The 288358-nt window shown below is 37.1% G+C and overlaps 2 protein-coding genes, 1 long non-coding RNA gene and 2 pseudogenes across 4 annotated transcripts; 2 read left to right on the plus strand and 3 right to left on the minus strand.

The window, feature by feature from the left end:
• Window positions 1-4630: 4630 nt before the first annotated feature.
• On the minus strand, window positions 4631-122503 carry Dnajc13 (DnaJ heat shock protein family (Hsp40) member C13). Its single transcript, XM_027933725.3, has 56 exons — window positions 122386-122503; window positions 106107-106187; window positions 95106-95181; window positions 94222-94371; window positions 93789-93830; window positions 88816-89016; window positions 86196-86402; window positions 86009-86104; window positions 85362-85453; window positions 83548-83714; window positions 83354-83433; window positions 83089-83258; window positions 82549-82648; window positions 81299-81406; window positions 80254-80409; window positions 79637-79693; window positions 77601-77722; window positions 75340-75415; window positions 74999-75094; window positions 73719-73862; window positions 70056-70138; window positions 67873-68026; window positions 64387-64490; window positions 64141-64300; window positions 63136-63198; window positions 61836-61937; window positions 56562-56666; window positions 55498-55700; window positions 54380-54464; window positions 51522-51676; window positions 50971-51016; window positions 49061-49215; window positions 47557-47758; window positions 45920-46035; window positions 45021-45099; window positions 43404-43539; window positions 38595-38779; window positions 38128-38202; window positions 37019-37138; window positions 35523-35702; window positions 34552-34719; window positions 33119-33232; window positions 31720-31836; window positions 30484-30661; window positions 29374-29465; window positions 27421-27520; window positions 25615-25689; window positions 25285-25397; window positions 19302-19471; window positions 19103-19145; window positions 18578-18751; window positions 16341-16520; window positions 15909-16049; window positions 12693-12836; window positions 11224-11323; window positions 4631-5483 (listed from the first exon to the last, which is right to left on the minus strand). Exons 2-56 carry the CDS (start codon window positions 106172-106174, stop codon window positions 5377-5379), a joined length of 6732 nt encoding a protein of 2243 aa, XP_027789526.2. The 5' UTR covers window positions 106175-106187; window positions 122386-122503; the 3' UTR covers window positions 4631-5376.
• On the plus strand, window positions 14153-14666 carry LOC114091294 (large ribosomal subunit protein eL21-like; annotated as a pseudogene).
• LOC139706748 (citrate synthase, mitochondrial-like) lies at window positions 38809-42022 on the minus strand (annotated as a pseudogene).
• A 49635-nt stretch (window positions 122504-172138) lies between the features above and the next one.
• On the minus strand, window positions 172139-225400 carry Acp3 (acid phosphatase 3). Its single transcript, XM_027933657.2, has 11 exons — window positions 225234-225400; window positions 212099-212194; window positions 209159-209245; window positions 208304-208456; window positions 203558-203656; window positions 198390-198482; window positions 195683-195815; window positions 191548-191630; window positions 189627-189730; window positions 185573-185742; window positions 172139-175200 (listed from the first exon to the last, which is right to left on the minus strand). The coding sequence occupies exons 1-11, from the start codon at window positions 225330-225332 to the stop codon at window positions 175082-175084; spliced, it is 1236 nt and encodes a 411-aa protein (XP_027789458.2). The 5' UTR covers window positions 225333-225400; the 3' UTR covers window positions 172139-175081.
• LOC114091249 (uncharacterized) lies at window positions 217433-238742 on the plus strand. Of its 2 annotated transcripts, XR_003582479.3 has the most exons (4): window positions 217433-217549; window positions 225181-225367; window positions 225630-226394; window positions 238543-238742. It is a non-coding gene; the product is annotated as an uncharacterized lncRNA (long non-coding RNA). The 2 variants fall into 2 exon arrangements; XR_011708384.1 differs by lacking the exon at window positions 238543-238742 and having other exon boundaries at window positions 225630-228540.
• Window positions 238743-288358: the final 49616 nt, after the last annotated feature.

Raw genomic sequence — 288358 nt, forward strand, 5'->3', positions numbered from 1 at the left:
TAAACTAGGAAACTGGAAACACTCCCAAGAGCCAGCCTTACCTAGCTCTTACCCAGTGACAATTACAAGTTTTGGAATGTGCTGTAGACCAGCCTTGGGAGATTGCCTCCCCAGCTTTGGGACAGGCTATCATGGCTAGAGATGTAGCTCAGTGGTAGCAGGTGCAAGACCCTCAGTTCCATCCTCACAACTGTCAAAAAAAAAAAAAAAAAAGGAGGACAGGTATCAGTTAAAGTTTCTGAAGGTACTTTGAGCTAAACTGATAGCAAGTCTAATGCCCAGGTAGCTCTGGTTTTGACCAGTCCTTTGTCCTAATCTCTGAATAACCTCCCTTTTCCCTTCTGCTTCCACTCCTCCAGTCAACACTAGAGTATTAGCTTTGCCACCACAACAAAATACCAGAGACTGGATGACTTGCTAAGAGATTTATTTCTCACAGTTGAGGAGGATGAGTTGATGTACTGGCAAGGTCGTTTTCACTTGGATGCCTTTTCTCGAATGCCTGATGGGCAGCTGCCATTTCCAGATGTGCTCACATGATCTTTGTGCACGTGGGCAGGTTGATAGCATTCAGTCCATGACAGATAGCTTCCTTGGAGTCCTGTACCCTCTCCCCTCACAGAAGTGGCATAAACATGCCTGATTGTGAAATTATTGCACATTGTGAAGGGAGTTCAGCTAATAACTGACTTTGCAACTCACTGGATAGAAAGCATCCATCCAGGGGCTGGGGATGTGGCTCAAGCAGTAGCACGCTCGCCTGGCATGCGTGCGGCCCGGGTTTGATCCTCAGCACCACATACAAACAAAGATGTTGTGTCCACCGAAAACTAAAAAATAAATATTAAAAAAATTCTCTCTCCCCCTCTCTCTCTTAAAAAAAAAAAAAAAAAAAAGAAAGCATCCATCCAACACCTTGTAACATGCCTTATAGCATTCTAAATTTCCAGAGGACCAAATTTCAGATTTGTCTCCCTACCCCCAAACTAGCAAAACCATAGGCAAAGTCTAATTCACAAGTTTATTTTGTATGGCTCACTACTTGAAAGACTTTGAATGGGCTGCTCAAATTTAGAAATCTGATTTTACAGGGAAATCCAAACTTTCTGCTTCTCTTAAACGTGACAGCATTTGGCAAACCCAGGAGGACCCTTGTGGTGCCAAGCAGGAGCTGACAGGCATGAGCTCTCCCTCCCCTCACCCATTCACCTCTGCTGCCTGACCTTAGAGGACAAGTTTTCAGCCCTAATCTCCTCATAAAAAAAGGTAAGTTGGCCACTGTTGTTCAATTAGCCCTGCTGGAAATCAAGGACTTCTGTATTCTCAGAAGCTTTTTCATATCAACTAACTCCAAACTCTTACAACATCTTCTCTATGATGATAAATTGGTTTAATGGTGTGAGTAGTCTTTTAGTTTCTGAAGGGAACTCCTCATTTGACTCAATTGCCAGGCATCTTTCTCATTCTGGAAACTAAGTCATTCTCTGGGTCTTGGCTCTTGAAACTCATCTGCTGGTAAATAGGCAGCATGTTAGCTTTTTTGCTGCTGTGACTAAAAGACCAGAATGATTTTAGAAGGAAAAGTTTATTTAGGGGCTCATGGTTTCAAAGGTCTCAATTCATAGACAGCAGGCTCCAGTCTAACAATTGTTCTGTCTCAGTTTCCAAGGCCCTTCCATAGCCATATTTAGTCCTCAACACAACCCTTTGAGGAATGGGTTAAGAATCACCAACCTTATGTTGCAGATAAGGAAATGAACTCAAAAGAAATCTTTGTATTCTTGGGTCACACCCTCTCTGGCCAATAAAAGGCTCTCATAAAATATGTATATAGTACCAACTCAACCCTGCCTCCTCTGCAGAGGATCTATTCCTAGAGCCCCAATAGATGCTTGAAACCTTGGTAGTGCCAGATACTACAAATACATACCTATAATAGTTTATAAATTAGGCACAGTAAAAGATCAACAGCTAGCAATAAAATGGAATATAGTAATACATTGTAATAAAAGCTGTGAATGTGGTCTTTCAAATATCTGACTGTACTTTTCATCTTTTCACTTAACATCCAAATCACCAGCATCACATCTCTTGCATTTTGGAGTCCTCATAAGGAAAATACTTAAGGAAAATAAACTCAAACACAGTGATTCAAATGATGCTTCAGGTCATTTGATTTACCCAGATAGCTACTAAGCTAGTGAGTGGGTAGTATATACAATGTGGATATGTTGGACAAGGGATGAATTCTAAAGGACAGGACCGAGCAGATGGGTGTGACATTTCATCATGAGACACAGAATGGCATGTAATTTAAAACAGATGAACTGTTTATCTCTGCAAATTTCCATTATTTCTGGACCACAGTTGACCGTGGGTAACTGAAACCACAGATCAGATGGTATAGATGTCATGTATATAAAGATATAGGGAAGATCATGGAGTAGGAGATCAGGAGGGATAGGAAAAGGGAGGAAATGCAGAATAAATTTAATGAAATCATGAACATGCATATATGAATATACCACAGGAATTTCACATTTGTGTGTGTGTGTGTGTGTGTGTGTGTGTGTGGAAAGTACCAACTGAGCACAGATAATGGGTGAGCAAGAAGAGGATCAGAGAAACATGTGAAAGGGGAAGAACAGGGACTGAAATGGAGTGAGTCAGATTCCATGCATGTATAATTTTGTCAGGGTGACACTATGTTTAATTATAATGCTCTAATAAGAAAAAGAATGAGAGACCACGGATTCCCAAAACGTCAAAGTAGGCAACTTAAATTCCAGACTAAGTTTATGTGCAATATTTTTTCGCAGTGCTCTTCCCAAAATTCTAATGAAGCTTAGTTATTTGTAGTTACTAAGATTTTCATCATATAATGAATAATTTAAGGATCATGAGAGGTATCCCCAAATTTCTGAACTGAAAGGTATCCTGAGCTGGTCATTTGTTGAAAACCCTCAGGTTCACAGATGAGGTTCCAGAGTAGTCCTTTTCCTGTTTCCAGCATCCCTACTCTGCACTGTTCTTCAGGTGGACTGCTACTAGTATGACTTGTGACATTTGCCACTTCTGATCACTCTCCCCTTCAACAAACACAACAAACTGACCACAACCCATTGTTTATTTTTAAACCTGGATCACACTCCTGAATCACAATCAGGCCTGGATTTGATGCCCAGTCCGGCACTCAGACACTGTCCAACAGACCTGTCCTAGGGTCTCAGATTGGGTTCCCTCTCTGAATCATTATCTGCCAACCTTTCTAGACACATCCACTCATCCACCTATCCCGGGGTTCTCTATTTACTTCCATGTTACCCTGTTCCTGTTGTTTCACTTTTATATATCATGCTTAAGTTTCAGATAAAGTTTCCACCCCAAAAGATTGAAACTCAGTTTTTCCAGACACATACCACTTGAGATTTCAGCTGTCTTAATAGTAGCTCAGAAAAGATTTTAGTGTCATGTAAAAGTAGTTTCAATTTCTTACTCTGTTATTAGCTGTGTGGTTTTGGAAGTTGTCTTACTTCTCTGAATCCCATGTTGTTTAACAGATGGGAATTATATCAGTACCAAGCCCATAGGTCTGCTCTTAGGATTAATTGAGGTTAGACAATACTTGGCATTACAGCAAATGCTAGCACAGATTAATTCTTATTGGCATTTAAATATCAATATTTGTAGATTAATTTAAACGGACCTGTAAATACTATAAATATTCAAGTTATTTATATTCTGTTAGTATTTAGGGGAAAATATTGCTGTGTTGATTTATTGCCTCCTAAATACCTCCCTATTTAATTGTAATCATCTCTTTTTGTGCATATATTTTTTTATGACAAGGTGTTGTCTAGAAACTAAAATCCAGTTACATATTAAAATACTTACAGGAATATATTACTCCATAATTTTAAATTTGGGAAATGATAAATCTAATGCAAAATTTTAAATTAACAATTTGCAAAAGAAGTTTGCATTCTAGCTGGGTTCCTTTTGTTTTTTCTTTTGCAGTGCTGGGGTCAAACACAGGGCCTCAAGCAAGCTAAGCAAGTGCTCAACCATTCAGCCACACCCCACTGTAGCTGTTCTTACATAGCAACTAGGACAAACTGGGTCACTGCTTTGCAAGGCAACTTGGAGACTAGAGTATTCCTCATTTTTAAAGAAGTATTTGGGGCTAGGCATTTCACTAAGTGTTAGCTTGCCCGGCAAGTGCAAGGCTCTGGGTTCGACCCCTAGCACCAAGAAGAAGAAAACTAAAAGAAAGTGTTGGTATATATTTGTTTATATATTTTTTGTAGATTGTAGTCACATTAGAAGATCTATGTGCTGAGATCTATTATATGAAATATCTACTGTCTCTTTTAATTTTCTCTCCTCTAAGAATATTAGAATTAATGTCATATATACTAAAGTACTAACACCTGGCCCATTCCTGTAAGGAAAATAAGTGAGATGCTGTCTGTTTCTGGAAACTTCAATGTGGCTGAAATATTAATGAGCATCTATATCAATACACTTTCTATTTGAGGAGCTGTGAATTGGACATAAAAGATGTGCTTACTACAGATGTCTTAGAAATAAAATACACCCTTCAAAGGGGAAAACTGAATTGGAGCAAATATATCATTAACAAAGCAGTCAATTCCCTTTATTTTTAAAATTTTATGTACACATATGAATGATCTGTATAATGTACATTCAATATAGAAAGCTTTATATATTTGATAATGTATAGAACATTTCACAATTACACTAATCTCTTACATAACATCTTGACATCCATTTTAAACTTTAAATTTCTTTTTTTTTTGCACAAGCTCCTTTTCATTCAATTTGGTAAAGCCAGTTATACATATCGATGTGTACTGTGAGCTCTCAAGAAGTTAATGATTGAGGAGACCAGGGAACAGGTACAGGAACAAAAACCTAATAGTGTTCGATGACGGGAGGAGAATGGCCACGTGACACTTTTCTGGGAATAAGTGACTTAGTCCAATTTCTGAAGACTGGAGCTCAGCCCCACAGTCACACTAATTCAAAAAAACATTATAAAAACTAGGAAGAAAGTGTTGTCTTTTTGATTCACAGTCTTGTAAACAGATAGAAAGGAAAAAAAATGTGCTTACATACATCAAGAAAAAAAATTCTTGTGTACCCACTTAGGTTGATCCAGAGTGTTTTCTCATAATGTGATACAATTATGATCACTGACTTTTTTTTTCCCTAAATAAAAATATATTTATAGAAAAAGGAATAACACTGTCATGAAACCAGAAGAAAGGCAGTAAGAGTTTGCTTCAACGTATCAGCTGGAGGAATGTGGACTCGGCACTGGCCTTTCAGTGATTATTGTCTCTTGTAAGTATTTCAAGTCTGATAGCCAAGGTCGCCTGCTTCATGGTCTACAGGAGGTGGCAGGTTAGACATGACTGATGAGGATGTACCTGCGGTAAGGTAGCCAGCAACTCCAGGTCCTGCAAGAGAGAAAGAAAACACTCACTCCAGAGAGCAGAATCATGCAAAAACATTGCCCTTTACATAAAGGTCAGACCTGGTCAAGTGCCCCAACATAAGAGACTGATAATCTATGAGAATCAGCTAAATATACAACTGTACTTCAACAGACTGTAACCTACCATCATTTTCATGGTTTCTTTTACTATGTGACAAAGTTAAAAATCATTTTGAAATTTTTGCTGGACAGTAATACAGATGTGGAAATATGGACACATTTTTCCTTCTCATGTCTGGGAAGTTCAATCTTGCAAAATATCCTGGGCACTGAAAGAGCTATGGCAAATGGAAAATGGGAACAAATATAGAAAAGAAACTCTACACTCAGCTCATCCAAAAGTCATATGTGACAAAATTCTCAACATAAACACTTCTGTCAACATTCAAGTCAATCTATTTTAATTTGGTGCAAAGAAATACTATTCTAAAAAGTAACACCAAACGAAAAAGGGTTGCTACACCAAAGTCTGAGAAAGAGAAAGGCTCTAGACATTTATCTATCATAGATTAAAACAAGAATGCTCTGGGAAGAGGGACTGATATTTTAGTTTCACATGTCTTCTTTGATTCTGTCTCTATTGCATGAAAATGCTATACCTGCCAGCATTTATCCAGACGTGTCCTCAGAGCATGTTAATGGTGTTAGCCCTCTAGAGTTTATTTTAAACATTGCACAGACATTTAATTACATCTCACAAAATAACAAGTACTTGCAAGAGAAGTATAGCATAATAATGCATACTGAGCAATATTTTTAGCTGAAATTGTAGGAAACAAGGCAATGACTACAGAACATCAAAGGGTTAGGACTAGAGAGGCAATGGGAGCGGCATGCATTTAGCAAAATGTTTCTCTACCTGCTTCAGAGAGCTACACAGAAGTTAGCAAGCTGCCTGGCAGAGCGGATCTAAAGCCCGCTCCTGAGGTGAAGGGGGCTGCTGCCAGTTAGAAGGGAAGGAGAGACACCTGGGGGGAAAAAAGAAATATAAGCAGCAAGGGAAGTGGTGAGGAAGTGCAACAGCAGAGCAGTCTGACGAAGGCTGAGGCATAACAGGACTGATGCAGGACAAAAGGCCACAATTCAAATTCACCTTGTTTCTCACCTCACAAGCATTTGCATTGTGGACGCGAAATGGCTTGTATAGACATTGTGCGAGTGGCTATGTGGCCAGAGATGATCCAGTCTGCGTAAGCTGTAACTCAGCCAACCCCAGTGCCCAGGTACCTGGAGCCTTATAGCACTTACAAAAAGTATTTTTTTTTCCAGTGTACCAGAGGGGGTCTGCATCTATCAGCCCCCACCTTCCACTAATCAGGACACCAGGCCTGCCAAAGCCTGCTCAGGAAAAGACCACCAGGTCATTGAGCCTCCCCAACAATGTGGTTCAAAGTTACAGTTCCACACTGTTACAGAACTTGCCAACAAGTTAGCATTCTCTGAACTTAAGACAGAAGCAAAACTATCACACAGGTCTCATTAAAAAACCTCAACCACTCCAAACTGGTGTGGTTTGTGAGAAACTGACCATGGGCTCAACTTAGTTCATATAGATGCAATAGGTTATGCAACTGAACCATGAATGGTACTTACGGAAAGGGGACTAATGCTATGGTTCTCAAACTGTGTGCTGGGGTAAATCACCCTGGATAAATTCTCAGGGGACTGCTGGTATTTTAAATTTGAAACACAGCAACACAGACTATCAGAAATGTGAACAACTCCTTTCCATTTGTCTGGATGTAACTACTTCATAAACAACTCTTAGGTACCTTCTGTGGCCTAGGCATGGATGAAAATATTACTAAGAGCATTATTATTAAGAGCACTGTAAATGGAGAAAATTTGGGAACCTCTAGGCTAAAATCTAAATTGTGAAATATGGGCCTAGAAGGAAAAATATCAAATTCTAGCCCCACCTCTTTAGGAAAGGCAAATCAACTCCTGGGTATTTCTAGAAGCACAGTCTGAGATGCTGTTCTCCCCCAACCCTGCCTCCAGTCTCTCCTAGAGGATACATCTGACTTTCGGGACTGAAAGGAGCTATCTGGTCATCAAGATGAGATGCAATAGCTGTGTTCTCCAAAGAAAAGAGGGAAGAAAATAGAGGTGCCAAGGTATGTGGAAACACTGTATAAGGATGATGGACTTAAGAGAAATGAAAACAGATGGAAAATTAATAATTCTACATATGAAATTGACTCCCATGGTGAAATATATACATGTGAAATTCTTCATCCCTAATTCCAGCTCTTAAAAGCATCTTCATCTTGGATTCTTTTCCATCCAAGGATCCTGCTTTCACTACTGATATTCTAGGTGAAGTGATTTGAGGATTATCATTGCTGAAATTATTTTTATAGGACTCTGAAGTCACAGGCAACAAGCTGTTCTAGAACCTAACAGATGGCTAAGTACTTGCAGGCACTAGATAATGAGAAAACCACAAAATGTCTATATTGCAGGAAAAACCCCACTGAGACATTGTTAAATAAGCATTTATTATAAGAAAACAATATGTCAGGACAGAGAATCTATGGAAATAGGCAGTTTTATAGTAATTTACCAACACTGAGCAATTCTACCTAGAACTTTTAAATTTTATCTTAAATCCCAAGCATGTGACTGAATGACATTTGCTCAGTGGCCAGAGAAGAAAATCATAAGTGAATCTTTGGTCATTCTCACCTTACTTTGAAGTAGTAATTAACGTTCCTTCATTTTTCCCCCATCTCCTTAACGATACCCACTTGCCAAACATATCCAAAGACATCAGTTATAAGAAAGGTTTGGTAACATGCATTCTCATAGCACCTTAGTTCATTTGAAAATTGATTAGAGAAAGGCAGGTTATAATCTATCTTCCAAAGACTGAAGGTAGGATGGAGTACAATTTAATTAAATAGAATTTCAAATCAATATGACACTAAGTACATTCCACTGAGTTCCACATAATAGGATTTTACAGTATCAGTACTTGCTCCTTTCATTAAACTCATGACACACAATACATCAATGGAAAAGCTAAAACAAAACAAAACAAAACAAAACAAAAAACCATTTGACAACCTAAAAAAATGAACATGCATCCATCCATCCAACTGGCATTTAACGCACAATCTTTTTTTGGGGGGTACTGGGGTTGAACTCAGGGGTACTAGACCCACTGGACCACTGAGCCACATCCCTAGTCCTTTTTTGTATTTTATTTAGAGACGGGGTCTCACTGAATTGCGCCTCACCATTGCTGAGGCTGGCTTTGAACTCATGATCTTCCTGCCTCAGCCTCCTGAGCCGCTGGGATCAAAGGCGTGTGCCACTGTGCCCGGCTTAACTCAGAATCTTAACTCTTGAAATAGAGTTGGTCCTTTCAAATGGAGTAGACTAAAGCTGGTAGAAAAACCTTGTCAAGCAACCAACATCTCAACAAGAACACCAGAGACTGATGATCAAGAATCAGACAGCTCTGAGACCAGTGCAGCTCACAGCTAGTTTAGACTGTCCTGTGTTGACATGACTGAGGTTTTAGCAATAACCTTCAGGATGACACAGTAACACCAGGCCCCTGCCAGTGTGGGATTTATACTATCTCCCCCCTGGCTGGGGTGGTACAGAACTTGTTACCCCTTGAGCCATTCCAAAGATATGAAGAAATTTGTAAATCTCAACTTTTCTTTTTCCCTAACGCTCTTCTAATTCCACAGCTTATTATGGCTGCTTCTCTCATATCACTCAGAGGCCGACCCCAAGGGAAAAGATTTTTACTCCCTGTACTTTTCTCCCTTATGGTCTTAAGAAATTTGGAAAATTTTCCAAATTTCCGAAATTTGGAAAGGGGATAAGAAACAAAATAATTATAGAATTTGAATGAGAGGAAGAACCAAATGAAGTCCAGGTCTCTAAAGATAAATGGTATCTCTTCTTTATTCTAATAACAGACCTCTTGGCTAGAGCTGTCAAGTAAGTCAAGGACTCCTGTAGCTTTTTATTTCAACTTAATGGAATGCTGGGTACAAGGATGAGCAGCACTAGAAGAAACTTCCTGTAAAGAGGCTTCTAATCTACACTACGCTATTCAGGAGCCAACTTCTAAGTTTACTCTACTCTTAGCTAACAAAATGAGGCAGGGTCTCCTAATCACACTATCCTTATACAAAGTAAGGAATGAATGCCACTAAAGTGGGATGTGTGAACTCATGGGAGCAGCCTCAAGGGCAGTTCTCAGTGCCTGTAAAACATATTCCTAGTTAGAAGCTTCAGTTTCACCTCTAATTTGAAAAAGAGAGGTGGGAGAGACCAAGTCCATATCCTATGAATTTCTCCCGACAAAAATCAGGGGCAGGGTTTGGAAAAGTGAGAAAGAAAATCTGTGATGCTCTGTTCTTTAACATACACACAGGGCCAACAGCCCAAGATCACGTTTATAATACTGAGGGTTCTTCTCCAACTAACGTTAGAAGTGACTTTATATTAAAGTGGTCATCATAATGAAGGAAAAACCAGTAATGTCATGACAAATTCTAAAATTGAAAGAGTACTTTTTTTATTTCTCCAAAGCCCCTGTTTTTTAATATTCAAGATTCAGTCTGCATGATTTAATAAACTTCTGTATGCAAACAGGATGATTAAAACAATTACACCAGTGTAGGAAACATTAGGTATAATACTTTTTTTTCTCAATTTACCTATGTCATCTCTGGTTAAGGGATGTAGGGTTGCCATCTTTTTATATATTACTAATTCAGGCAGATGGCAAGAACCACCTCACATTCTTTTCTTTTTCTTTCTTTTTTTTTTTTAAAACTGGGAATTGAACCCAGAGGCACTAAGTTATATCCCCAGCCCTTTTAAAAAATTATTTCTTAAGACAGGGTCTTGCTAAATTGCTCAGGTTGGCCTTAAACTTGTAATCTCCCCTGCTTCAGTCTTCCAAGTGGTTGGGATTATAGACTTGGCTAAAATCACCTCATATTCTTAAAGGTAATGTCAAACTGAAAACTTTTAACCAGACACTATTTCATCTTTAGCATATAGCAAGTAAATAGTATGACTTTTTTCTTAAATAGGAGCCAATATGAAAAATATATATTCTAAAATTATTATGGCAATTAGTGTGTAAAATGGACAAATGTCCTGAGCTCCAAACCTGATCTTTTGAACTCGAAGCAAACATTCTTTCATTTATGATATTAACATGGGAGAACAAATCCTAAATATTCAGCAAAACTATAGACTAATCACTGAAAAATGTAGAAGAAAAATATTTTACATACACGTTACATATATTTGGAGTGTCATTCTATTATTTTGACAGAAATGGCATGATGCTACCATGTTTCTGACACTGACATTCCTGAGTAGATATTTCTCCTTTCTTTTTATAGTTTTGAGATAAACATTTTAATACAGACATGCTCCAAATATAACTTATCCAACTGGATCAAAACTGAGCCAAGTCCATGTTATGAATACACACTCAAAACAACCACCAAGCACACGCCACCCAGGGCTGGAAACACAGCTCTATGGCATGGTCACAGCACCACCAAGAGAGTCCACTTGCCAGATATACACATATACTATTCAAAAAGGAATGTCCCACAAGAGAGGTCAGAGGTGAACACTAAGTCTACTCAGGGCAAAAGGATGGTCCAAGTGGCTTCTGCCAGGTGTCTTAAGATAACCAATTAGGAATGACTTACCTGTGAGGTATCCTGCTGTTTGAGTGTCAGAAATGAACAAATCATGTTTCTGATCTTTGAAGGCACTCCAGACTGAAGAGCGAGACAGGATTTCATTCACCTAGGGAAGTGAAGTAAATACTTTTGACATAAATGAATTAAGAACTACATGTTCAAAGACTGAATTAAAAAAAAAAAGACTGAATTAAAGAGAAAAACCAACTTCTAAAACAATCAAGAAGAAGGGTAATGAGAACCACTCAAAGATGGAGCAAGAACAAGCATTCATGAAACACTTTATACCAGACACCGGCTGGGCATATCTCATTAGCCAGACTCAAAGTGCCTGAATTGGCTCTTTTACAGCTGGAGTCTTCATATTTAAACCTGAAATTTACTGACTTCTATATAATTTGGGCAGGAAGGTTCCTAAAAAAGTATTTTCTTATGATGGTAACAGATGGCAGACAGTATAGTATGGGCTGATGAACTTTTCCTGAGGAAGGGTTTGAGGAGAGCATTCTGCAAACTGGAGCTAAAACTTTAAAGCAGTCTTTTAAATTATGGGTTGTGACCTGTTGGGGGATAATGAAATCCGTTAAAAGGGGAGTAAACAGCATACTTGAGAAAATAGGTGAATACAGAGAAGTATAAGAGTATCATGAATAAATGGGTAGATAGATGTGAATAAAACTGTGTGTGTGTGTCTCTCTCTCACACACACACACACTATATATATATATATATATATATATATATATATATATATATATATATATATTCTGGACTAAGATAAAAGATTTTTTTTTTGCGACAAATAAAAAATATTTAGGAAATATCTACTTAGAAGTCTTTTCCACATAAGTGGTGGAAATATAAATATTATACCTCTTATGTGGTACGAACAGTGAACACAACAGTGAGAAAGATAGCCTCTGTCTCTGAAGTCAGATGGAAAGCTCACAGTCTAGTAGTGGGTACAGACAGTGCCAGATAGTTTAGCAATATGAATTCAAGTAGTTATGTACATGGTGACCATGTGAGTCCAAGAGAGGACACCAGTACAACCTTGGAAAGAAGCAAAAGAGGAAGCAATTAGCTGTGAAGGTGAGAGAGGAGCTCCTATTTTGGACAGTAACATAACTTCACCTCCGCTCCCATGGAAGTGGACAGTGGGAATCGACAATTCCTAAAACCAAAAGTTAATTTTAACCAATACTAAATGCTGAATATTCTTCGCATTTTTCTTCCGAAAACACACCATTGCTATGCAGAAAAGGAATGCTCCTGAGTGACTGCTGAGTGTATGATTTATGCTTTTTCATTGTTTATGAGGCAGTTATGGAAGCCCATCATTGGTCTTTGGCTCTTTTGCAGTTGCAAACATGAGTGGATGTGAACACAGGTGTGCAGGTTACCCTCAGCCAAGACCCTGGCTTTGAGAATACCTTGTTGTAATCAGCAGATCACACTGCTGCTTGTAGACTCACCTGCTCTCCATACTGCAGGCTTCGAGTCATCGCTTTGAGAGCTTTAACAATCTGGGCCTTGGTGGCAGCGGGGCTGTCCAAATTTTCAAGTCCTACGCCTTCGAGTAATTTTAAGAGGTATGGGACCAAATCTGCTTTCAGGGCCTAGAAGGCATATGAAGTATCTATAACCATACTGGAAAACATAAATCAGCAACCTGTTTTCACAGTGTTTTAATACCAGATACAGTTTCTTGTTTTAGTAGCTAATAACATTCTTATTTAATAAGATTTTATTCTATTGTCAACTGTTCTAAATGCTATACATCAATTATTTAATCTTCCTAACATCTAATGAATTAGGTGCTATTATTATTAAAAATGGAAAAAATCAATGCACAGAAGGTAAAAAAGCATGTTCATAATCAAAGAACTGGGCAGTAATGAAATCTGCATTTGGACCCAAGAAGCAAAGAACTTGAGCTTTGAGCCACTAGGGAGCCTGCTTAATGATACTACACTAATGGGCAACAATCTCTGAAATGCCTTAATATTTTCCCATATTATCTTAAAACATCAATCTTTGCAATCACCAGTTCCTATCAGTCTAATAAAAGCTAAATAATAATGTGGTATCAGAAGCTGGGGTTGTACCTCAGTGGTAGAGCACTTGACTAGCATGCATGAGACACTGGGTTCGATCCTCAGCACCACATGAAAACAAATAAAGGTATTGTGTTCATTTATAACTAAAAATATTTTTAAAATTAAAAAAATAATAATCTGGTATCAATCTTCATTAAAAATCAAAAGAGGTGGAAATAACTGACATTTAGTGAGTGCACCTCTTTTTTTCATAACTTGTGAGGCAGTCATAAATTTATAACTTTATTTCAGATGAGAAATCCGAGTGTAAGGTTAAAAATCATACCTAAGGTCACAGAGCCATCAAGTGGTAATACTAGCTCATGTTTTTCCTCATCTGTAAACTCCTGAGCCAACACTAAGTTTGAACTTCACAGCATTCACTGTCTCCTTCAGATCTACCCAGTATCTTTACCAGCCTAAAGGGTGGGCCTGAATTGAGGTTGTGGGGTGGGGATAGATACAGCAAGAAAGGGGACTAGGAGAATAGGAGGTCATTGTCTTCAGACTAAGAATGCCAGATGTCACTTTGTCATGGGAAACCACCAAAGATTTTTAAAGATGAACAGTGAAAGCTGGGAGTGGTGGCTGATTCCAGCAGCTTGGGAGGTTGAGGCAGGAGGATCACGAATTCAAAGCCTGCCTCAGACACTCAGTAAGGACCTAAGCAACTTAATGAGACCCTGTTGCTAAATAAAAATATTATTAAAAGGGCTGGGGATGCAGCTCAGTGGTTTAAGCACCCCCTGGTACCAGAAAAAAAAAAAGGGGGGGGGGTGCGGAATAAAAAGATGAAAGAGTAGCTTCTTTTCAGCCGGAACCACCATCTTCCGGTAATTCTCCAAAATGATGAACACAAAGGGAAAGAGGAGAGGAACCCGATATATGTTCTCTAGGCCTTTTAGAAAACATGGAGTTGTTCCTTTGGCCACATATATGCGAATCTACAAGAAGGGTGATATTGTAGACATCAAGGGAATGGGTACTGTTCAAAAAGGAATGTCTCACAAATGTTATCATGGCAACACTGGGAGAGTCTACAATGTTACCCAGCATGCTGTTGGCATTGCTGTGAATAAGCAAGGGCAAGATTCTTGCCAAGAGAATTAATGTGCGTATTGAGCATATTAAGCACTCTAAGAGCCGAGACAGCTTCCTGAATCATGCGAAGGAAAAAGATCTGAAAAAGAAGGAAGCCAAAGAGAAAAGTACCTGGGTTCAGCTGAAGCGCCAGCCTGCCCCACACAGAGAAGCACATTTTGTGAGAACAAATGGAAAGGAGCCTGAACTGCTGGAACCTATCCCCTATGAATTCATGGCATAATAAATGTAAAATAAATAAATAAATAAAGGCCCACAGACTATTAAAAAAAAGTGAGTTATATTTTATTACTTTTTAATTTTTGTTATATGTATTTATGGGATACAAAGTGATGTTATGATATATGTATACAATTTGGATTGTGTAATCAGCATATCTGTTGCTTCAAAAATTTATTTCTTATGGTGAGAACAATTTACTCTTAGCAATTTTGAAAAATACATTAAACTACAGTCACAATGCTGTGCAATAGATCTTTAAGTTATTACTCCTAACTGAAACTTTATCCCTTAACATATCCCCATTCTTCCCACCCCCCAGCTTCTGGTAACTACCATTCTGTGCTCTCCTTCCATGAATTTGATTGTTTTAGATTCCATTCATTGGTGAAATTATGCAGTACGTGTTCTTAAGAGCTATACTTAAAAAAAAAAAAAAAGCAGCTATACTTTTGTGATTTTAAAAAATCACTTTTGCAATGGTTATTGAAATTTATGATATGCTTTTTCTGTCTTTAGTGCCTATCTACTCAACACTGATAACCTACCAAGTCCTATTTCACTAGGTAAAAAGTCCTTTTGAAAAGGACAATAAAAGTCTTGGCATGATTCTACAATATGACTTAAGAAACAAAGGAATGAATAAATCTTTCCAAAGAGGATAAAGCAATGTTTTTTTCTTTTTTATTTGTTCTTTTAAAATATACATGACAATAAGACTATATTCTGATACACACATGTTCTAATGAGGATCCCACTGTGATATGGAGTTCCACTGTGGTGTATTCATATATGAACATAAGAAAGTTATGTCTGTTTCATTCCACTGTCTTTATATTCCTGTTCCGTCTCCCTCCCTTCATTCCCCTTTTGTCTAGTCCACTGAACTTCTATCCTACTCCCCACTTAGCTTCCACGTAAAGAGAGAACATTTGACCAGATAAGGCAAATTTTGTGAAGAAAACTAAGGATAAATGCACAATAAGTGGCCAAAATTTTGAAGTTGGTAAGACTTCTAGCACCTAGCACCACTTTTTTTTTTTTTTTAAATAGTCCACGGGCCTTTATTATTTATTTATTTATTTTACATTTATTATGCCATGAATTCATAGCACAAAATTTTATGTATATGTTTATATACATAACTGAATATAAAATATACACTTGTGCACGCACAAATTCATAAGTTACCTCCATCAAACCTTAGCCAGGGAATATTTGTCTACTACATTTGTTTTCCTAAAATAGTGTTGAATCTAGAAAGTCACTTACTTGTGCTACCAATTCACCCTGCTCCTTCTGAAACATTCGATTAATTGCTTCACAGGCTAGACCAACAGTATCTGCTCGCTTTTTCATTCCATTCATCAGTGGGCCAATGGTTTCTAAGGATGCCATGGCTCGAACACACAGCTAAGTCCCCAAAAGAGAAGGTTACTTGTAGTAAAGAAACATTTTTATAAAGCATAGTGGATACCAAGGTAACAAAATAATTTTTAAAACAACTACTTTCAAGTTTAATAATAAACTGAGTCAAATTCCATCTCCTGTTAATTATACCATTTAACTGGCTTGGCTTAAGAATTAATAAAATACCATGCAGTTCCTGTTAGAAAGAGGGTATACACTTTAGTGTACATTCGTCTAGAAGAGGAATCACATAAAATTCTAGAGCTATAATCTAAAGAATAAATTCATGAATACCTCATTTTCGGACAGGGCATGGATAACCCGAATGGCACTCTTAGGAATGGCATTGTTCCTGTGATTCAATGCCTGGATAACTTTGGGAAGGTGGCCCAGTGGTGGGACTTGATCTGCCAGCTGAGGTTGTGCACTGAAGAGAGACACTGTTGCCATTGTCAAAGTTTCCAGAGTTTCTCCCTGGAAAGTGTAAAAGAAACAGCCAATCAAAATAATTAAAATACTGAAAAAGTCCTCAATATACCTGGCAATATATTTGGTGTTCAAAACTAGGGATTCAAAAGTTCTAAGTGCTAACACCTGAAAATTGCTTCATAAAACCTTGGAGAAAACAAACTTTCCATTTTCTTTGACAAAAGCATGCATACAAAGGACTTAAGAATTATCATCTAAATAGCCTTTCAGCAGGCCTGATGTAGCTCATTTCTATTGCAGGTGTAATAGATCATCTCCCAAAAGATGATACTAGAAATTTCTAGATGATGTTACAGACCTGTCAATGTTAGACAACATCAATAATCAATGAGAATGTAGACTAGTAAAAACACTATGCTCAGTTCTATTAAAAATCTTATTATAGGTTGAAGATCCCTTTATTTGAAATGCTTCAGACCAGAAGTATTTCTGATTTTGGAGGTTTTTTTTTTTTTTTTTTGCATTTTAGAATATTTATATAGAGTTTATCAGCTGAACGTCCCTAGTCAAAAAATCCAAAATGTTTAATGCTCTGAAATTCAAAACTTTTAGCACTGCTGTGGTACTCAAAGTTTCTGATTTTGGATCATTTCAAATTTTGCATTTTCAGATGAAGAATGCTCAACCTACATTTAACATTACCTGAGGGCTATAATGAACTTTGTACTATAGATAATAGATCATACATATATATATATTTATATATACATAACAAAACACTTTTTAAATGAACACAAAAATTGGGATGTGCCCAAAAAGAAAGGTGACATATGATGAAATTTCTATGTGCTTTTCCTTGCTAAGATTCACTTTTTGAGAATTCTCTTGTGTTCCCCTGCTTTTTTTGGTGCTGGGGATTGAATCCAGGGCCTCTAAGCAAACCCCCCATCTGTGAGGATTTCATTTTATAAGAAAACTAAGTATGTATTAAAATTTATTAGTAAAGGGAAATATGACTATGGAAAGTGACACTAATAAATATTTGGCATACTAATTCTATTTTTTTAAACTAAGGATAAACTAAGGATAGTAACTAACAACTTCTAAGCAGTTGAAATGTGGCAGATATGTTAGGTATTCCACACACATTAACTTATTAAAACCTCAGTCAAAGGCAGATGCAGTCTTCATTCTATGAGGCAGCTGAGGCTGAATCACGAGGCCAGCTAGTTACTGATGAAGCTGGGCTTGGATGATCCAGGACCACCTAATACAGCTCAGACTCTTTTTTTTTTTTTTTTTGTAACAGGGATTGAACTCAGGTACAACTGACCACTGAGCCACATGTCCAGCTCTATTTTGTATTTTATTTATTTAGGGTCTTACTGAGTTGCTTAGCACCTTGCTTTTTTGCTGAGGCTGGCTTTGAACTCGCAATTCTTCTGTCTCAGCCTCCCAAATCCCTGGGATTATAGGCATATACCACTGTGTCCGGCCAGTTTAGGCTGTTTAATCACCTTGTGTGTTTAGTTCAACAACCACCATCTATTTCTAGATTTCAACATAAATGTTCAGATAACAAAATGTTAGACACTATCAGGGTTTCTGACCTGTCAAACCAAGATCAAAGCTACCTTCTGCTTTCCAGAAAGTCTGGTTTTGAACACAGGTACAGGGTTCATCCATGTGGTTACTATTCTGTCAATTTCTGTGACTAGGGTCATCCCTGCCATATACACAAAGTGCAGTAAAGAACATGAATACACTTTCAGAGAAACACCAGACATTTAGGTTTTTGATTAGTTATATAATCACTGGAAATGGTGTGGCAAAAATATTCTTTTAGAGTTTTTATAATTGTTAGAAATAGCAATTCAATACAGACATCTCTTTTATCTATAAATAACCATAGTATTAGAGCTTCACTATCAAAAATCACACACACACACAAAATCAATGGACATATCTAAATTTACATGTGGTTACTATGTTGAAAGAGGTAGCCCACTATTAATGCATGGTCAGTGAAGACAAGGTTGTATGAGAAAAAAATTAACATGTTTAGCAAATTCTGATATATTTTCCTGATGACTGAAGCTTACATGAGGACTGTTCTTCTCCAGGAGCTCAGTTAATTTTTCTAACAGTGCAATCAGAAATTCTCTAGGCTTTCTGAGAACCCATGCTGGTTGTGCAATAAAAATTCTCAAGAAAACTCCTCCAACAGCAAGTTCACCCTCTGCTTCTCCAAACACCACAGCAAAATCTTCAGGCAACTTTAAACAGAAAAAGAATTTCAGTCAGGTCACTTAATCATTTAGTTGTACATGAAGCAGGAAATGCAAGTCCAATTAAAGAATTCTACATACAATGAACTAGTTGATAAATAGGCATTAATATAATCAAATTATAACAATTTTAAGTTTTATTTTCTCTTAAAAGCATAGGATGCTTTTATTAGCTACTTCAAAAGAAAGTATTCCTACTTTTATGTTTGAAGACTTATTTTTTTCCAGGGGTGTACCTCAGGGTCTTATGACAGAGCTACAGGCTGACTTTAAACTAACTCAGGAGTAATTCAAAATAACAACAACAAAAAACCCCTATAAGATAAAAGTATATGTTACCTTCCAGTTAACATCAGGGTTGTCCCGCTGATTTTTAAAGTGCCTTGAGAAAAAAAAAAAAGGAGGAAAGGAATACCAAACTTTAGTCACAACATAACACTTTGGAGCGAGTCTTAGGAGAGAGGCAGAGTGGTAAACGATTGCCCTTCCTGGGGATTTTATTTGAAGGCTTCAAGTTATTATCTTTGTCTTTACTTACTCTAGCATCATCTCTCTCACTGTTGTAGATACTTTATCTCTGGAACTGTCATTCCAAATCAATTCAGGATTTTCGTGAGTTCCTTCAAAAATGTGTACAGCAGCTTCAGGATTGTCTCTCATAGCATCCATGAAAACGCTAGGCAGAAATTTCATTAATGTAATTCGAACCTATGGGAGGAGGTTTGAGAAAGAAATCAAGAACTGTTGGAAACATCTCAATAGTCAGCTTGCTTTTTACAATTTTCTGAGAATATCAGAGCAATTTTTTCTATGACTGATATAAGAAATAACTATTATCTAAAAATTCTGGAGTGGGAGAAAAACCTTAGTTTATGCAAAGGTAACTTTAACAAGACTATGACTTGGCTCTACTTACCTATCAAAGCTTTGAGAATGCACTTAGCTCATTTGTCCAACTCTTCCTCACACCCTTTGCCCTTAGAAACTATACTTTTTCTCATGCTAACGCTGTTTTATGTTATAATGAGCCTTCTTCCAAAAAGAATTCTAAAAAGTAGCTTAAAAAAAAATCCATCCAACAAATGCTATGCACAGATTGAAAATTAATGAGGCATAAAGGACAAAGGGAAAAGACTATCTTCCTTCACCATCACATGGTTCTCGCTCCATGTCACACTACTCTCAGCGCTCATCTTAGGGAAACCTTTCTGACCTGGTCTGCTTTGCTCATTACTTATTTTCTACGCTCCTGGTATTTGGCAAATGCTTACTTATTTGAAAGAATGAAGACCAATATGAAGTCAGCATGCAAAAGAAACACCAGAAGCTATGAGTAACTGGTAGTGATATCTACCACAAATTTAGCTCTGAACTTCTAGCTCCCAAGGAATGGAAGTAAACTATGTTGGTTACGTCATAGAGGGCATACACAAAATAAAATCAAGCCAGCTGCTCCACAGACACCTAAGTATTCTGGAGAAGGAGAAGAAATTTCTCGAGGCTCCCACAAGAGGGCATTTGTTTTATATCAAATAATATCATCAGGATGAAATCAGCCAGTTTAACAGGCTTATTTCATATATATATATTTTCTCTTTTTTAAATTTTTTTATTTTTTTAAATTTTTATTGTTGGTTGTTCAAAACATTACTAGTTCTTGACATATCGTATTTCACACATTTGATTCAAGTGGGTTATGAACTCCCATTTTTATCCCGTATACAGATTGCAGAATCACATCAGTTACACATCCACTGTTTTACATATTGCCATACTAGTGTCTGTTGTATTCTGCTGCCTTTCCTATCCTCTACTATCCCCCCTTCCCCTCCCCTCCCCTCCCATCTTCTCTCTCTACCCCATCTACTGTAATTCATTTCTCCCCCTTGTTTTTTTTTTTTTCCCCTTTCCCTTCACTTCCTCTTGTATGTAATTTTGTATAACAATGAGGGTCTCCTTCCATTTACCTTGCAATTACCCTTCTCTCTCCCTTTCCCTCCCACCTCTAGTCCCTGTTTAATGTTAATCTTCTTCTCATGCTCTTCCTCCCTATTCTGTTCTTAGTTGCTCTCCTTATATCAAAGAAGACATTTGGCATTTGTTTTTTAGGGATTGGCTAGCTTCACTTAGCATAATCTGCTCTAATGCCATCCATTTCCCTGCAAATTCCAAGATTTTGTCATTTTTTAATGCAGAGTAATACTCCATTGTGTATAAATGCCACATTTTTTTTTATCCATTCATCTATTGAAGGGCATCTAGGTTGGTTCCACAGTCTTGCTATTGTGAATTGTGCTGCTATGAACATCGATGTAGCAGTGTCCCTGTAGTATGCTCTTTTTAGGTCTTTAGGGAATAGACCGAGAAGGGGAATAGCTGGGTCAAATGGTGGTTCCATTTCCAGCTTTCCAAGAAATCTCCATACTGCTTTCCAAATTGGCCGCACCAATTTGCAGTCCCACCAGCAATGTACAAGTGTTACTCTTTTCCCCACATCCTTGCCAGCACTTGTTGTTTGACTTCATAATGGCTGCCAATCTTACTGGAGTGAGATGGTATCTTAGGGTGGTTTTTATTTGCATTTCTCTAACTGCTAGAGATGGTGAGCATTTTTTCATGTACTTGTTGATTGACTGTATGTCCTCCTCTGAGAAGTATCTGTTCAGGTCCTTGGCCCATTTGTTGATTGGGTTGTTTGTTTTCTTATTGTTTAATTTTTTGAGTTCTTTGTATACTCTGGATATTAGGGCTCTATCTGAAGTGTGAGGAGTAAAAATTTGTTCCCAGGATGTAGCCCCTATTTACCTCTCTTATTGTTTCTCTTGCTGAGAAAAAACTTTTTAGTTTGAGTAAGTCCCATTTGTTGATTCTAGTTATTAACTCTTGTGCTATGGGTGTCCTATTGAGGAATTTGGAGCCCGACCCCACAGTATGTAGATCGAAGCCAACTTTTTCTTCTATCAGACACAGTGTCTCTGATTTGATATCAAGCTCCTTGATCCATTTTGAGTTAACTTTTGTGCATGGCGAGAGAAAGAGATTCAGTTTCATTTTGTTGCATATGGATTTCCAGTTTTCCCAGAACCATTTGTTGAAGATGCTATCCTTCCTCCATTGCATGCTTTTAGCCCCTTTATCAAATATAAGATAGTTGTAATTTTGTGGATTGGTCTGTGTCCTCTATTCTGTACCATTGGTCCACCCACCTGTTTTGGTACCAGTACCATGTTGTTTTTGTTACTATAGCTCTGTAGTATAGTTTGAAGTCTGGTATTGCTATACTGCCTGATTCACACTTCCTGCTTAGAATTATATATTTTCTCTTAAGTATGCTGAGACCATCATGCCAAAATACAATTCAGCTCTACAGAGAACAAAAGCAGGTGATTATGTCACTCTTCATCAAGAGTCTCCTGAGTAAGAACCCTGCCTGAACTGCAGTAAGTAACACATTCTCACAAAGCTCTGAGAAATATATATCAAAGAAGCACTAAGAGTTGAAGCAGGACTTAAAGGCCATTTATTTTAAATTTTTCACTATGAAGTTAAAAGAAATTTAGGTTTGGAGAGAAGACATCCAGAGTCATTAAGTCAAGTTAGCAGCTTCAGGATTGTGATAAACAAAACAAGTTCTGCTCACAATGCCACGCTGCCATCTTGCTATTCCAGGTCAATCACTTCATCTCTTACACAATCACTTCTTGTTTCTAAACTTTTAAACAAAACTGTCTTCTGGAAAGACACCTGGATATCTAATTAGAAACCCAACTGTTAGGCAACATTGACAACCCAAACAGAACACTGTTTTCATCAAAATTTAAAACTTTGCTGCTTCAAGGGACATGATCAAGAAAATGAAAAAAATTATCAACAGAATGAAAAAAAATGCACAAATAATAGAAATTAGTATCAAAAAACACAAAGAACAATTACAACAATCCAATTTAAAAACTAGTCAAGGATATGAAGAGACATTTCTCTAAGAAAGTTGAAACACATTGAATGTTTCATTATTCTACCCCTCCCCACTTTTTGAGATCGGGTCTTATTATGTTGCCCAGATTTGACTTTGAATTCCTGGGTTTCTCCTGTCATCCTCCTGCCTCAGCCTCCCGAGTAGCTTAGGACAGTAAACTAAAATAATCCAATTTAAAAACTAGTCAAGGACATGAAGAGACATTTCTCTAAGAAAGTTGTGTTAACTGCTGATAAATACATGAAAAGATACTCAGCATCATTAACCAGGGAAATGTAAATCAAAACCATAAGATAGTGCTTTCACACCTACTAGGATGGCAATAATAATAATGATAATAATAATAATAATAATAATAATAAAAACATATAACATGTGTTAGGGAAGATAAAGAGATGTTATAATGCTGGTATGTAAAGCCAGTGCAACCACTTGAAAACACTTATGATTCTTCAAAATGTTATAACTAGTATTACTATCTGACCCAGAAATTCCATTTCAAAACAAAAGCCAATGCTCACACAAACTTGTACACAAGTATTCACAATAGTATTATTCAGATAGCAAAAAAATTCACATGTTCATTGAGATAAATAGGTAAACTAATTGTGGAATATTGTTTGGCAATAAAAAGGAATAGGTGAATCTTCACAACATTATGCTGAGTGATAGGAACCAGTCACAAAAGACTATATTATAGGATTCCATTTATATGTAATTCCACAATTTATAGAGAAAGTATAGTGCATAGTAGTTCCTGGGAGAAAGTGGACAGGAGAGTGATTGCTAAAGGGCATGAGGCTTCTTTTGTGTTGATAAAAATGGTCAAAAAATTGATTATAGTTGCTCAATCCATAAATATACTAAAAATCATTGAACTGTATTGTGTGTCAATCATATCTCAATAAAGCTGTTATAAAAATGAACAAGTTTACTGACTCAGCTGTCTCTTGCTGCAAATCATTGAATTAAGGTGCTGATTTTCCCTATATAGAAAATTTAAATGTAAAGACATTCACCTTGATAATATTTGTCCCACATGTATGTCAAAGGCCAAAAATATTACTGTAGAGCTCAATTTCAGTACATAGTTATTTTAAACATCTAACACACTATTTAAAATATCTAATAGTAGGCACTGTAGTTATGTGCTACCCAACTCTTGACTTAAGAAAACTCAATATTAAATATCAATATTTATACATTAATTCTTTTTTGGGTAGGGGCGGTTGTACTGGGATTGAACTCAGGAATGTTTTACCACTGAGCTACATCTCCAGCTCTTTATTTTTATTCTGAGACAGGGTCTTACTAAGTTGTTGAGGCTGGCCTCAAACTTGCAATTCTCCTGCCTCAGTCTCCCAAGCTGCTGGGATTACAGGTGTGAGACACCACGCCTGACTCAATATTCATTTTTTTATTGACTCTTTTGTAGACATCCAAAGGTAATTCCCTCCTCTCATCAACCTTGCTAAAGGCAGACTATTATTTAATACTATAGTAAAACTATTTTGGGTCCTATGACAGATTCTTAACATCTAGACTGAGAGATCAAGCAAGAAAACAACAGCGACAACTGAGTCTAATTTGTTGTACTGATGTAAAAATGTTCATTGGCTTTGAACAACTTTTTTTCAAACTAAACTTTTCATGGAGGCTCAATACATCTGAGGGAGGCCACTGTGGCTTTAGATAGAAGTAGGTAACCTGTAGACTCTCCTTACCCTAGGTACCTTGGCAGATATGTTGGAGCTGTGATTCTCAAATCCAGACAGGTTCCAAAAGGATAACTTGGGAAATGGACTAAGAAAGCAAATTCTGGGGCCCTGCCCCTGACTTCCTGAATCAGACGCTGGTAGTAAGGCATAGAAGTTTTTTTTTTTGTAGCTCCCCCATGCCTCTGATGTGCTGCTCACTGGGCTTGGCACTATGAGCCCTATCTCTTGTGAAACTGATCTAATAATAGAATTAGGGAACTTTGATTACACTTGTGTTTGAATGAAATTCTACTCAGAAGTAAATTCCTTCTCTTCAAATTGAACCATGGCTCCAGAGATCATATGGTCACCTCCAGTTTTGGATTAAAAAGTCTCCCTGCACAGCAGGAAAGCAGAGGAGTCATTATACTCCTGTCCCCAGACAGCCTCACTTCCTGTGGGTTGCATAACCTTACTAATTCAGGAGTGGAATGTAAAAGATACAGATTACCAGTGCCTCACTAGCTACCTCTATGAGCCAATCCTTGCAGAGTGAAGTCTAACCTGCCTTCTTTCATAACCTAAATGTACTTCCGTTCTCTCTTTGAGAAAGATAAACAATTATCATCATAATCCACACATTCTCTTCAAACATTTCAATTCTGTTACGGCTTCCCTGACTAGTTTTCTCAATTAGTAACGTACAGCAACAATTTCAGGAATTTTGTTCAACTTTCACATCATTTTCTTATCTTCACCATCTCAGATTGGTGAATTTCATGAAATCAGTATCAAAGTAACAGAGTTTTATTAATTAATTTCCTTCTGAGAACTTATTTTATACTCACCTTTGGACCTATCAGTTTATCTGCTGTCATTTTGGCAAAAAGTTCTGCTGTTTGGGTTCGAACCTGTGGATGTGTTGAGTTACAGAACATATCCAATAAATAAATCAAAGCTCCTAAGAAGGAAAAAAGAGAATCAGTGCTTATATTATTTTCAATTAGTAGAATTCATTTTCAACCTTATTTCAACTCAGTGCTGTTTGATGTTTTTTTAAACTTTAAGGGTCTCCAAAGCATTCTTCTAATTTATCAGATTGCACAAAAAGCAACTCAAGATATGCTTCATAGTGCTGAACAAGACTGGATGGGATGAAAAATAATTCTATACATTACCCTTTGCCATTGCTTCTTTGATTATTTTTGTACTTGATGCCAAAGCATAAAGAGTTTCCAGAACAAGCTGACGACCTGCAGAGTAAAAGACATTTCAAGGAATGTATCGACCTTACATTTACTAGACATTGACTCTATGCCAAACATTAACTAGGTATTCCAGATACGGAATCATACCTCATCTTCACAATAACCAGCAAGGCTGTGTTATGATAAGGAGCCCGGTATACCCAGTCCATTATTTCACACTTAGTGAGCTCTATGGCTAGGTTTTCTGTCTACATCCATCTACTCCAAAGTCCACACTCATAACTACTATGGCATAATGTTTTCCTATCTAAATATTAACGGCAAACACATCCAGAGGACACTCTACCAGGTATCTCAGATTTTTACATGATACTACTATCTCAGGAAAATAAGGAAGTAATCATTGTAAGACAGAGCTCTACTCTAAGACACAATAATTTCCTCTGGACACAGTTAATCTCTCACCTACTCATTGCCTTTTGATGTGCAAGTATACTGGGCTACTGAACTTTTTGCTCTTTTAGAATCAAATGGGACAGACAAAAAGCCAAAGGAATAAAATGTTATCAAAGAGGGTAGAGACTGTCAAGTACTGGGCTGAGTCTAAAACAACACAATAATAACAATGTCCATTAGCAAACACTGTATAAGGTAGATAACTTAGTCTAGATTATGTGTAAGTGATGGCAAAATTGACGAAAATATCTAGATGTCAGCTACTTGTAAGATTAAAATGTTGACAATGAATCAGGTAGAAGTTATACTTTAAAACTATGGTTTCTGTTTTATATTCTTTACCAACCAGTTTAGTTTTGTATTGTTTAAAGCCTTACAAAATTATTGAAAACCAATAAAAACAGAAAAAGAAAAAACCAACTAAGGTATAATAAAAAGAATCTGCAAATTATTTCTCCAGGTTGTCATTCTGAACAGATAATTCAAGCAAGTCATTTATTAAAAAATAAAAATTACTCAATGAAATTTCAACTCCACTCAATTCACTGAACATAAAGAAACACTGAATACATGCCAAGCAATGGGATGATCAAAGAGATAGGGTCCTACTCTCAAGGTGAATAGACATAAAATTAAGATTAACATGACATCCAAGGGTTTAGCAAAGTCACCTGTGCAATGTATTCTATGGTTTGTGGTGAGGGTGGATTTAAACTGCAGTTGCCTGATACACTAAACATCTTGCTTTTGGAAAAGCAATCTCAATGTTGGCTCTGGCACAACTACAAAACTATTATACTGGATAACTGTAGAGTTTCTGAGCAACCTGCATTAACACAGGCTGTATTCAAGAAATTAGGTTGGTAAATTTTTATTCTTTGTGGTAATAATCTCTGTCAATAGACACAAAGTAGGGAAGACAATGCTAAGTTTAATACATGGTAAACTTTATCTTAAGAATGTTTTCTAGCACCGAAGACTGTCTTTTTAAAAAAAACCACAGAATACTAGTTAATTCTCAATTACTCATGTACAATTACTCATGAAAAAAACCTGACAATCAATCCCAGGTTATTTTCCTTTGCTTTTCCTCTCTCACCTCCAACTTTCAACCTTTGAGATGGAAAGTCAAGATAATTTTGTTAATTTATGTAAAATACAATTAGGAAGACAAATCCAGTATAAACAATCCCACTGTAAATATTTCAAAACTAAAGATGGATGATATTTGCCTGAGGTTTTGCAACAGTTTTATAACTGTTCCCCTCCCTCGGTTGGTCCTTCTATGGTTTCCAAAATGCCATTTGTGAATATACCTACTTGATGGCAATGAATGTAGAAGAGCCAGTAAATTGGATAAAACCACTGATTCTGCAATATTGTTGACACAATCTTGGTTAGATGTCACTATATTCACAACCTGAAAATTAATCAACAGGACATAAAAAGGTTTGGAGATAATTTCAAACCTAATGAAATTCAGTAATATAGACTTAACAGAAGTGACAAAATGTTTGGAACACAAAATATTTAATTTTTAGAGAAATTTTTAATTTTAAAAGATTGGTCTTATTACTTTGAGACTTATCTTTTGATAAAGTTATCTTATCTTTTGATAACCTTAAAGTTCATGAAAAACTTTAATCCTATACAGAACATGCTCCTTTAGCCTGGGGCCTAGAGGCAGGGATGGGATTTAAAACATGAAAACAAAGAAAAAATATGACTATGGCATACAGTGTAGTGTTTTCCAATCACAGATTTGGGGTAGGCAGTTAAAAGATAATAATCTTCACTTCTGGGACTTTCTTTTGCTCATAGAGGAAGAAAGTAAATGTCTTTAACACTCGACACAACAGATTAGATCTCTTTCTATATAATGAAATAGGTATGTTTTTCTTTAAAAGAGGAGGTTATAGTTTAGATATGAGGTGCCTCCCAAAAGCTTATATGTAAGACAATGTAAGACTTTTAAGAGGTGAAATGATTAGATTATGAGGTATAATCTGATCAGGGGATTGACCCACTGATGTGGATTAACTGAGCAGTAACTACAGCCAGTAGGCTGTGGCTGGAAGAAGAAGATAACTTGGAGCATGACTTTGGGGTTTTTATTTTGTTACTGGTGAATAGAGCTCTCTCTCTTTGCTTCTTGACCACCATGAAGTGAGGTGCTTTCCTCCTCTGGGCCCTTCTGCCATTATGTGGGGCCTCATCCTGGGCCCAGAGCACTGAAGTTGGCTCTCAATAGACTGAGACCTCTGAAATGATGAGTCCCAAATAAACTTTCCTTCCTCTTAAGTTGTTCTTGTCTGGTATTTTGGTCAGAGTGAAACAAAAGCTGACTTAAAACAAAGAATAATTTTTCAATTCTGACTTTTACAATACACGTCTAAAGATCAATGCCACTTAATTTGGACCATGTTCAGAATCAAAGCAAAGTAGTCTCGATTAATAATGTTACTATTATATCAATATTAGTAGTCTATTAAGAATCTGTTTTAAACCAAAAGATAAATCTAAGTGATTTATTCATAAACCACTTCTTTACCTGATACTATAGGGTTGAATTTGGTGTTCTTTGTAATAAATTATGTGCATTACAACAAACAGGATCATCTGAAAAATGATCCTGGGAGCTTACCCTGGGGTGCCTAGACAAAGAACACCTGTAACCAGGGACTTTCTGCTTCTGTCAGAGGAAAAGTAGCACCCAAGTAGCATCCCATAGGACCAGTGGTTTCAATCTCCTGAAGAAGGGACCTCCAACTTCTCTTGAACCCTTAAGACCCACAAATTTTGGCAGCTGGCTTTCCTAGATAACACCTATTAACAGCAGTATACCCAGGTATCTATTTGTAATTCTCACCAAAAAGGTTACCTTGCTACTAGATTTGAAGGGAGAGTACAAGGTGAGTTCTCTGGAATGAAAACCCACAGTGCACAGCCAAGCAGTGTCCTGGCTTCATTATATCTCTCTGTAGAGACAGAGAAGTCAGGGAAACCCTGTCTCCCCCTCTTGCTGATCTATGGCTTCTAAGCTTCTCCAGTAAAGCCTATTCCTTAATCTTCTGACTAGGACATTTCACAGTGTACCCAAAGCCCTGATGTATGACAGACAGGACCTAGAAAGGAAACACCTTGAAAAACATTAATAGGTAAAATTTAAAAAATGCATATTTTTATCCAACTTCAGATAATTAGTTGACGCTCAAACTGTATTTAGTTAAGTGATAGGAAAAGGAACACGCTTTTAGTATAGAATACTCTTACCTCTAAAGCTAATTGTTGCACTTGACCAGCTCCATGGACCCGGAGAAGAGAAAATATTAACTTAAAGTGACCAATGCATTCACTTTCAGAGCCTAGGGAGTAAACAAAATGGTTTTTATTTCCAAGATATTCTAAATTACAGACCTTTAGAAAACTGATAACACACAGTTGTTTACTGTTAATCATAAGTCTTGGATGATCCTTTTTAACCATTATGACATGAAGCGAGTGAAGTATCTCTAAGCAGCACTAAAAGGCAAAAAATAAAATATTATAGTTTCTTAATTTTTCTTTGTTTTCATGTTTTAAATCCCATCCCTGCCTCTAGGCCCCAGGCTAAAGGCAAGAAAGACATTATAAGAGGCCCTAAGGATTTAGTCAGACCTTGTCTCAAAATAAAGAACATAAACAAAGGGCTGAGGATGTGATTCAGTGGTTAAATGACTCTGGGTTCAAATCCTGGTACCAAAAAGATCTGGAGTGTTCAAGTATTGTATTATTTTAGGTTTTACATTCTATATTATCACATTAAAGTTATCAAAATTAGAATTGAAAAAAGCTTTTAGATTTTCACTCATCTATCTTTCTGGAGTCAGGCTGGAGTGCTAATACTTTTGGAAGCATCCTCTTATAGATTGATGTTTAAGAGTGGAAACTCTCACCTTTTTATTATTTGAATTTTCAGACACTAAAAACTTCAGGCAAGTTTTCAAAAATATGAGTGTTCACAGGAACACAGCACTATGTTAGTACTAGAAAAGAGGCAAAATTTAGATTACTGAATAAATCTAAGCACTTACACTTGCTATGCCAATTTGTGTCATCAATGTGAAATTTCATACTATCAAATTATTCTGCCTTTTCAACTCAGACTCATTTTCTCTTTAGAGAGATGAGTTCTTCTAAGCATAGTGCCTCATCTCTCTCCTTAGTCTACTATTTGTAGGTAGCAAATATTATTAGGTCAATTTCTCTTAAAATTATACCAAGTATAACATTATAATCAAGTATAATTTTCCCTGAATTTTTTTTTTAATAAAATTGAGAATTGGAAATTTTTAGAACTCTTTGATTCGAAGGTTCTCATTAATTAAGGGTACAATCACACACCTGGATTATATTTTATGACATTTCTCAGAGCCTCCAAAGCCATTTCCACTCTTGGCAGGCGGTCTCCATGTTGTTCTGATTCCACTTTTGCAGCATGTGTGATGGCCATGAACGTGTGCAGATACTGGGCCTGAGAGCCTATGTAATCCAGGAGACTTGCAGCAAATGCTTTTGGAACCTGTCAAGCAGAGGAACATTTAAAAAATATGTGTGTCTTCAGAAATAAACTATTACAAAGATTTCATAGCAAAAGAAAAAATTTCAACCCATGAAAGTAAGCAAAATTATATTATAAATACACATGAATATACTTATACACTTGTGTGTTTTGTGTGTGTGTGTGTGTGTGGTGGGGGGATTTGGGTGGGAAGGAAACAAACCAAACTGCAGTAGAGTGTTTCTTAACTTTCAGAGATCTGGTAAGTTCCCAGAAGTACCTCAATACAATAATTCTAAGTTTAGAGTACTTCTTTACTTTATCAAAATAACTGATTGATATGTAACATTTATATTTTTAAAAATTCTATATTCAGAATATAAATTCAAACCATAGTTGGGGCACTTCACAAATCACTTAACTCATTCTGCTTAATACTAATTATACACACATACAATGAGATATTTCTGTGATAAATAATATACATTATGGTTTAGGAAATTCCTCTTTTTTTCTCAAAAGCAAATTCTAAAATAAAGTGTCACTCACTGCTTTCCTCCTTACAAATCAATCTCAAAATCCACCTTGCTATGTCCTACAAATAAGACAAAAACAAAAATTCTAACATGATTCCCAAGCACTAAAAAGAAAAAGATCCTCCCTTGCTTCTGGAAATAATTATAGATCATTACAAGAGATAACCCGATGAGTCATCTAAAAGATCTTTCTGCTATTAACCTATATTTTCTTTTAATAATTGGCCAGAGAGAGCCTCTTGTCTTGTGGTCTAACATTCCATATGATGGAGTGAGTGTGAAACTGGCATTGTACTTTGGGAGCTGGAGGCAGACATGCTGGGCACAGTGGGGAGTATTATGCATAAGAAATCAAGTCTTCAACAATCAGATAAAGAGGCTTATAAGTAGTCCAGGATCACTCATCAAATACTTAGTTAGGTTAATTTATAATTAATTTCGCAAAGAGAAGGTTTTATTTCAATGCATACAGTGTGAATAAGCTAGTAGTTTTCAGTCACACAATATCAAAGGCAATGGAAAAATTACAGGTAGAAAGCTTACCTCTAGTTGAAAAGTAGGGACTTCATTATACACTCTAACAAAAATCTCCCCCACGATAAGTTCTTTGGCATGATCACTGTAGACAAATTCGGATCCATAAGTTTTATCACAATCACCCTTTAAAAAAAAAAGAATGTAAATCAGAATCATTAACATCTAATTTCTAAATCTATCCCTATTCAGTTTCATAACAGAACAACAATTCAATAAGTCCACTCATTTTCTAGAGGAAGAATGCTGATACACATCACAGCACTCAATGCAATATTAATGTTTACACCGAACACTATAACTCTGGAATTGGAACAGAATTATAATTTTTAGTTGAAAGATTAAATGAAATCATTTAAAAATTTCAAAAGATCACAGAGATGACCAACAAAGTGTCTTACGGCTAGAGTTTACAAAGCATACACAACATTTTAATCTTCTCTCTCTATTCAGCAGACATTTGGCCTATCAAGCTATATAGGAATAAAGCTGAGAAATGAATACTTCTGGATTGGGTATAAGGAAGGAACACATTAAATGAAAGTGTTGGAAAACAGTTTCTGAATACAAAGAGACAGTGATATAATAGAGCTTACAAAATCAAGAATAGGTTCCATTTAACGAAAAGAAAAAAAGAAAAAAGGAATGGGGGGAAAAAAGTTCCCATAAAGATGTAGGTTGAAATCACAAGGAAGTTAGGTCATACTAAAATAACATGTAAAAGTATAGAATGGATTATAAAATGCTAACAAAGACAATTTATTATAAAGTGCATTCTGAAAAAAAGAGGAGATGATGTAGAAATGTGAGACTTGCTCTCACTAGCTCTGTAATTCTCAAAAACTTTATAAAAAAAATCCTATGTAACTATCACAGAATGAGTTAAAAAAAAAAAAAAGATCAACAAATTCTGAGTTATTTAGGATGTAAGAGTAATGATTGCTCTAATAAAAACTCCATAACTACAAATATAATGGTCTTCAAACCATCAATATCCAATCATCTAGGGTACCTCCTTATTTTCCATGCCACTGCCTGCCCCCCAACCTCATGGTTAACTAGCTTCTTCACTGGAAGGTAGGATGGTAGGAGAAATTTTCATTTGACAGTGTAAAGCAACTTGCATTTACTGGAGAAAAGAGGATCATGTGAACAATTAAAGTAAGGCCTTTGGGTACAAAAACTGATTAAATAGAAAGTAGTACTATCAACAAAGTATTATTTTAAACAACAGATGCTGTTCTTAAATGAGCTATAGGTGACAAAAAAAACATTGCCTTGATTAACACCCAACTGATAAACTGTGCATTTCTGGTTCATCAATACCGTTACAGACTTTCTGGGTTTCCAAGAAATTCCAAGATTCCAAGAATAAATTACCCAAGAAATTTATAAAACAATAGCATACTTTTTTAATCATGTTTTCTTGTTGTGATTCAAGAAATTCTAGTAGTTCTGCTCTTGTAGAGTTGTTCCATATCAAATAGGGGTTTTCTGTGTTGCTGTTAAGCATCTTCAGAATCTAGGAGATAGAACATAATCATTTTTTGTAACATGACCATTTTGTAACATTACCATTAAAATAAAATGACTGAAGTTATGACTTGTTTTTAATGTCTAAAATTTCCAAATTCAGGGTTCATTAGAATAAGCAATATTACTGTGCTCCTTTGCTACTTAAACAATCAAGATACATTAAATACAATGGATTTCAAGAAGCAGCCCAGTAACTCTAACAAGTATTGCAGCTGAGAAAAAACCAAGATTGTGAAAGACCAAATTACTTATCACAGGTCTCACAACCAGTAAGTGATGAACTGGGATTCAAGTTTGAGTCTGATTTCAACATCTTTAACATTTGTTTTGCTATGGTGAAAACTCAACATTTTGTATTATAGTATTTAATAATCACACAGTAAATATTAAAAAAGAAATCAAACTATACTACCTTTATATATTTGAAAACAAAATCTAAGTCTTTAGGAAGCACACCATTATTTTATACTTAGCCTAAGTTGCTGAGTCTGTCTTTGAACTTGTAATCCTCCTGCCTTAGTCTCCTGAGCCATTGGGATTACAGGTGTGTACCACCATGCCTGGGTTGAAGTGTACCCTTATGAAGGGAAATATTTATGAGTGACAAAGTTGGTCCAGATTTTCTTGGCTATACCCTGATTCAAAGCTACATTAAGGAGTTCAGCAGACATAGATGGTGACTGCTTAGCCATCCAAGGTGCTTTCACTTTGTTTAGCTCTCCTCAATGTTTAGTGTAAACAGAGATAGACATTTGACACATCCTTACATGCCCAAATGAAAATCTTCTACATTTTACATTTACTGAGCTTTGTGCTATGACTAAGCAGAGAGGATATAACCTCCATCTAATATAAAGTCATCTCATCCTTGTGCATGCACATGTATATAGGTATGACTTATCTATTTACTGTCTGGATTTCAACCTTAAGTGGGAATAGGCTATGGCTTAAAAGAAACAGCTAAAAACACATTTCATCTCTTGATTTCCAGTACTCTGCCCACTGTGAAACATCATTCCAAATTCACTTTCTTGTTCTGTCCCTTTGTGACTCAAGGTTGCTAAGAATTATGGTGGGATCCACAGCTGGGAAACATAAAGTTAATTTATATTTGTAGAGACTTGAACTGAAGAGCTGTTATCATTATCATCAATCCAAAACAAATTAACTTTCTTGGCTGAGAGAATAAGCATGTGAAAATTTCCAAATTCAGGGTTCATTAGAATAAGCAATATTACTATGCTCCTTTGCTACTTAAACGATCAAACTATTCATAAAAACTCAGGCTACTTCTGAAGCACATACCTCAGCAGCACTAATGACAGCAAGCTTTCTAGCAACGTAGGGTGTCAGCATGCCAGCTAAACTCTTCCTTACAGTTGGATTTTCTGGGGTTGCTTGTTCTTCAGGCAAATACCCTCCAAGACGACTCAGAGCATGGACACTCAGTTTGGCAAGGCTGTTGGCTACTTCCTGTTATTAAAAAAAATTGAAACATTAAAGAAGATCTGTTTTCTTACATAGGTAACATAGAAACTTCATGGAATCAAAATCATAGGGAATTTTTTTTTTTTTTTTTTTTTTTTTGTGGCACTGGGGATTGAACCCAGGGCCTTGTGCACGCAAGGTAAGCACTCTACCAACCGAGTTATGTCCCCAGGCCCCATAGGGGACCTTTTTAAGGAGGAGAAAGCCAACAATAAAAAGGCGCAAGAATGCCAACGCTGACATGATAAAGCTTTTGCATTAGAGTTTTTTATTTTTATTTTTTTAATTTACAGGAAAGACCTTCAGAATCTATGTACGCATTTGTATCTATGCAATATTTACAGACTCACATTTGGAAGTATAGTGGGGCAGGCACATGCTGACAATATGAGCAATAAATGACAACACTTAGGACAAACACAAAAATATCTATAAAAATCAGACAAATATTCAAGTGTCTGTGGGAAAGCTAGCCCCAAAAGCCTGATATATCACTGCATTTCTATTATATAAACTCAAATTTCAAGTCACAAAGTTGATTCTGAGTAATTAAGAAAAATATTAAATTGTGTCTAAAAATGCTACTGCAAATTCCCTTGCCTCAAATCCTTCAAATATAAGCTGTCAAGATAAAAAGTTTTGGGGCTTAAAAAACAATAAACTTAGTTATCTTAACACATAGTATATCACCTGGAGGCTTTGGAGAGCTGAAGTTTTGCTTTCCATTAATTTAGCATCAACCTAAATGGATATGGGTTCAAATTCAATACTAAAGCAATAAAAGTTACCTGCTGGTTTGTTTCTTCACTTTTCTGAATACCACTCTCTTCTAGTGTATAGTCATAATTAAATAGATAACCAAGCAGATACCACAAAATTCCAGCCTGAAAGAGGTGTGTCTGTAGCCAGAAATCCACAGCAAAAGAACTGACACATTCTACAGCAAGAGCAGCCACCCGTGGAATACTCTGAAAATAAGAATACAGAATTAAGTCACAGGTTAAAAAAATAACAACAAAAACTCCCAAGAGAAATTGGTTGTGAATGTATGTCAAACTAGCTATATTTTATTTTCCAAAATATTTGCCTCTGCCTGTATTTTCAACTTCCATTTAAAACAATACTATATACAGTCTTTTAAGTCTAAAATAAAAAGTGACCTCATGATGAGATAGAGTTACCATCTTTGAGACTAGTGTCCACAGATTTGGGAATATACTTTTCCCTATTTCTACTATTTTTAATTTTTAAAAAGTGGGCTAAGGCATCAACAGTAACTCCCCACTGGTGATCTTCATACAATGATAACATTTTGTGTAGATACAAGCATTTAACTTGATTTTATCAGAGTTTGTATTCATACTATTTCTAAGGACACCAAGTAGATAGAGGTGAGGCAGTAGTTTCATTAAGCTCTAACTTCTACATACTTTAGTCCATGATCTCCCACCTCCATCCTGTTCTATTAAACACAACTTACCCAGTATCTAAGAAGTCCCTTTCTACTTCTCCGTCACCAACTGTGTCTCCTCTCAGCCACTTCCCTCAGCAGATTTAGATTGGGAAGGAACCATATGCTCTCAGATGTCTACAGCCTTTCTCATTAAGCAGCGAATGAACCCTAAGTTTAGGCTTTATATGGTCCTTTATTTTTATTAGATTTATTCAGTTCGGCCTTTTCTCCTTCTCTCTGTTGGAAATTAGGTGAAACTCACTTCCTTTACATATGTCACTTGAGCCTTAGTTTTTGTGGGCCTGCTAGGAATAAAGGCCTACCTCCTTTTTTTTTTTTTTTTTTTTTTTTTTGGTACCAGGGTTTGAACTTGGGGCACTTGACCACTGAGCCACATCCCCAGCCCTATTTTGTATTTTATTTTGAGACAGGGTCTCATCGAGTTGCTTAGTGCCTTGCTTTAGGTGAGGCTGGCTTTGAACTTGTGATCCTCCTGCCTCAGCCTCCCAAGCTGCTGGGATTAATAAACTTAGGTATCTTAAAACACAGTTTATCATTTGGAGGCTCTGGAAAGTTGAAGTTTTTGCTTTCCATTAATTTAGCATCAATCGAAATGGATTTGGGTTCAAATTCAATATTAAAGAAATAAAAATTGTGTCACAGCACCGGGTCAAAGCCTTCATATATAGTATAATTTCTATGAACAATGTTTTGAGTTGCAAACTATTTGTAAATAATGCTGAGATAACAACCTACTTATAAAATCGGGGATAAGCTATTTGAAAAGAAAATTCATTACTGACTGTACCCAGAGATCATTAGGAACTCTACCTTGCCAAAATATAGTACTCGACAGAGATCCTTGATGATGCTAGGCATTTCTGTGATCTTCTCTCGGCATTCTTCAAATTGAGCAGCCACACTATAGCACTTACTTATGTGTCCACACACCTACAGACAACAACACAGAGCAAAAAAAGGAGAGTCACATGTGCATCCCTTATTTAAGACAGTAGAAATCAAATCAGAAGAGATTTGTGAATAATGCTTAATGGTGTATAATGATGTTCCAAAATTAAACAGAACATTTCTATTGTATCATGAGTCTTTCTAATTCAGATTTCTCATAGATGCAGAAGTTGGAAAACCGTGGCTACAATGAAAAACATGGCAAAATCAACCTGGCTTGTTTCTGTACCACCAATAACCTAAGAATAGTTTTTGAATTTTTAGTGAGTTATTAAAAAACCACAAAAAAATATCTAACAGAGACTGGGTAAAGTATGAAATCTTCAAATATTTATTTACTCTCTGAACCTTTGTAAGAAAAGTTTCCTTGTCCTAAATCAAGGTATTTTTATTCAGTTTATTTGCATGGTAGAATATCACAATTTTTATATAATACCCTTCAATAAAGAGGAAAAAACCAGTACTCAACTGTTTTATATTTTAAATTTTGCTAGCATAAGCAAAGGGCCACATAAAAAGAACTGTTCTACAATCATAATGAATTCTTGATGAATTTTCTGTCAAAGAATTCAACTATTGTTGAATAGCCAAATAAAATGCTAGGGATGGAGGAGAGGTAAAGAAGGAAATTAGGGAAAGGGCAGGGGAGATACATAAAACAAGAATGAAAGAAACGACAAATATTTTAAGCTGGTAATGGAAACATAGGGTTCAAAATACACTAAGAAAGAAAAAAATTAGACCAGTACACTACAATAGTACAATGCTTCTTAAAGTATGATGCACAAATTAGCAGCAGCAGCAACACCACCTGGAAACTTGTTAGAAAAGCATATTCTCAGGCCTCACCCTGGAACAAGACTAGAAGCCAGAAAACTGTGTTTTAATGAGCCCTCTAATTTATTCTCATATATATTAAGGTTTGAAGCATTACTAGTATAACTTTCTTGAAGCCAGAGTTTTAGCCTTACCTGTACTGACATGTCACTTGGTTTACTAGATCGATTCAGGACAGCTACACAACGACTGAATGCCTCCTGTAATACCTGCAGAGAAAGAAATGAGCCATTAACTCTTCATTTTGACTTTAAATCTGAAAAGCATTTTCTAGCAGGAATAAGATAACTTTCTGGTAACTAAATTAACATGTTAAATAAACTATCAAGGACTCCTCAAAGTTCTGTCCCTTTTAAGAATTCCCATAAGCTACTTTGTAAGCAACAGTTCCTTTTACCAATTTTGAACACAGTATCCTCAAATTCACATTAAGAACTAAAGCTCCATTTTTACTCTTAATTTTGGTACTAGAATATAGAGAATAAATTAAAGGAGAAACCATATCAACTGCATTTGTACTGGGTGAATTCTCTTTGTCATGCGTCATTTAATTTTCCTTAACTAGCTTAAAGATAAGCCCAAAGGCTATTCATGTAATTACCTCTATCCCATTCTCCCTTCTGAGCTCTTCAGCATTGAGGGCTGAACAGTTGACGGTGTGAAAAGCTAACTCTGCAGCTGCAGGCAATAATGGTGATTCTTTCGAGAAAAGGAAGTCATCTGAAGTTTCCATTGTTATAGTCCTAATTAGCATGGGGTACCCTGCATATTTATAAGGCTGTAAATCTGAAATAACCAAAAGTTAGTACTGGGAAAATAAAAAACACAACAAAAACTAATCATGCATGGTTTTAAGTTGATGCTGACACCATGTTCAATTGTGTTGCCTAAAAAAAAAAAAAAGAAAGAAAGAAAATATTCAACATCTTAAATATCTCCTAACTTCAGTCTATACAAGAAATTAAATAATATTTTTTTTGGAAAATTAATCATACTTTTGAACAAGATAGGATAGATATTAACACAGGCAGGCAATGGGCCCCCCAAAGCCTTTTTAAAATGCAAAGACCACTCAATGAAATTAACCTGTAGAAATATTCCAAACATTCCAGCCAACTTGTTTGTTCTGGAGCAACAGGAAAAGGGAGCAGGGAGCAGGCCACAGGCCAGATCTGAGTGAAGGCTACAGACTCAATTTTCCAATACCTCTTTTATACAGGTACAGACCAATAGCCTTGGCGCTTTTCCAATATCTGTTTAGCATAGATAGTGATCAATGACTCTGCCTGGTAACTATATTAATTCCTAGACTAGCATACTTAGTTGACAACCTGCTATTCCCACCCCCACCTCAATTCTTTTCTTCTCACTTGAATAAATCCCACGCCTTTACTCTTACTCTCTGTTGTCTGTGGGTTTCATTTTTTTGAATCTGAGAGATGAGAACCCAGAAAGAAGTCACTGGCTGGGCTCTGCTGCATCACTCCAGAGCTACAGCACAGATCCTGCTATTGACTATATCAATGGAGAATCAGGTTTTGTCTGCTGCAGAGATTCCCTGCTGTGAAGGTACAATTGCAGCATCTCTAAATCTGGTTTCACTTCGCATATAGTTTTTTAAAAAATCTTTTAAAGTCTTAATTTATATTTTAACTTCAAATGTATTTTCAGTGTCTCAGATAAACTTTAGTCTTGAATCCTAAAGGACCCCTGAGACAAAAGTATACTTTAAAGCTTCCTCATCTTCTGGTTGTCAGTTTCCCCCAGTCTCCAGTTTTACCCTGACTTAGAGTCCACAAACTTCATCAAACCATTTGTTTGGTTTGGGCCTTTCTAAAGGGAAGCCTAGGGCTTGGCTCCAGATGAACTGTGCCAGCACACCCAGTGCCCACGACGTCCCAATGAGGACCATGTAGTAATTCATCTCCATCATGCCATAGTACTGGAGCAGCACCCCAATGTAAGCATCTATATTTGGCCAAGGATTCTTGGCCTTTCCCTGCTCCAAAAGGATAGTGGGCACGATCTTGTACAACTGAGCAACAAGTTTGAACACAGGGTCATTAGGCAAGTGTTTCAGAGCAAACTCTCACTGAATGGAATATTGTGGATTTGTCTTCCTTAGTACTACATGGCCACAGTCTAGGACAAGCCGTCCTGAATTGAGTGTGCTCCAATTGTAGTTCTTTCGTCTGACACATCTCTGCCAACTTCCTTCTGCAGTTGTGTTAGCCAGACAAGTACTTCCTGATTCACTAGTCCTTGTAGAGGCCCTGCTAGCCTATTCAGCTGGTGCAAAGAATGGTTAAAGGTCTGAAAGGGCACTGCCCACCAAGTGGTTGGTGTGGGCACTTACATTGCCACCTTCTTGGTCACTGTGGATGGTGAGGTATAAGCACATGAGCTTACTGAACTGAGCATTAGTATAGCCTAACCTGTTAGTGAAATTGTGGCCCCAGCCCAACTTAGCATCAATGACCCCAATACTGCTGCCCTCCTGCCCACTCAAGAGCTGTGTGGCGGCAGTGAGCAAAGCAGGCAACTCTAGGATCTGGTGAGGAGGGAAGAAGAGGAGAGAGATGTGGCAGAAACAGAAGCTGCTGCTATCAGAGGCCACGTCAATGGGTGAAGGAGGTTGCCATATAGTTGTTGTGATACTTTGTACAATACCTACTTTCTTTTACCCATGTGATCTTTTAAACCTAATCACAGATAGCAACAAAAATACACCAAAAAAACCTGCATTAACATTCATGATAAACACCTCTTTAAAAAAAGACTGATATTTTATTTGTATTTTATATTCTGCTTTCTGAATAACAAGTGTACTTTTCTTTTTTTTAAATCAATTATCATAAACATTTGAAAATACTAAATATAATCTGTTACTATAATATAAAACAAAATTCTTACTTAGCTAATTCCATTTTTTATTTTGTTTTGGGGTTTTTTTGGTAGTGGGGATTGAACCCAAGGGCACTTTGCAACTGAGCTGCATCCCTAGCTCTTTTTATTTATTACTTTTTTAAGTTGCTGAAGCAGGTCTGGAACTTGTGATTCTCCTGCCTCAGTTCCAGAATCATTAGGATTACAGGCACTCACCACTACACCCACCTTAATTCCATGTTTTGATAAGCAGATTTGAAGGCAAAAGTTATCATACACAGGTGCACAATTATTGCTTTTCAAAAAGCTAATCTATTAGACAGGACCATGCCAATAAATTTGCCATAATTTTATAAGTACTTCTGTTCTTCCATTTGAAATCAACATAAAGCCTTTTGCCTTTTAAAGCTGAGCAATAATCTGTCTTAAATTAACTCATTTTTAGATGGCTTAAATTAAAAAAAAAAGCAAAAAGTGCCCTTTATAAATGATCCTGTTTTCCTATTATAACATATATAGATACATACATCCATATATTTGGTAAGAAAGAACTGAATTAATTAGAACCCCCACCCAGAACTTACTGGGTATAAGCTCCCCCATGGGAAGAATGGAAGACAGCCTTGACAACAGGCAAACTAGTGCTGAGTCACAATAATTTGTGGCTAATATAGTTATCAGCCATTAAATCAAGTGGGGCTGGGGTTGTGGCTCAGTGGTAGAGTGCTTGCCTCGCATGTGTGAGGCACTGGGTTCGATCCTCAGCATCACATAAAAATAAATAAATAGATATTGTGTCTATCTACAACTAAAAAAATATTTTAAAAAAGGAAAAATAAATCAAGTGGTTTTAAAGAGAATTTCTAAACTGATTATGCATGCTGGTGAGTGCCATATTACTAAAATATTTTATATAGAGTTCAATTCATATACCAAGAGTGAATCAATTAATCATTGCTCTCCTTAATGATCGATTTCTAGATCCTTGGGCTGTCCCCTCCAATACTTAAATTACTACTCCATCTGGTCTTCAATTACTCAACACTCCACCACCCTCTTCCTTCTCTTCCAGCATCATCCTATAGCAAATGAGTCTCCCACTTTGTTCTGTAAGCCAACTTCAGTTCCCAAGCCAATGTGCATCTGCTATATCAAACCCAACTCAGGTTGTTCAGGTTTTTAGAAAGCAATAGAAACTATTCAAGTGGTCCTGTACATCTTTTTACATCTCTCATTCCTTTCATCTCTCTCAAGATCTTCTTGTCCCCTGCGACAGTTTGAAAAACACTGGTATCTGTGAAGTAGGTGTGATTTCAGGGTGTAGGATTATTTAACATGTTTGCAAGGCCATGTGGCAGTGATGCTGGACACCGCCAACTTTAACTTCACAATCTGAAATGAAACAGAGTCATGCAAATACAAATATATAGGCAGAGCCTTTATTAGGAAGGCTTCCACCTGAGAAGGGAGACACAGCTCCAAGAAGAAAGTGTCAGGCTGGCTCACTAGAACAATAAAAGGAACTAGTTTTATTGACTGCTTTTAGGAGTGGACTTTAGAAAATTGTCTCATGAGTTAAGTGAAAGTACCTGGCTCTAATGTGTGCTTAGTACTGTTTGAGAGCGAATAGATGAGGCTTGTTTGGTGTCTGACTTAAGGTTTCGATGGCTGTATGGTAATGAGCCAAGGGCAAGGAGTACATTTGCTCTTTGTCCTTAATATCTAAGTAGCTCTAATGGTAGCAGTCCAGAAAGCCAGGAGTATGTTGAAAACATTTAATACTTTGTTGGGATAACAGAAGTTGGGTTTTTAGAAAGTAGAAGAAACTGTTCAAGTTGGTCCTGTACATCTTTTAGTGTTTTCAACCTTCTGAGCCTTTTGGAGTTAGTAAAGTCAAACTTTTATATGTAATTTAAGAAGAACATTAAATGATCCTTCAACTCTAAATTCCATTTAATATTTTAGATTTAATATGTTTGCTGCTACATGGATAAACATAAAAACTAACCATGTAGTTTCATGGAATGGAAATGTCACTCAGGAAGGAATAATGAAAACTTGCTGGAAATGGAAGAAGAAAAAAAAAAAAAAACCAAAACCCACAAAAAACAAAACAAAACAAAAAACCCACAGTAAGAAGAGGAAGGTAGGAAAAAAACATCATTTTGGGTCTTCCTTTAGAAAACTACTCTTCCCATATCAATGTGATTCCACAGCCAGGCGTGGTATTGCACACCTGTTATCAAAGCTCCTCTAGAGCCTGAGGCAGAAGGATCCAAGTTTGAGGCTGCCTGGGCAACTTAATAAGACCCTTTTTAGAATTTTCAAAATTCTAAAAAAGGGTTGGGGTACAGCTCAATGACAAAGGATTCCTGGGTTCAATCCCCAGTACAAGAAAGAAAAAGTGATTCCAATTATTTTTTGCAGTAATAATTCTAAAATCTATCAGAATATACTATAGAAAAAAAATAATGATAGGATTAGTTGGGTGATAAATCAAAATCTGTGATAACAGATGCCTTACCTTCTTTATGACGGTTGAAGAGAATGCTCTGTGTTTTCAGAATTAAAATTATATTCTCTGGATCTGGTCCATCCACTATTTTTGTTGATTTGGTACATAAAAATTCATATGCTTTATTTACTTTTTCAAACATATCCTATGTACAACCAAAGGTAATTAAATTTTAACTTGGATGATCTCAAATCACAACAGGGTAAAGATGGCTTATAATTTACCAATACTTTCTTTATTATTTTATTGTTTACATTAAGGAGTTAATTCCAACTGGAATCTAAATGATATACTATTAAGGTGAAATTTATTTTTCCTCTAAAAAACTATCCAACGATCTCAATAAAACTTGCTAAAAATTCTTCAAATAAGAACTTAAAACATATTTCTCATATTGAACTCTTAGAATTTTAGTTAATTTAGAAAACTAAGCTACTGTTTATAGAGCATTATGCCAAGCACTGAGCTAAATGCCACTATTTTATTCTCAAAATAGCCACGTAAGGTGTGTAAATTATAGTCTTCATTTTTCAAATGAGGATATTACGACTCACTGATATTAAGTAATTTACTTAGAAACACAAAGTCAATTGGTGGCAGAGTTAATTATACCAGGCTTCTGACTCACAAGTCCATACCCTATCTATATTATGTCCCATTGATTTATATATTGATTGTTGTTTTAGTATCTGATAAGTATAGCAATTTAACAATTGATTTTAAGTTTTATTCCTGTCATGACTGTTCTTTTTCTCTCATATAAATCTGAATTGCTGCACAATTCCCCAAAAATAAAACACCCCCACGCAGCCTTTGGATAAAAAAATGTTTTACACATATAAAAGTGACACCTTATCAATATCAAATCTTCCTGTTCAGGAATACTGTGTTTTTAATGAAAACCAGTGACTTGAAATCAGTAGAAATTATCCCAAGCTTCTGGCAATAAATTATTAATCCCTAGTTATAGTGTTCTTAAGTGACTTCATCTTTTATGAATTCTCATTGGACACGGTGAGATCAAGGAATACTGGCAGGAGATGATTTAAAATCTGAACCAAATTTTCTGCTTCTTCAGTTAGAATTCTATGCAGTTGAATGTCATTAGAAAAAATTATAGAAGCTGGGGTTGTGGCCCAGTGGTACAGCAGTTGCCTAGCACGTGTGAGGCACTGGGTTCGATCCTCAGAAACACATAAAAATAAATAAAATAAAAGTACTGTGTCCAATTACAAATAAAAATAAATATTAAAAAAATTACATAAATCACTCAAGGCAATCTGGAAAGCAATATTATTACTGATAAATGAATTAAAGTCCACTATACTCCAACTTTTAATTATTCTTGTGATTGCCAATTAGAGTTTATTCTCAAAACAGAGATGGGTAAGGAGACAGAATAAATTTTCACATAGGCTATGAGTCAAAAGGAGACTCCTTTGGTTAACTGAGGGAGAACTATTCACACAGAAAACCTAGGTATTTGGGCTGAAGCTTATTAAACATGCCCTGAGCATTTGTTATGACAGATTCTTGCATGAAAGATAACTTATCTCCTCCTAAATAATACCAGAGCAAAAGGAAGTCAGTCCCTAAACCCAAAGACAATCCAAAGGCAGCACATACCCTCCCTTCTGGATTCTTATCAGGGTGGTACTTCTGTGCAAGTCTGAAGTAGGCTTTTCTAATCTTGCTTTCATCATGCCTGTTAAGCAGGAAAATTGTTTTTATAAAGTATGAGAAAAAAATGTTTATACAGTCATATAGTGATGTTTTGAGAATCTATTCAGGAATTTTATGTGATCATGTATTAGTCATCAAATTAAACTTACGTAAGACTTAAATAGAATTATTTCTTATATGTTATCTTTACAAGTGAAAGATATAACCTAAAAGTTCCCTGTGTAAGGTTATCATTCACTTTAAATTATAAGACCATATTTGGGGTTTGATGAACTAAAATACATTTTTATAAACCTACTAATTTGCCAAAGTGTCCCAAATGCCAATTCACTCTTCTTTAAGCTGCTATATTAACATTGCTGAGAATGAACAAAAACTTTAGTTTGTACTTAAGAAAATGTCTTTACACCATTTTTCCCTAATATTTCTAGTCTACTACAAATTACTAAAATAAATCTGCATTCTTTTCTAATCCATCATTTAGTGTTCTGGGCCTACTGCTATCAAATCTCTTCTTCATGCATAAAACAAATTGCAAGAGAAAGGGGAAAAACAAATATATGAGTGAGTAGTACCATATCTCAGATAACAGTGTGAGGTACTCTGCCTAGATTATTTGAATTAATAAAAAACCAGAAAGAACAGAAGGATGCAATTTCACATATTAATAAACTGTAAGATGTGAAAGTCACACATAAGTCTGTAGTTAATCCCAATTATGTATGTCAAAGAATAGAGAGAAAAATTAAAAAATGGTTGGTTTAAAATATAATTTCACCTTTGATATTAGAATTTTAAGATAAGGCAGACATTTATTATTGTAATAACTGAAAACAACTCACATCCCCTGTCCTTGAGGCAGATTAAGCACTTCATAAGCATCATCTATTGACATCATGGGTGGCTTCTTTTCTACTTCCTTCTTCCAGGCATCAAGCGTATCTTTTAGAAGCTTGACCTTAGAGACAGAGGATTAAAATTTATATTGACTAACGTAAAACTATTACCAAATATAACTTTTAAGTTATAACATACTTGATGTAAATCATCATTTTTAGGCTATCCAATCAATAGCTTTCTTAAATACAAATAACTAAAAACTATCTTCTTACCATTGTAACATTTAGGTAGCAATATATTTGTTTCAAGGCTATTTCCTCTTTTTTTAAGTGATTTTTAAATCTCTGCCAATTTGTGCTTTTACCCTTAATGTTTAAAGAAATATTCAGAAAATATGGAAAACTCTGAAATACGAAAGTAGTATACTGCAGTATGCTTCTCAAGATGATGTAACAATCACAGGTATGCTGGCATTCGAACAAATGTAAAGGATAGCACACTCAAAGGAGCTGCTATTGAGTGGGAAGAAATGCACTAATATTTACTGCACACTGTATGCCAAAGAGCTAGGTGCTTTACAGGCTACAGAAAATTTGATTCTTATATAAAAAGCCCTTACGTTTTGTATCATTTCATTTTGAATCCTGAACAAGTTCCAGAGTCTATTTATCTTTATTAAAGCACCATGAACAGGCAGTGACTTGAGGTACAAAAATGGCAATTGATCTGAAATCTTTTAATAATAATGGTAATAATAATGATATAATTTCTGCTATAGTAATAGAACAACATGTCATCCAGGCCTACTTTATTCTAGGCTCCCCAAAGATTTACAAGGGCTCAGGTTAATGGGGTTCCAAGGACACCATGGATGGGCAGATAACACCTACTGCTATACAAATAATCAGGTCACATTTACCGTCATTTATGTGTGTCAAGAATTATGCTTAATGAATTCTCAATCTTCACAACCATCATCAGAGACAACTGTTACAATTACTATTATTGCCATTTTATTTTTTACTTTTTTTTTTTTTTTTGTACTGAGGATGGAACATGGGGGTGCATTACCACTGACCTATATCCCCACTTCTTTTTGTTTTTTTAGACAGGGTCTTGCTAAGTTGCTAAGGCTGGCCTTGAACTTGGAATCCTCCTGTCTCAGCCTCCCGAGTCACTAGCACTATAGGCTTATGCTACTGTGCCCAGCTATTACTGCCATTTTGAAGATGAGACCTGAAGCTTAGAGAAATAAGGTAATGTTTTAAACAGAGCTATTAATGGCCAAGCTGAACTCTGACTCCAACACCCAGGAGCTTGATCAATCTGCTAGAAAGGTAAGCTTCCGCCAAACTATTATAGCATTATTGTGTTATACACATGGAGTTTGTTCTGTCTTTGTTATACTGGTTCAAAATCCTAAAGTTCTTAATACTCCCTCAAAATATTACCTTTTGGTTTGAGATTTGCCCAAATATGTTAAACACACTCAAAGTTATTCTGTTAATATTAAGTCAGTTATCCTGACTTAGTATTAAGTCAATTAATATTAATATTCTTTTTTATCACAGGTGAAACAACTACTCAGAAGGGTTAGGAGGTTGTTTGTGTGGTTTCAGAAGGCACACACTGAACTTACCGGGTCTTTAATTGGCCAATCTGGAAATCGGAGTGTATCACAAAGTTGTTTGAGGTAATAAATATTACAAAATAGTTCATTTTCTAGCTGTGGATAGTTGATAACTGGGATGGGACAATATTGATAAAGTGCTCTTGTATTACTCTGAAGACGAGGTGTGAAATCAGCAAGATGGGCAGCAATCTTCTCTATCATGAGGCGCCTACAATCATAGAAACCTCCATTCAATCATTCTGATAAAATTATCAAACTTTAAAGAGAAGCTTAAGATAGGTCAGCATAAAAGATACTTACATGGATCTTCTCTAGAATAACTCAATTACTGGCCTAATATTATAGCCTCAAAGTAAGTTAAGGTATTCTAATCTTATTGTGTAAAAATACTCAATAGAAATAAAATTATCTTATTTACCTATAAATATTTACCTATAAATATCAGCAATATGCTCAGTCCTGTTAAAAAAATCAGTCACTACAAGGTCAAATGGCATGGTGTCTGCATGCATTAGGGTTCAGAAAGGAAAGGCAAGCTTACCATCATTCCAAAGAAGCTCATTACATAGTATTTATGTTAATTAACTTCCTACAAGTTAATAGGATAAGTAGAAAATTGATTTGGTCAATGTACAGAGAGATTCATCTTTTAGATGGGGACTCAGCCAATCTCAGAAGAAAAATATTACACAAACAAAACTGTGCTACTTTATTCATATTCATATAATATGTATTTTTACCAGTGGAAAATATGAATGCTATACAGAATACATTAAAACTAGTGGCCACTATGAGACAAGTCGATAGGTCACTCTACCCCAGGAGTTCAATAATTACCAGTTCATGGAGTATGAAGCTAGCTTGAGAGGTGTGAGTAACTCAGATCACATGCTATCTAAGGAAAGAGCACTAAGGGCTTCTCCACAAACAAGCAGTCTTGACCCTGGACCTATGAACTGTCAAGTCCTTCCTGGACAGAGCCTAGTTAGTCACTGTCAACTAATTTTGTGCCTTTCCTTTTTCTGCATTTCCACAGGCTTCTCGAACTATGGCATTCCATTACTCAGCAATGCAAGCCCATCAATAAAGGTCAAATCGTGCTGAGTATCTTTGGTCTGATCCATTCTATGTGGGCATAGTTTATAATCAGTGGAGTACAATCCTATTTCCAAGCATCCAAGAGATATGTTTTGATTTTATTGCTAATTATTCCTACATATATATTATCAGTTTGCTGCCTAAAATCTTACAAGCTATATCAATTGATTGAAGAAGCATTAGTGGTAGGAGGCCATACTCTTACATAAAGCTCTATTAAGGTAACAGTAGTTTTGTCAAATCATGTCAGAACAAAAAGCTTAAGGCCTTGTCAAAACCTATCACTTGATTTGGCACCAACAATTAACTGTTGTTTTATGTTAGCAAACTAGTGAAATATTTCTTTTAACAGGAGTCAAACCAGATGACCAGCAGCAAAGATTCTGAGTACAAAATATAACTGATTATTTACCTCATTTCACTGCTCCAGATTGCTTCTGGTGTATCAAATTCTCCTAGAAAAGTCTCGGAAAATTTTTCAGGTTCATAATTTTCTAAGTAACAAACCATTGCTTCAGGTAGGATGTGCCCAAGTATACTTCTCTGAAAAATATCTTGTCCTTTTGTCTTTAAAACAAAACAAAATGTAGTCAGAAACACTAAAGTTCTCTTTCAATTTTCTGATAACGAATATGATTAATGAGCACTGTAGGAAAGAACACACTGCAACAAAATGCTTTTATGCTTTAGCAAAATGTGAAGTTGAACATGTGGGGCAAACTGACTTGGCATGAGCTCCAAGGTAAAATGGAGAAGCCCCCACCTTGCTGCAGTCTTAACCTTCTCAACATCAGCTGCCAATGCTGTTCAGGACAGCATGTGACCCCGTGGAACAGTAGTGAACAACACAAGGAAGGTCCCCTGAAGACTGACATCAGGTATTTTACATAACATTGTTGGCTACAGTTCCTGTGAATCTGCTGCTTCTGTTTTCAAAAACAAGTTCAGAAGATCTTAAAGATTTTAAAGAGGTCATCTCATGAAATGTGACTAGGAGTTTGATGGAGAATTTCTACTCAAACTAATTATAATTAACTGTGTTGACAAGTTCATATCTTCAGGCTGGCCAAATGGAGTCAGGCTAATGATCCTAATTGTCATAACTAAAAATTTATACTCTTATTTACCTGATAAAAAGAAAACTCTAAAACTATAAATTTTCTTTTTTATCTCCTTCTAGGCAAGTTTAAGATGTTTTACTTCTCCAGGATAGGACAGATGGGGGAATACACTTAAACATGGCTTTACAACTTAGTACAAAGATAAATTAGGCAACAAAAATCTTCATGTTTTTGTTAATAAAAGAAATTCACTATCTGTTAAACTTTTGTGTGAAAATCTGCTCATTCTGTTTTTTTATATATATTTGCTTTTTAATTGTAGTTGGACACAATATCTTTATTTTTCTTATTTTTATGTGTTTCTGGAGATCGAACCCAGGACCATGCACGGGCTAAGTGAGCACTCTACCTCTGAGCCACAACCCCAACCCCCGCCCCATTCTGTTCTCTATTATCTGATAATTTCTGCATTCAGAATTTTGCTATAAATACTATTCTGCTATAATTATTCAAAATACTTAGGTGAAATTGTATGTATAATTTCTCATACAATATTTGAAGATTACACATGTACTACTGCACAGAAATAAAGGAAAAAGAGAGAATACCCCAAATGCCTAATACCATGTTAAGGTAGTGTCATTACAGACAATTTTTATAAAACCTGTTTTATAATTTTCATTTTTTTTATTTACACAAAGCTATGGGAATTATACTGCCATGAGCATCACTTTATATTATTAGACAAATGGATTAATTTTTAGGGCTTCAATGGCTATTCTATAAATCCTACAGTTTGGTTAGTACCTACTGTCAAAGTGTTGTAACAGTCTTGATTAGTCTCCTAAACAAACATTTGAGAAAATGTGAAAAATTGAGAAACTTCAAAAAAGAAAGTGAGTGCTTCTTCTACCTTGGGATCTGAACAAAAAGAATCTTAGCCAACTATATGAGATTGAAGTATTTAGTGAAATATTTATAAAAATCATTAATCTAAATCTTAAAGAGAACAACTTATATTCATAGAGGTATCAGTATATAATTCCTAGCTGCAATTTCAATATAAGTCCAAAAGGCTTATGTTTTCAAAAAGCTTTAAAAAGTTTAGCTTAGTTTCTGTCTGCAAGGTACCACAAAGAATGTACAAGGATGAATAAAATAGGCCTTCCCTCAGGTACTTGTAGTACCCTAAGAAGCAGAATATTCAGGAAACTATGGAGCTTACTCGAGTATTAAGTATTCAGAGGTTAAATTGGCTTACCTCCTCTGATTTGAAAGCCTGTTTGGTATGTGTGTATTTCAAAAACCTGGAAAGAAAAATAAATCACTTGTCAGATATAGGAACTGATTTGGTTTTAGTGATCTTGGGTTTCTAAAGATTTGATCTTTTATAGGTTAAAAATAGTCAGAAAGACAATTCATAAATCCATATTCCCAAATTATTCAATTTCTGATTAAGAACTTAAATGTGCTAGAAAGACTTTTAAAGTGTGGTCATATTAAGGCTATGTAACAATATGAATATTACTGAGTATTTGTAAGAAAGCGAAATGTAAAACTGCATGTATAATATGAATGTAGTTAATTAAATATATATTAAAATACTAGATGACAAAATTCTTATATTAGATGTGATAAAGTGGTACAATTCTGACTAATTTTCCCCCATCCTACTTTCCAAATTTTAGTGTAGCTATGTAGTTTTATGATAAAAAATTGAAACAATGATAAGTAATGATAACGTTCAATACATAAATCTGCCTATGGTTAATTCAGATAATGTTTAACATAAGTTATCTTTAAAGTTCTTACCGAGCAACAGGAAGCACATTGGAACCAGTGTACATCATGATAAAGAAAAACACTCCACTCAGATAAAGACGAGGTAACTGTGGGTTATCTTGCATGATATGGTACAACAAAATAGCAACCTTCTCAACAAGGATAGGGTCAAAAGTCAGCAGTAACTGAAGACAGGAATAAAATGTTCTGGTTAATAAGTTATAAAAAAATTGCAATATCATTATTCATTTTATACACACACACACACACACATCCTAACTTGAGGTTTATTGTTTCTTATGTAAGTTATAAAAATTCATACAATTCAGTAAGCTTATCTACCAGACTCAAGTCAGATTTGAAAAATGATTTATTCTAGCCAGGTACTATGGTGCACAACTGTAATCTCAATGGCTCGGGAGGCTGAGACCCTAAGCAACTTAGCAAGACCCTATCTCTAAGTAAAATATAAAAAAGGGCTGGGGATGTGGCTCAGTGATTAAGCACCTTTGGGTTCAATCCCTGGTTAAAATAAATAATGCGCGCGCGCGCACACACACACGCATGCATATATATATATATTATATATATTATACATATATATTATATATATATACACACACACATACTAAAACATTTAGTGGAGATAGCAAAATATTAATTGAAAGTTGATCAAATCATATTCAGAAAAATCCCTAATATGCCTATAGCTAGTTTTGTCATAATTTTACAAGTAAAATCGCTTCCTATTTGAGAATGTTCCTAAATAGATTTTTTTTTCTGTTAATGATAAAAGAAAAAGGAAAAAACAAACCAATAAAATTAACTACATGTTTAGTTTTGGTTCAATTGAGTTAATGTGAAGAATCCTCTGAATGCTACTTAAGAACTCAAGAAACAGAGTACTGAACACCTATTGATGAAATGGCACTACAAACTAGATTTAGGAGTGGTGCTAAAGGCAAGAGGCTAAAACAAGTACCAGAAGCAGCACACAGTACTACTTCTACAAGTACTGAAAGATGTGACCTCTAGAAATCTGAACTAGAAATACTGAAGGAAATATGATATCACTATCATGAATCTGGGCTAACTCTAAAACCATACAGAATAAACAGCTGATAAAAAATTGTAAAAATTTTATCTCTGAAACTTAATAAAAGTGGTACTTCTATTTTCTTTAAATAGTTGCTTCCAAATAATCTCCAATTTGGGGTCAAATTCTACCAGAGGGGAAAAAAAAAAGAAAAGAGAAACAATGAAGAAGTACTAGATCCAAATTACAGGTGCAAAGTTCTTCATTCTCGGATGTGAGAAGAGCTGTTTTTTAAGTAAACAATATAAATTTTTGGTGTGTTTGGTGTCTTATCTATTTAGCAAAGTATTTAAGTATTTCATACTATGACATACTTTACAAAGAAAAATATTAAGGAAGTATCACATAGAATTTTCTCTAGTAGAGTTCAATATTTGATGTTATGGAAATTATCAAACAAAGCTCAGAGTATTTCATGTTGTCACTATACCAGAAAACTCACTGCATCTTAAAACACTCTAAAAATTTGAAAGCTGTACCATATAGTCAAACTGGTGACAATTCTTGAAGTCAAATGAAGTACAGAAATCCCTTTCCAAATGTAAATACTGTTTGTGAAAACTACTACAGCTACCTGTGTTTTAGCAAGACTACAGTATGTGAGAATATAGAAAATTAAGGGGGAAAAAAACTCCAAAGAAACAATTTTTAAACTCAGTATTAAAAATATAGAAGGCATATGCTATTAAAAGCTAGAAATGTAAGTAATTCTTCTATCATTTTGTTCATAAGGTGCTAAAAGTTTCTGGTTAATGAAAACATACACTTCTCCATCTAACCCCAAGCTTCATGTTATAGTGCTATATTTCTTAAAAGCTTTTCAGTCATTCCCTCCTGGCCTTAAATTTAATGCTATTTGCATTTACTTTATTCTTTTCAGTCTCAAGACTCTTGGAAACATGTTTGGGAGATGCTAATTTTCTGAGTATGACATTTTATCTACATGTTGAGAAGGACCTATACAGAAAACAAGTCCCTCCAACATACAGTCATATAGTCCTGTGGGCGAGATGGTAGTGGTTTAAAGAAATAATTACAGTGCTCTTTCATATAAAGGTCTTAACAGAAATGTCCACATAGAAAAGCATACAAATTTTTAAATGTTGGTATGCTTAAATAACAACAGTTAGAAGAAAAAAAAAACTGTATTCTTGTACATGACTTTTTCAGTATCAGTGATTAACACAGGCACTTAATAGTAATACATGAATGTAAGAATATATACATTGAGTCATTATCTCTTCCACACTAATATACAAATGGTCACACTAATAAATAAATGGTACAAATTACTAACAATGCTCTTAAGTCAAACCATGAGTAGTTAAGGTCTAAAAAATTAGATTTGACAAAAAAAATTAATAGATAGGAGGGAAATGACTACCTATGAAATCTCTGGGACCTGATTTGTCTAATACTAATTTGAGTTTAGGTAACTTAATTTGAAAAGATTAGAAGAATGCAGAAGAAGAAAAAGAAAAATGTCTTTAGTAAATCCTATATAATTCCAACTCAATTCTTTGAATCATCAGTTGCTACACACAAAAACATGTAACTGAGAACAATCAAAATCTGAGGCATGTGCTAGCTTATCTGTTAAGGTATAAGCCTCCATGTCTTTCTGTGGCAGGAGCCAGCAGTTAATATCAAACTGCACTACAAACTATAAAGCACCTTTTAGTTATCAGAATGAAACAGACTATAATAAAGATGAGGATGCATAATAAAATTAAATAAGAGAAAATAATTCTTAAAATACTGTTCCTAGTTCAATAACACAAAAGGAACTCACCTGAATAATATGGGGAAGGCAAGTGCTATCTGATAGTAGTCTTTTCACTCTGGGTAAAGGCCGAATAATGGCATTATCTTGATCTCTAGAAAATATTTTCTATGGTTAACATTTAATATATTTATTAAAATTTGTATGTTCAGAGCATTCTACTGGACATGAAGCAAGTTACCTTACTTTTTTGTTAATGAAGACTAAGCTCTCATACAGCTGGGAACATGATTAGATATTTTGGTTTAAATCTATTTGGCTGCTTAATATGACTTCATATCTTTCCATAAGATTTCCTTGAAAAACAGTACCCTAGAAGAGCCAAAGACTCTTATTTATTATTTAATTGATTAAACTTTGTGTTGTCCAACACATTGTCAGTGGATAGACCCCCCCAAAGGGCATATCAAACTTTTGTCACATAAATCTAAATTTTAATTTAACTATAGTCAGTATTTTTCAAATACAGACTTAATTTTAATGCCATATTACTTCTACATACTGGTTGTATGGTTTTGAGTCTAGTCTAATTTTAAAGAGAACTAGAACCATGAATACCTTGAGCGTCATAAAATGTGACATTTTTTCAGTAATTTCCATCACAAGGTAGTGCAGTAATAAAAGGATGTATATGCAAGTATTTTATACAGATTGAAAAGTTCTGTGCAAGAGTTATGACTGCCATAGGAAAATACATCCTTACCTTCACTAGTCAAGTAGAACGAGGTGTGGGCCTAGAAACACTGCTACACCAGGAATGCTGACATGACAGATAAGGAACTTACCACTGAGTATGGACTACAGTATATCTATTTCAAAATATTCATACCTAATTCACATAAAAATTATTACCAGCATAGCTGGTAGGTCTCAGTTTTTATTTGAAATTTCCCACAGAAGGTTGCTTTTCAGTTACTTTACCAATAATTTCCAAAGTATTTATTCTTTTATATCTGTTTCAAAAAGTTCTAAAGGCCAAAGCAGCACTCCCCAAGGCCACAAACAGGACACCTATGTTTTAAATAGCCAGGGTAATCCCATGATGTTACTGAAGTATCCATACCAATGAGAAAAACAAGATATCTCTGGGTGCCCTGTACATCATGAAAATATTAATTATATTTTACCTGCTTGGGAAATATCCACACATTGTGATCAACATGTTCAATATGAGGGTAGCAAGATCAGTTTCATTCAGAACAGCCTGCCCACTGGCTAACAGACACCACTTAAGCTGGGGTATTGCCTGAAGTGGTCGCCATCCATCCATGCCTTGAGCCCAGCATCTGGTTTTTGCATTTAACATTCCTTTGGTCCACAATTCTTGCATCTTAATTGATTAAAGGCATCATTATTACAGACAGACAAAATAAAATGAAAAATTTGCCAATATTAATCATAGTAAATACATATGAAAGTGGAAGACACTATAAAATAGCAATACACTATCATTGAAATATACTGTGAAATAAACATCCAAGTTCAGTATTTAAAAAAAAAAAAAGATTTTGTTGATAAGTTTTTAGGAATCCAAGTTTGGCTAATAATAGGGAAAAAAAAAATTTAGTTGGTCAATTGCAGGATACTAGAAAGAGTAAAAATGACCAATTTTGTAAGAGAAAAAGGCATGGCCTCCAGAAAACCATCTTTGGCCAATTTCCCACTGAGCCAGAAAGGCTGAGGATGGGAGATCAAGATCAAATATTGCAGATGCAAAGTGAAACTACCATTAGTTCTTGAACCGAATAGGCAATGTTCAATATTCAATGTTAAGAATACATATTAAAACTTACTTGTTCATACCACTGATAATAGTTGACATATTTATTTAGAAATTGGTGCTAGGGATGCAGAATGCTTGCTTATCATGTGGCAAGATTCAAAACACAGTATCAAGAAGAAAAAAAAAAAGGAAAGAAATACAACAATAGACAATAGAGAGCAATTGTTACATAGAAATTCATTAAAAACCTGAGTGTTACCTCCCTAACAATAGTTTTTAAACAAGACTTGAAGACACAATTGTGTATGCATGTGAGCTTCTCCAAAAGTGCAAGCCATCTACTCCTTCCCATATAAATGGGATACAGGGCCCTTAGAGCTGACAACAATATTATACATCTCTGTGTGCTAAGCAAGAGGGCAAAAGAAAGGCGGAGACCTTCACAAAAAGCTTCTCTAAAACATGTACCTCATGAAATCCATAGGGGCCACTCCTTTCTTTATCTGCATTGCCAAAATACCATTCCTTTTCACTCTCTCTCTTCATGTCTGGAGCAGCTTCAATTACATTGCTCTAAATTTTAAAAAGATTTCAGTTATTTTGCAACACAGAAATCTAAGGGGGCAACACATCATAAAACAAAATTTGGGGGTTTATTTCCCATTTGGAACTCAATTCAAAAGTTTAAGTAACATTATTTTAATATTTAAGAATTAAGTACCTAACCAAATAACCAAAAAAAGCTACTTCCTAATATGCATCTGAAATAAATGTTTTCCTAAATCCATTTAACAATCTACGTAAAGATTACATGTGTAGATATGTAAAATATCTACACTTCCTATGTTTATTAATAAGTTTTCAGGATACTAAAGTTTTAGTAGCATTCTGCAAGTGGTTAAATAAATAAATACCATTAAAACACAATGCTCAAAATATTACAGGTTATTTTGAGGAAAAAACTCACTCTGACAAGAGTTTCAATAAGCATCTGAGATCAAAGAGTTGAAATGCTAACAAAGGTTTAGTGGTTTTAAATATTTAGTTTCAATCCATTACCTGCACTACTGTTAAAATGAATTAAGTCTGAACTAAACCTGCCTTCATACATAATTTAGGTTTGTCTTAAACATTTCTCAATACATACTGAATAGCAATCTAACTTGATGCATAAACATACTGCAATCCACTGAGCTGTTTCTGTACCCAACTTCCATTTTCTGTATGTTACTTCCTTTTCCCTGGCTATAAGTATAACCTGCCCATCTGGTGGTACAGAGCATCTTGAACCATTTTTGGTTTAGACTAGAGCTCAATTCTAGAATCACATGTAAAGCCAATTAAAATCTGCAAAACTAGATTGACATTTTCTCTTTTAACACTGCAGATAATTCTTATAATTTTCTCTTTCAGTGTTTGATGAGGATAGAATGTTATTTTTATGGGATTATTTTTATTGAATTATAATTATATATAATTATGGAATTCATATGCCATATTCATACAAGCACAAATTGATCAATCTCATTCTCTAGTATCTCCCTTTCTCTCAACTCCCTCCCGATTCCCTTGCTCTGCTCCAATGCCCCACCTATTATTATTTAAATGATGCATTATAACTGCATATAAAAGTGAAATTCATGAAGGTATATTCATACATGAACATATCATAATTTAGTAGATTTTGTTCTCTAGGACTTCCACACATCCTCCTTCCTTCTCTCCCTTTTCTATCTCCGTATATAATCTATTAGTTTCCCTTCTATTGTTGTGAGACCCTTTTTTTACTCCTTTTCTTTTTCTTCTAGCTTCCACATATGAGAGAAAACACTGATGTTCTCTAGTTCCATCCATTTAACAGCAGATACCATGACTTCATTCTTTCTAATGGCTGACAAAAACTACATTGTGTGTATATACCACATTTTATCCATTCATCTGTTGATGGGTACCTGGGCTGGTTTCATAACTTGGCTATTATAAATTGTGCTGCTATAAATATTGATATGCCTATATTATTACAGTATGCTGATTTTAGTTCCTTAGGATAAATACAAAGGAATGGGATAGCTGGGTCATACAGTGGTTCCATTCCTATTTTTTTGAAAAATCTTCATACTGTTTTCCAAAGTGGCTGTACTAATTTGTAGTCTCATCAACAATACATGAGTTAACTTTCCCCCTACTTTCCTGCCAGAAATTTCATGTAGTTAGTGGATTTTAGTACAACATGGTTTTAAAATACCCTCTTAACTATCAGTTTCCAGTTAGATTCACATAGAGAAGTACAGCAACATGGTTAAGAGGACAGACTTCTGGGATCTGTCATTCCTAACCTTTGGCAATGTACTCAAGTCTCTCTGGCCCTCAGTTTCCTCACTGTAAAATGGGAAAATGATGGTAACAACATAATAAAGCTATTGGAGATTTAAAGTGTAAATGTATTACATGTACTAGAATAGGTCCTGAATAGAATAGCATATATAAGCATTATGATTTTTGCCTATTCACACCTGGTAACAGAAAAAGCTCATATTCTAAATATTCATCAGAAGTTTTCGTCACAAAACAAAATCCAAATCCAAAAATCCCAATCTAACATCTCCTTACACCAAGAAATTAAAACTAAAAAACAATAACAACAAAAACAAAACAAAACACAAATCAAAACTTGAAGAAAGGAAGGAAGGAAGAAGGAAGAAAAGAAAAGAAATACACTAAGTATAGATGCCTTTTTTTTTTTTGGTATTAGGGATTGAACTCAGAGGCGCTCAGCCACTAAGCCACATTCCAAGCCCTGTTTTATATTTTATTTAGAGACAGGGTCTCACAGAGTTGCTTAGCACCTCAATTTTGCTGAGGCTGGCTCTAAACTTGTAACTCTCCTGCCTCAGCTTCCACTGGGATTATAGACGTGCACGACTGCATCCCTTTTATAAACTAGATATCAAAAAAGCCATTTAGTAGATCAGAAGTTTTATTCTCTTGGTTGGATTACAATAAGGCCTCAAGGTTCCTTAAGGCAAAGCATGCAGAGAAAGCATTTGACAAAAAACAGCATCCATTCATTTAAAAAAATATATTTTTAGTTGTTGATGTACATTTATTTATTTGTTTATTTATATGTGATGCTGAGGATTGAACCAAGTGCCTCACACATGCTAGGCAAATGCTCTGCCACTGAGCCACAACCCCATTCATATTTAAAATACAAGAAAAACTAGGGACAGAAGGAATATACTTCAACATTGTAAAAGCTATATATGACAAACCCAAGGCCAAAATCATTCTAAATGCAGAAACACTGAAATCATTCAATCTAATTCAGGACATTCAACATAGTCCTTGAAACTCTAGTTAGAGCTATTAGGTAAAAGAAAGAAATTACAGGGATACTAATAGGAAAAAAAGAGCTCAAACTATCTCTCTTTGTCGACGACATGATCCTATATTTAGAAGACTGCAAATACTCCACCAAAAAATTTCTGGAACTCATAAATGAATACAGCAAAGTAGCAGGCTACAAAATCAATCCCATAAATCAACTACATTCCTATACATCCATAATGAATCAGCTGAAAGAGAAATTAGAGAAACTATCCCATTCACAATAGATTTAGAAAAATAAAAAATACTTGGGAATCAATATAAGAAAAGAGATGAAAGATCTCTACAATGAAAACTACAGAACATTAAAGAAAGAAATTGAAGACCTTAGAAAATGGAAAGATCTCCCATGTTCTTGGATAGGCAGAATTAATATTGTCAATATGGACAAATTACCAAAAGCCCTATAGAGAGTGAATCCAATTCCTATTAAAATTCCAATGTGATTCTTCAACAAAATAGAAAACGCAGTCATGAAATCCATTTGGAAAAATAAGAGGCCAAAGCAATCTTTAAGCAAGAAAAGTGAAACAGGAGGCATCACAATACCAGACCTTAAAATATTTTATGGAGCTATAGTAACAACAACAGCATGGTACTGGCACCAAAACAGACATGTAGACCAAAGGAATCAAATAGAAGACACAGAGGCAAACACACATAAATACAGTTATCTCGTACCAAATGAAGACATCAAAAACATACTTTGGAGAAAAAAGAGCCTCTTCAATGAATGGTGCTGGAAATTCACATGTAACAGAATGAAATTGATCCTATCTTGCACCCTGCAAAAAACTCAGCTCAAAGCAGATCAAAGATCTAGGTATTAGACTAGAAATGCTGCACCTACTAGTAGAAAACTGTAGGCTCAACACTCTATCATGTCAGCTTAGGAATCGACTTCTCAACAAGACTCCTAAAGCACAAGAATTAAAATAAAAATCAATAATAAATGGGACAGCATCAAACTAAAAAGGTTCTTCACAGAAAAGGAAACCACCAAGAATGTTAAGAGAGGACCTACAGAACTGGAGAACATCTTTGCTATCTGCACCTCAGAAAAGGTGCTAATTTCTAGGATACACAAAGAACTGAAAAAGCGTTAACACCAAAAAAAAAACAACCAACAATAAATGGGGCAAAGGAACTAAACACAGAAGAAAAAATACAAACAGCCAACAAATAAATGAAAAAATATTCAACATCTTTAATAATTAAAGAAATGCAAATTAAAACTACACTGAGATCTCACCTCACTCAAACCAGCAATCAAGAACACAAGTAACAATAAATGTTGACAAGGATGTAAAAGAAGGGTACACTCATACACTGTTGGTATGCAATTAGTGCAACCACTCTGAAAAGCAGTATGGAGAGTCCTCAAAAAACTAGGAGTGGGACCATCATTTGATGCAGTTATTCCACTCCTCTCTACGTATTCGAAGGATTTAAAATCAGCATAATGCAGTGACTCAGTCACATCAATATTTATAGAAGCACAATTCATAATACCTAAGTTACCAACCTAGATGCCCATCAACAGATGAATGGAAAAGAAACTTTGGTATATATAGACAAAGGAATATTACTCAGCCATAAAGAATGGCTTTTATGACATTTGCTGGTAAATTGATCCAGAGACTATCACGCTAAGTGAAATAAGTCAATCCCAAAACACCAAAGGTTGAATGTTTTCTCTGATATGTGGATGCTAACACAAATAAGCAGGGAGAGGGGAAGAACAGAAAAAGGGGCATGAAGGGAAGGGAGCGGGGATAGGAATAGGAAAGACAGTGGAATGAATAGGACATAAACTTCCTATGTATATATATTAATACACTACAGTGAATCTCAGCACTTTGTACATCTATAAGACTGGGATCCTAATTAGAATAAGACATATTCCATGCTTGTATAAATATATCAGATTCTACTGGCATGTATAACTACAAAGAACACATAAAAAAAGAGATTTGCTTTAAAAAAAAAAAAAAAAGCATATTTTCACTGTTTGTTGATGTTAAAATTTCTAGTCACATATTTGATGAATTCAGTTTAAAGCCTAAAGGTCACACTTTCTCAAAATAAGCCATATTAGAGATCAGTTACTTTAAAAGACAAAAGATATTGGAAAAATAAAACTGGATCATTTTTGTCCATTTCTGATTGTTGTTATAGTGATTTCACTTTTTTGATGTGAATGAATCTACTAGATATTAATACTATCAGAATTATTGGAGAAATACTTTGTTAACCATTATGTATTCACATGTATTTAGACTTCCATGATTCTTTTGTCCCTAAAATTATATTCAAAGAATGCTTAGCTTTAAAAACCTAAACAAGCATACATACTTGGAGTGGTACTGTAGCTCGGCTCACATGGAGATGTGCTAGAGTAAGTAAGTCCACAAGGATTCTAATTCCATTTGAATCCATGAGATCCTTAACATTTTTCTGGAAAACATTTTTATATAATTTACAACCTTTCTGTTAAGTAGGTGCTATCTAAGATTCTCAAAGAAGAGGATATTTGGAGTTTCTTTGAAAACAATTGACATGCAACAGGTATTACTTAGTAGTTTTAGGACTGTCTTCAGAGGACAGGATTTCAATAGATTTAAAGGGCAATACTATATATTATAAAGAGATCACAGCAAAAAATTCTACCAAAATATGTTCTGAGCAAAAAAAAATATATCCCTCACAAAAATAATATGAACAAATCACTATCCTGTCAAGGTCTTTTTGTTAATAAACAGATTATTCTATAATCAGAAATAAATCTGCTCTATTAAAAATCTTTTACAATTTTAGTTTTTTGAAAAATAAAAACTGATAATTTCTTAGAAGGAAGAAACTATAAATTGAAATTCTTAATTATATTTTCTTTTAAAACATTTGTATTACTAAAAGTGGTATATGTTAACATAAATATCACAATAAAAGTGAGAATAAAACATGCAAGATGGTATTAATATCAAATTTTAAGACACAAAAATGTGCATAAACTTATTTCATCACCATGTAATTGGGAATTAATGTTGTATATTGCAATTATAATTTTTTTTTTTTTTTAAATTTTGAGATAGGATGTTACTAAGTTGCTTAGGGCCTCACTAAGATGCTGAGGCTGGCCTTGAACTCACAATCCTACTGCCTCAGAGTCCTGATCTGCTGGGATTACAGGAATGTGCCACCACACCTAGCTACAATTATCAATTTTTTTCATGTGAGAAACCAGCATGAATCTACTAAAATATCTTTAAAAAAAAAAAAGGACTAAAATGATTCTCCAGTTTATATCTTCAAATTAATCTTCATCATCAAAATATATATTGATAAATTCAATGTCCCATTTTATGTCAGGTATTTATTTACTTGAAATCTAATCTTAAGTAAAATTGGTTAATGATGTTTCCTTCCTTACTCTCCACTCAAAATTTTATTATCATTATTTTATTTCGCACCTGTAATATTAGGGTAAATTTTCAGGGAATTGGTAAAAACTTCTCCCTCCAGAAGTTTAGTTTTCTTAACTCAAAAGAAAATAAGAACAGAACCATCTCTGGATAATTAACTCAACTGTGAGAGTTTATCTTTACATAACCATATGACTTGGAAAGGACAGTATATTTATGCAAAAATACTGTACCTTGTTAAGGATCAACTTGTTTAGAAAGAGGATCAATCTATCTCGTTCAAGTTTATCTGTGCACTATTGAAATAAATGAAAATTCAGTCAGGAGTAAATAGAAACACAAATTAAAACGTTATTACTACTTTACAAAACCAATTGACAATTCATAAGATATATCTTTTAAAAAAGGAAAAAAATCATAGAAGCCTGTCTGATCTTATAGCCTTTATAATTCTATATAATAACTTATCTAATTTTCCTAGAAAAGAAGTTAACTATATACTTGAATTAAAATTTCTAAAGAATTGGTAAATAATGTTACATATAAATGTCATCATGATGAATATAAACAAGGAGGAAAAATGTACTGGCTTACATACAAATGGTATGCCAGAAGTCACTGGAATGAAGAGTGGATTGGAATTCAAGAGTGAAATTCAGTGTAACAGAAAACAGTAAGGATTTCTGTCCTAATTATGCCCTTCTTGTTGAGTGACCTTATTCAGATTCAGTTTTCTAACATACAGAGCATGATTCACAGTTACACAACTATAATAAGCATAGATGATTATTTTTAAAAATTGGTAAAATAATCCTCTCTAAAGCAGTTCACTGAAATTTAAACTGTTAAATTAAGAGGAATACAAACACAAATGAAGGTATGTACAACACGTAACATGAATGAATGGATTAATCTGTTCTACCATGTTCGAATGTTGAATGACAAATTGTATAAAATTATAAAACGAAAAAGGGGCTAATTCAAGCTCCCTTTTCTAATTATTACTGCAAGGTTCTAAAATTTTCATTTTCATACTTTTAAATTAAAAGATTGGCAAATAGATTGCTAAAGTTCTTCAAAAGCACAACTTATAAAATAAAATAAAAATGAAAATAACCTGGCATGGACAAGTATTAATCTGGTCAAATTACTATTCAACCAAATTAGATTTAAACAAGTTAACGTATAACTCATGCAGAAAGTCCCAGTGATTCAGTCTCCTTAAATGTTATCCTTACCCTCTCTAACATTCCAATGATGTATCTTGTGTCTGTAAAAGGTCCTATTTCTTCATGACATCTGCCATAAACAATAGCAAGGGCTTGTAAACATAAACACTTCATGTTTACTTTTGGAGTTAGAAGAAAGCGATGATAGAGCTCATTGAAAAATTCATACCTAGGTAAGAATAAATGGTCAATAATAGAAATAATCATGAAACCAACAGTGAAAACAAATATAAAAGGATGTGAAGTATAGCTCACGATCTCTTAATTGATCCACTTTCTTCATTCTCATCTTCCTCCAATAGTAATCTCAGATAATAGTCTCCTATTTTGATTTCCTCTGCCAGGCACTCATATTTAACCTTTATTTAATAAAAACAAATTATATCACTTTAATTTACAATAGATATTTGACAATTTCCACACAACTGTTTCTTATACTCTTTCTGTTCAGAGCTTATCTGAACTCAAACACCTGGCAATTCAATATTAACAACATGACTTACTATTTCAGTTAAATGTTGAGTTGGAATTACACACCACATCAACTTTATATGTTGAAAATGTAATTTTAATAGATAATTCTTCATCTTATATAGAAGCACAATAAAATATGTCACATTCTGAAGAAACTCCAGAAGCTATGAGAGTAAGATGAGGAAAATTTAGATGGGCTACTCCACCCATTACCTTAAACTGCAAGAGACGAAAGATTCTGACCTGAAGGTTAACATTTACATATTTTTCGCTGTCTATAAATTTTTAAGTCATAAAAATAAGAAATCAGGAATTAGATATGGAGAGATGTGGAAAAGAACATTTTTGTGAGGTGAAAAATTGTATCAATGAAGATAAATTTACTAATAACAAATGAAAGAATAAAAGGAGCTCCCACAGCAAATACTAGGGAGTGAAAGCAATACAGAAACTGAAGATGTGATGCTTCCTGAAGGAAGAAACCTTTTTTATGACACTTATGCAAGCTGGTTGCTCTTATGGCTATAAGGAAGACTTAAATGCCTCAGCAAACTCAAATGAATCAGATTGGTGTTTTCTAATAACACACACCAAAAGCCATGTGGAAGGTTTAAAGACAGGAACCAAGAAAAAGATCAAAATTCACCTCTGAGGCAAAAATGTGGCACAACATATGAAAGTACTAAACGTCAGTCACGAATGCTTTCTTTGCTGTGAAAGTAATTTTTTCAAACATTGTGGTAATCTTAAGAATGTAAAACTTCCTGATAAAAACTGTCACAGCACTAAGGGTATTAGTGAAATCTGCTTCATTCCTTTCTGAGTTTACCATAACCAAGAAAAGAGGAGATGGTCCAGCAGGAAAGTTTGCCTAGCATGCACGGGTTACTTCAGGAATTCCCTCTTCCCCTAGTTTTACCTCTTGCTGATGTGCCAAGATTTAAAACAACATACCAAATACATTTTATATATTTCTACAGTAACCTTCTCTGTGTGACAAATAACCCAGGCAACTATTTGGAGGTGATATGCAATGGAGAAGTCCAAGACCAGGAGTTGGGGCAGCGCCACAACCCTTGGGCTCATGCTGCTTGTTTCAAGGAAAGATTTACTGGCTACTGCAAAAAACAATTCTCCCTGACCAGACTACTAAAATTCTTTTTCCAAAGCCTATTCATTTTATTATTAGTATTTTATTTATTATTTTTTATTAATTATTATTTGTTATTTATTATTATTTTAGTTATTTACTTATCAGTTTAACTGATGTCTAAAAATATAAACTGCATAAAATATGTGTAGAAATGTTTTATCTCCATTTCACTTTCCTTCTATAAATTCAGAGCATTCAAACTACTTAGAAGCATATACTATGTGCCATGCACTGTTCTACATAGCAGAGAACAAAACAAAATTTTCTGAAAAAGTGAAACACACATGATAGTTGGGTGACAATAGGTATGACGGACTGAAATAAAGCAACAGGATATGGAGAGAGAATGAATATGTACATATTCTGTATAAAGGGCTACATTTTTAAAGAGTAACCAGGGAAGGTATATCAGATGGTCACTGCCAAAGAAAAAATCTGAAGGAGATAAGAAAACAAATTATAAGGTTATCTAAAAAAAGAATTGTTCTATGCAGAAGGAATATCAAGTAGAAAGACCTTGAGGCAACAACAATGATGTTTTCAGGGGAATCAGTGTAGCTTAATCAATGAGCAAGGGAGAGTAGTATGAGATCCAAGTCAGTTAGGGGCTCACAGATCTTACCTTCTCAGTCATTCCAAGAACTAAAAGACTTTTACTGAGACAGGAAACCATAAGAGCACCAAGCCGAGAAATGATATAATCTGCTTATATTGTAACAACACAATGTTGCTATATAGCTGCTGTTGCTATGTTGATAACAGATTACTGGGAGGCAAGGAAAGAAGCAGTGATATTGATACAATCCAACAGCAAGAATAGTTGATTCAGTTCTAAATAAATATTGATGCTTAATGAAAAGGATTTGCTGACAGACTGAATTCAGGATAGAAAAGAAAAGATGATTTCAAGGCTTCTGACTAGAAAGTAAGGAATATTAATTATCTAAGATCAAAGATTACAAGAAAACGAGGCTTAAGGTAAAAACAAAAGCACAATTTTGGGGAAAAGTTCTAGATGATTATTGTACATCCAATTAAGGGATGAAAGTGTGTAGTCTTGGAAAGAAAGTCCCACCAGGAGATAAAAACCAGGAAGCCATTTGCAAAGAAAAAACATTGAAATTCATGAGACCATTGAGGCAATAAATAAAAATGAAAAGAGATCCAAGAACTGACCTTTTGTGGCCAGTTAACATTTAATGGTTAGCAAGATAAGGAGAAATGAATCAAGAAGTCTGAGAAGAAGTGGGCAGTAAAAATGAACAAAATTCAGGAAAATACAGCCTGTCAAATCAAAGTAAAAAAATTTTTCCAAGGAGGAGAGAATGAGTACATTCAAATTGTTAGATGCTTTAGAAATATGGCTGGTTTAAAATATGAAAGCCTGTGGGATGACCTGCACATTCAAACTCACATCTGTTCTAACAGTTTAAAAGTACATATAGTTGCACATCATTTAATGATGGGAATACATTCTGAGAAATGTAATATTAGGCAATTTCAACCTATATGAACACTGTAGAGCATGCTTAATACCAAGACGGTTACACTGTCACTAGGGGATACAATCTTATGGGATTACAAAGGAATACGTGGTCCAAGGATGACCAAAACATCACACAGCACATGACTATAGGTATCTACATATCTATAATATAATATATATACACATTAAACACAAAATTATCTACAACGAGTATGTTTCTTGTTCTTTAGTTCCTCACATTAGAAATACTCCAGTAAAATAAAATCACATTCAGTATCAAATTAGCACAAAAAAATTAATCAAAGTACAAGTAATAAGGTAACAGTATATTTCAACAAAGAAAGACTCTCAAGGTCCCAGAAATGGAAACAAACACACAGAGAACACATCTGGAATACCTAGGAAAAAAATTATTAAAAATTCCTACAAGATTCTCATGTGTAAAGCTTAGTTACTCAACAGAATTATTTTTGTCTCAAGCAAAGATAAAAGTTATCCAGTATTTCCTCTATGATGTCACAGAGGGAAGGTAAAGATACAGGTTAAATAACTATAAAATTTTAAAAATTCACTCAAAAGCACATATTTTACCTTTTCAGATTAATATATGGTAAAGATCGAACTTTACCTCAAATTCATGGTGGTTCCAGGATATCACATTAGCACTACCAAGCTCTCTATCAATATTAAATGTTCTCATTTCAGATTCAAGAGTATCTTTCAGTTCTTCTCGTGTTTTGAAATTCCAAATAAGGTTTGACCTGGCGTGGTCTTGACTAAACCTATACATACATATAATCAGAAAAAAATAGAAGCAATAAACATTAAAAAAAAAAAAAAAAAAAAAAACTCACCATAAATAGCCCTTACTACGTCTTATAATAAGCAAGAAAACTGTAGACTTATTTAGCAAGAATAAAGAAAATAAAAATCTGTGTAAAGGCAGTATAGTAAAATGCTAATGGTAGAATAAATACCATTATAAATACACAGGTAGTCACTGTAAAAGTCTTTCACCTTTTCCCATTTTTGAAAGTTTCATAATAAAATATTAAGAAAAAATAAACCTAAACTATAAGACAAATCCATGTAAATTAAAAAAAAAATGAACTGACATTTCAATTTCAATCTTTTGCTAATACAATTTTTTTGTTCTTTTTAGATATACATGACAGTAGTTTTGAGTTAGAAAACAATTCAGATCTTCAGACATCAAATTTCAGGTTGGGCAAAAAAAATTTAACCCTTTTGGAGTGAAGTATATGGGATGAACAATATCCTATATTTGGAACTTATAAACTACCCAATATAATACCATAAAACTGCCAAGTTATGAATGGACATTTTCAAAATATCTTCCTTATATTTTTGGAATAAAATGGATTGGGGATGTAGCTTAGAGATACAGCACTTGCTAGCAAGTTCAAGGTCATGGGTTCAATTCTTGGTACAACAACAACAACAACAGGTGAAATTACAGAATAACTTATTATAATAAAGTTGGACAAAAATATGAACTGGTAATGGACACATTCCACTTCTGCTTACTATCAGTTTGCAATCCTTCTAGAAAGTCTCATTTTAATGACTTTCAAGAAAGTTCTAGGGGTACAACACAACTGAGGGATGCCCGAGAAAGAAATACAAAGGATATACTTTAAGGATATACTATACTTGCACTATATACTTTAAATGTAGTATGGAAAGATTTTAGACACTGTATTTCCTTTACTAGCCAAGGTACAATCAATATTTCAGCTTCCAGAATGAGTACAAGTGGGTCACTTTTTTAAGAAAATGTTTAAATCAAGTCTTTCTGTATTTATGTTAGGTGTTAGGGATAGGGATGGAAATGGGGAGTGGAAGGGGGTTACCATGTTTGAAAGGCTAGACAAATATGAAGTCAACTAACTTGCATATTCATTTGTCAAAAGTCTCATTGTTTTCATTATCTAACTCTTCCCTCCCTCTCCCCAGTATTGGGGAATGAACTCAGTGGAGCTCTACCACTGAGTCATATCCCCAGTTCTTTCTATTTTTTGAGACAGGGTCTCACTGAGTTTCTGATGCTGGCCTTGAACTTGTGATCCTCCTACCTCAAGCTCCAGAGTACCTGCAATTACTGGCTTGCATCACCATGTGTGGTCATCTATCCCTTTTAAGACTCCATTTCCAACAAAGCTTAAAGTAAGTATGCAATCATTTCTAAGCCATAAGTGTTACAAGTCATCATCTCCAAGCTTTAACAAAAACTTTAAAGTAATTTTAGCTCTTCAGACTATCATCACTCTATGTACAAAGCCTAATTTTAAAGAAGTGACTCTAATCAAATCAATCTTAAAAGTTACACATCTTGGCCTGACAGCATAAAAATACCTGTGGCAAAAAGCAGTTTCCAGGGGCTGGGGTTATGGCTCAGTGGTAGAGCATTCACCTAGCACATGTGAGGCACTAGGTTTGATTCTCAGCACCACATAAAAACAAATAAATAAAATGAAGGAGTTTGGGAGTAGAAGGGATAGTACAATGAATCAGACATTATTACCCTATGAACATATATAACTATAAGACCAGTGGGATTTCACATCATGTATAATCAGAAGAATGAGAAATTATACTCCATCTACACATGATGTATCAAAGAGCATTTTACTGTCATGTACAATTAGAACAAATGTCGATGTGTCCATCTATAACTAAAAAAATATATATATTTTTAAAAAGCTGTTTCCAGGGAAGGAAAACCTGTTATGATTCCTCTAACAGAAATATCAAGTTTAATCTATACTGAAAAATAGGCTTAAAGTTTACCTATAATAGAAAAGATCCCAATTTGCTTCTATTTTTATTCTCTGTCTTCTCTTTCGAAGGACTACTGGCTTTTGACTTATATTCTGGAAAAGAAAAAGACTATATAGTACTCAACCTGAGACTAGCAAATAGGCTCAGTCAGAAGATCATCACTTTTATAAGCAATAGGAAATATTTTTATTAAATTTTGATAGAAACAAAATTAATGAAACAAATAAAATCTATAAGATGTGAATACAGGACATTAAATGACATCACATATAATAATTTACCAGCATACATTTCTATAGTGTTCCTCAAATATTTTCCAAGTAACCTAAAGTAACCATTTCAACATCAAATCTTGTAAAGTTCATACATATCACTAGTAAAATTTATAATAATCAAAAACAGTGACTTGGTTCAAACATTTACATGCAATTAATAGAAAAATCATGAAAAATCAATAATTGAAAAAGGTTACAGGTTATTAAACTGCTATAAGAGCCAAGAGAAGCAAGTACAAATTGAAATAGCTAAAGGAAGAAATACATATCTACATTCAGACATATATGAAATGAGAACTGAATTTAATTCATTAAACGAAGAATACCAAAGACAAATCTACATGCCAATTTAACACATTTCACACATGTAGCAGGGACTTAAACTCACCATATTGTTTTTGTCCTGAATTTAATTGTAAAAAGGAAAAAATAAAAAATTTTTAAAGAAAATAGAAAGGAGAAGGCAAGCCTAAATCTGCAAAGCTATATAAACTTATACTGTATACTTATATACAGTATAAACTTATACAGTATACTTATATACTGATGCTGTTAATATAAATCATCTTCACTTTAAGTCAGAAAAAGGCCCACCTGCTTCACTAGGCCTATGACTCAAATTTTAGCTGGAGAATTCAAATAAAGCTAAGATCCCCTGTTCCACAGAGGCACATGTAAGGTTTGTAACTGGAAGATAGATTTCAATGAGCCCCTGAAGTATGAATATGGACTAGAGGTTAAGAATCTCTGCTCCTAGTGGAACTGTAGATATTTCAGACGAGAATTCCAATCCTCAATATGAGAGAAACAAAAAATATGAAGCAGTACAGAGTGAAACATCAAAGTTAAAATTTTACTTAAGTGGCAAATTACATAAATAAAGCAAGAAAATGGACTATATGATATAGGAAGAATGAAAGTAAATTGAGTAGTAAGTTTGAAAAAGTAAATAAATACTCTTTGAAACATAAAACCTATTGGTTATATATAGAAAAATTTTCTACAAATTTTAATTCTGTGCACTACCATGAAAATTAATAAAAGGTGATTAAAGTATACAAACTGAAAGTTTGGTTTTTGTAACAATCTTTTCTCAGGACTTCTAATTAGAAAGAATTTTCTTTTAATTTTCCTCCCACCTTGGGAGAAAAGGGTGGCAGTCTAGAGTAACGAAAGAAAAACCAATTCTCCAAAAACAGGGCAGACTGATACCTTGATAGTAACAAGTTAAGCACTACAGTTAGTAAACATATCCTTAAACTGAAAATAACAAATATTAAAAAAACAATTTTATATTTTAGCCAAAGTTACTTAGTTAATCCAAAACAGTTACAAATAAAATGAACATTTTATTATGATTATATAAGTAATACAGCTCATTTCAAGACTAGCCAGTATTAATAATCTTGACAATAGTTTTCAGATTAAAGCACAAAATTCTACTTTCTATATTTTCATGTTATTTATATGAATAAAATATTTAGAAAGATTACTGTTTCCTAAAGAAATTAATGTTAAATACCAAGGCAGAAATGATAATCTGGGACTGGGGTTGTGACTCAGTGGCAAGAGCACTGGCTTAGCATGTGTGAGGCACTGGTATTATTTGCTCAAAATTTTAGATAATACTCCATGTTTACAGTATCAACAAACCAGTAAAAATTTTTGATATTATGGGCCGCGATGTGGCTCAAGTGGTAGCGCGCTCCCCTGGCATGCGTGCGGCCCGGGTTCGATCCTCAGCACCACATACAAACAAAGATGTTGTGTCCACCGAAAACTAAAAAAATAAATTCTCTCTCTCTCTCTCTCAAAAATTTTTTTGATATTAAAAATACATTTTTTCCTTCTGAATTGCTGTTTTAAAATAACATATATCCCTATTTCCAGTTAAACTGCTTAATGATGGGTACATGTCACATATGAAGTCTTAGAAGCAAAAATTTATTTGATGTATGATAATTAAACTCATACAGCATGGGCTGGAGATACAGCTTAGTGGTAGACCAGTTGCATAGCATGCACGTGTCACCCCACACACTCTATATTTGCCCACATATAAATATATATTTTTATTTCCATTTATACAGCTTGAAATAACTTATTTTAAAAATAGGCTTAACTACATGAAGCCAGGAGCTTGTAATTTTTAGTAACTTTGAAAATCATTCATATCACACCTATAGATTTTTCTATTGTTCAAATGCTATAGCAATATTATCATGACCAGATATGTATATAATTTTTTTTTGTTTTTTAAGTACTGGGGATGAACTCAGGGGTACTTAACCACTGAGCCACATCCCCAGCCTTTTTTTGTATTTTATTTAGAGACAGGGTCTCACTGTATTGCTTAGTGCCTTGCTAAATTGCTGAGACTGACTTTGATCCTTCTGCCTCAACCTCCCTAGTCACTAGGGTTATAGGTATGTGCAGCTGGGCCCAGCTGTATATAGTGTTTTTATTATTCTTTTGCTTATATATCAAAGTGACTCTATGAGGATGGTATTGTTATTTCTGATTTTAAAAAACAGAAAAGTAGGGTTCTGAAAACCTGTAACTTGGGTTAATAAGTGATAGACAGGCTCAGATGTCAGTTAACCAATTCAAAGTTCAGTACTCTTCTTGCCTCTCCTCGTCACTTGAAAGTCTGTCTAATGATTTGTTATACTGCGAATATCACTTATTCAAGTTACCATTAACCTACTATGCTCAATTTCTACATAAATGAAGACTGATCTGAATTTCAAAAACACTTAAGACTATAGCATTTGTTTTGTTATGTTTAGATATTCTGGTAATTCCTAAGAAACACATTTTAGAGAGACACAAAAATTATTCGTTTTGAGTAAAGAAAATACTCACTATAAATTACACCTCTTAGATGGAAGAATGTGCACTACTGAATGGGGTTCTGCTACACATTCTACATGATGAAGAATGAAACTGAAACGAGGTCTGACCTTGATTTGAGGACTAATACTGCAAGATTTAAGAACATATAATAAATTTAATAAAAAATGTAAAAAATTATCTCTGAATTATTTGACTAGTTCTGAATAAAAAGACTAAACCAAAGAGAATTTTTGTAGGTGCAAAACAAAATCCAAAGAAGAAAGGGAGTAAATAGAAATAAAAAAGTATGAAAATAAAATTTATGTAAGAAAATTTAAGATAGTAATTCTATATTAAATACCTAACTAAAATCCTAATCATTAATTCACAAAATTATTAATCAAGGAGGAAAAAATATGAGTCAGATTTAGGTGACATTCATTTTAAACTTCAGATATTCGGTCAGACATATCTGAATGCCTTCACTGTGAACAACAGCAATTGAAGTTAGGCTTAGGACATGTAGAAATGCTATAAATTTAGAAGCATATTTTATTTTTACCTCTTTTTGAGCAATGCCCATCCTATCCCTCCAGTGCATCAACACAAGGTCCACTTTTTCTTTGGCAAATTTTTCAACTTCTTTAGCGGCTTTTCCAGCTAGTCTTTGCCATTCTGGAACTTTATTAAATTTTCCATACTGATCCTATAAAATAATGTTGAAATCCATTACATACCTACTTACAAATTTATTTTAAAACTCCATGTACAGCAGAGTCACATTAGCTATTTAAAATAATAAAATAAATACTGGATGTTAGGGTTAAATAGAAAAACAAAGTGAAAAATTTCTACAATAAATTATTCTTTTTGTCCAAGAAACATTAGGGTTTCAAGTTAATTCCTTTTTTGGTAGTCATAACATGCAAGTAGGAGATGACACAGAGAAAGGAAAAAGATTTGAAAGATGTTTAATTTTCTTGGGGATAGGTCAACCTAATAATTAACATAGATCTTATAAGAAAAATGTGCCAAGTAAGTTCTTTCACTAACATCATTTGTAATTTCATATGTATAAAATATCACATTACACATTTGAAATAAAAAAAGAAATCCATTCCTGAATTTGCAAATAAAATGAGTTAGAGAAATAAAACACTGAATAAAATTAATTCTATTCATAGACTGATGACAGTTGTATAAGCTCTATATACTAAAAATTAATGCAATGTATAAGACAGGTGAATTTTATGGGATGTAAACTTTACTTCAAAAAAGCTGTTAGTAATAATAATAAAGAAAAACATTACTACTCGATGAAATGAGTTTGTGGTGGTCTAGATATGAGGTGTACCTCAAAAATTCCTGTATTAATGCAAGAATGTTCAGAGGTAAAATGACTATAAGAGTTGAAACTTTATCAGTCCATTCAAGTTTGAATAGACTGTTGGTAACTATAGACAGGTAGATCCCAGCTAGAGGAGGTGGGTCACTACAGGAGTACCCTAAAAGGGTACCTCTTCCCTGTGGCCTCTTCACTCTCTGTTTCCAGGATTCCACAAGGTAAGCAGCCTCCCTCTCCCACACACACTCTTCCCCCAGTATGGCCTGCTTGACCTTGGACCCAGAGCAACCAAATCAACTGTTTATGGACTGAGAAACTGTGAGCCCCAAATAAACTTTCCTTCCTCTAAGTCGTTCTTGTCAGGTATTTCTGTCAAAGCAATGCAAAACTGACTAACTCAAAAGTTCTTGACTAAATATTTAGTCATCCACAGAAGAGTATTATTAGAGTACTCTTAATCCTGAAAAGACACTCAGGACAAGCATATTTATATTTACCATTGCTATTTTCACATTATCTCTAACATGCATCCGATCAGCATCCTTCTCAGGAACTGGATCTGAGCTGTCCAAGTATGCGAGCAAGCCCGGTGGCTAAAAACAACAAACAATAATAAAACACATATCCATTTTCCAAGTAATTGCACAAAAGGAAATTCAGATGTAAAAGCCTAAATAAATTAACACTATGATTCAGTTACTGTAAGACTTACTACATGGTAAGTCCTCCGATAAATACCTTTTCAATTACAAACAAAAAAAAATTCCCTTTAATTGTGTATATAATTAAATTTTTTGAAAGGAACACAAAAATCTTTTCTAGTTTCTCATGGACTTACCAAAATGCGTTTCAACAAGTTTGTCGCAGTTGCATTATCAGCCGTCCAGAGCCCCACTAAATGTCTACTTAGCTGTCTGAAAAAAGCAGACGTTGAGAAAGGTTTGCTGCTTTATCTCAGCTAGAACAGAAAGGAATTTTTAAAAACAAAATATCACATAACTATAAGAAATATGGCTACAGTAAGAAAATCATTCTGATGTTAAAAATTATTAAAAATTAATATTTTAATGTGGAGAGGTGTGTGCAATACTAATTGAAGTATTAAAAGTTTGGAAGTTTCTTCAAATTAAACTACTTTCCAGATAGCTACACTAATTTTCAAAGAATCTTAAACATGAAGGCACAGGTTCTTATCCATTTAAAGAAAGTAAAAATTAAAAACAAACAATTTAAACATTTAAAGAAAGTAAGAATTAAAAACAAACAAAAACCCCCAAAGAATTAAAAAAAAACACAAGTAGTTTATATAATAAGATATGATACAATGAAATAGCACTCTGTCATTCTTTAAAATTGTGAACACAAGTAAAAGTCAACAGCTATGTTTTAAGAAAATCTTTTTCGCAAGATCAGAAGTAAAAAATATTTTCACTTTTGGAGTATGGGTAAAGACCCAAAGCACTTACAGAAAATTATTCTAATTCTACTTAAAAGCTAAAAGTTGGGTTCAAAATGAAAATCTAAAAACCATGCTGACTCTGTGGTTTGGTTATTTATTAACCTTAATTCCCATGTAAAATACTGCCTGCTAAATCGGAAACACCTCAGAAGCAGGAACCCTATTTCACCCACCACTGATCCTTTCTAGACTTGGTAGACTTTGGCATTTGCTATGAGTGGTCATGAAGCCAATCAGGGAAGGAACCAAATAATCATCTACAGATGTATGTATTTACTTCTTACATTCCCAGAAGAACATTCCCAGAAGAACAAAGATGAATAGCAAAACTATTTCATCAGAAAGTGAATACTACTCAAACTGCTCATTCCTGAGCCTATCGGGAAGCTAACATATTGCAGTAATTACACTTATAATTTCCTTCACTGATATTTGGTAGGTTTCATATCAGTGACTCCTAAAAAGGTTCTAATTAGAGATAAAAGTAATAACATAAGTGATATATCTACTATAAATGGAAAGCTTTTTAATACTGTAATTCAAGTATTAGTAACATTTTGGAACCTTCTCCAAATTAAAGTGCTTCCCCAATAAATACACTAATTGATCACAGTAGGAAATTTAACTGATTATAATAAAAAGGAACACAACAAGCAAACAAGTAACATGGGGTTTAATGGAATAAAATAACATCTTAATGAAAGTTGGGATCTAACACTGCTAATAAGTAGTACTAAGGAAATAACCTTCCTATCTTTCTATCTTCTCAGACAATACAGAAGATTACTTTAATAGCTAGCATTACAATTAAGTTATGCAGATAGCTTTCTATAATAGTATAAATAAACTATTGGCAAGGCAGCACACAACAGCCCAGGTGATAAAAAATGGAAATCTGTAGTACTGAAATAAAATAAAACATAAGTCAGTAAATTATGCTATTGCTTAAGCTGAAATATGTTAAATACTTAGGATATTTGGTGTTTTATTAATGCTATACTCTGGTAAAACCACAAAAAAAAAAAAAAAAACAACTGAAGAACTGGAATTCATATTGCCTAGAATAAATGAAGAGATTTATGGGTTTTCTTATAGTTGAATGATTTACTGAAAGAAAGATGATTCTCTGAAGGGGAAATTGTTTACCCACAGAGATTTAGGATAAGCCTAGTTTGGGCTAGAAATATATTAAGGTTCCTATTTCTTATATTTAAAGCAGAGCACCTAAATTAACAAAGGTATTTGAAAATTTATGCAAGGTTCCCATATGGGGTCTATGGGGTCATGTGCATGCAAGATAGTCAGAGGAAACAGAAGGGGAAAAGGCCTGGACATGTGGTTATAATTCCATAAACTTCAAAGTACTCTTTTCCATGTTGCAGTCCCATGACTGTGAGTTAAGAGCTTGACAAGACTGTAGGTTAAAAAAAAAAGGAACTGGTTCCCTCACCCCAAGTTATCCATGGCAGGGACAATGACCACTTGGGCATAATCCTTCTACAAGCAAAAGAAAAGTGCTATAGGAATCAAAAGAAAATGGAACGTATGTATAAGCAAATACCTAATTCAGTTTGTTTTATGTAATGCCCAAATTCATTCTCTAAACAGCAATTTATAGCAAATTAAGTCAAATAACTTACCTATTTGTAAGCATCCTTTGATCTGAACTTATTGTAAACATTGCAGTATGCAAGTGTCGAGGTAAGGCACCTTCACTTAGGGCAAGTTCCTGCATTTTTGTAGCAATTTCTTTGTCACCTTCCTTTGGAAAAAGGGTAAGATGATCCCTAAAGCAGAAATCTAGAACGAGCTATCCCAACTTTATTACAAACTTTAAACAAAAGTTCATTACAACTTTAAATAAAATAATTATTCAGAATAATAATATAATAATAGTAATAATAATAATTATTATTATTTCTAATTATCCAAAAATAAACCTGAGAGATGATATTTTAAGATTCAATGTGGCTTTGGAATAAGGTTTAAATGTTACCAGATAAATTACCTTACAAATTATACTTATCTAAAATTAATATTAAAATTAGGTTAATTCCTAAATATCTATCAGTCAACAAGGAAGAAACCAGCAATTCCTATCAAAGGCATATGCAAACCTGGCTTGCTTTTGTTATTTAAAGGATGATGTGATGTTGGGGTAGTTGTTTTTATTTTGATTTTACTTTGTTTATATGGATTCACTTTGGCAAACAGATAAATAGGAATATTAATCAAAGAACTATGAATTAGATAAGCAGTATAACAATTTAAGATAATCTATCAAAAAGTAAAAATGTTCATGTTAGTACTGAGTACTATTACATCAAATGAACATGTAGTATGTACACAAATATGTACACGGTATGTATATGTACATATACCATTTTTAACAGTATACGTACAGTCTGAGATGAAATTCGCCAACATACTCATAGAAATGATACTGGGTGGTAAAGATGTGGATGATTTATTTTTATTTAACCCTTGTATTTTTCTGTACATCTTGATTTTTTTCTTCCAAGATTATAGACTGCTTTTATAATTTGAAAAAAGAAAATTTGCCAGGATTTAAGTATAAATAGTCTTTTCCACAGAAATCACTAGATGTGAATCTAATACGTGTGATTTGTACCTGAAGTCAAAAGTCAGCATTTTGATTATACTTAGTATTAAATAAATATTTTTGTATATAATGAATAATTGGATGGCATGTATTATATGAATGGCAACATGTTGGTTGGCTGCATGGGCCTAACTTTCCTTGGCTACCACAAACTCGGATGGGGTATTTACTTTTGAAAGCTAAAACTGAGCATAACACCCAATAACTAGAGGGGAGAAATTAGCCCTTAGTAGTATATACACACTGAAAATGCAAATAAATTTTCATGTTCCAACCAGTTTGATGCCTTTTTAAAAAATTCAACAGATGTCTAAGGACATACTAACTCTGTGCTTCTTATTTCATTCTGAGCTATACTGATGTATCACAATAGCGAGTTTCTTTTCCCCCCTCCTTGGTAAACAGAACACTCTTACGTTTATCCAAATTGCTACATAATAACAACAAAAGAATACAAAAATTCAAGTCATTTAGATTGATGTCATTGTAAACATCATACTATGTGCTTGAAATTTATAACCATGATCATGTTTTTTTTTTTTTTTTTTTTTTTTTTTAAATACAAGGCTAAAGCAACTATTTGAGAAGCAATATCTCATAACCTGAATATCAAATCCTGGTATCTAGAATTTCATTTAAAATGCATTTTACCATAAGAAGTTTTTGTTGCTATTCTCCTTTGATATCACCTTGCTCTGAACTCAAAAACAGATTTTTATGTAATCCCAGTACCTCAAGATTTCAGTACCTTCATCATCATCACCCAGTGAAAGAACAAAAGAAAGCTAACTTTTAATTCTTTTAAATAAAACAAATAATGTAAGAACAAATTTATTTGCTTTATAACCATACTTACTTAAGAATTTAAAATTCTCATTTTCTTTTATTATTGAGGATCATTTCTGCAATTAGTTTAAAACTAATATCTGACTGGAGAGTTAAAATTACTTTTCTTACCCAGAGTATAGCATATTTCCCATAAAAGGCAATTTTGTCATTTTCAATTAAGACGTCAATCAACACTTAAGTTTAAAATTTCGAAATTGCTCTCACCTCTATTATTGCCTTCATAACCAATCCAGCTCCCTTTATAATTGCCATGGAAGGATGCTTTAAAAATGTGAAGGAAAAGTATCAGTGAATAAAAAAAAAAATTTATTCCAACACAAGGATGTAAGTTTCATGCAAGGTTATGAGCTATAAAATTAGGAAATGATATATCTCAAAATGAGATCAGAGTTTAATTAAATATTTTAGATATTCTACAATATAGCTTCACAGTTACTGATATACAAACACAAAGGAATATAATAGAAAGTAGCTGGCACTTTTTTCCAACGTTTATGAATAGCTCTGCTAAAGCTCACTGTATTATTTGGGAATTTGTTAAAAAAAAAAAAAAAGCGGGGGGGGGGGGACTTTGGGCATACCACAGAAAAAAATGAATTTTTATGATGGAAAACAGTGACTAACTGCCATCAACAATGCTGTATAAGTGAACTACCAAGAAACCTGTGAGCTAAAATGTCCTCACATGGTAATGATGTTAGGGTTAGGTTGCATTTGTCATTATAATAGAAGGGTGCACAAACTATTTTAAAAACAATTTTATCCAAAAAGTAGCATTCTTAAATTAGTTGTTATCTGGTAGGAAAAATACAAGATCTTACCTGAAAGAGTTTAAAGAGAGTTCTTCCATTGGAGGCTACCATCTCTAAAAGCATATCAAACTGCTGCCCTTCAGTCGTCTCACTATATGGAGCACAGAGGGCAAAGGTAAGGAAGTCCAAAAGTGAACTAATAACTAGGGCACCAGTCCCATGATCCTGAAAGAAAGCATCACACTGCTTTAAAAATATAAATATAGAGCTTAAACAGCAAAAACATGTTCCTTTCTCTTATTCTATATGCTAGGCATAATTACTGACTTTAATTTTTCAACCTTAAGTTAAAAAAAAATTTTTTTTGGTAGTGGGGATTAAACCCAGATACACTATATCACTGAGCCACATCCCCATCCCTTTTTGAGACAGGATTTCACTAAGTAGCTGAGACTGGCCTCGAATTTGTGATCCTCCTGCCTTAGCCTCCCAAGTCGCTGGGATTACAGGTGTGTACTACCACACCCAGCATCAGGTTCAAATTCTGATGATTTATGTAGTACAGTACTTCCTTTGCCAATGTAGCAAATCCATTGTCCAAATCCATCATCCTCAAAAGGAACATAATTAAAATTCAGTCAAAATTCAAGAGAAAAACAGAATCTTCAAATGTGTATACTAAGGTTAATGTGTATTTGAATAAAAAATTATCTTTGACAATACTTGCAAGAGTATGGCAATTTGTTCATGTTTCTTCCAGTTATATGGAATGTCCATCTCCAAAACTGTTCCCAACAATTGAGGAACTAGATGTCAGTTAATGGGAAGATCTGACTTACTTTTAAAAGTTTATTTCACAATTAGCGTTTTGTGAAATACGCTGGAATATTATTGGAAAAATCTAGAAGCTTTGCAATGTATCCTTCCCAGATAAATGGATATAGTACTAAAAGAAAATATTTTATTACTAGTGACCAAGCTAAACTGTGACCAATAAAAACCAAATATGTAGCTATAATACAAAACCCCACATTGCGCTTATAGAAACCACATTGCAGAAACTTTCAATAATCGTACAGGATTTCCCATGAAGACAAATTTAATAACAACTTACCACATGGGAATTAAATTTCTCCAGTAAATTTTCCAGAAACTTCTTTGAAGAGAGAAGAGAAGCTTTGTTTAGCTGTTCTTGTCTTAGGTCATAGTCATCATGCATGGGCTAGCAATTAAAAATAGTAAATTTCATAAGCAGTCTCATGTGCTGGCATCACAAAAAAATTCATTTATAAAGAATATTCATTATAAACTGGAACAATTAAAAACCACACCATAAAGTGTATGGCAGAAAGGAAACTCATGATTAAGGTTTCTATTTAATTCACTTTTGGTAATAAATCAAGGTTTACACAAGGGTTTACTTATGTTTGTTCTATACAATGTAGCTTGTCTAAAACACTTTATAAGGAATTAAAGTCCTAGATAGAATACAGCAAACAGATAAATCAGACATTTCAAAGGTATACTGAACAATTATCTTTCCCTTCACAAACTAGCACCAAGTTAGCTCTTTATCGATCAAACAGCTTTCAAATGTGCTTCTTCATTCTTCAGCCTCACTACCTTACTTCAGCATCTCAGCTCTTGTATATAATTTGATCAACAAGCCTCCTTATCTCTAATCTATCCTCCACATACCACTACAGTGGACTTTCTGAAAAATCAAACCTGATCTTGTTACTTAAAAATTTTTCAATGTTTCTCACTAAAGATACAAACCCAGCTCCTTTTTTTGCTACAAAAGGCTTTTGAATGACTTGTCTCCACATCTTCCTCTGGCAGCAAATCCTAATTATCCCCCAAACATATCTTGTGACCCAACCTTATTTAGCTATTTGCTTCTTCCCAAACATACCTTTCTATGTGTTATTCTCTATTCCAGGAAGTTCTGCCCAGAACTGAAATATCCTGACCCATCCTTTAATATTCAGATCAAATTGAACATCTCTAGAAAGACTGAGAATTTTTCACCTTCCTTCTACCACCAAACAAAAAATGTGTGTTGTGTGATGCCATAGCCCACAACCTTGTGTTGAATGCATATGACTACTTTACTAGACTGTTAGCAATTTGAAGGAAGGAAGGAACTGTGTCTTAATATCTTTGCATTTCTAGCACTATAGAATATTGCCTGGTATGTAGGATGTATTAAGTAAATGTTATTTGAGCAAACAAATGGCTTTGAGAGCAACTTATGAAATATAGAATCATGGTACAAGGAAAATCTGGGTTCACAGAAACTAAAACCTTCAGTCAAGAAACTGGTTAAGAAAAATCAGTTTCCTTAAGAAAAGTACTACTTACACACATGAGGGCACAAAGCATATCAACAGCTGCATGGATCACTCCATTGTTGCTCCTCTTGAGTGCTTTTACTACCTTCACCCCTAAACGCTCCCGAAACCTTGTGGAACAAAAGCAAGTATATAATAGCACTATCGAAACATCTGTTAGTATTTTATTATTAAGATACGGTAGGTCATCTTAAGTTTCCATTATTATATGGTAGCAATTACATATTTGAACCCCATTTCTCAAATATGTTTTCATAATAATTTTTCCTTTGAGTAGAGGATTTTTTAAAGGTTAATTAAAAGTATGACAAGTACTTTCCCATTCAAATTCACTAAAACAAAAGTCAGTGATATTACTCATGATTATGCATCTAATATCCTTCATCAGCCCCATTCATCTTCCCTTTTCATTTCTCATGAATACAAACTTCCAGATCATTAGATAAAAGGTATCATGTTTAGTCAGCAGTAAAGAAATAAATTATTCAGTATTTTTTATTTTGAGTTGTTTAAAATCTGTAAGAGAAGCTAAGTTCAAAAGACAACTTACTTTGGAAGCTGAGTGAAGGCCAGAAAACCAGCTTTGGAAGCTACAAGTCTTCTTACAGCCTGAAACTGACTCTCAAGTTCTGCATTTGAAGCAACAACATCTCCCTCTTGGGACAATAATGCTGTTATGGCATTATTGATCAGTTTTTCTTTGTTTTCTGAGAAGAGACCCTGGGCAAAGAAAGAGTATTTTAGAAGTTTCCATACTGATTAATAAAAATGAACAAAGTATGATGCAATTTATCTTTATATATTATATATCTCACATCCTGTGTTACTGCATGTAGAACTCCACTATATGAAATATTAGCATTGAACCTGAATACAGCATCTGCAAAGTTGCCATCTGTAAGGAGAAGAGAAGATTCAAAAAAACGATTTAGAGAACTATGTTCCTAACTCTTAATATTATCATCAAGTAGATGTATAGAAATACAACTACATTAAAATCAATACTTACTTGGAGGTGTAGCTAAGAATCTGAGATGCAGGCTCTCTACTTCCTCATCAACAGGCATACTGAGTAACCCCCATCGCTGACCTTTATGGGTTGGTGTCATTTTTACACAAACATCTCTGTTACCAGAGGCTCTGACTCCATCCAGCAAACTTGCTAACAAGGAATCTCTAGGCAAGGTTAAAAAATAAAATAAAAAGGATTTAGAATTGATAATTAAGGGGAATTTTGATTCAGAATGTAGTACAGGCACTTTGGTAGGTAACCTGCTCTGGGATGTACATAAAAACAGAGCTTTAGGAGAGCCTAGAGTCCTAACACCAGCTTTTCACCTTGCTGCTATATGACCTATATCAAAGAGTTCCAGCTTTTCCATATCATTGCCAATAATCAGCACTGATAGTCTTTTGATATTACTCATTATAGTGGATCTAAAGTAGTTGTAATTTTCATTTCCCTAATGAGTTATGATCTTCTCATGTATTTATTTACCATTCAGTTATCTTTTCTAGTCAAGTATTTATGTAAATCTTCTGCCCAAAGGCTGTTTGATCATTTTAGGATTGAGTTGCAAGAGGTCTTTATATATTATAGACACAAGTTCTTTATCAGCTATGTGTTCTGTAAATACTTTCTCCCTATCTGTAGCTTGTCTTACTATTTTCAAAGTTTTAAATTCCGAAGATGTCTGATTAATAAACTATTTTCCTTTGATGGAGTGTTTTATTATATTTAAGAAAAGTGTCCCTAATCCTAGTTACAAATAAGTTGCTTTACTTTCCACATATAAGCATTATTAGGATAATGACACATTTTTCCTAAGTTATAGTCAGGAATAAACAAGATAATGTACATAAAGTATTTGAAAAACTGAGTATTGAGATCTCTCCTCTGATTAAAACACCTGCACTCCTGTTTTTTCCTTAAACTTGGAACAGGAAAAATTGTAAACTTTTGCTTATATTTCTAGTCATGTTGACTTGTGACTGAGAGCTTTCTAAGATAAACTGTAGTAATGGTATAGCAAGTAAAGAAAAAACAAATAAATACAAATCTCAAGAAGGTTGTATTGTACACAGTGGCAAAAAGTACCCAAATTGTATGGAATAACTTTAAAATACAGACTCTCTAGAACGAACTCACTACGACGACATGAAAGAACTACCTGAGATATAAGAATTGCCAATCTCATGAAAACAGTTTTAGTACACAAAGGGAAATGCAGATATTCACATCAGACATTGAACATTCACATTAGCAATTAAGTGTTACAAGCCAGCTGCAGCAGCTTATAGGTTTCCACACAAGAAATAAGTCATGAGTAACATAAAAAAATAAGTATATTCCACTGGTTAACTGCTAAGTAGCTTTCCATATTAGCATATAAAAAACTAATTTCAAGTGTATTTAATATATTAAAGTAACCTGTTGCTTTTATCCAATTTAAAAATGAAAGTAAGAGGTGCTATTTTGAAATACTTTAAAAACACCAGTGGGCTGGGGATGTACCTCAGTCTAAGAGCGCTTGCCTACCATCCATAAGATCCTGGGTTTAATTCTCAGTATGGAGGGGAAAAAAAGGTTACAGAAATACACAGTGCTTTCATCATTTCATTTAAAATCAAATCACTATTTTTATGGTCTTTAGGAATTTGAAACTTGAATAAAGATCTTTGTAAATAGGCAATAATGTCTTCCAAAGTTAAATAATTTTAAAATTCCAGATTATAAATATTTGTTTTTCCTTTTTGGTCAAGCACTTTGCTTTGCATATGCTGGGAACTCAAAAGCATGATGAGATAAAAAGAAATAAACACCTTTCTGTTGAAGAGTATTTCCGGACTTGCCCTTTTATAAATTCAATGGTAAAAAGCTGTGGATTTTCGGAGTCACAAACCAAAGCAAATACCTAATGAAAAACAAAAGAAAGTTCAACAACAAAAAAAAAAATGATTAGTTTTTTTGTACTTCATTTTAAAAATTGCATACCATCATTTAGTTTTACCAAAGTCAATATTTAAAAATGCAACTTGTTTACAATACCAGAGTTTAAATTTAGTTAAGAGTCTTATTAAAATTTTCATATAATTATTGAATAAAAGTTCCACTTTTTTTTTTTTTTTAAGTATTTTTTAGAGTTGTTGATAGACCTTTATATGTGGTGCTGAGAATAGAACCCAGTGCCTTACACATGCCAGGCAAGTGCACTACTGCTAAGCCATAGCCCCAGCCCAAAAGTTCCACTTCTGATATAGTTGAAAATGATTGTTGGAATCTTCATCAATCAATAAATTCATGAGGTCAATAATCTTTATTTGACCAATAAATCTAAATGGATTAAGAATTAAATATGGATTCTGTTTCCCATTCTTTAGGAAGGAGTAAATATATTAAAAATAAATAAGAAAATTACTCAATATCAACAGGAAGAAATCTCACTTAAGCTAATAATGCTGAAACTTACTTCTCCCAAAGGCTTCAAAGTTGCAATATTATAGGTTGCTGGATCACGTTCTACTAAAGATGTTTCTGTGAGTGCTAAAAGTCTTTTTACAGGTTCCTTCAAACAATAAAATAGAGATTAAAAAGTTATTGAAGAAAATTATTACAATCAGATGAATAAATTTTTATTTTCAACATATAGGTCTTACCGAATGTCTAGGTGATATTTTTTGGACCACGAATTCTGCTAAAGATGTGATGGATTCATCTGTGCTGTATTTTCCAAAGCGAAGATTCAAATATTGCTCAAATTCTAAAGGTTCTTTCCTGATCCGCAATGAAATACCTATGTAGTTGCCAGCATGATCTATTGCGCTTTTGATAATCTCTTCTCTTTGTTCTGATGCAAATAAATGCTGCACAAATTTTGGATTTTTAAAAGTCAAAAGTTAAAACAACTAAAATATAACTATATTTAATCAATTCATAGGAAGGATATTAAAGTAGCAGCAATTCTAGAAAAGAAAGGTAATAGAACGTCTCAGAAGGAAATGATCAGTTTTATAGTTGAAAGATTGTTACTAAATTAAAATCATGAAAGTCTGAAAAGTCTGGGGCACAGAGCCTTACATCCAACTCACTGAATGGAAATTATCTCATCATTTCTTAAGGTCTGACTCTTACCATCTTGTGCAAAACAACATGCTAGGGCTCGATAAGAAACCCTACCCAATCTACTGGGATGAACAGGGACTGTGTGGGTAGAATTCCGATTCAACCAAAGTACTCTTATTTAAAATCTGTTTTACATAGTGGGTTTCCTTGCAAGAATGTTTAACAGTCATTCCCCTATTGATGTTACAAATCAACTTTTAGGTTTGTATTTACAAAGGTAAGGTTAAAGAGATATCACTACTTGCATTTGGTGCCCGGAGACCAGAACTGCTAAAGGTCCTGCAAAAGGCAGAGAAATATCCCCCACAAAAAAGATGTGTCCTGGCCGGAATGCCAATAACTCCTCTGCTGAGAAGCACTGGGTTGGATCATGTTTAAAAGCCTGATTTTATTACATGAGTTCACTTCAGTCACCACTAATGCAGAAGATATTAAATAAAATTTTGTTGAATTAATTTGTGTGGTATCATATATTATAGAGAACTGATTTATTTCCACTAGTATCTTTTAAAAAGCAAAGAATATATAATCATCCCTCATTGTGGAAGACTAGTTCCAGGAAGTCCCAGAGATACCCAAATCATAATATGGTGAAGTATTTGCATATAATCTGTGCATTCTTCTATATACTTTATATCATCTCTAGATTACTTATAATACCTAATACAATGTAAATACTATGCAAAGAGCTATTATATGATACTGTTTAGGGAATAATGACAAGGAAAAAAGTACATGTGCATTTTTTTCCCTAAACATTTTCAATCCACAGTTGGTTGAATCCAGAGATGCAGAACCCATAGATTTAGAGGATAGATTATACTTAGAAAATGGATAATTCAAACTAAATCTTCTTGTTATAGCCAATCAAGAATAAATGTTGTTGATAAAGTATCGAACAGTAGTCATTCATGTTCAACTTATTGTTCCATTAAATAGCTTGTTTGAATTACTGTGATACAGCTATGTTTTTAGGGTCTAAAAGGCCCCATACCTATAATTTGGCCTGTTTTCCACCGAAAGCTAATTGCTGCAAAATTCCACTGCCCAGAGAAGACACATCTGTGGACAGCGCAGTCGAGACTTCTTTAGGGTGGGAGAGAAAACCAAGCTTTGTTCTTTTGGGTCTAGACTCAGAGGTAAGCAAATATCTAGCTGCGTGCTCCCCAAATGAGGGAAATTAGGATGTTACCAATCAAGTGGTTTCTAGGACAAAAAGAGGCCTACAACTCTGTAAAGCAAATTGTATTTTTATAAATCAGATTATGTAGCTGCCCTCCTCATTATTCTTTTTTTTTGGCCTTTTGCTACTATCTACACTTTTATTTATCTAAAAATTCTAGGCTTGCCTTAGCTCTGCTTCCCAGGGAAGGATATTTTATCCACAAAACACTGAATTTTGGGGTAGTGGTCCCAGGCTTCTGAGGGAGCTAAGGTAACTAAAATTCTCAAGCTAAGGAATCTTTCAAGTAAGTTCAACTTAGTTCTTCCTAGAGACTATATATATTGCCTACATTTGAGATCTTGGGTCTAAATTTTATTAAAGAAAGCAGGATAGTTCAAAAGGTGGTCATCATCTGTAGTTCAGCTTCTATTACTAATTTAAAAACAGGATCTCAGCATCTTAAGTAGTTTCTGCTGTGCCCCACAACATAATTAAAAATAATTCAAGATCCAAGTAAAAACAAGCAATAAACTCCAAATATGGCATTTCAATACATACTTGCATTACATATTACAAACAGCTTGACAAAGGACAGAGGACAGAACACTCTCCAAAAAAATAAAAAGAAATTTATATTACTTTTTTAATAAAAAGAAATTAAATTAGAAACTTTCAGGTAAGGCATTAATACTAATGAAAATAATAACTGTAACTACTATTTATGGAACACTACTAAGCCATGTACTGTGTAAAGCATTTTAGGTAGATAATCTTCTCCAATCTTCACTAAAAACACAGGATGACATATTACCCTCCTCACTTTGAAGAACAGCAAAAGGGTTCAAGTCCACTTATTTTTGACAGCAAAGCCTGCACTCTAAATACCCTACCTCCTCCTCTGAGGTTCATATGAATTTTCAAAATAAAATGTAAAAACACTTTTTTTCCTTCAAACCCTTTTAAAATGCTGTTTTAAAAACATTACTCACCAATCTACTAAATCCTCCGTAAAGTATACAAAATCCTCCTTGATAATCAGAGAGATCTACAAAGCCTTCAATGTTTCTATAGTCATAGGAACAGAGTACTCTGTTGGTTGTAGGATTAATTTGGTCAAAGCCTCCAGGAGTTACTTCCAAAATTACAGGTTTTCTTGTATCACTCCAGTGATGCTTATAGCAGTTATATCTCTAGAGAAAAAGAATTACTTTTAAGTACATATTCAAGCTTACCATACAATAAAGTCATATTTAATATATCCATCACTGCTGAAACAATCAAAACTCAAAACATAAATATTTATAGTTACTATCCAAATTGTAAAAACATTTAATTTAGCTAGAGAGGCTATGTTTGTTTAATTAAGAATGTTCACTCTAACTGAAGACAATATGTTCTTTTTTAATTAGCAAAGACTTTGGGTTACAGGATTTTATAAAACAATTTTAAGCAACTCTTCTGTAAATTAAATGGGGCGGGGAATAGGCCTATAGTCCCAGCAACTCAGAAAGCTAAGGTAGGAGAATCCTTTGAGCCCAGAGTTCCAGGCCAGCCTGAGCAATACAGTAAAGACCCATCTCACATTTTTAAAAAATAGACATTCTATTGAACAGGAAGATATTCTGAAAGACTAAAAGAGTTTTAATGGGGAAAAAAAATCTCATTTTTTGATGATACATTCTTTTCATCGACGTTAGATACTGAAAACAGCTAAATCACATTTCAGGGAAAGTTATAATATTCAATTTAAACAACCCGGTTTGCCTCTACATGTTAATGTATCATATATATATATATATATATATATATATATATATATATATACACACACACACACACACACACACACACACATATACATATATACATACACACACACACATATACATACACACACACAAAACAAAACAAAACAAAAAACATTCTGAAGCCTAAATTATACCTGAACCTTTTCTAATCAAAGCACTGGAAATTTTTTTTGAGTCTGGATTATACTGGCAAGTAAAGTTCTATTTAGATGATGCATTCCATGAGTACCAAATGATTAGAACAATCAATATCCATTTACTTACTAGTTTTATTCTTAAAAAGAGAAAAGATTTAATTGAGGCTTCTAAGCTAAGTGAGGTAGAAGAGGAAAATAAATTTAAATTAAAGGATAAGAAAGGCAGAGAAATGATAATAAGGTGTCACATGTGAAATGAATATCCCCTTCTGTTATGATTTGGATATGAGATGTCCTCCAAAAGCTCCTGTTAATGCAGGAACACTAAGAGGTAAAGTGATTGGATTGCTGATGTAACCTAACCAGTCTGCTCTAGTTTAAATGGACTGACTGAGTGGTAACTGTAGGCAGGTGGGGCATGGCTGGTGGAGGTAGGTCAATGGGAGGTATGCCTGGAAGGGTGCATCTTCCCTGTCCACACACCAACTCCTTCCATCCCTGCCTTCCTGACCCTGCCATGAGTTTAGCAGCTTTCCTCAGCTGCGCCCCCTCCCTCATGATATGTTGCCTCACCTTGGGGCCAGAACAATGGAGTAGGCCATCCATGTATGTAATGAAACCTCTAAAACAGTGAGATCAAAATTAACTTTTCCTCCTTTAATTTGTTCTTGTGGCCAAAAAAACATCTCCCATGCCCAAATAACAGTTTTGTACCCATCAATATGAAGAGGAATACATGATCAATTGCACAATTCTCAAGTTTAAAATAAACTGGTTGCTCAGAAGTGTAACTATTTCTGATACTGAAATCAGAAAGAAATTCTCTTGTAAGTGTTCAGAAAAGAGTAAGGCATTAAGTAATGAACACTCCCACTAACATCCCAACACTAACTTCAATAATGACATTCATAGGATCAGTATCACAAATCTATGGCATCATATTCAGTACAGTTCTTTCTATCTATCTATCTATCTATCTATCTACACACAAATTCCGCAGAAAAATAAAAAAACCTGCATTAGCCCCAGAATATATTTAGACCCTTGATTTTGAACTTAAAAAGAGATCAATGCCATACCTCTCCGTAGGAATGAGGGTAAAATGGAGGCCACCAAAAAATGGTGCGCTTTTCACACTAGGCTTGTTTACATGCCCCAAACCAACTCCACAGGATATTCTCCATTCCTTCCAGTTGATAATCACCTATTGTTAATGACATACACTGATGGAAACTTCTCATTATCCCTAAGGACTTTAGGGGCCAGGCCTAAAGGACTTTGAGAGACCCCAATTTCAAGTATATCTAGGGCAACTGGAGGCCTTAGGCCAGATTCAATTTCTATAAGAGCTGTTCAGCCAGGACAGCACTGGGGTGGAACTTTTTTTTTTTTAGTTTTTTATTATTGGTTGTTCAAAACATTACATAGTTCTTGACATATCATATTTCATACATTTGATTCAAGTGGGTTATGAACTCCCATTTTTACCCCGTATACAGATTGCAGAATCACATCGGTTACACATTCACTGTTTTACATATTGCCATACTAGTGTGGGGTGGAACCATTTTGTGGGGAAGTGTAGGTGTCCCTTTGTGTACCTTACTCCTGATATAAAAGTAAGTGAACTACCTTCAGTCAATCATCTAGAAATATTGTTTCTATCTCAAAGTTTTGAAAAATATTAAGTGACTGATAAAAAAGGAAAGCTTAGAAACAAAATCTTGAAGTTATGTTTTTGAAAACAATTGTTTCCCCAAAAGATGAGATGTACAGAATAAGAAACCAGCCAGCTTGCCAGATGCCATTAAACTATTTTTAAATGGCTCCTGAGCAACCAACTAATCACTAGAGTTGAAATCAGCGAGTCTCCAAGATGCTGGTGCTTCCAGCATAGTTCCTGCCTTTTGTCAGAGGTGAGGGTTTTGTATAGTGCTATAAGTTTAGGGATTATTTTTCCCCATTATAAAAGTAATATCTATGAACAACCAACAATAAAAAATTAAAAAAAAAAAAAAAGAAAGAAATTGGGCAGAGAGTAAAAAAAAAAAAAAATCCAGCTGAGAGCCAGAAGCTTAAATCCATTCTCATTTCTCTCTAGAGGACTGAAAGGCCTCATGCAAGTTAACTGCTAGTATCCTGCCCTGAATTACCAGATACCAGAAATAGGTATAAGTATACCTTTTGGGCATTATAAATCAAGATGTAAATCTATTCCTTAAAAATAGTTTATTATTAATATACTATTTTAATATGTTAATTAGGAATGAGATCTATATAAGTGGAATATAAATATTTAGTATTTTCAAAGGTATTTAATATGCTTTTGATAGTCATAACTATTTCAAATTTTTCCCATTTTGTTCTTTTGCCCAACCATTCCTGAAATATTTTCCAATGGACCTTATTTTCTGATTTCTCTTCTATGGGGGAACATACATAAAAATCTCCATCAAAATAAAATAAGGTGCCTGTTAAAATATCACATTCCTAGGTTATACATCAAAGTAACAGTAGATGGCCCCAGGAATCCATAGCTTATTTCCCAGAAACACCATATGGCATTAATGTTTGGAAAACACTGGCCTAGATCATATGGCCTGAATCTGTTCACTAATTTTAATGAAATCGTTGGCCAGCCATTAGGGTTGTTTTTATGCCTTGTTTTATTTCTTTCTTTCCTTCCTCTTCCTCTCACCCTCCCCCCACCTTTTTTTTTTTTTTTGGTATGAGATTTAGGGTTAACTCATTTAGTTCCAATAGTTGGTATATGGAGGGATTTGTCATTCGCTCCAGAAATTCACCTGGGGTGCAAAACAACTTCCAGAGAGAAGCATTCATGTTTCATCAATTTATCATTTTTTTAGTTGAAAATTTATAGAATGCTGAGGAAAATTTTAAATAGAACTCTTGAAAAAAGCATATTAAATGTGGTGGCTGTGCGTGACATCTTTAAGGCTATAACTGAGAATCTGTGTTTAGGTCTGCAAGCAAAATGTGATCAACTTGGATGAACACACAATCCAATTCATTCTTCTCAAATTTACAGTTGAATCCTATTGTCATTGTTGGATAATCGTGTGCTGATTTAATTTCATTGAAATTAATATGTGCAAATGTGTCAATGGTGGGAGCCGTGTCCTCACCATTGCCAACCCTCCCTCACTGCCATCTCTGAAGTGATCGTGACTGTTAATCTACGTTTTGCTCCTAAAACTGTGTAGTTAATTTAAAAAGGTTGATTAGGGAAGATCATTCTTTCTTAAATCTACAGTGTGAAAATTAAAGAAATTATAGGATAGATATTTTAAAATGTTACACTTCAATTTTCAAAATAAACAAAATTATTTTATGTGGAAAAAAAAAAGTAATATCTACGCCTGAGTAAGAAATTCAAAAATTTTAGAGAGTAAAAAACAAAACAAACCCTCCCATAAATTCCCATTCCTTTCCCCAGAAATTTCTAGTTTAGTTTAAATGCTGCTGTAACATGACTGAAGACAGCCTGGGAAAGTTAAGATTCTAATAAGCAACTATAACTTCCCACAAAGCTGCTAGTACACCATGCCAAGCTTTAGTATGAGCCAGATCTAGGGCAGGAAGATGTAATAAACAGAGTTTCAATGTTCCCAAACTTTAACACTTTAATACTTTTGAATTAGGAAACTCCTACACCAAACAACTACTGCATGTTCCAACCAGTATTATCATCAGTATGATATGTACTGGTGTTATTGCTTGGAATTCTGAATAAGAATCACCTGAATTATAGCACTGCTATCACATATAAATCTTTTTTAGCCTGATAATTTTTTTTCCTGCTAGAATTAGAAGTCTTAAGTTTACTTCTTCATACTAGTTTCCTATTAAGCTACATTTATCTATCCACATGGTATGAGACAACAATAAAACTATGTTTTTATTTTTCCCTTTAAGTTTGCCATAAAAGGTACTAGTTACGGAATAAATTCTATAATAAAGGGCAACATTTAAACAAATAAAAATACTTATATTTACCCTTCCTGTGATTTTTCCCTCTGAAAAATCAGTTCTAAATCTCTGAAAGAGAAAACATAACCACAGTTAATGACAACAAACTGGTCAGGAAAACTCATGGGAAGGCACAATTTAATAACTTGACACTAAAAACTGTTGTTACACTTTAAGGATGTTCAATAAAAAAGTATAGAGTTTTACTGAAGAACAAAATAGATATAACATATAGTGCTTTTTCTTGTATATGCATCTTAGGCCAATGAACTATCAAATATAAAATATATATTTCAGGTTTTCTGTTGGAGAAAAGGAAAAGTTTCACATTTAAAGATTAATAAGAAAAAATAAGCACAGTGGGTACAGAAGCTGAGAACATTAATGTTCCCACTTAAGTGTAACTATTTCACTTCAAAGAGAAGGTAAACTTAGTTTATAAACAGAGAACCTTTCTTACCAATGCTTCTGTAAGAAGTTCTGTTCTGTGCTCTGTAGAAAATTTTAAAGTCTCTGACTTTTTCCCACTGCCTTTACGAAATGTGAGATTGAACTCTGTTCCTTGACCTTTTCCAACAGGGCTGATGCTGCAAATGTCTCCATAAGGCCACTAACAAAAATAAAGGAATTTTTTTCAATTGGGGTTAAAATACAGTAAAATGAAACACTTATTACTTCAACTTCATATTCACTGATTAACTGAGCTCAATTTTACAAAACAGTAGAGGTCTAGAAGAAGTCAAATTCTTTTAAAGGTTTTTAGTCATCACAGACAACCACAAAAATCTTACCAGTGTTATAATGGTAATGATTTGACATTAATCTAAAACAATTAAAATAGATGTGAAAAGAATTAGGAAATAATATTTTATGATTACTTGTAAGTCTGTTTAAAAAAGCACTTTAGACTTAAAATAAGCTAAAATAATTTCTTTAAATATGCTTATCTGTCCATGTTCAGTTGGCCTTGCCTTTATAAACAAGTAATCCTACCTCCATAACAAGTACTTTATACCACTTGTGATATAATTTTTACCTGCATTATAATAACAGTATTTAAAAATTATAAGAACTACTTTACTAATTTTACATACAATCAATAGTAATACATCAAAAATTTTTCCCCTGAAAGCCTTAAAAGTAAGCTCATCTGCTCCCTTATTTATTTATTTATTTTTGATCCTGAACACAGAGCATTATGTATAATAAGCATATTAATTTCTTTCAGGTTAGATATTTCTATCCTAACATACTGGTTTCAGGCCAGAAGTAATGGATCACATCCTGACTTTTTAAATTCAAGGACAGTTCATGTAAATACCTAACAGCATCTAACATAATTACCTGATTAGTTACTTCTAAAGTATTTGGATTATATGTAGTAATTGCATGGGTTCCAACTGAAAAGACACGCTTATACCTACAAAGAAAGACAAAGGCTTAAATTTAGTTTTAAACAAACAAAATCTTATGAAAGAATATATATCATACTAATACAGAAAGAACATTTCAATAAATAAATATAAATGTGTTACTTAATTAATGCTGACTAAATATAGCTGAGTTTTATATTCTCACCTTTTTTATGTTCTAAAACATTACTAGTATTAAAATTCACCCACCATTCCTTTTACTGTTAACTATTAAGAGTTCTGCATTAAAAAGTACACAAGCACCTTGTGATGTTAGCACAGATTAAGCTGGCAAAGAACCAGCTGAGGATGGTAGAAGACTTTAAATGGGAAAATTTTACTTTAACCAAAAAACAATGCATAATACTAATTCTTTCAAAATATCCTTTCAACAAAATGATGTAAAGGAAGGAAAGCTATGGCCTGCAACTGGTCAGTCACAGCCATATGAGGAATCAATTTCTACTTAAGCAACTACCTATTACATTAAAGTACTGCAATTTTATAAGTACCACAAGCAAGAAATTTTCACTTCTCACTTCATTTCCTTTACTTAAAGTAACATGTCCAAACAAGAAAACCATTTGGTTATCAGTAATCTTTTAGAAAAGGGAGAAATTCAGAATGAGAAAGGTGGAAATTGAATAAGAAAATTCAATTAAAGTTCAAGAAATAGATCTTTGAATATGAAATATTAAAATGGGCATAATCTCAGTGTACAAAACAAAAACAAAAAAAGAATAAAAAGAATTCTAGATACAGAAGAAATTTAAAAATAGTACTGTAACACTGTGGCTGACAAATCTGAAAACTAAAGAGTACATCAACCACTATATAGAATAATTTAATAAAGCCACAAAGAACTGTACTCTCCCAAAGCAGCAGGCCCCAGCAATTTCAAGACAGAAGAAACTTTAGAGGCCCATACTTCTCAATTGTTCCAGGAAACAGAGAGAGGACAGGTTCTCAATTCTCTTAGTGATACTAAAATCTGATAACACACACACAAACACAGACACACAGAAAAACACACACACACACACACACACCAAAAAAAAAAAACAAAAAAACAATTTTTAAAGTAATTACTAGTGTTAGGGTTTAGATGTGAGGTGTCCCCCAAAAGCATATGTGTGAGACAATGCAAGAAGGTTTACAGAAGACATGATTGGATTATGAGAGCCTTAACCCAATCAGTGAATTAATCACCTGGTGGGAATAACTGAGTGGTAGCAAAAGGCAGGTGGGGTGTGGTTGGACAAAGTGGAGCATTGTGGGCTGTGGCTCTGTGGTATATATTTATATCTGGCAAGTGGAGATCTATTTCTCTCTCTGCTTCCTGATCCACACTCATTTTAGGAAAACAGTTCAATATAGAAAAATCCATTAATATAGCTGATCATATTTACTAAAGTATATATAGATTACAATTTTTATTGCCCGTTTTTTCTAATCAGCATATTATATAAAGATCAAAGTTGTTTCTATTTGGGCAAAAGAAAATAATATACTTAATCTTTATCATATATTCATTAAGAAATAATTCTGTATTATGAATTTTCCCCCAATTTTACATGTCTAAAGTGGGAAACTAAAAAAAGGAAAGCATTTCCTTCTAACATATAAACATTCCTTTGTTTCTAACTGGAGTGAGGGTTGGGGGATAAGTGAAGTAAGCCAACGATATAGTTCAACAGCTAAAGAGTCACAAAACTTCAGAGGTTTAATCAATTAATGGGAAATAAAATAAATATTTTGCTCAAGTCAATGTTTAACTTAAAAGACTACACATTGAAAATGAATGTTCAACAGAAATATGAATTCATATATTCTTTTGCAGAATCAGTTTGAGTCAAAAATGAGAATCTTTATAATCCTAAAGTAAAACTACCTATATTTATTTTATTCTTCAAGTAAAAAGTGTAAGAATTAAATGCTTGAAATATTCCAGAAGTTAACTGCTGTTATATGCAGTCTCAGAGGATAAGTCAAGAAAATGTTTTCACTCCTGTACCTTCTTTTTCCAGTCTTGACCACACCTGGGCCTCTTCTAACATCTTTCATTTATTAAAATCATTTTTAACTGACATGTAAAAAACTTTAAAATTATGCACATTTTAATGGGTACCATATGATAATTCCATATAGGTATATATTGTATAAAGCAGACAGGTTAAAAATATTCACCTCCTCATTCATTTACCATATTTTTATGGTGAAACGTTAAAAATCTTTTTTTCCTAACTTTTTGAAATATAACTGCTATTATCTATGGACACGCCACTGTGCAACAGAACACCAGCACTTTTTTTTTTTTTTTTTTTGGTGGTTCCAGATTGAACCCAGGGCCTCTTTCATACTGAACAGGCACTTTACTCCCAGAACTTCTTACTCCTATCAACTTTTCTCTGTTCCTCTCTTCACCTTACCCTCCGTACCCTCTGGTAACCATCATTTGCTACTTGCAACTTCTGAGATCAACTTTTTTAGATCCCACCTATGAGTGACCTCATGTAGTACTTGTCTTTCTGTGCCTGGTTAATTTCACTAATGATTTCTAGTTCATCCAAGTTGTCGCAAATGACAGAATTTCATTCACTTTATGGCTGAATAGTATTTCATTGTGTGTATGTACCATATTTTCTTTTATCCACTCATCAGCTGACGAATACTTAGGATACTTCCATTTCCTGGCTACTGTGAAATGTGCTACAATAAACATGAAAGTTTTTGCAAATGTCTCTTTGTTATGATGATTTTTTTGCCTTTGGATATATACCAGTAGTGGGATTACTGGATCATAAGGTAGTTCTATTTTTTGGAGGCCCCTTCATACTGTTCTGCATAATGGCTGAATTAATTTACATTCCTATCAACAGTGTGCTAGGTTCCCTTTTCTCTACATCCTCACCAGTATTTATGACTTTAGTCATTTTGATGTAAGTCATTCTTACTGGGGTGAGATTGTATCTATGTGGTTCTGATTAAAATCATAAGTGGAAACAATCCCTGTTCATAGTTCAGAAATTAAATGATTAGTGATGTGAGCATTTTTTTTCATTTACTTAAGTTTTTTTTTAATAGACACACAGGATTTATATTAACATATTAAAATACACTCCTTTATTCTAATTTCTATAAATAAAACTTTTTAAAGAGAGAGAGAGAGAGAGAGAGAATTTTCAAAATATTTATTTATTTAGTTTTCGGTGGACACAACAACTTTATTTTATTTGTATGCGGTGCTGAGAATCGAACCCAGTACCCCGCGCATGCCAGGTGAGCACAGTACCACTTGAGCCCATCCCCAGCCCAATAAAAATTTTAAAACACCCTTAAATTTTCTAATCTTTATGAATACTAATTTCTCTTTCAAAACAATTTTTTATAACATGATTATTTTCTTGTGGCCACTCCCTCCACCTCTTAAGGGAAAAAAACTAACAGGTTAGAACAAGACTATATTAGGTATTTCACAGACTGACCCAGTACTAAATCAGCACCCAACTCTGTGCTAGGTTCAATGATATGGCAGCAAATGAGAGAGAGTCTTTTAAAGAGTTTCTTTCTAACAATTTGTTTTTACTTACTTCAGACATCTGAAATGAATTTCAAAGTGGTCATGTCAGTCATTGCCTGAAAGCTACTTTCAGTCCTGGATATATTTGCCATATATAAGTGTTGATATAAAGAGATAAACCAAAATATACTGGGTTATCACCACAATGCCATACTCTTCTACACAGAAAATTCACATCATTCAGTTTTCTAATAGGAAAAGTTTAATACTGTTTTCTTTCAGTAAATTACAAAAAAAAAGATTTATTATTTAGTAATGGTTCTCAAATTCTTGAAGGGAATGAGACCTTTGTGTATTACTTTTATTCACTTACTCATCCATCCATCCATCCATCCATCCATCCATCCATCCATCCATCCATCCATTCATTCACTTTGGTACTGGGGATTAAGCTCAATGGCGCTTTACTAAACACTGAGCTACATCTGTGTCACTTTTCATTTTTTCAGACAGGTTCTTATTAAAGTTGCCTAGTCTGTCCATGAACTTGTAATCCTCCTGCTTCAGTCTCCCGAGGAGCTGGGATGATAGGCATGTGCCACTGTGCCTGGCAGTGTATTACTTTTAAAGCTCAAAATCCTCAAGAAAGCCAACAGATCTAATCAAACCAGGAAGACAGCTTTTATGTCACCCACTAAAACCAATAATATACAGCTTAAACTTTCCTAATACCACTGGCAAGGCTGGTTAGTTTTAATGGTTCACTACTATTCAAAGGGAATTCATCCTCCCTAAAAACAATTCTGCCATTTCCCAGTTCCGTAGATATCGGCAACAGATCCTCAGAAAGAAATTGATACATAATTTCCCACAAATTTAACCTTCTGATCCAAACTCTGTCTTTCGCTTCACATAAAGCTTACTCATTCTTCTTTCAATCTGATGTTCAATTGATTCTTTTTTCCTAGGCTGAACATCCTAGTTTCATCAACCATTTTAAGATAAGTTTTGACCATCAATTTTTCAAACTCTTTAGATCCTCATAGAACCTATGATTTTTCCTTTTATTATTCAAGGTTTTGAGAATCCAGTTACTTGAACTAGGGCTTCTGTCCACCTAATAATAAAATTAAAGACAACTAAAAGTTTTCACAGAGTTAGGAGATAAATGGTAAGCACTGCTAAAGGAGGCACCACAGCTTAGAGTTAAGCCCACCACCTCTGGGGTCATACTGCCTGGATTCAAGTATTACCTGAAACTCTTACCGATTACACATTCTCTGATAACCTGATTAGTCTCTTTAAGCTTAAGTCTTCCCAAGTGAACGATGTGGCTATACATAAAATTACTTACAACAAATAATCCATATAAAGTGCTTGGCATTTAAGTGCTTAGTGTGCAAGTAAACAGTCAAAACATGTTAGCTGTTCCTATTGCTATTATTCTGCTAGATGACTAATAGTGGGAAAGGGGAGGAGATTCCAAAACTCTAATAGAATAACTGAATTAATTATAATTAGAATCCTTACATTTTAAATAGCCATGATGGCTTTAGCAAATTCTTGTTTAAAACTCAGAACAAAATGAACAAACTGTCATTCATCTGGCTATATCACTAGGATACTTGATTCTAGTCAATCTCCTCTTTGACCTAAGGGAGCTCATTCATATCAAAAGCTGTACTCTTCAGTCCATATTTTTTCCAGCTCTAAGATTCTTATAAAGATATGATCCAATTTTCACTTCTGGATTGAAGATGTTCAAATCCCAGACTGCCTGATAATAGTCAGAGAGAGTTACACAAAGAATACACACGGAGAATTTAAGTCACACTCTTCTGAAGTTTAGAGGGAGGATCAAGAGCTAGGACAAAACAGGAAAAAAAAAAAAAAAAAACCTCTCAGGACACCCCGGGTTATTAGAATTAGTGAGGTGGCATTTAGGGTTATCAGAATTAGTGAGGTGTATAAATGCCAAGTAGCCAAAGAGAAAGGGGATCTCTTCTCTTGTAAAACTATTTCTGTTTTTTATAGAAAAGTGTCAGAACTTCACTAACTTCATTTTCCCTCAATGCCCTAAATCTAATCACCACATAGAGTTTCTTCAAATGCAGTGAGCATCTGTCAATCTCCATTTTGACCTAAGAGAGCTCATTCATATCAGAAGCTGTATTCTTCAGAAAAGAAAAGAAATAGTAATAGGACATACTCTGCAAATATCTGTGGGGCATCTTTCTCACTGAGTTATTCCAACTCTATATGGAAAGCATAGACTGTTTTAGGAGAGAAGTTAAAAGAGTCAAGGTGTGTACATTGAAAAATAACAAAACATTGTTGAAAGAAATTTTAAAATATCCAAATAAGTGGAAACATTTCCTGTTCATAGTTCAGAAATTAAATTTCATAGACTAGTCACCATATATTCTAATGTACTACAATTAAAATCCTATTAAAATACTAAAATGCTACTCAACATTTGCTACAACTAATATATAAAAATATTAAACTGATCCACAAATATATTTTACCTGTAATTTCCATCCAGAAAAACTTAAGGACTTACATTATCATGAAGTTTTCCACAGTGAATCAGCACTTCTGCTTTAACTGAAACATCTGCACCTTCCTTCCTGTCTGAAATGGCTTGCTTAGGCCAAAAAGGAAATTTTGCTCTTTTGTGAGAGAAAAGTCTTCATGAAGACTATTTTCAGAACAAGTATGTAATTAAATTATGTATATACTGTGCAAGGGCGAAAAAATAATAAGGGTAGAAGAAAAGCTACTTTGCAAGCCAAGAGAATCTCTAGATTGATGGTGAACAGACCTGCATTAATGAAAGGATATGGGGCATAATAGAAACTATAACAAAGGTAAAAGGAATGCATCACGTACCTCTTTAGTGAGAATATCTGGAGGTTATCTTTAATTTAGTAGGTATATGAAGAGAAGGAAAAATATTTATTCATCTTTATTGCCACCATCAAAAATACTTTTCTAAAATGTTAGGACTGGGTCAGAAACATATAGGTAGTCATGGAGTCTCTTAAAGCTGAGTCCCTAAGTCTCTCAAATCACATGGAAAATTTGTTATATATAAAATATTTCTTGAGAGATAATTCAATTGGCTACTTTGAAACAACAGAAAAATTTTAATGTTGGTCATTTTTTCTTCACATTAACATTGCTGATAATACTTTAAACCTAGATTAGAATTGGCCATATAAAACAAATATAATAAAAGTTTCAGTGCTACATAATAATGCACACAACCCAATGAAATGATGCTATATGGAAAGCACAGATTGTTTTAGGGGAGAAGTTAAAGGATTCAAGGTGTGTACATGGAAAATAACAAAATATTGTTGAAAGAAAATTTTAAAATATCCAAATAATTGGAAACATTCCCTATTCATAGTTCAGAAGAGTTAGTACTATAAAGGTAGAAATACTCCCATAATTGATCTACAGTTAATACAACCCCTATTCAAATTTCAGCTACCTTTTTAGCAAAATTAACTCACTCTAAAATTCATATGAAAATGAATTAAGACAGAATGCTTGAAATAATTTTGAAAAATAACCAAGTTACAGACTCATACTTCCCTTTTCCAAAATAGCACAAAGTTACAGTAATCAAGGCAGAGGGGACTGGCATAAAGATAAGCTATAGGATCAATGGAGTAGACTTAGGAGTCCATAAATAAATAAATTTATGGTCAAATGATTTTTGACAGACTGTCCAAACAATTCAAGGGGGAAAGAAAAGTCTTTTCAACAAATGATGCTGGTACAATTAAATTATGTACATAATCATGCAGTGAAATGAAATTTTGGGGAGGGGGGATGTTTTATTTTTATTTTTTATGGTCCCATCCTTAAGACATTTAAAACCAGGAAAGAGGAAACCATTTTTTAGAGTTGTGAGGTCACGGTAATGACAAACGTCAGGGCTGAGGCCATCTTACGGGTAGAGCGAACAGATCACAGAGTGTGTGTACAATGAAATTAACAAAACACTGGGGCTGGGGATGTGGCTCAAGCGGTGGCACGCTGGCCTGGCATGCATGCGGCCCGGATTCGATCCTCAGCACCACATACAAACAAGGATGTTGTGTCCGCCGAAAACTAAAAAATAAATATTAAAATTCTCTCTTTCTCTCTCTCTTTAAAAAAAAAAAAAAAGAAATTAACAAAACACTGTTGAAAGAAACTTTAAAATATTCGAATAAGGTGAGTTGTACAAACGCCAAGTAGCCAAAGAGAAAGGGGATCTCTTTGTTCATAGTTCAGAAGAGTTAACAATAAAAAGGTAGAAATAACCCCAAAATTGATGTACAGTTTCAATACAATCCCTATTCAATTACAGCTATGTTTTTAGCAAAATTAACTCACATGTGATAGGAATGTTACAGGTCCTGACTGGGGAGGTGGATGTCAGCCACACTGATGGTACAATTCATCAACCTCCCCAGATGTACTTCATGTATTTTACCATATGTATTTTATTAGTGGAATGAATTTGCATCCTAACTTCATACCATATACAAAAATTAACTCAAAGCTACAAACTCAGCAGAAAACACAAGATTAAAACTTTGTTGTTATATCTAAGAAGCCATTACCTAATCTAGGGTCACAAGTGTAAAATTTAAAAACTTTGTGCTTCACAGAATACCATCAAGTAAGTAAAGGTCAGGCATAGTGGTGCACCTCTGTAGTCCCAGCTACTTGGGAAGTTGAGGCAGGAGGATCACTTGTGCCCAGGAATTCAAGACTAGACTAATCAACATAACCAGAACCCATTTCAGAAAAATAAAGAAATCAAAAAGTGAAAAAACAACCAGTACAATTTGGAGAACATATTTACAAATCATATTATCTGATAAGGAATTTGTATTCAGAATACATAAATTCATACAGGGAACAATGAAAAAACCACCCCATTTAAAAACAGGTAAATGATGTGAATAGACATTAAAAAAAGATATATAAAAGGCCAATAAGCACATGAAAAGATACTTGAAATCATTAGCTAGGAAAATGAATATCAAAACTGTAAGATACTACATCGTACTCATTAGGATAGGTAAATTTTTTTTAAAAAGCAATAATATGTATTGGCAATAATGAAGAACAATAGGAACTCATATATGTTGATGGGAATGTAAAAGCAATTTGGTTATTTCTCAAAAAGTTAAAAATCAGATAACACATTCCTTGGTAATATACCCAAGAGAAATGAAAATAATAATTTACCTAAAAACTTGTACATGAATGTTCAGGGAAGCATTATTCAAAACAGTAAAAGAGAACATACACAAATGTCTATCAACTGATGAAGGGACAAATAAAATACAGTATATCCATACAGCAGAATACTATTTAACAATAAAAAGAAACGAAACATTGGCATATGCTAGAACATGGATGAACCTTGAAAATATTATGTGGAACAAGCCAGCCACAAAAGACCACATTTTGTATCATTCCATTTACATGAGATGTTCCAAATAGGTAAATCCAGAGACAGGAAGTAGTTTAGTGCCGACCAGCTGCTAAGAGGGAAAAAAGAGTAACTGCTCTTCTCTTAAGCAGTTCTAAGAGGAAGTATTTTTGGGTGATGAAAGTGTTCTAAAAACAGTGGTGACAGTTCAAAATTCTATACATTAAAAACCACTAAACTGTATTAAGAGTGAGCTTTATGGTATATAAATCATAAACTAAGTCTGTTAAAACAACAACAATAACAACAAAGTTTCAAGGTATAAATAGAGGAAAAGAATTGTTCTAGTATCATAGAAATAGCTGTGCTCCAATTTTTTTTTTTTAACCAAAAAAAGGGAAATCAAAGAGAATTGTCTTAGTCACTACTCTCTAAGAACATTTAAAAAAAAAAATGGTTCCAGATGATTACAATTACTGGCAAGCTCACAAAGCAAAAAGCTTTTCAATAAGTTTGTTCTTTAGAATGCATGAGTATGCTATGATGATATTAAAAACAGAAGTTATGACAACCAGAGCAATCTACCACTTGAGAAGAAATAAGAATCATTTAAATGTACAATTTTCTTCAAGTCTGATTTAAAGAAATAAAAGACTCTTTTATAAAATAAGTATTTTATAAGGGTAATAATTATGCTAATTTAGAAGTTTTTACAATTAATCTGCTAAAACAAAATCAAACATTCAAATCTTTGAAAATTATAGTTGGTTTGTTAATGCAAACCAGAAACACTATGGAGTTCAAATGTTGCACCATCCCCAAAGTTGCCACATTTTCTCACTAAAAAACAAAAAGTGAAGAATAAGAACAAAAGCTAATGGCTTTGTGAATTCATCTCTTTTATCTTGAGACCTGATTTAGAATAATGTAGTCACCTCTGTCCATGTGTGACACACTCATTTTACCCATTAGTACTAAAGAGGACCAGAGGCTAAACTGCTTTTGCAATGGTGAAGAAGGTGCCACTCATTACTTAGGGCATAACTTAAAAACCTTCATATGTTCAGTATCACTTCATTTAATCTTTACAACAATCTGAGGTGAAGGAATTACCATCCATTGTACAGAAAGGAAACCGAAGCATTTATACCTTTATCTAAGAAAGCTACTAAAAAATGCAATCAACCCCTTAAGGAAAAAAAGAACACATCCAATTTTTAAATTTCATTACACACACAAAAAAAGTGTACAGGGCTGGGGATGTGGCTCAAGCGGTAGCGCGCTCGCCTGGCATGCCGAGCAGCCCGGGTTCGATCCTCAGCACCACATACAGACGAAGATGTTGTGTCCGCCGATAACTAGAAAATAAATATTAAAAATTCTCTCTCTCTCTCTAAAAAAAAAAAAAGTGTACAAACTTCACTAGAATTAATGACATATTTAATCTGATAATCAAATGGATATGAAAATGTGTTGATTATACACAGGTTAGACTCTGGGCAACAGAATTGTAGTTAACACAGTCATTAGTGTATAACCTCAAAATTAACTGACAGCAGCAAAGAGAATGGCTAACTGGTCTACATTCCTCTTAACTGTTGCTTTTCAATTCTTTTTTTTTTTTTTTTTTTTTTTTTGGTGGTGATGCTGGGGATTGAACACAGGGCCTTCTGCATGCGAGGCAAGTAATCTACCTACCAACTGGAGCTATATCCCCAGCCCTTACTTTTCAATTCTTAAAAAAAAAAACTTCTCAAGACAGATATAGAAAACTAGAAATGTCAAAAGAAAAAAGAACAATAATTTATTCTAAATGTAGCATTTGCTTTTAAAATGTGCACATATGCTTTTTCAGAAGAGAACTGAATAGGCAATTGAGCTGTGCAGTACTATTCAAGATATCAAAACAGTAATGTTTGAAATGGTATTTTACAAAAGCACAGAAAAATAAAACCAAAAGGAATACTTACTTTCCCCTCCATGAATGTTTTGTTGTGTAGAAACATGCCAAATCCTTATTTTCCCTAATTATGTTCATTTTGTGCTAATACCTGAAAGATAAAAATATTGGTATCCTTATTACAATGTTATATATTCTTAATTTTTCCTGAATGTCCCACATCAAAGGTATGATATTTCTCTTACTTTCCTAGCTCTACAAGATCATAAGATTATTTTAAGGGCAGTGGTATGTTCAATGTTCTTAAAGCTTTTTTATTGTTGTCTGGTCAACTGTCACCCACTGGACTGGGTTTCTTGAGGACAAGAACTGGTCTTGATCAACATCCTGTGTGTATGGGATCCAATAAAAATTGTCAGTTAACAAAAATGAATCTTTGAATCTCACATTGCAAAATAATGTCTTGACTCATGAAGAGCACCTAAAAATTGTTTCCCAAGTGTCAAAACAATTCCAAAAGGCTTATGTTCAGCTAGCCACTTTGTCATCACTGTCACATTAAAGGGGACCTTTTGTAAATAAGAATTTAAAAGTAATAATTCTCTCATTATAAAAGTAATGTGTCCATAGTAACAAATCTACAATGTTCATAGAGTCTGTCATCTTTCATTCTAGCATCCAAAGATAATCATTCCATTCTTTCTCTTTACATTTAGAAAATTCATATTTTTTAAAATAAAACTGAGATTGTCATTTGTACTGTCCAACCTGTTTTCACAGAAAATAACTTTTCTCCATGGAATTAAATATTGAGAAAATGGTTAAGGCTACATGGTATTCCATTTTACGAATATACTGGGACAGGGTTATCAAAGTATACTTGCAAACTGCTTTTACCAGATCAAATCAAGATAAGAAAGGAAACTGAAATTAAGTATTCAGAAAGTCTTAATAGCAGTTTGATTGGTGGAGTCCTCTGGTTGAACAAGATAACAGATAAAGGTTGTTGAACTTCTGAGACTGATGAATCACACATGGAATGAGCTTCCTAACAGTCACATGCAGTGAGTCTATAAAATCCAGAATCCACTTACTTCATGTATAAAATCCAGAACCCACTTATTTCATAAAAATCAAATTGAGTTAATTCTACAGGATCATTGTTGGGATGGCTACTAATGAAAAACTGATGATAAAGTTTCAAACCACTATCACTTTATTTTGAATAAAATTTAAAAATGAATATGGTAATTGTTTTCTTTTGTGGCTTGGCAATTTCTAGGCCTTAATAATTAAAAATGCTCTAAAAGTATTGTAGCATACATACCAGAGTGTTAATGCAAATGGAATAACTAGAATTGTGGCTAACTTAAGGTTGGTCTACATCTTTATATACCAACTTTTAAAAATCGTATTCCTTTCACAATTAGAAAAAATTTTCATTCAAAAGCATTTAAAGAAAGCTAAGATAAGTTCACACACCATAAATTCACTCTTTAAGCATCAGATTCAGTGGTTTTTGGTGTATGTGGAGTTCTTCAATCATTACTATTTTTAAAACACTTTCATCACCACAGTAAGAAACACTGTCAGCAGTCACTTCCCTTGCCCCCAGCACCTGACACAACTCATCTACTGTTACTGTAGATGTGCCTATGCTGGCCATTTTGTCAAATAATATTGTATTATATTGACATACCACATATTGTTTATTCATCAATTGATTGGACATAATACGTATATTTTTTTAAGTATTTATTTTTTAGTTGTAGTTGGACAAATACCTTTATTTATTTTATACATGGTGCTGAGGATTGAACCTAGGGCCTCACACGTGCTAGGTAAGCGCTCTACTGCTGAGCCACAACCCCAACCCCCATATATATTGTTTCTACTTTTTTATTGTTATGAAAAAATCTGCTATGAACATGTGTATACAAGTTTTTGTGGGGATGTGTTTTCATTTCTTTGGGTATATGCCTGAGGGATAAAAACATTTTTAAAAATGCCTATATTTTTGAAATTGCTTTCTTCATCTCTCCTACTTGTTTTTGGACCACTAATTAGCTAGAGCCTTTGTATTCTACATAGAATGCTCATCCCTCAGATATTGATATAGCTTATACCTTCCTCTGCTTCAAATCTTTATAATGAGACCTACCTTATCCATGGTGTTTTAAACTGTGACCACTTTTCTCATTCTACTCTCTATTCCCTTTTGACTCTGCACCACCCCGTACCTTTCATATTCTAGTGTGCAACTTATTATGTTTATTATTTATCTAATCCTATCAGAATGTCCAGAGAGACGCGGTTTGTTTAGTTCACTAATGTACCTCCAGAGCCTCAAACAATGTGTAGGACACGAAACAGATATTCATTAAATATTTGAGTGAATGAATGAATGAAATGTAGCAATCTCCTGGGCAATTTGGATGTCCACTTCAAACTTGATGCTCTATCAGATATACTGCAATAGGGCTTTTCTTAATCTTCTAGAAAAGCAAAATTAATTCATGTTCTGAGGAATGACAAAGAGAACCACAAGTAATACCAGGTTTAAAGAAGACTTTATTGTTATCAGAAAGACGAAATTTACCAGACAATTGGCATTTTCCTGCTAATGAGCATAGAGACTGCTGAGTGTAATCCCGACAGTTGGTTCTGGATTTTTTTTAATGTGAGATGACACAGTCAAGTAAGATTTATTAAACCCAGAAATATCCCTTCTTTCTGAATCATTTGCAATAAATGATATTGCTAAAAAGAAACCTGGGTAGCCTGAAAATTCACCAAAAAAGTAAAATACATAGGAGAACAAGTGTTTTTTCCTTAATATTATAACTGAAGATTAGAACAATAAAAAAGAAACATATAAAGCACGAATGGCTGACATTAAATGTTTATACCAGAACAATTCACAACAGTTTAACTATGGAACCAACCTAGATGCCCTTCAACAGATGAATGGATACAAAAAATTTGATACATTACTCAGCCTTAAAGAAGAATAAAATTATGGCATTTGCAAGTAAATGGATGGAACCAGAAAATAACATGCTAAGAGAAATAAGCCAATTCCATAAAACCAAAGACTGAATGTTTTCTCTGATAAGCAGATGCTGATCCATAATGGGGAGGGGAATAGGGAAGAATGAAGAAACTTTGGCTTGTGCAGAGGGAGTAAGGGGGGAAGGGAAGGACTGTGGAGATGGATGGTAGAATGAGACAGATGTTATTACCCTTATATACATGTATGATTACACACCATGTACAGCCAGAGGAATGACAAGTTGTACTCCATTTGTGTTCAATGTGTCAAATGCATTCTACTGTCATGTATAGCTAATTAGAACAAAATTTTAAAAAGATGAATGGCTGATATTGACAAGTATTAGGTTGGATTCCTAGTCCATTAGATTTATCAGAATGACTGACTCTGCACTAAGGTCTTTTCTTAGGCAAACAGAGAAGAAAATGTGTTTGAGAAGAGACTGATATAAGAGGCTGATATTAAGAGACTTTAAAATTAAATGAAAGGCAGAGAAAAATGATAAAGATTTTTAAATTACCATAAAGAACCTAGGGCACACAAGATCCCTCATAAATCCTAAGAAGGGAATAAAAGCAAAATAATTTCATAGTTAATTACAAAACAAATTTAAGATTTTTTTTTTAAAGAAAACAGCTTAAAGAATGAATTCATGGGAATCACTGACATCTAGGTATCACTGAATAAATCAATTCTGATCATGTAATTAGATTTATCATTGGACAGTACATTCGTGGAATAATTTTGAACTATTTTCAATTCTTTATCTGAGCGATAATTAGAAACCTGTTACAAATAACTTTGAAATCTACAATTTCAAACAGAGAAAATAACCATACTCAATTCAGGGTAAAAAAAAACTAAAAGAAAAATGAAGTTTCCAAAGTTAAGATACTTTGCCATCTATAAATAAACCTTTAAGGTATTTCCATTTATGGACATGCTGTAATTTTTTTTTTTTTCTTAAACAAAGTGTTCAGGTTAAACATGTAACAACAGAACTTTGTTACCAACATATGATTTCAGGATGTTCTCAACAGAGAATTCAACAGTAGAAAAATGCTATTTTAACTAACATTGAGTTTTCAAAATAATCAGAATAATGAGATCTGAGGCTGTGATGTATTTCCCAGTGGTATAATATTAACCTCTCCAAAGCTTCGAGTTAATCTATTTTATGTTCTCAGGAAAATCTCAACTACTTTTTGATAAAGTCACTACATCCAATGAAATGGCAACTAGTCTGAAAATTGCATTAACTCTTTCAGACCATGAAGATACTTTTAGATATACTGAACTCACTAATTCATTAAATAACTAAAGAGGCAATTCACAAAAAACAGAAAAATACATAAAAATAGGTTGAATATTTTTTCTGCCTATATATCATTCAAACAGCACTGAGGCAATTTCAAGAGAACCATTGGAAAAATGAGTAAGGGCAAGTCTAGTCCCTTTGAATACAGGGGTCACGTGATTTACTTTAGGAAAACCCTGTTAGCTACCTGCCTACAGCATAGATCCCAGAGTTGCTAGTCCACACACAACATTTTAATGAACAATGAGCACAAGAAGTTATGTTCAAACACAAAGTAATTTTAATAATCTATCACGAAGGTACAGATGGTAAATTTTAAAAATATTACTTATGGTCAAAGCTAGACAAGAAATAACTGCTATTTATTGGCTGTGTAATTTCAAGCAAAAGTTTCTTCTCTGAACCAAAAGTCATCTATAAATAACAGTGATAATAATTGTACCAAAGAGCTTTAGTGGGAAATAAATTAATTCAAATAAAGGAGTTAATAAGGTACTTGACTTAGAAATACTCAAAAATACTAATTTATAATTACTATTTTAAACATACTACTCCAAATAAACAACAGTTATTTGTTGTGTATCTGAAAAAATAATATTTTTCTTTTATTTTCAAGAACTTATAGGTACCTATATCTTTTAAGGAATTTGGAGGGGGAAGTTATATTAAATTACTTGATTTTGTCTATTACTTGCTTCTGTCTAAATTTTTTGTTAATTTCAATCCTTCTATTTAATGTACATTAATCCTACTTGTCTGCTATTTCAGTTACTATAGTCAACCACAGACAACCAAGAACCAAAAATATTAAAGAGAGTTCCAAAAATAAACAATTCATAAGTTTTAAATTGTAAACTGTTCTGAGTAGCATGATAATATAGTGCCACCTCACTCTGTCCCGCCTGGGATGTCAAACATTCCTTTGTACAACACATTCAAGCTATATATGCTACTGGTCCTATTAGTTACTCATATTGACTGTCAAAGGTCAATCAGGTTATCAAAATGACTATCACAGTATCAAAGTGCTTGTGTTTAAGTTAATTCTTATTTTACTTAATGGACCCAAAATACAAGATTAGTGGTGCTGGTGATTTGCAATTGCCAGAGAAAAGCTATAAAGTGCTTCCTTTAATTCACACACACGCAAAAAAAAATAGGTAGAATATTCTTTACTGCCTATATATCATTAAGTAAAGGAGTAAAAGTTCTCAATAAAAAAAAAAGAAGGTATGCTGAGGATGCTAAGATCTACAGTAAGAATGAATCTTACATCCATGAACTTGTTTAGAAGGAAAAAGAAATTCATGATATTTTACTGCTGCACTTCAAAATGCAAAAGTTATGGCTGTAGTGAGTGAAAAGTGATTAGTTCAGATGGAAAAGCATAAACAGGGTTCGGTGCTATTAGCAATTTCACAGATCTACATGAGGTCTTGGCACATATTCTCTGTGGGTAAGAGGAAATTACTGTAAATCACCTAGAATTTCTATCTTCAAAATACCATATTTTACTGATTCCATCAGCCTTCAGTTACTACATAATCATTCGAAATAAACTATTTTTTTTTGGGTGGGAGGGGTACCAGGGATTGAAATCAGGCACTCTACCACTGAGCCATATCCCCAGCCCTATTTTGTACTTATCTAGAGACAAGGTCTTACTGAGTTGCTTAGGACTTCACTTTTGCTGAGGCTGGCTTTGAACTCACAATCCTGCTGCCTCAGCCTCCCGATTACAGGCATGCACCACTGTACCCGGCCAAAAGTATTTCTTAAACTGGATGGCATACATGAGGGTGTCATTTTATTTTCTACAACTTATATTTTCCACAAAACTTTTGAAAAAGAATATATAAGACAGACCAAGGAACTCATGATAAACATTTTAAAAACTATTTAAGTCAATTATAACCTAATTCTTAACCTTCTCTTTATTTCAACTGTACTTACAAAATATTACAGGTCAATCTTGTATACTACATTTTTTCCAGGTATTTGGAATTTCAAGTATTAGAAATATTTCCCTTACTTGTATCCAACCTAAGATTTTAGAAATTTGTTTGATGCCATTAACTATGATCTGAGAAACTTTCAGGAAAAAAAAAAACTTCATTTCATAAAATAAATTTAATCTTGTCAATATTTTCTCTGTATAACTTTTTAATATACTTTAAATTTTCAAAACACTTTAAATTTTTAATACACTTTAAAAGTGGTATAAATATCACTGTTGTAGGCAAAAACTCTTAAGGATTTTCATTTTTCATGATAGAAAATCTGTAGCATTTCTAGTATTTGAGAAGTTCAAGCATCAAGTTGGAAATATCAGTAATAGTCACTTATAGGCATGTGCTATAAATAACAACTGTCCAACTAAAGAATGTATAAATTGTAGAAGGAGATCCTGGTAGCAGTTTTGTCATCAGCTTTGCCACTTTGACAGTTGTTAGAAGACACTTAAATTAGAAATAATATATCTGCTAGAATTACCATCACTTAAATTTCAATCACCTTTATTCTTTCAATAATTTCTCATTTCAAATTCTCAAAGACCTACACTTCCTTTTCATGAGGAAAAATCTTGAGCTTACAGGCCTTTGGTCGCTAAATTGCACTGAAAGCAACTCCAAATTTTTTCAAGTCTGCTTCACTTGTTTTATTTATATATCCTAATATTAAACCACCATCAGAATTTCCTCCTGTTTGGTCTTTTGAGAGAACTGTACTAAGGGTTAAAAAGTCAAACTCAGGGCAACACAGGAATCTTGGCTGGATTCACCTTTTTCAATGAATTACACTGCTTTATGCTTTTGAATACCAATGTTCTCGCATTCTCTAATTTATTACTGGCAGCAATGCTGACATCCATTCACAATCATTTATGGATAAAATTGGAATGATCTTTTAGAAGATACAGGATTTTGACACAAAACCCAAGGACTTGAGAGTCCATTAAGCAGGAGCCTACATCAAACTGACACGAAGAACAAAAGTAGGATGAAGTGACCAAACACCATGGACACAGTCTGGGACAGATTACAATCAGGCTGTAGGCAAAAGAATTTGCTCACCTAGCAAAATTAAGTATATGCCTGTGGCTTGTGATAAATAAGCTCAAACAAACATCATTTAACCAGGGATGAATACACTCTGAAAAATAACAATTTAATCAACAAAAGAATTGGCACTAAACAAGGTTATTATATATTTAAAAGTATGCATTTTTGCATGACCAACTAGAATAAATTTTTACACAAATAACTTGCAGATAGCAGGTAAGATACTATTTTTCTTAGTCTAGAACTTAAGAACATAATTTATTATGCTCTCAAGTACTGAATTAAAAACATCAGTTTGTCTTAAAATACATCAAAAATATAAGGTGGAATGATGGAGGGATAGACAGATGGTCAGATTTGTGATAAACCAAGTACTGAAAAATATTAATTTGAAAATCTTTGTCAGGCATGATGGTGCACAACAGTGACTCTGGAGGCTGAGGAAGAAGGATCACAAGTTCAAACTCAGCCTCAGCAACTTAACAAGGCACTAAACTCAGCAAGACCCTGTCTCAAAATAAAAAGTAAAAGGGGTGGAGATGTAGTTTAGAAGTTAAGCTTCTCTGGGTTTAATCCCTGTACAAAACAAAACAAAACAAACAAACAAACAAACAACAAAAAAAAACAATAAACAACAACAACAAAAACTCCTGAAAATCCTCGAGATAGGATGTGAATGTCTAGTGCAAAGTTCTTTTAGGTTGGCTATAGATGAAAATTTCTAATAACATGATGAGGGAAAACTATGAGCCTGCCTTTCTTTTCTGATTAAATTGTCCTACAATGGAAAGACTATTTACCTACTACACTGAAATAACACCAAAAAATATGGTAGACATTCACATGGTAGGAATTAATTTATGAAGTTAATATTTCCTCATACAGCTATATCTTACAAAAATGCAGGGCAACTATTTCTAATGTAAAGGCTAATTTTAAGGAAATTAAAGCCTTCTTAAAAATCTAATTTTGTTCATAACTGGATTCAAGTCTGACTTTTTAAATAAAAGGTAAAAACCATAAATGCTTAACAGAACATTAATATTTACCCAGATTAAAAAGCTCCAACTAAACTATTTTGGACAGAATGTGCTGTGCTGGGGGAAATTGCCACCTATGAAGTTTAACCCTGTTGGGGGTTTGGGGTTTTTTGTTGTATGTTGCCCATAATGCTCTTTAACTCCTGGGCTCAAGTGTTCCTTCTGCCTCAGCCTCCAGAGTAGTTAGGACTATAGGCATGGGTTACGATCTTCAATAGTGTTTTTAATTCTTAATTTTAATATATAACAAGTATAAGTCAAAGTATTTCCTTCTAAATGAATAACAAATCAGTATGTATAAAGTGTACAATGCCTACAGTAATCTAAGACTGCCACAAACAGATCACAAATTAAGCTTTAAGAACATTTTAGGTTCCTTAATTTATAGAAGAACTAAATTCCTCCAGAGACAAATGCTCTTAGAAAATAAAGAAGCCTGCAACAATATCAACTTTCAACAGAGCAACCACATCTTTAAATAATTGCCCAGAAGTTATACTGAAGCCTTTGTATTGTCTGCCACATCAAAATTAATTTTAAGTATTTCTACTACCCAAGAAGTCAAAATAATCTGAGATCTCCCTCAGTTTTTAAAAAAATTACACCTTTTCAACTAAAAATTGGGTGTATATTCATAAAATAAAAGGGCAAGAGAAATTAAAATGCAATCCCTAAATCTGAAGAAACAGTGTTTCAATGGGAGAAAAGGGTACACAACACGTCACAGCTGGTCTTTTCTATTCAGAAAAACAAATGCAATGTTGAAAAAGATATCCATCCACCTCTTCTATTTTAATAATATGTATGCTGGTTTCATCTGAGGGAGTAGTTCTTATTTCTAAAATAAAAACTTTATTATAAAAAATAAACATTTTTCTACAGAAGATATACTGTGACCCTTTCCTTTCTCAAACTTAAAAATGTCTTGAGATATTCTATTCACCTGAAAGTTTTTCCAGAATGTGTTCACTTAAGCAATTTTTTAAGATCTCTGCTACTGATCATTTACACATTTTACTATGTACACATTCTTCAAGCTTTCTAGGCTTAATTTCTATTTCATTTTATCTTTGAAGCATAACTTGGCTTTTGCAAGAACAAACTGTACTATTCAATAAACTCTTCTTGAGCTCAAAATGACATTTAATCATCTAACTCTATTATGGTCAATAGGCCTAACGGGCAAAAGGAATTTTAAACAGCCAAGTTTTAACTTGTTACTGTTTTCCCTATATAGTAAACTCACACTGCAAACTAAATTTCCTAAGCCTGAAACAGTTTACCACTTGAGGACAAGTTTTACATTAAGCACATCAAACACTACTTTTTATACTAAGAAAATAAGAAGTTTATATTGTTACAATTTCCCTTTCACCCAATACTAAATAGTAGTAATATAGGTTTCCAATTTGTTCTTTCTGAAATACCCCTATTATTTCTAACTCTCCTATAGTGTTTTATAGCTCACAGAATATTTCCAAATTACCTTCAAAAAAAATTCCACTTTTAAAATTAAACCCAGCACCTGTAAGGTTTTGGGAAAATATGACTAATCTGCTCTAAGATTTAAGAAATATTCAAAATACATTCTGTATCCTCATTAAAAGTTTGAAAGAAAGTCTCTGACACTAAATGACCAAGGAATACAAGTCAGAAATTTCCTGTAGAAGAGTTTAAATTTTAGTGTGTACATTCAATCATAACCTTAGTAATCCTTCCATTAAGTAAGTGCTAACAACTGTAGTTGATGAAATCAGAGCAGAAAATAATTATTGTAAATTGCTTTAGGTGTTTTGCTTTTACTATTACTGATCAAATGCAAAGACAACTGACACTGGGCAAGTGCTAATTATGTGGTGCTGAGGATGGAACCTGGTGCCCCACATATACTAGGCAAGCACTCTAGCACTGAGCTACAATCCTAGCCCCTCCATTCTTAACCTTATGTCTTCTTAGTGGGTTTCTTGAGTCAATATATAATTGGATCTTACTTTCTGATTTAATCTGACAATTTAACTGGTGTGATTACTGACACAGTTACATGAATATCTATCTTGCCAGCTGTTTTCTATTTGTCCCATCTATTGTTTACAGCCTCTTCTGCTTTCTCTTAAATGAGGATTTAACAGATCTATCTTAGCTACTGATTTATTAGTTACATCTTGTATGTGTTCTTTTGTTAGTTGTTGCCCTCTGTTTAAAATATGTTGTTAAACAGCCTAACTTCAAATAATATACTGCTTTATGTGTAATGCAACAACCTTATGAAGTATGTTCAATATCTTCCTCTTATCCTTTCAATTAATTTCTATTTTTGCAAGATAAAAATACAATATGCTGGGCTGGGGCTGTAGCTCAGTAGTAGAGTGCTTGCTTAGCATGTGTGAGGCACTGGGTTGGATTCTCAGCACCACACACAAATAAATAAAATAAAGGTTCACTAACAACTAAAATTTTTTTTTTAATTACAACACCCTTTTTGTTTTGCACAATCTTTTTTTGGGAGGGGTGGGGGGCAAACCAAGGATTGAACTTGGGGCACTCGACCACTGTGTCATATCCCCAGCCCTGTTTTGTATTTTATTTAGAGACAGGGTCTCACTGAGTTGCTTAGCACCTCGCTTTTGCTGAAGCTGGCTTTGAACTCCTGATCCTCCTGCCTTAGCCTCCCAGCCACTTACACAATCTTTACACCATGCCCAGCTTACACAATCTTTTAAAACAAAAAAAAGAAAAATAAATAAATTTAATTTTACATGCATGTATTTGTGTAGATACAAGTTTCACCTATCTGGAATTTCTTTTAGCATGACTTACAGTATAGATTTACTGGCAAGAGTTTTCTCAGCTTTCATTTCAGAGTATCTTTATTTCATCACTTTTTTGGGGGGTGGTGGGGGAAGAGTAGACACTGGGATTGAATCCAGGGTTTTATTCCTTACATGAGGCAAGGACTCTACCATGGGTATGAGCAACATACTCAGCCCTTTATTTTGAGATAGGGTCTCCCTGAGTTGCCTTGACTGGCCTCGCACTTGCTATCCTTCAGCTTCAGCCTCAAGAGTAGCTGGGATTACAGACCTGTGCCACCACACCTAGCATTACCTTCATTCTTAAAAGGTGTTTATGCTGGGTATAAATTCTGGGTGGATCATTTCTTTTTTTAAGTACCTTACAGTTGTCTCAACTGTCTTCTTGCTTGCATTCTCTGTCATAATTTTGATCTTTTTTCCTCTATACATAGTTTCTCTTTTGCTTGGCTAAAGTCAAGATTTTCCTCTTTGCTGGGTGTAGTGGCACAGACCTGTAATCCCAGCAGCTTGAGAGGCTGAGGCAGGAGGATCTCAAGTTCAAAGCCAGCCTCAGCAATTTAGTAAGGCCCCAAGAAACTCAGCAAGACCTTGTCTCTAAATTTAAAAAAAGGAGGGGGGGGGGGGTACTGAGGATGTGGGTCAGTGGTTAAGTGCCCCTGGGTTCAATCCCCCCCTCTTTGGTCTCTGTTTACTTAAGCTTGGATGCATGTGTTTTGCACAGGGTGTTTTTTGTTTGTTTGTTTTTTGTTGTTGTTGTTGTTTGTGGGGGTGGGGATTTATCCTGCTTTGATGTTCTCTAAGCTTCTTAGACCTGTGATTTGCTGTCTCATTAATTGTGGATAATTCTCTAATATCTCAAGTATTTCTTTTGCTCTTTTCTCTCTTCCCCTGGGATTCCAATTACATATATATCACAAGAATGATGTTATCCCCAAACTCTTGAATGTGTATGTTTTTAAATGTTTCTGAGTTGCAGGTGGGTAATTTCTACTGACATATCTACAAGTATGGTGATTCTTTTCTCAGCTGTGACAAATCTAAGACCAAAGATTTTTTTTAATATTTATTTTTTAGTTACAGGAAGACACAATATCTCTATTTTGCTTTTATGTGGTGCCGAGGATGGAACCCAGTGCCTCACACATGCTAAGCGAGTGCTCTACCTCTGAGCCATAACCCCAGCTCCTAAGTCCAAAGATTTTATTTCTAGCATTTCCTTTGGGGTTCTTTTATAGTTTCTCTGTTGAAAATACCTTGCATTTTGCCCATTTTTCTGTTTCAACATTTAACAACATAGTTTAAATCCCCTGCTGGATAATAGTCTCTACATTAATCTGAGTTAGTTCTCAAAGGGTATTCTTCCTCTTGAAAGTTTTTTTCTTTTTTCTTTTACTATTTTGTATGCGTTAGAGTTTTTCATCAAAAGCTGGACATGTTGCATAGGACAGTACACTGAGGTGAAAATATTTTATAACTAGAAATGGACACACCTTTTCTTTGTGAGGCCTTTAGTGCAGTTATGTTGTTACTCTATTTAGGAATTGGGTTGGGTCTGTGAATTTGCTATAGTTATCCTCAGTGTACCAGACTTTATTTATCTGCAGAAAAGCTTGTATCTATGGTGGTGGTGGTGGGGGGGGGGGGTGGCTTACTACAGTAATGTCCATTCCTTGTTTTTTTTTTTTTGGTAGCAGCAATTGAACCCAGGGGCATTTAAACATAAAGCCACATCCCCAGCCTTTTTTATTTCAACACAGGGTCTCACTAAGTTACATAGAGCCTCACTTTAATTGCTGAAACAGGACTCAAACTTATGATCCTCCTGCCTTAGACTCCCAAGTTGCTGGGATTACAGGGCTATGCTACTAGTCAGACTAATTCTTTGTGTGTACCTTTTTGTATACTCTTGTGCCTTTCCTCATATTAGTCTGCAGTTATGATTACTTGCTATTCAAAGCTTCTAAAGTGTGGCATCAAGAGGTGGGGGACAGAGTCTCTGATCTCATTTAATTTTTCAGTTTAAGCCATAAACTATGTGCTTGGATCTCAGGGATATTACATTCTCATTTCTACAAAATCGTCCTTAACTGCAGTTTGGGGTTCAGAGCTCCACCTTTAGGCATAATATTCCTACACTCTTCTCTTGTTTCACCTGAGTTCAATAGAACTAGCAAGAATGCCTTTTCCCTCCACAGATGAGACAGAGGGGAAGAATGAGAATAGTTTCTTGACCCTATTTAAGAGCTCTGCGGCTGCTCCCCTCCACTAGGTCTACCAATACGCCCCTGGGTTCCTTCCAACCTTTTCTAGAAGCATACCCAGTGAAGTTTGTGGATAAAGAGCTTAGTGCACTCAGCCTTCATCAATTTCTCATCTATTCTGGCTGAACTCTTCTTACCAGTATTCAATTATGTCTGATTAAGATTAATGCAAATTTATGTCTTCTCTCCCTCTTTCTCTTCTCTGTCCTTAAATTTGGGGCTAGTGGTTTGCTCTGTGGCCTCCATTCTTTAATTGATCTCAAAAACAAAAAACAAAAAGGAATTTGAGGTGAGACTAGTTCTCTTTTGTTGCAAAGGTGAACAAAGCTGCTTTTTGCAGAAGGTGGTCCTATAATTTATGATGCAGTTCAGGATAGTGAAGAAGGTGTGACAATAATTTGGCATAAAAAGGGAGCATTTATTGGGTCTGAGAAACACTGACTCAAAGAATATCTCAAAACAACTCCCCTTTTACCACCACCAATAATGACAGTGAAGGCCAACATCTATTAGTGCAAAGTGTTTACCAAAATTGCAGTTTACCTGCATAGTCTTGTTTTTACTTTGCTAATTTTAAGTAAATCAGAGAAGCAGAGGGAAAATATGTGCAATAGAAACCTTAAAGTCACCTGTGTAAATACAACTGGTTGAGAAACAATTACTTAAAATTTACCCAATTTATTCAGAACCAGACTCCACTATCAACCTTTTTACAAATTTAATAATGCCAGTACTGTGATGGTTCACCTGTGCAACCTCCCCCATTTACTTGTGGATAAATTTAAATTCTTGCAAAGAATGTGTGTTCCATGATTCCATAACTGGTTTTCACTGATGACATAAATCTATTCTGTTAATTTACTTTTAAGCTTAAGTATTTTGTTTGCAACTAAGTTTAACACTAGATGATGTTTATATATTTTAGACAATTTATCACCACCACTTTAGAAAAAGAGGAATTTAGAAAAAAAAGCCATTGCTTCTCACTGGAATACAAATGCTGGTATTTTCCATGAACTGAACTCTATTAAGGTTCTTCACATTCCTATTTCTTAAAAATGCTCTGACTCCTTTCTTCCTCCCGTAATATGTTCTACTTCCTGTTTTTAAACAAGTATAGTGTTTTCTTAACAAGGACTAATATTCCCTGAATGCACTGTGATATTAATAGTTCAAGCCACTTTTTAGATATAGCTCCTTAACATTGTTTCACCTTATATTTAAAATATGAGCAAGGTTTTGTTATATGTTAAGTCAAACAATAAATTACTTCCCAGAAACAAGCAAAAAACAAACAAACAAACAACAACAACAAAAAAAAAACAGTGAAATCTAGTTTTTTCAGGATGCTGGATTTCTGACAATTTGGGTGGGGGGGGGTGGAGAGCAAGGCCAGTTTCATATTCCCATAGATTCACAAAATACTGGCAATATACTACAAACCCTAATTCTGTGAGCAATTTCCTCAAATCCTAAGGAAAGAAGAGCCAAGTCCTCCTACTCCTGTGTTTAGTTCCAACATCTTAAAAATAGTGACACAATGGGGCTGGGGTTGTGGCTCAGCAGTACAGCACTAGCCTCGCACGTGCGAGACCCTGGGTTCGATCCTCAGCACCACATACAAAAATAAACAAGTGAAATAAAGGTGTTGTGTCCAACTACAACTAAAAAAAATAAATATTAAAAAAGCATTAAAAAATAGTGACACAAATGTTCAAACTTAGAAACCTATCAAGTTCAGAAACTGATAAAGGAAATATTATAAAAATAATAATAATCATCACTAAGAACGGGTCCAAAGTCCTGAAAGTTTAGCTCTTTTCAAAGACACTGTACTTGAAAAATATCAAAATAAATTTACTGTAAAAAGCCCTTCATAGAAGAGGCAACAACAGCAGGTAGAGGCTCTCCTTTTTGAGAAGCAGGGGCGGGTAAGAGGGAAAAAAGCAGACAGGCAAATCAAAAAAAAACATTACTTTCAAAGACTACCCCTATATTAGGGGGAGAGTTTTACTCTTGCCAGCAACTGAAAAAGGAAACAATCTCAAGACAACACAGGTTAAATGAACACCCTACAATCAGGGCAATTTAAAGATAGGCACTCTTAAGTGTGGTAAGTCTCTAATACACCTTTAACAGTCACTTCATTGAGTGTCAAAGTCCTACTTCACCCATTCCAAAGGCTGCAGAGGTGAAATCACAGCAGCCAAGAAAGGCCACTTGTATAAGCTATCTTGCATAAAGAAAAAGGCTTGGAGAAAAGCTTAGTTTTGATAAAGGAAGGAACTGAAGAAGGGACGACACATTTTGCTCATTTCCCAGAAAAACGAAACAAAGCTAAGAAAAGAAAGTCAAGTCTAAGCGGGACTCAGGGAGGAGGAGGATCGCTGACTAGGAAACATAGAGTTGCCTGCCTCCAGGAGGAAAGGTGCTCCGGCTAGGAGGCAGGAAGGGAATCCCGAGGGCGGAGCCCACAGGGGAATGAGGGGTGTGTGGGGTTAAGGATGCGCTAAGGGGAGTGGGGAACCGTGGTGGGTAGGAACCAAAAAAAAAAACAGGCAAAGAGAGGAGTGGGGCTGAACAGGACAGTACCCTGGGCAAATGTCACTCAGAGCCAGGGGTCCGGGGGCTGCGAACGAAGGACCCACACCAGCAGCCTGGGGGGAGGGTAATCTGCTGCCCTTAGCAACTTCAGACTGCAGCGGCCAAGACACCACCCCTTCTTTTCCCTGCTCTGAGTGCCCCCGCCCAAGTCCCCGCGGCGTGGGGAAGGGGTAAGTCTCGTGCCCGGAGTCGGCTTTACCTTCGCGGGAGGCTGGAGAGGCTCCAGCCCGAGCTCCTCCCGCCGCCGGCTCTGCGTCCAGAGTGGGATGAGGCGCTCTCTGACCTCCTCCCCCTCACAACTTCCCCTTTCCCCCGCCGGGCCCTGTAGCTCCGCTGCCGCGGGTTCCTGGTGCCGCCGCGGCGCTGCCTCCCCGCCCCCTCCGCCTCCTCCCTCTGCCTCTCAGAGGCTCACTCTGGAGGCCGCCATCTTCGTCCAGGCTTTGAGCGCCGCGCTCCAATACGCCTGCGTCGCCACCGCCCAGGCAGTCACGAGACCCAGTCAGCTGATTTAAGTGCTTCCGCCTCCTGCCCCGCCCTCTTGCATATATTTCCCCGCCCTCCCTGTCCCATTTGCTCCCTTCCGGGAAATATCGGGTTTCTCCGACCCGCCGGCCCGCCCCCTAAGCAGGTACACATGCGCAGAGTGAGTGAGTGAGGAGGCCGGCCGTGGGGATCCGAGGGTCCACGCAACGCGTGAGGGGGCCCGCCCCGCGGCGCGTGCTGAGGAGGATGTCCCCCTGGGCGCGCGCGCGCACGCGATGGGCCACGCCTCTTGGTGTGTTTTCCAGCAGCCACGCCCCTCCATTTGTGTTCCGCGGGTTGTAGGAGTGTGTCCACGGATTTGTGCTATTAATCCGGTCAAGTCCTGTTTCGAAGCACGTCTCGGACCTGGCGCATCCGCGAGGCAGAAGCCTCAGCCTACTATCCCGTTTATCTGGATTGGAAGCAAGTTTACTTGCTCTTGAGACACTCAGAAGAAAGACGACTGAGCAGTTCAGATTTTGAGTGGTCTCAGGGGTGGTGGAGACCAAAGCTTCAGAGATGCCTAAGGCCTTTATTGGTGAGAGTGTTGGAAGGTGATACTAATAGCGCCCACTTATTGTCTGCTGATCACATATCTAGGTGTTTACTTAACGCTGCTTAATCCTAAACAATATGAGACAGGAATTATCCTCGTTTGCTGTTTAACTAAGGAAGGTCAATTCCCCTTCTTTACAGACCTGAACTGTAAAGATCACTGTTTAAAACTTATTCTGCTACAGGTTTTTTTTTTTTTTTAAATAGTGTAGGGGCTTTGCATGGATACATTATTTTATGAGGGTTAAAACTCTGTGATAAGGAGTTTAATACTCTGTTAGCAGCCCTGAAATTGTGATTTCTTGGGGTCCTCTTCAGTGGTTGACTCTATAGATGGTACTTATAGGATGAAAAATCTGTAAAACGATTGTTAAAGAATTTGCTCCTTGACTCTGTTGACCCATTACTCTGCTCTAGGGCAGAAAAAGATTTTGCATTCATCCTCAGAGTAGACTTTTCTGTATTGCAGCAGTAAGATAAGGTGCATGTAAGGGGAGGTACCAGGAATAGCTGGGTGTGGGAAGACACGACCTGAAATAGAGAAGGAAGGGAGGAGAAAAAAGAAACAGAAGGTCTGAGTTAAGGGGCCTTCTTGGTTTATTCCATGGAAACAGAAATTTGTGTTTATGTAGCCTTTTATAGCCTTCCAGTAATCCTAGAAGTAGATGTGGGGTGTATCATTCCTATTTTATAGAGGAAGTATACCCAAAGGGTCTAAGAATCTTGCTCAAGGTGACCTACCTCTTAAAGGTTGAGCCAAGATTTAGTCACAGGATGTGCAACAGCAAGGCCATTGAACTACTAAGCTACCACACTACCTCTCTGTTCAATATTTGGGACCAATAAAATTGATTTTCTGAGTTGGGAGGAGCCTTCGGTAATATGAACTGCTCTCATGTCCTGGAGTGGAAAATTTCCTGCCTCCCGAGACATATTTTTCCTTTGCATTTTTTAGAAACCATTTTCCTTGTATTTGCCCATCTTGCCCTCTCTTTCATGAGTAGTTCCCCCCCTTTTTCCTCTTCTAAGTGACATCCCTAAGTATGTACTAATACACCGAACCACCCTATCCCACTCCTCTCCTGCTTATCCACCTAACTATCCCAACCACAGATTCTCATCCTAAGCAATAACCTATTGCTTTCATCTTCTGTTCACAGATGTGATTTAAAGTCTTTTTGCATCTTCCCTGGTTGCTCTTAATTGAATTTGAACATATTTGTGTCAGTATTTTTAAGATTCTGAAACCAAACACAAGAGTCAGGGAGAGTAGGAGGAGGACTTGGCTCTTCTTTCCTTAGTCTTCTGTTAAATTAGTTTGTTTCCATCCCCTGCTCTTTTTTTAAGAGTTTGACAATTTCAAGGCAGACCTTCAAGTTTCCTCCGTCTGGATTTATCTTTTTATTCAAAACCAGATTTGCAATAGCTTTTCTGACATTTTCATGCAACAAACATCAAATTTATAATCCAGACTATATTATACACCCTTAAAATGTTTCACAACTTTTGAAAATGCTTTTTACAGATTTTTTGGACAACAGTAGCTTTCATGAGTGTCCTTAATTAGTATCGAATGCAGGAGAGGCCCAGGATTTTAGAAAGCCCACAGGCCAAACACTACTTATTGAAGTCCCATTGTTGATAAATTGATCTTTCTAATTATATCAGTGTCTAAATCCAAAATAAATCCTTAAGAACTTTGTGCCACTCAATAATATTTGAACTTAAAATCCAAAATTCAAAGTGCTCCAAAACCCAAAATTTATGTTAATGTTTAAAAAGTAGTTTTTGGAGCATTTTCAGATTTTTAGAGTAGGGATGCTCAATTGATAAACTCTATATTATATAGATATTTCCACCTCCCCCACAATCCAAAATCTGAAACACTCTATTAAACTAGTTTGTTTCCATCCCCTGCTCTTTTTTTAAGAGTTTGACAATTTCAAGGCAGACCTTCAAGCTTCCTCCGTCTGGATTTATCTTTTAAATCCAGCATATTAGACAAAGGATACTTAACTTGTATTGTTAAAGCATGGTAATAAAGACTTTATTGAGGACCATTGCAGTGGGTTCTAGAAGTGGAGAGAGAAGTTGAGCAAGTGGGGATTTATAAAAAAAGAGTAGAATAGGGGTCAAATGTCAGTGTAGGAAAAAATACTAAGAGGAAAGAAACATCAGGGGTATGGGAGATTCTGACTAAACCCACATAACAAGATTCTTGCTTTGGTCAGGGTAATCAGATATCACCTCGGGGGAAGAAGGAAGATGAGAAACTTGATAAGATATCCAGGGATAACTAGAAACTAAGGTTTCAGGGGCTTCTGGATAAACTGAACTAGCGTGATGTTTTTGCTAAAACTGGATTTTACATGAAAGTGCACAGATGGGCCTAGGAGAAAGTTCAGGAGCCTAACTAAAGTTTTGCCGAGCAAAGAATCATTTTGAAATGATAATATTATGGATATTTGTGTTGTTAAATAAAATGGTTAAATTAATTTTGCTTTTTTCTTTTTTAAATGTAGCTGCTAAGAAACAAAACTCTATATGTGGCTCCCTTTATACTTATCTTGGACAGCATATTGTCATCAGGTCTTGTTCAGACACACAGTGAGTGTCATAAAACACGTCAGTTGAGTTGAGGGGCTCAAAGCACCCACAGAATCATCTCCTAGACTTCGTTTAATTTTATGTGGGCATCTTCTTATTTTGGGTAGTTTTTCTCAAGGTTTGCCTCACCATATATATTTACTTTTTTGTGTTCCTCCATACTACTAATTGTATAAATTTGAAATTATTGACAACATATGACAAATTATGAAATAAGAATTTCTTGACATACACATATATTGTTATGGTTCAGATAGGAGATGTCCCACAAAAGCTCTTTTGTTAATGCAGGAATACTAAGAGGTGATTGGACTGTGAAAGCTGTAACCTCATCAGTCCATCCTAGTTTGAATGGGCCAGGTGGTAATTATAGGCAGGTCGGGCATGGCTGGTGGAGGTGGGTCATTGGGAGCATACTCTGGGTGCCTGTTCCCTGCAATCCTTCTCACCTCCCACCCCATTTTCTAGCTGCCATGAACTGAGTAGCTTTCCTCTGCTATGCCTTTCCACCATGATGCGCCATCTCACCTCTGGCCCAGAGCAATGGAATCAGCCAATCATGAACTGAACCTCTGAAATTGTGAGCTAAAACAAACTTTTCCTCCTCTAAGTTGATCTTGTTGGGTATTTTGATCACAGCGAGGTAAAGCTCATTAACACAGAAATTAGTACTGATCAGTGGACTCATGGTTGTGATTCACCTGATTGTCTGGTACAGAAGACTTTGGCACTTGTTTGAGAAGGAATTCAGAAAAGTTTGGAGATGCAGGGTAGAAAAACCTTAGAATGATGTAAGAAGAGCTTCATGAGTGATTCTAGTGGAAGCTCCAAAGACCAGAATGCATTAAAGTCTGTGTTCATGAGGTTTCAGAGAGGAACAGGACTCAGGAAGTAGACTGGAGGCCATTAATGTTATATTCTGGCAAAGAACTTGGCTATGGTTTTCCCATTTCCCAAGACTTTCTGTGAGGCTGAATTTAAAGATGATAGACTAATTATTCTGGCAGAGGAAATTTCAAGACACCACAGCATTCAGACAGTGGCGTGGATGTTGCTATAGGCTTTTATCTAGGGCTACTGAAATAATTTGGAGCAGAGAGCATATTTTTAAAACTTTTGCCCAAAAAGTACACATAGAACTGGGGCCATGAAAGTTGTGGTAGTTAAAGAGGTTATAGTCAATTAAAAAATGTTAAGTACTTTGCGCAGAGATATCAGGAAGGTACCTCAGTAATCAGCAAGTCCACACCCATTGCAGGTTCAAGGGAATGAAGTAAAAACTCCTTTAAGAGACCATGGGGGTTTCCTGCTCTGATAGGGGTGCCGAGAGAGTTGTTTCCTTGGGAATTATTTCACTGTGCTCTGCTGCTGAGGCACTCAGAGGCCATTGATGCCGTGGTCCCAAATGGCCCAGCTACCACTCAAGCTGGGGGAAGGCCTTGGCATTGTCCATGTGATGCTGGTTCTGCTGGAATGTAGGATGCTGGAGTTAGTGGGTAATGGAGGGTTTCACTGAGATTTCAAAGGAAGGCCTGGGAGACTAGAGAAAGTGTAGCAGGGTTGGAATCTCCTGAGAGGGTGATGCATGAAACTGTGAAGGTAAAGCCAAAGATGGAATGGAGACCCCCACCCTAGATTAAGAAATGCTAGTAACATGGATGGTCTGCTGAGGAAAGCTGCTAGCTACAGATACAGCCAGTCTAAAAAAGAGGCTATATGGGCCAAAACCAGCAAGGGCAAAGGGGCAGAGCTGCCCACGACTCTTGGAGATCACATCTTACCACCATGAGCCCCAGGTGCAGGAGGTGGAGCTACACAAAATGTTTGCCCAACTGGGTTTAGGTCTTGTTTTGTTCCCATCCCTTTTTTCTATGCTCTTATTTATCCCCTTTTCAATGGGAATGTTGTGCCATTATATATCAGATGTATATAACTTGCTTTTCATTTTTACTGGAGTTCATAGCCAAGAATTTGCCTTGAGTCTTAGATGAGACTTTAGATGTGGACTTTTGGGGAATACTGGAACTGGTAAGACTATGGGGACTCTTGGATATAGACTAAATACATTGTGAGATTGACATGATCTTTTGGGGGCCAGGGGCAGAATGTTATGTTTGGATATGAACTGTCCTCCAAAAGCTCCTCTGTTAATGCAGAAATATTTAGAGGTGAAATGATAAGATTTATGGAGGTATAGTCTGATCAGTTCATCCTAGTTTGAACGGACTAACCAAGTCAAAACTGTAGTCAGATTTGGGTATGGCTGGAATAGGTAAGTCTCTGAAGATATGCCCTGGAAGGGTTGATCTTCCCTACTGTTCTCTCTCTTTGCTTCCTGAACATTATGAGTGGAACAGTGCTCCTCTACTATACCCTTGTGCCTCACCTTAGGCACAGAGTAATAGAATTGGACAACTATGGGTTAAAACTCTGAAACTATGAGCTAAAATAAGCTTTTTCTCCTCTAAGTTGTTCTTGTTGGGTATTAAAGCAACATAAAACTAACACACACACACACACACATATATACATACATACACACTCATATAAATGGTTTACTTTTTTTTTCCCTTTTTGGTGAGTTATAGCCAAGCTTCCCTTGCCCACTTAATCCTATACCAGGAACTCCAATTGTATTATTAATATGAGCTAAAATATCCTTTAATTGTGAAATTATGTTCATATATAAAAATGTTGGACTTAAAACATTTTGTATTGACAAAAACATGCTTTAATTTAATTACAGGAAATTATCTAGATTTGACTTTATTTTCTGAGATGAGTCAATAGGGAAAAATACAATATCTTGTTCTGTGGTTTAACAATTCTAAAACCATTATTAAAATTTTAACTGGTTGAGGAAAAGACCAATGTTCTTTTCTCTTATTAAAATGAACTCCCATTGTTATTTTTCAATATATACATTGCTGAGATTTTTTTAATTTGAATGTCCTTACTGGTTGATTTAAACACTTTCAATATTACTGGATTTGAGAAAAATCTAGATCTATATGTATTTTTTCATAGAAGGTTTTAAAGTGCATATAATTTATAATTTACTATGAAATTATTATATTCAGACATTTTTAGTCATCTGCATTTGAAAGAAATATGATATAAAAATATCAAAGGAGCCAGGCATAGTGATCTTGCTGTAATCCCAGCAAGAAAACCTACTTGGAAAACCTATTCAGCTATGTTCATCTGAGAACATAAAACTTCATTACACAATTAAATTCATGCTGGCTTTGAACACATACAGACGATATGATTGCTATTTTCATGAAAAACTTAATTTTGCCAAGAAAAAGTATGACATTTTTTTCTTGTTGTGAGCAACAGTGAGCAGACAGACACCTACATAGTACAAAGGAAAATAAAACTAATAAGGGAAATTTTATTTCAAGCTCAGCTAGTTAGTTTATAAAGTTATTGGCTCCCAAATCCATACTGTAGATTTTGCAAAGAATAAATAGTAAATCAACATAAACCAAAATAAACGTCTTACCAATAAATGCATTTTGAAAAAATCTTACTAATGTAAAAGTAATTCAAATATACTGTACTAATCATTGCAGCTAATCAGTTTAAAAAATATATTACAGATCTTTTGGGTCTATTACAGATCTTTTTTCTCAAAGGAATACAACCTTTGAGAGGTGAAAACAGTATACTCTACCAGAAAAGAAACACATATTTAGTTACAGCAAGTAAGTATTCCTTTTTTTCTTACTTATACCTATCTCCTGACAACGTATTCTCTTACTTGGATAACAATGTTTATCTGTTATCTTTGCTCTCCCTAATAAGTCTGTGGAAACCCAGTTCCACCTTGGGTACTTAATCTTTAGTATCAATTTCCTTTTCAATGAGATGAAGTTAGTAAAACATATCCACTATAGTTAAAATAATGTTTAATATTATAAATGAATGTAATAGAAGAAGAAAACCCATAAGCTCTCAAAAATGGGATAAGGGAGAAGAGCCTATACCAAGTTCTCATCTTTCACACTAGGCAATAAATTAAGACCTTTCTCATTTAGAAAACCAAGAAAGGCAGAAAGAAACTTCTGTGGATCACTAAGGAAGCACTACTCATTCTCCATAGGCATTAACTCCCCACTTCCTTATATTCCTTTTGTTTTTTCTCTATAATTCCAGAAGCAGAAAAATACAACATCTGGGGTAGTTGTAGTATACAGTAGACAGTTTAAACAAGAACTTAGGGAACCTGCAAAGCAAGGGCCCCCAAGATGAAAGAAACTTGAAGAGGATTTTCCAGGAATTATTTTATAAAAAGCATAAAATAATAATCTTGGAAGAAAACAGAACTTAGCTGAGTTTCCTTATTTCATGAGTATAGATTGGAGAACCTTAGTGATTCAAATCCAGCTCTAAATTGGGGAGATCTTTTTAAAAACATCCGTGAATACATATTCATGTAACAGTACTTTATATAATCATCTTGAAAATGGGAATTGAAGATAGGCATTCGAGATCAAAGAGGAGTTATCAGAGGGGCATTGCAGTGCACAGAGAGCAGACCACGTGCCCCACCCTGTGTTACAACCTGTTGTCTGTTGCCAACCTCATTTGCACAGACGAGGAACCTCTCATGGTTCAGAAGTCTAACAGGACTCACTCAAAGTCTCTCAGTTACATGCCAAAGTTAGATTTTTAACTCAGATCTTCCTGGTTCCAACCTCAGAAGTCTGGTTCCAAAACCCAGGATTGTCCAAGAGTAATTAGAAACTGTTTTTGTAATTAGAAACTTTTTTGTTTATAGGTGAAATGAGATACTTTGAGTAAATGGAATAAACTGATATTGATCTTCTTGTTGTCCTTACTCTGGAAACTTGGAGATTTTCTGCCATGACTAGAACATAAACTGTGTAGTAATTATTATTACTGTCAGCAGATAGGGGAAAAGATACATATCGAGGTCACAGGTGGTCTTAAGAGAATTACAAGATGATAAGCAGAATTTCCACTGGAGCGAAAACATACACAATAATAGTTATTTAGAAGTTTTGTAGTTAGGTTTTTCCTGAGGGTCATTAACATTTCCATGCTAAGAATTTTCCAACATGTAAAGTAGTCTTTCTTGTAGGCTTAGTTATATCAATGTTCCATTTAAGATTTGATAATAGAAACTTTCAAAAATCGTATGAATAGTGTGAGTGTGGATTAACAAACTTAAAAAAAAAATCACCAGATGATTACATTGACTTTCTTAGCCTTTTTATTTTTCTGTATAATATTAGAACAAATATATTTTCTTTGATGTGATGTATTTTTTTTTTTTTGGTACTATACTAAGGCTTACCTGAGGGGCTCTTTATCACTAAGCTACATCCCCACACTTTTTATATTGAGATAGGTCTTCCTAAATTGCTGAGGCTAGTCTCCAATTTGTGATCCCCCAGCCTCAGCCTCCCAAGTGGCTGGGAATACAGGCATCAGCATGTGCTACTGCGTCCAACTTTCATATAGATTTCTTTAACGTTTGTGATAATGGGTAAATATTGATTACTGGAAAACTGTATCTCCATCCACTTGTGATGCTATAACAAAATACCACAAATTTACAACTTTATGAACCACAGGAATTTGTATCTTCCTATTGTGGAGGCTGGGAATTCCAGGGCTGGTCTGATGAAGGCCCTCTTTCTGCTTCACAGATATTGTCTCATCATGAAAGAGGCAAGGGGGGGTCTCATAGGCTTTGTTGTTCACATCATGAAAGAGGCAAGGGGTCTCTCATAGGCTTTGTTGTTCAGGGGACTAATTCTGCCAAAGGTTCCATATTCTAATATCATCATTATGGGTGTTAAGATTTCAGTATATGGATTTGGGGGGATACAGACACTCAGACTGTAACGATATGTAAAAAAACCAAGTTTGCCAGAAGGTATTTCTGTATATGTGTGTGTAGATGTTAAATACACAATTTAAGATTGTTTACCAATATAAAATGAAAATAGTTTTTTAACTCCTGAATTTAAATCTCTGCAAACAACCAAATTGGGATTTTTTTCCCCAAGTAATCACATTACCATTGTTCTAAAAAATATCAATAAACTCAGGTTTAGCAAAAATGTCTCTGGTGAATAATACAGTGAGAATCTGTAATAGACACAGCTCCATGGTGCCTTATCTTAACAATGAAACTTGGTCAATCCTTATTATTGAGCACCTTCCAATAAAATAAGTTACTAATTTATTATTAAAGTTTTCTATACTGCCTCATGTGACCAAGGAAAAGATATTAAGAATCCAAAATGCTGGTTAATTTCAGACTTATTTCAAAAGAAATATATGTATGTATAATCCTATCACTTGCTGAGCATTTACTTTGTGCCAGTTACTATGAGACGGACTTTAATAAATCATTGTATTTAATTGTTCTAACACAGAGGTAGTACTTTAGTTTTTATAACACATAATTGTTATCTGTATTTTTTTATTGGGACCCCAGAGAAGGTATTTTACTTTCTCAATTTCCCACCACTGGAAAGGAGTAGAGAGCCATTTGCAACCAGGTCTCTTGGATCTCAAGGTCCATGCCCTACATCACTATGTTCCATTTAATACACAAGTCTGATAGCCGTGATTTCCTCTTTATTGATCATTCAGGAGTTATTGCTGGATATTATCTTACTAAAAATTCATGTGAGAGATTTTTAAATGAAGGGAAAAAACAATAGTGCATGTCTTTCATTCTTAGCTCATGCCTAGAACTATTTGTATTTTATTCCTATCAACATCAATTTTATAATATTATTTTTATTAAAATTTAGCCTATAGACTTATCCATATCTTCAGTCTTCCTAGTTCTGGCCCATCTGTAGCCTAAATTAGGAGTAAAAGAAATGGAAAGTAAATTGTCCATTTCTAGTGAAATCAAATAGATGACAAAGGGGAAGTGAAATTACAAAAATAATCTAAAATCTACTGAAATCAAACCATGTGGAATTGAAGCTGGTGAAGGGTTTTCCTGTTTCTTTCTTGCTATTTTTTTAAAGTAAAATGGTTGTGTCTTAGTGATTGAGTTAATTTATTACATTATCAGTTGAGGTGAACCAGGAGCCCGAATCTGTGTGGCATCATGAAGACTAAGGTATCAGATCCTGCAAGCTGCTGACTCTTTTATTTTCCTTAATTTCACCCTTTCCTCACTTACCTCTTCCTCATTTGGTAAATGATATCTTGGGAAAAAGGAAAACACTAGATCAACATTGGGAACAATCTCCCAACATTTTAAGAAGGGAACAGGTGTATATTTTACTACATGTGCAATTAATAGTGGTGATAACCTATACAAAGCATGGACAGGTTTTGCTGGGCTTATCTCCAAAAATGTTTAATTGGTATCTTTCTTTTTACTTTTCCTCCAGCTTTAGTTTTTTTTTTTTTTTTAACTTTCTTTTTGCCTCATCGTTATGAACTCCCCATCTCACTCAAAGGAGCTTTGCTTAGAAAATGACCAAGAGCATCCATCTATCAACAGAACTAAAGAGACCTCCTGGACAATCAGTTCATCGTTCATTCGATGTTTATTACAAAACACCCTACTTAATGTTGTTCTTAAAAATCTGCTGGCTTAAGTGGCATTTCAGTTACAGAATGTCTGATTATTAGAGTGGTATTCATTGAGAAAGGCCCAGCCATTCCTTGATATCTCTTCATAATTATGCTCTTCAACATCTTTCACTACAGGTTTTTTGGGAAATGGTGAATTCAGCACCACAAATCAGATGGGGAGGGAGTAATAATGACTTGAGTGTCCCAAAAGACAGCCTGACTCCCTCTGCATGGTTCACCACTGGCCAGCTGGGAATACTCTGACCATTATTACAGGTCATACTTGTAGTCCTGGCGTCTTACTTAGACTGTGAAGGCTGAACTTTAGTCCTGTCCGTTGGGCAGTGGGGCAGGGGCAGGCAGAATGAACTGCATAGCCCCCCAGCCCTTAGTGAGCTTCTGAACCAGAAGCTGCTTATCAGATTTTGCATCAATACCTGGATTGCACTTGTCGGTTAGGGTTACTACAGTTTAGAATCAATAAATCAAAATTTCCAGAAAAATTCTGAAGATTACAGAAGGATTTGTTGAGAACAGTTGAAAGCACTCTGTTGAGTAAGAGGGATGGAGATTTTAGAAAGCATGAATTTTTACTATAACACATGAAATAACTACAAAATATATTTAGCAGGAAGCTAATAATTCCAGTTCTGCCTCCTGGAGGAACTGATTGGATGCCAGCCTACATAGCCTTCAAAATGCTAATCTAGTTTCTTCTGTTCCATCTTGCTTTCTGTTAACCCTCTTGCTTCCTTGTGACCCAGTATATGAAGAGAAACTGTGTGGCATCAGTAAAGCAAGCTGTTACAGAAGCTGAGCTGTCAATTTAGCATTTGGCAGGAGAATAGAAGACTGTTCAGTGAAAGCCTTGATTTTATTTTTGTTAGGCCAGCAAACAATAGCAGCATGCTGGCTTTGAGGCTAAAAAGAACAAAACAAACGAATACCTCTTGCTGCCATTTCTATTTCTAATCCAAAAAGGGAGGTGTCTCCTCCTTTCCCCCATCTTCTCTGGCATCAAGGAGTCTTAAGTAGCCACACTGAAAACTGGTCTATATTTCTGATAATGAAAGCCTAAAACCAATATCCAAACAGACAGATGGATGGGTAAGTAAGTAGGTTAGTAGGTGGGTGTATGGACGAATGGATGACTGATACTTGTCATTCTCCCAGACGTTGATTCCCATTTTTTTTCCTGCTCTGACCCTCTTATCTTCCTGTTCTCCTCCACATTGCTATCTGCTCAATACAGTTATTCTCTTTATAAATCAGCCTATTTAGAGAGGACAAAGACTTACTAGTCTAAAACCTTCATGCTGCCATCAGCAGTTTCCTGGTTCATAGCAGTTTCCTATCATGGAGATGACAATGCTGAGAAAAAGCCTTCCAGAAGCATCTCATTGCTCTTTCACAGTATAGTCTACCATTTTCTTGCTGGGCTAAAGTATCAGTGCTATGTTTTTCATAAGCCCCCTTTTCTTTTAGAGAATTGGACAAAAATCAAAGGACAAAAGTCTTTCTGTGCTTGTGTACCATTTATGGGGAAGCCTCTAATGCCCTAGCAGGAGGATTGTTCTAGAGGTTAAGGGGTTGTCAATTTGATTTCTTGGGGTGAAATTTTCAGAACTATGCCTGTTCTGAGACAATTCCAATGTTAAAGAAAATGCTTGTTTGGGATAGATTTTTCTCTGTAACTTGTCAGTGAGAGTTCTTATTGTTTGTTTCTTTTGACATCTTTTTCTGTTTCTTCAATTACTCCTTATCTTCTCTGATGTCTTTATGTCCTCTATTAGTATCTCTGCTACAATTTTCCTTTGGAAATATCTTTAGACATCTTTGAAATGGGAAATGGCTTTTCTAAATTTCACAAGATCCAAAGGGACTTGTCTTGTACAAAATTATCAGTCAGTTAAATAGTAATATCAGGATTTTAAAGACCCTGTCTACCTTCCTATTAGAACCACTGAATGTTGTGATTTTTTCTTATTAGATGTTAACACGTTTCACATGTATTCACATCTCATTACTCATTAATACTGTCTGAAGTAGGATAAAGCAGGTATTTTAAGTTCTACATTTAGTCTGAGTGACCAAAGAATTTATCTTGTCAAGGTTCAGCCCTCAATCAGAACAGAACTTTGATGACAAAAATGGTACTGGCTGTCATGCTCCTTTGAAGAGCGAAGAACTCAGTTACGGTCCACACTTCACTTAAGAGAGAGAGCTAGGCAAGTTATCCTATTTCTTTGTGTTTCAATTTCCTCATTTTAAAATGAATAAAAAGTATTACATATTTCATAGGGTTATGATGTAGATTTTTATGCATATCTGAAGTGTACAAAAAAGCACCCAAACATAGTAAGAACTTAGTAAATGCTGATAATATTTCTAGAACTACTATTCTAATTGTTTGAGGTACCAATGAGATTAAACTTGGTTCCCTAAAAAAAGATGTGACATTGAAAGATATGATATTGCTTAACATTTTCTTTGTTTTTTTAAAAATCCCAGCTATTCTTGAATGCTGCAAGAATTAGAACTAGAAAGCATCAACTATTTTATGTGTCCATGTATCTTATATGCATTTATAAATATGTATGCATGCATAATGGAAATTTGTGTGTTTACACATAGGTGAACGTAATACAGAATTGATGTTTTACACAAATGATAACAAACTACATTCACGCATCATTATTTTCTATTTTCCATGAACATATTTTCAAAATTGGTGTATATAATTTGTTTCATTATTTGTGAAGGCTGAAAATTATTCCATTGTACATATGAACCATAATGTAACTTCTTTTCTACTGATGGGTATGTAGGCTGCCTCCAATTTCTGCTTTTACAAATAAGGCTCTTGAAATGAACATCTTTAGAGACAGGTTGTTTTAAATACTGTGGAAGAATGTCTTGATTTTTTTTATTATTCAACTTGAAAGAGTATCCCTATATTTATTTTAATTTTGTGATATGTGTATACAATATATTTAATAAATGTAACATGTCATATATCACATATATCAAGCATACAGCAGAAATAAACATTGTTAATGTATGTAAAAATTTCCTGTAAGCAATTAACCTCAATTTTGGTATTCTTTTAAGTTTTAATCCTGTGATGTAAGGGTCTTATCCTAGATTTTCAGGTTATCTTGGAGGTTAGACTTATGGGCTATATTCCTTGATCATCTCTCATATTTTATTGTTTGTATCTACAGAAATGAAGATTTATTTTTCTTATTAGCTCTCTTTAAATACAAGGAAGTTATTCTAAACATTTGGAAGACCAAGGAATTTCTCACAGCAGTAAAGCAGTACTGAGGGGTTCAGTATAAATATCCACTGTTGAAAAATACAAATTTAAACTCATAGGAAAAAAGATTACATTGAATTTCATTGGGAAAAAAAAAAAAAGCATGAAATGGGCTGAGAAACACCGTTCATTTGTTCATGATTGTGGTAGTCAGCTTTCCATCCTTGTGACAAATACCCAAGATAAAATAAACTTATAAGGAGGAAGGATTTATTTTCTCATGGTTTCAGAGGTGTCACTCCATGCATGGTCAGTTAGCTTTGGGTCTGGGGTGAGGCAGAATGTCACAGTGAAGAACATGTGGTAGACCAAATCCGCTCATTTCAAGGTGGCGAGGAGGGAGGGGGAGTCCTAACGTCCCCATAAAAGGCATGCCCCCACCAAAACCTCACCTTCTGCCTCTGGGCCCCACCTCCTAAAAGTTGTACCACCTCTCAACAGCACCACAGACTGGTGACTTTTGAGGGACATTTAAGATCCAAACCATAACAGTGGGCATTGAGTTTATGACCAGCATTGCTAAGACTGGATTTTATACCGTACTATCAAAAATCTCAAAAATTGCAGCTGATACTTATTAAGTACCAGCTTTTGTCAGCCCTGCTAATAACACTCTGCATGCATTACACTATTTAACACAATAACTTCGTGAGAGAAATACTATTATTATTTTACAAAAAGGAAACTTGCTTCAAATCATATAGGTTCAAATCATACAGATTCAAATCATACATATAGATTCATATGGAATACAAATAATAGTCTCTTTCAGTACTTCTAATGACTTCACTTTACAAATAAAATACATTCTTTTAAAGTTTATAAATTTTGACACTTTGATTTTTTTGTTTACTTCCTTATTTCTTTAATTTTGAATGGACCTGTTTCTGAACTCAACAATCAGAGGTGGTGGGGAACCAACTGAAGCACATGAGGTTCAAAGTGATTTCTAATGCTGAGAGTCCACGCTTTTATGGAAACTCTTCTTATTAGTTTTATTATTTGATAGGCATTTCTAGTTCGGGGTGATTAGGAAAAATGCTGTCATGAACATTCATGTACAAATATTTGGTTGGACATTTTTTTTCATTGTCTTGGATAGATACCTGGATGTGGAATTGCTCAGTTTTATGGCAAAGTATTAAAATTTATGTTAAAATCAATCTTAATTATACTTTACCTGAAATCTACCATATATTACAGTTGGCAAGAGAAGTTTGAGTACTATCTAGTCAAGATCTAGAAACTTCTGTCCGGCTAGACTGGATTAGGTAGGGAAACAGCCACAGGGGCAATTTGTTTCCTTCTCAAACGTACTCCAGCTCCTGAAAGCAAAAGAATCTGCTTCAGCTGAGTACTAGTTAGGTAAAAAGTCTCAGACTTTTTGGTAGACCTACCAAATGAGAGTCTCTGTGGCTGGGGTCCAGCAATCTGTTGTAAGAAATTTGCCAGGTGATTCTGATGCACATTTGATTTTGGTAACTAGTACTGAAGCACCACAGTTCAGTATAGACTGTAAACTTTGGAATCAGAATACAGAGATTTGAATCCCATTTCTATAGTTTACTGATTTTTTTAAGAATGCCAAATTTAGGCAAGTCATTACAACTCTCTGTGCTCACTTTTCCTCTTTTGTAAAAGAAAGCTAGTTGTGATATCTTTTTCATATGCTTAAGACTAAACCAGTTATTTGTGAAGCACTTAGGACTGTGTCTGGCATATGGCAAGTATTTCCTATTATTATTCTCCTAAGAGTGTAGAATGTCCTACTAAATGTTTCTGAATCTACAAATACCATGCATCTCGTATCAAATAAATATGACATCATTCACCTATACATTTATTCATCAAATATCTATTGAAAATTTAATTTTAAGCCATGTTCTTCACATTTTTAGGTACTAACTCACAATCTTTTTTTTTTTTTTTTTTTGGGTACTGGAAATTGAACCCAGGGGTGTTTAACCACTGAGCTACAGCCCCCAACCCTCTTTTTATTTTTTATTTACAGACAGGGCCTCTCTATGTTGCTGAGGCTGGCTTTAAACTTGCCATCCTCCTGTCTCAGGCTTCTGAGCTGCTGCTGGGATTACAGGTGTGCACCACCATGCCTGGCTTTTTTGTTTTTGTTGTTGTTTTGTTTTGTTTTTCTGTTTCTACCTACTCACATTAATAATCTAATTGACATGTTTGAATTTAGATTAATGATACTGCACTTTCTGAGGTTCTCCTTTAACCTGTTTGCTGCTGCTTACTTTTCAGGGTCTTTTTATTTATTTATTTATTTATTTTTAATTTTTTATTGTGGGTTGTTCAAAACATTACAAATTTCTTGACATATCATATTCCACACTTTGATTCAAGTGGGTTATGAACTCCCACCTTCACCCCATACACAGATTGCAGAATCACATCAGTTACACATCCATTGATTTACAAATTGCCATACTAGTGTCTGTTGTGCTCCGCTGCCTTTCCCATCCTCCACCCTCCCCCCTCCCCACCTCTCCCCTCCCCTCCCCTCCTCTCTCTCTACCCCCTCCACTGTATAACCCTGAGGGTCTCCTTCCATTACCATGCAATTTCCCTTCTCTCTCCCTTTCCCTCCCACCTCTCATCCCTGTTAAATGTTAATCTTCTTCTCCTGCTCTTCGTCCCTACTCTGTTCTTAGTTACTCTCCTTATATCAAAGAAGACATTTGGCATTTGTTTTTTAGGGATTGGCTAGCTTCACTTAGCATAATCTGCTCTAATGCCATCCATTTCCCTGTAAATTCTATGATTTTGTCATTTTTTAATGCAGAGTAATACTCCATTGTGTATAAATGCCACATTTTTTTTATCCATTCGTCTGTTGAAGGGCATCTAGGTTGGTTCCACAGTCTTGCTATTGTGAACTGTGCTGCTATGAACATCGATGTAGCAGTGTCCCTGTAGCATGCTCTTTTTAGGTCTTTAGGGAATAGACCAAGAAGGGGAATAGCTGGGTCAAATGGTGGCTCCATTCCCAGCTTTCCAAGAAATCTCCATACTGCTTTCCAAATTGGCTGCACCAATCTGCAGTCCCACCAGCAATGTACAAGTGTACCCTTTTCCCCACATCCTCGCCAGCACTTGTTGTTGTTTGACTTCATAATGGCTGCCAATCTTACTGGAGTGAGATGGTATCTTAGGGTGGTTTTGATTTGCATTTCTCTGACTGCTAGAGATGTTGAGCATTTTTTCATGTACTTGTTGATTGACTGTATGTCCTCCTCTGAGAAGTGTCTGTTCAGGTCCTTGGCCCATTTGTTGATTGGGTTGTTTGTTCTCTTATTGTCTAATTTTTTGAGTTCTTTGTATACTCTGGATATTAGGGCTCTATCTGAAGTGTGAGGAGTAAAGATTTTTTCCTAGGATGTAGGCTCCCTATTTACCTCTCTTATTGTTTCTTTTGCTGAGAAAAAACTTTTTAGTTTGAGTAAGTCCCATTTGTTGATTCTAGTTATTAACTTTTGTGCTATGGGTGTCCTATTGAGGAATTTGGAGCCCGACCCCACCGACTGTAGATCGTAGCCAACTTTTTCTTCTATCAGACGGCACATCTCTGATTTGATATCAAGCTCCTTGATCCATTTTTAATTCACTTTTGTGCATGGCGAGAGAAAGGGATTCAGTTTCATTTTGTTGCATATGGATTTCCAGTTTTTCCAGCACCATTTGTTGAAGATGCTATCCTTCCTCCATTGCATGCTTTTAGCCCCTTTATCAAATATAAGATAGCTGTAGTTTTGTGGATTGGTTTCTGTGTACTCTATTCTGTACCATTGGTCCACCCGCCTGTTTTGGTACCAGTACCATGCTGTTTTTGTTACTATTGCTCTGTAGTATAGTTTGAAGTCTGGTATCGCTATACCGCCTGATTCACACTTCTTGCTTAGAGTTGTTTTTGCTATTCTGGGTCTTTTATTTTTCCATATGAATTTCATGATTGCTTTCTCTATTTCTACAAGAAATGCTGTTGGGATTTTGATTGGCATTGCATTAAACCTATAGAGAACTTTTGGTAATATCACCATTTTGATGATGTTAGTTCTGCCTATCCATGAACAGGGTATATTTTTCCATCTTCTAAGATCTTCTTCTATTTCTCTCTTTAGGGTTCTGTAGTTTTCATTGTATAAGTCTTTCACCTCTTTTGTTAGGTTGATTCCCAAGTATTTTATTTTTTTTGAAGATATTTTGAATGGAGTGGTTGTCCTCATTTCCATTTCAGAGGATTTGTCGCTGATATACAGGAATGCCTCTGATTTATGCGTGTTGATTTTATATCCTGCCACTTTGCTGAATTCATTTATTAGCTCTAATAGTTTCTTTGTAGAGCCTTTTGGGTCTGCTAGGTATAGAATCATATCATCTGCAAATAGTGATAATTTAAGTTCTTCTTTTCCTATTTTTATGCCTTTAATTTCTTTCGTCTGTCTAATTGCTCTGGCCAGTGTTTCGAGAACTATGTTGAACAGAAGTGGAGAGAGAGGGCATCCCTGTCTTGTTCCAGATTTTAGAGGGAATGCCCTCAGTTTTTCTCCATTCAGAATGATGCTAGCCTGAGGCTTAGCATAGATTGCTTTTACAATATTGAGGTATGTTCCTGTTATCCCTAGTTTTTCTAGAGTTTTGAACATAAAGGGATGCTGTACTTTGTCGAATGCTTTTTCCGCATCTATCGAGATGATCATATGGTTCTTATTTTTAAGTCTATTGATGTGGTGAATAACATTTATTGATTTCCGTATATTGAACCAGCCTTGCATCCCAGGGATGAATCCTACTTGATCATGGTGTACAATTTTTTTGGTATGTTTTTGTATCCGATTCGCCAGAATTTTATTGAGGATTTTTGCATCTAGGTTCATTAGAGATATTGGTCTGTAGTTTTCTTTCTTTGAAGTGTCTTTGTCTGGTTTAGGTATCAGGGTGATGTTTGCCTCATAGAATGAATTTGGAAGTTCTCCCTCCTTTTCTATTTCCTGAAGTAGCTTGAAAAGTATTGGTATTAGTTCTTCTTTAAAGGTTTTGTAAAATTCTGCTGTAAACCCATCCGGACCTGGGCTTTTCTTAGTTGGTAGTCTTTTTATGGTTTCTTCTATTTCCTCAATTGATATTGGTCTGTTTAGGTTTTCTATATCCTCCTGACTCAATCTGGGCAGATCATATGACTTAAGAAATTTATCTATGCCTTCACTATCTTCTAATTTATTGGAGTATAAGGATTCAAAATAGTTTTTGATTATCTTCTGTATTTCTGAAGTGTCTGTTGTGATATTGCCTTTTTCATCCCGTATGCTGGTAATTTGAGTTCTCTCTCTTCTTCTCTTCGCTAGCATCGCTAAGGGTCTGTCGATTTTGTTTATTTTTTCAAAGAACCAACTTTTAGTTTTGTCAATTTTTTCAATTGTTTCTTTTGTTTCGATTTCATTAATTTCAGCTCTGATTTTAATTATTTCTTGCCTTCTACTTCTTTTGCTGTTGTTTTGCTCTTCTTTTTCAAGGATTTTGAGATGAAGTATGAGATCATTTATTTGTTGGTTTTTTCTTTTTTTAAGGAATGAACTCCAAGCAATGAATTTTCCTCTTAGAACTGCTTTCATTGTGTCCCATAGATTCCGATATGTTGTGTCTGTGTTTTCATTTATCTCTAAGAATTTTTTAATTTCCTTCTTGATGTCTTCTATAACCCATTGATCATTCAGTAACCTATTGTTCATTCTCCAAGTGATGTATGCTTTTTCCTTCCTTCTTTTATCGTTGATTTTCAGTTTCATTCCATTATGATCAGATAAGATGCATGGTATTATCTCTACTCCTTTATATTGTCTAAGAGTTGCCCTGTGACATAATATATGATCTATTTTTGAGAAGGATCCATGTGCTGCTGAGAAAAAAGTGTAACTGCTTGATGTTGGGTGGTATACTCTATATATGTCAATTAGGTCTAGATTATTAATAGTGTTATTGAGTTCTATAGTTTCCTTATTCAACTTTTGTTTGGAAGATCTGTCCAGTGGCGAGAGAGGTGTGTTGAAGTCTCCCATGATTATGGTATGGTGGTCTATTCGACTCTTGAACTTGAGAAGAGTTTGTTTGACGAACATAGCTGCACCATTGTTTGGGGCATAAATATTTATGATTGTTATGTCTTGTTGGTGTATGGTTCCCTTAAGCAGTATGTAGTGTCCCTCTTTATCTCTTTTGATTAACTTTGGCTTGAAATCTATTTTATTTGATATGAGTATGGACACTCCTGATTGTTTCCGAAGTCCATATGAGTGATATGATTTTTCCCAACCTTTCACCTTCAGCCTACGTGTGTCTTTTCCTATCAATTGCGTCTCCTGTAGGCAGCATACTGTTGGGTCTTGTTTTGTGATCCATTCTACTAGCCTGTGTCTCTTAATTGGTGAGTTTAAGCCATTAACATTTAGGGTTATTATTGAGATATGGTTTGTTCTTCCAGCCATATTTGTTTATTTTTGTTACTAAACATGGTTTGTTTTCCTCTTTGATTATTCCCCCCCCCCCCTTTACTGTCCTACCCTCCCACTGTTGGTTTTCATTGTTATTTTCCATTTCCTCTTCCTGTAATGCTTTGGCGAGGATGTTTTGAAGAGATGGTTTTCTAGCTGCGAATTCTTTAAACTTTTGTTTATCGTGGAAGGTTTTAATTTCATCCTCCATCCTGAAGCTTAATTTCGCTGGATACACAATTCTTGGTTGGAACCCATTTTCTTTCAGTGTTTGAAATATGTTATTCCAGGATCTTCTAGCTTTCAGAGTCTGTGTTGAAAGATCAGCTGTTATCCTGATTGGCTTACCCCTAAATGTAATCTGCTTCCTTTCTCTTGTAGCTTTTAAAATTCTCTCCTTATTCTGTATGTTGGGCATCTTCATTATAATGTGTCTAGGTGTGGATCTCTTATGATTTTGCACATTTGGCGTCCTGTAGGCTTCTAGGATTTGGGATTCTGTCTCATTCTTCAAGTCTGGGAAGTTTTCTTGTATTATTTCATTGAATAGACTGCTCATTCCTTTGGTTTGGAGCTCTGTACCTTCCTGTATCCCAATGACTCTTAAGTTTGGTCTCTTAATGTTATCCCATATTTCTTGGATGTTCTGCTCATGGTTTCTTAACAGTCTTGCTGAGCTGTCTATGTTCTTTTCCAGTTGAAATACTTTGTCTTCATTGTCTGATGTTCTATCTTCTAAGTGTTCTACTCTGCTGGTAGTATTCTCCATTGAGTTTTTAAGTTGGTTTATTGCTTCCTGCATTTCTAGGATTTCTGATTGTTTGTTTTTTATAACCTCTATCTCCCTATATAGTTGATCCTTTGCTTCCTGGATTTGTTTGCGTAATTCATTGTCGAAGTGATCTTTCATTGTCTGATTTTGCTGTTTAATGTCTTCCTTGATACTCCAGATCATCTGAAGCATGTATATCCTGAATTCTTTATCTGACATTCCATCTGCTGCAGCTGTTACCTCTTCTAAAGTTGCGTTGACCTGCATTGCTTGTGGTCCTTTCTTTCCTTGTCTTTTCATACTGCTTGCGTATCTTTCCTGCAGGTGCGGGCGGCGGCTCTGCTCTCTCCTTATTCCAATTGGGGTGTCGTGGCTACCACGCCGGCAGGTCACTGGGCCTGTTCTGGGAGCTGGCGGCGGCTCTGTTCTGCCCCTACTCCAATTGGGGTGACGAGTGTACCACGCCGGCAGGCCACCGGGCCTGATCCGCCGGTCGGTTGCAGGTTTGCCTACCCTGCAGGCGCGGGCGGCCGCTCTACTCTGCCTCTACTCCAAATGGGGTGACGTGTCTGTCGTACCGGCAGGCCACTGGGCCTGTCCCGCTGGTCGGTCGCAGATCTGCCCACCTTTCGGGCACGGGTGGAGGCTCTGCTCTACCCCTACTCCAATTGGGGTGTCGTGACTACCCCGCCTGCAGGACGCTGGGCCTGTTCCTGGCACGGGCGACTCTGCTCTGCCACTACTCCAATTAGGGTGGTGTTTGTACCCCGCCGGCAGGCTCCTGGGCCTGATCCGCCGGTCTGTTGTAGGTCTGCCTACCTTGGAGGCGCGGGCGGCGGATCTGCCCTGCCCCTCCTACCACACCTGCGGACCCCTGGGCCTGATCTGCAGGTTGATCACTGGTCTGTTCACCCTGCGGGCAAGGGTGGTGGTTCCGCTCCGCCCCCACTCCAATTGGGGTCACGTGACCACCACACCGGCAGGGCCTGATCCGGGCGTGGGAGAAGGATCTGCTCTGCCCCTACTCCAGTTGGGGTGACGTGTGTACCACACTGGCAGGCCACTGGGCCTGACCCGCCAGGCTGTCACAGGTCTGTTTACCTTGCAAGCGCGAACGGCGGCTCTGCCCTGCCCCTCCTACCACACCCATGTACCACTGGGTCGCGGGTCTGCCCACCTTGCGGGTGCGGGTGGCGGCTCCGCTCTGCCCCCTCTCCAATTGGGGTCACGCTGTCACCACGCTGGCGAGCCGCTGGGCCTGCTCCGGGCGCTGGCAGCGGCCCGGCTCCTCCCCTCTGGCTCGACAACAAATTGAGGAGACTCGGGTGACTGTGCCTCACCCCCCGTACCAGGAGACCAACTGCTTATGTCACCGCTGGTATTGATGAAGTTCTCTCCTCCGCCGCTTTCTGCAGACATCAGATCTCTGCCATGTTGGTATCCTATGCGAATGGCAGCATTTCGTTCCCCTTGCCGGGCAACCAAAGCAACGGGTGAGACCTGACCGGCCCTCAGCAGGACCCGGACCGAGAAGCAGTTTCCGTGGCCTCCTAGCCCCGGGCCAGGGAAGTTCCGGGAGCCGGAACTCGGCCGCTCCGTGCTCGGTGTAAGCTCCTATAAGTGTAAGCTCCAAGAAGCAGTCCCCGCGGGCTCAGTTCCGGGAGCCGGAATTCGGCTGCTTAGTGCTTGGTGTATGCTCTGATAGGAGCAGGGACCAAGAAGCAGCCTCCGCAGGCTCCGCAGCCCTGGGCCAGGGTGGTTCCGGGACGGTTCCGGGAGCCGGAACTCGGCCGCCCCGCGCTCGGTGTTCGCTCCGATAAGAGCAGGTTCTAAGAAGCACCCAGGCGCTGAACCCTAGCAATCTGTCTGCAAGCCGCAGGCGAATTGCAGCCTGAAATTACCTGTTCTATGGCTGAATGAGCTGCGGTCAGTCGAAAACAGGGGTGGTGACGTCAGTTTACCAACATGGTGGCTGCTGGCCTCCTCTGTGGTCTGACCGGTGTGGAGAACCGAGATGGACCGCTTCCTTCCCCCGTCTCGAACCCAGAATTCAGCCCTGAGTACGGTGCTTGCGCGGCTGGCAGAAACTGCAGCGCTGTAACCCTGCGTCTCTATCCCAGCGCACGCTGCAGACTCTAGCCGCGGGGCGATTTGCTGAATAAGCAGTGTTACCCTCCGTGCGACAAACCTCTCGCGTTTGAGTCCCCGTAGCCGATCCTCGTGCGATGGAAATCCTTCCTCCAGGTTCCGGAGCACCCCACTATTGCTGGAAATTCCTAACAAGATATCCTTTAGCCGTCCTGACTTGTCGTACTCCCACACAGTGAAGCAGCACACGGGGGCAATGCACTCCCCTCGCCGCCATCTTCCTTCCCACTTTTCAGGGTCTTTAAGTAGTCATTGTAGCACCCCATATAGGTTTGATGGTTATATTCAGCAGGAGATCAAGTGTAAAGTAGGCTTTCTCCATCTCACCTGCAACTGGAACTCTGGGCATAATTATATTAGAAGTCTCCTTAATTCTGGGGACAAGAGTCCAAGTTTCTGATTGTGATGTTAATGTTCCTATCAGACCACAGAATTTCAAATTTATTATTATTTCAACATATTTAACAATCATTTTCCTTCAACAATCAAAAAGTACTCTCAAGGTTTGTCAGCATAGGCTTCTCAGAAAATTCTTCTCAACTCACTGCCTCAGTTCCCCACAGAACTTCACAGTTCCAAGATGCTTGAGGTCAGTGTTCCTGTTGTAGACTTTTATAACAAAGCAAACCAAATCTCTAGGGTAGGAGATGGCTGATGTCATCAAATAATTTTATCTATTGATTTTTCACCAAATATTTTTAAAGCACTTATCATGGGTTAGGTCCTGTTCTAAGTACTGGGGATGTACCAATGAATAAGAAACATGCCTTCACCTCAGGCTGGGGAGTCTGGGAGGGAAGAAACAACAATAAACAGGCTGACAAGTGAATTAAATACTTTTAGTTTCTGATAATTGCTATGAAGAAATGAAAACAGATGGCATCAGGGAAGGCAGAGTGGCTACCTTACCCAGGTGACTGGGGAAAGTCTTTCCAGCAGGTGATATCTGAGTGGAGATGTGGATTTCAAAAAGGAGGGAATCTGCCCATCATGGTGGCGCATGCTTGTAATCCCAGGGGCTCAGGAGGTTGAGGCAGGAGGATCGCAAGTTCAAAGCCAGCCTCAGTAACTCAGTGAGATCCTGTCTCTAAATAAAATTAAAAATAGGGCTGGGAGTGTGGCTCAGTGGTCCAGTGCCCCTGAGTTCAATCCCCATTAACCACACCCCTCCCCCACTCCCCCCGCAAAAAAAAAAAAAAGAGAGAGAATTTGGGAAAGATGTGGGGCAGGGGAAGAGAATAAAATTGCGAAGGCCTGTTCTACTCCTCTTCTACCTTTCCTTCTGTAGTTCTCACCATAGAATTAAAAACTGGATGAGGAAAAGATTCCCCCCACCATGCCCCAGCAACTGGGGATCTTAACTGAACCTTAAACTATTACATGTAAGTGGTAAGCTATCCCAGAATTAGACTGATATAACCTACTCCCCCAATAACATTTCTTTTTATTTTAATTAATTAATTAATTTGGGTACTGGGGGGTTGAACCCAGGGGCACTTTACCACTGAGCCACATCCCCAGCCCTTTTAATTTTATTTGTTTAAAAGTTTGCGACAGGGTCTCACCAAGTTGTTTTGGGCCTTGTTAAGTTGCAGAGGCTGGCTTTGAATTTCTTGAAATTGTGGTCCTTCTACCTCAGCCTACCTAGTTGCTGGGATTATACTGTGCCCAGCTCAATAATATTTCTTTCTGGAGATCAATGAAAGCCCAAATTCTGGCCTAATAGTAAGGGAATTTAAAGTGATAATGGAGGTAGGTCATCAGACTGAATAAGAAACTCAGATTTTTCTGTTCTATTCACTCATAAGAAGCATAAACATACTGAGTAGAAAGGGTAGAGATGGTTAAAAAGCCCTACATTAAAAAAAGAGTATCTGTTTCCTTATTTAAAAAATACATGTTTGTATTTTGAATCATATTTTTAAATAGCCATGAAAGCAAACGTGCAAAGGACCATTTATGGACAATAGATGGCAGACTATACCTACAAACTAGTGGTTGAAATTTGGGAGCAGTCTCACAGTCATGGATAGCTTAATGACAGGGATCATTCTGAGAAATGCATCATTAGGTGATTTAGTCATTGTGTAAACATCATATAGTGCACTGACATAAACTTGGATGGCAGTCTACTACACACCTAGGTATATGGTGTAGCCTATCATACCTGGGCTATACACCTGCACAGCAGGTTACCACACTGAATATTGTAAACAACTGTAATATAATGGTGAATATTTGTGTAACCAGACATATCTGAACATGCACAAGCTAGAGTAAAAATATGCTATAAAAGGTCAAAAATGGTGCACCTGAACAGACTTAGTATGAATGGAACTTGCAGAACTGGAAATTGTTCTGGGTGAATCAGCAAGTGTATGGTAAGAGAATGTGCAGGCCTAGGACATTGATGGACACTATTGTAGATTTTAGAAATGCTGCACACTGAGGCCATACTAAATTTACATAAAGTATTTTTCTCTAGTATATATGAGGTCTTGGGTTCAATCCCTAGCACAACCAAAAAAAAAAAAAAAACTGTCAATAATAAATTAACCATAGCTTACTGAAGCTTTTTGAGTTTATCAACTTTAAAATTTTTAAAACTTTGACTGTTTTGCGCGCGTGCGCACACACACACACACACATACACATATTTTCTCTCTTCACATACTTATTCTATGTGCTTTTTAAGCTTCAAATTTTTTTTACTTATTAATTTTTTGTTGTTGTTGTTAAAACTAAGATACAGCCAGGCACATTGATGCATGCCTGTAATCCCAGTAACTCAGGAAGCTGAGGCAGGAGAATCTCAATTACAATGCCAGCCTCAACAACTTAGCAAGGCCTAAGGGACTTAACAAGGTCCTGCCTCAAAATAAAAAATAAAAAGGGCTGGGGATGTGGCTCAGTAATTAAGTACTCCTGAGTTAAATCCCCAATACCAAATAAAATAAAATAAGACACAAACACACACATTAGCCTAGAACTACACAAGTTCAGGATCATCAGTCTTCCACCTCCACATCTTGTCCCACTGGAAAGTCTTAAGGGCAATAACGTGCATGAACCTGACTTCTCCAGAAACAGTGAAATCTGGAATCTTTACTGAAGGACCTGCCTGAAGCTCTTCTTGAGGAGGTGTTGCTCTTTTCAGAAGTATCTCCATGTGGTTGCCTGAAATTTTTCTTTTGTTCTTCATGGATTTGCTTGTAAGCCGATAATGCATCACGAACATTCTTTTGCATTAACATAAACATTTTGGTGACAGGGTCCATGTTTTCAAATGTTTTTAAGGAACTAGGTGAGGTTTATATGAGCTTCTGCTAAACCCTTTTCTGTGAGTTTTCTGGGGGTCCTTCTACTTCCCTGTAGTTTTTCTCTTGCCTCTTTTTCAGCCACACATTTTTGTTCCAGTTCCAATAACTCAGGAACCAGTGTCGGGGTTCCTCAGTGTCGTCCTCCTCATGTACACCCAGGTAAAAGTTGTTTGCCATCCCAACCACAACCTTATTGATTTTTGCAACCTCCTTATCCATGCCAAATCCTTTCAAATTAAGGATAAACCTTTTGAGTGTTTTCTTTCAAATGTTATTCATACACTCCTTGGTGACATTATTCCAAGCCTATACTAAGTTCTCGAAGCAGACACTAATGTTGTAATCCTTCCAGAATTGCATCAGTGTCATCTCAGAGTCTTTCTTGTTTGCAACAGTAGCCTGGGCAAAGATCCTCCACTGGTAGTAGGTTAGAGAACTGCTATAATTCCTCAAACCATTGGTTGGAACCAAAACTGTGATATTTGGAGAAAGAAACACCACTTTGACATTGGGATGAAGATCACCATTAAAAGGAAGATCTATGACAGCATTATCAACAATAAGCAAAATCTTGACAGGTGTGTTGTTCTCCAAGCAGTACTTCTCCAGTCTGATGGCATAGTATTTCAGGGGGACATACTGGAAGAGGAGCCAGGTCCTCCATGACTTCTCATTGCTCCTGGTGTACACTAGCAGTATGTGCTTATTGATATGCTTGAAAGCCTTGGGGTTCTTATTATACTAGATCACAAAGGGTGTCAATTTGTAGCCTGCAACATTGCCCAACTCTACCCCTGCCCTAAGCAAGACTGATACCCTGTCCATAAAAGCCTTAAAATCTGTTACTGACTTGGTTTCCTTATGGATGAAAAGCCCTTTCAGACATCCATTTCCAGAATATGGAGGTTTCATCCATACTGACAATTTGATACAGCAAGTAATTTTCCTCCACAATCAATTTATCTGGAGTTTCCAAAAACCCTTCAACTATCTTAGCACTGCTAACTTTCACATTATGTAATGAATTTTGATGTTTCTTGAATTGTTTTAACCACCCAACACTAAGAAGTAAATTCAACATTGGAGTTGAGTTCAGCCTTTTTTTTCACCCTCATAGACGAACTTTTTGCTTTGGCTATGACTGTCACAGTCTGCTGTTCTTCAATCCAGGTCATTAGAAGTTTCTCTACATCTGTAAAGCAGATCTCTACAGTTCCTGTCACTTTGTTCTGTTTTCAAGATCATGGGTAGGGGGGAATAGGACACGCCTAACTGAGGTGGTAGGAGGGTCAACCATCACTGATTTTTTACCTTAATTACCCTTAATCACTTTGAATTTAATTTCTGGGTCAATCACTCAATGTATCCTCCTCACGGCAATATTAGCAGTGGATTTTGTGTGCTTTGAAGCCATGAGGAACAAATCAACAGGAGATTAAATCACGCACAGGAGAAAATGTGCAATCAAGAGATGCAGTAAACACGAGACAGCGAGACTGCTGCCAGAGTAACATGGCAAACAGTTTTACAGTATGCTTTTAAAAAAATAAGTAGGAGTACATGCTAAAATAACAATAAAAAGTTTAGAATGGTAAATACATAAACCAGTAACATTGATGTTTATTATCATTGTTAAGTATCATGTATTGGACAGTATGACATAATCATGTATGCTCTGTCCTTTTATATGACTGACAGTGCAGTAGGTTTGTTTACATCAGCTTTACCGCAAGCAAATGAGTAATGCATTGCATTGTGATGGGTATGATAGCTTCCATGTCACTAGGTGATGGGAACTTTTCAGCTCTATTGGAATCTGATGGTCCATTGGAATCTTGTGGGACCACCATTGGATATATGGTTCATTGTTGACTGACACATCATTAAGCAGCTCATGATTGTATTTTAGAAAACAGATAGGTCCAGCCATCTTGCATAATAATAATTAGATCATCCAAAGGGTATAATAAAGATATGTTCTTGGAATAATCAGAAGCTTCTATATACTGATATCACTGAAGTTGCCCCTTCATAGTAGCTAGATACTAAAGAGGCTCTCGTCCCTTAGAAATAATATTTTAGTGAGCAACATATCCCAGGCTCAATTCTGTCTGATGAAAGCTATCATATGTGGGTCTTTTAGACACTGACATTTGACTGTTATTGAGATTATTGAAGAAAACTGGGTAGAGTGAGGGTCTTTGATGTCTTTAATATTTTGTAGATTGAGAGACAATATCTGGTGCACTCAAGCAGTATAATAAAAAAAGGCAGTAAAACCATCAAAATGGCATTTTTTTTATGAATGGAACAATTTTGTAGAATCTGCTATCTGCTAGCCTAGAGACTTGGTTTGGTCAGAAAAATCTTCAATGTCATGAAAGTTGACCTCAAGAGTCTGAACTGTGGGTAACTTCTGACTTGAGCAGAGAGAGCTAGGGAGAGCTTTCTGAGCAGCTTTTCCTGGCAATTCTTGAGACTGTCTTTTTTTTTTTCTTTTTTAATCACTGAAGAAATATAATTATGTAAGCAAATTGGAATAATAACAAATCTGAGATTCTCTGATATGAAAGGAATATTAACATGAATATTAACATAATCTAGTCTGATCCCTAGATTTAAGGAGAGCTCTATTATAATTGTACCCAGAGTTCCACTTGAAGGGAGATGGCCTGCTTCACACCTTGTTTCTAACTGAAGGTAAGCATCAAACCTGGAGAGAATGCAAGAACAGCTACTCAAAGGCTCTGAAAAGTAAACAGCAGCAGACAGATTGGAGAAGAACACCAGAATTCGAAGTAGCATCAACCTAAATTTGTCAATCGGGAAGTTTAAACCCCAGCAGGGCAACTGGTATGGTCATCAAGATATCATGCAGGTAAGAGATGCCTGTCAAGTAGAGTTGGTGGACTTGGGAAAGCAATTTAGACAGAAGCTGTGAGAGCCCCTGGCAGCTTTGTTGTTACTCCTGTGAGATTTAGGGCTAGATGACATTATGTGTAGTGCCCAATATCGGACAGGTTAGCACCTCTCCTTACAGCAGAGGTGGCTGCAACTCCCTTGACAAAGCAGCAGATTGACTACATCAGCCTTCTATTTAGTTAAAAGGGGCCATGTTCACAGGTTTGTTGTTTGCCTGGCCTAGTGACCAAATGAATCAGGATACTACAATTCATACTCTGACTGTGTTAACAGTCTTGAAAGTTCTGCCCATCACAACAGAGAGGGATCAAGGCACTCATTTTATGGGTCAGGATGTGTGGCAATGGGCAACTCAGTTACAGATTCAATGGAAGCTGCACGTCCTATATCATCCACAGGCTGCAGGCATGATAGAAAGATATAATGGCCTGTGTAAGTAGGGACTTAAAACTGCAGTCAACCCACCTTCTGTGAAGGGGCAGGCACAGTGTCAGTGGCAGTTGTGAGAGCTCTGAATGAGCATGCCCAATGAGGGGGACCAGTTTCTATGCAGGCTTTGCTGCACTGCACAGTGACCTCAATTCAGGTCCAGATGACAACAAAGGATGGGGTACTTGAACCTGGGTTTGCACAGCAAGGGAATCTTCTCTTGCCTGCTCCCAATGGAGTAGATTGGACATGGCCCTGTTGGCCCCATTGGGTAGAAGTTTGGAATATGATCTCCTTGTGACACCATAGTTGACCATGAATGCCCCCTGCCATATGTTATTTGGCCAGATCTCACAGCTGGGATATAGAATTTTAAAGGGCACGTCTGTCATTTCCCTATGGCCAATTATGAATTTCCTGATGCTGGTATGCACAGAGCCTGCTGAGGTATAGGACCAAGCTGTACAAGTATGATATCACTGCCCAGGGAAGCCACTGCAGGTGGTGACCGTGTTTTCCTGGGACCCAAAGCTGGCATGCATTCTCCTGGATGGATGTCATTTACCTTTCTTAGTGCTTGTAACTGCTTTGTAACTTCATCTGGTAGTGTGTCCTCACCAACACCATCATGGACTGGGCACACACCTATGCCGGAGTAGCAAACATCTCTCTACCTGCTGGGTATGCATTACAGTGTCTGTGAGTTCTGCTGCTGGATTACCCTGACAAATACAGCCTGTGTCCCTTGACAATTGAACATGACTGGAAAGGACTTTCACTGCCACATCAATACAAAATGAAACTGGCAATGGTTTTTAGTACTCCTAGGTGGTGGGGCTTTTCTTCTTGTATGTTGCTGCAACTGGTACTGCTGTTGTAAACTGTGGATGCATGGTTCTGCCCTCTTTGCTAAGGGATCATTACAGAAGACATCAGTCTCATAGACGGTACAGTGAAGAACCTTAAAAGAGTGGAGTGTGGCTGGGATTGTGGCTCAGCGGTGGAGCGCTTGCCTAGCATGGGCAGGACCCGGGTTCGATCCTCAGCACCACATAAGCATTGTGTTGTGTCCATCTACACCTAAAAAATAAATATTAAAAAAATATTTTTTAAAAAAAGAGTGGAGTGTGGGGCATGCCCAAGATGGCTATAGTTAGGCTCCCTCGCTGAGACTTCTGGCCAGCTATATTTTAGTAGGTAGCCAAGGTCATAAATTCCCTGGTTCAGCATATGTACTAAAGGTCATAAATATCTGCTTGTGAGCATGTGCTCACTTATGTAACCTGTTGGCACGGAGCCTTCTTTGTTTGGCCTGCACATAAAGAAAGGCCTATGGAGTGACTCAGGGGGCTGCTGCTGCTGCCTCTGAAAAAAGCACGCCTACTATTCCAACTGTGCCTCACAACTTCTGTCACCTGCCGGGATCCTGAATCTGTTTCCCACAATCTGAGCCCCTGCAGGACAAGGTCTCTTCCCTTCAAAAAGCTAAGAAGGAGGAGATTGGAGCCAAATTATCTTTCTTCCTAATTAGAATAATTGACTTTCACTCAGCTCTCTGCCTTATTTCACTAAAAAGATAGCCACTCAATGAGTCTAAGAAAAAAATCTCCCATAAACATGTATTTGAATAACATATCCTTATATCTTATTTATTTTACTTTAAAAAATTTTTTTTTTCTAACTGTAGTTGCACACAATCTGTCTATTTTATTTATTTATTTTTATGTGGTGCTGAAGATCGAACCTAGGGCCCTCCACACATGCTAAGCGAGCGCTCTACTGCTATGCCTAAACCCCAGGCCCAATACCCTTATATTTTAAATAATAAATAATGTTGGGTATGGTGGCACATGCCTGTACTCCCAGTGAGTTGGGAGACTGAAGCAAGAGGATCACAAGTGCAAAGCCAGCCTCAACAAATTAGCAAGGCCCTGAGCAATTTACTGAGACCCTGTCTCAAAATAAAAAATAAAAAGGGCTGGGGATGTGGCTCAGTGGTAAAGCAACCCTGAGTTCAATTCTCAGTGCCAAATAAATAAAATAATAATGATAAAATAAAATCAAAATAAGTGCTATTTTGTTGAGATATGAATCAGTATTCACCCATTTCATTATATAATTGGGACTATGAACTAGGTCTACCATGTAAAAATGAAAAGCTGTAATTGCGATGCTGCAAAAAAAACTTAATTAACAAGTTAATTTAATTAATGGACCCAAAATTAGTATTCACATAACTTGTGTTCTCCCAATCCACTTTAATCTGTAACTAAATTTCACTGACATTAGTTACAATTCAATAGTCTTGCTCTTTATAAGCTTCCATTAGTGCATCATATATCAAGATGATAAGACTGACAAATGCAAAAATTTTGAGCCAAGTCTTCCTATCTTATAGTAGTCATTGAATCTCTCTAAAATTATTCAAATTTTGAAAATTAAAATTACTCATTTTGTTTTATTTGTTGTATTTAATATATTTTCTGTTGCCTGAAAACTAATTTATCTTTGGCCATATTCATTTAGAGAGTTTTTTTAAAAATGCAATTTGTATTGTTCAGCATGAACTAAATTAATTGTTGAAAGTAAGGAAACAGTTGCAAAAGGACTTCCTATCACAAAATTGTTACATGATTTAGCAACTCCTTTGGAGTGTTTTCTAGTATCCTGTCTTGCAAATGAAAATACGGAATGTGATTACTTACTTCCTCTCTGCTCTCAAGAGTATACAACAAGGTGAATTATACTAAATATAATACTAGAGATACTACTGCACTATACTATTTACATATGTTGTCTTACTAAATTATCACAACAGATTTATAAAACAGATATCAAAATTAGAAATGTTAACTACTAGAAACTTGAAATTCTGCAACTAAAGTTCAGTTCTGATAATCTAGACACTGTGACCTTGTAAAACCCAGGATCCTTAAAAAAAAAAAAAGTTTTTAAACGTCAAAAAAATAAAATAAAATAAAATAAAAAATAAAACCCAGGATCCTCACCCCTGCTCTGCTCCAAGCAAGTTTGCCTTGCTGATAGCTGCCCTCTCTGTGTCGCCTATTGACCTCTCTAATGATGTCAATGGTTTGTCTCAGTTCCTGCCATTATCCTGTAGACCTTGGATGGTGTTGTGGATGATTTATCCAAAATATGATTAATTCAACTCCAATGACTTTATTTCCTCTCCAATTCAGTTACCCACATATTGGGTCACACTTTGTAATCAGGAGTTTGATCCATATTAGAAATCAAAATCTAACATTCCACTTACTGAGCAAAACTTATATTTCTTTAGGTCTTTCATGTCCAAATTCCATTTAATTGTATCAAGACCTCTAATCTCCTTGATCTTCCCATCTTCTCCTTTTTGCAGCTCCACATGGTTACCATCTTTGTTTTCCTTATGCAGCCTGAAGCTCAAAGTTAATCACTTGACTTTCTTAATATTGACCCCATGTTTTTATATCTTGAATTCTTTCTTGGGTTGGGTTTGTTATTTTTTTACTAGGTGACCACTAGCCTTGTCCAGTTCCCTCCTGCTTGTTCCTCTTTGTTGTTACTTTCTTTGGTCATTAGTTCACATATGATTTGGATTTGAAATGTCTCCCAGGGCTGGGGATGTGGCTCAAGTGGTGGCACACTTGCCTGGCGTGCATGTGGCCCGGGTTGGATCCTCAGCACCACACAAACAAAGATGTTGTGTCCACCGAAAACTAAAAAATAAATATTAAAATTCTCTCTCTCTCTCTCTCTTAAATATATATATATATATATAAAATTAAAAAAAAGAAAAAGAAATGTCTCCCAAAAGTTTGTGTGTTGAAAGCATGGTCCCCAATGCAGCAAGGTTCAGAGGTGAAGTTTAGGCAATGATTGGATCATGAGGTCTATGACCTCCTCAGTAGATTAATAAACTTGAAGGATCAATCCATTGATAGCTGGGTAGATTACTAGGAGATATGACCCAGTTGGAGGAAGGATCTAGTTGGAGGAAATAGGTCACTGGGGGAATGCTCTGGAAGGGTTTATCTTCTCCCTGGCCCCTTCCTCCTCTCTCCCTGCTTACTCTCTGCTTCACTGCCATAAGTTAAGCAGCTTTCTTCCACCTTCTCTTCCGCCATGATGTTCTGCTTCCCTTCAGGCCCGAAACAATGGAACCAGCTGACCATGAACTGAATTCTATGAAACCATGAACCAAAACAAATTTTCCCTTCTCAAAATTGTTCTTGTCAGATATTTTAGTCACAGGGACACGAAGCTGATTAACACAGTTCATAATCTCACTGATTCTTGCTTCATCTTTCCAAACCACTAAAAGTTCTTTCAGGAGAATTATCAATGTGATTTCAATGGCCAGCTCTAACACATTCCAAAAATGCTTAACTATACAGATAGTTCTGTATTTCAAATGAGATCATTCAGGAAGGCTTCCAATCAGAAATGATTTGTATTTTCTTTTGTGTACTATTTCCTGTGCTGGTTTTTCTATTGAATTGTTGACTTTTTTCTTCATTCCTAATAGCAAAAGAGTCCACTGTCATATGTGTTGCCATTTTTTTCCCCTGGTATGTCATTTGTCTGTTAACTTTGTTTATGGTATTTTGTTTCATGCTCCATTTTTAAAAATACATATTAGTTTCATTTATTAATCTCATCAACTATAACTTTTAAGTTTAAAAAGCTTGGAAAAAGTTTTATCTATTCTAAAATTATACATATATACAACATAATATATTACTGATTTATATTATTACTAAAATAAGTAAATTTTACACTTCCTTTTCCACTTTCTTACCTGCTATTCTTACCCCCAGACATACAACTTTTGGCATCTTTCATCACCTTTCTTTTTTGAAAAAAATTTTATTTGTTCTTTTTAGTTATACATGGAAGTATGCCTATTTTGACATATTTATATAAACATGGAGTATGTCATATTCTAATCAGGATTCTCATCATCTTTTCTGTAACCATAATTAATCCTTGCATATTTTGCCCATTGGTTGAGTCTAACATCAATAATATTTATTCCCACAATTTTGAGTGTGTTAACACTGTTCATTATCCTATGATTTCAAAGTATTTTTATTTTATTTTTACTATATGACTTCATCAAGTCACTAAGATTGTTTACCTTCTGTATACATATTCCATCCATGGTAGGGATGTGATGTAATCATTGAAGACAGGTTACTCAGAAACATGGGATTTCTTATTGCTTATGGACTACCTGCTCTCTGGGTGAGATGCCAAGCTGTCATTCTAACTTTCTTCCACCCTGCTCCTGGCCTGGAGCCAGTGTTATTGGATCACAAGTCTTCACCTTGCTTGAATTTTATTCTTGTTTTGACTGGAGAACATCTTCAAGTAATTTCTTGAAAGGGTGCATGAGAAATAAACTTTCAGAATTTTTACACATCTGAAATTGGCTTTATTTTCCCCTCTCACTTGACTGACATTTTCATTGAGTGGAGAATGTTAAGTTTATAGTTACTTTTCTCATAAAGTTGAAGTTGTGGTATCAGGGATTCTATTAAGACATTCTATCCTTTTTCCTTTGTAGGACATATTTCCCCCCTCTGAAATCTTTTAGGATGTGCTCCCATTTCTAATGTGATCTGAAATTTCTTGAAGATGTTCCGCTGTTTGAGTCTGACTTTCTTTCTTTCTTTCCTTTTGTGGCCATGGCTACATGAGTATATACAACTGTCAAAAGTCAGAAAATTGTCACATTGATTCAAATTGAGACATCAGGAAGAAAAAATCCTGCAGTGCTTAAAGTCTGTGCCATACAGCATTCAACCTTAGATCATAACATTGTGTGGTTTCTCTATTTTTTTATGTGTCTGTGTGTTTAACATTTTGATTTTCATCCAAAGCAAGAATTATTTTGGGCCATGAAAATATCTGGCTTTTTTATGCTGTCTACAAATCCCCTTTCCAGAGTAGCATTTTTAAATGTTTAAAATAAAATATACAGGAATATAAAGGAAGCCAGTTAAATTGAAATATCATCATCAAAATGTTAAAAAAATAATTGTAATACATTGTCTCTTCATTAACATTTTAAACAATAAGATTCAGTGAAGGGTTTATAGCTACTATAATTTCAAAGTAGTGATGAGTATAAATGATATTTTGAGATATTTGTAACCACCAAATATGCTTTGCAAATACCTGATTCTTTCTGATCACAAAATTACAAGTGTTGCTAGAAACCACTGTAGTTTGTGTCTGCATTCAAAATGAACAAATGCTAAAGTTTAATTAAAAATTAGAATCAAAACATATTTTCCTTTTAGGTTCACAGATCTCCTGAATTTTATCCATGAACTATTATCTGCAAACTCTTGACTTGGAGTAGAAACTGTTTGAGAAGTGGCAGACTGGATGCTCCAGAGATGGAAGCAACCATATCTCCCACCCTTATATGCTCTTTCCCAGTATGACCCTGACCCTCCTCCCTCAAGAGATGGAGTCAGTTTCTCTTCCCCCTTGAAGTGGTTGGGACTGTGATTGCTTTGACCAAGAGGACATATGTTGGACCAACATCCAGTCCTAAGCATAGCCTGTAACTGATTTGTCAACTTCTGATTTGTTCCTCATAGAAACAAAAGCTCACACAAGAAGAGCTGTTACCCTGAGACCAACATGCTTTAAAAAGAATGAGCCAAATAAAAGGCCCTGGGCCCAGGTAAAGAGCAAAAGAGCTCAAGGAGCACAGGGCCCCAGTCACCTGAGTGAAGAAGTCATTTTGGAAATGGATCCTTTAGTCCTGGCTGCCCTAGCTAATGCCTTGTAGATCACAGGTGAGCTGCCCCTCCTACCTCTTCCACAAATCCTGAACCATAAAATTGCAAGCAAGTTGAAATGCTTATTTGAAGCCACTGAATTCTAGGGTAGTTAACTGGACGCAATAGGTAGGACAGAGGGCAATGTTCTGCATGTCTTTTGTATCCTTCGATTAATTAGCAAACTGACATAAAAGTCTCAGGAATTATTGATATTCAGGCTTGGATAGCTTTTTGGTTTCAGTAAAAAACCACAGGGAGTCACCTCACGGGATCAAAGTATATTTTGTAATAGTTGGCTTATGGTTATAAGGCAGACCTGCCTGCTTTCTAAGACTTGAGATTAGTCCCAGGATCCTCCCCAAATGCTGATTCTTGGAGGAGTTCCCAAAGAGTCTCAGAGGTTACACTCTCCCCAAGAAGGAGTATGAGAAGTTTATGGAAGAAGATGTGGAAATGTGAATTTAAATGCTGTAATTGTACTGAAAGCAATTTTTGTGCTTATGAATTCTTAGACTGAGTCAGGAGACAGATCCAGTGGGACACTAATGTATCATGGTTATGAGCACAGGCTCTGATTGAAATTTAGCTCAGATACAATGCCTGCTGTGTGACTAGGACCTGTGACTTAATATCTTTGTGCCTCAGTTTCCACATTTGTAAAATGAGAATAAAATGTCAACCTTCTTGAATTAGTATAGTGAGGTTTAAATGAGTTAATACCTGTAGAATATTGCCTGTATTGGGAACATGTATTTCCCATTGAAGAAAAAATGGATCACTCTATTTTGAATTACTTTCATATTATTCCTCTTCCTCCTCCTCCTCCTTCTTTTTTTTTTTTTTTTTTTTTTGATACTAAGAACTGAACTCGGGAGCACTTTGCCACTGAACTATACCCCCATCCCTTTTTGATTTTTATTTTGAGACAGGGTCTCACTTAGTTGCCCAGGCTGGGCTCCAACTTATGATCCTCAACCTCCCAAATTGTCGGGGTTATGGGCATGAACCACTGTGCCTGGACTCATTAATTCTTGAATTATTTAGGTGATTCCTGAAATACATGTGTGCCTCACATGATTTCAGATTGTGCACATGTAAACTTTATATAATCATAGTAGTTTTAGTTTAATGTGTATTATAAAACATATAACCAACATTTCTGAGTTCACACAAAAATAGGGAATAATTTTAAAAGGGATTATAAGGTATAAATGATATATTAATTATATCTTATGGTTAAATTCTAAGAAATACTAAACCTTAAATAATAGAGCGAGGCTCAAATGATGAAGGTGAAACAAAAAAACTTGAACATGGCATTTAGGAGTTGAGAATTTAGAGGTTTGCAAAAGAAAAGATGAATAGAGAAATGTCATTTATTCATGTTCACAGAACAAGCATCAAATTCTAGCAGGTCTTCATTGCAATGCATTTTATTTAACATGTGACCATACTTAAATGGATAATACTATTTAAAATCTATGTCTGCCTTCCAAAAGGGCACTGTGTCTTTAATGGGGCAAGCTGTGAATTTTCATTTCAGCATGTTTTGCTGGGAAGGATCATTAACTGTGATGTGCAAAACACTGATCTGAAAACTGTTGTGTTAATTTGGTAAAAGTAAGTTTTCCTTAGATTGAGTGCATTTATTGCCATGTGCTCTGGTTTCTGAAACTTTGTCCTTTTTATTTTATTTTAAGGTTGAAGCATCTTTTGAGGAACTTATAATGGGTTTTCCATACTGTTTGGTTATGATTATAATATTTGGCAGTGACTTTGCCGCACTCCAGTGAGGGAGGATCTGGCAACACTGTAGGAGGTTCAGTGCTGAGGAAGAACATGAATCTTTAACTGATTACTTTATCAGCATATTAGATTGTTAATTGGGGTAGTTTAACTGCAAAAATGTCATTCACATTAATTATGGGGGTATCACATTCTTACATTCACATCCTATTACATCTACATTAAAAATCACAATCTTGAGCTTATGTCTGTGTAATCATGGCAGCCCTAATTTCATCAAGAGAATTAGATGCTTCATGCATATAGAGTTACTTACTGATCCTTCAGCTACATATGACTTTGGAATGGTCAAAGAGGAATGCTATTTACCTGGGTGAAGTAGAGAAAACCAATTTACTTTTGATAAGAGGCATCAAGCTTGAAATTACCAATATAAAATAATACTCCACTTGGAAGGGACTCCTATCATCTTAGTGGTTGTCTCCTTTCAAGGAATTACCATCGCACAAGTGAGAGATATTTCAGATAGAAAAAAAATCAACAAAATAAAATGAGAATAAGATGTGATTTTCTAACTGTGAGAATCTTATCAAAGTCCTTTACCTCAAAGGAAGACAGAGTGGTTTAGTGGTTTAACACTGTAGCCTTTAGAAGACAGCTTCCTGCGGGTGAGATCTCATTCCTATCACATTCTAGCTATGTGGCTGCACGCAAATTACTTAGCCTCAGTCTTCTCATCTGTAAAACAGAAATGTTCTTTCTAATTGGCTAACAGGATTAACACATACTAAAAGTGCCATATAAGTGTTTGTTAAAAAAAAACCCAAAATATGCAAAATGTATCTGTGAACCATAGGAATTTTTCATTAATTTTCTTAATCAAATAAGGTTGTTCTGAGTTCCTATATTCCTATCCACATGGGTGCTTTTCCACATTTTGATGTGGAGATACTTCTGAGAAATTATATGTATGCAAAATAATTAAATAATAAAAATAAAAGTTTCTTCTTTTAGGAAAATAGTAGTTTCTTAATATCTCTTTTGTTTTGGAACCCTATTTCATTAAAATCATTATAAATTTGTTTCTTATCTCAATGTGTCTCTATCCATCTTTCAGAGGACCAAGGGAGATAATTTTGTCCATTATGAATGCCCTGAACTGCATGGCACCCGTGGGAGGCCAGATGATTTGTTTAGGAAAGAGAGAGGAGGTAAACAAAGTGACTGTTTTTGGAACTCAAAAAAATTCTTACTGAGAAGTGTCTGTTCAGCTCCTTAGCCCATATAATTGATTGGGTTGTTTGTTTTTTGGGTGTTAAGTTTTTTCAGTTCTTTATATATCCCAGAAATTAGTGCTCTATCTGATGTGCATGTGTGTGGCAAAAATTTGCTCCCAAAATGTAGGCTCTTTCTTCACCTCATTGATTGTTTCTTTTGCTGAGAAGAAGCTTTTTAGTTTGAGTCCCTCCCATTTATTAATTCTTGATTTTATTTCTTGTGCTTTACGAGTCTTGTTAAGGAAGTCAGGGCCAAATCCAATGTGATGAAAATTTAGGCCTACTTTTTCCTCTATTAGGTGCAGGGTCTCTGGACTAATTCCTAGGTCCTTGATCTTCTTTGCATTGAATTTTGTGCATGGTGAGAGATAGGGTCTTATTTTCATTTTGCTGCATATGGATTTCCAGTTCTCCCAGCACCATTTGTTGAAGAGGCTATTTTTCCTCCAATGTATGTTTTTGGCACCTTTGTCTAGTATGAGATAACAGTATTTATGTGATTTTGTCTCTGTGTCTTCTATTCTGCACCATTGGTCTACAAGTCTATTTCAGTGCCAGTACCATGCTATTTTTGTTACTATAGCTTTGTAGTAGAGTTTAAGGTCTGCTGTTGTGATGCCTCCTGCTTCACTCTTCTTGCTAAGGATTGCTGTGGCTATTCTGGGTCTCTTATTTTTCCAAATGAATTTCATGATTGCTTTTCTATTTCTACAAGGAATCATGATGGGATTGTAATTGGAATTGCATTGAATCTGTATAGTGCTTTGAGTAGTATGGCCATTTTGACTGCAATTGTGTACAATGAATCAAAATGCATTCTGATGTCATATATACCTAATTAAAATAAATTATTTAATTAATGAAAAAAAATTCTAGCCTACTGTACTCTGGATTCATGTGCTCTGAGAAAGGGCGATTCATGAATAGCTGCTGGTTTGTGGGAGGGAGAATGCATGAGTCCCTTCCTGAAAAAAACTGCTATATATTATGACCTCACTTGGATGGCCAGACAGTGTTTAAAATCACCCAGTTACTGAAGGGCACCTCACCAGCACCAGTTCTGTTTTGGAAACAGTGCTATGCCAGCTTCATTGAGACCAGTGAAGCCTGGGCCCAGGGGCAGCAACTTACTTCTATTATTATAAGAAACAAGCTGAGATATAGCAGGAGACTAAAGAAACTGGGAAAGATATCTACCATTTATTTACATTCAGTATTTTTCTAATTGATTTTTTTTTTCGTTTTATCATTAACAAGATAACAAATCTTTATAAAACCAACACTTTGCTTTTTTATTCTTTCTGCAGCATCTACATCCACATTAAATAGGTAATAACTTAAGGCTTTTCCACTGTAGACTCTCAATTTTAATGATTCAAATTTTTAAGCATCCCATGACAGTTGACCTTGTGTTGAAATCCAGTTGCTCTGTTTTTATTTTTAGGAAAATGTCAAGAATATTATGTTCTCTCAGAAACAAATTCTCAGTCAAAGCAACAGCTTTAATAAGATCTCATCTTCCTGTTGCTCCACCAAATGAAACTTCCATCATTTTAATAATAGTTGCCATTTCACGATTTAGTATGAGAACATTGAAAAAAAGAAAAACCTCCACACTTCGCAGAGTATACAGAGAGCCATGAAAAATGAACATCTCATGTTTGTTTCTTTCAGCAGTAAAATTCAGAATAATAATGCTTTTGGCTAAAAATGATACATTTCTGCCTTTTCTTCACTCAATATTATATGTAACAGATAGTTATGTGATGTTTACTATGGGCCAGGCACCACCCCTGACACTTTACAGATATTAATTCATTTATTTCTCACGATAAGATTCTGAGGTAAATATTATTATCCACATTTTTACAGATAACTGGGGAATAAAGAAATTAAGTAACTTGTCAATGGCTATTTGGCTGGTAAGTAGCTAAGCTGGGATTTGAACCCAGGCACTTTGTTCCACCACCTTTTTCTTGTCTGTTCTGTATGTATGACTGTCTTGGTTGACTTTCTGTTGCTATAACAAAATACCTGAGATAGAGTAATTTCTAAAAGAAAGAGTTTATTTAGCCTACATTTCTGAAGGTCTAGGAACAATATCTGTTCTACTTCTGGTGAGCGTCTCATGATAGAGGGAGAGAAGGCATGTATAGAAAAGCGTTTAAGTGTTTGTGTGTGTGTGTGTGTGTGTGTGTGTGTGTGTGTGTGTGTGTGTGGTGGAGGAGAGAACCAATTTATAACAACCCACAGTCATGGTAACCGATCCAGGCCTGCAAGAGTTGAGAACTCACTCTCAAGAGAAAAAGCATTAATTTTTTTTCACCGATCTAATCATCTCTTACAGGCTCCAATGCCTGTTAGCACGTTAGTTTGGGAATCAAGCCTCAACATGAGTTTTGGTGAGGGACCAAATCACATTCAAATCATAACAATGAAAACAGTTAATGACCCAAACAGAGATAATGGTGTTGAATAAAATTCTCCATCTGTCACTTCATTAAAAAGTTCATGCTAACCCAGAAACACTCAACAAAAATTTACCTTAAAAGATTTGGCCCCTCTTTAAAAATTTTTAAAATTTAACAATAGGTGAACCAGACACAAATGAAAAGAAGCTACTTAAAGTGGGGCGGGATCCCAAAACCACATTTTTAAAGACTGAAGGAGAGATATACAAGCTTTATTCCCTGATACGTTGTATTTATTTCAAGTATGATTTACTCTGTACAGATTTTGTAAGAGAGAGCGGGGAAATAGAAGAAGTGGTGATAACAAATAGTTGGGAAGATGTAACAACAGAGGGTCCCGTATTAAAGTTTGGCTTTAAATTTTCTGTGGCATGACAAAGTTACTATTGACCCTAGCTTTTGGGGACAGTTATTGTTTCAAATATTTCATTACATGGCAAGTTAATTTTTCTTATGTTTGGGCTTGGAAAACAGAACCACAGGAAGCATATTTCTATTTGTTGATAATAAAATGAGTTGTTTGGGGAACCAACGTTATGAATGGTTGATCTAGTTGAAAAGTTATTGCTCTTTGTTTTCAAAAAATATTTTACCAGGATTTCATTCTTTTCTTCAAGTAAGATTTATTAAAACTACAGTGTAGGATTGGAGCTCATTTCCAACTTCTTTGTGAAAAACAAAACCCATCCTAATGCTTACATAATCAAGGTAGCTTTAAACCTCCGAGCTACTTCACAGAATCTTGAGGAAGTGGGCAAACCTGCATGCTCTACTCACCAAGGGTTATCACATGGTTTCTTGCAAGATTTCTCAAAACAAGGTCAGAGATCTGCAGCAGAACCCATGTGATTCCTGTAAGCAAAAATAACCAAAACGGTTTCGGCACCATAATGAAAATACAAATAGGATGGAAACAGACCTCAAACAGATCAGCAGGCTCTCCTTTATTCCATCAATCAATCAGGCACGGGAGGGCTCATTTTCTGGGTATGGAAATTGCCCCCAGGTTACAGAAGGAGTCTTGAGTTTAATAGTTTACAATGAAGGTGAATTAATCACTGGAGACTGCAGACATGTCATTTGGACAGTCAGGAACTTGGTTGTGCAGGTTAAAATTTTTAACTCAGCAAGGAAATTGTAAAAAGCTTGGAACTCATTGTCACTGGGAAAGCTCACAACTTGGTGTTCACTGCTTGTCTTCCTTCCTCTGGGCCCACTGTTACCTAGAGCTTCACTATTTGCTTTTCTCTTTCCAGGACTCATCTGCAATGGGAAAGGGTAAAAGTCCACGGCCCAGAGTTTCAGTATTTGCCTCCTCCCTTCAGGAGCCACTGGGGTGGGGAAGGGCTGAATATTTGCTTTTGGTGGAGATGCTGGGGATGAACCCAGGAAGAGATGAAAGGTTTTTTTTTTTTTTTTTCCTCAGGGTCAATTATTACTGGTAAGAAATGTACAGGGAGAGGCTTAATGTTTGGCTAATTTCTCTCCCTCTTTCAGAGCCACAATGTCCCTCTGTTTTTCCCCAGGGGCTGTCTTGTAGAAATATTATTTTCCGTTACCCTTCAAGCCCTGTTAGAAAGGCAAGATCCTTGGCCTACTCTAAGCTCACTGAGTCAGGTTTTCTGGGATTGAGGCCTGAGAATCTGAATCTGAACTTGAGAATCTCCAAGCATCCTAGGACATTCTTCTGTATACATGAATTTAGTTACAACTGAACTGCTGGCTTATTACTTCTGGTACAGTCTCTATAACTAATGAATTTAAGGTGGAGCTTCCAAATGAAAACTACTTCAGTTTAAACTGCCCAAAGCTGATATGGTTTACAACCGTCCTATTAGTCGGTTCACCAACAGGTAACTATAGAGAGCCTATTTGAATTTTCCCAAAGACCACATACTCTTAAGAGTATGTGCAAAATAAACTGGAAAAAGGGATATCATGTGATTTAAAACCAGAAATGTGATATTCATTTAAAAAATTGGGAGGTAATGACAGAGAAGAAGGTTCAAAACCTTAAAGTTTTATCTATCTATCTATATATATATCTATATATATATAGATATAGATATAGATATAGATATAGATATCTGTGTGTGTGTGTCTGTGTGTTTGTGTATGAAAAATGAAGACCTAAGTTAAGGAGATTTAGTTATGACAACTGTAAAGGCAGGGGCTATAAGTAATTCAGTATTGTACTTCCTGTACCAAATAATGGCACTTTTCTTGAATTAATATTCTCTTTGAAAAATATGATAGAATATATAATAGTGGGAATCATGCCATATTTGCAAAGGCACATAATATGATCAATGTCATTCCCCAGTACCTGGCCTGTCCCTCCTTGCTTCTCTTCCATCTGCTTGTCTACATTCCCTCCTATTATTATTATGATTTTCATTAGTGCTTCATAATTAAATATATGTAAGTGGGATTCATTGTGGTATATTCATACATGACATACATATACATGGTAGATTTCATTCCTCAGTAGTTTCCTGTGTCCTTCCCTCTTCTCTCCCTTTCATTCCCCTTCCTCAGCTCTATCAGTTTCCCTTCTATTAAAAATTATTATTGGGACTGGTGTTGTGGCTCAGTGGTAGAGCACTTGCCTAGCATGTGTGAGGCACTGGGTTTGATTCTCAGCACCACATATAAATAAATAAAATAAAGGTCTATTGACAACTAAAATAAGATAAAAGAATAAACAATTATTATTTACAATGCTATAATGAATGTTTTGTGTGGCCAAATCCTTTTGTACGTTCATGGTTATATTTAAAGATGCTTTTCTGTAAATGAAACTGCTAATTCAAAGGGGATATGCATTCAAAACTTTGAAATTGCCAAACTTTACTGGAGTGTGTGAGAATTCCCATTTTCCTAATGACCCATGCTGTGTTCATCACTCTTCCTCATCTTTCAGTCTGAGGAAAAAATTTTATCTCCTGATTATTTTCAGCTGTATTTTTAATTACTGATGTTTTATATATTTTTTAAGTTGCCCACTTTTATTTCTCTTACTGAATAGAAAATAACCCATTATGTTAAGGAAAAAAAAAAAAAAAAGATGATAGAAACAGTGGATCCTGCCAAAGGCTAAAGGCAGGAACTAAACTGATGCTTGTGAGAAAAAGTTAAATTGTTTATACAGTATTATGTCTGTTTCTCTCCCTTTGCCAAATGGCTTGGCTCTTTTTCTTAACTTTGACAAATGCAATTACAGACCCAATTGGTAGAAAAATAAATTCTGGGTTTCCTGTTTAGAGGAAAAAGATCTATTGCACTTCACTTCCATTCTTCCCAATGTTTTGCTGAAATAATAGGAAAGATGTTCAAAATAAGAATGAAATGGCAATGCTAGAAGAGTAATACATTTTGAGGAATTCTTCAAAAGACAAGCAGATATGACTGAACTCTTGAAAAAGTCACGATAGTGGAATGACAGTCAAACCTACCAAAGATTAATGTGGCTCTTCCTAGCGTGCAGATTGGCTTAGCATACACAGCATTAGGGAACTATGGAGTATATGTCAGGATAACTAAATAGAGAATGCATCTATTAGTCTGCCATCCCACTCCTATCTCCATATGCAGAGGGGATGACTCTCAGATCAAGTGCTCTCTGTGGAAAAGAGGTGTTTTTTGGTGAGGACTCCTAATGTGGTTGTGGTTTCCGAGAGAGAAACGGATGGAGGGAAACAATTTTAAGGCCATTCCACTCACTATACATACATACAGAGACACTCATACCAGCTGTTTTGGGGAGACAATGCAAGAATGTTCGAAAGTTGCAAAATGATTTGATTATGAGAGTTGTAACCTAATCAGACATTAACCCACTAATGGATTAAGTGGATGGTAACTGCAGGGTGTGATTGGAGGAAGTAGGGCACTGGGGGTATCACTTTGGGGTTTATATTTTGTTCCAGCGAGTGGCATGCTCTCTCTGGTTTCCTGGATGTCATGACCTGAGCAGCTTTCCTGCACCCCACCCTTCTGATATGATGTTCTCCCTCACCTGGGCCCAGAGCTATACAGATGGCCAACGGTGAACTGAACCTCTGAAACTGTGAGCCAAAATAAACTTTTCTTCCTCTATGTTGTTCTTGTCAGTTCCTTTGGTCACAGTGACACAAGGTTGACTAAAATGCCAGCCAAGAAAAATTCATTTAATTTTTTAATGTATCCCCAGCTGACACACTACTCCCTCCTGTCACACTACTGGGCATCTGCTGCCATTAACTCCAACTCTACACAGAACAGCAAAGCTGCCCTTCTGATTCCTGTTAGAGAACCCACTTTTGATGATGGTTTCATATTTTCTTCACAGTCGTTGTTCCATAGATAACAAATATACCCTCTGGGTAAAATATAGAATACAACTAGTGGAAGGCACTTGGGAGCAATCACAATTGGATACTGGAGGAAGTCAATATTTGGAAAAAGGAAATAACACTGTTTTATTTTTTTATGTCCTGAGCACGAGGGCAGGCTCTAGTCTTGGCCATGCAGAGGCAGAGGGTAGGTGGATAGCTAAAATCCAGATAAAATAATTTTATAATATTGCTTGATAGAAATACCAGAGGACAGAGTTTGGGCATCCATAGTCTCTGATAGTGAGAAGGAAATCCTCAACAACTGAAATCCAAAGAAGGAAAACCCCAAACTCTCTATATAAACTCTGCCCCAACATTCTGTGGCTGACTCTAAGGAGAACTAACCAAGAGAATGAAGGCTAAAAAAAACACTGAAGTGAGTTTGAACTACTGCTTATCACTGGGGAGAGTTTTCAGACATTTTAACTGGCTTCTTAAAAAAAATAATAACTGGGCTGGGGATGTGGCTCAAGCGGTAGCGCGCTCGCCTGGCATGCGTGCGGCCCAGGTTCGATCCTCAGCACCACATACAAACAAAGATGTTGTGTCCGCTGAGAACTAAAAAATAAATATTAAAAAATTCTCTCTCTCTCTCTCTCTCTCTCTCTCTCTCTCTCTCTCTCTCTTTAAAAAAAAAATAATAATAACTTTGTTGGAGAGACACAATAGAACCCAGTCTCCATACCATATCATCCACAATGTCTAAAACACAACCCAGACTTTCTCTACATAAAAAGAAATAGAAAAATAACCCATCCTGTTCAGAAAAGCCAATCAATGAGGACTGGGCTAAAATGACTAAGATGTTGCAATTAGCACATGAGGGTTTTAAACCAGTTATTGAAGAAGACATTTGTTACAGAAATACACATCCATGACTTAAAAGAAAACTAATACCAACCATCTCAATTAATCCTTGAAGCTCTTCGTTTCACAAGAACTCAAGAAAAATCTAGAGCATGAAAGAGAAAGTCCAAGATTAATAAACTCATGCAAATGTGCTTAGAGGAAAAATAATTTAGGAAGTAGAGGAGAATTTGAAAAATATTTTTAGTGTCCTTAAAGATATTCAAGAGGAGATTGTATTAATAAAATAACACCAAGACACTATTGAAAAGGAATAATTAGTGAATAGTAAGAATTTATTGGAAATAAAAAAATAATAAAGTATTTTCTAAAGACCAAGTTGATGTTTGGGAAAGTAAAATTTCCTAGCATGTAAAGAAATAAAATAAAAAGGTGGAAATATGAGAGAAAAGTTGAGGTATGGAGGATAGTTCCAGGAAATTGAAGTTTCAGAACATAATCTCCCTGAGTTGAGGAGAAGCAAACATCTTTAGGTTGAAAGGACACATGTAAGCCATATAAAATTAAACAGAGAACTGACAAACACTCAATACCCATGTATTACAGTTTGGATGTGAGGGGTCCCCCAAAAAACTCACTTGTGAGACAATGCAAGCAATTGATTGGGCTGTGAGAGTCTTAACCCAATCAGTGAATTAATCACCTGGTAGAAGGAAGGTGGGGTGTATCTGGAGGAGGTGTGGCATTGGGGGCGTGGCTTCAGGGTTTATATTTGAATCTGACAAGTGGAATCTCTCTCTGCTTCCTGATCCCGCAGGAGCTGCTTCCCCAGCTACAGTCTTCCACCATGATGTCCTGCCTCACCTGGAGCCATGAGAAACAGAGCTGGCCTTCTATGGACTAAGACCTCTTAAACGGTGAGCCCTCAAATAAACTTTTCCTCTTCTAAAATTGTTCTGGTTAAATTCTTTTAGTCACAGCAGCAAAAACAAGCTGACAAAAACACCATGCTTAAATATATTCTGGTTAAATTTCAGAACTCCATATATAAAAAGCATATCTTAAAAGAGTCAGGAGAAGCAAAATAAAACAGATTACTTATATTGGAATGAGAATCAGACTGTTATGAGTCTTCTCAGCAATCCTGAATGCTACAACCCAACAAAATACTGCTTTAAAGTTTTGGGAGGGAAATGATTTTCAACCTGAATATACCCAACCAACTGATTGGTAAAGGAGAGGGAAATGTAGATATATTTGGATATATTAGAATTAAAAAGCTTACTGCTCATGAATCATTTAAAAATTACCACAAGAAAATGAAGACAAAAATAAATAAAAGGAAGATGTCACTTTTGGTCATAAAAGCAGAGAAAAATATGAAAATTTCAGAAAATAAATGTCTATTCCATAAAAATTAATGCTATTCAATAGAAGAACTAAAACCAGATATTGTCAACAAGATTGCATTTCGTGATTGAAAGTGGAGAGGAAAGCCTTTTATTTTGTATTTTTATACTCTTTTTTAATTATGTGCATTCATCTTTCTTTTGATTATAGATTACTCACAATCAAAAATTTAATTAAGCTTTTAAAAGGAATCCCCTCAAAATATAGCAGTTTTTATTTACTGATTTCAAATTCTTTCTTAAAATATTTAACAAGAAAAAAATTAATAAAAAGAAATTAGGTTTAGGATAATTTTGGAAGAGGTTTGGGCTACTACTGTTGTCAGGTTTACTGATAAAATATTTCAGAAAAATCTTTAATCAGTTTAGCCATGCACAAAAATAAGATGACACATAATAAAGATTATTTTTATTTTTTTCACAATAATCTAAAGGTGGATTTTACAAAATAAACAGAGATTACAGTTTATCTTCTTTAAAAATTTCATCATTTAATTGTCTTAAGCAGAACTATTCAATATGGTAGCCACTAGCCACATGTGTCTTGAGGCTTGAAATGTAGCCTAGTCCAAATTGAGATGTGCTCCAAGGGTAAAATGCACATCAGACTTTAAATACTTAGTATAATGGTGGTACATGCTGTAATATTGAGTGACTTGAGAGGTTGAAGCAGGAGGATCACAAGTTTGAGCCCAGCCTGGGCAATTTACTGAGACCCTGTCTCAAAATAAGATAAAAAGAGCTGGGAATATAGTTCAGAGGCAAAGCATCCTTGAGTTCAAATCCCCAGTACCAGAAAACAACAACAACAACAACAACATTAAATATCCCTTTAAAATTTTTTAAGTATCAATTTCATGTTGAAATGCTATTTTACAGATACTGAATTAAATAAATTTTATTGCTAGAATTTGTTTCATCTTTTTAATTTTACTGATCTTATCTGATCTGTATGAAAGAGTAACTTTTATCAGTTGAAAGAGTTACAACCTCTCTTGAAGTTTCTTGAGAAACTTTTCAGTACATTAGGGTTCTTTATTGCTATAGGTCATCTGTCACTTATGATTTTTCATTCTGACATGAAGTATGGAAAACAAATACAGTATTTATGAAAAGAGTAGGGGAAACAACTAAGTTGAGCCTGAGAGGTTTCTTTACAGTAATCTAAAGAGATGGTAGAAGGAAAAGAAATGGAGGATGTGGAAAAATCCCTTGGAACCAATGGAAAGTAGAAGCATGGAAATTTTAATTTTAGCCATGGAAAGTATTATAAGATGATATGTGGAAAAGGTTGTAAAAGCTTTTATGTTCCACCAGTTCTAAATGAGATGGTCATTGGAGCCAAATATCCTAGTAATCCAATCTGAATAGATAATTTATCTAGGTTCGTGAATATGAGGTCCTCCATCAATGTTTGTTGAATGATTGAGAAAAATCTATGACTTGTGTTTTTATTTCTGTTTTTACAGTCTCATTAGCATAAGGTATTATGACTTCTTACTGACAGAGCTGGCTGCTCTAGCAAGACAGCAAGTTCTTTGTTCCTGTTGATACAGATGTTTTTCTCTTTCCCAAGCAAAGATGAAGCCAGAATTTATTTTCTTTTTTCCTTTTCTGGGTGGCCTTTGTTTTGCAGCAGGAATAAGAAGTTGTCAGGTAAGAGAAAACAGCTCCTGTGGCTCAGATTGTGGCTCAGTAGTAGAGCAGTTGGTCTAGGCAGTCCCAGGATGTGAACTCCAAGGGTGTAGTGATGGGAGCCATGATAAAAATGTCCTCCAACTGCCCTCAGAAGACCACTGTCCATGTGGACAGTGAACTTACTGGAGACCAGTGTGGACAGAGTTGTAGTGGACCCTTTTGACTTCTCCGATTACTCTCTGGGATCTTTAGTCAAACCTGAAGAGGTGGAGAACCCTACTAAGGAATAAGCCTTGATTTCCCATCAACTGAATGGTTGGGTATTCAGAGCAGAATAAAATTGTTCAGAGTAAATTTTGCTACTCTGCTAAATTTTAAATTTCATCATAGTAACTTAACAGTGATACTATCCATGGAAGTGCTTGTTTTGGCAACAACCCATCCATATCGTAAAATGAAAAAGAAATTGCTCACAGAACACAAGAACGAGATGCCACTTCTATCATCATTTGCTCCAGATTTTTCCTTTGAAGATTAAGAAACTAAGGCTTAAGGTATGAAAGAACTTGTTCCTGATTGTTGACCCAAAGCTAGTGCAGAGTTGAGGCAGTTGTTTGTTAACCCTCAGCCCCACTTTTCTTTCTACCTCACCACTTGTAAAATTCAGATAGGACTGGGGATGTAGCTTAGAGATAGAGTGTTTGTCTTGCATGTGTGAGGCCCTGGATTCAATCCCCAGCATTGAAAAAAATTATACATATTGTGGCAATTAAAATATATTATCATTTCATCACTGTCATTAATAACTCTTATCCATGTAAGATCTCACAATTTTAAAGTGAAATAAAGAAATTACAAAAAAAAAAAAAAAGAAAGAAATTCAAAACTGTAAAATATCCAGTTCTGATATTGGAGGTTAAAAAAAGAATACTGGGGACTGGGGCTGTAGCTCAATGGTAAAGCACTTACCTGGAATGTGTGCAGCCCTGGGTTTAATGTCTAAAACAAAAAGACAAACAAAAGCATGGCCACATGGATTTTCACGTTACTTTGATATTATAGTTTCTGAGAAATAACTCTTCCAAAGACATTTAAAATATAAATATACATATGCATGTATGTTAGGCAAACATGCAGAAGTCTGTTAGCCATAAAACACTGTGTAGGAATTGCTTCTTAGTGGGGTGTGTGTGTGTGTGTGTGTGTGTGTGTGTGTGCGTGTGTAGCCCACCTTGATAAAGAAAATGTTTATAATTCTTACTGTGTTTTTTTCCTTAGGAATCATCTTGTATAATACTACGACTAGTCTAACACTCCCATTATCAAGTCTTGTCTAATCTATGTCTTTGTCTCACTTTGCTCTTGGCAGATGGAAGGCTGATTGGAATTTGACTCCTTGCTTTTCCTCTGGACATCTGTGTCAGAGAATACAACTGTCCCCTATAGAAGAGCCTCTTTTTAGCTACATGAGCAGCCTGCACTGCTGCTCAGAGCTATGTCCTAAGTAACCTGTCAGTCAAGCAGCTGTCCCTGGGTGGCTGTGAGTTCAGACCATGATCTGGGCAGGTTCAAGAGGAAGGGTGTGGGCAGCACAATGCCCACACGACAAATGCCTATCCTTGGAATGCTGTCAGGGCTGTATCCCAGGAACTGGGATCTGCTTGTCTCCTCTTGTTCCGCAGTCTGTTCAGATGTTCCGATAGGCGTCTCTCTGCCAACAGGGCCCATGGCGGATGAGCGTGAAGAGTAGCACCACTAGGATGCCAGACACCAGGCAAAAGGCAATGGCAAGGATGACCCTTAGAACTGTGGGAAAATAGGAAGAGCATTAATGTAAAATTGATGTCTTAAGAAAATGTGAAGACTACATATCAGTGTTGATTTCTGCCTTTACTGTAAATTTGAAGCAGCACAGAAGTCAGCAGATTGTGGTTACAGAGGGCACAGGACAAGAAGTCTGGAGACCTAGGTTTCAGTTCTAGCATGACCTTTGACCTTTGGGCTTCAGCTCTCTATTGTAAAGGGAAGGTAATCAACTGAAATATTTCTAAGGTCCTCTTATAGTACTAAATTTGGGCATTTTTTTACAGTTAAATTACTAATTGTTCTGGTCACAAACTCAAAGGAAATTCTGAATACTCAACTGCAACCAATTGAATCTAAAGGAAATGGAATCTTTTCATTTTTCAATTTGATGTCCAGGTAAACATATTTTAAAGAGGAAACACTGAATATATATTAACTATACAATTGTCCAGCTATACATATATATGGCACTAATTTATTATTTTGTTCAGAAAGTTAGTCTCCTCTAAATACATCCTAGTTCACTATAGTGTACACATCACAAATATCAGTTTGTCTCCTCTCTAAATGTATGTCTTATCGTTGTAAAAATATGGGATTACTTTGTGACTTAGGCAATGGAGAGCAAACTTCTCAGATCCACATGGGTCTTCCTTTCTTTCTTTTTTGTTAGTAATGATATTTGATGATGATAATGATGATGATGATGATGATGATGATGATGATGATGATGATGATTGGTACCAGGGACTGAACCCAGGGATGTTTAACCACTGAGTCATATCCCTATCCTTTTTAAAATTTTTCTTTTATTTTGAGACAAGTTCTTGCTAAATTGCTTAGGGCCTCACTAAGTTGCTGAGGCTGGCTTTGGACTCCTGCCTTAGCTTTCTGAGTTGATGGAATTATAGGTGAGTGCCACCATGCCTGGTTGATTATCTATATCTATATATCTATATATATATCTATATATATATATATCTATTAGTTGTAGACAGACACAATATCTTTAATTAATTAATTTATTTATTTATTTATGTGGTGCTGAGATTGAACCCAGTGCCTCACACATGTGAGGCAAGAGCTCAACCACTGAGCTATAACCCCACCCCTGATTATTTTTTAATCTGCTTTCACATCATTAAAAAATCTTTAAATTAGATTTAGCAGGGTTTAATTGAGTAAAGAATTCATGAATTGGACAACAGTCAGGATCCAAATGGGTCTTTCTATGGAACCCTAGAGCCCCATGGAACACAGATAAAATCACTGATTTAGTCTATCATTATACAGAGCAGAAAAATAAGAAACACAGAGATTAGATAATACAGTTAAGTTAAGCATATAATTTAATTTGGCTTGGATACATGGGATGGTATCAGTCTCATGATTTAAAAAACCATCTGTGCACTTGGGACTTCAAAATTTAAATCTGTAGCTCTGACCTCTCTTTCAAACTCAAGACTCTTATGTACAATGTATAGTTGGCATATAGTAGTTCCCCCTTATCCAGGATTTGACTTTCTGTGCTTTTAGTTTCCCATGGTGGTCAACCATTGAATGAAAATATTAAATGGCCAATTTGAGAAGTAAAGAATTCATAAGAAGTAAAAATTCCAAGAAGTAAATAATTCATGCCCTGTACTGAGTAGTATTATGAAACCTCATGCCATCCCACTCCACACCACCTGAGATGTGAGTCATCCCTTTGTCTAGTGCATCCACATTGTATATGCTACTTGCCCATTAGTCATGTAGTAGCCATGTTGGTTGTGAGATTGTCTGTTGAAATATCACAGTGCTTATGTGCAACTAACCCTGATTTTACTTAATAATGGCCCCCAGAATGTCAGTGTAGTGATGTGGACATGAGAATGAGTGTGTGACTAAACAACAGCACATTCATATAACTTTTATTGTAGTACACTATTATAATTGTCCTATTATTTTATTAGTTGTTGTTAATCTTCTATGCCTAATTTATAAATTAAACTTTATCATAGCTAAATACATACAGGAAACACACTAGTATACATAGGGCTCTGTACTATCAATGTTTTCACGCATTCACTGGTGATCTGGGAACATACCCCCATGGTTAAAGGGGACTATTGTATTCCTTGGACATCTAATGGACATTTCAATCTCAACAAATCCAAAACTGAACCTCCATTTTCCTTCTTACACCAAATCTGCTCTATCCACAGCCTTCCTCATCTCAGTTGATGGAAACTCCCTTCTTCTGTTGCCTCAGGACAAAACTCTTAGAATCTTCCTTGAATCTTTTCTCTCACTTCCTGTACCTGATCTGCTAGGAAATCTTGTTGCTTCTACTAAAAAATATATCCAGAAACCAGTGACTTCTCCCTGTTTTGAACCACTATCATTTTCTGGGATCACTACAGTGGCTTCTGACTTGCTCCATAGCTTCTGTCCTTTCTTCTTCACAGTCTGTTTTAAACATAGCCATCAAATGGTTTCAAGTCATACCATGCCACTCCGCACCTTACAACGAAGTCCACAATGGGTGGTCATCAATATCAGAGGACAAGCTAAGATCCTGATGGTGACAGTTCATGAGACTACATCATCTGGCCCCTATGATTTTTCTCTCTTATCATTTTCCCCCCATTCACTATCTTCTGGCCACACAGACCTTTCTGCTATTCTTCAAACACATATGTGCATTCCCCCTTAGTGTCTCTGCTCTAGCTGATACTATTGCTTGAACGCTCTTCCCTCAGGTCCCTGGATTGGGCCAATCCTTTACCTTCCTTACTTAAATTTCATCTCAAAGAGACCTTCCCATTTACAAGTATAATTTATTCAATCTTCTCTACTCCCTCCGCCAATGTGGCACTTATGATCCACAGCTAACAAAATACTTATTTATTATGTTTATTATTTATTATCTGTCCCTCTTGAATATAAACTTCAAGGAAGCAGGAATCTTTGTATTTTTTGTTCACAGATATATGCAGGCACTTAGAACAGTACATAGTCCATAGTCCATGCTAATAAATATTTGTAGAAAAAATTAACAACCTAGCATTCATAGTTTGCCAACTCTCTATCCAGTGTTTTTCTCATGATACCAGGATGCTTTGTAATATCCTTAAAAGGTACATATTAATAAAGTTAGACCCCAAAGGACAGTGTCATTAGAAATTCAAAAGTTGCTAATATAAAGTTGAAGGGAACTAAATGGAATTGAAGAAGGAAAGATGGGACTGCATGGAAATGAGAGAGGGAGACAGATACTAGTCATTCTTCAAAATTTATTTTCATGGCTGACTTTATCTACTTAAAATTTTTATTTTTAGTTATTTTTATTGGCTGTAATGGCAGTCCCATGGAATATGCCTCCCTACTCTTTATTCTTCTTTCATTCCTTCCTAGACATGCAGTGAGCACATATCACACACCAGGCAGGCTGTGTTGAGTGCTCCATAACTTTTGCTCTTGAGGAGCTCAATGTGTAGTGGAAGAACCAGATAGACAATTCTAAGATAATGTGACAAATACTGAAATGGAGGTGTAAGAGGTCATTGGAACAGGGAGCAAGTTGCAACCAACAGAGTATATTTTATTTGATGGAGAAAGAGTTTGGAAAGTTTTCTGAGATTGAAGCTAGCCTGTGAGATGAATAGGACTTTACCATGAGGCAGAAGGAGTTGCACACGGTATGTCTGGGAAATAATGAGCAGTTACTGGAGTTTATTATTAGTGACTGAAGCTCGGGCTTCAGGGAGGGTAGACCACACATGTAGATCAGGGCCCAGTTATAGGCGTCTGATTTCAGGGGGCAAATGGAAGTGATTGGTGATTATTATACATGGAGGTAACATTCTGTGTTTACAAAAATAAATAAATAAACAAACTGATGGAAAGGATAGGTTGGAGGCGATATGGTAGGCTTGGCAGGGAGCTACTGAGATATCTTTGATAAGATAGCAGGGGCTCAGAACTGAAGTGGTGGACCTGGGAACACAGATGAAGGGGTTCAGAGATACTCCTGCAGTAGAATGGGCAGACATTGGTGAAGCCCTTGGTGACAAATTAAATATAATGGTAAATGTGGGCAATACAATCTCCTAGGTTCTTGCTTGAGTGACTGATCAGATGATGAAGCTGTGAATTGTGACTGAGACCACAAAAAAAGGTTAGTTTGGAATAAAGGAGGTAATGGATTTTGTTTTCATGTCAAACTGAGATGGGTAATTATCCTGACAGTGATGTAGTTTGCAAAACAAACAAACAACACCAAAAAAACAGGTCTAAAATTCTCCACTTAGAAGTAGAAATAAGGATGGCAAGTATAGAAGACAGAGGTCTGAGCATACTGCCTCATGGTGAGTGTGGAATGAGGAAATAACATACTGGATCCTGGGACACCATCTCTTAGTGGTTGGTAGAAGGTATCTATCTCAGAGCAACTGGCCAAGGAGCCTGAGAAGAAAGAAAAGACTCAGGAGAGTTGGTGCTCTCTCCTTCTCTGATTTGTGCTTATTCATTTTAAAACTATGTGCTTCTTTCTACTACCAGAGATTTTAGGATTTTGGCAGAGTGATGTTCTAGAAGCTGCAAAAAGATAGAGTGATCATTTGTCTCTTACTGCAAAGAGGTCCAGTGCAGGCAGTGACTGAGAAGAAATTCCTTTATACCAGGACAAACACATACTGCTGAACGCAGTGTGAAAATTGCTGAAACCTTTTTGAAATGTGTGGAAAGCCTCTTCCTCTTCCATTCATCCTCAAGTCCTGTCTGCCCTACTTCTTTTCACCCTTTGGATAAGTCTGCCTTTCTCTTTGGACTACTGCAGCAGTTTCCTGTTTCCCCTGGCCTCCTCTCCAATCCATTCTCCCCCTGAAACCAGAGTCTTCCTGAAATAAGAATGTAGTTATAGCATGTTTTCTCTGCCTAAAACCTTTCAATGATGAGGACTACTCAAGGTGACCTAGAAAGCACTTAACACCCATCTCTCCAGCTTCAGCTCTCCATGTACTTACCAGACTTTTTCCAGTCCCTAAAATGCCCATGTTATCTTTAGCCTCCTGGTCTTCTCTCTTTTCTCTGTAACATCCTCCTTTTTCCTCACCTCTATTCACCTAGCTATGTCCTTTTCTCTTTCAGGTTTCCATTTAAACATCACCTCTCTGAGAAGCCTTCTCTTAGGTTGGCCAATTTCTCTTAGATAGATACCTTCTACCAATTTAACCCATATACTTAGGTTCACTGCCTCTGCGGTATGTTCTCATGATACCTATATGTTTTTCATCAGAGGGCTCATGGTCCCTTATCTGTAGAGATTTAATTTTTTTTTATCTCCCTGTCCTTCCTTGTCCTTCCATCCTTTTTTCCAGAGGTCTACAAACCACATAGGGAGAATCTGCTTCTCTACAATCTGTATCCTCAGCAAACTTAATGCCTGGTTCCTGGGTACATGTTGATGAATAAGAGGTACTCAATAAATATCTATTGTTTATTAAATATTCATATACCTTGATCCACCAATCCTACTTTAGGAAATTGCCCTAGAGCAACAGTGTATAAGAGAGATAGAAAGGGACATGCTAGAGTAGAAAGAAGGTATCAGAGAGTGTTAGGTTTGACTCCTGACCTTACTACTTGTGGCATGTTATTCTCTGAGCTTTTTAGTTTTCTTCTCTGTAAAACAGGCAAGGAAAAGAGACTGCTGAATTGGGCACTGATAGTTTTCAAAAGGGAAGTTTAGAAAAAGAGATGGTGGGAGGATAGACATAATTGTACGGAGTAATTAAGAATTGAGGAGATAAGGAATAGCTGGAGAGGGCAAATCATTAGTTTAAGAAAATTAGGACTGAAGAAGAAAATGGAGCAGACACTTGAGGTGTTTTGACAAGAAGATACTTGGCCATTTTCATAGTAGGAGGGAAGGAGCCAGGGCAGAGGATGAAAAAGAGGCTGAATAAACAATTCATTGAAGTCCTAAGAAGACTGTTGGAATGGATCCTCACACAGTGAGAAGTCAGTCTCCTTAAGGAGGAGCCAGTTTACCTGAGGAACAGCTGAAGGGGAAGCTTAAAGCTACTGACATATTTTGAGGTTGTTAGAAGAGAACTTAAAAGGGTTATCCAGAGATTACCTTATTAAAAGAAAAACAATGAAATCTGGAGCTTGGGAAAAATGAAAAGGCCTTCCTAAAGAGAGTAGAGAAGGGTCCAGAAAGGAGGAATACATTTTCCAAGCAGTTTCAAAAGACCAGGGATTGGACTAGAAATTTCAACATTCATAGTTTGAGAGTCACAAGAGACAGTCTTTTGTTTTCTTTAGCTCTCCTGGGGAGATCCCAGTGGAAAAAACTGCATGATGGCTTTGATGTAGGTTGGGTATTGGTATGATGGGCAGGGTATGAGCTGGGTCATGATTATGACTGTCAGAGTTGCCTAGGATGAGGGCAGGAGTGGGAGTGAGGAGTGAATCAGTGCAGACCAAGGCAATGTTTTTAATGGATGATGAAATTTGTCCTGGAAAACAGAAGACAATGGCAACAGGGGTGAGAAAAAGGTTTTTAATAAGATGGCCTCATCTTTAAGGGAAGAATGATGCTAGAAGGAATATCATTGATCAGGGGGCTCTTAACAGCAAAGGGGGAACAAGAGAATGTCAAGGGACTGTGTTGAAAACAGATGTCAAGTAACACAGACATATTGGCCAGTATGTACATATATATAGCAAGCCATTAGGTCTTTACAGATCAGTCACTTTGCAGGATCATTTATAGCTCTCTTTCCTATTTATTGTTCCAGACTTCTGAGATCTGGACCTAGCCATGAGAAAGTTAGTCTAAATATGGAGAGATGAACATATATTTCATTAGCAAATCTTGATTGAAGGTGCCACATTCTACCGACTAAAGATTTGAAGAGGAAAAAGGTATGGCTCTCATTTTTAAGAAGCTCACGATTGAATCCTGGGCATGTGAATATGTACTGTAGATTGTCGGTTTTACAAAGATAATGAGGGGGAAACTGGAATTTCTCACCAGTAAAATAAAACAACTGAAAAAATATAAAACAACTGAAGCAGGATATTAAGGTAGGAGGTAGTAGAGTGCTAACACAGAAAGTGTGATCATTAATAAAACTTTGGAATTAAAAGGCATTTAAAAAAAGAATTTTATTGTTTTCAAGTAACGCAGTATGGAACTTGCACTTGTCATGGATTTTCTTGCAAAGATTCTGGTTGATTTAACTAGTACAGTCTGGTTAACTGGATCTGCTAGAACTACCTAAAACCACTGCTTATAGTTTAGGTAGCACTTCATGGGTAGAAATCCCTTAAGAAGCAGAGTTGCAAGGCATCTCCCATATACAGGATCTGTTCTGTATTGGATGATTTTGTCTTTCCTTCTGCATTGGCTTTCTCAGAACAACTGAAATGTCCTGTATTCTACTTTTTTTTTCAATGAATTACAACCGTTCATCTATTTTTTGTAGCTATGAGAGCTATTTGTCAAATGTATCTGAGACTCCTGTACTTTTATTAAGTTTGTGACCCTACTAGGAAGTTATTCTTTCACCCTTACTACCCTCCACACTTCAGCCTGCTCTGTAGAATCAATGTCAAGGCAAGCTCATCCAGGCCAATGGTCAGGTCCTCTCTCAGGAATTTCCCAACAGAGAATGACAATCTGTCTTCCTGAAATTTTTACCAGCTGCACTTATCATCACCCTGGAAGACTGTATTCCATTTTCCTTAAAGAATTTAAAATATGAAACTCACTTTGTTGGAGATCATCTCAGACCATAGACTTTTCCCAAGCTTTCTGTGAACTATATCTAGTGATGTGCTAGTAATATGAATTAAACAATAACAACAAAAAGCTCTGATTGTAGTACTTGCTGATTTCTGTGGTGAAGATGCTTCTGCCATGACCAACTTTAAGGTACCCAAGTGAAACTGCTGAACTCATAGTTGGGAAGAGCTGCACATATATTCTACTCTTGAGATTTGTTAAGATATGATTGCAGTACAATGACACCCATGTTTTCTTTTTGCTAACATATTTTGCTAATTAATCATATTTTACTTTACTTGGATAATGAATTTTAGTATTGGTGTTTTGAGGAAAGGAATTCTGCAAACATACTACAGGTAGGTTGACCAGAGGTTGTGAGGAGAGCCTAGGGAATATGAAGGAGAGTGTGGGATAAAAATAACTCCTAGGAGGTGGGAATGAATCCTAGGTTGCTAGTATTGCTGTTAATCAAGATAGTGGGTGGAACTTCAGGGAGGAAAGGTAACTAATTTACACAATAATTGAGCAAATATTTATTGAGCACAAACTGATGCCTGACACAGGAAATTCTAGGTATTGAGAAGACACAGCAGAGCACACAACAGATAAAATCCTTGCTCTTGTGAAACTGATAGCTTATCAGAAATGGCCTCTTGAATGCAACCTGTTGGAATCTCTTTGAAGCCTGAATCTTCTGCTGAGTACACCCCTATGTTTTTCAGTTTGAAGCTACCAAGACATTTAATAAATACCTTTCTGGTATCTTGTAGCACAGCAGTATAAACTTACGTTCAACCTGACTTCACATGGCGCAGTTGATCCCTCCTGCAGAAAGCCTTCCCTAGACTTCCATGTCTCCCTTCAATTCTGGGTAACTCTTAGTTCCCTGTAATGTGCACCCATTTACTTCCTTACTACATTGTGAACTTTCTGAGGTTGTTTTCTTAGAAAGTTCCATCTTAAATAGTTGAGGCAGGACCACAGATTAGCCTTTATGTGAAGTACTAAAGTTTATACTATATTGTCCATGTAAAATGTTCTTTTAAGCCATTCCAATCATTCATATTAATCCAGTTCCTTTTGTGACATCAAAACAAAAATCCCCAAACAACAACAAAGAGCTCCTGAAATCTGCCTGCAGAATTTTATTCTAATTAAATACAACACACAAGCTTTTTGAAGTTCATTATAAAAGTAATGCTTTTGGACTTCCTCATAATGACTTTATTCACTATTGTACATTTGGCTCACTGCTAGAAGAAAGTTACAAGGATAGATGGTGGCCCCAACAACAGATATTTACTTGGGAAAGAAGTTACACAAGGAAACATATCAACTCGATGTCTTGCGTCAGTTACTCTGTGACCAACCAGGAGAGGGAATGGCTTTGCTCTAGATGCTGGCACCCAGCAGGAACTGTCTCATCTCTATCCATGGTGGAAATACAGCATGGTGTTCTCTAGACGTGTTGCATCTGCTACATGGCAAATCTAAGGGACTCTAAAGAGTATCATTAGGACATGATTTCTTCTTCTAGAGCAAGCAGTCTCAGCAGGAACTGTGAGTTTGCTTAGGTTTTCTGAAGATACTAGAATCAAAGCCTTGATCACTTTGTCCTCTGAATGGATTTCATGACCGTACTCTTGAATATTTCAACAAGTTTTGAACATGGAGGGACTTAGAACATTCTCACATTTCTAATTTGTTCCAGCTTCATATGTGTCATCATTCTCTCTGAAATCAACTTTAGATTCAACATCCCCTGCCATCGGGACTTCCAGAGACCCTCCATGCAGTGTCTCAACTTTGACATGTTGTGCTGAATAGCTTGCTCTTATCACATGGCTTAACTGCTGTGATGCAGATATTCCAAGGGTTGCTGCATGTATTACATAACTCAAAGGTATTTGGAAAGCTTAATTTCAACTTCTTCAAAGGGAACATGAATGTTCCAAGGCCAAAGGACACAAATAAACTTTTATTTTTCAGTTCTGCCACCTGGTATTATTTAACATAAATATAAAACCAGACAGGTTCTCAATATAGAAAATTTTTCCAGTTATTGTCCTTGTATTTCATCTCTTTGCCTTTCCTAGAAAGAAGACTGGAATTGATGGGTAAGCTTCCCCATTAGCCTCAGATTAAAGTCTTCCCTTCCTGGTTCTCATACTAAATTGCGGGTTTTATTTGAAATCTGTTCCACTTCAGAAATTTAAAGCACAGTTTCATCTAATCATGATCAAACAAAACCTAGAAGCCTTTAAACAGTAGAAAGTACTGTGTGGCTGATACTGTAGCTCATGGCATCCCCGTGAACTTTTACCCAAGTTTTATACCTGATTATATTTGGGCACTGATAGCCTTTTATAGTAATACTGAAAAATAAATAAATTAAAGTTTATGGCAGGACTAGATTGAGAGAAAGTTGCATAAAGTTGGGGGTCCCTGAAATGTACAGCTATCACCCAAAGCCCATTTCCCTCTAAGCTGGGATTAATGGCCAAAGTACATTTTCAAAACACCATCTGCTTCGAGAATGAGCGCTGTGCTCTTTCTGCACAGCTCTGTGTGAACACTAATTTTTCTCAGTACCTTGGTGGTTGTTTGTGATCATACACTCCGTGGACCAGTCTTGGGGGATCACAGGGGCAACCAACTCAGCAAACTTCTCCAGAGGACAGCTGGGGGTGCAGCCTGGCAGTGTTAGGGTGTAAGCCTCATGCAGGGTCTCGTTCCGATAGTACATCTCCACGAAGTACTCCCTTGGTGGGGAAAGGCAGAGGAGAGAGCTCTGTTAGTTCTGCCATATTGAATTGCAACTGAACCTCTTTCCACCTGGTTGGTAACATGCTAATTGGAGGGCCCATGGAAGAGCTTATGGGAATGAGATTTTGGCCAATTTTTATGTGGGAATGGGTAGACTGGGGCAGGCAAGACAGATTTGGAGGTGGGATTGGGAGGGCTAGTTTGTTAGGTAAAGAGAAGCATAGGAGGTAGGAACCAGGATGCTCAATCAGAGAGCTGAAAGGAGATGGTTGGGGAGATGGTGCCACTTTGATGAGTCTTGGAATGAGAAATGAGGGGCCTGTGGGGGTGATGGGTCACCCCTCTTGTGTTCTGTTCTTCTCATTTGTGTCTTCCTCTGTTCTTTTTTCCTCTCTTAATGTTTATCTCAGTCTTTACCCTGAATGTATCTTTCCTTTTCCTTAACTAGGCCATAAATATGAACCTGAATAATATGTAACACATGTACTTGAATATATGCAAGTTTTTATTAAATCTCAGAGGTGTTTGATGTAGGTTCAACTCCTGTGTCATATTAGAGAGGACTCTTTTAAAACTTTATTTTAAAAAACAAAGTGTCTTATGTCCGCAACCAGTCTCAGTAAAACCAATATGAATTGCCTATGAAAGATACTTCCCAACCAAAGAGGCAGGAGAGAAATTTAAATAGGATTTAGTGATCTTTCCTGGTGCAGTGAATTCACAATTTCAACTTTTAGATATTGTTATAAACAAGCTTTTAAAAACATCACTGTAAAAAGTCGTATAGGCACAGTAACTGCAAATATCATTTATAGGATATTTATATTTTAAATTTCTCTAATATTATATGAACTATCATATACATGTTGGGATAACTTTTCCAGTGGCAATATCTTTTATCTCAGGATGATAGAGCGTAGATGACCAATAGTTCATCCCAAAACCATGATTTTCTGTCTATTGAATAGAGTCACAGATCAGAAATGACTATATTCTCAGGTTCTCTTGCACCTCGGTGGCACCAAGTGATCCATCTTAGCCAGTAGAATGTGAGCAGAAATGATAAGTGCTTCTTTTGGGCTGAGGTAGTTGATAAGCAGGTTGTCTTTCTATCCTCTCTGTCCTTTCTACAAGCTGCTGACAGGTGGCACAGCCCTCTTGAAACTGTAGAGCCCTAGGTGCCTGACCACCATGTGGGAACACACCACAGAACACCTGCATTGACCTATTGTTATGATTTAGATCTGAGGTGTCCCCCAAAAGCTAATGTGTGAAGTAATGTGAGAAAGTGTAGAGGTGAAATGATTGGGTTATGAGAGTTTTAACCTAATTAGGGTATTAATCCTCTGATAGGGATTAACTGGGTGGTAACTGTAGGCAGGAAGGGTGTGATTGGAGGAGGTGGGCCATTGGGCATGCCTTTGGGGTATGTATTTTGTCCTCAGTTAAAAGTGGAGCTGTCTCTCTCTGCTTCCTGGTGGTCACGACCTGAGTTTTTTTTCTCTTCCATGCTCTTCCGCCATGAAATTCTGCCTGAGCTCAGGCCCAGCGCAATGGAGTTGGCTGTCTATGGACAGAGACCTCTGAAACCATGAGAAACAAATAAACTTTTCCTCCTGTAAATTGTTCTTGTCAGGATTTTGGTTTGCAGCACTGAGAAAGCTGACTAAAACACCTGTTGACCAGCAACACCTGCACTGGGCTTTTGGATAAGGGAGAGATTAATTTCCATTAATCTTCATTGATTTCCACTAATTCTTAGGTTAAGCCCCTAAGAATTTTAGATTTCATTTGTACAGAAGGCAGAATTACCCTTCTTAATTAATATATCTAATATTTCAAAAGCACTCATCAGGGGACTCAAAATTGGCTCTAGTGGAGAAGACACATGTTAAAGACACATACAAAGAATTGATAAGAAACTATTCCATAAAAAGTAAAAATGGAAAAAAAGTAGTATTTTCAACTTAATGAATTATTTTATATAGCTTATGATTTTAAATTTATGCACTTATTTAAAATTAAATCTTTTAAATATATATTTAAATACCTTTTCTACAACCTTAACAGTTTGTGTATTTAAGATAGCTAGACAAATAAAACACTCTCCCTGTCTCCTTATCTTATAGGGAAAATGTGGAATGACCTAGTCAAGATGGCCGTATAAGCAGGCATCTATAGTATTTGTTAGCTTAGATTCTCCTTGTTCCTAACTAAAAGGCAATCAAGTCTAATCTTCAATCCTTCTATGGAGTGCCAGTAAGAAAATCCTAGTAAAACAACAACCTTGACCTGAGCATGGCTCTTGGTTAATTTTTTTTTTTTTTGTCCTGTGTCCAGATCGCTCAGTTGAAAAAATAACTCACACTTGTCTAATAGCATAGGTTTTCTCAAGATGGTGAAAGAAAGTGATTCAGGGGAAGAAAGTACTATGGCTCCCTAACAAAGGAAGCTCAGGCCCCTGGGGTGCAGAAACCACAGAAGAGGGAGGCCTGAGAAGAGTCAATAGCTTCTTTTGTCTTATCCCTGAAGAAACAGTGCCTGTGCTTACAGCTGATCCTGGAATTTTGTCTGGATTTATTAACTATGTGTCCAGAGGTGGTCTTTAAAGGGTCAGATCTGTGCAAGGTTTATTACTAAGACAGGTTTTTATGTTTTCAGTCTTCTCTTTCTCATGTTCTACTTTGCTAGTCTCCATTTCTAGTCTCCATTTGCTTCTCTCCGCTCTGACCCAAGATATTTGAGAGCAAATCAGCTAAGACCACATTATAGTTTGACTTCATCATGGTGTCACCCAGTTAGAGGTTCAATAAAGAAAACATCTACCCTTCCCTAACTGTGTAGGACTCACTTTCTTCATAAGGAGTGAAGGTATTGGTTGAGAATTAGGTCTTTATACTGCGACTTTCCTGTTCTACATATTCGGGGGACCAAAAACATGTATCCAAAACAACAAAGCTAGCAGAATTAAGTTCAGAGCCTTTTGTTTCAAGATTATGGAGAATTTCAAGATGGCAGCAGCAGATTGTCAAGACAAGCATGAGCTCTTCTGAGTGAGGGGCCGGGGGTGTCAGGCTGGTCCTGCCTGTAGTTGCTGAGATTATCTTGAAAGGAAGGCACAATTAATCTCCCCAACCAACCCTGGAACACAGCTCTGGGGTCACTGCCTTAACTTGGCCCCTTCTTTTCCTTTATTTCTTCAATAATATCCCATGAGTTCTGGTGACTTGCCAAAAAACAACTCCTCTTGCAAATGATACAAAGTTTTGGTGTGACCTTGTCTATGGTAACCAACTCTTCCTGGTTTATCCAACTCGCCCCATTTTAACAATAAAAGTCACCTATTCTGGGAGCTCCCTCAGTTTTGGGTAAAATGTGACATTTGGTCTCTCAAATCTAACCTTCCTACTATTTAAACAAGGGCTTGGTCACCTGGGAAAGGCCACACCAGGTAAACACCAGCCAGAAGAATCTTTTCTGGTGAATATGACTCACCAGGAGCTGCCTGGGTGTGTTCAAAGTCTTTTAATTGAAATACTTTTGTTGTTTAAGCACCAAGCACCTTCATTTTTCTCATGACGTCTTCTATCAGGCTGTTTTTACCAACAGAACTATGTAATGTCAGCAAACTTAGAATACCTTAATTTTAAAAAAATTAATTTCTGTTTTTTTAGAATGGTTCTGTAAAATTTTTCCATCTACTATGTTATGTACATTATTTTCAAATAAAAGACTTCATGACAACAAAAAAGCCCTAACAGATCCTATTACTACCATTCTTTCCTCCAAATATAAAAGCAAACCAAAGACAGACACAACCACCCTTATGCCAACAATAGCAATAATAAAAAAGCCTGGGGGCCACTCATCAGGCACTTACCCTTTGTCAAGGTACAATTCCACTAAGTGGCAAGAAGCATAGGGAGGAAGGATTCCGTTGAAAACATCTAGCGCCATCTGTAGGCCACTCACAGTAGTGTCATGCTACAGAAATTCGGAACAAATCATTTTCAATCATTTTTACTGCTGGTTCAGATTTGCATTCAATAGATATGCACTTGTAGAGCACCACTAGAGTTTCCCATTCAATTTAATTTCCCTTACTCCCAATGTCTTAATAAGTACTAAGGACTAAGTATAATAAGTAATAAGGAAAGAGTTAATTTTACTTCAGCATCTGCTGTGTGCTAGATAGTAAGATTTACATACATATTCCCACTTGAAAAATGAAGAAACTGAGATCCAGAGACATTAAGTAACTTGCTTATCATCAAATAAGCATCGAATAAAGTAAACTTGAATCAAGTCTTCTCAGTCCTGTGCCTTTTCCCAGTAAAGCAAATCTCTGCTTTTGCTTGTTCCATTGATTTTTTTCATTAAACTTTAAGATATTTTAGAACACATTAATGCTAAATTATATTTTTCTATAGATTAGTATCATTGTACTTTAAAGTTGTGGAAGAGTATATGAGGCCATAAATGTTTTAGGGAGGTTAAAATATAAGGAAGCTTAAACATAATTGTAGCTTAAACATAATTGTAGCAGGGCACAGTGGTGCACACCAGTAATCCCAGTGACTTGGGAGGCTGAGGCAGGAGGAACTCAAGTTTGAAGCCAGCCTCAGTAATTTAGTGGGACAACTCAGCAAGACCCTATTTCAAAATTTAAAAAAAGAAAAAATAAGGGCTGGGGATATAATTCAATGGTAAAGTGCCTCTGGATTCAATCCCCTTAACCCCTGCCAAAAAAAATAAAATAAAATAAATAAAGTTAAATGTTTGCCTCAGAGTGGCTGAAAGGTATACAGGATGATTTTCAATCCTGGCATTGATTAGCTATCTGGTGTTAGGTAATTCTCAACTTCCACATCTATAAAGTGGGGACAACATTTCACTGTCCAAACTGTATGACAGTGTACACCTATTCAAAAGGGGTGAGGACTAATCTAAAAAAAAAAAAAAAAAAAAAAAAACAAAGAAAAAGAAAAGGAGCAACAGAATTTGATAGAAGTCACACAACAAGTTAGAAAAAGAAACCAGATTAGAAGCTAAAAAAGCACAAAATCAGCTCATTTCAGGCCTACTTTTCTCTAGCCTATTCCATATGGAGGATAATATAATAATCAAGCTTCCCTGTATCATGAATGAAAACATGGCTTTCTCCAGTCAAATCATAGTTTCCCTAATAACCGAGCAAACCCCTTTTCCTGTCCTCTTGCTGCCCTGGTTTTAGATCTCTCTGTTTTTCTAGATATTACATAAGCTTTATAACTAGGTGCCGGTTCCAGATTCTGGTCTTTCTACAAGATAATTAATTTCTGAAATGCTGCCTCCATCCTGTCCTCCCTGCCCTGACCTCCCTGAGCAAATCCCTTCCGGGGTGGGGGGAGTCTCCCCTGCTTCTTTTCTCTCCTTACATTTTACCCTAAGAAGCATGATCTTCAAGCTGCCTTCCAGCTCAAACATTCTGAGACTCTATCAAAGTTGCCTGAGTCTACCTGCTTATCTACCTGCCTATCTCTCCCATCTCCTGCAACAGAGAGGTGGCCACCCTTTAGGAGGCCCCAAAGCCCTTGCTTGAATGGTATTTCCACACTGCTTTGGTGTTTGTTTTCTTGTTAGCATTACCATTAAATTGTAAATTCCTCAAGGGCCAGAATGACACATTTAATCTTCACATCTTTGTGCAGATGCCTACCATTCCCTGGGTAATGGGGAAGTAATCAGGATCAAGATGAGGTTCCTCTAAGAGATCACACACTTAAAACAAATGGGTGTTAAATGAAGACAGAAATACTTACCGCAGAATACATGACAAATTTTTTGTAGTTTTGGGATTGAGTTGCGCTCTTCAGGTGATTAAGAATTTCACTGACCAGGACACCTTAAGGAGAGAGATCAATAATGGAGCTGAACCAAACAAGGCTTATATTTTAGTTTTCAAACTTATTCATAAATGGGGATGTTCTCTGATGATTTATCAAGAGAGGCAAAGACCTAACTTTGGTTGAGCCTCAGCTATGTGCTGGGTAGCATAACTTACACACATTTTTTTTAAACTGATGTTTCAGTCTTGTCCCTCATTTATAGCTAAAAAAAGCTGAAGCACAGAGACATTAAGTGACTCACCCATCTGGGAAAGGAGACCTAGACTGGTGCATTCTAGAACTCTCCTGTAATGGGTTCTGTTAAATTTCAGTTTAGGAGGCTGATAACTTGGAAGTAATTTCAGATTTTTTTTTTTCCAGATCTTACAAGACAGTTGTCAGCCAATGATCATCTCCTGAGCAGAACTGAAATGACTGCAGGGCATGTACTTCTGTCTTCACCTCCTTTTTTCACTCTCCAACAGTCAGGTTTATGGGAGGCCTTGGGAGAAAGCAATTCTCCAGATGTGTGCACAGATCATGGGTTGTCTGTGGACCATTTCTTCAGATTATCCTGGGGGTCACTATTGGGGAGCAGCCAGAATCTTTAGCTCTCACTATCTGTCATCAGTAGAGGGGAGCTTTCTGCCCTTCACATCCAAACACCTGACTTTTGTTGCTCCTGAGGTGACGAAAGGCAGGTGCACAGAGCACAGTCTCTATGCTGTTTGCAGATGCTGAAAGCTGTGGTGTACCTCCCAGTGCCAGATTCTGCTTGAGGACACGTTGCTTCATAGACTTCCATGACCAACTATGTTGGGGAGTCACAAAAGAGACTTCTGTGTCTTGGCTGGTCGCTCTACTGTATATGTGTTCTCCTGGCTTACGAATGACCAATGGTGTGTGTTTGCTTTTGGCAATGAGCAGGCATGACATTAATAGACTATGATCCCAGATTCTGTAGTTGGCTCAGCAAGTTAACCCTGAGCAGCTATTCTGGGTCAGACACTGTGCTAGGTGAATCAGAGGAGTGTTATGAAATACTAGGAAGATATAGGCCTGTACACCAATTAGCACAATAAAGGGTTAATCAAGGAGGTAGGTGATCAGTTCTTTTTTCAGATGCCGGCATTTACCATGAATGAAAGAAACTGGATGCTGTTTTTCTAACAAGTCTCAATTTCTCTGGAATACTTTAGGGATTTACACTTGATCTTCATGCCGCATTGGTACTAAACTCTGTTGCCAAATTTCTGGAAGTCATGACAATCATCTGCCAAAAGTGGCTTGCCCTTTGTCAACCTGTGCCTTTTTGGGAAGGCTGCAGCCTTGGTCACAAGGTATCAGTTCTTAGTTCTGGGTGATTATTCCCTAGTCCCAGGAGTAGCTAGGGGTGACTCTCAAATCATCTCTGGGCTCTGGCATGCCAATGTTCCATTTTATAGGCGGGATGGCAGAGGCTCAGAAAGGCTCAGTAACTTGCCCAAGATTGTGTGACTTGTAAGCAGAAAGCCTGGGTTTTGAACCCAGTATGTCAAAAATCCCTGTTCACTTAAAGCAAACTTCTAAATTCCCTGTGGCATCCTTTCTTAAATCTGCATGAACTAGACAAAACATTATTGATCAGAAAAACCAAACTTCACTTCTTTTACTCATGGGCTACAGAAAAAGTTGGCACATTTTTTTCCTGTAAAAGGTGACATGGTAAATGTTTTAGGCTTTGTGGGCCATTAGATCTGTTGCAACTTTTCAACTCTGCAGCGGTAGCATGAAAACTGCCAGAGACATTGCACAAATGAACAAATGGCTGCTTCAGTAAAACTCTATTTTCAAAAACAGGCAGTGAGCTGGATTTAGCTGTACACTCTAGTGTACAGCAAGAGTGGATGTTTGAAAAAAAAGAGTGGGTATTTGTTCCAAAACTAGTCTTGGGAGTTTTGGGGTGTGTGTATGTGTGCACATCACCAGACATTGTCACCTCTGAAATCAACTGGTGGAACAGAAACTCTGGTCAACGTCAGAAGATACTGGTCACAGTACTGATGTTCTTGTATTCTGTGTCAGCAGGACAATGGATGTTTTCTGTGCATGGCTGTGTTCAGCCGCTTCATCATTCAATAAGCATGTCGTTGACAAATCTTTCATGCTTAGTCAGATAGGAACAATAGGGCGGAGCTCGTGTTTTGGAAGAACCACGCAGGAAACAATTTTCTGGCTTATCAGTGGCACTGAACTTCCTCTAGGAAGTAGGGCAGGAGGGTTCCCACAAGTGCCAACCTATATAATCCATGACCAGAGAATACCTGAGGGAAGGACACTTACAGATAGAGTCTAGTTGAATCCACTTATCAGTTGGGGAAACTGACGCCCAGAGAGAGGAAGTGGCTTCCCCCAGTATAACCCTCCAGTAGACAAAGAGGGTAAGTGGGGAGGGAGGAGGAAAGATGAACAAGTTGCTAGAGTAAACCCCATTTCATATATATATATATACATCTGCACAGCATTAGATTACTGTTCATTCCTTTCTGGTGTAAATCATTGGGATTTTACTAAACTGTGGATTCTAATTCAACAGTTTTCAAGTGGGGCCTGAGCTTCTGCATTTCCAGCCAGCTTTTAGGTAAGGGGATGTTGCAGGCCAATAGGCTGCACTTGGAATAGTGAAGGGCCAGATTCTTGAATCCATCACGATGAGGCTGAGGGGAAATAAATCTTGATTCTGGTGCACCAGAAATGAGGCCTGGTGCTTATGTAGCCAGTGAGACCCTTCCTGGGGTCTGCTCCTATACACAGTCTGTACCTTGCCTGGTAATTTTTCTGACATGCTAGGTTTCATCTAAGACTCCTCTCTGGATGTGCTCTCTTCCTCAAGGGCTGGGCTTGTTGCTTGTGCCATTCTTAACGTGGAGCAAAGACCTGAACATTTCCGTTGGGTCTGATTCTGTACCATGCTATGGGCGCTTTGTCACAGCAGCTTTGCAACATCCTCATGTCATTAGGGACCACTGTCCTGCATTATTAGCCCCAACCTCACATTCATTTCACATGAATTTGCTTCTCATCATCCTGGTTTCATGTCTTATTAGCTCTTCTCTTGGTTACAGCTTGTCTCACTCTACACCTAAGGTGTAGCCCTGCTTTTCTAGCTATAATTGACTCCATAACTGACTTCTAGCTCTAATTGTCAGAATTCTCGGCTGCTATGCATTCTCTTGGGATTCTAATGGACCTGTCCTTATCAGGTGAGTAGCATTTGGCAGGAATCCTGGTGTGATTATACCAGTTTCCTCAAAATGTCTAAAATAGGCATGTCCTCACATTAACCACCTCTGAGCCTGGCACCCCACTTGGTGTTTTGGCGTGTCCACCTTAGCTGCCCTCACAGGCCGCAGCCCCTATCTCTAACCCACCTGGTCCTGGCTTCTTTCCTCTACTCACCTGTCCTCATCACAGGGGCCCAGAATCCTCCTGCTTGGGTCTACCTTCAAGATGGCAGGGTCTCCTGTGCTGGGAAAAGCCACTTCTATCCGAGAAGAGGCATCACTGACAAATAAATCTCAATACCTTTCAACACCAGTGAAACAATTCAAGCTGCGTCATAAAACTTATCAGTTGTAATAAATAAAATATATAGATCCTGCAAAATAGGTTCTATTAACTTTTAATCATGTCTTATAGGCTCCCAGGCACAAGTGATTTTCTTTGGACTCAGATAGGAAATCCTTGGTTATTTCATCTGGATAAAGAGATCTGGACAGAAAGGACCATTTATTTAGTGTTAGCTCAAAGCTTTCATTTTCCAGATGAGAAAATTAAGGCCCAGAGTGTATAATATTGATGATTACAGTAACACAATGTTTGCTGACAGTGTATTATGTACCAGCTGCTGTTTGTTCTAAATCCTTTGAATACATTCATTCATTTTAACCCTGTCTATGAAGCAGGTGTTATTGTTACAGTTTTAAGAGATCTGTCTGAGGTCACTCCGTGGGTCAGTGATAGGACTGTGACTCAGACTCAGACCACAACCACAAATCCAAAACACATCTCATTTTCAAAAAAAACTTACCTCCCTGGAGTCTACTTTTCTCTTTCTGCTTATGAATTCCAAAAAGGGACAGAATGGATAATTCTGATAATTCTTTCAACTTAGCCATGGTGTCCTTAGTGGCCCAGGAGGGTAAAGTGAAATTGTGGACAGCCTGTATCAAAGAAAAAGGAAGAAAACATTTGTGCATTTTTTTTTTTTTTTATTAATGACTATCCTCTTTGTTGATTTTTTAAAAATCTTCTTTGGCCCCACAAGAACCACTGGGGCCAGCCTTTCTTGTCCTGCCACTTCTTTTAAAGACTTTATATCCACAATAGAAAGTGATATTGATTTTCAGAAGAAAAAAAGTACAGAAACTAAATGTCCCCTTTCTACCAAGTTTATAGTTTTTGACTTAACTCTGGATAAACGAGTGATTCTTATTTTGCAGAACAAGAGTGCAGAAGGGCAAGGATGTGGCTCCTTCCTTTATGCAAGAGTTAGAAATCTTTCTTTGAATCTGTGGGGGAAGGAATAAGCTTACAGGGTAAGATGGTATTTTCTCTGAAGCTGAATGAGCTGTCTGAGAGGCTTGTTAGGATAGGCAATGTATTTTGCTGGAGCCTTCAATAATAGATACCCATCCCTGTGAACTTAAAAGTTTATACCTGGGGCACAGTAGGGACTGGGTAGATGTTTGTTAAACATGAACAAGTTTCAGGCAGTGCAGGTAGAGACCTAGTGTCATTATTTATTACCCATTAGAAAAAAACTGATTAGGAGTTCCCTAGTTTCAGAGAGAGAGAGAGAGAGAGAGAGAGAGAGAGAGACTGATTGATCATGAAAGAGCAGAACAAAGTGACACAGAAGTAAGAAAGAGAGACACGAGAAAGATACCACATAACGTGGTCTCCTTATGGAATAGGTCAGATCAAACTGATGTGTGGAGTTAGCCTACTTTAGGCCTTGCGTTTAATCCCCAAAACAAAACCCACCAACGAAAGAACCAAAATAAAACTAGAGTAAGGAACTAAAACGGTGGGTTCTTGTCTCCATTGAAAATGTCTTCGAGGCTAACAAATTTCATTGAAACAGATGTTGATGATAAAGTGAAAATATTGAAAGAGTAGCTTGAGTTGGGCTAATGAACTACCAAAGAGGGGGCACATGGTGTCATCTGTTACTGAGATGGAACTATAAAAGTAATTGCTGCCCCTAACTCCCCCATGAGGAACTCAAAAAATCAGAAGTGGATGGTCAGGTGAATGGTCAGAACTGTGCCAACTGTGCTGGGAAAACAGGAAAACACTCCTTTTGCTAGCGATGATGAACATTTTTTTCATATATTTGTTGATTGATTGTATATCATCATCTGAGAAGTGTCTGTTCAGGTCCTTGCAATTAGAGAAATGCAAATCAAAACCACTCTAAGATTTCATCTCACTCCAGTCAGAATGGCAGCTATTATGAAAACAAACAACAATAAGTGTTGGCAAGGATGTGGGGAAAAAGGTACGCTCATACACTGCTGGTTGGACTGCAAATTGGTGCAACCAATATGGAAAGCAGTATGGAGATTTCTTGGAAAATTGGGAATGGAACCACCATTTGACCCAGCTATCTCTCTCCTTGGACTATACCCAAAGGACTTAAAAACAGCATACTATAGGGACACAGCCACATCAATGTTTATAGCAGCACAATTCACAATAGATAAACTGTGGAATCAACCTAGATGCCCTTCAGTAGATGAATTAATTTAAAAAATGTGGCATATATACACAATAGAATATTACTCAGCAATAAAAAGAGAATAAAATCATGGCATTTGCAGGTAAATGGATGGAGTTAGAGAAGATAATGCTAAGTGAAGTTAGCCAATCCCCCCACCCTCAAAAAATGCCGAATGTTTTCTCTGATATAAGGTGACTGACTCATAGTGAGGTAGGGAGGGGGAGCATGGGAGGAAAAGATGAACTCTAGATAGGGCAGAGGGGTAGGAGGGGAAGGGAGGGGGCAAGAGGTTAGCAATGATGGTGGAATGTGGTGGACATTATTATCTAAAGTACATGTATGAAGACATGAATTGGTGTGAATATACTTTATATATAACCAGAGACATGAAAAATTGTGCTCTATATGTGTAATAAGAATTGTAATGCATTCTGCTGTCATATATAAATAAAAAAAGGAAAAAAAGAGAAAACACTCCTTTTGGCCAGAAGGTGGAGCCTGGTGAGTGAAAAATACTGGGAACTTTGAAAAACGCAGCCCTAGTTTATCTAGCTACAAAATTAATTCAAATGCATCACACAGTAAAGAAGTTCTCTCCTGACAGGCCAATTTTGATAGCCTGGCTTACAGTTGGCTTGTGTATTAGAGACGAGGCAAGTTTTCTCCCTTCTTTCTGTGTAACAAACATTTCGTTTTTCATTGAAATGCTTGATGGGAATCCAGCATTCCTCAATGACTAAGTAAATAAGCATCACTGTATAGAAAAAAAAAAATTCTGTTTGCAGTTTTCTAAAGGGTAAAACCATAAAATAATGCAGAGAAAAGAGAAGTCAGAATTTTCAAGCTCATGTAAGAAAAATCTGAAGTTATGTTTCAATATCAAAGGGAGTAACAAGTAAAAATTCGTAAGAAAAAAATGCAAGTGTATTCGTCTATTTCAAAATAGGCATAAAGCATAAAACTGGATAGCAAATATATTTATGTTTATATAGATATATTTTTTTCCTTTTACCTCACAATATAAAGGGTCATAGACTTTACTCCAAATTCCAAAAAGGTCCTGGCCATGGAATCCTGAAAGTTCTGGCAAGGTTGCTATAAAATCCTGGAACACAAGCAGAGAGAAAATATTTCTACATCAGGGTTTCTCATCTTTGGCATAGTTTGATATTTTGAGGCTCTCCTGCGCATTTGGAGGCTGGTTAGCAGTATCCTGGCCTCTCCCCACTACATGTCAGCAGCACTCCTCATCTTCCAGTTGTGACAGCCCAAAATGTCTCCAGACATTGCCAAGTGTTCCCTGTGAAGCAAATCCGCTCCCCTGAGAACCTTTGTTCTTCACAGAAGACTGCACCAGTAACACTGGCTATGGTATATGCCAACCAAATAATTTTATACACACTAATTTATTGTTTCTCATTAATACATTAAAATTGCAGACGAATGCTGGCTTTCTGCCACCTGATCCAGGTTTGTGCTGGGATGGAATTGAAGCACTCTTCCTCAGATTCTCTTTGGAGGTAGGCCAAGTCGCAACTCAAAAATGTAAAGGAATGTCTGAGGTGAGAGTGACAGAAGAAAGTGGATCTCAGGCCAAAGCATCCCTGGAAAGCATAACAGAGGCAAAACCTGGTCTCTGGCTGTAACCATGAAATCTGGATGAAATGCAAACATTTCCTTGGGGTCTGTACTATTCTTGGATTGTCATAATGAGACCCATATTCAGCGATCTGATGAAATGGGCAGCAGTTTCTAGGAAGTCTTTTTTGAAAGACATCATTGATTGAACACATTTTCTAGGAAACCATAATTTGCCAATATTAATTCCAATATATTTCCATAAAATAAATAGAAATAATTGTTGAAGACCCCACTACCACCACTCTAAACGTAAAAGATCCAGGGTCAGATGATTTCATGGAGGGATTCTACCAAACTTTTTGAGAATAAGTGATTCCAATGCTACTTTAACTGTTCTGAAACAAAGAAAAAGAGAGCTTTCAAAAGGCATTTTATGAGTTAGGATCACATCAATACTGACAAAGACTGCCCAGAAAATAAAACTCTAATTTAATGTCACTTGTATTTACAATGCAAAAGGCCTAAGTAAAATGTTAGCGAAGAACTCAATGTCACATTAAAAGAAAGGGAATATATTTGAGAAATGTAAAGATGGCTCAATATTAGTAAATCTAGGAATATAATTAATCATAGTAATTGATTCAAGGGAAAATAACTTGATTATATTTAAAATGTTAAAAAGATTGTTCAAAAGATTAAACAATCAAAATTGATTTTTAAAAGACACTCAAGAAAATAAGAAAGATGGATGGATGCTTGCTTAAAGTGATAAAAATGTGTCTACTGTATTTTGATTCAAAAGTCAGCATACTTAATAGGAGAAAACATCTAAGCTTGTAATAAGACCAGGATGCCCACTGACAATCCTACTATGTACTTTGATACTCTAAGTACTGACTAGTGCAGATAGGCAAAAGAAAGAGATTGCAGATGTGAATATTAGAAAACTAGAGGTAACAGCATACTACAGGGACACAGCCACATTAATGTTTATAGCAGCATGATTCACAATAGCTAAACTGTGGAACCAACCTAGATGCCCTTCAATAGATGAATTAATAAAAAATGTGGCATATATACACAATGGAATATTACTCAGCAATAAAAGAGAATAAAATCATGGCATTTGCAGATAAATGGATATAGTTAGAGAAGATAATGCTAAGTGAAGTTAGCCAATCCCAAAAAGACAAATGCCTAATGTTTTTTCTGATATAAGGAGGCTGATTCATAGTGGGGTAGGGACAGGGAGCATGGGAGGAATAGACATTCTAGATAGAGCAGAGGGGTGGGAGGGGAATGGAGAGAACATGGGGTTAGAAATGATGGTGGAATGTGATGGACATCATATTATCTCAAATACATGTATGAAGACATGAATTGGTGTGAATATACTTTGTATACAACAGAGATATGAAAAACTGTGCTCTGTATGTGTAATAAGGATTGAATGTATTCTGCTGTCATATATAAATAAAAAAATAATAAAAAAAGAAAACTAGAGGTAAGTAAGCCATTGTTATTTTTAGATATTGCCAACTTTATGATGAACTTAACAGAAAGGTGTAAAGGCATATATGGAAAAAAATCCTAAAGTAATCTTTAATATAAGAACAGGAAGAATTATGTACATATTCTTGAAAAAAAGACTTTAACAGTGGGCTGGGTGCCGTGGCACATGTCTGCAATCCCAGCGGCTCGGGAGGCTGAGATGCGAGCACGGTGAGCTCAAAACCAGCCTCGGTAATCTCGAGGCGCTCAGCAACTCAGTGAGATCCTGTCTCTAAATAAAATACAAAAGTAGGGCTGAGGATGTGGCTTAGTGGTAGAGTGCACCTAAGTTTAATCCCCAGGACCAAAAAGAAAAAGAAAAAGAAAGACTTAACATTGAAAAGTTGCAAATTCTCCTTAAGTTAACTTATAAATTATTATCTCAGTAAAAACACTAAAAAGTTAAACAAGCTGATTCTAAAGTTCAGAAAGAAACTAAAAATATGGCCATGATAATTGTCAAGAATACAAGTAAAAATAAATGTTGGTGAGGATATGGGGAGAAGCGTGTACTCCTACATTGCTGGTGGGACTGCAAATTGGTGCAACTACTCGGGAAAGTAGTATGGAGATTTCTGAAAAAAATAGAAATCGAACCTCCATTTGACCCAGGTATCCCACTCCTCAAAGGACTTAAAATCAGCATACTACAGTGCAGTAGCCATACCAATATTTATAGCAGTATAATTCACAACAGCCAAGCTATGGATCCAACTTAGGTGCCCTTCAACAGATGAATGAATAAATAAAATGTGGTATATATACACAATGGAATAGTTCTCAGCCATAAAGAAGAATGACTTTATGGCATTTGCCAATAAATGGATGGAATTGAAGGCTATTATGCTAAGTGAAAGAAGCCAGTCTTCAAAAGCAAAGGGTTGAATATTTTCTCTAATATGTGGAAGCTAAACCAAAATAGGTGTGGAGGGGGAAAGAATAGAAGAAAGATCAGTGGAGGAGATAAAGGGGAATGAAAGGAAGGGAGAAGAGATGGGATGGGGAAAGATAGTGAAAAGAATCTGCCCTAACATTTCTATGTATATATATGAATATATCACAGTGACCCTCACCATGATGCACACACACACAAGACACTAATTAAAAATAAAACTATAAGTAAATTGTAGAAAGACCAATGGAGTAGAGGGAAGGGAATGGAAGAAAGGAGAAAGGAAAGAGAAGGGGAAATACTGGGGACTGAACAAATGATATTTCATGGCACTATAATTATGTCAAAATAAATTCTATTGTCATGTACGACTAAAAAGAACCAATAAAAATACAACCCAGAAAACAGATCAATGAGGGTGAGCAGCACTTTAGGTATTAAAGTACATTATAAAGTCTCAGTAATTAAAACCATGTTTTTTTTTTTTTTTTTTTTTTGCTCATAAGAACAATGCAATAGAATACAAATTCCAGAAATTGTCTCCATGTATACAGGAATTTCAATATATAATATCTCAAATTAGTGGGAAAAGAGAAACCATTCAATAAATAGGGATGGGGAAATTAGATACTCTAACAGAAAAAAAAAACTTAGGCAGGATGGATATCTAATACTACTATAAACTGTAAATGGGTGCAATATACAAATGCAGAAATAAAGCTGTAGTGAAATTAGAAAAAAGCATTCCTAGACTCGCTTAATAATCCAGAACCGAGGAAGCCTTTTCAAAATATAACTGAAAATGCAGAAGATACGTACGAATACATGGATTCACTTACAATCTACATGGCAAATTCATGAAAAACCAAGTCAGGAGACAGACAACAATATAATAAACACCCGTCATGTCACAGACAGAACTATTAAAATAGAGAGAGAAAAATTCTAAAACTTTGAAGAAAAAAGGAAACCACTAGTCCAACAAAAAATAGTCAAGTGAAAAGATTAGGAAAGAGAGACACATGGCATTTGACTGGATGGAGATGCTTGAGCTGACTCATGGTAGAAGTTCTTGAGCACAGGCTCATGTAATGTGATGAGGGTGAACTTCCTTGTCTTGCTCCTCATTGCAGAGAGGATGTGTCTAGTGGTTCCATTTTCCCCTCATCAGATTGGCACACATTGCCAAAGTGGCCTGCACACTGTCAGCAAGGCCCTGGACATACAGGCTCTCTCATGCCTTTCTGCTGGGAGTGGAAATCGGTCCAACCTCTTCAGAGGATAATTTGATAATATTTCAAAGTAAGTCCAAATTTCTACTTCTGAGATATTATCCCGTGGATATTGTTATGAAATTATTTAGATGCCCAAGGTGTTCACACAGATGGTAAAAGAAAAAGAGGGGGGATAACCCCCAATTCCATCAATAGGAAAGGATTAAAATAAATATTGGTATGTCCATAAATTCAGACACTGCACATTTGTAAACAAAACAAAAACAAAACAAAAAAAGAAAGAATGAAAAGAATAAGAATATTTTTATGTGCAGATATAAGGTATTTCCAAGATATTTAATTCAATGAAAAAACAAGAACAAAAAAACCAAAGTGCCCAGCCCTATGAATAGTACATACTTTTTGTGGAATCAAAGGAGAAACTACCAGAATATACATGTATTAGTTGGTATAAGCATAAAAACCTGAAAGACTACATTAGAAAAAGAATGCTTTTGATTATTGGAGGGGTTATTAGAGACTTTCCACTGTATTCCTTTGGAAGATTATTTTAAAAATACAAAGCATTCCATCTTCTACCTTATGTGCCATCCTGAAATGGGGGTGACCTTCATAAAACAAAAAAAAGTCCTGTCCCTTGTGTAGGAAGACAGGCCCCAGTCACTTGGCCTCAGAAAGCACATGATTTTAGACTTCAGTTAGTCTCATCCAGCTACTCATGTGCACCTGGTTCCTGCCAGGGACACGGGTACAGGATTTGGCTTTTCTACTGGTTGTGGCTCCCACATAGGGAAGGGGATCAGGTAGAGATGACTTTCCTCATTAAACATTCTAACCCATTGCTGTCACCAGCCACCCGCAGACACATTCATCCCACCCTTTAAAGAAGCCAAAACTTTATTAAATAACCCCACTGTAAACCTTGTAAGGATGAAGCCTTTTCTGGAATTCCTCAGATTTCAAAGTCTCACGTTCAAGTTCTTGAAAACGAGGGCAGTTCCTGGAAGGCAGGTGGAGCAACTGGGGACAAAAGAAAGAGCATAAAGACCTTGATTGGCCAGAAGCACCTTGCCAAGGGAGCTGCGCCATTATTTTAAGCCTTGTTTGGTCAAAGGCAACCTTAATAAATTAAGATTCAAATATGCTAGACGTGCGCTCAATGCTAAAATAGGAGAAAACAAAACAAGTGGTCTAAGGTCTGAAAACCACAGCATCTGTAACCAGATCCTCCCACCCCCCCAAAAAAAAATCTTTATGATGATTTTTTTTTCTTCCATGAACTTGCCTAAATCGGAATGTGCTGTTTGTAAATATTCGCACTTGCTGTGAATTACTGTTATCTTGCTGCTTCCTCCTCCCCTTTCATTTCTAGCACTAGGTGCCCATTGGTTATATACCCTTCTCCCCCAGGAATATGGAAAATAAATTAGAGGTCGGGAAAGAATCTTAAAGAGATCAACAAACCATTCATTGACTTCGGTTCTTGCAAATTTGCAGACTGTTAAAATAAGGGTATATATTAAATGTATGGGAAAATATAATTTAAAGCCTATTAGGAGGACAAAATGATCATCCTAAAATGAGTTTACATCTGATGATCTCTTGGGGGTTTTAACTATGCTCTACAGGTGGGTGACACCCAAGTTCATTTTATGGCTCTTGCTTTCCTGTATTTGTCCTGTATTGCTGGACAACACTATTTGTATATTTCTCCTTGATTGTTGAAGACCTCTAACGTAACATGTACAGAGCCAAAGTGGACTTCCTTACTTTAAGCCATTTCTTCTTGATAATTTCTCCACTTTTGCCAATGGCAAAATTTACAGCATAGACTAATCACTTTTTGGGGGTCTATTTTCAAAATAGATCTAAAATAGGCCCTTGACCTTTAAACCACTTTTGTTTGTCGGCTTTCAAAATACACCCAACAGACCCCTCTCTTTATCTTCATTGTCCCCTAACAGTCACTGCCACTGTCATCTGTGTTTCAAATACTGTGAGTGCCTCCTATTTGGCCAATCAAAATACTTTTCTTCTGCCTTCACAATTCATTCTCCACACAGTAGCTATACTATTGTTTTTTATTTTTATCTTTTAAAGCATTCATCAGATCAGGTTATTTCGTGGTTCCCAACCTTCCTTAACTTTTCATTTGACCTGGAATAAAATCCACACTCAGCATGGCTTCAAAGAGTCTACAGGAAGGTGACCCCTAATAAACACTCTGCCATCCTCTCCTGTCCAGCAACACTGTGGGCCTTCTTGCTGTCTCTAAACACACAGGTTGAGGGTCTCTGCGTTAACTCCTCCCTGCCTGGAACAGATCCCCCACTGATACTCACCTTGGCTCGGCTCCTGCAGCCAGCCTGCATGTTAATGTGTTTACTTCTCTCAAAACACTTATCACCATCTGAAATTATTTTATTTACCTATTTTCTTATCCTATCAAATATAGACCCCACCAGGGGCTGCGGTTGTGGCTCAGTGGTAGAGCGCTTGCCTTAGCATGTGTGAGGAACTGGGTTTGATCCTCAGCACCACATGAAAATAAATAAGTAAAATAATGGTATTGTGTCCATCTACAACTAAAACAAAATTTTTTTTTAAATAGAGTATAGACCCTCAAGAGACCTAGCATCTTGTTTGACTGGTTCACTGCTATAGTGTCAACTCCTAGAACAGAGCTGGTGTGTTAGTGGCTGCTCAGAAAATGTTTCTAAGTTGCTTCCTGCCTTGTCATCTCTGCTCCTGTTGGTGACCTTGCTGGCTTTCCTTCCTCTGACATCTTTTATCATCTAACTTCAGGCCTTCATTTCCTCTTTGCTGAATTGCATCAACAAGTATTCTCTGAGGCTCCAGTGTCTGTTCCTTCTAAATCATTGTCATATGATACTGAAGAGTGTATGCATGCACCCCTCACCTTTCCTACCTCTGAGGTCTGGTTCAAGTCCTTACTCTAGGCAGATTTGAATCACTTCCCTGTGGGAGTTCCATGCAGGTTTTATTCTCTGAACTCGTCCAGCGTGTACAGCTTGTCTTTGACGTCATGTTCTACCATTTTGTTCTGCATGCTTCACTCATGATCATTTTCTTTCATCAAACAGATCATAAGTTAGGGAAGAAACTTGGCCTCGTGTTTTTCTTATATTTCTCTCTAATACCCAGCATAGGTCTGGGAGTAACCTTGTGTTGATTGATGATGGATTTGTTAGACTTCATAACTGACAGGAGAGCTTTGTTTGCTTTATTGAGCAGGTAGCTAGAAGCCAACAGTAGATAATCTTGCTTGTTTCCCTCTCCCTCTTTTTACCTCTTCTAATAGTATCTGGATTCTCTTTCTTTCTTTCTTTTTTAAAAATATTTATTCTCAAGTTTTAGGTGGACACAATATCTTTATTTTACATTTATGTGGTGCTGAGGATTGAACCCAGTGCCTTGTGCATGCTAGGCGAGTGCTCTACCACTGAACCACAACCCCAGCGCCCGGATTCTCTTTCTATGTAATTTAATTACTATCTTTCTGGATTACAGGTTAAATAGATATCCATGTTTGTGTTGGCTAAATCTGGTGCTCCTATTTGGTCTTTATCTCTGCAGAAAAGCCTATGGGAAAAATGATTTTTTTTCTCTTTGGAAGATAATTTTCACAACATTTTAAGAACATGGATAATATAATACTTCACTCCTGATTCTATAAAGGAAGATGGTATACATAAACCATTCTGACTTTTCAGGACATACAACAGAAGTGGTCAATTTAGAATAGATTTATCTTGAGTGGGGTCGACAGGGGACAGCTGTTTCTACAAAGCACTTGGGGAAAATTCTTAAGCCACTAGGTGCAGCAATTAAGTCAAATCTCTAGAATTACTGGAAGGACAAAGAGGACAGCAACATATCCTGGAAGACACTGTTAAGTGTGTGTGTGTGTGTGTGTGTGTGGGGGGGGGGGGGTCACACTAAGCCTCAGGCATAGAGAGATAAGGTAGTGCTATGATTTGAAAATGTTCCCCAGTGTTCCTGTGTTGGAGACACTGTCCCCAAATCAGTGGTGTTGAGAGGTGTGACCTTTGGTAGGTGACTGGTCCAAGAGGGCTCTGCCCTCATAAGTGGATTAATGGGTTATTATTATAGGAGTGGCTTTTAAAATTTCTTTTTGTACAGGAGATTGAACCCAGGGACACTTAACCACTGAGCCACATCCCCAGCCCTTTTTTTATATTTTATTAGAGGCAAGGTCTCACTAAGTTGATTAGGGCCTTGCTAAGTTACTGGAGCTGGCTTTGAACTCATGATTCTCCTGACTCCACCTCCTGAGCCACTGGGATTACAGGTGTGCACCATCACACCAGGCTAGCTTTTTTTTTTTTTTTTTTAAATAAAATCAAGTACTTTTTGCTTTATCTTGCCATGTGATACCTTCTGCCATGTCATGACGCAGCAAGGAAGCCCTCTTCAGAAGCTAAGCAGATGCTGGTGCCACATTCCTAGCCTCCTGGACTCCTACCCTCCTGGCCTCAGAGCTACAAGCTAAATGAGCCTCTTTTTTTTTTTTTTTTTTTTTTTCATAAGTTACCTAGTCTGTGCTGCTCACCTGTAGAAATGGAAAGTGATCTAAGATAGATCCTGCCCATGATGTAACTATAGGGAAACCAGGAAAGAACTGCTTGTTCCAAACCATTTCCTACATATACACTGGAAGATTAGTTACATATATTTATTACTGTTTTTTAAAATATCAAGTGTTATGAAAAGGCTAGAGTTCTTGGTCAGTCCCACCCTGGGTAAATAAGTTTGAGCGTTTCTCTCAAACAGTCCAAGAGAGGTAGCTTGGTTTACAGTTCTCAAGCCTGGCTGCCAATGGGATCATCTAGGTATACTATTTCTAAATGATGCCTGGAGACTCTGGTTTGTTATAGGGAGTGCCCTGGCCATTAGGAGTTTTGAAAACTCCCCAAGAGATCCAAATAGACAAACCAAGTTTGAGAATCACTATTTTACAGGTAACAAAACTAGACAGATCTAGTTTGGGTCATAGGAGTACTGTTGACCAGCTATGTGGCTTTGGACCAATTTTGTTTGTTATTTTACCTCTCTGAGCAGGTCTTTCTCCTTGCGATCAAAGAACAATAGTATTATCCATCCCAAGTTGTTATGAAAGGTAAATAGGAGGGCATATATATAAAGTGTGGGGACGAATTTTGAACCCAGCTCTTTCTCTTTTTCCCTACCTAGGAACGTAGATTTTCTCTGGGGGAGGAGTGTTTGGTAAGCAGGGAGATCTGTGCCCAAATTGTGTTGGGCACCCAAAGCCTAGAAACTGAAAGCAGCCCACTGGAAGGGAGGGAGACAGAGAGACAGGGAGGAGTCAAGAGGGACAAACTGGCAGAAGTTGAAATGGTGGCAAAACAAAGTGGATGGTAGAGATCTAAAGAAATATTCAGTTCCTACTCATCCTGCCTAGGGCTTTCCACGTCCTACTATGACTGTCCCTTGAATTCTTCCTTCCTTCCTTCTTTCTTTCTTTCTCTTTTTTTTTTTTTAAAGGAAAGAAGTAAAACTGTACAGCCCAAAGTACATTCAGACTCCCAAATCCACAGTTCTGAGAAGCCCAGTTTCCTCCTTCCAGAGCCACGTGAAATCTCCTGGACCTCTCCGTATACTGACCCGATCTTCAGAGATAGCAACAGTGTGGACTGGGATGGGCTGCCAGGGTAGGCTGGGGTTCCAGATGCTGGTGCCCTCTGGGGGAAACAGGGCTGCTAGGTTTGTCATAGCACTCATCAAAGTCCGGTCAACATCCGTGCTTCGAACATAAACCTAGAGTGGAAAAATCAAAGTAGAAGATTTTTTTTTTTTTTTTTTTTTTGTACTGGGGATTGAACCCAGGGGGGCATTTTACCATTGAGCCACATCCTCTCCAGCCCTTTATATTTTTTATTTTGGAACAGGGTATTGCTAAGTTGTTTAGGGACTCACTAAATTGCTAGGGCTGGCCTCAAACTTGTAATCCTCCTGCCTCAGCCTCCTGAGTTGCTGAGATTACAGGTGTATGCCACCATGCCTCAAAACAGAAGCCAATTGAGAGGAAACATGAAGGTCCCCTGCAGCCCTACTGTGGAGCTGGCCAGGTACTAGAGAAAGAGCAGGACAGTCATACTGGACTATTAGCAGACATTGTAGTAACTTCATAAACATAATATGTTACAAAATGAGTAATATTCTGAGCATACCATGGTATAAAGCCACCTAGAAGGACAATAGTTGAATTGACAAATGACACCAATTAAGCAATGTCTACTTGCCAAGCCAAAGTATTTACACAAGTATCCATAAAAGTTTGAACTTACTCATATTTATACAGTTTTAGGAAAAAATAATCCTATAAAGACAAGTACATTTGTAAACAAGATCTCTGACTAATATAAGTACCTTGGAAAACAAAACAGGTAAAACACTTATACATATTCAGAATTGATTCTTTTCAAGGGTCAAGGTTCCTGCCGTTAGCACCCGACTTGCCTGATCATGTTTATAGGACTTATTCAAGAATTTATCATATCTTTTCCTTAAATATTGTCCAAGTTCATAATGCTGTTCCATGCCTCTCTATGGGAAAAAAATAAAAGCAAAAATTAGTGAAAGTAAGTGAAATTGTCTCCTCTCTTTTAATTGTACCTGTGGAATGAATAAGGTATGATTCAATAGTTGCACAATAACAACACATAGATACATAAAAATAAAAACAGTTGCAATCTTTAGTCAGGACTCTCGGACCCTCTGAGAAGATGAATTCACCTTTATTAGCACGTAACATAGGAACTTCATCTTTATTAGCACTTAACATAGGAACTTGCACCTCATATGTGTTTAGTTGATAGTTGGTGATTGATCTAATTAAAATAAATGACTCATCTCTGGTTTGGTAGTAGGATCCTTGATGGTAGGGTATTGAAAAGGACTGGTTGACCACTAGGTGGGGATTTTGTGAATGAAATCCAACTATGTGATGAAGGTGGGCTTGATGAATCTGAAGGTGCATTTCAACTTTTGGATGCAATGAATGATTTATTATCCATACAGTTTATTTATGACTGGTTCATAAAGGACTAAAGCTTGTTAGTCAAAGTGTGATCTGTGAATCAGAAATATAGTCATCACTTGAGATCACATTCGAAATCCAATTCTGGAGCCCCACTCTTGACCGCTCAGTGAGAATCTTAGCGGGTGGAGCTTAGGAATACATTTTCAGCAAGCTCTCTGAGACCTTTTAAGGGACAGCAAACACTGAGATGCATTGCATTAGCTCAGTGGTCCTCAAGTATTACTGAGCATCAGGAATAAAACTACATAGAAGTGCTGTTGAAGTACAGATTCCTCAGGAGCTCCCCCCAAATTCTAGCTTATTGTATCCTGTGGGGAGGGGGTCATGGAATTGGCATTTTAACAAGTACTCCAACTGATTCAGATGCAGGTAGTAGAGCACCGTGCTTTGAGAACACTGCTGCAGATTTGTCTTGAATCCAGAGCCTCATCAGATTTCAAGAGTTAGAGAGGATGTGGCCTCCGGGTTGCTGATTGGCTGCACCTGCTCATTAGCTTGTCACTGTTGAGCACCACTATTATCACCTTCCATGGGGACGAATGTGGGGAAAGAATGACATGGGGACCATGATTGGGGTACCTGAAGAAGCAGGGATTTGGGGTCTTGTGTTCTTATGGTTAACTTTGGGGGAAACAGTCATCTCCTGAACAAAGCAATAGTTTTCACATTTCAGCATGGCACATAGAATGACCTGGGGGACTTATTAAAACATAAATTTCTAGGCTTTAGCATTAACGTCTCTAACTTACAGTTATAGAGCAGGGCCAGGGAATTTACATTAAACAAAGTGCTGGGCAATGATGAGGCTGCTGGTCCAGGGCCCATACTTGGAGAGCCATTGATCTAGAGATTCATTGTCCCATCATTATGCCAATTAGAAGTTCCTGGCCAAAGGCAGAAATTGGAGCTCTAAACCTTTACCACTTAAGGAGTGTGCCATATACTAGTACCACTGGCATCATCTGGAAGTCTGCCAGACATGCAGAATCTCAGGCCTCACATCAGACCTGCTGAATTAGAATCTGCATTTTTAACAAAACATTTGCACACGAAAGCTTGAGACTCCATCCCAATGCATCCAGCTGGTTAAACATCAAATTCTAATGTCATCACTTCAGAGGAATCACATGAAACAGCACCCCCACCCCCACCAAAGTCAAACGCACCCAGGGACCTTAACTTTGTCTTGTTAGCTATTAAGAGCATGATGGTGTCTTCCCCTAGCCTCTCACTCACTCTCAGTCTTACCAACTTCAGAAAACAGCTGCTATCATGAAAGCCAGGATCCCCTCGCCATGATTCTCCCAAAACAAACAACATAAAGGACAATGCTGTTGAGAAGTCACCCAAAGAGCAAATTCTCAGGACCCTTAACTTGTTTATCCCATAATTTGTGTTTTTTTCCACCCCCACCTATGAATTTTCCTATAGTTGCAGTGACTCACTCTTATCACAAAGCAAAAGGATGATACAGGGAGAGATGCAGCCTTTGGCTCCAGACTGCCTGCCTGCCCCAAGGCTGAAGTGCTTGCGAGGGGCCCACAAGGAAAGCACCTTAGAGGATCTCACAAAAACAGAAGGGAGGCTAGCAGAGGAAGGGGATGGAGAGAGAGGGAGGAGGGAAGACTGGGGAACGAAATCTACCAATTTGTTCTATGTCCATGTATGAATATACCACAATGAATCCCGTTTTATAATGTATGTGTATTATATATAACACGCTAATTAAATTAACAACAATAATAATAATTATCAAAGAGAGATCAGTAGAGTAAGTGGATGGAGAGGAAGAAGGGGGGAAGAAGGGAAGGTCCTGGGGAATGAGACTGATGGAGTTATGCTATGTTCATGAATATGGCACAGTGGATTCCATTATTATGTATAATTATAATGCACCAATAAAAATAAATAATCAAAGAAAACATCTCAGAAATTGTTCCCAAAGCCCATTAAAATTCCTAGACTCTAGCCCACCCCTGCGACCCTTACAGACTTAACAACTAGCTCCCTTTTTTTGTTCTGAGAGCCAGCTGGGTCAATGCTGTGTCTCCTTTCTGCTCCAGCAAGAGGTGCCAATAAAAAAATTCTCGTCTCTGACACAGTTGTCCCTTAATCTGATTCTTCTGATGGAGAATATGAGAACACACAGAGCCAAGTACATATTCAGTTTATTGATTAGAGGATTTTTTTCCCCACTCTCTATCTTCAACATTTCTAAATTCACAGATTCTGTTATCCATATATAGCTCCTGTGCTTGGGTAAAGCCAAAAAGGTAAAAAGCATCAAAACAGTGACAATTCTACACACATTTACCCTGGAGACTCATCCACAACCTTCAGCTGGGCATCCAACCAACCTGGGTGAGCTGGCCAAATCCTTGGGGCCAGGAGGATTCCTTAATGGGGTCATTAGGAAATGTCTCAATGGGACTTCGGTCTCCATGCCGAAATACCTGAAAAGACATGTGAGACAGTAGTTTTACAAACTTCACTTGGGTATTTTGCTTCTGTTTGTCATAATAGTTTCTTCTAAACCTCTGTTTTCAACCTTGGAGGCCCACTGGAATTGCTTGGGAAGTTCTAGAAAATTCTGAGAACTAATTAAACCAAAAGTATCTCTAGTGATTTTGGTTTAATTAGCCTGGAGTTTTAGCCAGGGCTTCAGAATTAAAAAAAAAAAAAAATCTTTCCAAGTAAACCTCAGGTTAAGAATCACTATTCTAAGTTCACTACGACTTTTCCTAAGTTGAAGACAATGTTAGAATCAGGATGATTAGCCATTGGGAGGTGGATGATACATGCATGGAGATAGTCCTTTCTATATGTCAGATAGGGTAGGAAGGAACACAAAGCTCGCGGAACCACTTTATTGCAGACAGACACTGGTGAGAAATTCTTCCCTTAATTATGATGACTGAAATGATGGTGTCAAATTTTTACATTTAATAAAAATAGTGATTTTAAGCAACACATTCCATTTGTGGATATTTTGAGTCAATGATTTATTAGCTGTAGGAGGTTAAGGATAAAAGAATTACAGATAGGGAGATTTGGAAAGCTGGTTCTCAATACTCTATAATAACACACTTCTGGATTTGTGTGCACATCCTACAATTTTCACTGAACATTTCTTTTTGGAAAGAGTGTGGACTTTTGGAACCTTGGCACTTTGATTCCAATATGCTTTCAGAATAGCAATATCCCACCAAAACCAAAGCTATTTGATAAGTAAAAAGTAAAAAAAAGAAAAAGAAAAATACTCAAGAAGTATAAGACAAAGTCTACACTGATGCCAGCAAATATTTTTAATATAGAGGAAGCTGCGTCTGCATAATGCTGTGCTTTATCTGAGATCACTTGTACTTGTTGCTTATACTCCCTGGCTAGGATGTTTCATTGAAGAGTAAGCCAAGAGATTGCTCTTTTGAAACTTGTAAAACAGTTCAATAGACACAGAATAAGCAGCACTCTCAAACTTTGAGTGTTATCTTTGAGAAGGAATTCCAAGACAGGGCAGGGGGCTTCTTTGAAGACCTGGATTGTCTCTCTGGTATTGAAGAAAGCCATTGGCCCCCTAAACCAGTGAGAATTGAAAATCTCCACGGAACAGGCTACAGGAAACAAAGGATTGTAACAAACTGTTTGGGTCAGTTAAGGAAATAAGGTCATGAATGATCGGTCACCTTCCAGCAGGAGGAAAAGCTGCATTTTGTCTTGTGAGCACCTACTGCTACTTACTGGTTTCTAAGGGTGACTCAATCACCATCAGGAACCACCAAGGCTAACTATTAGTGCTTCTCTTTTAACAATCCAAACACATCTTAGACTTTTTAGATCCCAAATAATTGGCCAGCATACATTCCCAGATCTGGGTAATTAAAGTTGTCATATAGTGTCAATAGATTCTTAGCTGTGTATTGGGCGTTTCCCAGGGTTTCTCAACCTCAGTGCTGTTGATGTTTTAGGCTGGGTAATTCTCTGCTGTGGGGCTGTCTTGCATTTTGTAGGAGGTTTAGCAGAATGTGACCTCTGTCCACTAGATAAAAGCAATGTTCCTCTACTTTGACAATCTAAAAACCGAAATCACCCCCAGCTGAGAGCCCGAGTCAGCTAAGGAGAAGTCAGATGAGACATCTTGTACTGAAATCATTCAATGCAATTCAATAACACAACAGCAGCTCCTCACCCTTTCACTTGCTTTGTCCTGGAAACATGTCAGGTGCTTCCCCTACATTTAATCCTCCCATCAATTCTACAAAGCAGTTATTATTATTATTTCCATTTCATATATGAGGAAGTTGACTTTAAGTAAGGGAGCCGCCCAAGCTTGCTCAGCATGTAAGCGGTAGTGCTCATCAGACGCAGGCCATGTGTCCTCCACACCACAAGCTTCCCCACTGCTGAGGGAGGATCACTGCTCCAGGTTCACTCCTCAGACTTCCCACAGATAATCAGGATGATCTGGGACTTGGAGAATTTTTTATAGACTCTACTAAATGTACGTTTTTCCTCTAAGACTGGGATGTATACATGTGCATGTGTGTGTGTGTGTGTGTGTGTGTGTGTTGCGTCAGAAACAAAACAAATCCAAAAGAAACAATCCCAAATGCACCATGAATTATGCGCATTACTTTAAGAATGAAACCGAGAGTTGGGCACGGTGGCATGTAAGTGTCATCCCCACCGCTTGGGGAGGCTGAGGCAGGAGGATCATAAGTTCAAAACCAGCCTCAGCAACTTAGCAAGGTGCTAAGCAATTTAGTGAGATTGTATCTTAAAATGAACTAAAAGGAATGGGGATGTGGCTCAGTGGCTAAGCACCCTTGGATTCAAATCCCAGTAATTAAAAAAAATTTTTTTTCTTGGAAACTTAAAAAAGGGCTAGGGGTATATAACTCAGTGGAAGAGTGCTTGCCTAGCCAGTACCACAATAAATACATAAATCCATCTGAGGTTATGCATCCAAATGGCAGAATGACCTGAGACCAAAAAACAAGTGTGGTTGTCAGAGCAGGGTGTGTGTTGAAGAGCAGAGCTCTAGAACGTAATCACGAGACTTGAGCAAGCTTCCTCACTCTGACCTATGTTCAGAAACAAGGGCACTGCCCTCTGATTCAGTGAGATTTGAGAGTTACTGAGGTAGTGGCTCAAATGTGCTGTGAACTCTTTGCAGGGGAATTCCTATAGAAATGCCTACTAAACCATCCCCCATCTCTGGGCTGGGAATCAAAAAGCCTGCGTATGTGTGTGTGAGAGAAAGTGTGTGTATGCCTGTGTAAATGCTTCCATGTGTGCAGATGGCGTTCTTTGAGCTTCTGGAGTTCCACAAGCCAACTGGAGTCCTTGAAGTATTTCTAGACATCTTTTTTTTTTTTTTTTTTGGTACCAGGGATTTAACCCAGGGGCATTTAACCACTGAGTCACATCCCAAGCTCTTTTTATTTATTTATTTTTTATTTTGAGACAGGGTCTTGCTAAGTTGGCTAGAGCCTCACTAAATTTCTGAGGCTGGCCTTGAGCTTGTGATCCTCTTGCCTCAGCCTCTCAAGCCACTGGGATTATAAGTATGTGCCACCACACCTGGTTGTCTAGGCATTTTTTTTTTTTTTTTTTTTGGTACCAGGGATTGAACTCAGGTGCACTTAAGCACTGAGCCACATTCCCAACCCTTTTTTTTTTTTTTTTTTTTGCATTTTATTGAGAGACGGGATCTCACTGAGTTGCTTAGGGCCTCACTAAATTGCTGAGGCTGGCTTTGAACTCACAATCTCCTGCCTCAACCTCCAGAGCCACTGGGATTACAGGCATGCGCCACCATACCTGGCTATCTAGGCATTCTTAAGATTGTAGTAGGACAATGTTCTTAACTGCTGCTTTACCAGATTCATATCTCTGTTTCAGAGATATGAAATCCTTTAGTAACTTAAAAATATATTATTAGGGGCTGGGGATATAGCTCAGCTGGTAGAGTGCTTGCCTTTCATGCACAAAACCCTGGGTTCAAGCCCCAGTACCACAAAAACAAAATAACAACAACAAAAACCCCAACATTATTGGCAGTCAATTTTTGCAGTATTAGTAGTAATCCCAATAGGAAGTTGTCCAAGATAATAACAACACCTTATATTTGCACAAACCTTCATGCTTTGTAGAATCCTTCCCTTGCTATTTATTAATTCCTGAATAAGGGCAGACTGGCACTCAGCAAACCAGGAAACTGAGGCTCAAGGCAATTGAACGAGTTGTCCAGATCATGATTGCTTGGTCATAGTTTTCCCACTACATTACATTCATTTTACCTTTGCAAAATTATAGGAAATCTTAAAAAAACCAAAAGTTCATCTCCCATGACTGGCCCTGCTGCATGGAATCTGCTAAACAGATTTGGTGTGTGGCTTAGGATGTGGGGACACTGGTGAGTATGGTCAAGACAAGTCCAGTTCTTCTGTCCACAAGCAGTCACCTGATCATTTACAAAATGTCAATCAGAATGCCACTTGACTGATTAGGATGCCCTCACGTTCTCTCATTGTATTAAATGTTCTTTCATGGAGAACTTTAAAGATGTATATAAAAGTCGAGATTTTCATGATGAGCTCCTGTAAGCCCACCACTGACTTCAACGGTTTTCAACTTGTGTGTCCTTAGGTTTGTTTCATTCAGATCCTCATCATCCTAAGACATCGTGTTCTACTTCTCTTTGCATAGGATTTAAAGTTCTCACAAGGACCCACAAGACCCTACCTATGTGGCCTCTTCTAACCTCATGTCCTCGCCTCACATTCTTGCTAAGTCTGCTTAGCCACAAGGGTCCTTCTGCTCTTCCAGTCCTAGTGCCTTTGTTCTGTTGGTTTTGAATGTCCTACTTTTACTTCTGCTGGCACACACACTTACTAAATTCAGGTCTGTCCTGGAAAACATAACCTCTGCAGAGAGGCCTTCCTGGACTATCCATTATAATGAAAGTCCTGCTCAATCTCAAGCTCATCTCACTGTTTTGTTTTCATCCCTGACATTTTCTCAGTTTTTAAAAAAATTTTATTTATTCAAAATTGAAATCATGTATTTTTAAAAAATCAATAAAACTAAAACTAAAACAAAACAAAACAAAAAACAATTGGCTCCCTTTCTTCCTATGAACTCCTTGAAAGCTGCCAGAAGCTCTCTATATCTCCAAATGGTGCCTGGAACATATTAATACACACACACACACAGACATGCACAGGCCTGTTTGGATCCTGGATTGGCTCTCGTTCCCCAGGTACCCGGTGGCTTTCTTTCAAGCCTTTCCATTTCATAAGGGTTTTTGATTTTCTCCCTCATTCATCAGCAAAGTGTGCCATGCATACTCCTCTCTTTCTTTTCCTTCTCTCATCTTTCCCTTCTTCTTAATTTGTATCTTTGATCCTCAAACAGCGAGTCTGCCCCTAGATTAGCCTGGAGTCTCATAAAACATCCTGCCATCGTGTCAGGCTGCGAACTCACGACACACCACAAACTGGGGGATGACTCTAAAAATCCTGAAAGGGACTTTGGCTCTTGATATCAAATTCTTCTCCCTATTTTTTTAAGGCATATTCTAAACCTTAAAAATGTTTTGATGCACAAAGATTTCCATTCAAAAAAGTCCATTTTATTTTCTTCTTTCAGGAACCAAGAAATAAATCCATTGGTAAAGAGGATCAGAAAAAATAAAATATTTTGGGCAAAAATGATGATTCATGTAAATGAATGCCACTCCAGAAGACAAGCTGACTGGCTAGGAAAGGACTCAGTATGAGAGACACCCTGCATTCCCCTTGAAAAAGGTAGGACAGGACTAGCAGGACTTTTATCCAGGACCCAGGAAGAACTAGAGACATGCAAGAAAGGAAAGTGGTGAAATCTGCGTATTACATTGTGCACAAGCTTTGTAATAATACAGCAAAGAATTCTGACTTTCCAGTCATTTAGGCCAGGTGTCAAACCCTTGCTGTTGTGTTTTGAATCTATATTTGTCACGTATTAAGCAACACAGCCATGTTCAGAGGTGAAAAGATTGGATCATGAGAGCTATAGCCTCATAATCTACTTGATTAATAATTTGAATGGATTATTGGGTTGGAACTGTAGGGAGATGAAGCATGACTTCAGGAAACAGGTCATTAGGAACATACCCTGGGGTACTATATCTTCTTGTTTCTGACTGGTCATGTGCTCGTTCTCTCTCTCTCTCTCTCTCTCCCCCTCTCTCTCTCCCAGCTGTTATGCACAGAGCAGAGTTTCTCCACAACATCTTTCCACCATGATGTTCTACTTCACTTCAAACACAGAGCAAATGCAGTTGGCCACCCATGGTCTCAAACCTCTGAAATTGTGAGCCCCAAATACACTTTTCCTTCTTCAAGTCGTTTTTGACAGTTATTTTGGTCACAGGGACAAAAATCTGGCTAACATACTTGTCTTGTCAACTACCTGAGAGATCCTGGGAAAATGATTTAACTTACCGTTCTGCGTGCCTCAATTTCCTTTTCTGTATGACAAGAAAATCATTATCTAACAAGCAGGAACAGCGTGAGAATTAAATGTGTATTATATGTGAGGTTGTCCGCATAGTACTGAGCACATGGGAGGCATTCAATATATGGGATTTATTATTACATTTGTTGCTATTTTTTGTTATTGTATTACATATTTAACCTAGTTATCCTGTATATTTTCTTTCCTGCTGGCAATATTTTGTAGCATAGAGGACAAATGAGAAGTACCTGTTGAGCAAAGAGAAACAGTCTTCTTTAGGAAATACCTCTATTGATTTCTAATCATCTCTCCTCTGCTTGCACTTACCTAAGAGCAGTAGTTAATTATTCCTTTGGATTTAGGACATTTTGAAATCTTAAAGTGCCCACAGTGGCACCCTGGTTGGCTGAAATGTCTTGGGCTAAATACAATTTACCTGATGAATTCACTATCCCAAAAATCTGCAAAACACTTGGGCCTAAAACTTTGCTTACAAATTCCTGTAAACAAACTGAACTGACCTCCTCTCTGGCCCAACCCCAACACCCAGAGCACAGTGGTGTCCTCAGCAATCATCTCTGAAGAACCTGCAGGGTTCCAAAGACAATGTGCTGTTCCTTGGTTCCAATGACAAGGGAGTCACACGTCAGAGAAAAGACACTGTAGGGTTATTTGTGAGGCAAGATGAAAGTCCTGCTTTCTGTTTTCTGATAGAAAGTTTCACGTGATGACCTTCTTGCCAAGTCTGAAGGTTTAGATAGGCCATGTGAAGTTACATCTCGAGTCCCCAGGATAGTTTAGATTATGAGATGTCCCCCAATAAGCTCCTGGGTCAGACAACATAGGAATATTCAGAGGTGGAATAATTAGGTTAGGAGAGTTGTAGTCTAATTAGTGTAACCTATTAATCCATCTAATGGATTAATAATTTGAAAGGATTGTGGGTAGTAATTTTGGGCAAGTAGGTAGATAATATTATATGCCTTATCAGTAATTGTAAGGATTCAAAATACAAAATAAATAAATAAATAAAGTGCCTGGCATCTGGTGGAAGCTCACAATCTGTTAGCTATAATTGCAATTCTGCTTTAACAGAAGTGGAAAAAAAAATGTGTGTGGGTAGGACTTACAGATCTTGAGAAGTTCATGCCTGTGGCCCAAAGCACTATTCAAACATGAACCAATGGAGATGAAGGCAAATAAAAACACAGTAATAACTGGTCTGTTCCAGGTAAGTTATGAAAGAACTCAATGGGTGAGTCCATCGATATGTAAAATCTGTTTAACTTTTGGAGCCACATTTTGAATGTATTTCTTCAGTTTTTAAAAAAATAATTTTTTAGTTGTCAACAGGTCTTTATTTTATTTATTTACATGCAGTTCTGAGAATCAAACCCAGTGCCTCACACATGCTAGGCAAGCACTCTACCACTGAACCACAATCCCAGCCCTATTTCTCCAGTTTTTATTGGATCAGAGACCCAATGTTGAGAAAAAAAAAAAAACTGATCAAATTTAAAAGATGTATAAATGCCTCATCCTTTTTAGAATAAAGAGAATAACTTCAGAAAACAACAACAACAACAAAAAATCCCCTTGGCATTTTAGCTGGACCTGGAAACTCCCACTTGTAATCCCAGCAACTCAGGAGGCTGAGAAAAGGATCACAAGTTCAAAGCCAGCCTCAGTAACTTAGCAAGACCCTAAGCAACTTAGTGAGACCCTGTCTCAAAACAAAATATAAAAAAAAAACTGGGGATGTGACTCAGTGGTTGAGAGCCCTTGGATTCAACCTCCAATACCAAATAAATAATTAAATAACCCTCATCATTTTAATTAACTGGTCACATGAATATCATAAAGCATACACGCAGGGAAATCATGTGGATATATGCATATTAATTTTAGTGACAATGTTTGGAGCATTTACTAATGGGGCTGATATGTACATTTTGTACTTATCACAGCTCCACAGCAACTCCCTCAGGTGCTTTTATCTCTATTCCATCGATGATGAAACTGAAGCACATATAGTTCAAGTTACTCATCTAAAATCACATAGCTTGTAAGGGGTTGTGCAGACATTCAAACCCAGGTAGTCTGATTCTTAGGCCTGCTGTGTTGTGTTATATAGTCAGGAGTACCATAAATTTCTTTGGTATTTATTCCTCATATTCCTTAGGTTTTCCCGATATTTAATATCTTTTATGCTTTCTATCTCCTGGGCATCACTATCTTTCCAGTAACCCGAGTTAGAAAACACAGAATCCTTTTGGTTTCTCCCTTTTTCTTACTACTCACATTCAACCCACAGGGATTCTGCTTTCACAATTCAAAACAATTATCCATTCTTTTCCAATTCTCCTTTTTCCTGATCTAACTTAGGTCTTCCCCATGCTTTGTCTGAACTACGGTCATAGCCCCTCTCTGTTCTCCCCACCCGCCTCTCCCTTCCTCAAGCCATACTGGACCCCCAGAACTGTGCCTCCATCATGAAAAAATAAGTTAGAATTCATAGAGGGGAAGGCTTGAGTGCAGAGAAGCTAAGTAGTGTGTCCAAGGTTCTAGGAGAGATGGTAAATATTTAACACTTCCATTCTATTCTCCTTTCATTGCTTCCTTTAAGTCACATGTGTTCTTATTCAAGTTGCAAGTTCTGTAATAATGAAGGATCATCTAGAACCTTAACACACTATGCTAAGTAAATAAGCAGTCAAACAAAGACAACTACTGAGACTAACCCAACTCAAGAGACAGAACATGGAATGGCATTTGCCAGGGGCTAGAAGGAGGAAGAAAGGGGATCTATTTTTCAATGGATACGGAGTTTCAGTTTTACAAGATGGAGGGAGTCCTGGAGATGCAGGTGATGGCAGTACAACTCACAAATATACTTAATGCCATTGAACTGTACACTTAAAAATGGTTACGATAGTAAATTTTATGTTTTCTAACACCATTTTAATAAAAGAATAATTAAGGACCCCAAAATTGGAAAGATTCCATTTTGGACTGAGGACATCCAGTTAACCTTACATAGTCACATGTCTATCAGGTCACTTGATCCTCTTTCAAATAGGAAGCATAGTTATGATTGTTATTTCTAACTTTAAGTTGGGGAAATTAAGTTTGAGGACACTGAAGCTCAGTTGCTTCATTAAGTGACCCGTCTGAGGTTCCAAACCTGATAAATGATGGTGGAATGTGAGTTAATAGAAGTTGAATATTTTCCTCAGTGTGGCTTTTAACTTCTGGCAAATAGCATCAGAAAATTAATAGCAGGATTGGGCTGCCCGCCTGGGGAGGAGGAGTGAGGAAGAACCTTGAAATGTGTAGTGTGTGGCATGGTTTGAATTTGTCCAACCATGACTTGGAAGTTACTCATCCTGGTAAAGGGACAACATACTTAGGATCTGAAGGCTGTTTCTGTCAAGGATGTCCTATGAAATCATATAATAATTCTGCATGAATGTCAACCATGGAGAATGAAAAGAGCTTATACCTTGTGACTCATCATTCCTTTCTTTGGAAAACCCCAGTGGGATGGGGATGGAATTTTTCTCTCTGCCTGAAATAATCAAACTTGTGGTTTTTCCTGTTTCAAGGAGAGATTACGCTTTTAAATGGCATTTTCCCATTTGTGGTGGAATGATATGACTTACAAGATTACTTTAAAAAAAGGCAACAGGTGTGTGTGGGAAATGAGTGGGCATATAGATGAAACAAGATTGGCCCTGAGTGATAATTATCGAAGCTGGTTAATGAGAACATAGGAACTCACAGTACTTACTATAAAGTTAAAAATAGCAATTCTGTAAGGATATTCTGGGGAAAAGAGAGGGGAGGTGGATGCCACGGTCACTTTAGGAAACAATTTTCTAGATCCTTTCCTTGAAAGCCACAGTGCATACTGAAAACTTTGATAAGTACTGCATTAAAGAGACTTTTTCACACAGTGTAGCCTGCATTCTGACTTACTTTGGAAACCTGTCTTTTTTTTTCCTGCGATATCTTTAATAAGTGGTCCAACTAGCCATCAATGGGATGCGCTTTGGTGAATTTGTTTTAAAAGATCGCGTTGTGACTTTTCATGGGTGAGAACAAGAATCAAGGACAGTTTCCTGATTTTTCTGCTGAGAGCAGCTTTTCAGAGTAGAAGAACTTATTATTATTTTTTTTTTTTGGATTACAGAGGAAAAGCAAGGAAATCATCTACTTATTCTGAGTCAGGCAAATATAGTAAACCTAATGGGTATCTCATACCAGCTCCCTTGCTGGATGATATAGCCACAGCAGAGGCAGACTATACCTCATGATTAGGGAGGGGCATGGCCTCTGGGGTCAGACAGCCTGGGTTCAAATCCTGTCTTCACCACTCTGGCTGGGTGACCATGAACAAGGTATGTAGCCTCTTGGTGCTTCATTTCTTTTTTTGTGGGGGGAAGATATCAGGGATTGAACTCGACCACTAAACCACATCCCCAGCCCTATTTTGTATTTTATTTAGAGACAGGATCTCACTGAGTTGCTTAGCGCCTTGCCATTGCTGAGGCTGGATTTGAACTCGTGATCCTCCTGTCTCAGCTTCCCAAGCGGCTGGAATTCCAGGTGTGTGCCACTGCACCCAGCTTAATTTCTTTATCTATAAAGTAGGAATATGTTTTTTAAAAGAATTTTTTTTAGTTGTAGATGGACACAATATCTTTATTTTATTTACTCATTTTTTTATATGGTGCTGAGGATCGAACCCAGGGCCTCACATGTACAAGGCAAGCACTCTACCACTGAGCCACAACCTCAGCCCAGGAATATGTTTTTAAAAACTCCTTATGGAATGGTTGCCAGATTTAATAAGTAGAAACACAAGATGCTCAAATATTAAATGGGGCATACTTATGTTAAAAAAAAAGAGTCTCAGTTTATCTGAAATTAAAATTTAACTGGTCTTCCTGTGTTCTAAGTAGCAATCCTACTTTGTAGAATTGTTGAAGGAATTATGTGACATTACACACGTTGATGTCTCAGAATAGTACCTAGAATGCAGTTAAGTACTCAGTTAACTATTGTTTATTAACATAGCCACTTTAGTCATTGGCACTTTTCTTTTATTCTGCTTCTGTTAATAATTTTTTTTTTTCTTTTTTGGTATTGGGAATTGAAACCAGGGGCGCTTAACCACTGAGCCACATTCCCAGCTAAGTTGTTTAGAACCTTGCTAAGTTGCTGAGGCAGGTCTTGGATTCTCCTGCCTCAGCCTCCTGAGTTGCTGGGATTATAGGGATATAGATGTATGTCACCATGCCTGACTTCTTAACAATTTTCTAAGGATATTTTTTTTTTTTATCAGTAAACGATTTAAACATTTATAGTCACAATTCTCTATAGTCAATGAAAAGAAGAAATGACATTGTCTGGTTTAAACCATTAGAGAGTTGTTTTGTTACGGGCCACAGAAGGTGCATTAAACTGCAATTTATTTAACATTAATAGAAGGAAGCCATCGTAGGAAAAATAGTGAACATTAGCTTCATGGGAAATTTGGTAATTTTTTTTAGTTCCAAGAGAGCTACCTCTTTATTTTTTTTTTCTTAGAAAAGAATTAACTTGTAGTTCCTGAATGCCCTTTAACCAAGAGTGGAGGGGAAATGGAGAGAAGTTATCCTGAGCTGTTGGTAAAACATGGAGGAGAGAATCTATCATGAAGGGTTCACTGTAATATCTCAACAAAGATTGCCGTTCAACCAGCCTCTCCCAGGTTTATAGAGCGGCAGAAATGACAGAATGTAGTACATTTTCCAGAGTCCTTATACTTTTATAATGCACATGTTGGCAAGGAAACCAGGAATATAAATAAAAGTCTAGCTCGAAAGGGTTTCCTTACAGAAGGTGCCTGATGGGCTGGTTTTCAGCGCTGAAGTCTGACAGCTGGCCATTGTTTGTACACAAACCGGCGATGGGTCTCTCTGGTTTTTCTATCACTTTCATGTTGGTGATTCAGTAAAGATTTACTGGACTACGAATCATGATTTACATAAACATGTGATATTCAGATTTCCTATAGAAAGCAAAGCAGAAAGTTCTGAATACACCATCCTGAGAGAATGGGAACTTCAAATTTAAGTTTTAAGTTTTGAAAGGTGGCTTTCTTCTAAATTATAAAAACAATGATTTTGAAGCATTCTTACAAAAAATGCTTATTCATCATCCCACACTCATTAGATTAAAAAAAAAAAATTTCAGGGGTGAGAAAGAGCAAGACAGGCCTAGAGACAGAGTAAAACCCAAGTGGAGGAAAGAAACAGAAAATCCAAGACTTCTACATACCGAGGTGAACCCCCTTTCCTCTGCAAACCCTCTTTCCATACACTTTCTAAACAATGCCTGTAGTCTGCTCTCTTTTGCTGACACCATGCATCTGCCACCTACTCTCCCGCTTTGGCTAACACAGCACACAGGCCACGGCTAGGGAAAAGCACCATTTAAAGGACCAACTCAATCTATGTATCAGGAAGTCATTCCAAACAAAGTCCATTTCTAAACGTGATAACGTAAGGGGAAGGTCGGCCGCTAAGTTCAGATAATGATAGTTTTTGGTTTTTTTTCTGTTTGCCAACAAATAATCATCACATTGAACAAAGCTAGGTTAGCTGCTGGTATATCAACAGCGCCAACTGCCACTTCTGCTTCTCAGGGCTGTCAAAAGCAATCCGAATTCAGGGCAGTTCTAAAGCGAGTGAGTCAATAAATAACACCAACAAAGGCAAACGGAAAAAAAAAAAAAAAGTCAGCACACCTTTTTGTTGTTGTTAGGGCATGTCGTCGTGGTTATGTCTTCATTAAGAGGAACTTGCAAAACTCGATGATTTGCTTTCTGAGTTTAAACAGACCCTGGTCTCCCGGAGACAACAGAAAAGTGAAACTTGATCCTTGACTTTTCCAGACCCTGCTGGTAACACGGGCTCAAAGAGAAAGCAATGACAAAAGCGTACTTACCAATGTCACAAACTTCAACTCCTTGGCTAGCACACCTCGGTCCAGCAGGAGAGAAAGCAGAAGCAGAGAGCCAAGGCTGAGGCTCGTCACCCTGGCCATGTGGACAGGAGTTTGCTTCTGGCAGGAGTCCGAAGGTGCTGCTCCCACTTCAAAACCCTTCAGGAGGGAAGCTATTTAATCAAAGGATTGAAAGGGGAGGAGGAGCCAAACTCATAAATAGTAAAATTTCCAGGAAGTTTTGGGCGGGGTTTGGCATGTAAATAATGTCATATAATTTTTGAATTGGAGATCAGGTTCTCCTCTGTTTAAGTTAGGACCCCACGAGGTTCAGTGGAGGAAACTGCTCTTGCCCAAGGTCACACAGTACTTATCAGTTCTTTCTTTTCTTGTTTGCAGTTTACCTTTATTTTTTTCTGTAGATGGTCTGACGTCCCAGCTCTTGCTTTAAAAAGGGTCTGTTCTGACTTTGGAAGCCTGAGAACAGCGATTCTTAATTTTTTGGGAATCCACAAGCATAGGAAGAGAAATCTGGAGGGAACTGACACATCTGGACATGTTTGGGGTCTGTCCCCGTGCCAAACATGATGTCTCGTTTTCTTAAACTCTCCTGTAGCCTAGAGGTGTTTTAAAATTGAAGAAAAGAAGTTTATGTGGATAAATTTTAGTTCTACCTGAAGACATCGGAGGATCACCGGTAGCATCTCAAAATTAGGACTAGATTCTGAATCTGACACGGCTTTTAAAAAGAAACTCTGAAAACCAAACAAACCTACAACTCGGCATTGTCACTGATGGACGTTGGCCAAAAGCCTGTCCTTGGGAGAGCCACACCCTTACCTCTCCAAGCCGTGATCTCACTGGGGATGCTACAAAAGAAGATGATCCGGATTAATGGAACTCAGCTCTCCATTTTTCTCAAACTGTCTACCCCTTCCTAGGTTCAAACAACACTGACCCTGCACACGGATGAGATTTTGCTGGAGTTGTGGGCAGCACTGCCTGTTGTGATGTTTCCATACCAAGGGGCAGAGGGAGAACAATGGTTTTCCCACAACCTATTCCTCTCGGTACACTACACTCGACCTGTGACTGGAAATTTCTGTTGTTATATGATCATAGGATGCTCTGGAATGTGGTGTGTGGGAGACCATGGTTCTTCAGGTATGGGGAAATAAAAGCACAGAATTAGTGTGGTAGAATTAGACCTTTAAGGGTTACATCCCTCACCTGTCAGTACCCACTGTCGATTTTTTTTCTTTCTTTCTTTTTTTTTTTTTTTTGGTATCAGGGATTGAACCAGGGGCACTTGACCACTGAGCCACATCCCCAGTCCTGTTTTGAATTTTATTTAGAGACAGGGTCTCACTGAGCTGCTTAGGGCCTCGCTTTTGCTGAGGCTGGTTTTGAACTCGAGATCCTCCTGCCTCAGCCTCCGGAGCCACTGGGATTACAGTCTCCCATTGTCATTTTCAATGGGTAAGATTTTGAGGAGATGGGTGCAAGGAAAAGGAAACAAGATTGGAGTGATTGTCCAGTTCAGAGTAGACAGGCAGCTGCCACACCATTCCCTGCTGTATTCACCAGGCAACCTGAGAAAAGCTTCAGCACCTCAGTTCCCATGTATATTCCTTAAAAGGCATCAGCAGCTGCCTGATTCGGTTGAATGGCCTATTTCTTCATTTTCAGCCTGGCTCTTTCTTCTCTTTGCTTGGCTCGCCCTTGGACAGATGCCTGAAACTATTTTAGCTCTATTCTTTGCCCTTGCTGATAACAACTGTTTCTCTAACCTACCTGTGCTATGCTGCATGTGTTGGAGAATCCTTTCTGACCTGGCCCAGACTTCCTCAGTGGTACCTCCTCTAGGCACTTCTAGCCGCCCCCCAATGAGAACAATAACAACAGTGACAAGATGTTTTCTTAAACAGAGAACCAGAAAAACATGGTTTGAATTGAACACCATTCAACTCAAATTTAATTTCAGTTGAACTAAGTGGGTGGTTTATATTTCTTTTCTATCTGAGCATCATCCTGGCTTCTACTTTGATCATCAAGTTATAAGATCATAAAGGCAGAGTTCTGAAAAACCTGAACCCCATGACCTTGAAAGATCCTCTACTCAGATAAATCCAGTTTAGAATCTTCTGTGGCCTCTTGAGCCTTGAACTCATAAGTCTTTGCAAAGAATCAAGTGTCATTTGGGATAAACATATGGAAATCGTAATATCGAAAGTGACATTGAGCCAGGCATGGTGGGGCTCACCAGTAATTCTAGTGACTTAGGGAGGTGGAGGCAGGAGGACTACAAGTTCAAAGCCAGCTTCAATAATCTAGTGAGGCCCTAAGCGACTCAGCAAGACCTTGTCTCAAAATAAAAAGGGCTGGAGATGTGGCTGAGTGGTTAAATGCCCCTGGTATCAAAACCACAACAAAAAAGTGACATTGAAAAACACTAGAATGTCTTCATATGACAGTAATTTTCCACTAGTAGAACTTACTGGCTGAATCACCTGGTTTCTTGTAGTACTTCTTTCTTCATAAGTCAAGTGCTCAAACCCTAATTAATGTAATGTTTTATGAAAATTCCATATTTGGAGCAGGTTGGGTTTTTTTGGAAAGCAGACTCAAGGTGGAGCAGAGGAAGAAGATGAACTGCAGTGAAATGCTAATGACAACATCTAGCTGATCCTGCTGGGGTTCAGGAGATGGGGGGGAGGCTCTTTGGTTGTCCTGAATTGGGGTGGGGGAGCCAGGCTGTTTCCTCCCACCATTAGCCAGTCACTGGATTCAATCTGCCTGTGGTAGGGAGCACAACTAGGGTAGGGAGAAGGTGGCTATCTTTTGAAGGCAGATCTCCAAGCGTTTGCCAGCTGAGGGATGTCAAACAACAACTCTCCAAATCTGGGGACAATCAATACTTCAGCACCTGAGAGGGCACTGGGGTGGTGTGACAAAATTTTGCCAATGAAAAAATATTTATAGGAAAAAAATTTATGATCTATGGTAGATCAAGAGCTTTGAAAGTCCTGAGTGTGCTCGGACAGGGAGAGTCTGGGCTATATGAGATCCATCAGTGGGTATATGGCTGCTCACCAGGCAGGAAGGCTGTTTCCCTGTGTGGATTTCTATGGTTTGCACAATTGTAGTTTTGGACTCTCAGTGCCTTGTGGACTACTGGGCACTCAGTAGTACTGATTGGCCAACCCTGGATATACAGGCAAATTACTGTATTAGAGCCTTGTTATAATATGAGCTACTCTTAGGCAAAATTTAATAAGATGGGTTTAAAATAAAGGTTCTTCTCTCTTTTTCCTTTTTTTTTTTTTTCTGTGTGTGTGTGTGGTACTGGGGATTGAACCCAGGGCCTTGGCAAGCACTCTACCAGCTGAGCTATATCCTCAGCCCCAAAAGTTCGTCTCTTAGTCCATTATTTGTGTGTGTGTGTGTGTGTGTGTGTGTGTATGTGTTTTCCTTTGTCCATGGCATAAAATAACCACTTTATTAATTACTATTTAGACAAATATTCCTCCACATAATAACTTACTACGCCATTTAAAATAAGATGTGTAGCTGGGTGTGGTAGACACAACTTTAATTCCAGCAACTCAGAAGGCTGAGGCAGGAGGATTGCAAGTTCAGATCAGCCTCATCAACTTAGTGAGACCCTGTCTCATAATAAAAAATTAAAAGGGCTGGGGATGTAGTTCAGTGGTAAAAGTGCCCTTCGGTCCCTCCAAAATTGTGTATACCTTAGGGGGTTCCTGAAATGGGAGAACACTTGCAAACGTAAAGAAAGTGTTAGAATCTTTATTTCTATCTTTTTTTAAGCTAAAAAAGGGAGGAGAAAAGCTTTACAATGAAATCTTGTGTTACAAGGAACTATTTTAAAGTTAAATATTATTTGGTTATAAAATGGAGCAAAGTAGTAATATATGAGTGAACCTTGAAAATTTATGTCAGGTGAAGAAAACCAGTCCCAAAAGACGACACATAGATTTCATTTATATTAAATGTTTAGAATAGAAAATTCTTGGGAGACAGAAAGTAGATTAGTTTTTGCCTCAGGCAGGGGGAAGAAGAATGGGGGGGGATAGCTAAAAGATATAGGGTCTATTTTTGTGCTGCTAAATATTCCCTAAAATTTGATTACAATAAAATCTTCATAAAATACAGATTCCTATTTGGCATAACTGAACATATTAAAACTCATGAAACTGTACACTTTAAATGGGCCAACTATACAGCATATTCATTATATCCCCAAAATACAGTTATGAAAATAATTTGATACACAATCAATATTCTAATATTTAATATAAAGATAATAATAGGAACATATCCTTAACCAAAAACACTTATTATATGTATGATAACATTGATAGAGATCATGACTGAACAAGTTTGGAAACCACTTATCTATTAATATATAAAAACCTAGAATATTAAAGTTACCTATTAGCCGGGTGCCGTGGCGAATGCCTGTAATCTCAACAGCTTGGGAGGCTGAGGCAGGAGGATTGTGAGTTCAGCACCAGCCTCAGCAATGGCAAGGTGCTAAGCAACTCAGTGAGATCCTGTCTCTAAATAAAATACAAAACAGGGCTGGGGATGTGGCTCAGTGGTCGAATGTTCTTGAGTTCAGTCCCCAGTACCAAAAAAAAAAAAAAAAAAAAAGTTACCCATTGCTACCAACAATGGAACACAAACTCTGTGACCGAAAAGAAGATGCATTTATTATCTCACATTTTCCCTGAGTCAGGAGTCCTGCTCAAGGTCTCTGACAAGGCCACAGTGTTGGCTAAGCCTAGGTCACTTTCCAATTCATGTAGTCCTTGTCAGAATTCAGTTCCTTGAAAGCCATTGAATCAAGGACATCAGTTCCTGAGTTGCTAAGTGTCCCCTGAAGACTGCCTTCAGTTCCGTGGGTCCTGTGTCCCTCCAGTATGGCTGCCTGATTCATCAAAGTGTGCAAAGAGAAAAGGCAGTAGAGAAATATCAGTGATCATTTTTTAGTTGTTGTTGAACTTTATTCTGTATTAAAAACAAAAATCCTGGAAAGCTTCATAAAATACAGATTCCTATTTGGCATATTAGATTACAATGTTAATGTGTGATTACAGTTTAAAATATGTAATTAAAGAATTGACACAGGCCAGTGCACCACTCCTGTAATACTGGCAGCTCTGGAGGCTCATGCAGGAGCATTGCGAGTTCAAAGTGCGCCTCAGCAACTTAGTAAGGCCCTAAGCAACTCAGGGACACCCTGACTCAAAAGGACTGGGGATGTGGCTCAGTGGTTAAGTGCCCCTGGGTTCAATCCCTGGTGCCGAAAAGATTTGATACAAATATTTTAAATTGAAACTGTTATCACCCTTAAACAGTTTGGAGATTTTTAACTCATCATGTATAGAAATTTAATTTGAGTATTGAAATTTATTTTATTGATTAGGAAGATAGTTTATTAATCCAACATTTATTGTAATCAAATGTAGTTATTCACTTTATAAAATTCTTTTTAATATGCTAATTAACATTTGCTAGAAACAAAATAAAATTCACATGTTGATCTTAAAAGAAGAAAATAAATATACCAATTCCTGGGATTCCCTGTTTAGAAACAAAATAAAATTTACATGTTGATATTAAAAGATGAAAAAAAAAAAAACACCCAATTCCTGGGCTTCCCTCTCAGAAATTCTGATTCAGTAGATTTAGGCAAGTACAGCGTCCTACCAAGATTTAATGGTACCTGAGGCAAAAGGAGAAAAATCAACAATATCAATTCTGTCTTAACATTTTGCTATTTCATTAATAATGGATTGTCTAACATTGATTTTTTTTTAAAAACATTGCATTAAAATATCACTTATCTTGATTGTGGAGTTTTTTTGTTTTGTTTTGTTTTTGGTCATTCCTTAAATTTTGAACCCAAAGTGATTACCTCACCCACCTAACTTTTCATTTCTAGCTGTGACTCTAAGTGGGAAGACTGAACAGAATTACTTCTTTTTTCTTTTATTTATTTATTTGTGGTTTTAGTTGTAGTTGGACACAATGCCTTTATTTATTTATTTTTTTTTTGTTTTTATGTGGTGCCAAGGATCGAACCCAGCCCCCTGCACATGCTAGGCAAGCGCTCTACCGCTGAGCCACAATCCCAGCTCTTTCTTTTTTCTTTTGATATGGAATGATCCAACTTTCTCTGGTTTTTCTCTACCAGGGAATGCGGACTGGGTAAGGTGAGGCCAGCTTTGGCTGATGGTACTGAAAGAAACCAAGAAGGAGATGATGAACAGGGATGGATAGCGTTCTGTATTTCTGAAATTATCAGATAGGATATGTAAGGCCCTTATGTTTTGCTATAGTCCACCTTGCATGTCATTCTAGAATATTCCATTACCTAAACATCCAGGCTGTTTAGGGTAGCCTTACAAAATAAATTGGTCACAACAAATAGATATTTTCATCAAAATCAGAAATTTAAAAATGCCTAGAATTAGCTCCATGCTGACTCTGGCATGGGGTTACCTGATTATGGGGTACCAATCCATTATCAGAGTTTTTGAAAATGGACCTGGAAGCTAATTCATTTTATGGCATCACTTATGTGTCTTTCTTTGGGTTAATTCAGAAGTTACTCAACAGAAAACTTTTTCTTTCTTCTCTGGTCTCTGCCCACCTCTTGTTTTGGTGTATCTTGTATTAGAGAGATGACATAATTTCTTGGAGTGAAAAATGCCCAGGCAATTCAAAACCCTTTAAAAAGTTCTCTTGAAGAATTTCCTGAATCATGGGACTCACCCCACACACCCCTTTCTCCTTATTTTTCTCTAGCTTCAGTAAATGAGAGGAAACATTTGACCCTTCACTTTCTGAGTCTGGCATATTCACTTAGTATGATGGTCTCCAGTTCCATTCATTTACCAGCAAGTGCCACAATTTCATTCTTCTTTATGACTGAGTAAAACTCCATTGTGTATATGGCCCACATTTTCTTTATCCATTCATCTGTTGAAGAGCATCTAGGTTGGATTCATAGCTTAGCTATTGTGAGTTTCAATGCTATACACATTGATGTGCCTATATCATGATAGTATGCTGATTGTAGTTCTTTAGGATAAATACCTAGGAGTAGGATAGCTGGGCCATGTGGTGGTGCCATTCCTAGGCTTTTGAGGAATTTCCGTACTGTTTTCCAAAGTGGTTGTATTCATTTGCAGTCCCACCAACAATATATGAGTGCATCTTTTCCCCCACATCCTCACCAGCATTTATTATTTGTATTCTGGCTAATTGCCATTCTAACTGGAGAGAAACAAAATATCAATGTAGGTTTGATATACATTTTCCTGATTGCTAGGGTTTTTTTTTCACATATTTTTCTGGCCATTAGCGTTTATTCTTTTGAGAAATGTCAATTTAGTTCTTTTGCTCATTTATTGAGTTATTATTATTATTTTTTGGTGTTAAGTTTTTGGGGAGAGGGAAGAGGAATAAATAAAGGGAAGAAATGCAGAATGAAACTGCCCAAATTATGCTATGTACACACATGGATATATCACACTGAATTTCACCTGTATGTGTAACTGTAAAACACTAATTTATTTATTATTATTTTTTCTTATCTTCAAGAGACAGTTGAGATGGGGTGGGGGTCTTGATGTTAAGGTGAAGCAGGTTAATAAGGGCCAATCATCAGCAAACTCATTCTATCTGAGCCTGATGGTGCATGCTGTAAAACACTAATTTAAAAAGCAATAAATAAATAGAAGGAAGACCAGTAAAATAGAGGAAATAGAGGAATAGAGGAAGTGGAACGGGAGGTGGGAGGAGGTGTGGGAAAGAGGAAGTACTGGGGACTGATACGAAGCAAATTATATTCCATGCATGTATGATTATGTCCGATGAACCCTGCTATTATGTATAATAATAATGCACTAGTAAAAACATTGTAAAAAGAATTTCCTGAATTAAATCAGGTCTGCAAAGAAGGATTTCATTGGCTTCTCACCACATTTAGAATAAAATCCAAATTTCCCCATAGTCTGCAAGACCCTGCTTGATCTGACTCCTACATCATTTTCAATTTATATCATATCACTCTTGCCTTGGTCACTCTGTTCCAGCCACACTGACGTCCTTATTCCTCAGAAGCCACATCTGTTTCCACTTTATGTACTTTGTATTGACTGTGCCCTCTATATGGACCACTCTTCCCTTAGATGAACCGATTCTCTAAGGCCTTCCTAGATCCATCCAGCAGCTTCCCCTGCCATCTCCATTATATGAACTTGTTTTATTTCTGGGGTAGCATTTTCTATCCTTGACATTAATTCATATGCTTCTTTGTTTATTGATTATGCATCTCTTCCACTAGAATGTAAACCACATAGAGAAAGGGCTGTTTTACTTACTGCTGTTGCCATCACATAGACCAGAACATACCACATGGTGGGGACTCAATAAGTATTTGTTAATGAATAAATAAATTTTCAGTTTGTGCACACTTACTAATCAATTACTTATATAATATATATATATAATGTAAAATGTGTATGTATGGAATATATATTTACAATAGAAAATGCATATATAATAATACTTTATATAAAATTATTTATAATAATACTTTATATAAAATGCTGTATATTTATATATATCCCACATGTTTTGAGGTTTTCTTGTAATATCCCTAATCTCTTTTTCTGCTTATCAATTACCAGAAAAATGATGGGCCATCTTACCCTTGGATGATTTGCTTTGGTTAAAGAATATCATGCTTTTGGTTTTGAGACTTCAAAGCTTTGTGATTTTTCTAAGTCCTTTTCTCTGGTAATTTGACTACTAGCCTTAGGCTCCCCTAATAATTCCTATCATTTGTTGTATGTCCTGGGGAAATTGGTCTGCTAAAGTGGAGACATTTTGAGTCCCATATTTAATCTGAAGAATTCATAGAACTTCTTCATTGTATGTGATCATATGCCTATGTTTATTTTAATAAAAATTATATTTTAAGTTACTTATGGGGTGACACAGGCCATGAAGATCTGAACCCCCAGCACATGTGTGCATGCGCGTGTGCACATGGACACACACACACACACACACTGCTGAATGCATGCCTCAAGATGATATGCCCTCGTTTGGAACTGTGATATATCATCCTCAAGGGGGGATAACAGGAAGAAAAATGGGACTCTTTGTGAGGCTTGGAGGGGAAAACTTTGTGATAAGAAAGTAGAGATGCCCCTGTTATAACATAGTAAGGTTGAAACCTGGCTTCCTAACCCATTCAAATATAGCTATTTCATCCCATTTCATTCTCCTTTATTTTTATTTTTCATTTTTTTGATACTGGGGATTGAACACAGGGGCACTTAACCACAGAGCCACACCCCCAGCCTTTTAACTTATTCATTTTGAGACAGGGTCTCACTAAGTTGCTGAGGCTGGCTTTGAACTTGCTCCTCCTGCCTCAGCCTCCAGAGCTGCTGGGATTACAGGTATGTACCACTGCTCTGGCTCATTTTTTTTTTTTTACTTCTCCATAAATTTATTAGAGTCTGATAACAAGAATTGAAAAAATACTTTGTATCTGACATGGCTTATTGGAAATGTTGAACATAGGAATATCATTCTTAGCAAGAGAAAAACTAAAATACTTTTAAAATATGACCTGACTTTTAGATATCAGGTAGATAAAGGAAAGAAAGGGATTTTTATAGTCTCATTTTGGACAATGAAGTAATAGTTTTCTTTTCCCACCTGTATGAAATTAAATTTCAGGGAAACTATTGTGCTAATGTATACATATTAATGGATTGGATCAGTTTATAGGCTACAAGGTTGTTTCCATCCAAAAAGAATTTTATTCAAATGAAATAATATTTCTTAGTCCACAGAACCTAACAGAAGACTAGGGCTTTGTAGCTGCAGGATTTTACAGTTAGTTATTATTAGCATTATGAAAAAATAAGGTAAAGATTCATAAGATATATTCCAAAATATCAGTTGCTCACAAATGCCAATTATTTGTATTAAAAAACTTAGTCTAGAGAAATCCTATAAAAATATCTACATTTGATTAATGTGCTAAGCACCACTGTATCACTTTACAAAAATCTCATTTTTAAATCCACACCAAATGGTTGTCACTCCATCTTTCTCAAAGATTCCTCTGAGCAGCACCTGCTATGACATGATCAATCCTAAATTGTCATCCTTCTGTCAAATCCACTGTACTTAACCCAGGTGAGATTTTTTTTTTTGAGTCAGTCCATTCCAATGCAGAATCACTATAGAGCAATGTTTCCCAGCATGTGCTTTGGAGGCCCCCATTCTCTCCAAGAGTATTCATTGGATTTTCTTTTTTGGTAAAAGGGATTGAAGCCAGGGGCGCTTAACTACTGAGCCACATCTCCAGCTGTTTTTATATTTTATTTTGAGACAGAATCTCACTGAGTTGCTTGAGCCTCAATAAGTTGCCGAGGCTGAATTTGAACTTGCGATCCTCCTGCCTCAGCCTCCTGAGCTGCTGGGGTTATAGGCGTGGGCCACCCAGTTATATAGTTTAATTCTTAATGACTTTATTTAACAACAGTCAGCATAATTCCTGAAAATTTAAGAATTGATTCTTGCAAGTCAGTGTGAGCAGACTGTAACACACCATTGGATCCATTATATAATTAGTAGTACATCATTAATTATGGTGTTACTCTAGTATCCTCATTTTGGAGGGGGAAGAATGGAGCATCCTGGCTGAGAGACAGGTGGGGAATTGTAGGACTCCAGTTGTGGGTGTGGTGGGAGTGTGTGTGGGTGGAAGGTGGTGGTATGGGCTGGGAGTGGTGGCATTGTATGAGGGCTCAGACAAGTGCAAAGAATGGTGATTGTGACGATAAGGTCAGGGAGTGACCACCAGGTATTTCCCCTTAGAGGGGAAAGAGGAAAGAAAAATACAAGATACTGAGATTTAAGGAATGCCTCCCGTATGCTATGAATGTGTTGGTCACGTGACCCATTGCATTTCACGGAATCCCCTCAACAGACTTGGAAGGCAGATAGCCAAGTAGCACAGTGCAAGAACACAAGCTCAGGTCTAACCAGCTCCCAAATCATATCCTCTTCATTTTGTCAAGCAAGACTTGAGAGTTTACAAGTGGGCGGAGTAGGGGTGTCTGTCAGTAAGGGACAAACAGTTAGGTGAATGTCACAGTGAAACAAGAACAGAAGGTGTTGGATCTGGGAGGGCGGTCGCTGGAACAGTCTCACAGTAGACTCAGTCTCTGGTGTAACCCTGAAAATGTCTGCCATCAGAGTGGGGACTCCAGGGTAATAGAGGGATTCTGAGTTCGGGCAGAAATGTCCAGGTTTCCTTGCCATAAAGTCATTGTGTGGAGCTGCTTGAGATGAATGTGGCCTCAGCTCAAATACTAGAGTAGACCCCAGAGGGGATACAAAGGACTCTATGGGCTTACTGCTCTCCTTGGAATTTTCTGGCAGATCTGAGCATCCATGGTTGCTATTTCCCTTCTCCAGATGTTGAAAGGCATTTTCCCCACCACTTGACTTGATGCTAATAGGAGAATGGGGGGAGGGACTCAGTCCAGAAACTGGTTCCCATCTGAAATTTCAGTGTTGGAACTTTCTTCGGAGTCTATTACGGTCTATAGTATTCAGCATTCTTTTAGTGACAAGTGAGAGGACTCTAATTTGATTCATTTCAGGAAAGCAAGAGATTGTTTTTTTTTTTTTTCTCATGTAACTGAATGAACAAAAGGAAGGGAAAAGATCAATGGAATTTGGAACAAAATTGCTGCTGGGATTCATCTATTCCATCTTCATTTCCCTTTCTCCAGTTTGGCCTCGACTTTTCAAATCCCCTGCCCTTCAGAGTGAACCTAGAGTCGAGGATACCCTTACCTTCACCCAAGAAGAAAGGATTTTTCCTCAATGGATAATGGATAACTGAAAATAGAGATCAAGTTCAGCCAGGAGGCCACTGCAGCGGCCCAGGAGAAGGATGGTAGTAGCTTGGATCAGGGTGGGCGTTGAAGAGAGAGAGAAAAAAGTAGGTGGAATTGAAAAATGCAAATCTGGGAGAAGGGATGGACCAGTATTTGGTGTGAGATGAAAGAGAGGGGGGTGGTCAGGACCACTTTAAGGCTGTAGGCTTGAGAAATGGCTGTGCTATAACTTAGGTCACGTCAGGATGTTTTGGATCTTGATTTGTTGAGAAACACCCTGAATTTCCAGATAAAAAGTAGTCCGGGAATAGAATATTCCAGGGTTAGTTAATTTACACACACTCAAGGATGTCATCAAGAACTCGAGCTATTTTTTTCACATTTCTTTCCTTTAAATTAACTCTATATATTGTCTCAAGATGGTTTTTCACTCTTCTAGACATCATATTATTACGATATTATTATATTATGGCTGCTCTATCTGTAATACAGTCATAATACTGTAGCATGTAGGCGACATCCGTGAGATGAAAAATGAGGAGAATGTTTTCTTCTGGGTGGCTCATTTAATCAGTAAAGAAAACCTTTCAACTGAAAGAGATAGGAAAAACCAAGCTGTTTTTCCTCCTCTGATATACAATACAGAACAATTCATTTCTTTTTTTTTGTCCACATTTTTTATTGGTGCATTATAGTTGTACAAATTGGTGGGATTTGTTGTTACATATTTGTACATGCACACAATATAACAGTTTAATTTGGCCAATAACACTCCCCACTCCGTCCCTGATTCCCACCCATTGGTCCTTTTGATTTTTAGGAGATCCACCCCTACCTTTCTTTTCCTTTTTTATCTCTAGTTTCTGCAAATGAGAGAAAATATAGGATGCTTAACCTTCTGAGTTTGACTTATTTTGCTTAACATAATGGTCTCTGGTTCCCTCCATTCATCCATATTTCATTTTTTTTATGGCTGAATAAAACTCCATTGTGTATATACACCACATTTTCTTTATCTATTCATCCATTGATGGGACATCTGGGTTTGGGGATTTCTCCCTACCAACAACCCATTCTCTGGGGACACCAACTGGGTGTCCTCTGTTCAATTCAACGCTGATGCTCTCTGTGATATCACTTTGTCCCAATAATAATAGTAATGTCATGTACCTGACAGACATATGTCAATAATAATTATAATGATATATCTTGGTTTTTCTTCATAGTTCTTAGCTCATAAACTCCTTCTCCAAGACAGGGATTTCCCCTAGAATTTCTCCTCTCTGAAGTGGGTTATAGAAGCACTAACTGTAAGAAATTATTTGACATACTTTGTCTCATCATAGATCACAAGACCCCCATTCCTTGCCTGGGAGGAAGGAATTCTGCACAGAGAGGCCAAGAAGAATCCGGACAGTCAGACCTTGCTGGGTTCCCCCAACCAGTCTGCTGGCATTTTAGATGTGCAATGGAGACTCCATTGAAAGCCCAAGGACAGGCTTCAGAGTGCTTCCGGATAGCTGGGGACGCATGGTACTTCCTGGAGTGGGGCAACTTGAAAGGGCCCACAAGATTCACGTTCCTTACCCCATTCCTCACCCTATGCATCTTTTCATCTGACTGTTTGTAATAGCCTTCATAATAAGTCAGTAAACTAATAAGTCAGTGTGCCTCTGAATCCTGTGAGCTGCTTATACCACGTCATTGAAGTTGAAGCAGTAGTTGTGGGATCCCTGGTTTATATCTAGTGGGTCAGAAGCACAGATAAAACAACTTGGGGTTTTGAAGGGGACCCGAGATGAGGGGAAGTCTTGGGAGATTGAAGCCCCAATAGGGTCTGATGCTACTTGATTGTTTGTTTGCTACTGGAGAGAAATCTTCACAATTTCTTGAGGTCACAGAAATCTTCTGTGCTGTTTGCTGTGGTGTGAGAACAGAGAAAAGAAGTTTGGTTTTTTTTCCTACTCCCTGTCAACCCATAGATAGTGTGTGACTCCCATAGGATAAGAGTTCAGTCCCACCAGACCACTCCTTCTTCAGATGTCAATCACAAACCACAAGTTGTGACCCATACTTCTGACTGTCCGGCTATAAACCAAAGGATCCCACAACCCCTTCCCTGGGTTAAATTAATTGGCTAGAGTGGCTAAAAGAACTCAAGAAAATATTTTACTTATGCTTACCCATTTATTATAAAGAATATTAAAGGAGATGCAGATGAGCAACCAGATGGAAGAGATATATACAGTGAGATGTGTGGGAATGGGTGCACAGTTCCATATACAGAACTGGGTATATCACCTCTAAGCACCTGTGGGTGTTCTGCAGCTCAGAATCTCTCCAAACCCTGTCCCCACTCCCTTTTTTAAGGAGGCTTCATATAAAAAGCATGATTGATTACAGAATTGGCCATTGGTGACCAACTCAGTCTTCAGCCATTTTCTCTTCAAAGCTGAATCTAATCACTTCCTTTTTATTTTGAGGCAACCAGCCCCCATCCTGGAGCTACCGAGGGGCTTGCCAAGAGTTGTCTCTTTAAAACAAAAGGTGTTCCTAGCACCCAGAAAATCCCAAGGGATATAGGAGTTCTGTGTCAGACACTCCTATCATTCAGGAAATTACACAGGTCTTTAGGAGGTCTGTGTTAGAAACTGGGGTTAAAGACCAAACAGTAAAACAAAGTGTTCTCCTAGTACTCATATCTACAAGGGTTTTAGGAGCTCTGGTTCAGGAACTGGAGTCAGAGGTCAAAACCACATTGCTTATCATCTCCTGATGTCATAGCTGCTATGCCTATGATATAGCTGTAACACCAGAGCATGCAGGTGGCAACCACTAGGTGTCAAAAAAGGAGAGTGTTTCCTTCTGTTTGCTTTTTGAGTCAAAAAAAGAAAACCTTTCCAGAAGCCTCCACTGTCTTTCACTCATATTTCATTGACCCAGATCAGCACACCTAAACAAATCCCTGTAGGAGGGAGGACTGCTGCTGTGACTGACATAGACCCATGAGTCACCCCCAGGATCTGGGAAAGGGCCTAGCCTATGAGACACGTGATTGTCTGGTACCAGAACAAAGGTTCTTAGCAAGGAAAAAATGTGGAATGATTCAGTGAGTTACTTATTCAGACACAGATGGTGAAGCTTCAGAGAGATAAAGATTAATCTGACTTATTTTATATATATATATATATATATATATATATATATATATATATATATATATATATATATATATGCAGTTCTTGCTGCCCTGGTTTTCAACTAGAAAAAAACTTTTATTGAAATTACCAAAGACTGTACATGTATGTGTAATTCAGTAGTTGGCAGTTTTTTTTTTTTTTTTTTAGAGATCCTCAGTGCTTCAAAAGGTTGAAAACCAACCACTTACTATATGGCTGGCACTGTTTTAAATGCTTTACAGATGTTAAGACTGGCCTGATTCTCATAACAATCCTATGAGATAGATCTCAATTTATGATGCTTCCATTGGGGACTTTTTGGCTCTGCTATGGTGTGAAAGCAATGTGCTCTCAGGAGAACTTAGAGTTGTGATACCTGATCTTTCCCAAGCCAGTGAGGTGGGGTACAGATTCTCCTTCTCCATATGAGACAGGTAGCACGTGTGATCACAAGGGTGGACCATTGGTTTCCGACAGTGTGCTGTGTTATGGGCATTTTTTTTGGGGGGGGGGATACAGGTATTCGATAAATTACATGAGATATTGAATGACTAATTATAAAATAAGATTTGTGCTAGCTTATTTTGCCTAACTCCAGGCCAATGTGAGTGTTCTGAGCATGTTTAACATAGATGAGACTGAGCTATGATGTTCCATATGATGGGATAGGCACTTCAACTTGAAATATTTTTAACTTAATGATGGATTTTTTAGGATATAACCCCATTAAAAGTTGAGAAGCATTTGTATTCCTAAACTCCATTTTATAGGTGAGAAAATTAGGGTCCAGAAAAATTAAGTAACCTGCCTAAAGTCAAGTCAAGAATCAAGCCCTGAAATCTAGTTAAAGCCATGGTCTTAACGAGGTTCCATGGAACAGACCAGCAACAGGTTAACAGTGTTTGAGATCCTACTAGAAATCCAATAGGGATGCCAAGTGGCCACTGGATATGTGTGTCCGAAGTTTCGGAGATTGGAACTGACATAAATTTGGTCATCCTGGACATACAGATAATGTAAAAAACACAAGATTGTGTAAAAATCACCTATCAAAGAGTGTGTCCAAAGAGGAAAGGAAGAGTCAATCTCTATAAACGGAAAACTGATTAGCAGTGACCTGGGACTGGAATTAGCTAAAAATGAGTAAGAGGAATCTTATTGGGGTAAGGGAAATGTTCTAAATTGTGGTGATTGTGGTGATGGTTGTGCAGCTCCATAAATTTATAAAAAAATCATTGAATAATACATTTAAAATGTGTGAATTTTATGCTATATAAATTAGATCTCAATTATATTGGGGGGGGATACTGGGAGTTGAATCCAGAGGTTCTTTGCCACTGAGACATATCCCCATCCCCCTTTTATTTTGGTACCAGGGATTGAACTCAGGGGCATTCAACCATGGAGCCACATCCCCATCCCTTTATTATATTTTATTTAGAGACAGGGCTTCATTGAGTTGCTTAGTGCCTCGCTGAGTTGCTGAGGCTGACTTTGAACTTGTGATCCTCTTACCTCAGCCTCCTGAGCCTGGGATCACAGGTGTGCATCACCAAGCCCAGCTCCCCATTCCTTTTTATTTTGAGACAGGTTCTCACTAAGTTGGTGAAGCAGGCCTCCAATTTGCAATCCTCCTGCCTCAGCCTCCAGAGTTGCTGGGATTTATAGATGTGTGTCACTGTGCCCAGCTTAAATAAGGTTTTAAAAATTTAAAAAGAAAAGAACTGTGGCACTCCAATATTTAGAGCTGAGAGGAGGAGGAACCTGAAAAGATGTAATGCGGAGATTGAAGGGAAACAGGAGACTGTGGTGTTGCAGAAGTTGGGGGTGGAGAGGAAGAGGAAGTGGTCAATTGTTTTGAAAGTCCTGAGTGTTTGTAGAAGAAAGGACAGAGAAGTGATCACTGGAGTTTGCAAGTTGAGGTCGTGCAGAGACCTGTGTTTATGGAGTAGTGAAGATGAAAGTAAAATCATAATTCACTGAGAAGGGAGTGGGAGGTGAGGGTAGAGAAGCAGCCACCACGAAGAACTTGAAAAATATCGCCATAAAGGGAGTTGAAAATGGGGAGGCAGATGGAGGTGTGAAATTCTGTGTTTCAGTATTGAGTTTATATGATTATGCAATACAGAGTACAGAAGAAAGTCCTCCAATAAGGAGAGGAAATGGGATCCAGAGTGCAGTGAAATGGCTGGCCTTGGAGAAGAGGTCATTTCAATCCATTTTGATGAAAGGGAGGGGCAAGGTAAAGGGGAAGCATTGAGTACTATTCTGGGGTCCTTCATACTCTCAGTAAAAAAATAAGAAACAATGTCATTTGAGGAAGTGGCGTCAAAGAGGGTGGAGAATATTTAAACATTTCAGGACCAAGGAATTGGAAAATATATGTCCTGGCTAATAGGGAGACGAACTTTCAATGAATATGCAGAACAGTTCCCTGGCAGTTCTGGGGGCCTACTTGAGGTCTGTGCTATCTTACTGCAGTATTCCTTCATTCAGATTGCTTTATTTATTGGTCTTTTTTCTCTTTTCTTTTTTCCCTCTTTTCACGTTTTTAATCTGTGCATTATAGTTATATGATGGGATTTGTTGTTAGATGTTCATACATGCCTACAATATAAAACACACACACACACACATACACACACATTCATTTTATTCAAGATGGTTATTTATCTTTTTTATTTCTCTTTTTATATCTCCTTTTTAATTTATCTTTTCTAATTGTGACACTACCTAAAAAGTAATCTTGTGTCATAGTTATGATATAGAGTCCATTTCTAAAATGTCCATTTCTACCTTTAAAGCAATATTTTACTGCTTCCACATTAAGAATAAAATTGATTTTTTTTTGTTTGACATATACACACAGATACAGGCACACCCACACCCACCTGTTTGTAAAATTAAAAATATCCCTACAAAAATATTGCTCTAGTCCTGCTTTATTGTCTCTAGAAACTACAAGAGCATATTGCATAGGTATTAGAATTTATTTTATTTTTTATTCTGGTTTGTTATATATGACAACAGAATGCATTACAATTCATATTACATATATACAGCACAATTTTTCGTATCTCTGGTTGTATACAAAGTATATTCACACCATTCTTGTCTTCATATGTGTATTTTGGAGAATGATGTCCATCTCATTCCACCATCATTTCTAACCCATGCCTCTTCCCTTCCCCTCTTACCCCTTTGCCCTATCTAGAGTTCATTCCTCCCATGCTCCCCCTCCCTACCCCACTATGAAGCAGCCTGATGCTGGTTGTTTTAATGAATCATAATAATAGCCATTATTTATCATGTGGTTAGTATATGCCCAATACTGTTAAAACACTTAATGAACTAGATTTCTTAAAGTCATGTTTGTTGAGCTATAATTTGTATTCGGTACAGTTTACCCCATTTAGTTTTATAGTTATATGAATTTTGATAACACAAATATAAAAATGACAACATATATATGGATATATAGTACTACTGTCAAGATACAGAATGTTACTTTGTTCTCCTTTACTTCTTTTTTTAAACAAATAGAGAAATTAATTTTAATACATTTTCATTTAACCCAATGGATTATCAATATTTTAAATTCCCCTTATATTTCTGCACTTGTGTATTTTTGTGCTCTCCTTTAAAAACTTGTCCTAGGCAGTGAAGCTACCTATTTAATTTTTGTTTGTCCAAGATTTTGTTCTTAACTAGATACATTAGTTCTGTTTTTTTTTTTATTTTATCCATTGCTTTCTGCTTTTCTTTATTATTTTTGTGTTGTTTCTTTTGGATTACTTTTGCTTTTTTTTTCCTTCTTAAAATACCTTGATTTGAAAGCTTAACTCTTTTTTGGTTCATAGTAAAGTTGTGAATTTTCCTTATGGCTTTGAGCATTTCCTATAGTTTCTGAAGAATTGAGATTTTATTATTGTTATTTTCTAAATTAATTACAATTTTTAATTTGAATTTCTTTTCTTGGTAAGATTGATAATTTCTACTTTTTTTCTTCTTTTGGTAGTAGAGCACTTTGTTTTTCATTTTTGTTAATTACGGTAAGCTGAGGTCTCTTAATAATATATAATTTCTTATATAATATAAGTAATTATATTTCTGCCTATTTCTCATTGATGTTTTTGAAGTTGTGACTTTGGATTTGGATCCTATGTTATTTGCTATATAAAAATTCATAATCATTAGGTCTTTTTTTTTAAAGAGAGAGAGAGAGAGAGAGAGAGAGAGAGAGAATATTTTAATATTTTATTTTTTAGTTTTCAGCGGACACAACATCTTTGTTGTATGTGGTGGTGAAGATCAAACCCGGGCCGCATGCATGCCAGGCAAGGGCGCTACCACCTGAGCCACATCCCCAGCCCATAATCACTAGGTCTTTATTGTGAACTCTATTTATCTTGATATAACAACCATGTTCATGTATTTTTTTCTATGAAAGAATTGCCCCAGTTATTGCATGGCTAAGACTTTTCTTCCTATTATAATACCTGTTCTAGGGGCTGGGACTGTGGCTCAGTGGTAGCGCACTTGTCTGGCATGTGTGAGGCACTGGGTTCGATTCTTAGCACCACATATAAATAAATAAAATGAAGGTCTATTAACAACTAATACACACACACACACACACACACACACACACACACACATATATATATATATAGAGAGAGAGAGAGAGAGAGGGAGAGAGAGAGAATTTCAAAAAATGTTTTTAAAAAATAATACCTCTTCTATTTTTCTTCCCATTTGAAATCCGTCTATCATCAAAACTCTGCACATTCCATAATAAACAACCTTATGAATTCATAACTTCTACAATTTTACCCATAGCTTCAATTATAACATTAGAGTTCCAGATGTTTCTAGATACTTTATTAGCACAAATAAAACAATGTAGAATGTGGATGAATGTTTTTCCCATAAAACCAACCAATCGATCAAACACACAAACTTGTGACTCAAACAACAAGAGGGAGTAGGAGGCAGCAGCTGGGCCCTAGAGCTGTTCATAAAGAGTCACCTGTGAGGCTGGTTAAAAAAAAAAAAATTAGGTTCTTGACTCTCCTCCTAGTGACCTTAAATCTCAAGATCTGAAGGGGAAGGTGGGGACAGAAATGAAAATTTCAAATAAATACTCCAAGTGATTTCATTGAAGATGGCCTGTAAAGCCCCTTTAAAAGCACATTCATAGGAAAAAGGTTATAGCTAAGATTTAAAGGCAAATATCCTGAAGAATCATAAAAATCATTGGTCTTACAATGTTTGCCTACATTGAGGTCCTGGACTCCCTTGGGAGCATGAGCTAAAATGCCAGGATCATTTTCCCATGGGGTTCCATAGCTGCATAGGACATCTCTGTGTGGAGCTACCAAGAGAACAATGCTACCAAGACTCATGCCTTGATTTCAGATCTTCTCTTGCCCTCTGCAAATGCTTAGGATTTTTCTTTGCTCAGATCGCTTATCTTACCCTATATCTTGCCATCCAAGTACATCTCTGATGCATAGGAAGGAAACACAATGTCTCCCATGGAGTCTATACCAATCCATTCCCTCCTCAGGAATTAAATGCTTATATCAGCAATATATATTAACTAACACAACATCTTAACTTTAAGAGGATATTTTTCTTTTGCCCCTTTAGGACACTCTTCATTCACTCTTCTGATAAAAGTAGCTATCTTTTCCCTCTTCCTTTCTCCTCCTTCTGGCCTTGCCCCTTGTATTAGTGTTCTGCAGCTGCTGTAACAAAATACCACAAATTGGGTGGCTCAGACAACAGAATTTTAGTGTCTCATAGTTATGGAGACTATAAATCCTAGGATAAAATGTTGGTGGATTTGATTTCTTCTGGAGGCTGTGAGGAAGAATCTGTTCCATGTCCTTCTCCTAGTTTCTGGTAGTCTGGCATTCCTTAGCCTGCAGATGCATCACCTAATCTCTGGCTTCATCTTCACATGGCATTCTCCCAGTGTGTGCCTCTCTGTCTAAATTCCCCCCTTTTATAAAGACACGGTCATATTGGATTAGAGCTTACCCTAGTGACTTTATATTAACCTGATAATCTGCAAAAACCCTATTTCCAAATAAGGTCACACTCATAAGTATCGGTATCATAATTCCTATATCTTTGGGGAGAATACAGACCAACCCATAAACTCCCCTCTTTTCTAGGAAAACAACCAATGCTTTCAATGGCTACTGTTACTACTAACTCTACTTTAGCTTTTTTTCCTCTTTTTTTCTTTTTTGACTTTTTGTTTGATTTTGATTTTTACACCCTAGCACTCTTACAGGTTGATTAATCAGGCGGTTAATTATATTTATTTATTTGTTTAGTTTTTGGTACCAGGGATTGAACTCAGGGACACTCAACCACTGAGCCACATCCTCAGCCCTATTTCATATTTTTATTTAGAGACAGGGTCTCACTGAGTTGCTTATTGCCTCACCATTGTCCAGGCTGGCTCTGAACTCTCGACCCTCCTGCCTCAGCCTCCCAAGCTGCTGGGATTACAGGGGTGTGCCATCGCTCCCGGCACATTTATTTATTTTCTAAATTTTTTATAGCAGTAAAATCATTGTGGATTTATAAAAAGTAAAACTAAAAAGAAGAAGATAAAACCTACTTATAATACCACCAAGTGGGTTAGAGATAATGGTATCAAAGATGAACTGTATTCATTGAATTTAAGATATTGCTGATTTTTAGAAGAGACCTAACTTCAAAATGTGAGAAATTCATACTTTAGAATCAAAGAAACAGTGAAAACACACACACACACACACACACACACACACACAGGAGGGGGCGGGGGGAGGAAGATACCATATATATCTGGAATCACAAAGTTCCATAAAAATATTCCAAATTCAAAATGTATTTTTTTAATACTTTTTAGTTGTGGATGGACATAATACTTTTATTTTATTTTTTTATGTGGTGCTGGAACCCAGTGCCTCACACATGCTAGACAAGTGCTCTGCTGCTGAGCTACAGCCCCAGAGCCCCCAAATGTATTTTTGAAATCTATTTTTCCCAAGCACTGGATGAAATATCTTCTTAAGATATTGCATATGTTTAAAAACTATGTTTGGTGATTGCAATTCTTACAGTGTAGCACTTGAACATTTGTGCATTTTTCCATTTTTTTTCCTGTTTTAAATTACATTGAAATGAACATCATGATATAGAAATCCTATGTAATTGGATTGTTTCCTTAGGATAGATTCTAGAACTGAAGTTAGTGAATCAAAGAACAGATTTTTTTAATTGCTCTTCTTAGTATTGCCAATTTTTTAAAGAATTATATTTCATTTTTAAAATATTTTTTTAGTTGTTGATAGACTTTTATTTAATTTATTTATATGCAGTGTTGAGAGTCAAACCCAGTGCCTCACCCATGCCAGGCTTAGTGCGCTACTATTGAGCCCTAGCCCCAGCCCCAACCCCAAGAAATTTATTTCATTTTATGTTACCATTGATCATAATGTATATAAAATCCCAATTGAAAGCATATGATTTCCATGCTCATTTTTTCTTTCTCCTTTCCTCCCTTTTTTCTTCCTACCATATCTCTTTTCTCAATCTCATTCATATAATTAAAAAAAAATTTAGTTGCAGGTGGATACAATGTCTTTATATTTATTTATTTATTTAATGCGGTGCTGAGGATCGAACCCGGGGCCTCACATGTGTGAGGCAAGCGCTCTACTACTGAGCCACAACCCCAGCTCACGTTCATATAATTTGATATATGAAAAAAGATCTATTGCTTTGTTCGGTATTTCTTCAATTACTTACACATATGAAAGCTTTATTTTTAATTTCTGGCTTTTCAGGCATTTAGATTTCTTTTTTAGTGAATTGTGCATTAATATTATTTACCTGTTTTTACCAGGTCCAAACAATTTTCATATCAATTATTTGATTTCTTCAGATATTAATTTTTTAAAATTTTCTTATTGCAATGATTTTTATAGCTTGTTATGTTTTTAATTTGTTGATATTCTTTTTGACATGCAAAACTGTACCAAATGTTGCATAGTTTCTGTATCAATATTTAAGTTTACATTTATTTAAACTTGGAAAATAGTTAATTATTTACTAGAGCTTCAACAAGGCTCAGTGGAAGGAGGTTAAATTCAGAAGATTAAATGAAAACATTTTCTAAAAGTTACACATAGCATTCATTGAAAGCTTTCTATTATCAGACTCTGTGATTAGGACTTTATACTCTCCTTAAAACAACCCTAAAAGTTTCTTTCCAATATTTGTTGAAATTTGAAATACACTAAATACTGTGATAGGTGCTGGTGAAATAGAGGAAAAGCACAATCACTCTTGGGAAATATTTCAGAAGAGGAGGCAAGTAAAATCAGATCAACCAATAATTATCTAACAAGTGTTATAGTGCTAGGAAAAGAGGAATCAATTATGCCTATGTTTTGCTCTAAACTTGTATTCTGCCCTTATTCTCTGAATCCTTCCTTTAATTCTAACAAACCTTCCCCAGAACTGGAGAGTGCCCTCCTCGCGTGACTACAGAGCTTTGTGCCTATAAATGATTTCCTGCTTTTACCCTCTCTGCTCTAAGTATGAACTGATTTTCTTCTGAGCAGTAATCTTCTGTGTATCTTTTGGACAGGAAAAGAAGAGGTAGTCTGAAGGAGAGGGTGTCTCTCAGGTTCCCAAACAGACCCTGATAAGGTTGGTTTATGTTAACTCCAAAGTGTTGGCTCTTTGTCCCTTTACATGAGTTATATAGCCACTTCTTTCTGAGTCTCCATCAAGGGACGAGAAAACTTACTTCCTAAGAGTTAAAATGCTTTACTTTTTTTTTTTTTTTTTTGATATCTACCTTTATTTTATTATTTTTTTTTTTAATTTTTTTTTTATTGGTTGTTCAAAACATTACACAGCTCATGACATATCATCTTCCATACATTTGATTCAAGTGGGTTATGAACTCCCATTTTTTACCCCAAATACAAGTTGCAGAATCACATCGGTTACACATCCACATTTTTACATAATACCATATTAGTGACTGTTGTATTCTGCTACCTTTCCTATCCCCTACTATCCCCCCTCCCCTTCCCTCTCATCTTCCCTCTCTACCCCATCTGCTGTTGTTTAATTCTCTCCCTTGTTTTTTTTTTCCCCTTTCCCCTCACAAACTCTTATATGTAATTTTGTGTAACAATGAGGGTCTCCTTCCATTTCCATAGTTTCCCTTCTCTCTCCCTTTCTCTCCCCCCACTCGTCTCTGTTTAATGTTAATCTTTTCCTCATGCTCTTCTTCCCTGTTCTGATCTTAGTTGCTCTCTTTATATCAAGGAAGACATTTGGCATTTGTTTTTTAAGGATTGGCTAGCTTCACTTAGCATAATCTGCTCTAATGCCATCCATTTCCCTGCAAAAAATGCTTTACTTTTAAACTTGTATGATTGTAAAGTGCTTTCATGTCACTTGATGGCATCACAAATTGCAGGTAACCTTAAAGTCCCTTTGGTCTGATCACTTGTCTACTCAACTCTTGAGGGAGAGGGGTGGTATCGTCAATGTGGCACAGGTGTAAGTTGACTCTTGATTCAACCATTTGCAACCTGCGTGTCCTGGACAAGCTTGTTGAGCTTGTAAAACCTTCGTTTCCTCAAAATGGAAATAATAATAATAGTGCTTAACTCCTAGAATTTTGGGGTCATCTGATTCAATAGATAATATAAACAATATGTGTTGTTGCCCCAGAAAAACGGATCCTTTGACGTTCAGTTAACCAAATTTATTGAGCATCTGCCATGTACCCCAGACCAGTTTTAAGTGTGAGGTAGACAGTAGTGAATTGTGACCACATAACAGTTATAATAAATAAAGTCCTTCTCTTCCTGGAGTTTGTATGAGATTAGAAGAAACAGATAATACTCAAATAAATATAAACCTATGCTACAGTTTCAGATATCAGTACGTTTAATAAAGTCAAACAGGATAAAGGGAAAGGAATAGGAGATGCTACTAAATGAAGACACTAGGGAGGCTTCTTTGGGCAGGGGACACTTGAACAGAGACCTGAATAAAGGAAGGCATAAAACGTGGATTTCTGAGAGAAGAGCATAGCTTGTGAGTAGCTGTGAAGGAAAGATGATCCAGAAATAGAGGAAAATATCTGATTTATCCATTTTGTGCTCCTTGATGAACTTTATTTTAGTACAACTATGGTGGAGACTGGGCTTTTTGGGTGCTTGTCATTACATGGGTTACACTCATAGATGAACTGACTGGGTTAAGTGACCTTCGAAGAGCAGAGGGAATTTGATTCCAGTTTTGCTTGTGTAAGTCAAGCTGTCATTCACACAGGCTCTGCAGAGCTTGAGAGCCTGGAATTTGAACCTGAGTAGTAAACTAGCTGAGCTATGTGGTAGATATCAGAGATCTCCAGTTTATCTGGCAAGTAGCTGCCAAGACTGAATCACATCAGAAGTGGTAAAGTGTACCATGCAAAAGTGACTGCCCACAACAGGTAGCGATATATTTTAGGCAGATTGGTTTCCTTTCCTTTTTTTTTTTTTTTTTTTAAATCTTAGATTTGCTGTCTTACAAGTTAAAAAAGCCGGGTGGGGCTGTGCATGCCTGTAATCCTAGTGGTTTGGGAGGCTGAGGCAGGAGGATTGTGAGTTCAAAGTCAGCCTGAGCAAAAGTGAGGTGCTAAATAACTCAGTGAAACCCTGATTCTAAATAGAATACAAAACAGGGCTGGGGATGTGGCTCAGGGGTCGAGTGACCCTGAGTTCAATCCCTGGTAACCGCCCAACATGTTGAAGGAAATGTTGATTAAGTGCCTTTCATATTTCATATTAAGTGCCTTGCATAATTAGATGTGTCTCATTTAATTCTTATAATAACCCCAATATATTTTTATTATTCAAATGAGGAAAAGAAGGCTCAGAGAAGTTAAATAATTTGCCCAATATCACACAGATAATATCCAGCATAATCAGATCATTGTCACTCCAAAACCCATGAGTTTCTGCTCAATAACATTGCTTTCCTCTGGTAGGAATTTTTTTTGCCTTATTTATCAATAGGACATTTTCTTTTGAACTTAAACAATGTCTCCCTGTTGAGAGCCACAGCCGAAGGGGCCCCAGCAAACTTCCAGCTGCCTGCTGATGATTGGCTCACAGCACCCCAGCAACATCTAGCTGATTGGCTCCTCTGCGGTGATGCTCATTGGGCTGTTTCCCTGCCCTTTCAGACCACGGAGCTGCTCATTGGGGGACTTTTTTGGCTCCGCCCATGTGACCCAGCCAATCGGCCTCAAGAGCAGGAGGATTGTGGGAGGTGGAGAGAAGCTTGTGTGGGATAGAGAGGCTTGTGGGAAGCCGGTGGCAGCAGTTGAGGCTCTGAGGGTTTTTCCTGAGAGGCTGTTTTGTTTGGCGTGTGTGGTTCTAAAAATAAAGTTAGTTTCTTTTGACAAGTGGCTCCTGATTGTGCCCAGCCAGACTGCGGCATTTTGTCTCCCAAAGGAGACTCCTCAAGGCTTCGTGTAGTGTTGTGGGTTGAAGAAGAGGGAATTAGGAATGTTTGAAGTGCCAATCCAATAATTCTCACACCACCAAGAAGTCCTCTTTCAAGATATAAAGGCTGACTCTGTTTGACAAACTTTCTTATGTGTCAGTTGTCTCTCTCCCCATCCCAACTCTTTATCCCTTGAACTCAAATGAGGAGACACAGAGAAGGTCATCTTAAGGGTGTGGTTCCTTTGGGGAAACTGTCATAGTTTAGTCTGACTATTGACCTATCCTGGATTCAAGTATGCAAATCACATACAAATCTGTTTTCAGCCTCTCCCATAATTGCCTATTGTACATTTACTTCATATTTACCTATCAGTGAATGGTATAGCTTCTTCAATAGTGGCTTAAACTGGAAACTAGTGTTATTCTAGATTCAGCTCCTGAATCCTTGCATATTAAATTGTCCCCAAGTCCTGTCAAATCCTACTTTTTTTTTCCTTAATGATTTTTATTAGGCATCTTTATTCCCTTACCCCATTCTACTTGAAATCCACTTCATGGGTTCAACCCCCCAGTCCCCCAAACTATACTCAGGTCTTTGCAGAAACTTAAAATGATGACATATTCAATCTTCTGTTCCAAGAGCATCCCTCCAGTGGCCTTTCTAAAGGTTAAGTGATGTGCCTGCAGCTTCCACAAGCCCTTCAAGTTCTCAGGATGTAACACACACATGCACTTCTCCGATCATGAATTAATTTTTAAGAGTTCTCATTGCTGCTTAGGCTGGCCATTAACTTCTGGGCTCAGGTGATGATCCTGCCTCAGGCTAGCGTACTAATACACTAGCTGAGTTATGTGGTAGATATCAGAGATCACTCCTTTGCTTAAAATTTCTTGCATGTTCCTTCATGCCCAAGCTGATTCTTTGTACTTTTATTTAAAAGGTCTCCAATCTGGACCCAATTATGCTATCCAGATAAAAATGTCCATCCGGTAAAAGAGAAATGAAGCAGATCCAAACAAATCAAACTTCACTATTTCTACTTTTGGTTTTCTATATAGGGCCTTGTGCCCATGGCTAGAGAGGCTTGCTATTTAGGACCTCAGTACTCATTCCTTTGGCATGTAACTGTCCACAAGATGCCATCTGGAGCCACACTGCACTACTCTGGGAAGCTGAAGCAAGTGGATTCAAAGTTTGAGCAGACACTCTCATATAGCGCAGACTTGCAGCCTCAAAAGCAAATCTTACTTCTGTGTGTGTGTGTGTGTGTGTGTGTGTGTGTGGTGCTGGGGATTGAACCCAGGGCCTTGTACATGAGAGGCAAGCACTATACCAACTGAACTATATCCCCAGCCCAAATCTTACTTCTTAAATCCACAATTTAACCATGTAATGTTAACTCCATTGTTAACTAATGGTTGACATGGTTTAATAGTGTTAACTATATCTCCAGACTTGATAGCAAATTAGCCACTTACTATGAAGCCAATGAGCATCTGTGTCCTTATCTCTAAAGGATAGTGTATTAATTTGCTATGGCTGCTGTAACAAATTTTCACAATCTTGGTGACTTACAACAATAAAAATATATTTTTATGGTTCTGGAGGTCGGCAAGTGTGCAATAGGTGTCAGTGGGTTAAAACTAAGACCTTGATAAGCCTGCATTTCTTCTGCATATCTTTCTTCTCCATTCCTAGAGGCTTCCTGCACACCTTCATTTGTGGCTTGCTTCTGTCTTTAAAGCAAGCCATGGCTGGTTGAGTCTTTCTTATATAATGTCACTCTTATATTGACTCTTCTTTTGTTTCCTTCTTCCACTTTAAGGAGTCTCATAATTTCATTGGACCTATTTAGATAATCCAATATATTCTCTCTAGCTTAGGATCGATGATAAGCAAATTTAATTTTTTCTGCAACTGTAATTGTCCTTTGCCATATTCACATGTTACAGGGATGAAGACATGAACTTCTTTGGGTCACACTCTTCCTGCTACAGGAAACTACCTCATAGGTTATTGAGAAGATTCAACAGATGTACCTATAAAGTGCATTACAGTGTTAATCATGATGTAAGTACTCAGTAAATGCTAACTTATTGGTGTGATTATTAACTTGTATTTTCAGTCTCTCCTTTGCTACCTCCCAGACTACCTGTCATACTGGACTCACCATTATATTTTTAAAAGACCAATGTCATCACACTCTCCGCATGCTTATGGTCTGGTTCCCCCTCTGTCCTTCTGTCCCATGTTTTCTATATATCAACTCATTGTTTTCTACTTGTTGATTTGCTTACCTTCCACTAGAATATAAGTGGTTCCATGGACCATAACATTGGCAGCCTGTTAGAAAGGTAGAACCTAAGCCTCTCCCCCATCAAATGATACAGACTGCACATTTTATCAAGATCCCCAAGTGATTCATAATGTATGTTAAAGTTTGAGAAGAACTGTTCTCAAATACAAATAAATGCCTGGTAAACAGTAGGCACTCCATAAATGTTTATTTAATAAAGTCACAAATACCAGGCACTTGTGTTAGGTGCAAGAAGTATATAAATAGCAGATGTGATTTTCCACAGCTCCTTGATTATCACCTGTTCTTACGTTTCTTTGCAGCTCTGTGTAGCCTACATGATGGTCATCTCAGATTGGCTTACAGGTAGGAGCTTAAACTCTCCCAAAATTACACATGGGGCACATTGGAGTCCAGTTAGGCAAGGGATTCTTTTTTCCTTAGCATCATATTTCAGCACATGGCACCATAAATATCTTTGAATGAGTGAATCCATATTTTCTTTCCCCACTGGGGGATTCCACCTTAATGAAAGAACTGTATTCAGCTCAAATCCGCTCAGGAAAGTACTGTTTTCACCCAAAGAAACAGGATATGTGTCCCCTGTCACACAATAGGAGATTGCTTATACCGAAAAACACACATACAGCGGCTCTGCAAATGGAATAGTCAAAATGAGAGAGAGGGAGGGAAAGCAGCCTGGCTTGTCACCAGGTAGGGAAGCCATTTGTGGGCCAGTAGTTCTTGATGGAAAAGCATTGGCATGGTCTCTGTCATGAAAATGAAAATACTCTTTGAACATGTGCGGAAACAGACCCTGAGGGGAAGGGTTCTGGTCCAAGAAAACATGGCAGACTGAACTGGAATGGAAAGAGCATGAGACGGAGAAAAGTGGACCAGGAGATTTGAACAATGGAGGAAGCCCCCAACCCAGGAGCCCATGGAATCCCAGTGGCTAAGGACTTTTACCAGTTCCTTTGCAAAGAGAAATTGGAAATCAATACCCTTCTTCACAGGATTGGAGCTATGTAGTAACCAGTGCTCATCCTGCCCTTTGATGTGTTGTCGCGGAGTCCTGGGTTAAACAGTACCTACAACTACTGCTATAAATAGCCATTTGCTCCAGGTGGACAGAGGAGACAGGTGCTCCACGCTGGCACACCAGCTCACCCTCTTCCCTTCACTGGTTTGACAACATTTGCTTTTCTGTACGAGTGCTCTTTGTGGTACATCTGCACACGCTGTTCTCCACCTTGAATGTTCTGGGTCCTGCGTTTCTGCTCACTATTGCATTTCCTTTTAGAGACACCATAAACATCACCTTTTCTTAAAGTCTTTCTTGACTTTCCCAAAGTGCGATTTTGTCATTACTTCCTCTGTCCTATAGCCTTTGTGCACACCTCTGTTATAACATAAAGTCACTTATTTACTTTCTTTGTTCTTCAGGTAAACAGTGAACTATGGCAGGCATAAATTGCATCTAATTCTCGCATCTTCCCCCCACCCCCCACCGACTCCCAGAAATCGCCAGTGTGTGGTAGGCATCTATAAATGTTGGCAGACATGGGTCTCATCACCAGGACAGGCAGGCATGCCTCACCAGTTTTTGGGGGAAGAGTTGACTTGCCGAGGACAACTTGTGCCCTTTGGACATGAGTAATGGGTATTGGACTGCAAGTGGTTGGTAGCTGCTGTTTTGTACAGGAGAGATTACTCTGCTAAAATAATCCAGTGTGATTAGAAGAAAGACAAAGTTCTCGGTTTTCTGATGAATCAACAACAGTTAAGCCGTCCCCAGTGACCTAGTTGCCAAACGGTTTGTGTAAGCCAATAATATTGTAACACTGACTTTTAAAATTTTTGATTATTAAATTTTTGAATTTTCACTTATAGACGAACTTTTGCCTGGAATACGGGCCCAACTAAAAGTAAATTAAAATTCTGCCCTTAGAAAGGTATTCAGTATAGTCATTTTGAAGACATTGCAAATAGCACGCTACACATTGATCTAAGCATGTAAGTTCCCTCCCTCCCTTCCTTCTTTGCTTCCTTTGTCTTCCTCAAATATTTATCAAACATTTATATTCTGGCAGATCCTGTTTTAGACATGGGGATACAAAGCGAAGAAACCACAGCTCCCAGCTTGCCCCTCCTCCCCCAGTTGCTTTCTTTCCAGGGCTTTTCCCTTGAAAAAAAAGGGAAAAGACAGAGAGGGTATTTGAAATATGTAAAAATGAATAGATAGTAAGAGTTGGCAGCTGGTGATTAGCTTGTGTCAGTTGAGACAGAAAGCACTTAGGAAGGTAAATGTTTCCATCTGATAGTAAAGTTTATTATTTAATTGCCATCAATTCAGAGTGTATTAATTGCTCTGACCATACTCATAATGAATCAAAGGAATATGAGATTTTGGCCTCTGCCCTTGAGAATTTCATCATTAGACCTCTATCTTCTTGGGAATTTAAGTTCTTTGCCAACACGATGAAAGATAGCATTATTATGGTCTGAAGGAAGGCTGGGAGAAAGGCTCTAAGGCTCTGATTTGCTAGTCTAGACCAGTAACTCCCAAAGTGTGATGCCCAGACCAGCTTTTTTATCGTCACTAGGGAACTTGTTAAGAAGGTAGATTTTAAGGCCTTAATTCAGGGCTACTGAATCCGAACCCCTGGGTGGATTCTGATGCATGCCCAAGTGTGACTGAGAACTGTAGCTCCTGTAGACACCCTTGATATTTGCAGTATGGTCTTGGACTAGCAGCAGCTGCATCCCATGGGAGCTTGTTAGAAATGCAGTCTCAGGCCCCACTCCAAAGCTACGGAACCAGTATTCCCAGGTGATTCACGTGCATGATACATTTTGTGAAGCACTACTTCAGACTGGGCTGTGTCATGAAGAATCTTGAGCCAGGGTTGTGACTCCTCCCACCTCCCTCATCAGAGCACTGAGGCATGCTTTAAAGGCTGCTCCAAGCCACCTCCTCTGTGCTGGTGTGATGCTGTCATGAATAGGCATTTTGCAAGCTCAGAGAACACCGAGGTTTCTTGCAGAGCAGGCTCTTCTCTTGTCCCTGAAGGCTGGGGGTGGTATTATTTAAAACATAATCAGTTTGCCAGCAGGTAATAGATTGCTATTAAAATTGTTTAAGTGTCAGGGAACTCCCCGCTTCTAAAGTTATGATTAACTTTTCTATCTGACGGAAGGGTAATAAAAATTTCCGACATCAGTGAGTCAAACAGATTTCTAAAACAATACGTAATGGGAGAAATTTGGGATTTCTCAGCCTAGTGTTACCTTGGCATCAGGAAATGTGGGCACAGTCAAATTGATTAATAAAAACTTTATTTCTTCCCCCATTGGGTTAGGAAATAGCTGCCCCCCCCCCACCATCCTAGCTGCCTAGCTCTTCTTTGAGCTCTCCCTAGAGCTCATGACTCAGCATCAGCAATCAGAATGCTCCTATCTGGCACATCAGGAGCCCCCATTTTAACTAATGTGGTTTGTATCTCTTTTGATTGGCTAGTCACTTATTAGATATGATCAGTCCTCACTGAGCACAGATTTTTACATTTGTGAATATGCTTAGTTCATAAAATATACCTGTAATCCTCAAATCAATACCTGTGGTGCTCTCCTGGTCATTCAAGGTCATGTGCAGAGTAGAGAAAAATTTGAGTCATTCAATATAACATGGTCACAGGTTCTGAGTTTAACCAGCAAGCGCTACCTAATATTCATGAAATAATTCCTGCCTGACACGAACTCTTTCAGGCAGGCAGAGAATCATGTCATGAGTTGAGCATAACCTTGATGTCCAATTTGATAAAGTGTGAATAACAACCTCACAGAATGATGCCAGCCATTACTATAGAAGCAAAATGTTAGACAAGCAAATCCAGTTATGCGTTTAGAATATAACAGGAAAAAAATGGATTTTTCCCAGAAACATAAGAGTGACCTCACATTAGAAAAGGTTTTAGTGTAATTATCCACCTTAATAAACTTAGGTCATTGTATCTGTAGATACAAAAGAAATTTTGATGACCTTCAATAATATTCATAATTTTAAAAAAGAAGAAAAACTCCTAACATATGAAGACTAGAAAGGAATTTCTTTAGCCTAGTGCAGAGTACTTCCTCCAACTCCCCCAATGTTGAAAATGTGACCTGAGGCTTGCAGCCTGGAGAACCTAATTACCGTAATAGCAAGAATTGACGATTTAGAATTTGCTCCAGGGGTATGGTTTATAAATATTTTAATCGAATTATTTACTCTTGGAAGCTTCTCTGAAAATGTAGAGTGCATTACCCAGCATTCCTTTGGATGGTACTTACTGGGTAAGAATGGAGGATAGAATCGTCAAGTGCTGTAGAGATACATTTACGGTGCCTGTGTCTTCACTTTTGCATCGCCAAGGCAGCATTTATTAAGTGTTTCCTGCATACGTTGGATGGATTGTGCATCTTTGTCTCATGGGTATCTTCACCATGAGCCAGAGATGAAGCTGTGGGGAGGGACTGGGATCTAGTTAGGGCCCTGGCTGACAGACTTGGAAAATCCAGAAATTCTTTTGATGTCAAATGCTAGAAGTCAAGGATGATAAAGAGGACACAGTCCCTGCCTTTAAGAGCACAGAGACGTGAGCAAGACAGACATATAAACAATAATTCCCACTCTATAATCACAGCTATATTTGAACTCTCATAGGAGGAGCTGGGGGACTTTGTGGAGAGGAAATGCCTGGCTTTTCCAGGAGGGGTCATGGTGGAGATAGGAACCGAGTTGACATAGAGAAAGGAGTTTTTGTTGTTGTTGTTTAGAGTTTTTAGTTATTCGTAGTAGTTGGGTTCATCCTGACAAACTCCTACATGCATGGAGATAGATTTCAGTTCATGATTCCTCCCTTTTCCCTTCCATCCTCCCTCTCCTCTCCCATTCTCCTTCCTCTACTCTACTAGACTTTCTTTTGCTCATGTACTAAATTTATATTTGGTTCATTATGTTATCCTATCCTTCCCTTTCCCTTCCCTTTATTTTACTCTAACTTCCACACATGAGAGAAAACACTTGACCTTTGAGTTTCTGAGTTTGGCTTCTTTCACTTAGCATGATATTCTTCCATATCTACCCATTTTCCAGCAAATGCCATCATTTCATTCTTCTTTATGGCTGAGTAGAACTCCATTGTATGTATATATATAATGTACCACAATTTCTCAATACATTTGTCTATTGATGTGCATCTGGTTTGATTCCATAATTTAGCTTTTGTGAATTATGCTGCTAAAAACAATGAGGTGTTTGTGTCTGTGTAGTATGCTGATTTTAGAGCATTTGGGAAAATATCAAGGAGTCGGAGGACAGCTGGGTCATTTGGTGGTTCCATGCCTAGTTTTTTTTTGAGTCCCAGAGTGGTTGTACTAATTAGTCTACAATCCCACCAACAATGTACAAGTGTACATTTTCCCTCACAACCTCACTAGCATTTATCGTTGTTCATATTCTTGATTATTGCCATTCTGACTGGGGTGAGATGAAATCTTGTAGTTTTGGTTTGCATGGAAAAGGAGTCTTTTAGGTAGCTCTTTAGGCAAGAGTGTGAGGTTAACGTCTGAGCTGAGTGACAGAATTCCCGGTAGAGGGAGGAATTAGCAGAAACATTCAGGTGTACCCAACATGTGTGTGTAGTGCTTGGGTGGTGTGGTGGGTTTGCATGTTATGTGTTTGTGCATTATGGTGTGTGTATGTGGTGTGTAATTTGTGTGCTGAGTGTGTATGTGATGTGACATCTATGTACTATGGCATGTGATTTTGTGTGTGTGTGTGTGTGTGTGTGTGTGTGTGTGTGTGTGTTGGATGCCTGTAAGGTGGTTGGGCAGGTATGAAGGGGGAAAATGTTGCAGATTAGGGAGAGGATGGTGCACTTCACCTTGTAGACTATCATGGAGTGAGTTTAGGAAAGTTACTCTAACAGCAGAGAGAAGGGTGAATGGGTAGGGAGATCTTTTGGGAACATTAATGCTAGTGATAACTCAGCTTCATCTGACTTTACAGAAAAGTCTGTGTGCCCTGGGATCTCAACAGGCAAACCAATATCTATAGTCTGGTTCCCTAAATTCAACCTTTTTAGACTTGACTAGGCTCATGCATCTCCTTGCTGAAATGAAAATGATGATTCCAAGGTCTAGGGGGTGTCTAGTCTCTGTAGTTCAAAAACATTCCTGGGATGCCGATGCCCTGGTCCACAGGCACAATTTGAGGAGCAAGTCTCCAACTTATCTGCATACTAACAGCCTGGGTTTTTTTTTTTTTTTTAAAAGAATCATGTGCTACACTAGAGATTCTGGTGTCATATGCGCAGCTATCGGGTGTGACCTGGGCATTGGAAATTTAAAAAGTGTCCCAGATGAAGGAACAGATTTTTTTTTGTTTTAAACATTCAAAATTTCTTGATACTTTAAAAAAACATATAAAAATACATTAGTAGAAAAATAAACTTGAGGGAAATAAATACTTGCAAGTATAAGCCCTAATTTAAAAATATTATTAGATTCAACAAACACGAAATGTCTCGTGTCAGGTTACTGTATGGGTTCTGTTTGCTTACTCTTCTTTTCTGGACTATTCTTTTTGGTGATCAGTAACCTTCAGCAGACCTGTGGATCCAGCCCATGGATCACAAGCCAAGCAGCACCAGAGGACACTCACATTGAAGACCACCCGAGGTGTAAGGTGGACAGGGTGGGGGCTTCAGTGTCCAGCGAGAGAAGAAGCAAGTGCCTCACCCTGGGCTGGCTACCAGTGGCTGGAGCTGACTGATGGAATGAGATTTCCTGTCCATGTGCTTCTAGATGCCATGGTACCTGGGGAGATCCAGGGGATGCCAACGGATTGCTGGTGGTGGTGATGGCTTTGCCTGGCCGAATCATTGTGGAAGAGCAAGAAGGGAAACTGCCTGGCCTCATGGATCTTTTCCTGTAAATCTTCTCTTTCTGCCTTCCAGGCTTATCGTAATATAGGTACTGGCTTTAAATTACCCCCTTGAGAACGGCGCCAGGTGCCTCTCCCACGCTATATTTTGCAACAAGCCTTGTTATTTCATACATGTTATTTTCTTTTCCATGCCTTAAAATGCTACCTAAAACCCCCACACGATGTTGCATAGAAGTAGTGAAAGTAATTGAATGTCTTTGAATTGTTTCTGATTTTAAGTTGAGATGGTCAAATAGTGATCATATAGGTTTAATAAGATGAAGAATTACACTAAAAAATTCTCTAATATCAAACCATTATTACAATGCTGGGAAAAACAGTTTGTTCCTGTTTTATTTTATGTACATTACTGAATTTTCTTTTCTAACTTTTTAATTAGCAGGGTTTGTTTTTTTTTCCTTAGCAAATTGGCTTCTGTAGTAATGAGTGCAATTGTCCTGGGATTTTTCTGACGTGTATTTGATCCGATTGGACCTCAAAGTTATGCTAAATGATTCAGTTAACCTGAAAGTTTGAGTGAGACTGAAATTATTTGTTTCATGAATATTTGATAGAGCTTGCTGGTTAAACCCTTGAAGTCTGAGGTTTTGATTGTTGGGAGATTTTTAACTTCATTAGTTAATTCAAATTTCCATAATGATGGTAGTGTTTACTGACATCAGGAAGGTAAATGCTTCCACTGCGGCCCAATATCAAGCTACCCACAGTTTCACAATAGCTCACACAATTCCTTTCTGTTTAGTGATTGATTCTTGGATCCACTCTAGTCTGAGATAGCTTCAGGGCAAGAATTTAGAGCTTCTATGTCTGCCGTGATTTTGTTTTTTAATGGAAATAAGTGTTACTTTTTTTCCCCCTTGAAATTTGTCCATTTCTTCTTTTCTAATTTATTGTTATAAAATTGTTCATATTATACTTTCAAGTCCATAAATGTCTTTTTCATTCTAAGCATTATGTGGGGGGCACTGTTTATTTTCTTGATCCATTATTCTAATGGTTTGGCAACTTCTGTTTTTGTTGGACCTCTCTCTCTGTCTTTTACACTGTATTGACATTTACTCATCTTTATTTTTTCTTCCATCTCTTCTTTCCCTGGGTTTATGCTATGCCTTCTAATTTAAGCTGGGTGCTTTGTCAGCCAGGATTTTGGCAAGAAATAGCATATTCAAAGGCTGAAGAGAATTTAGTAAAAGGATATTTACATAGATGCCTGGGCTAAAGAGACCCCCCAAAGAGAAATTGCCTGGAAGTAGCAACAGTAGAAAGCCATCACCATACCTACCTTGGGAGGGGGAAATGGATCCTTTTCAGACCCCTGATAAGAATGGTGGCTGCTCCAGCAAACCCATCACCTTAGGCAAAGTCTCTAACTAAACCATGGCTCGGTAAGCAGGGAACAGTGGATAGAATTCTTGTCTCTTCCAAACCTCCATTGAGTGTCAGTGTTGCTCATAGAGTAAACCCAACTAAAAGTCAACCGGCAGGTAACTGGGAGAATGCAGCCCTCACACGTCAGTCTTTTAGGGTCACAGAACAAGAGAGAAAAGGGCAACCAATGGATCTAGTGGGGCAAAATGAAAGGAATGTCAGAGGGATGTGGCTCATTTATTTTCATCTCCTCACCCCAGTTTGTGAGTTTAGGGCTATATGCTTTCCTCTAAGTACCACTTTGGCTGCATCTCAAAAATTGTAAAATGTGATGGTAATTTATTATCGTTGCTAAATGTTTTGTAAACTCTGTTAAGATTTCTTCTACAACCTTGTGAATTATTTAGATGTATGTCTATTTCAAACCCAAGGGCTTTGTGGCTCTCTTTTTGGGATGGTTTTTTAACTTCATCACTCTGTGACCTGAATTGGTCTGTTTGACACTAGTTCTTGGAAATGTTTTGAGACCTGATTTCTGTTCTAGTATGTAATGTTCTCTGTGTGGCTGAAATGATTGTTTTGTAGTGTTTGGTTGCAGTATTCTGAATATATCTACTAATTTCCATTAAATTACCTACTTGTTTATTCAAATCCTCTAATTACTGATTTTTGACTTATTGACCTATGAATTACTGGGAAAAAGGTACTAAAATCTGTCATTACAATATTATTTTTTTTCTATTTCTCTTGCTTTCTGTAAGGATTTGCTAACACATTTGAAAAACATTGTTTTTTGAATTTTGAAAAATATTTTATTAGGAAGGATTTAGAGTTGATATTTGTTTCGGGAGTATTCAAGTTATCATAATATGTTCTGACCATATCACGTTTTGTTTTTCTTTTTTGTATAAAAGTCTGTTCTGATGAACAATAATGGAGTTCTATTGGTTTTATTTTGGTTAATATATACTGATTTTTCTCAATTCTTTTCTCTGTAATCATTTGCCTTCTGTAGGATGAATATCTTGTATGATTTTTTTTTTTAACTGGGAATGGAACCTAGGAGTGCTTTACCACTAAGGCACACTACATCCCTGTCCTTTTTATTTTTTATTTTGAGAAAGGGTCTCCCTGAGTTGCTGAGGCTGGCCTTGAACTTGTGATCCTCATGTCTCAGCCTCCAAAGTTGCTGGGATTACAGGCATGCACCACCACACCTAACCATCCTTTATAATTTAGTTCTATTGGTCCATCTGCTATATGTTTGAAAATGTCTTTATTTGTTCATGTTCTTCAAGAATATTTTCCCTAAATATATAATTCTAGGTGAACATCTATTCCCCAAGGGAATTATTTCCCCCTCTGCTCAATACTAAGTTTTAAGGTACAATTTTCCTTGCAGTTTCCAAGTGAGGGCTATTGATGAGTGTTAAATCTGTACATGGAAACATATGGAATTGCTTTTATTATAACTTGAAAATAGTCAAATATTAGTGATTTCTCATGGTTCAACCTGATTGTTAACCCTTATGCTCAAATTACTTTTGGGGGTGCTTTTGGGAGAATCCTTGTGATGCTATGAGAATAGAAATAAATAATTTGGCTAGAAAAATGACTTCCAAGTAAGAACAAACTTTAATATTCAGTTTACTTCTTTTTTTTTTTTTTGCCTCTGGATATTCCTTGGTTTCTTGTAAGCCACTCAAACTCCATGTATTTAACAGGTGTTTTGAATACCTTAGTGGGACCATTAGTTTTCACTGGGACTGTTAGTGCATTCACTCTGACATACTGCCAGGAACAAGGAGTATCTCATTGTTCTTCTCTTACATGTTTTTATTGAGATATAGTTCATCTAACATAAAATCCACTCTTTTTAAAGTATACAACCCAGTGGTTTTTTTAGTACAGACACAAGGTTGTATAACCATCAACATTATCTAAATCCAAAATACTTTCATCATCTCTGAAAAAAACACTATGCCCTTCAGCAATCACTCTCTAACACTCTACTCAGTAGGCCAATGTTGGTCTACTTTTCTGTTTTTGTAGATTTTCTGGATATTTCATGTAAAAGAAATAACATAATAGATCATCTTTTTTTGACTGGCTTCATTTAACATAGTGTTTCCATAACATCTGTGTTGTAGTACATGTCAGTACTTTATTCATTTTCATGGCCAAATAATTTTCCTTTATATGTATATACCACTTTTTATTTATCCATTCATCTATTGGTGGCCATTGGGGATTTTACTACTTTTTGGCCATCATGAATAATGTTGCCACGAACAATGCATACATGTTTTGGGGTGGTCATCCATCTTCAGTTCTCTTGGGTATATTCCTGGGAGTGGAATCTTCCACTCAGATGAGGTCAGCTGAACTGGGTCCAAGCACCTATTTGAGTGCTGATCTGGTCTTGACCACCTCAGTCTCTGTGGCCTCCTTTCACCCACTTGAACTTCCTCTATCATTCTTGAGCATGCTGCTCCCTCTGGTGGGAACACCATTTTCACATCCTCCTTTCACTTGACCAGTCCTGCTGATCTCAAGTTCACTTCCCCAAGGAAGCTTTCTTGACACCCCCAGGAGGCCAGGCTCCAGGTTTATGTGGGTGATTTAGCCTTTTCATTATCTCTTCAGTTTCTTCCAGAGTCATTTTTATAATCTTGTAATTTTTCTTTTTATAATTTTGCATGTAGAGAGAGGATTTGATTGTACATATTTTCCCCCCAGCCTAGACTGTAAGATCTATAATGGCAGAGAGGATGCCTGTGGTTGTTCACCACTGGGTTCTAAGCACCAAGGATGGTCTTGGACATTAGTAACCTCTGAGAAAGAAGTGGATGAATAAGTAGGTAGAATGAAATCTAGTTGTAAAGACAGCACATTAGTTTGCTAAGGCTCCGGTGACGAGGTACCACAATCCGTGTGGCTTAAACCATTAGCATTTTACTCACAGGAGGTCAGTTCCACAGTTTCGGAAGCTGCAAGTCCCAGATTGAGGTGTGGGCAGGGTTGGTTCCTTCTGAGGGCCGCAAGAGAAGAAGCTGTCCCATGTCTCTCCTTGGCTTCTAGATGGTTGTCTTCCCTCTTCACCTCGTCTTTTCTCTATTTATAACCCTGTACCCAAGGTTCCTCTTTTCATAGGGATAAGAGTCACAGGGATCAGGCCTCACCTTAATGCCAATTCAACTGGATTCCCTCTTCAAAGCCCCTGTCTCCAAATAGGGTCACACCCTGAAGTATTGTGGGTCAGGAACTTAACACGTGAATTTGGGAGCACACAATTCCACTCACATAGATGGTGATAAACTAACCCCTTTAATGACAGCTGGAGTTGGGGTCTGGGAGGGGTGCTAAGTTGGAGGCCAGTTCATAATGTTGTGTGTGTGTGTGGTTTTTTTTTTTTTTTTTTTGGTTTTAGTGTTATGGTGAGATTGCAATAAATCACCCAATTGATCTTAAAGCAGGAGATGGAAACTTTATTCACCAGTTGGTGGTCTGGATCCACCATCTGGCAGGCCAAGGGGCAGGCTGCACGTCTACACCCTTCGACCCCCTTCCGGGGCGTAAGTATACCTTTTAGAGTTCAAAACCATGTTAATCATAAGTGGCTGTCGCTATGATTCAAAACCATAAACAAACGTCATGCAATCTAAATTCATAAGCAGAGAGGGAGTGGGTTAAAACGTTCCCTGGTTACAGAATGGTTATAATTGTCTAGACAAACAGTCTCTGACAGGGTACATTGTCCAAGAGAAATAGGAACCAAAGAGAGAACAATTTTACACTGTGTAAGAGTTGTCATCTTATGTTGCCAAACGTGCTGTGCTAAGCAGCTGCTGATGGGTACAGAGGTGGGGCTTTCCCATGGCAGAAGCAGTTTTTGTATGACGTGGAGTCTCAGGGCAAAATGGAGTCTGTTTGGTCATTGTCCATATAACCTGGACCATAACACCAGGGATCAAACCAAGGGGCACTGAAACACAGAGCCACAACCCCAGCCCTTTTTTAAAAAAAAAAAAAATTTATATTTTGAGACCGGGTCTTGCCAAGTTGCTTAGGGCTTCACTAAGTTGCTGAAGCTGGCTTTGAACTCTTGATCCTCCTTCCTCAGCCTCCTGAATCACTGGGACTATAGGCCTGCACCATCACATCTGGCTCATATATGTTTTTTTAAAGGGCCAAGAGCAGGGGAGGCACCTGACTAGTGGGAGTTTGATTCAGGATGCAAACTTTTTCACATAGAGAAGGTTGCTCCTTTCTCTTGTCTGAATATTTGCCTTTTGCCTTTGTAGAAGAGTGTAACACTTTGGACCAATGGGATTTAAAAAATAGAATAAAGGTCTAGAGAAGTTGTCTTGGTTTCTTAACTAATCTGTGAAGAAAGTGTTTCGTGGAAATATATTTGAGAAGCACTTTAGACACTTGTTCCTTTTGGGGGGTATTATAAAGCACAACGACATATTAAAGCCTTTGAGAAATTTTACGGTAAGTAGCTAATTTGATTTAATCTGGTATTTCTTGAATTTCTTCTTCTTATCATTATTATTATTATTATTATTTTTTACCAAGGAATCCCCTTGTTTTGCACAATAATTATTGACATACTGTATTGCTTAACATTCATTTTATAATTTATTAGCTTATTGTATCATTGGGTTGGATAGGTTTGGGAAATGCCAGGGTTCTGTGACTGGGAAAGCAACGTCATTCTTGATGACCACATTTGTGTCTTTCTCTCTTTACAGCACGGGAACTCTCTCTCTCTCTCTCTCACTCTTCCCATTTATACTGTGCATTTAATCAGTGCTTAGACCTGTCACCTTTAGGTTCTGTATGAATGACAACAGCTCTGGCAGCGACTGCTGTCACAAAACAGAAGTTGGCTGATAGGTATTGGGGTAAATTTGTTATATAGGGAGTTTTTTTTTTTTTCTTCTTCTTCTTCTTCTTCATTCCACTGCTCTCAAAAATACTACAAGCCAAACACAAGACTTTTTCTGGGCCTTCCAGTGACTCAGTGATGATTTGAACACTAGTCATGCATCTGTTGCAAGCTTTTCTTGGTTAAGATCCCAGTTTTAAGAGCCTTGATGGTATAAAATATCACTCCTGAGAGGGAGGTTGATTTTAAAACGACAGAGGAGAGAACAGATCAGTTCCACGTCAAGTCCCTGGCTGCTAACCCCACAGAATTTTCCGAGAATTGCATCCAGTTTTACTCTAAGGCATCTGTTCCTTCCCACGTGCCTCCCACTTGAGAGTGGAGAGGCAGACTGCTGGGGGAACCCCCAGTCAGGCAGCTGTGGATGGAGCCACACGTAGGTGAGTGCCATCAGGCGCGGGTGAATCATGGAATTTGGCGTCTGAACGCATTCCTGCCTGTGACAGCAGCCATCGTTATTTTCTTTAAGCTACACCTGGACGTGACTGCTTGACGTGGCCCATCAGATAACAAGAAGGCTCAGGAAGGACTAGGCTTCTCGGACCTTCAGCTCAGGAGCTCACGTCCCTTTCCTTGAGGTCTGGAGGTACAGTCTGACTAGGACATCTCTCAAGGAGGTGGGGCCTGCCCTGAGGACTCTGGGAAAACTGCACTGAGAGGTTTAAAGAAGCTCTGGGAGGATCTTGGTGTCAGGATAGAGAAGTGAATTTGCATAAACAGGTAGTTCTCTGAGGAAGGGATCTCCAGGGTCCTTTTGGCTTCTGTGAACCTGAAACACATTGCTAAGTACATTGTATCTTTTCATCTGCAAAATAATCCTCAGAGATGGGGTTTATAGTTATCTTTATCATATGGGTGTTGAAACTGAGGTTTGGAAAGCTAAAGGCACCTGCCCGAGATCACACCTTGTGAGGATTCATGCAGACACCTGCACCCCTGCTCTGGGCCACCCTGCTATGCGGCCTAACTTCACGAGTGTGTGCAGCATCTTCTGGATCTCCCTTCATCTCTGCTGCTGTCATGTTGACAGGCTGAGGGAGGATGGTTATTCTCCTAGTGCAGAAGAGGAGACAGGCATACAGCAGTTGGATGACTCTCCAGAGTCTTGCAGGGATGAAGACCCCAGTCCCTGTCTTCTCCTTGTCCAGTTTCTTCCCACCCTCACGCTCTTCTTCAAAGGCTATTTTCTAGCCCCTGCATCTTCTCCAGCCTGGATGTGTGGTCAGGGATTGAGGTGGGTGTGAATTTGAGTCAGAACCTGATTAATTATGGAGAGTGCCTCATAAAGCCCTCGGGATGGAAAACCATTATGGTCCTTGTGTTAAAACACAAGACTCACCTGAGAGCTTCCCACAACTTACACTTAAGTCTAATCCAACTTCCCATAAACAAAACCTGTAGTTTTAGTTTGAAATATATTGTTCAACCTGATTTGTTTCTTAATGTTCTTCGCTATGAATAATAAAATTGTAATGAAAGTTGGACAAAACCATAAGTTACCTGAACAAGATCAGTCTCAGTCGTAACTTTGTGATTCCTTGTTGCACCTGGGTATATACAAAGGTAGAGGTAAGAGAATTGAGAGTTTCTTTTCTTTTCGTGTGTGTGTGTGTGTGTGTGTGTGTGTGTGTGTGTTGTGGTGGTTCAATGAGGGAGAGAAAGCAAAGAATTTCTCTGTTTTTGAGTTAAAAGCCACTGAAATAAAGCAGTTAGTATAAATTGCCTAATTTAAAAAAAATTTGTGAATGAAACTTTGGAGGTTTAAAGAAAAAAAGTAAAAATAAATATAAAACCTGGTTTCATTACAGTCCAGTTAAAGTTTTATTGTGCCCTTAATTTTATCCATACGTACCAGAATATTTACAAATGACATGATATGATGCCTGATATCTGATTCAAAAATAATCCATGGGGTCTCTGTTCATGGATTAGAAGAACTGATATTGTTAAAAGGTCTATGCTACCCAAAGCATCTATAGATTCAATGTAATCCCTATCAAAATTCCAATGTCATCCTTCATAGGAATGGAAAAAAAGAAAAGAAATCTAAAATTTGTTTGGAAGCACAAAAGACCCTGAATGGCCAAAGTAATCTTAAACAAAAAGAACAAAGCTGGAGGCCTCCTATTACCTGACTTCAAAATATATTACAAAGCTACAGTAACCCAAACAACATGGCATGGGCATAAAAACAGACACAGAGGTGAATGGAACAGAGCAGAGAATCCAGAAATAAACCCACACATTCACGCCTAACTTATTTTTCACAAAGGCACCAAGAACACACACTGGGAAGGAGAAAGTGTCTGCAATAAAGGGTGCTAGGAAAACTGGGTATCCACATGTAAAAGAATGAGGCTTGACTCCTTGTCACAGGTTACAAAAGTCATCTCAAAATGGATTAAAGACTTAAGTGTAAGAACTCAAACTATGAAAATACTAGAAGATAACATAGGGGAAATGAAACACGATATCTGTCTGGTCAAGGATTTTTAAAACAAGACCCCCAAAACAAAAAGCATGAGCAACAAAAACAAAAATAAATAAATGGGATTCCATCAAACTAAAGAGCTTCTACATGGGGAACCCAGTAACAGAGTTAATAGCCTCCAGGTAGGAGAAGATATAAGGGATTAAAATCCAGAATATATAAGGAACTTAAGTAACTCAGTGGCAAGAATCAAATGATCCAATTAAAAAATGGGCAGACCAGGAATGAACTCAGAGGTAGAGTGCTTGCCTAGCATGTGTGAGGCCTTGGGTTTGATCCCCAGCATGGCAGGGTGGGTTGAAGGGAGGATCTAAAGACTTGAATAGACTCAAAAGTAAGACATATAAATGTCCAACAAGTATATTTTAAAACAACATGCTCGATATCAATATTCACCAGGGAATGCATATCAAAACCACAATGAGATATAACCTCACTCCAGTTAGAATGGCTATTATCAAAAAGACTAAAGATAGTGCTGGGATCGGGGCTGGGGTCATGGCTCAGTGGTAGAGTGCTTGCCTAGCATGTGTGAGGCACTGGGTTTGATTCTCATACACCACATATAAAACATACAAAAAAAGAAAAAAAAAAGGTTCATTGACCACTAAAAGAAAAAGAGTGCTTGCACACTATCGGTGGGAATGTAAATTAATGCAGCCATTGTGGAAAATTGTATGGAGATTCCTTAAAAATTTAAAAATAAAACTAGCCTGTGATCCAGCAATCCTACTCTGGTATAAATTTGATGGAAATAAAATCCATACGTTGAAGAGACATTTGCCCTTCTATGTTTATGGCAGAGCTATTCACAACAGCCAAGAAATGAAATCAACCTAAATGTCCATCAACCGATGAATGGATAAAGAACATGTGGTATATATTATGTACATATTATGAATACTGTTTAGTCAGGAAATGGATAAAATCATTTGTCACAACTTGGATGAATCTGAAGAACATTGTGTTAAGTGAAATAAACCAGGAATAGAAAGATAAATACTGCCTGATTTTGCTCACATGCAGAATCTAAAAAAGTTCATCATATGGAGGTTTAGAGTATAATAGTGGTTGCCAGAGGCTGGACAAAAAGGGGCACTGAGAGTTAGAGATTGGTCAATAGGTAGAATATTGAACAAATCTGGTGCTCTGTTGCAAAGTAGAGTGACTTGTTAACAGTAGTGCATCATATATTTCAAATAACTAAAAGATTTGAATGCTCTCACAACCAAGGATTGATAAATGTTTAAGCTCATGGATATATTAATTATTTTTATTTGACCATTATATAATGTGTACATGGATTGAAACATTTAGTTGTACCCCATATATACAAATTTTATGTGTCAACATAATACATACAGTAGGTGAAATAAATGGTGGAGTGGGTAAGTAAGACTGGCTACTGGGTAGCCAGCATGTGAGGACATACACCTATAATTCTAGCTACTTGGGAGATGGAAACAGGAGAATCTCAAATTTGAGGACAGCCTCAGTAACTTAGGGAGTCCCTGTCTCAAAATAAAGTTTTTAAAAGGAGTGGAGTTAGGGGATGGAAAGATCTCCCATGCTCTTGGATAGGCAGAATTAACATTGTCAAAATGGCCAAAACACCAAAAGTGTTATATAGATTTAATGTAATTCCTATTAAAATTCCAATGACATTCTTCATAGAAATAGAAAAAGTAATCATGAAATTCATTTGAAAAATAAGAGGTCCAGAAAAGCCAAAGCAATCCTCAGCAAAAAAAAATAAAAGTGAAGCCGGAGGCATCACAATACAGACCTTAAACTATGTTACAGAGCCATGGTAATAAAAATGACATGGTATTGGCACCAAAACAGACATGTAGACTAATGATACAGAATGGAAGACACAGAGACAAACCTACATAAATACAGTTATCTCATACTAGACAAAGGTGCCAAAAACATACATTGGAGAAAAGATAGCCTATTCAACAAATGGTGCTGGGAAAACTGGAAATCCATATGTAGTAAAATGAAATTAAACCTCTATCTCACCCTTCACAAAAATCAACTCAAAGTGGATCAAGGACTTAACACAGAGACCTTGTGCCTAAAAGAAGAAAAAGTAGGCCCAAATCTCTACCATGTCTGCTTAGGTACTTATTGTCTTTACAAGACTCCTAAAACACAAGAAGTAAAATAAAAAATCAATAAATGAGATGGAATCAAACCAAAGGAAACAATCATGAAGAGAGAGCCTACAGAATGGGAGAAAATCTTAACCACGTGCACCTCAGAGCATTAATCTCCAGGATATATAAAGAACTCAAAAAACTTAACAATAAAAAACCAAATAATCCAATAAATAAATGGGTTAAGGAAATGAACAGACACTTCATAGAAAAATAAATACAATCGATCAACAAATATATGAAAAAATGTTCAACATCTTTAGCAATTAGAGAAGTGCAAGGTAAAACTATACTGAGATTTAATCTCACTTCAGTCAGAATGGCAATTGTCGATAGGAAAGGTAGCAGAATACAACAGTCACTAATATGCCATTATGTAAAAATGTGAGTGTGTAACCGATGTGATTCTGCAATTTGTATTTGGGGTAAAAATGGGAGTTCATAACCCAATTGAGTCAAATGTATGAAAGATGATATATCATGAGCTTTGTAATGTTTTGAACAACCAAAAAAAAAAAAAAGAATGGCAATTGTCAAGAATACAAGCAACAATAAATGTTGGCAAGGATGTGGGGGAAAAGGTATACTCCCATACTGCTGGTGGGACTGCAAATTAGTGCAACCACTCTGGAAAGCCGTATGGAGATTCTTCAGAAAACTTGGAATGGAACCACCATTTGACCTAGTTATCCCACTCCTTGGTCTATACCCAAAGGACTTAAAATCAGCATACTTTGGTGATGCAGCCACATCAATGTTTATAGCAGTTAAATTCGCAATAGCTAAGCTATGGAACCAAACTAGGTACCCTTCAACAGATGAATGGATAAAGAAACCATGTTATAATGTAATATTACTCAACCATAAAGAAGAATGAAATTATGGCATTTGCAGGTAAATGGATGGAACTGGAAGCTATTATTCCAAGTGGAATAAGCCAGTCCCAAAGAACCAAAGGCCAAATGTTTTGATATGCAGATACTAATTCACAGTAAGGGAGGTAGGGAGAATAGACATATTTTGGACTAGACAGAGGGGAGTGAAGGGAGGGGAGGGGATATGTGAATGGGACATTATTACCCTATGTGCATATATGATTACTTGACCTGTGTAACTCCACATCATGTACAACCAGATGAATGAGAAGTTATACTTCATTTATGTATGATGTATCAAAATGCATTCTACTGTCATGTACAACTAATTAGAACAAATAAAAGGGGTGGGGTTGTAGATCAGTGGTAGAACACATAGGGGAGGCCCTGGGTTTGGGTTTGAGCCCCAGGACTGGGGGTGGTTTGGGGGGACTTACTGATAACTGTTGACTCTGGGTGGTGGTACTTGGAGGTTTTGTGTTTGCTTGAAATTTTCCTTAGTACAAAGCTTATTTTTATTTTAAAAGAAATTCAATTTCTTATAGCCAATGAGTGCCATCTATGGGCCATTCCTGGGAACTGTCATTTTTAAAGAATTAATTTTTTTTAAATTTGTAATTGGACACAGTATCTTCATTTTATTTATTTATTTTTATATGGTGCTGAGGGTTGAATCCAGCACTTCGCATATGCTAGGCGAGTGCTCTACCATTGAGCCCCAGCCCCAGCCCCGGAAATTGTCCTTTAAGAGAGGACAATTGCTTGACTGCTAAAATGCATCCTGCATAATGTCTAAGAAGTGAGACTCTTTGAAGAACTAAATTTTGGGCAGTTATGAGCCTGCTTCCTCTTTTGGATCCAGAGGGCTAGGAATAGCATGAAATATGAACTTTCCATGTTTCATTAATAGACACAGAGCTTAGCACTAGATCTGGTCTGCTGTTGGTACTCACTAAATGCTCATGGATGAAAGCATGAATGATTCCTGGATAACAAAGCAGTCTTTGCAGAAATGAGTTAGATTGCAAATTTCATGGAGTCTTGGTTACAAAATGCTAATTTTGCCACACGAGTTAGTATAGTTCAAAAGTTATGATTTATTCATTTGTGGAAACACAAATAAGATACACAGCTTTTATTTTTTTAAATTTTAGAGGTCTTAGCAAATCAACAATTTGGAGGATCAAAAATTTTTAGTATAGATCATGACACTAGAAGATAATACTCTTTGTGAAATCTCTCCATATTATTGTGCTGATGTTTCCTGGGATACTGAGAATCTATAGCACCAATAGTTTCCCAAAGCTCAGAGGCTCCTGATTTGGATTTTTGTTGAAATATACCTTCTCATTTATTAGATTCTCTTCTGACCAAATAGCCAATTTTCAGATTAAGCACCATTTTTAACCAGGAAAGGGAAGGGAAGATAACTGTCTCATGTCTTTTTTCTCCTGCTTTTATTTTTTTTAAAAAACCTTTTCTAGTTTAATCCTCATGAACACTCTGTGAGGTTGATATTTATATTAGTTTTCTAGGGCTGCCATTACAGAGTACCACAGGATAGGTGGCTTAAACAACAGAAATTTATTTCCTCAAAGTTCCAGAGGCTAGAAGCTCAAGAGCAAAGCATTCATGAGGTTGTTTTTTTTTCTGAAAACCTCTCTCCTCAGCTTGTAAGTGACTATACTTTTGCCTTCTGTGTCTTAATCTCTTCTTATAACACATGTTCTGTTGATTTAGAGTTGAGTGTCCTCACACTCTTTTCTGCCCACCCTGCACGGTGCTTACCATCTCTTTAGGACCCACTTCCTGAATCTGACCTCTTTTTGGCAGAGTCGAATGGCATCCCCTTATCTCACCTGCTCTTTGAGAACAACCAAGATACTCAATGTTTTCATTCTAACATTAGATAAAGGCGTTTTAAACATATGACATTTTAATTTAGGTGTACTTATTTCATTATAACTAGAGGTTTTGTTAGTTCTTTTCTCCAGAGACATGGACATAGTCAATCATACATAGGAAATGATGAATACATGCTCAACCTGTCTGTTGTCCTCATTGCCTTTCTTAGCTGGTTCATCTGAATCCTCCAGGCTTCTTATTTTCTATTTTCATCCTGCAGATAAGTCATTCATCAGTTTCCATTTCCTCCATTTGCACTTCCAATCATGCCCTCTTCCCGTGACATCAGGAAGATGTCTAGAGTCAATTCCTTCCTTAGGTCTGAAGGTTTACTTTGAGCAGAACAGCAGTTAATTCAAAAGATGCCCAAAGGTGATTTACATCTTAGAGGGATCCTAAGTAGGTAGCTCTCACCTCATTATCTGTCTATTTGTTACAGGAAATATTTTCTTACCTGTCAGTACTAATGATGAAAACTGTCAGTGATGAAGATGACTGACAGCAAACCTGTTTACTTGTTCTCCCTTCCAAGAAAAAATATAAATAATCAAATATTTTTTTTTAATAGCAATCACTTGTATTTCTATTTTCACATACATCCATTTTATATTCAGAACAAGTCTGGGGGGTTGGCAGCGAGGTCTACATTTTAGATGAGGAAGGGGAGTCTCCAGGAGCTCAGCGAGCTCACCCAAGGCTCTCTAGTTGAGGAGCCAGTACTTCAACCCAGGTGTCCAGAATTGCCTCATTCAGAGCTTTTGTCAAGGTTGTTCTGTTGTGCTCATCCGACTATCCAATCAGGCAACCTCGGTTTCTAATTGCCTTAGAATCACTTATGTGATGAAACCACTTTATATCTGATTAAAACACAGAGGTCTGTTTTTATCTGCAATGTAGAATGTGTCTGATCTCAGCATCCCATCCCGAAATAGAGGCTCTCTCCCAAAGAGAGATGTTAGTCTGGATGATCCCTGAAGCCATTTGAGCTATCATAGGCAGATCTCTATTTCATTTAGTATTTTGATTTGGAGGCTAAAACAGTAATCTAAGTAAATACTAAATTAAAAAAAAGTTTCACCTTACTGGTAGGTGAAGGCAATGCCAAATGTTCAGTTTCTAAAAGTGACAAGCATAAATAGGAAAGGTAGGTGTCTACAGACACTTTGCCTGCGTTCCTGAGTTCAAAGAAGGATTGAGATCCATGGTTCCAGATCATTCTAAATTAAATGCAAGATTTTTGAATAGCAGTTGTGTAAAGAGGAAATACATCCAATCCATGACTTTACTGACACCTTTAAACAAGTGTTCAATGGCCAAAAACTGCTTAGGAGAAAACTGAGCATGAATCCTTTTGTTGGCTAATTCAAAGTACTTATATCTGTATGGCAAAGATAGAAGAGGATTCTGACAAAACCAAACTAAGCAAACAAAAAAACAATATCTAAATCTGAGAATTTGAAAACTGTCAGATAAGGTGGAGCCTACAAGATAATCATAATACCTGAAAAATTTGAATATGCTGACATTTAAAAATAATAATGTTTTTCTTATTTTCTACAAGTTTTTTTGTGGACCATTCCTTGCTTACATTTACTATAAAATTGGAGCTAAAACTACTTATTATTTTACTATATGGACATAATCACTACCTTTTGGATGTATTCTTACCATTCTCTCAATGTCTTGTTCTCTGTGTGTAGACAAACACGCATGCCACACTCACAAACACGTTCACACCTGCAGATATTGAGGATAAGTAGTCTGCATACTATATTGCAAGCTACTATTTTTTTTTTCCTTTTAACATATAATGAATTTATTTCCATGGTAAAGGACAGACATAAATATATTAAATAGTAACTTGTTTTCAAGGCTACTTCATAAGTACACAATCTACTGTAGAAGATGAGGCCTATATTACTACCGAATTTCTATTCAGCACTATTCATTGATTTAGATCATGATACACAGTTTACCTTTTTTTTTTTTTCAGAGAGAGAGAGAATTTTAATATTTATTTTTTACTTATCGGCAGACACAACATCTTTGTTTGTATGTGGTGCTGAGGATTGAACCCGGGCCTCACGCATGCCAGGCGAGCGCGCTACCGCTTGAGCCACAATCCCCAGCCCCAGTTTACCTTTTTAAAAGAGGTTGGTGTTCAGGGTTGTGGTAGCTGGTTGATGGAGAAGTACAGGCATGCCCTGCTTAGGCATGAGATGAATTCTTGGAACTAGGAGTCCAGCCAAATGAGCAAGAAGAGCAAGATGAGGGGTTAGTAGAGAATCACCACACTGGAGACTCTTTTCTGTAATTGCTTTGGTAGCTACCTTGGCTTCTTTTTGAATACCCAAAGTTAGGACATGCCTTGCGCCAAAATTCCTTTAAGCTATTTCTGTAGGCAACTCGTATTCCCGGTTATGATGCCCTGATGGCAGATACATTCTGGGCAGATACCTTCTTTTACCCAACACTTCACTGAAGACATCTTGAGCTGCCTAAAACTCAAATCTTAATACTCAAGGCCATAACTTTCCCTGCCACTTTTGGTTCACTTTGAGCACAATCATTTGCAGACCTCTCCTGATCCATTATGGGTGAGAAGTGTTCACTGGGACCTGACATGAGGACAGGTGGAGACAATGACTGAAGATCTTGGCCTAACAAGGGTGGCTGTGGTAGGAGCAATGCCCTGCGGATGAGGTCACTAAGTGGGTACATTATTAAAAATAAATAAATAAATAAAGAGTTTAAAAACAATAATCAAACTAAAAATTGGCCTGAATTTTGTTATCATCATGTTCCAGAACTCTAAATAATGTCAGTGATAAAACACTTCTGTATTTCTTAACCGACTCAGAACACTACTGCCAAGCAACCACGAGATTGCCAGGCTTGGTCCACAATGAAAGAAGCCCAGTTTGGTGCATCAGAAATGTCTGGCCAGGCTCATTGTCCCATGCCTGTAATCCCAGCAGCTTGGGAGGCTGAAAGAGGAGGATCGCTGAGTTCAAAGGCAGCCTCAGCAATGGTGAGGTGCTAAGCAACTCAGTGAGACCCTGTCTCTAATAAAATATAAAACAGGGCTGGGGGCTGGGGATGTGCCTCAGTGGTTGAGTACACCTGGTTTCAATCCCCAGTGCCAAAAAAAAAAAGAAGAAAGAAAGAAAAAGAAAAGAAAATGGTGACATGTGAAAAAGTACTGAATGCGTTGGTGATAATGGCATACAGAGATAGGGAAGTGTTGACTCTTATCTAGAAAAAGATTTGTGCCCTTTTTCCATAATTAAACTATAGTGGCACCCCCTCCTCCATAGAAAATCTTAATCAAGCTTCTCCAGAGACCCTCACCATAATTGTTCTTAAACTCTCAGCAAAATTTCTGCAAAAGAATTTTCAGGTGGGGGTTGGGGGGATATGCCAGCAGAACCCAAGGCCTTCAGAGAGGCGTTTGAATTTCAGAGTTAGGTCCTTGAAAGCCAGCTGGTGGGAAAAGGGAGAGAAAACTTCTCTCTTTCCCGGGCACTGATTTTCACAGACAGCATCCTTAGGGGTTATTTTTGTAAAACCTGGCCTGAGTTGGGAGCCACCTTCTATTATGTGAACGTCTGCAAACTGTGAACCTCTGAGCCCCTCCCCCTATACACTGGGTCTAAAGTTCTAAAACTTCCTGAACCCAGTGTTCAGGGGGATTGATTGATTGAGTGAAAGCTCTTTCCCTCTGAACCTGGCTGCAGCCAGTAAACCTGCTTCCTGCTACTTCCTCAGTGTCTAGCCTTAGCCTGTTTTACAACAAAACCAGGAGAGTAACTGGAGCTGTAGGAAGGGAAAGCTTTGGTCAAACTCCCAACTGCCATCCAGGTTCCTTGGTGCCTATTAGAACACTTATAAGAAAAATATAGAAAGCACTTATTATAGCATTTCTCGAAAGTTGGTAAGCATAAAAATCATTTAAGGAAATTTTCAAAATAGAACTTCTCTGAGCAAGTCCCCACTCCACTCAAGTAAGTTTCATATGAGGCCGATAATCTGCATTTTTGACAAGCATTCCAAATATTTCTTATGCGAGTGTCCCCACTGACCGTAGTTCTGGAAATGACTCGTTTATGGAAATAATAAGAAAGAAGAAGTCAGGCTGCTGAAAGACTTCCTGGTCACTGTCCCTTCCCTTTCAAAAGCAGGAAAGGAATATGCAAAGTGAATATTAGTTAGATTTCCAGGGAAATTTGCATCTCAAGCCAATGGATCCCAGAAATTAGCCACTACATGTGGAAATGGGCTGACCTCATTAAGAATACCAAGAGGAAAATAATTGCTTGCACTTTAAGGTTTATTTAATTTGCACCATGCATTTATTAGCAATGATTTGGTTAGTTCGACAAATTGGACACAGGAGTAGGGCTTGTCCAGCCACAGCTCTGTGTAAAATGCTAAGCTGAGACTGACTGGAAACCGAGTTTTTTTTTTGTTGTAGACAATGGGCCGCCTCTTTGTGGGCACTCAAAGCTCCTTTACAAGTTCCCCTCAGGAATGTTTCCCACTCCACAGGTGGAGACAGCTCAGTGTTGTCTTAATTCACCATTATTGATTTGCCCTACACTTTCTTTCTGATTAAAATGACAGGTCCTGCTTCAAGGGTCCTTGAATGAAAGAGGCGCTCCTGTGGGCAGAAGAAGTTATCTCAAATTATGAGATAACTGGTGTGGTTTGATGTTGGGGATAAGAGCAGAGAGGTATCTGTGTTCCTGGGAATAAAGCAGACAGGGAGTGGGGAGGTGATGAAGTGTTTTGAAACTCTGGGGTTTCTGCTTAGGTCTGATGTTGGACTGCCTTACTCTGCCATTTAACTTAGTCATGAAACCATCAAATGAAGAGTATTTGGTCCTTATTGGGTGGATGTGGGAGACCAACCTTGCACGTGACTGGGTCACACTCTCTGGCTGGGTGCTGAGGTGCTCAGTCACAGAAATGTGGCAGAGCTTTCCCCACCCTTCTTGGGTTGGAGGGTCAGTGTCTCATGCATGGGTGTGTCTTGCTATGGCCCCATAGGTGGAGCTACACTCACCTGTTCCTTTGTAATAGAATCCCTTGCCCTGTTTAGGATAGTAGAAGTGTCCCCTCCTCTTACTGTGCCCTTGGGTGTGGCCTACCCAGGTGTAGGTCAACCTGCTGACAGTGGACATCATGAAGATAGACTCAGCCCCCTGAAACCTGACCCCTTGCCTCATTTGAATAGCTTCTCCTCAATAAAAGGGGTCAGCACTCTCTCTCTCTCTTTTCCTGCGGACCCTTAAGGTCAGAGGAGCCGTCACAGTGACCCCAAAGAAAAAAGAATTTGTGTCTCTTGTGTGGTTATTTTGCCCTGCCCAGTTAGCCCAGTTCAACTGGAGTGACCCCTGAGCCTTTTAGTCGAGAACAGAAACCCAGCAGGTGGATGGCAAGGGCTCCTTGGGAAGACAGGTCCTGCAGAGTTCTGAAGAGGAATGTGTGACGACTCCTTCCATCCGCCTGCTGGGAAGGAGGCTGATGGAAAGGGCCTAGAGAAGGAGGTGTAGCCTCAGGAGAGGTTAACCAATGGGAATGCCTTTGGCAGATGTTAAATGTCTCTCCAGATCTCATCGTTGTTGTCCTAACATAGAATTACATCTTCTTCATCTGCCTGGGGTAGATAGGTTTGAGCTTTTTCCTTCTGGACAGGAAAATAGCTTCCTGGTCATTTGTGGGGAGCAAAAGATATTGCCACCAAGTGGGTCTCCTAGCTCCCACTCAGTCCATCAGGAAGAGAACGTGAAAGGCTACCTGCATTCAATTGTGACCTTGCTAGGAGACAGTGGTATTGAGATTTGGCCAGAGAAGTTAGCCCCTTTGTGATTGATGGGAGGCTGAGGCAGAGGACCGACTAAGGGAAATTCAGGGCTGCTTAGAAGGAAGTAAAATAAAGTGGAAGGTGGAGGGTGGAGGGTGGAGGGGTAGAGACCAGAGAATGGAAAGTCTAGCTTGAAATACCCGTTCACCTTTGAGTCACTTCTTGCTGCAACCTCCAGAGTTGTAAATACACCATCTGACTCATGGTGTGAAAACCCCACATCACTCAACGGCATGATCGATAGCAACATCAGAGGCCACAAGCCCTGAAGGACCACTGCTGATGTGGTTCCTGCTCTCTGGGGTTTTAATCGGAAGAATGACTAACTATAGAACATTGAAAAGAAGTCACAACACGTGCTATTTGCATTCCCATGGAAGCTCTCATTATCTAAGGCAATGCTTCTCAAAGTGTGGCTTCTGGATCAACATCAGCAGCATTACCCGTGAAACTGAGAAACTGTGAGAAACACAAACTCTGTGGCTCCTCCACTGACCTAAGGGATTAGAAACTCTGGGTCTTACCCAGAACTTTAGCTATTTTCCCCTAAAATTTTGTAGTCCCTCAGTCCCTTAGCTTTATTTTCAGAATTTAAGGAATCTTGGGGAGGTGTGTTTCCCACTTCTCACTCGGAGCACAAAAAGGAATATCCAGTAAATTGACTAGACTCAATGCTTCTCTCTCTTCACCCTTTACAAAAGCTTGTAGTTCAAAAATAGACATAAAAGATATTTTTTATTAGTTTAGAAAGTCCGGAGCAAAATGTAAAGCTGCACATATCACATTCAGACAAGGGTCTTGCAAAATGTGAATACTTATAGGATGTATAGATACCTTGGTAAAATGTATGGAAAGAAAAAATGGAAAACAGAGTGGACAGGCATAGGCTCCAGAGAGTCAGCCCCACCTTCTGCTCAGTCTGGGCCCTTCCTGGAGGGTGATTTTCATTACTCACCCTTAACATGGGTGGTTCTTGCTCTGAGCACTCTGGCTCTGTCAGTGGGCCTGCCTCTGACTTCCTGGTGCATCATTATCTGCTGCCTGGTACAGCTGTCATATTTTTTTCCTTCTTCCTCCTCTTACTGCTCTTTCTTTTGTAGGGATTGCCAGTATTGCTGTCTCTGCTAGATCAAAGTAGAATACATCTTGGCCCTTCCCCCCTCTACTGGCTGGTTTTTTTTTTTTTTTTCGGGGGTGGGGGACTAGGGATTGAACTGAGGGACACTCAACCACTGAGTCACATCCCCAGCCCTATTTTGTATTTTATTTAGGGTCTCACTGAGTTGCTTAGGCTGGATTTGAACTCGTGATCCTCCTGTCCCAAGCTCCCCAGCCACTGGGATTACAGGCATGCACCACCGAGTCCAGCTTCTACTGGCTATCTGATAAATCTTCTTCCATTATTTAAACCGTGGACCCGATGGGTCACATGACACCTTATATGTGTGTCTTTAGCTACAGACTCAATTCTATAGAATTGAGTTCAGGCAGGGGTGCTAGATTCACTAAATAAAAATAAAGAATGCCTAGTTAGGGGCTGGAGCTGTAGCTCAGTGGGAGAGCACTTGCTTAGCACAGGTGAACCACTGGGTTCGATGCTCAGCACCATGTAAAAAGTAAATAAATAAAATAAAGTTATAAAAATATTTTTTTAAAAAGAATGCCTAGTTAAATTTAAATTTCAGATCAACAATGAGTGATTTTTTTGTAGTGTTAGTGTGTCCCATGCAATATTGGGATGTAGTTATACTAGAAAAAAATCTGTTATTTATCTAAAATTCAAATTTTACTAGATGTCTTGTATTTTTATCTGGCAAGTTTACTTTCAGGAATGGAGATTCCCATTTTAGTTGTCTAAGCCAGGGGGTGCATTTTCTTTTAGAAAGGAACATATTAAGCCATAAAAGTAGGAATAGGCTTATCTATTATAGTCGTGTGGTCTATTAAGGTTAGCTACTAGCCACATATTGCTACTGAGTTCCTGAAATGGGAGTGGTCTGAATTGTGGGCATATGCAGTTAAGTCTGAAGACTTAGTATGAAAAAGATAATGTAAAATATCTCACCAATAATATTTTTTTACATATTGGTCACATGCGGAGATGATTTTGGGTTAAAAACTATTAATATTAATTTAACCTTTTTTCTTTTTTTTCCTTTTTGTATGAGGCTGCTAGAAAATTTAAAATGACATATGTAGCTTGCATTCATAATTTACGATTCTGTTTCCATTAGAAGGTACTGGTCTAGAGCAGGAGCCAAGTTCAGGAGGCCTGATGACCATCAGGCCAGGCGCCAGGTGCCAGCCTGTCCAGAATGCCTCAGATTCTCCTCATTATAAGCTCATTGAGGCTGAAATGATTGGAGATGTTTAGAATCCTTGAATGCAGTGTTTGCTATTTGTATTTTTTATTCTGACAAAAACTTGGTGATGTTTGAATGATGATAAATAAACCTAAGAGTTGTGGCTTATGCTTCATATTATGTGTGTTTGGTAGTTGATGGTTGACATTAGATCAGGACATGGTGGGAGGGGAGGGATGAGCGTTGGAGGAGGGGAGCGAGTTGGGAAAGGCCCTGGTACTTCCAAGCTATGCCAAGTTGCTCTTTTTCATTTTTTCTTCCTTTGATTTATAACATAAATTAGCGGGAGCAGGACAACTCTGACTCTATTTGCTAGAAGCATTAATTTAGAATTTTAGGCATTAATAACCATAGAGAGTGGCACGAGGAAATGTGAAAGAGGCCAGTACAAATTTTGTGACGTGAGTCAAATCTCCGCAAGTCGTCTGACTTTTGAAAACTATTTATAGGACTGAGTTCTGAAAGTGGGACATCTTTCATAACTGAAAATATTTGCGATTTCAAAGTTTAAATCTAGGCCTTAAAACTTTTTTTTGATCTGATACCCCCTCCCCCTATCCTCCTTGCTAACCTTTTTCTGAGGTTCCAGGAAAGTAAAGAAATAGCAAAGTCAATGAAAATGCAGGACCTTCTAGAAGCCAACGGCTTGGACGGTTAAAATAACCTTTACCAAGCTCCCTTTAAAATTTGTATGCCAACCATGTCAAACGGGAGAGTCAATTTTCAGCTGCGGGCTCCACCATCTGTCAGTTTCCATTTTTTTTCTTCCTGATCTCACCACCCACGGCCTGGGTTGCTACATTGCCCTCCGCAGATGCCATAGCACTGGATTCTAAGATATGACATTGAGGATCTCAGGCCAGTGGTAAGCAGTGACCACCACATCCCTTATCAGCTGGTCATCAGGTGGGTCTTTTTGAGTCCTGCAGCCCTCTCCCACCCCTTGATCTTCCAGTTGGCACTGCCATCATTACTTTGAAGACCATTCCAGTACTGCTTTGAGACATGGCTTTTCAGTAAGAGGAGGGTTGGTGGCGGGAAGGACGGAGGCACAAAGTCTGTGTGCCAGATCACATTCTGGGAGAGGGAGAACATCTCATTTCTTTGAAGCCTTGATATTTCAGGCCCCAAAGAGACTTAAGTGAGTAGGAGGAGTAGCAGGTGCTGACCAGGAAGTCTGGGCAGATGAGCAGGTGTCTTTGCTATCTGTGTTCCTCTTCTCATAGGGAATGCTGGCTTGCCAAGAGAGGACTCTGAAGTGATGGTATTTGGCTTGGAGTTTGACCAAAAGAATCCGGAGATTTGCCAAGAGCTTGTCATCGGCTGGTCATTGGTCCCTGTCCTAGATTGAAAGGGAGCTGGAGATATAATGCAACTTGCTAAGATGTTGGTACAGGAACAAATTAAGAATAACTACAACACCAAAGTCCACAAGCCTCAGGCTTGGATGGCCAGATTATATTTCAGCCAAGTGTCAAGTATTAGGCTGTGGTTTCCTTCTCCTTATTTATTGCCTAATCATAGTCATGTTACTCACCATCCTGTTTGTGCTATTTTGGGATTTACCCATAAGGCAGTGCAGTTTATCATGTACATCAGAGCAGGTGAAAGGAGGGACAGGGTCTGGATCTTAGCATAGAGATTCTGATGGTTGGGGATAATCAGCAAGACAGACAAGGAATAGGTCCAAGGGCACTGAGATCCCCTGTTCTGCTTGAGGCATGAGGTGGTAGAATGCCCCAAGGGTATGGCGGTGACCAGGAATACAGATGGATGTTTCTAGTTATGTTTTGCTACATAATAAAACAACCCCAAACTAGTGGCATGAAACAGCCATTAGTGAGCAATTGATTCATGCTCATTAATTCTCTGTGTTAGAAATTTGGAAGAGGCATAGTGGGAGTAGTTTGCCTGTGCTCCATGTCATCTGTGGCACCCACTGGGAAGACTGAAGACTGCGGGTGACCTGACAACTGGAGCTTGAATGGTCTAAAGGTTTGTTTGCTCACATGTTTTGTTTTTGCATTCTAGTTGGGACTCAGTTGGCCTATCACTCAGGTGATAGTGAGACCCTGCAGCCCTCAGTACTCAGGATGCCCTATGGCTGAGTAACCTGTCCATGTAGGAGCTTGGGCTTCCTCATAGTATGGTGGCTGGGATCTAGGAGCAAGAATTACAAGCAAAGCAGATGAAATGTGCATGAGACTTTGTGTTCTAGCCTCAGAAATCACATAGCATTACTTCTGCCATGTCTGTTTAGCGTAGAAGTCCCAAGTCCCAGACCAGAATCAGATTAGTGGGCAGGGACACAGACACTATTTTAACGAGAGAAATGTTAAAGAGATTTAGGGTACATGTTTTACGATACTACCTGTCCTCAGACCACAATTTTTTATATTTCTCCCACAGGCAAAATACATTCACTCCTCCAAAGATCCTACAGAGATCTTATTCCATTGAAATCAAGCTCAGATTCAAGGTCCAGGTGCAAATAAGGCTCTTTGGGTGTGATTTCTCACACTCATGCCCTTGAGTACCATCCTTCTCCATCTGAAGACCTGTGAACTTAAGAGACTGATGATCCGTCCCACAGTGGTGGGGAAGCCGTGTGGTAACTACAATAGATAAGTCATTCACAAAGTGAATGTGAATTCACAAAGTGAGGTGCACAGCAGTCAGTGGTCCATAACAATTCTGAAACACAGCAAGGCGTGTGTGGCTAATTCCTTGATAAAGTATCAGTGATACTATCTGAGAATGATCTTCCATGGCTCTGACTCTGCCTTCTGGACTCTTAGTTTTACTCTCTGAGTTTCCCTTCTTTATCCTTAAAATAGGGACTCAAGCTAATATCAGGAGGTTTGGAAAGGGAGACATTCACCACCTCAGCCACCTATCTATACGCAATAGAACTTTTGCCCCTAGATTTGGTTATGGAGCATAGAGATTGGTTATATGAGACATACAGCCCCAGTCCTTGGAATAAAGAAAGACATTAGTATCTCGTGGCCCTCATACAAAGTGGAGATCTAGACCTGGTAATCATTAGCTCAAGTAGGATAGAGGACACAGATAGAAAAAAGATTTTGCTTACCAGGTAAAGACTTAAGCTATTTCATTCCATGTGAGCTTGGTCTAATCAACAGATACTCTATGCTTATTTCGCCTGCCCCTCCACATTGGGTTCTTTGGAGAGCTGAATTCTTCCCAGCAACATTAAGGTAATGCATTAACTTGCTTTCCAAGGTAATATCATAAGATTTTTAAATTGTAGTAGTTTTCCTTCAGAGCTACTAGAATATTTTAATGTTTTCCTTACAGCTTCTACATCATTTTCTTCCAAAGAGGGTGGAAGAACTATGCATTAAAAATTATCAAAATTAAAATAAAGGACCAGAAACTGAATAAATAAATATGCTAAAGATCAGAGTTAATTTAGTAAAAGTGATTGAATATCAAATTTTCCCTGAGCTTCATTCCAGAATATGTTTTCATTCAGCTGTGTCTATGTTAGAAATGTCTTTGAAAATATACAAAAATGTAAGTGTTTGCTTCTGGGAATATTTACTTCCAGCTCCTTTAAAGATAAAGGGTCTCAGTATATACATATAGTGCTATTTAGAAGATTTATTTTGAGCAGAATGTTTGCAGTTTGGAGGGGTCTTAAGCAATCATCAATTCCAGTGCCTTCTCTGGATGGACCAAAGAGATTTAGGGTCTCCACCAAAAGTCAGACTGATTGAACAGAGTTGAGGTTGCCTGCTAGCTCACTGTTCTTCCCTTATACCATAAAGAAACAAGTAGATCTGAAGTTTTCAGCCATAGCAAACTAAAAGCTTAAGGAGAAAGGACAAAAAAAAAAAATCCCTATATATTTGCTGTAAGAAATAATGATTTGATATGTACAAATCTGATTTTAGCTATAAAGTAATTCTACACCTACAAAACAAGCAGTATCAAGTTCATGAATGAACAGTCATGGACACAGGGGAGAGAGGAAGTAGAACAGAGACAATAAGGATAAGGTGGTAAAGAGAAACCCTCAAGGGAGACCACAAGTCATTCTCCTACTTCCTGCCTTCTAAGTTTCCCCCAGAATCTCTGAAAAATGCTAACCTGCCAACCCCTCAACGGGCACAGTAAATATAAGGTTATTGGGAGAATAAAGGGAATGATTTGATTCATTTATTGTCATAAAAATCTAACCATGTTGTAGCATGGGTCAGAATTTCTCTTTTTAAGGCTGCATAATATTCAATTGTATGTATATATCATATTTTCTGTATTCAACTATTGATGGACATTTAGGTTGCATCTACTTCTCAGCAACTATGAAGAATACTGCAATGAACACAAGTGTACATATACTCTTCAAAATCCTGCTTTGAGTCTTTGCAGCTATAGATCCAGAAGTGGGTTTGCCTGGATCATATGGTAGTTCTATTTTGAATTTTTTGAGCAGCCTTTACATTGGTTTCCATAATAGCAGCAGCATTTTTCATTCCCACCAATGATGCACATTCCAATTTCTCCATGTGACACCAACACTTGTTATTTTCTGTTCTTTTGATAGTAGCCATAGGTGTGAGATGATTTCTCATTGTGTTTTTGGCTTGCATTTCCTTAGGACTAGTGGTGTGGAGCACTTGGTCATAAAACATAGATAAAATATAAGGAAAAATGATGCTGGGGGTGTAGCTCAGAGGTAGAACACTTTCTCTAGTATACATGAGGCCCTGAGAGGGATGCCCAGCACTGCACCAAATAGACAAAACAAAACAAATAACTTTCCTATAAGGAAAAATATTTTGTGCAGTTTCCCTGGAGAGCCCCGATTTTCATCAGAGCTACCGAAAAGGAAGGGATTACAGCACAAAATTTCTTTCAGAGAACTTAGAAAAATTGTGGCAGTTATTCAAATGATACTCAATGACGGAGCTTTAGAAATTGAATCTTCCTAACATATTTAATCCCCATGGCACTATTTCATAATGAGAACTTGAATTTAAGTTTTTCAAAACTTCTATACAGCAAAATAAACCATCAGCGAAATGAGAAGGCAACCTATAGAGTGGGAGAAAATATTCCCCAACTGTACATATGGTAAGGGAGTTAATATCCAAAATATATAAGGAACTCATTATGGTTTGTATGTGAGGTGTCCCCCAAAAGCTCACATATGA

Source organism: Marmota flaviventris, chromosome 8, assembly GCF_047511675.1.
Source record: "Marmota flaviventris isolate mMarFla1 chromosome 8, mMarFla1.hap1, whole genome shotgun sequence".
NCBI lineage: Eukaryota > Metazoa > Chordata > Mammalia > Rodentia > Sciuridae > Marmota > Marmota flaviventris.

Bases quoted from the DNA above. Each gene is read 5' to 3' on its own strand.
- Dnajc13 (XM_027933725.3), bottom strand. From the start codon at position 106,174: ATGAACATAATTAGGGAAAATAAGGATTTGGCATGTTTCTACACAACA. The intron at 86,403-88,815 runs GTGAGTAATGTT...AAATTTGTGCAG, and splicing joins ACGGAGGATTTAGTAGATTG to CATTTATTTGCATCAGAACA. The intron at 79,694-80,253 runs GTAAGATCTTGT...ACATTTTTAAAG, and splicing joins CTCTCTTTAAACTCTTTCAG to CATCCTTCCATGGCAATTAT.
- Acp3 (XM_027933657.2), bottom strand. From the start codon at position 225,332: ATGGCCAGGGTGACGAGCCTCAGCCTTGGCTCTCTGCTTCTGCTTTCT. The intron at 203,657-208,303 runs GTCAGTATACGG...TTTTGTCCCCAG, and splicing joins TTGCTATCTCTGAAGATCGG to TTGCTCCACCTGCCTTCCAG. The intron at 191,631-195,682 runs GTAAGTTTTTTT...TCTCTCCTTAAG, and splicing joins GAAAAGTAGACTCCAGGGAG to GTGTCCTGGTCAGTGAAATT.